The sequence below is a fragment of the Diadema antillarum genome, unplaced genomic scaffold, assembly GCF_040938485.1.
Source record: "Diadema antillarum isolate AM-2024a unplaced genomic scaffold, OU_Dant_1.0 scf00000057, whole genome shotgun sequence".
Classification (NCBI taxonomy): Eukaryota; Metazoa; Echinodermata; class Echinoidea; order Diadematoida; family Diadematidae; genus Diadema; species Diadema antillarum.
In genome coordinates, this window is record NW_027270946.1 from 42,718 (window position 1) to 330,441 (window position 287,724).

General features: G+C 38.6%; 4 protein-coding genes across 23 annotated transcripts; 2 read left to right on the forward strand and 2 right to left on the reverse strand.

Moving 5' to 3' along the window:
• The first annotated feature begins 1,122 nt into the window (after positions 1–1,122).
• On the forward strand, positions 1,123–38,184 carry LOC139715868 (uncharacterized). Of its 4 annotated transcripts, XM_071627402.1 has the most exons (9): positions 1,123–1,299; positions 5,145–5,929; positions 6,635–6,670; positions 10,743–10,884; positions 15,012–15,226; positions 26,015–26,162; positions 28,611–28,676; positions 29,513–29,636; positions 31,542–38,184. In XM_071627402.1, the coding sequence occupies exons 4-9, from the start codon at positions 10,821–10,823 to the stop codon at positions 31,549–31,551; spliced, it is 627 nt and encodes a 208-aa protein (XP_071483503.1). In that variant the 5' UTR covers positions 1,123–1,299; positions 5,145–5,929; positions 6,635–6,670; positions 10,743–10,820; the 3' UTR covers positions 31,552–38,184. The 4 variants fall into 4 exon arrangements, with proteins under 4 accessions (XP_071483503.1, XP_071483504.1, XP_071483502.1 ...); XM_071627403.1 differs by lacking the exon at positions 6,635–6,670; XM_071627401.1 differs by lacking the exons at positions 1,123–1,299; positions 5,145–5,929; positions 6,635–6,670 and adding an exon at positions 8,462–8,745.
• Positions 38,185–53,415: 15,231 nt separating this feature from the next.
• Positions 53,416–64,111, forward strand: LOC139715895 (uncharacterized). The gene is made up of 6 exons (XM_071627448.1): positions 53,416–53,598; positions 57,135–57,364; positions 60,258–60,405; positions 62,051–62,116; positions 62,964–63,102; positions 64,102–64,111. Exons 1-6 carry the CDS (start codon positions 53,538–53,540, stop codon positions 64,109–64,111), a joined length of 654 nt encoding a protein of 217 aa, XP_071483549.1. The 5' UTR covers positions 53,416–53,537.
• Positions 64,112–72,874: 8,763 nt separating this feature from the next.
• Positions 72,875–200,524, reverse strand: LOC139715872 (anoctamin-4-like). 17 transcript variants are annotated; one of them, XM_071627417.1, is made up of 29 exons: positions 200,247–200,524; positions 148,695–148,810; positions 141,302–141,343; positions 137,677–137,868; positions 135,071–135,097; positions 132,708–132,806; positions 131,861–131,997; positions 129,047–129,101; positions 126,798–126,852; positions 125,736–125,848; positions 124,039–124,074; positions 117,467–117,531; positions 116,599–116,733; positions 115,937–116,033; positions 115,508–115,568; positions 114,706–114,788; positions 113,427–113,489; positions 109,877–109,951; positions 101,004–101,168; positions 100,153–100,189; positions 98,475–98,586; positions 97,213–97,270; positions 95,256–95,353; positions 89,228–89,367; positions 87,093–87,245; positions 86,597–86,649; positions 83,192–83,403; positions 80,233–80,323; positions 72,875–73,832 (listed from the first exon to the last, which is right to left on the reverse strand). In XM_071627417.1, exons 1-29 carry the CDS (start codon positions 200,311–200,313, stop codon positions 73,629–73,631), a joined length of 2,841 nt encoding a protein of 946 aa, XP_071483518.1. In that variant the 5' UTR covers positions 200,314–200,524; the 3' UTR covers positions 72,875–73,628. The 17 variants fall into 17 exon arrangements, with proteins under 17 accessions (XP_071483518.1, XP_071483519.1, XP_071483509.1 ...); XM_071627418.1 differs by lacking the exon at positions 200,247–200,524 and adding an exon at positions 184,390–184,985; XM_071627408.1 differs by lacking the exons at positions 109,877–109,951; positions 200,247–200,524 and adding exons at positions 109,595–109,669; positions 153,769–154,184.
• Positions 200,525–214,405: 13,881 nt separating this feature from the next.
• Positions 214,406–253,081, reverse strand: LOC139715870 (uncharacterized). Its single transcript, XM_071627405.1, has 5 exons — positions 251,706–253,081; positions 220,499–221,752; positions 219,366–220,041; positions 217,978–218,163; positions 214,406–216,588 (listed from the first exon to the last, which is right to left on the reverse strand). Exons 1-5 carry the CDS (start codon positions 252,693–252,695, stop codon positions 216,416–216,418), a joined length of 3,279 nt encoding a protein of 1,092 aa, XP_071483506.1. The 5' UTR covers positions 252,696–253,081; the 3' UTR covers positions 214,406–216,415.
• Between the last annotated feature and the right edge of the window lie 34,643 nt (positions 253,082–287,724).

Genomic DNA, 287,724 nt, shown 5'->3' on the forward strand with positions numbered 1-287,724 from the left:
TTTCACGGAGCAGCGGCTGCAATTTCTTTCGTTCTGAAGCGATCGCCAATTGGTTTAAAAGAAGGCGCCAACAGTTTCGAACATACGGGGGGCGCAAAAAAAACCCCAAATCAAACAAGATAAGAACAAAACGTAATGATGACGCGCAAATTTCGACTCACTTGCTCGTACTAATTTAGAGTATTTTTTTCCAGTCCTCAGTTTGTTGGTATAAATCGTTATCTATAAGGCCGTCACTATGTTTTTTTTAGAATTGTAAGATGTAATAAGCAAAAAATGACAAGGGTTCCATGTTTTTTAAGCTGAAATACGAAAATTTTCGGCTCGCTCGCTGCGCTCGCTCGCCAAAATTTATCCAAAAAAAACGAAGAAGAGATAAGAGCAAAACGTGATGATAACGCGGAAATATACAAATTTCGGCTCACTCGCGCGTACTGATTTAGAGTATTTTTTAAAATCCTCAGCTTGTTGGTATAAATCGTTATCTATAAGGCCGTCATTATATCTTGATTAGAATTGAAATATTTATTAAGCAAAAAATGACAAGAGTTCCATGTTTTTTAAGCTGAAATACGAAAATTTTCGGCTCGTTCGCTGCGCTCGCTTGCCAAAATTTATCCACAAAAAAAAAGAGAGATAAGAACAAAACGTGTTGATAACGCGGAAATATACAAATTTCGGCTCACTCGCGCGTACTAATTTAGAGTATTTTTTAAAATCCTCAGATTATTGGTATAAATCGTTATCTATAAGGCCGTCACTATATCTTGATTAGAATTGTAAGATTTAGTAAGCAAAAAATAATTTTCGGCTCGCTCGCCAAAATTTATCAAAACTCATTACATTTAAGTCACCCTCAAATAGACCCCTTTTAAGTGCTTGAAAAAGCATATCATGTGGACTTTGTTTAAAGTTCCTATACCGGGATGGGGATGGGGTTGAACACTTTTTCAGAAATTAGGGGCGCAATTTTCTCGCTTGCTCCGGGCGCCGTTTTCCCTAGATACGCCACTGCATGGGACCTCCATTTTATGTCCTATCTGGGGGACAGATTGTTTTGCCTCTTGCTAGAGGGGACGGTATGCTTACACACAACATTGCTCAGTCCAGACTCGGGTTCGAACGTTCGCGTGACCGTGAGGCAGACGCGCTACCTACTGAGCCAACCCACCGCCCTGTACGCTATCTTTCCTCAGCTGCGCTTCGGATAGCTACATCCAGATCGCCTCGGAAGTGATAGTTTGTCCCATCACCTTCACCAACGTTATTTGTTTACTATACTACAGTGCGTAGTGGTTGGTACGTACTCATAATTCTCTACCTCTATCGATCGTAATTCGCATATTCGGAGGGCCTTCATTTTATTTCTCAAAGTGTTGAAATTCGCGATATTTGCAGTTCATTATTGTGTACAAAAAAAAAAAGAATTGAATTTGCTATCACTGTACACCCAGCACTTGACGAGCACAAGGTACGATAATACGCCAGAGGCGGACTGTGCCAGACTGGAAGAGGAAGAAGAAGAAGACACGGCAACTCGAGTACACTCTAATCAGCTCAGTTTATACGGCATTACGGCATGCGTACAATTAAACAATACAACAGGATGCAATACCACAATGCCGTCGCGGCTGTGAACGTCACACGAACGGCGGATTAATTTAGGCGCTAGCTAGTGAAAAACATAATTTGCATATTTCGCCCGGTGTTTCAAGAGACGACCTTTCACGCTGGGCGTTCCTCGGTGAACCACCGGTGGTTTCCCGTTGAACTATCGGTGTTTACCCAGGACGCTTCTAGGGTAAAAAATGCCTAGAATTTAATCGGTGTCTCCTAGGTTTCAACCGAGTTTCCTTACACACTGCGGGGTTACCCGGGTGCCCCCGGGTGCCCCCGGGTGCCCCCGTGCCCCTGGGGAAGATTTCCTTCAGCGGGAAAGGGGTATAATACCCCTTCCCGCTGAAGGAAATCTTCCCCGAGGAGTCTCGAGTTGTGCCGAGCTGCGCGAGCTTGAACTCGCGAGAACTCGCGAGAACTCGCGTGAAATTTGTCAATTTTGATGAGCTGCGCATGAGTGATCTACAAGGCAACATCGAGTTTACTACGATAGCTGTACGAGTGATCCGAGCGTGATACGTGTCATACCGATCTCGGTGTGAGTTGCGATGACCTGTGTGCGACTTAAACCGAGCTTTCATCGAGTTATAAAGAGCTAGTACGAGCCCGTTACGAGCCCGTTATGAGTTCACGCAATCCCTACTGTTCGGTTTGGCCTCCAGTGAGGTCTTTCCTCCCATTTTCTTCTATTGGGACAGACCCCATTTCATAAAAAGTTTATACGATAGTAAGTCTTGCTGGAATGACAATCGTCATGGAAACGAGACGAATCCAGCTTCCTGGTTGGCTGTTGATATTGGAAGTTGCCATTCCAGTAAGAGTTGCTATATCCGAACATCTTTTAATGAAATGGGGCTCTGGTCCTTTGGGTCTAATTGTTCAGAGGCTTGGTCTTCTGACTGCCTCTGTAGCTCTAGTCTCTTCTATTTCTACTGTCTCTTCGTGCTCTTCTACCTCTTCTTCTACCATTGCTTGATTGACCTCCATTTCCTTCTCCGGGTTTTTCTTGGATTTCTTGAGCGGGGGCATGTTTTTTGTCCTAATTTTACGTAGTTCACGAAATGTAATGGCATTGGCCTATTTGTGCACGTGCACATGCGTGTATGTTGAATGAATGTCTCTTGTCAGTGCAATTCACTCTCAATAGGCGTTTTCACATCAGCCCGATAGAAATCAAAACTCGAGAAATTTTTCGCGATTGCGAGTTAGCGCGCTATTTCATTTCTTATTCACATCAGCCCGAAGAGAATCAGCCCGAATTTTTGTCGAGCTAATTCGACAGCTGAGTATGTGCAAACAACATTAGTAATGTGTGCCCTCTCAAAAATTCCTCGTGATTTGTGTGCAGTTTGCCTCGATCGATCGGGTTACACACGCTAGGCATAATGGGATGAATCGCGCTAATTTCCCGAGTCGTTTTCACATTATCAAATAGCGCGCTCCTATCTCGCTATTTCAGAAATTTCCCGAGTTGGACTCGAGAAATTTTCTCGATCAGAGCGATACAATTAGCGCGTTAATTTGTGTTCACATTATCAAATAGCGCGCTATTTCGCTATCGGGAAAATTTCCCAAGTCAGAAAATAGCGCGCTATTTCGAAACATCGGGCTGATGTAAAAACGCCTATCAAGCTAATACAATACTCGTTGTAAGTCGCAGAGCTCGATCTAAACTCGCGCTTAGTTCGAAGGCAACTCCCCCTTCCACATACTGGTAGTAGGGTCGTAGTGCTCGTATCGCACTCTGCAAAACTCGAGCAGAACTCGCGTATGATATACTTGAAGGTGGCGAGTTACGAAGAGTTCATCGCGAGCTTCGTCCGAGTATTGAGAGTTTGTTACGAGTAGTACGAGTATATTTCGAGTAGTACGAGTATATTTCGAGTTTAAAAAAGTTCAGCACGAGTTACTTCGAGTTAGTAAAACATGCTCAAAAAATTTTGAACCACTCGCGAGTTCACAGGGAGTTTTGCAGATTCACTACGAGTTACATGAAGAGCTTTACACTAGTTATCGTGAGTTCCCCTTTGAGGCAACTCGCCACAACTCGCCAAAGCTCGGCACTGTAACTCGGCGAAGTGGGAACCCTGCTTTAGAGAACCAGACATGGTAACCGGACCGTTGCCGCGATATACCGTGCTCCGTGTAACGGGACTTAGATTAGTTATGTTGGTTTCTTCGCTTTTGTTAACACAGAGTTATTAACACAATTCAATCAAATCAATCGATCAAGATTATGGGTATTTCAACTTGTAGTTCCTGGAACAGTTCATGCGCATAGGTAGGCCCTACTCTAAATATTTGAATTTCTGTAATCCGACCTCATACTTGATAGAAGTGAATAATTGCCGCATGAATTTGGGAGAGACCTTAATTTGTCATGTGACTTCATTTTTTCCTCCCTACATAACTTTAAGAACTTGAGGGTAAATAAAGTTCATGTTGTCACCGTCTTTAAGTTTTAGGGGGCATTCCAGGTAAATTTCATACTTTCACATCATGTAGTACACAAATCGACAGCTCCATATATAGATTCGTGGAATTTATTGTGGTCCTTGAGCAGAGAAACCAATAAACTAAAAAATTTAAACAAATTACACTGAACAGTGTTGATGACATCAGAGCCTCACATATTTCAGAATTGTAGCAATGTAATTCCATTGCACTTGCTCAACAAGTTCACCTGTGAAGAATTTATGCATGTCTGCTTCCTTGAGCCCCAACTCATGCATTCTTATGCTGAGGCTGCCCATGTCATCATCCTTGCTCATTGCAATTTATATACTTGAAAACATTCTCATTCCTCACCCCAATCACTATAAATTCTGAAACTCTGTACTCAGTTTAACTAATTTACAGTTGTTCAACTGTAAAAATTTGAAAATCATCCGGAGGTCCCTTTTAAAAAGGAAATCCATTCCAAATATAAGTTAGTCTGATAAAAAAATAGTAAAATCATACGAGTTAACGGTAAAAATTTGACTGAAATCGGATGAAAAATAGCGAAGCTATGACAATTTTTAAGTTTTGCTAATTTGTGCAAAACAGTTCTTGTATATACAGTGGATATGAATATGCAAATGAGTGAGCTAACCATGTCATACCCTCACAATTTTCCATTGATCGTGTACAAAAAAGGACGACAATTCAATGTTCCTGTCATTGAAGTCTGAAACATGACGTTATTCCTGGTTGAATAACTTCAGAATAGTGATCAGTTAGATATACGAGGATTTGAGCCTCGGGCATAATTGCGTTTGAATGAACAACTGGATATTTCACAATCTTATGTACAAACTATATTGTAAGTTGTGAGAAAATGACATGATCACTTTGCCATAATGCATTTATATATTCCTATTGGCTGTTCAAGAACTGTTTCTCCCCAAAATAGCGAAACTTCAAAATGTCATAACTAACTTATTTTTCAATCCGATTTAGATCAAATTTATATAATTGAACTTGTAAAATTTCACTCTTTCTTATCAGACTAACTTATATTTGGACTGGATTTTCCCTTTAACTAGCCAATGCCCAGTGACCGGGGTATCTCACTCAGTGGCGATCACGATGACAGTCCAACATCATTCCTGACATCTGATGCCTCAGTCTAGTCCCAGTCTGGTCCTTTAGATGAGCAAGAAAAGGAACAAACGCCGGGATCTTCACATCCCGAAAGCACAGGAGGATGCCCTATAGCTGGTCGGGTTAGAACGAGCGAGTGCCCCTGGGATTCCAAGCCGTCTTTTTACCGGAAGAAGACAGAGAAGGATCGCTAGCTGTGGCAGGAAACAATCTGATTAACTGGGGTACACTGGTGGATACGTGAAATACTTCTACCTGATTTCAACATTTTTAGTGAAAGCCTTTAAAGATATAATTTTTGAAGAAACCTAATTCATACATTCATACATTCAGCCAAATATTGAAGGTTATATATTACCCGAAAATGTTATTTTCGAATTATTAGTTATGTTATTTGACGTCAAATGTGATATGTGATCTATATTTTGTACTTTTTTTGGTTTATGCATGCTGTATTTATTTTCAAAGATGTGTGAATTGTATCATTGATAAACATTAACAAATAATTTAAATTCTGCATGGGTTTTTCTGCTTTAAATTGAACCACACACGACTTAATTCGAGATTCTCTGGGACATCTTCAGCAGTCTGGACAAGAGGAAGTCTGGTGTCGATGGCCTTCTGACAACTGAGAGGAAAGATGGATCAAGGAACCATTTTGTTCCTGCAATATAATCTACAATAAATAAACACACCCGATTTTGCTGGCAGGGGACACGATAATCAGGTAACAAAATAAATGGAATTACATCTTTTCCACTTACGGACGCAATTGCTGAATAATGTTAACAACCGTGTAGAAAATAAGAATAGGCCTAAGAAGAAAATAATGCACTGCAGTTACTCCCGTCCTCTATATAGGAAACTTTGCAAATTTGGAAAGGCAGAGGTATAGTTACTGCCTTTTTCTATAAAGTGGAAAATGTACTTATGTCTTTGATTCATATTTAAGAGCATTGCTTAAACTTGACTTGGTGCAAAGAAAAAAGGTGAAATCAAAACACACATACACACAAAAAAGGGTCAATTTCTGATATATTTTTTTCTGATGGGGGGGGGGTTGCAGCCCTCTTAAACGAGAAAATGGCCTGTTGTGAGATAGGCCTACTATTTTACGCTACATCCTGTGATGTTTCTAATCTGCATTTCCGCTGAAGTCTGAAAAACGAAAATCCCCGTAGTTTACATTCACTGCATGAACTTGCATTGGCACTGTCTCTGATAGTCTTAACACGCGTATTTTAACGCCAACATTCTGAGGAATGAAATGGTAAATCCGGCACCTAAAATGTTTTCAATTTTCTAACCTTTCGCTAATGTTAAATCTAACACTAAAATGCTTGATTTACCATTTCATTCTTTTAAGAGTGTACACTCTATAGAGAAAAAATTGTATATCTAACAATTTTAGTGTTACATTTTACGTTTTTAGTTGTCCGAAGGCTCGTTAATCAGAAAAAGACATACGGTAAGTAATTCCGAGGGTTCATTATTATCGTTTTCTGTGTGTATGTGTGTGTGTGTGTGTGTGTCAGTGCGTTTTCGTTTTGCTTTGTTTTGCTTTTTCATTGTCGGATAAACAAACCTTGGGAATAACGAACCTTATTTCATTTTCGAAAAAAAACCCCTGCGGAATAACGAACTTCAGGAATAACTCCTCAAAATTTTCGCATCAACGAACCTTTTTTCGTACGAACGATTCGTTCGTACGAATGTCACTTCGTACGAATTCTGGAGTTCATACTTCCGCCTTACGAAGAGAGGGTTTCTTACGAAGTTCAAAAAAAGGAGAAATCTTAGATAAGACCATCGACCAGGCTACGAACTTACGAACGGCCTACGAAAGGTCTACGAACGATCTACGACCACTGGTTTCGTATACGGCCTTCTTGCCTAAAATTTGTCTAAAGTTTGTCTAAATATCGTTCGTACGGCGTTCGTGGCAGTTTTTAATGGTTTGTGACCGAGCCATTACCTTATTCTTCAAACACAAACTAAAACAGTTTGATTACTAGGTGGATACACGTAAAGACTCGGTCACAAATGCCTTTACGAACTGCTAATAACGCTGTAAGAAGAATTTTGTAACCGTGTCATATTCTTAAGAAGGCCGCACGAAACCAGCGTTCATAGACCTTTCTTAAACCGTTCGTAAAAAGCTGGTAAGGAATACGTACACATTTTGTGCAATTGTTGAGTATTAGGGAGTATGAAGCCAAACCCGAAACGTTCTAATCTTCGTTCTGTTCATGAGGAAGCATCTAATGTCAAAGAAATACGGGACTATCAACAGTCATAGTGTGGACAATACACGGCAGCGTTTGTTTGCAACCGGACAAAATATACAAAAATTCGAGAGATCTTCTTACGAATGATTTGAGAATGCCGTGAACTGCACATACGACTATTTTGCGACAACAAAAGTCGTAAGATGACCGTAATGAGAACTCAAGGCATTCTTGCAAAAAATGTACTAACCCTATCGTAGTAAAAGATAGAGTTACAAATTGTGCACAAATTGTGTACGTACGAACTCTATCTTAGTAATTTAACTCTTTTGCTAGCCGAACATCACTTCGTTTCTCCCGAAGTTCTTAAGTTGTTCATGCGAATTAAACGGCGTTGACTCTCAGATCATACTCCAGTAGTTCGCAAATGTTTATTCTTGCTTATCAATCTTCCTTGTCGTTTATGATGACTTGGGGTGTGGCAGCTGATCGTTGCCCTCCGTTTAAAATTACGTGATCTAGCATTGTATTATTGTGTCCCTATACGCTATAATTCAGTGGTTCTACAACCTTTCGAATATTATACCTTGTTTTATATGCACTGATCGCTGAGTAACGTAATGTCATTTTTTCCAAACATCATGAAATGTAACAAACATATTTGAACAGACACGACAGATAGGTTGTCAGCTCTTGGCTCTGAGTAGTCTGGCTGACGATAGATTAAGCCCTGTTACAGTGGTATAATGGTATAAGAACTCCAAAGAAAGGCGGCGTTGCACAAATGTATACCGTGAAATAAATTGTTCATTATTGACGAAGCTCGGTGCTTTCCGGCTCGTCAAAATGAAATAAAAATCAAACGGTACAAGGATTAACACTTCAAGGAATTATGTAAACAATATTGCTGCTAGAAATATTATTCTACTAGTTCACATTGTGGCAGACGTAAACATAAGCATGGGATTTAAATGGATGAGTAGCACCTGAAAAGGGGGGGGGGGGGTGTACGGATCGAGCTATTGAGTCCTTCAGTTCACTCTCGTGACGTCCACATGATTGCGGTGTCCCCGGGTCTTACGCGCGGATGAACGACGGGCAGACGCGTCACCCTGTAGGACGAGGACGGCGAGCAGTCCGATAGCGGGACTCCGAAGTCCGACCGGCGGCGAACGATGCCGAATAATGACGAGTGTTTGACGAGTTGCGTATTGCTGAGTGCAGATCAGGGGTTGATGCCTGCAGGATGTCGCGTTATATAGCGAGACGGACTGAAACTTTGTTGTGAGCCCAGCTCATCCAGTTCATGAATGGGGTGAGTCGAGCTGGGGGGAGTTCTGCTGGCCTGTGTGCTGCCAAAAGTAGCGCTGGAATTCTTCTCCTGTCCTGTGTTGCCAGAAGTCACGCTGCCTGCAAATCTGTGGTTTTGCCCGCCATGCTAAAACCACCTTGCAAATTATAGGGCGTGCCTCAGCCTCAGTGCCTTCCCAATTCCCTATAGCTACACACACATAGGAGCCTGGGTTGCAGCTCCTCAGCTTTTCATCCTTCTGCAAGGGGCTCTTGGTATCTTCTGGCTACTCTCACACACTCTCTCTCATAACTGGGCACTCTCATACTCACTTGCATACACAAACACAAAAGGTTTTGCATCCTACCCAGTTAAACCCACCTGTGTTAACTATGCTAAAATCCTGGGCTATGTGTTGTTGTATTGATAGACAGACTGGTGACTTATCCCGTTCCTTATAATAGTCCCTAGCTAATGTGTTCAAAATAAAACTAAGATGTGAGCATGCATGATCCTAATGCAAATGAGATGAGAAGGGGAGGGGGGTTAAAACTGGTCACTTTGTGACATAGGTGGAAGCTTGTGGTCTATTAGTTCATTCTTTGATACTGATTTTAGTATTGGAAAATTTTTAGTCGGCCAAGATATACATATCCATTCTTTGTAATAACTACACACCTATGAATTTTTTGACCTACAGTATTACAAGCTAGCTTCTATGTAGACCCCATATCATATTTCTGTTACTTCCTTGCAACACCATTATATCGCGATAATCATGACTATTAACATTGGTGTTCAATAATTATGTTCTATTTTTCACTGCAATCAAAAGACATAGTTGTATACATTTTGTATCCTCACTTGTTGTATTGCTGTCAATAATGAATTTTGTCATTTCTTTGAGAAAAATGGCAATAAGAAAATAAATTGAACTGAATTGATCTGGATTGATCTAGTGCAGATATAGATATAGACAGCAAAACTGCCTTGAAATGATAGATATCAGACTATGGCGTAATTATACACATAGGAGATTTGTAGCATTTCCACTTGTTTTAGCTCACCTTGAATTCTAAAACTTTATAGCTATAGCCGTATTTGGCTAATGCCATAGCCGTCATGGCTTTTTGTTTGCTGGCAAAGTTCACGATTAGTTAGCTGTGAGTGCCGAAACAATGAAAATTTTCTCCAACTCTACCCATCTTTCGTTCGCTGCTAGCGGACACAGTTAAGTTACAAAATGAATGAAACAACAGATTTTCCACATAGGAAACTAATGCACAGAAAGGACGGCGGAATCTTAATACGCTATACTAGTACTTAATTTGACATTATATTGCAGTCCTTAACCAAGAAAATCTTCAAATTTAGAAAGGCAGATGTAATTACTCCTTTTGCAAAATTGGAAAATGCATGACGTAATGTCTCTATTCATTTTTTCCTAAGTGACCAATACATGCCAAAGAGCATCGCTCAAACCTTGAATATGTGCAAAGAAAAATAAAATTGAAATAAAAAAAAAGAAAGGTCAATTTCGGGGAAAGGGGTTCAGCGGGATATAGAAAGAGGAGGACACAACTCTGTGAACGAGAACACTTGTTGTAAAATGTTATTTTTAAATACGTCTGTCATGTTTCTTGTGTGCATTTCCGCGGGAGTCTGAAAAACGGAAATCCCTGTGATCTGTTTATATTCACTGAAAATGCAATGACGAGACGGTCTCTTCGGTAATGATCTAGCCACGCGTATATTGACACCAATGCTAAATACCCAGGTACGAGCTTCTCACTGGTATAGATATCTTAAATCAACTGGAGTCTACCCATTTCCAGGCATGATGTCACATTTAGGGATTCCCCGTACTGTTTCCCGGCGACGAGAAGCGAGAGTTGAGGCATCATATCGTTGCGGGGGTAATAGAAATTTTTACTGCTTGTTCGCCATTTCTGCACTTTTGTTTAGAAGCCGCTGAGTGTTTAGTGCGCAGCTTATATTTGCTTGTTTCAATTTGATTACAGCTGTCATTAGCTTGAAGTTGCCTCCTAACACCGCATAATTCATCCAGACAAGCTGTCCCCAACAAATATACCGTGATTATGGACATAACGAAGGAGATAATATGTTTGGTGGTCTGCTGTCTTCTTCTTGGGATGAATCCAGGTGAGTGAAATAATCTATATCCCTGCGCGGTTTCTTCTAGGTCTTCAGAAATGAGAACCCTCGCTCTTTGCGACGACATTACCGTACTATACCAGCCTACCATTTATATCTATATTGTGAGAACACGATGGGCTTAGAGCTGTGCCCGTGTTATAGACCCTGCTGTTCTCTCGCTATCGTCATCTGTTGTAGGCCTATACGAATGCGGACTCATTATTTCGGGACGCATTGTTGCTATCATTTCCCTGATGGATCTCAACTCCGTACCACCGCTTGGGCATCTTGCTCATATATACAGGGTCATATAAGTCATTTCATAATATTTCATGCTATTTTCATATCAACATTATAAAGAACTTTTTTACAAAGTAAACCAGTGGTAACAGTGCCCATTTGCTCATGCAGGTTAAAATGCATGCATATAAAACATTGAAAATGAAATGATCCATTATGTATATGTATGAATGTATGTATATATATATATATATATATATATATATATATATACATATATATGGAATTTAAAGTGCTCATTTGAGAGCGTCGGGTAATTTACCAGGAACAAAAAGAAAAAATAATCAAGATATCCAGTCAGAGGTGTAGCAACTTATGAAGGATTTTAGAAGTATTATATGCAATATTGTAACTTGATTCTTTTATCTACGGAGTGGCAATCATGGCTGTTAGCAAAAGGAACTTATGTGTACAGCAATCAACATCTGTCTATAATAGGCCTACATATAAACCAATTGATTGTGGCCAATTTAGGTCATTTATACGACAAAATAAGATATAAAAACATAATCACCCAGTGGCGTTTACAAAGGCAGCCAGGCAGCCTTGAAAGTATCTTGTGCTTGTATTAGGATGCCTACGCATGAAAATACACTTCGCACCTGTACTTACATTTTGCATCCTTCGGTTTGGGATTTGGGTTGTTTTTCAGTTTTATTTGTTTGTTTTGCTTTGTTTCTGTTTTGTGCTTTGTTTTTTTTTGTTTTTTTTTTTTACATTTCGATGTTTGAACAGCTCCCCCAGGCTGAACAACAAGAATCAATGTATGGCAGCATGAAGACAGAGTACATACTCCACTGTAATCTATCATTGTTAATTGTCATTAGTTTTTTAAAAGTCAAATGTACCTCATTGCGTGAGATATCTTAACACACACACACACACACACACACACACACACACATATATATATATATATATAAAACATGTTCCTTCTATAATAATCGTGACTTTGTTACTCCTCAGTATTTTACGGTGTGAGTGTTATATCTAATATCTTTTTATATTGTACGAAATTACGAGTACTTCTTTTTTTTTGTTTTCTTTTGTTTTGTTTACTTTTCTTTTTTTTTCTTTTCTTTTCGATTTGGACCAAAGAACAATGATAGATTTCCCAGAGTTCAAAAAACATATTCTTACTTTCTATAACCATCAAGTCAAACCCATTCTAAAGGTTTTTCTGAATTTCTACAACTTATAGTAATAGTAATATAGTCATGATGATAATATCAATGAACTAGGACAAAATTGATATCTTAGTAAACACTGCTGTATCATCTGCATAAGATGACAATTTCCTGAGAAACTTCAGTTTTAAGTTAAAGGTATCAAGAAACAAAAAAGAAGAAGTACAGAGCCAGTTGAAAATGTACCCTTGGGGCCCCCAATTTCACAAAACATATACACTGCAAAAAGTCCGGTGTTAAATAGTGAACACCGAGCTGGTGTTAAATTTTCGGTGCTCATTTATGGTGTTAAATTAACACCTCCGGGTGTCATTTCCAAATTTTAAATTGTTTTTTGAAGAGTTTCTTAGTAACTGCACTTCTTGTTGATTTTTAATTTAAACAAGACGATCAAGAATTTTACATTAAAATACTAGATTTTAGAAAAAATGTGAAAATAAATTTACACCAAAGTAACACCAGCTGGTGTGGTCTCTTATTGAAGCTGGACGGGTGTTAAACCATTGATATTAACACCAACAAATATCAAATCAACACCATGTGGTGTCACTTTTGAATTAACACCAGTACAGTGTCAAAATAACACCAGGTACAGTGTCAAATTAACACCACGAAGTGTCAGGTGAACACTTTTCAACACCATCACAGTGCATTTTTAACACCTGTGGGTGTGGTCCTTTATTGAAGTTTGATCGGTGTTAGATTTAACACCCGTGGTGTTAAATTTAACACCGATGTTTTTACAGTGTACATACATCGTATATTGCTTAAGTAATACACACTACATTCATTAGTGAACAGACCAATCAAACCAGGTTATGACGCAGAATAAAGATAACAATGGACACCGGCATTTTTTTTTTTATGAAAGCGTTTACGCTTTCAAATACATGTAGTTATAAGGATTAAGAATAGAAGGAAGAGATTGTGTCAAGAGTTTATCCATATTATTTCCAACATGCTCATGGTTATGTAACTTGTGTATATTGACTTGCAGAAAATCAAGTATCTATCAAACATCAATATACCCATTTACCCATCTAGTTTATGCGTTTTGATTTCGTAGAATGTTTGTATTTGCTAAATAGTGTTAAAACGTACAAATCCGAAGCGCATTTTTTTTAAGAAGCAAGAAAGGGGAATTATTCTTGGTTTTCCTGAAGTTTCCACATTATGCTGAATTGCAGCAAGATAATAACCCTAACGCATCATACAATACATATTTTACATCAGTATGTTCCTGTGCCTACTCCTTTTGAGACATCAAGGCATAAATTATCACGAAATGAACCTTCAAAGTTAATTTTGAATCTACATCCAGGAATTTGGTTGAGTTTGTACCAATGTAGGCAACATTACTATTATCATTGGCACAATTTGGCAAAAGGGCAGTCTTATAAGATCAGTTATGCCCTTGCACATCCAGATAAGGAAATACTAGTACGATATGCTAACTATCATAATCTTGTATTAATGATGTCTGTGAGCTTATAGAAATATCTACACGATATAAGAAGTACAAAATACATTAGTGTCATCATCGGCAAACAAAATGTGTACATGATAATGCTGCACCCAAGGTAAATCCTTGAGGGACGTTACATTACAATTTTATGATGGATGTTTGGGAGCTATAGGCCCTAAATGTCAGCAGATTGGGACAACATCTATTAAAAATACAACTTTTAAGTAAGGAAAGAGTAATTTCTCTTTCATGATACCATTCCATTCGGGCATTAATCATAATATATGGAAGAATCGGTTACCATGGTCTGTCTCATAAGATACACGCATATCTCTTTCAAAATCTTATCTGGTTTGAGTACAGACGTGTTACTGGTTCTTGGAACATTCTATAGTGATTATGTCTTACTCATCTGTTTTAACCCACAATCTAAATTGGATATTGCTCTGGTTGGATGTTAGAAACATTGACGTGCAAATTCAGGTTTGTCGCAGCTTTCTATAAGAGGAATGGAGAATATTACGAAACGTGATAGCGAGACCTATTTGAAACTTCAGTTCTGTCAGAATTGGCCAAACATTCATCACTCCATGATGTTATGCAGTCATGAACATGAGAAGTAACAGTATTGAGTGACATTATGATCCGTAGCACATTTGAACTATCTGAAGTCTCATCTTGATGTCTTCCTTGAATCTGTAGACACCATTTGCCAAAACCGAAGTAGATTAGAATCATAATAGCTTCCCTGTAGATTTTGAGCACATGGTCAACAAATGTTATTTTCTGATTGCCAATGTTCCGTTGTACACGTGTATACGCCTATACCATTAATTTCGTCTCTTTATGTCTCCGAGAAATCTTCAGTGAATTGTGCTTTCATTAAATTATGGGATATCAACCTTAAATATGAGTACTATATGCTTATGTAGAAACATTTGCTGATACATATTTTGTTCCAAGCTGGAGTCAGGCAAAATTGAAAGGGTCATAAGCCCAAAGACAAATCGAGAATGACAGATCAATCTCATGTCTGATCATGCCATGTAATAGGGATTCGTGTATGTATCTAATGTGCGTGTCTAGTTATTATATTTTATGTTTTTGTTCATTATGCACATCAGTTTGGCGATGCTTGGAACATCAATGTGAGTTTGTGATTTTGTGTTATTTGTTCACAGCGTCCTCCCAAATTCTTATGTCGCCTGAGATCGTTAATGGTACGGTGGGGGGCGAAGTTAGGCTGAACTGTACCGTTTACGTAGACAGTGAATACAAGGATATACCACACGAGGCCGTAAAGTGGTTTCGCGGCATAGGCCACCAAGAGCTGGGTTCTGGTGCCAACCCAAGAATCTCTCTGACTCCGCATTTCATCCGCTATTTGGACAACAAGGTATGTCTATGATAGAGTAAAATCAATTTCCACTTTTTCTTGTGACATTCCAAGCTGTGATTATTTGTGAAGTGAACTGCAATAGCCGTGAATAAGATGCCAAGACTGAATACCTGCCATTTTTCTCGAATCATCGAGAGAACATGTAGACACATTCCAATTAAAACGTCATATTCATACACTCAGCAAAAAAAGAAAGTAAAGACTTTTTCGAGTTCATAATTTTCATAGAAGATTTTGATGAAAATCAATGTACTATATACCATATAGAAGGTAATTTAGTTGGCTATCAACCTAGTAGGTCAATATAAAGCACAACTTTACGCATGAGTGAACACATTCGTATTTGTCCTCCAAAGCACAAACGATAAAATTGCAAAAATTGGCATATTGTCTTTCATTTGCAAATGCCCCTTAAAATAACAAAGATAGCAAAAGACCAGTTTAACACAATGAAATACATGAATGAAATAGTAAAAATAAGTTTTCGCTCTCTTTATCTTTTTATAATCTTAAACAAAATCAAAATGGGAAAGTTAAGGGGAAAATAAGAATCCTCTGACAACTCAGACTTCAAATGACATAGGGAGCAAGGGTACAAAGCTGATAACGAACAGTATTTCTTTATTTCATTCATTCAGATTAATTATTTAGGATTAATGAGACTAAGTCAGGAACAAAATATAATTTGCGATCTTACTAATTTGAAGAATCAGTTCAAAATCCTACCATTTGAATTTGGATTTGGCAGAAAATTCTTCGTTTTCCTCCTTTATTTTTAGCCTTTGTTGATACTTTTTACTTCAAAGATATAGAGATCATAGGTGTATTTTTGCAACTGAATTCGTGTTTTTTATTGTGTTAATTTGTCTTTTGTTCTTACTGTATCGGGGAAGAGCGTTTGCGCATGACTGATAACTTGTTCATTTTTGCAATGTTTACTTTTGTGCCTTGAAAGGGAGAAACAAAGGTGTTCATTCATGCGTAAAGTATCCCTTCTTATTGACTTACCAAGTTGATAGCCATTGAATAACCTTTCATATGTCTAATACATTAGGATTTGATAGCCAAAAAATCTATGAGAAAAAAAACTGGAAAAAGTGTTTACTTTTTTTCTGTTTTATTTATTTATTTATTTATTAAAACATCTTTATTCAGGATTACATGATCAGCAAATGTACTGATTTTCATCAAGGTCCTGAGATACAAATATTATTTAAAATCATTTACAATATATAGAGATACATACTGAAAAAGTTCCAAATCAGCTACAGTTTCATCAAAATAAGGAAAATGCGAATTAAATACATAATAACAATTTTCATTTTATTGATTTACAATTAAAAACAATTTTTTTGGTGAGTGTATAAGCGTGTGTTTCATATGTGTCTAACTATTCCATGGTGAAGCATTGACATTGCCTTCTGACCTGGACAACCCATGTATAATTTCAGGGTTACCCAGCCTGGCTCACACCTTTGCCTTTCGAGCTTACGTTCAGCTGCGTATTGCCCGAAATACGCCGCCTAGCGCGGCTTAAGGCCGTGTCACACCTTTCCAGGCAAGCTACCCGGGCTTGTTGCAAGGAGGGATTTTCCAGCACGCAGGAGAATTTTCAAGAATGTTTACGAGTTTCGCATTTATTTCTTACCTACTAGACGCGTGCTACTTGCTTCTACCTGCATGTATTCCGTGTGACCTGCCTGAGAGCTTTGCAACAGATCCGTTTTCTGTAACGAGCGACTTACAGGTACTGAGAAGTACCTGCGTTTGAGTTGCCTGAGAGGTGCTGCCGGTAAGGGTGTCCTACTGGTCTTCTGCGTGTACCTCTGCAAGCGAACACCAACGACTCACTTGGAAAAAGTTTTGAGCATGCTCAAAGCCTTGTCATATCGTATCAGGGGTAGTTTTGCGGCTTGACTTGCGGGGAAACAAATTGGCTACCTGGAGCTCTCCGCAGTTGGTCCGTACCTGACAGTACCTAGCGCGTATCTCGCCTGTAGTTGCCCGGAGGTGCGCACGCAAATTCGATTTAACCGCAGCCAAGTTTTGAGCATGACCCCAACTTTTTCCGGGTGAGTCGCGGGGATGCCCGGAGAGGTCTATACGCTGAACGCCAGTAGGAGGCCCTTAGCGGCAGCACCTCGTAAGCAACTCCCACGCAGTTACTTCGCAGTCCCCGTATGCAGCCAAGATAATGACATTCTGTGGGACTTCTGCAATTCCTTCAGAGGAATTTCTTCACTGAGTTGTCAGCCCCCACGCGACTGGTACACAGGTCACACAGTATACCCGCGAGAAGAATTTAAGTAGAGTGCGTCCAGCAAGTAAAACACATGCTCTGACTCGCCCAAATCCTTGTCCGCCCTCAGAAATGGTCTGGTATGCTGGAAAATCCCCACACACAACAAGCCCGCGTAACATGCCCGGAAATGTGTGACAGGGCCTAAACATGGTTGCGGGTAAAAAGATTTGCGTGCGCACCTCCGGGCGACTACGGGTGAGATACGTGCTAGGTACTGTCATGTTCGGGTGATCCTCGGGGACCTCCGGGTAGTAAAAATTGTTCTTCACAAGTCGCACGCAAGGCTTGCTCGGAAAGGTGTGACACGGCCTTTACGCAATGAAACGAGCTAATACGAGGTCAATACGCAGACTAACGCAGAGGCTTTGCGTACTTGCTCGCTAGTTTGAAAATTTTCCAAACATCCGCAACTGAGCGCAAGATCAAAATCCATACAAGCTAAGACGAGTGGCAACCAGCTAATGCGAGCAAGGACGAGCGACGAGGCCAACGCAGATTTACTTGGACAGAAGATAAAAACAACTTCATATTCAAATTACCAAGAACCTCTAAAACTGACTTTGTGAACTATTGTATCACTTTTAATTGCAAGGGACCTTTATGACAGATGGCGGCCATATTGGATTTGCAACTATGGCCTCCTCAGAGGGCGCCCTTCATCAGAAATATGCCTTTTTAGCCCTCGACAACTGCAACTCTATTTGCAAGGCTGGAATTCCTGCTATATCGACCATGGGCATGCCATTCTTAAATCATGATCAATGGTTTGACCCTCTAAACTGACCATTACGGTGACCATGTAAGAAAAAGTTGACATCAGACCATAAAAGCGGGTCTAGGAAGACTACCCCCTGGAAAACCACCCTCCGGATAACTACCACCCGGATAATTACCCCCCAGGACAATTTCCCCTATAGGGCAACTACCCCCCGGACAACTACCCTCCTAGGGCAATAACCCTCTAGGGAAATTACCCCCTAGGACAATTACCCCCGGGACAACAACCCTCCTAGGGCAATTACCCCCAAGGGCAATTCCCTCTTAGGACAACTACCCCCTGGATAACTACCCCTCGGATAACTTCCCCCGGAGAACTACCCCTTGGATAACTACTTCCCCCCCCCCCCTAGAACTACCCCCTGGATAACTACCCCCGGAGAACTCCCCCCTGGGTAACTACCCCCCCCCCCCCCGATAACTACCCCCTGGATAACTACCCCCCGGATAACGACCCCCTGAATAACTACCCCCCGGATAACTACCCCCTGGGTAACTACCCCCTGGGTATCTACCCCCCCCCCCCACCCCCGGATAACTACCCCCTGGATAACTACCTCCTCCCCCGATAACTACCCCCGGATAATTACCACCCAGATAACTATTCCAAGGTTAACTACCCCCTCCCCCGATAACTAGGCCCCCAGATAACTACCACCCAATAACTACCTCCTCCGATAACTTCCCATGGATGATTACCCCAGATAAGTAGGCCTACAACTCCCCCTCCCTATAACTATCAGAGAACAATTACCCCAGGACAGTGCTCCATTGCAGGTCAATCAAACCCTGGATAACTACCTCCCGGGTCATTGCTTTTAACTCTTACTTTTGATTAAAAGAAGAATTTTATTACTACAGAAAACGAAGTTCTTTGTATTGTTTGTCAGGAATCACGGAGATGCTATACTGATCTTATAAAAACAACATCTTAGAGATTTACGCTTTGTATCGTTTGTGTGTAGGACGATTTATGTACAAGCTTAATTTCTCCCTTCTGTATTTTGACTCTATGTTCATCAAAAAAGAAACTGTCCCTGCATATCCTATCCGGTAATCCAGTAAATGTCATTGTCTTTAACCAAAACTATTTTCGCTAAATCTGTATTTTCTTTTACTGTTCGGATTTCTCTTGATAGTAGTATAAAAGGAGTTTGAAGTTTGAATACCTTTACCATTGAACTAAAGACATTCTTAAGAAATTTTACACTTCAGAATGAGTTATACTTTTTGCAATATTTTGTTTAACCACAATCGTCTATCGTTCACCACAACTCCATGTTACACTTCTTTATTTTGAGGAGCTTATATCTCATGCCTCACGTGCCCTGGTTTTGACCCATCATCTTCCTCTTCCCTCTCGCTTTTCTCTGCCCACCGTGAAGGTAGTCTCTTCCTGTTATTCATTCCACCCTTAAGGAGCGATCACACATCGCCAGTTTAAATGGCGGTTCATGGCGGTTCGGAAATTCGCCGTGCTCCACAAAAGACCATGCTCAAACCGTACACAAACCCTGGTCATACGTTACTCATCCGCCATAAGCCCCGAGAACCGCGGAGAACAGCCAGAGTTTAATTTTTCGTGGCGGTCTTGGCGGTTTGAAATGGACCGTGTTCAAAACGCCGTTCACCTTGTAAAGAACGGCTCCTCCGTGTTTGCACCGCAAGATCCGTGATAATACCGTGTTAACACCGCCATAACTTTTCATGCAAAAACAAATGTTGAACTTAGAGAGAATAATGCAATAAAAGCAATAAAGCAATAAAATAAAATGTGTAAAAAAAAGCTAATATGAACCCTTAATACAAAATCGGTTAAATATATTGAATGCTAAAGTTTCATTGCTTTTTTAACACATAGTGTAAAACAGAAAATTTAAAGTTGGTAGGTTAATAAATGTTATAAAGTAATAGTACATCAGTTACTTTAAAAGGCGTGTTCATAATTTTGTTAAAGCTTGACAGCTTAAAAGATGACCAGCTACGTGAACCTGTAAGTTATACGCAGAGGACTTATGTAAATATGTTGGGTTCTGCTTTCGTGATTATGTATGCCTTTTTGTAAGAGTGCATGTTGATACAGATATGTTGAAACTTAAGAGAGTATAGAGGGAAAACCGATGTTGAAACTTGAAAAAAAACCCACCATTATTATGTTACGTGAACCTGTAAATAAACTGGAAACTAAGTAGATATACCGTATTCTTCTTTGATGTGTATGTCTTTGTTATTGACTGTTGTTAAAGATATGTGAAAATTTAATTAGGAAAGAAAAAAAAAAGAGATGTTAAAACAAGCAAGTATTTGCACATCACTTGATATATAAACCTGTAAATGAACAGGAAACTTTGTAAGCTATGTTGGATTCTGCTTTGACATGTATGTCTTGTTAATGACGTACAGTTAAAACAGATATTTTAAAAGTTAAAAAAAGAGAGAAAAAGCATGTTGAAACTTGAAGACATTTGCTTATTGCTTCACTTTATGTCAATCTGTAAATACACAGGGGGCTACAACGTTTCGCAATTTCTTTTGAATTGTGTTTACCTAACAAAGCAATACCTCCTCATTGAAGACGAGTGAAAGGGCTCTGATTGCATCCAACTACAGGGACTTGGTATGGACTCCTCCACCTTTCGGAGAGATCCGTGCTACTACCGCGCCAATCCGCTTCAGCGACGTGTTCACAACGTGTTCAAAACGTAGGCACATCGCGTTTATGTGCTTTCCGCTATCGTTGGGACACGGTTCACGGCGGTTTGAGAACCGCCATGAACCACCATCTATAAACCGACGATGTCACCTTTCCTCTTTCTCTCATTACAAGGGATTTGTCTCCTGTGTGTTAATGTACATGTATCTTTATGTGTGTACTTCGTCTCTGTCTTAATTTGCTTTCTTTGCCTCGTTTTATCAATTTTGTAACTATTTTACTGTTATACCGTTAACGCTCATTTAAGAACTGCCCTGCTGCATCATTGGGCATTAACAACTAGTATATATATCATGGATGCGGGAAGAGATTGTCACTTCCTTGGTATGATCACCGCAGAGCATTACCTTCCTTGACAATTTCCCCTTGTGAGAATTAGGCTTCAAATAATCACCCCTCTCTCTGCAATAACCCTCCCCCAGAAAATCATGTCTCCCATTGTTATTTTCGAAAAACGTTTGCTATTTCAATTGAAAAAAAAAAAATCATACCGTATGGTCTTGGTCGAGACCTAACGTCAGGTTTTTAACATCTTTGGGTGCGATAATTCGAAACCCCTTACGAAATATGAAAGACCATTTTATTCCAAGAAGGATTCAAGTTTTTTGTGATAAAAAGAAAATAGTCTTGAAATGGCTGGTATAAAACAGAGCAGCCATAATAATGTAAAAAGGATTCTGTCAACTATAACTCTCTAGATCTATTCAAAAAGAGGGTGCAGGACAAAAGACTTCGTTAACAAGTAGGGGTGTTTTGTAAAAAAAAAAAAAAAAATACTGTTAAACTCGTAATATTTTACTCTTTCTAATCAGACTAACTTATATTTGAACTGGATTTCCCCTTTTAAGCATCGAGAACATTTAATTTGAAACTAGCACAATTCTACTTGTATGTAAAATAAGCTGTCATTATATTCGTAGGACAGATTAGGGCACCGTTTGATAAAAGTTGCCAGTTATGACATCTTGTTAGTCTCTAATAATTTCAATAAAATCCTGGGTTCTGCTTGATTGATAAGCTCTAGTCATTGACTTGTTACAATGGACCTGCTTGGATCGTCCTACAACAATTGGTAACTGTGTGGGACTGACAGCTTTTCAGGACTGACAACTTTTATAAAACAGTGCCTGGATCCTATCACAAATCATGGCCTTTATATCGAAGGGTCCCTCACTTATGTTAAGTGACTATGAATGGCAGTGAAATCAACTCTCATTTTCTTATGTTTATCGTCTTATGCGTTATAACGGTATAGGAAATGACACGCCATAAGAGTAAATGATGACAGTGTAGAAGAAAGGTGCATTAATGTACATGAGCTTTGTCTTCTGATATGGTTTTATAAACTTATGGGAAAATTACAACGAGTGGTAGCTTTCGGGGGGGGGGGTGTCCAGTGGGTAAGTATCCGGAGGTAGTGATGGTTGGGGCGGGGGGGGGGGGGGTTGTCGGGGTATAATTATGGGGGAGGGGGTATCTAGGGGTAGTAATCCGGGTGGTAGTTAGAAATCCTAGGGGTAGTTAGGCCTATCGGGGGGGGGGGGGGGAGTTATCCGGGTGGTAATTATCCTGGGGGTAGTTATCCGGGGTGGGGGGGGGGGGGCAGTTATCCGGGTGGTAGTTATCCTGGGGGTAGTTATCCTGGGGGTAGTTACCCAGGGGGTGGTTCTCCGGGGGGTAGTTATCCAGGGGGTACACTGCAAAAAGTCCGGTGTTAAATAGTGAACACCGAGCTGGTGTTAAATTTTCGGTGCTCATTTATGGTGTTGAATTAACACCTCCGGGTGTCATTTCCAAATTTTTAACTGTTTTTTGAATAGTTTCTTAGTAACTGCACTTCTTGTTGATTTTTAATTTAAACAAGACGATCAAGAATTTTACATTAAAATACTAGATTTTTGAACAAATGTGAAAATAAATTTACACCAAAGTAACACCAGCTGGTGTGGTCCCTTATTGAAGCTGGACGGGTGTTAAACCATTGATATTAACACCAACAAATATCAAATCAACACCATGTGGTGTCATTTTTGAGTTAACACCAGTACAGTGTCAAAATAACACCAGGTACAGTGTCAAATTAACACCACGAAGTGTCAGGTGAACACTTTTCAACACCATCACAGTGCATTTTTAACACCTGTGGGTGTGGTCCTTTATTGAAGTTTGATCGGTGTTAGATTTAACACCCGTGGTGTTAAATCTAACACCGATGTTTTTACAGCGTAGTTATCCGAGGGGTAGTTAACTGAGGGTAGTTCTCCGGGGGGTAGTTATCCACGGGTTAGTTATCCGGGAGGTAGTTATCCGGGGGGGGGGGGGGGGTAGTTACCCAGGGGGTAGTTATCCGGGGGTTAGATGTCCTGGGGGTAATTGCCCTTGGGGGTAGTTGCCCTAGGAGGGTAGATGACCGGGTGGTAGTTGTCCTAGGGGGTAATTGCCCTAGAGGGTGATTGCCCTAGGAGGCGAGGGTAGTTGTCTGGGGGGCGTGTTTTTTTTAGACGGCACAGATTGGGGAAACTAAAAATCTATCGGGGACCCTATCCCTAAACCTAACCCTAATCCTAATCCTAACCCTAACCATCAAACCCTAACCCTAACCCTAACCCTAACCCTAACCCCAACCCTAACCCTAACCCTAACCATAACCATAACCAAAAACCCTAACCCAACGTTTTTCCCATAGGTTTAACACGCGCCATGCCCCAATCTGTGCCGTCTTTAAAAAAAAAACGCGTCCGGGGGGTAGTTGCCCTAGGGGGGAATAGACATGGGGGTAATTATCCGGGTGGTAGTTATCCGGAGGGTATTTGCCCAGGGGGTAAGTGCCCGCATATGCATAAAAACAACTTCAGAAACGAATTCCTTGGGAAAAACTGACATTGAATATGATTGTAACCCTTTAATATTTTTGATTGCAAGTGACCTTTTAACATAGGCCTATATAGCGGCCATATTGGATTTTGCAATATGGCCGCAACACAAAGCGCCCTTCTTGGCGCCTATCAAAAATCGAAATAGTATGGTTTGCGCAACATTAGTGTACCAAATTTGGTGCTTTTGGAAGTATTTGAACCAAAAAATCCCTCGCGCCCCCACTAACCGTAAAATGTAAAAAAACTTATCATACCACTGCAACTTGCTACGAGCTAGTACGCAGCAGGGCGAACTGATACGCAACGGAACTAGCGGGAACGAGCAGCAATCTGGTTAGACCTACTACACGTGGACATTCATCGATTCTTAATTAATTCGTGCTCCTGTTTCTATCAAAATCGTCACAAAAACATTTTAAACCTGCTTTCCTGCTTTGATCCAGTCTTGTCCACCAACAGCCAGCCTGGAAAAAAACAAAACAAGATGGCGCTTTCAGAAATCTAAACACTACATGCGCAGAAGAGAATAACTCTCTTAAATAAAGAAAAATGCGTGTGCGGTTGTGTATATTGCGAAATCATCGCTAAAGCATTTTCATTTGCGAAATACAAGTAATTTACAAGTAAAAGCAAATAATAAGGCAGGTCGATTGTGCTTTGTAATCTATTGTTTTCCCATTTGTCGCACATTGTTTTAAAGTAAACATGGACAGTAACAGTAGACGAAATGCTTGTCTTACCATTCAGGGACGTTGCATGCGTGGCCACTAGTGTCCTCTTCAGAAATTACCAATTTTGTGACGCAAAATTTGTCATTGTTTTAGGTTTGCTACTCCCTATATCATTGGTGTTTATTCAAAGGTAGTTGAGTCTGAAAATTGATGCACCTCGGCCAAATATAGGACCGAAATGAGGGAAACGGTTCTTTTGTCAGTGACGATGCACGATTACACAGTCGTCATTTTCCAAACGTCTAAATGTACTCACTAAGATGCACATAATCAGGTGGCGATGGTGATGATGGGATCAAAGAAAGACCTCCGTTTATAGTCCATAGAACATGCTTATTCCTCATCGATATTATGAAATTCTTAAACTTTGTACCCATTATAACCAATTAGTTGTTCAAAATGGAAAAAGTCTGAAATTATCCGCGGAGTTCTCTATTCTTACAAAGAAAACTAGCATGCTTTAAATTCAGTTCTTGTTTATATTTCGCATGACTGGAATTAAATTAATCATTACAGTAAACACAATTAAATGGATTGAAGAATACTCACCATGTAACGTGAAATTGGAGAAAACACTATCATTTTAAACAAAATAATTTGGGTGCCCACTGCTAGCTAATCAAAAGGACATAGTTTATCCCACATATTAGAACTCGCACGACTACATTGGGGCCTACCAACAGGGCAGGAAACAATGATGAGAGCCACATAAATCTATTTAAGGCCGGATCTGATCAAAACTTCAAAATCCAACGAAGGGGAATTATCTACTAAGTGTTGCTTTGACAACGTGTGTTTGAGAGACTTGTAGACCGTTGCAGATAACCTCAGAGCAATGTAATATATATTGTGTGTTACACAAGATTACTTGTCAAGTTCCAAGATCATGATTAATGCATTTGAGTGAAAAAGTCTCCAAAAATAAATTGTAATTTTCATCGACAGTTATTTGTAGAATACTATTGCAGTCACACACAGCCAACCATAATTTCAAGTTGATCTTAAAATTTGATATAAAATACCTGGTATATAGACAGTGATCTTTTTTGATAAAGTTTCAACTCAGTCTTGTTCCTACTCGACGATTGCAGTGTAAGATATGTGAATCGTGTGTGTGTTTGTAGGCCGTATGTACACATTGTCTGATTAACATCAAAGATCTTAGGATTTTTGGTAATATGTTCTTTGAGTCCATATAGTCCATGGATCATAGTCTTGCATTTTTATCGTTATCAAGGAGGTGACCTCCCTGATACTTCTTTATCCGACTTGGGTGTGTATCGTGATTATTGATTCACTCTCCGTATACTCACTTATCTTTTGAACCGATTTGAAATTCAATTGAATTCTGAAACTGGTATCATCCCTATCTACCTATGTTTGCAGATAGAGATCGTATCAGAGCTGATTATCGAGAACTTGATGCCGGAGGACGCTACCAACTACACGTGTTGTAGAACAGGCTTCTCGTCTTGCTCAAACCTTCTTCTACGCATTCAACATCAAGCTTACGTCAACGTGCTACCTGTCTCTGGTGAGGAAGCCTATTGAATCTACCATGGAGGTTGCAATTGAACTTGTGAATGCGTGCTGTCTTGTCTATACAAATAAGAACACCGTCTTTGATATTCCTTTTATGTTTTTATCAAAGTAAGGAAGACATGAAATTTCAACAGTCTATGCTTTCACAATCACACATGCAAATTAGATGACACAAAGATGTCATCAGCTCTAAAAGGATCGTACAGTTTTGGTTGAGACTGAACTTCAGGTTTTCATCATTTTTTGGTGAGATAGTGAGAAACCTCTAATGAAATATGAAAGAGTATGTAATTCCAAGAGGGATTCAATGTTTATTTGGTGAAAATTGGTTTTGCAATGGCCGAGATACCCAAAACAGAGTGATTCTAATAAAGTGCTGGACCCACATTTTATTACGATCGTTTTGTTTTACTTTGTTTCTGTGTGTTTCAGCTATTCCAAACCCGAATTTTATCAAACAAACTTTGGATTCCTCTTAAAATGGTATGCTCTGTACTATTTCATAAGTGTTTTCTTGGTATCTCGCAAAAAAAGTTAAAACCCAATTTTCATCTCCACCAATACTGTACCATCCCTTTAACAATCCTCCCATTAATTTGTACATGGATGATACTATAGAAATAACATTTTGTTGAATAATGCTGCAGTTACAATTAGTTTTCCCTTTTACGCTGTTATTGCTAGATAATTACAAGACTGCAACAATTTGAAAGAGAAGAATACAGCTTTGGTTTCAGTTTAAATAAAAAATGAAGCATTTACTCAAGATGAAATGAATGAATCAACAGAGGAGTTGTCGTTAGATTGCATCATTTCTTCCAATTTGGCAATATTCCCCCAAATTCCCCCAAATCCCCCAAAATTCCCCCAAAGTGTCATTGTTCCATGAAATAATTATGTGAAACTTCTTTACGTGGGTATCTGATTTTTATGAAACCTCTACACCACTGTTTGTCAATTTACTCTACATTTGGCAATGACGCTAATATAGAACACTTTGTGGAATTAAACTTTGAGCACCAGTAGTCAAGCTTCATGCTCCAGTGGCTGTCTCTCAATCAATAATGGACCTTCAGCTGCTTTAATTCTGTCAAACAAAATTTGGCAAAAAGGGGAAGCACACAAAAAGGCCTGGGAAACTGGTACAATGTATGACGCAAATGCGGGGAAAGCAAGACACTACACTTAAAAAGACATAATAAGATGGTAGATATCTTTTTTCCGTATCTATATAAGTTCTTTGATAAACATATAATCATGTATCATGTATATATATATATATATATATATATATATATATATATATAATCATATAGACATACATACAGTGTGAAAAGGTGAAGATTCAAGGGACGTAGCTAGTTCAATGAACACATATTTAAAGATATCATTACATAAACATGTGTATACATAACATAGACACACATCGGTTATATATGTTTCTGTTTGTGTGTGTGTGTGTGTGTTTCACAGTATACTCAACCAAAAAAGTAAGTTCCCCCTAGCATTTTTGGATAAATCTCAAAAGATATGTTACCGATTTTCATAATTCAAACGGGAATGGATAGGGAATTTTATTACTCATAACATTAATGGCATATCATTGCAACCGACATCATTATTGGTGTAAAAAAATGCATTTTATGTCAAAATACATGGGAAAAAAGTTGCACTTAGGGTTATATGGAGCATATTGTGTACATTTCCTATGCAAGTTAGCAAATGACATTTTGTAATTGTTATGTAATTCTAAGGAATTTCTTCAGGTACAATGTACTTCCCTATTAAACAGATGTTATGGATACTTTTTCAACAATAGGCCTTTTCAATATGAAAATGTTGGTCGAAGCCATGTGCTTTTTGCAGAGAGCATGGGCCAACATTGAGCAGCACCAAGTACAAACTTAACAGTATGAGGAAGAGATGCCGGCTAGTCATTGAAGCGGATCAGGACATATTAATTATCAAATACTTCACTGTATGCTCATGAAAAGAAAGAGATAGAGAAATACGCAATAAACCATGCTTAAAAAGTTCAGAATCATGAGTGATTGTTTGATTATTTGTGTGAAAGTCAATGCAAATCACTAAAGAGCAACTTTTTTCCATGCATTTTGAAGTAAAATGCATTTTTTCACACCAATAATAATATCTGGTGGCTATTATATGCCATTTATGTTATGAGTAATAAAATTCCCTATCCTTTCCCGTTTGAATTATGAAAATCGGTAAAATACTATATGAGATATATCCAAATATGCTAATTTTAGTGAATATATCTGCACCTGTGTGCACTGGCATGAGTCTGTTCAAGCTTCCCTGAAGAATTTCGTCTTTTCATTGCCATTCTTTAGCTTCAGATTTTGTCTCTCAGTTTAAAAGCATGTGGTAATTAACCTGAGCCATATTATTCCCTGTACATTAATTTTATTTGCTTCAGAAGACACAACAATCACTACCACCACCATTGCCACCACCACTTCAAGACCCAAAACTCGTACAACGGGTGAGTTTGCTTCCAATAGTTGCATGCTTTTACAGGTGCTGATAATAACTACTGTAAAGTGCAACGTGGGCCAGCACTAGGCTTTCACTATGGCTGTGCCATCAATGGTGCGGCATCTTTTGTCGGAAGGATGAAGTGTTAATCCGGGTGTTCAGTCCTGCAGGCGTAACGTCCACCTCCCTGGTTCTGTTCAATATTGTGTTGTGATATTTTCAAAGCTTGACTATTTCATGCAAACGTAATATTCTTTGCACATGACTGTGTTTGTGTACTATTTGTGCCTGAGTTATGGTGTATCAATGCAAGTAATACAATAAATTCAACAAACGAAAAGTAATATACTGCAATCACCTGAAGGGTTAGTGGCTATTCATCTATTGAATAGGTCCTATCAAGGAGGTGAATTAGAGTTCAAATTGGCTGTAATTTTTCAAACAGTTGTCAGTTTTCTATTGATGTACAAAACAATTCCACAAGTGCATTTGTGCCTTTGATGATAGATGTTCGATGCCGCCGTCTTTTGCTGAACAATCTGAAGATCAATTTTGAACGTTTATATAATGTTAGCTATATTTTGTTTGTCTCTTTATTTAATGTAAATCAGAGCTGTCATGTGAAACTGTTTAAAATTTGTTCATGCAGAAATGATCATGAACCCATTCCAGTTGTCTGCCACTGTATAATAAACTACTGGATACAAACTTGGTTTGTTCATTTATATATTTGTTTTGATACAATATTTTTCCTGTTGTTATTGTTTTGTTTGAGATGAACATTTTTTTTTCTTTTCCCAAAAGGGAAATTACTTTGTACCCATTTGTGTTCTTAATGCACAGCGTCTCCGAGCCCAGAGGAAATAACCTATGCTGACATCGGTAATGATGCATTGCATGGCACGGGCAAAGCAAACAGACTGGACATAATGTTCATACTGGCATCAGCAGTGGTTGCCCTGCTCTGGTAAGCAAAAGAATATCACTCAATGATTATGTTCAGATACACAGTTGGAGCCCATTATCTACAATGCCCACATCCAGTTTAAGTACACTTGGACAGTCCACCTGTTTAAGCAGAATTCCTCACCAAACATGTACATGTGGATTCGGTAAATCTGAAAGTATCTATTGAACACACTATGAAGTTTTAGGAAAATATGACAACTTCGGTCAAAAGTTCCAATTTTTGAAGTCCTAAATAGATCAGTGTGCATTCATCAGTAGATTAGAAAGCAACCAATTCAAGAAGTCGCAATCGTGGAACAATGACAATTAGAGGAAATATTTTTTTTCCCAAAATGCAAAGCCCTTTGACTGACCTCCTGCAGATTCAGGGGGGCATAACAGCACCCCTATTTATAACCTCTGTCAGTAGTAAGTCGAGGGGGTGTGCTCTTTTTCTCTTCTTATCTTATCTAAAATCTTTCTACTACCGAGTCTTTTATTCTTGTAACCTTCCCATTCAGCAAGATGGATTTAACAAACTTTTCAAAAATCATACCTCTATTCTTAACAGATTTTTTGATTTCACTAAAAATGTCAAAAATTTATAGAGTAGAATGATCAGTTATGTATCAGAGGCCCCTTTTCATTTCATGAAATCCTTTGTACACTCTTCATCACTTTTGAGTCTAATAACTTTTGAAAGGATAGCGCTACTGCTTTGTTGGTTGGCATTAATCATGGACAGAATGTGTTAATTGATCATGCTCAATTTCATTTTAATCTGATAATTCCTTCAGTGTTGTTGCTCCCCTGCTTTGCATCCTGTGTTTTGTCCCTTTCATCGGACAGCTAGCGCAGCTTGGTGAAAGATTAAGCGCTTGAATTATAGACACTGTACTTCATAGCCTCTTTATTAAAGGACAAGTTCACCTTCATTAACATAAGGATTGAGAGAATGTAGCAATATTAGTAGAACACATCATTGAAAGTTTGACGAAAATCGGGCAATCCGTTCAAAAGTTATGAATTTTTGAAGTTTTTGTGCAGTAACCGCTGGATGAGAAGACTACTGCAGTGTGTGAATAACTTAGATGTCACATGCGTACAACAATGTAAGGAAAATATAAAGAGAATTTCGCAAAATTTCATCTTTTGAAAAAAGTACACATTCCCCCGACTCGTTACCGACAAATGTTATGGGTAATATTATTCCCCCTGCCTTTAGAAAGAGGCAAGTCAAGTGCTCTTGTATTATGCGAAAAAAGTGAAAATATGTTGAATTTTCTTTACATTTTCTTTATACTGTTGTACGCATATGACTCACAAGCTGTAGTAGTCTCCTCATCCAGCGGTTCCAACACAAAATTTTAAATATTCATAACTTTTGCATCGATTGTCCAATTTTCCTCAAACTTTCACTGATGTGTTCTACTAATATTGCTGCATTCTCTCAATCCTTATGTTTATGAAGGTGAACTTGTCCTTTAAGTTCACACTTTTCCAGAGTGTGTGTTTTCTTTCAGTATTTAGGCAGGTTAGGGGAGTCCATTTGAATTGAATCATACATCATTTTAAAGCTTGGAGTATGCTTGTTCAGAATCTGCCCTTAATTAAAAATCCATGTCTGGCGACTGTTTGTTAGGTTTGTTATTCAGGGTCACAATTACCCTGCCACTGAATATTTTTCACACTACAAGCATTATTCTTCTCTTAAGCTGCTGTGAACCCCTGATTATAGGCCATGAGGTTGTCATGTTTATATAGTTCACAGCACTGTATGCATCATTTTGATACTTAGTGTCACGCCTTGTGGACTATTGTTCTCAATAGCACGTTATATATACAAAAAAAGCAATCTAGCAAACAAAGACAATGCTTGTCAGTTTTTAAATTCTTACTTCTCTTTTTCTCCCCCTTTGTGCAGGCAACCGTAGCTAAAGAGAAGATTCTCCGTCAGTGTACAAGTGACTTTGCTTCCAGATTGGAAAGGGTGTGCAAATGGTATGTGAATGGTCCTCTGACTGATAGTCTCAACGGTATACCATTGGATACTTTTTGTAAGGGGTCATCTTTTAGGATGACCAATGGACACACACCTGACTAATCCCAGTCTCGATAAAGGTGGTCATTCTGTCCACAGACTCACCATCTGCCTTCCACAGCTACCACGGGAGCAAGTTGGGCTTTCGGCTCTCTCGTCTATCTCCCACTGGTCTATGTGATGACGGCAGGGATTGTCAGATAAAATCTTAGCGTGCATTCACATTGATGGTGAAATACCGCAGTATCTTGCATGATATTTCTCAATGTGAACGCAAAAATACATCGCGAAATGCTGTGTGAATTACCTTGGTATTTAGTTAGGGAATTTAAACTTTGCAGGAAATGTGCATGCGAGATTCGAGTGTGAATCATGTCATGAAATACCAACGAACATACAGCGATGTATTTTCTCACATTGATTGGCCCGGCACACTTCCTGTCTTTGCCCAGTGGAGATTATCATGCGCATGCACAATACTTTACCATAAATACCACGGTATTTTGTGACTGAGAACAGTTGATACCACGCAAATATAACCGCAGTATACCATGGTATCGCCTATTTCATCGAAAACAGTTCCAACAAAGTACCATGGTATTTTCTACCACAGTAAGTCTACTGTTGTGAATGCACATAATGTTCTTTAGGGCCACTGAACGATGCTTGTTTGTATGTTTGTAATATAGCCTACACCTGTGTTTTACTTATATCAGCAATGCCAGCTAGGTTAGCAAAAAATAAATGCAGGTGAGCTGATGTTTACACAAGTACTATTACCTGCATCTCCACACATCTCTGGCAGTGTTATGGACACAGTCAATAATGATCAGTTATGATGTTAATTTGTTCACCGTAACAAGATCAAAGGTGGATATGATCAAACACTGCTTCTTTTCCACACCTTGTATACTGATTGCAAGTTGTGATATTATCTTGGATTCAGGGCCTTTCCAACAAGGCTGTATAATGTAATTTACACTGGACAGCAAAAGAAAGTACCCACTTCTGTCAAAGACCGCACACAAAAATAAACCTCCTAGAAATATACAATTTTTGTACACAGGTGTGCTACAATGCCCCTTACTTATCACATGCACATAAGCAAGTGAATGTCTTCATAACAAAGAAGAACTTGACATGCACAGCAAGTTGGCCATTGAATGAAAAATCCCACACAACAGCACTTTCCACCATGCAAGAATGGTCACTGAATGGATAACATTTTTAAACAACCAATATGCCAAAGTGAACACCTGTTTTGTCAAAATAATGTTAATGAGTGTATTCTGTATTTAGGGATGCTAGCCTTCCTGATTATGCTAATTCTCAGAATAAAATCAGTTAACTCTTTAGACTGGACATTACTTTGCTCTGGTCTAGGCAAGCTTCCATCAGGAATATTGTTCCACGTCTTGTAAGGCTTGTAAGGCTCATTCTGTTACATTTTGTGACTTTTGATTCAGTGAACAGGATGCTGTGCATGTCATTTTTTCTTCTTTGTATAATCACGTGCTATTGGGTATGTGATTACTAATGGCTATTGCAGCATACCTGTGTACAAAAATCGTTTATTTTTAGGTGGCGATTTTTGTTTGCAGCTTTTGACAGAAGTGGGCACTTTCTTTTGCTGTCCAGTGTATTTACATTGCGATTGTGAAGTGGTGATGACCATTGTCATTGTGTTGAATGAAAATAAATGTGTGCATATGTGCAACTACAGCATATATGTTTGTATGTATGTATATAAAAACTTATCAATGTATGTATAAAAGGTGATGTCTGTGTATATGATGGGTAATGTGGTGAGGAAAAGGTAAATTGCAGTGAATTTTGAGAATTATATATTACATAGTTGTGGGGTTTGTTGTGGCATAGTGGATAAGACTCTGGACTCCCGATAGGAGGACCCGAGTTCGAATCCCGCCCAGTGCTTACGTCCTTGGACAAGATGTTTTTACCCACTATGTAAGTTAAAGGACTCGGAACAACACAAGGACATAATGATCATGGAGCATCTGTCCCCTGGGCGTGCCAAGCTTCTGCAGGCTGTGAAGCAAGACGAGAACACAGAGAAAGTATGGACGATCGATGGGAAGGTGCATTGCACTCTGAAGAGCGACCCGCACAAGAAGCACATCATTCACGGCCCGGACGACCTCTTCAAGCGTCTAGGATGGAGTGAGGACAAGCTGAAAAAGTCGGGTCTCTTCCTCGACATTTCGACCTCGGAATTACCCGGCCCTCTTTCATCTACAGATTTAACCCAGATCTCATTTATAAGTTTGAATGTTAATGGTTTGCAGAGTAAACTAGATATTGGAATTTTGGACTTACATTTGCAAGCATATGATGTAATCTGTCTTTTAGAGACAAAAACAGACACACCAGATCTGTCTCAATCTCATATTTGCGATTTTCAGTGTTATAGTATGCCAAAATATTCCAATAAACAAAAGTTTGGTGGTTTTCATGGTATGTGTATTCTGATGAAGAATCATATTTTTAATTGTTCTGAAAGAATTCATGCAACAGTTTCTGAATCAACTTTATGGGTCAAGGTAAATAGTAAAATTTTAGGTTTTGAGTTTATTGTTGGTGCAGTGTACTTGCCGTGTGAGGGATCAATTCACCATTCTAATGAAGTTTTTGACAACCTGGTGCAGGATATTATTGATATTAAAAGTAGATATGATGCACCCTTTTGTTTGCTGGGTGATTTCGATGCCAGGACGGGTTTGCTTGATGATTTTTTAGATGTAGAGGATGTGTTGACAGATCAGACTGGATGAAGCTTTTGTAATGATGTCTCTGATATGCATGTAACTACTGATGGCCTAGATATTCCAACTACTCGTTATAATACTGATGTCCATGCAAATAACAATGGAAAGTTTGTTATTGATGTGTGCCAAAGTTTTGATCTCAGGATTGTTAATGGAAGAATAGGGGAAGATCAATCTGTCGGAAAATACACATGCTTCAACAAAAATGATGGTTGTAGCACTTTTGATTATGATTGTTATTGTATCTCGCCAGTTATTTTCTAGCATTACTCATTTCAGTATTGATGTATTTGATAAATGTTTGTCAGATGTTCATTGTCCTGTCAGTGTGACCTTGCAATCGCAAAATTCTAAATCTGCTGTGAATGTCGACACTGTTTTTAACAACTCCCAAAACGCTGCAGTAGACAACGCCGTTTTAGATTCACAGCCTAATGAAAGTCAACGTTATTTATTATTCCAGTGGAACAGTGACAGCGCTGCAATATTAAAACAGAAAATCAAGGACTCGGCTGAGCTAATGTGTGAAAATGTGGAATGTTTAGATGGGAATGCAAATCAAGATAGTATTGATTTTTGTTACTCACAATTATGCAATATGTTCGTCAGTGTTGCCCAAGGTGTTGGCATTTGTAAGTGGAGACAATCTCGACATAATGTAAACACAAATGAGACTGTCAATAAGGATAAAAACAACCATCAGCCTTGGTTTGATGCAGAATGCAGAGCTGCCCGTCAGGAGTATTTGAATGTTAAAAATCGATTAAAGAGGAAGCTTAAATTTCTGGGCAGGTCAGGGGCTACTTGTCTATTGCATCATTATGAGTCTACAGGAAAGCTTTATAAAAATTTATTAAGACAAAAAAGAAAGACATTTCACAGAGATTTCAATGAATCTCTCCGTTCATTACAGGTATCCAATCCGAAAGAATATTGGCAATTACTCAACAGTAATAATGAACGCAAAGTAAAGAAAACAGGAAATGTTTCATTAGGGGATTTTGTTAATCATTTTAGTCGTTTAGGCAATAGCCGAGATGACCAGCCCACAGGCCTGGAAGATAGTACCGGTACTTCAGGAATTGTTGAGGCAGATGGTCCCTTGGATGCCCCAGTCACTTTGGAAGAAGTGGCACTAATGATTAAGAAACTTAAAAATTCAAAAGCTTGTGGGAAAGATTTCATAAGAAATGAATTCCTTAAGAATTGTCCCGTAGAGATGCTTCATGTGTTGGTAAAGTTCTTTAATGTGGTACTGGACAGTGGTATTGTTCCAACTGAATGGTGCATAGGGATTATCAATCCTATTTTTAAGAATAAGGGTATAGACACAAATCCTGATAATTATAGAGGAATAACTCTTCTCAGTTGTCTAGGAAAACTTTTTACTTCCATTTTGAATTTCGAAACTGCTATGTACAGGCTGGCTTTCGTTCTAATCATTCTATAACTTATGATATTTTGTTTTGAAGACTATAATTGACGTTTATCTGCAAAATAAAAAACGCTTATACTGTGCATTTATTGATTACAAGAAAGCATTTGATCTAATTGATAGATCATCTTTATGGTACAAAATGTTGAAGATGGGACTTAGGGGTAAACTGTTTACTGTCATTAAGAATATTTATGAAAGTGCTAAATCATGTGTGGCGGTTAGGGGGGGATGTCAGAGTTTTTTACTTGTAACACTTGTGTACGACAGGGTGAAAACCTTTCCCCGCTTTTATTTGCCATTTATCTGAATGATTTTCAAGAATACATTGGAAATTCATATGGTGGACTTAAATATTTGGAAAGTGAGATTTCTTACCACCTGGATTCTGATAATGTCAAAAAAGCTTTAAATCTTTCTTGTTTACTTTATGTAGATGACACAATAATCTTAGCAGAAATTCCGGAGGAGTTGCAAAAAGCTCTTGATGCTGTAGATAGTTATTGTCAGACATGGTGCTTGACTGTAAATGCAAGCAAGACTAAAATTGTTATTTTCTCCCGTGGGAAGGTTAGAAGAATCCCTGAATTCGTTTATGCTGGTGATCCACTTGAGGTTGTAGATGACTTTGTGTACCTTGGAGTTAAATTCAATTATAATGGTAGTTTTAAAAAGGCAATTTCAAAACAAGTCACACAAGCTAGAAAAGCACTTTATAGCACGTTGGTCAAGGCTAAAAAGTTACAGCTCTCTGTGGACACACAGTGCCACCTATTTGATCATCTTGTTTTACCTGTTTTACTCTATGGTTGTGAAGTCTGGGGTTATGAGTGCATAGACCAAATTGAAATTTTCCATAGGAAATTCTTAAGAAAAATTTTGCTTGGCAGTGAACAAATGTACTCCTGATTGTATGGTTTATGGTGAAACTGGACGTGGAGTGATTTTGAACCATATTAAATGTCGAATGATTGGATTCTGGTTGAAATTAGTCAAGGGAAAAGAAACCAAACACTAATGTACAATTTTCAAATTTCTGCTGCATTTACAAGGAGACATGCACTCCCCGTCAAAATCACAATAGTTATCATTGATCGCAAATATTTTTTTACTATGCAGGGCTAGGGAATGTGTGGTTAGCACAAGGGGGTGGATTTAGTGCTGCATGGATTTCACACACCTCAAAAGTTAGATTTTTTGATATGTTTATTCAAGAGTGGAGAGCAGCAACATGGTCAAATAGAATCTGTACAAATTATAGAATGTTTAAGGATAGCTTGATGTTAGAGAAGTATTTACAGGTCTTGTGTAAGAAAGATTGTATTACGTTAAGTAAATTCAGATGTAGATCTAATGGATTACCCGTTAATAAGGGCAGGTTTGATGCAAGCTTGACAGATGAATTGTATTGTACCATCTGTTCATGCGACGATACAGGGGATGAATTTCATTATATTTTTGTTTGTCCCTTTTTCAACAAAGAGAGATTATTGTATTTACCAAGTAGCTTGACGGCCAGTAGACCAAGTGCATTACATATGGCCAAATTATTCAATTCAACTAATGCTTGCCATTTGAAAAAACTAGCCAAATTTGTCAGAATTATTATGTTTCAGTTCTCTTCAATACCAAAGAAGAAAGACAGTATTTTTGTAGAAAGTAAAGTAGATGTGAATGTTTGTACACGTAGTGATAGAGTAGTTAAACGTCCTTTACGCCTTGTTTTGTAAACGTGTTTATTCATATCTGTTATTTTCACATGTACATGTACATTATCACTTATATTTTTGTATTCATATATTGTAAATATGTTTGTACTCTCATACCCCGAGAGGGGGTCGATAGAGTCAATAAAATCTTACAAATATAAAATCTTACATGTCCCTCTCGACCCAGGTGTATAAATGGGTACCTAGTAATGCTAGGGTAATAATAATAGCAGGGCCCTCTGGTAGATCAGTGGCAACACTGAAGAGGCCACCCTGGGTAAATAAGACATTATTATTATGTTGTTATTATTATTACAGTCCTGGTGGCACATTTACAGACATTCTGGTGTAGACACAAGCACAGCACACATTCGACAATACAATTGTAGTTTTGAGAGTAAGTTTAACATCCATGCCCTTTTTTTCAGGAAATGGACTTCTAGCGTGTATCCTGGAAATTCCAATTCTGATTTGATCAAGTGAATAGTTCCCACAATGAACCTCCAGAATAGCGGGTCATGGAATAGTTTCCTTTTGCAATCCAAGAAGCCTAGCGTCAAACTTATGTAATCCCCTCAAATAGTTATTGTTCTTTTAAAGGGGATGGCTAGTAATTGATCAGTGGGAATCAGTGAGACTGCTGGGGGGGGGGGGGGCGATTGTCTTAATCCTTGTGGGATTCATTTAAGAGTACATTATATATCTATTGTTATGTGAAAATTATTTGCTTCAGAATGGTCTCATATTCAAGTAATGTGCAGTTTAATGTTTCCAGGTTAGCGTGCCTGTACAGTGACGGGGCATTAAACCGCACATCACTTGAATATGAGACCGTTCTGAAGCAAATAATTTTTACACAACAATGGATATATAATGTACTCTTAAATGAGTCCCACAAGAATTGGAACAATCATCCCTCAGCATTCCCACCGATTCCCACTGATCAGTTACTAGCCATCCCCTTTAAAGGACTTCAGGCGCTAAACTCTGAAAGCATCTGATGAGTAGTCTAAACAAGCTGTCTTTATGCAGAAAAATTCGAACTTTTCTTTTTCTTTTTTTCTTTTTTTTTTGGAGGGGGGGGGTTGTCCATCATGACAGATAATTGGGCAATAGTTTTTCCGTTTTGAAGATCAGTTATAGTCAAGTAGGCCTATGCAAAAGCATGAGGTTCACAACATTTCAGCCATGAACACAGAACAGGTTAATTTTGAACATTATAGTGACATGAGAAATGGGTTGGGATATGAATACATTCTTACACTTTGAATTTTGGACATGGTGTATTTGAGACATTCAATGTTCACTTTATTTAAACAAATGACAAATTTCTTTCTTTTGACATGCTTCATAAAAAAGGGTCGGAATATGAAAACATTCTCATAACATTTTGAAACATTGGACAAGTAGTTGAAGAATTCAGTATTCACTTTTCTTTTTGATTAAACAAACAGTAAATTTCTTCCTTATTTTGCTGAACTACCCATCATGCAATTTTCTCAGCTTGAATCTCAGTGACTTCCTCATGGCTCAGTGATGACAGGTCTTATATTTCTCCCTGCAAACAGCAGAGTGATGTAGTGCCAATTGATGCAATCATGTGATTTCAAATTATATTAAAATAGAATAGTTTGTCATCAATGTGACTCTCGTAAGTATTCATCTTCTTTAAATGGTATACATACATGTGTACGTCTCTTCTCCTATCATAAACTAATCCAAAGCTATAAATTAATTAACTGGTGTGCACACACAAAGCTATGTCTATTGTTAAGTCTTTATTTACATGATCCATTCAACTCGGCTGCGTCTCGTTGAATGGATCATTTCATCTTTCACTGAATGAAATATTCCGTCCATTGCACGAATGAAAGAACATTATTTGATTTTATTATAACACCCAAAAAGAGATCCTTGTCATTTGATGATTTGTGAATTTAAAAGAAACAAGAGAGAATGTGTGAGATATGAGATCGAAGGAGTGCTGAGCGCGAAACGCTAACACTGTGTGTCAATATGCTTGATCGCATGCACACTGGAAACACAAGCAGTTAACATACATGTACGCATTGTGCCAGGTTCTAGACATGCATGCAAATAGAGCACATTGCTTGGATCCAAGATTGCACAGTAAATTGAGCCACAATTGCATGAATGACGACGTAATAGTAAAATGGGAGAAATGATCAATATAAGACAACCAATCAAATGGCAAGGATCTATTTAGCTGTCAATTGAATATTCACAGTAAAATATCACATATTTGGCTACCGAAGCAAAGCACTCGTAAAATCAGATTCTTCAGGAGGCATCATAGCTGTTGTATTTACAATATTGGGGGGGGGGGGGGCAATAGATAACTATGCACTCACTAGATGGCGTGGTGATAGACGAGTCTTATTGAGAAAGAAGGGAGAATGAAAGGCAAAGATGTTTTGAAAGGACTACGTATATACAAAGTTAGGAATGTAATTCCTTAGGTTGGAAAAAAAGATAACCTCTAAAATGACTTTCATTCCAGCATTTTCGGGTGGAGGTTTAGGTCATATTATCAGATGCTCTTCCTGTGTCACATATTCAAGAGTTGTTTTCACTTTGACAGTTGGGGTATGTTTTAGTGTGCTTTGAGCTCCACAACATTGTCCCCCCCCCCCCCCAAAAAAAAAAGCATCATGTTGAAAAACAAAACAAAACACAACGACAACATAAAGAAATAACCATACAACTTGAATATCAAAGGTTATGACTCCCAGTCTAGTTCTCAGTCTTATTTACTGGCAGAGAAGACTGACATCTTCGCTACGCCTCTTTGAACATTGTTTGCCAAGAAACTGATTTTGCTGTATAAAGATGCATTGTCTATAGAAATTTCAATAAGCTTGTTATGAACATGCTAAAGGTTAGCCAACCTCTTAAAAGTATGGACAGTAAAACGTTTTGAAGGCAAAAGTCATATTTTGTTTCCAAAGGGAAAATGCACATATCAATCATGCTTTATAATCCAATTAGTAAAAAAAAAATGGAAGTATACTTTTTCATTTTTGGTTAGGAAACACAACACTAAACATTGTAACGTGTATTTGTTGGCAGATATAACGATATTCATTTGCCTGTGTATGTACAGTCAAGGAATAAAGTTTATTTTACTAAGATGACAAATATATTTTATCCACATGATGTGTCGATGCTGAGAATAAATGTGAATTGAGTTATCAATCTAATGCACTGTGTAAACATCGCTGTCTTAAATGCATGTTTCTGTGAAATTCTTCCTTTATCTGCATTTTGTAAGTGTGTTTGACATTCTACTTGACTTTCTTCTCTTTAACCCTTACTGTGCTATGGACTTTGGACAATGTGTACAACACATTGGCCCGAATTCACGAAGGTGGTAGAATGTACAAATGAAACCATGGTTTAAACCATAGAAAAAACCATGGAGCGCCAAGTGTCGCATGGAATATTTCGTTATGAAATCAGTCATTTCGTCGATGAAATGATTATTTTTTTTTTTTGGCCAAATAACAACATTTTGTTACTAAATGAACATTTCGTCCACGAAATGATAATTTCGTTAACGAAACGGTGATTTTGTTGACGAAATGTCCAATTTCGTAACGAAATGTTCCATGCGACACTTGGCACTCCATGGTTTTTGTCCATGGTTTAAACCATGGTTTCATTTGTACCACCTTCGTGAATTCAGGCCAATGGGTTTTTTTTCTTTTTTAGTCAGCCCACATCCAGAGCATGCAAAGCGCTTAATTGAAAATGACTTCCTGGACTTCCTTGGCATGTGACTGACCTTAATGTCATCCATCAAGCTATTTGAAACAATCTTCTGTCAAGATATCACTGGCATGTGAGTTAAAAGATTGTGTTTGTATTATAACAAACATGGTTAAATGTTATCACGCGATTTTCCAACCCTAACCGGGGAGGGTGCCAGGTAAAAATGGCAGAGGTAAAAATGTCAGAGGTAAAAATGTCAGAGATAAAAATGGCAGAGGCAAAAATGGCAGAGGTAAAAATGGTAGAGGTAAAAATGGCTGAGGTAAAAATGGCAGAGGTAAAAATGGCAGAGGTAAAAATGTGAGAGGTAAAAATGTCAGAGGTAATAATGTCAGAGGTAAAAATGTCAGAGGTAAAAATGTCAGAGGTAAAAATATCAGAGGTAATAATGTCAGAGGTAAAAATGTCAGAGGTAAAAATGTCAGAGGTAATAATGTCAGAGGTAATAATGTCAGAGGTAAAAATGTCAGAGGTAATGTTAGAGGTAAAAATGTCAGAAGTAATGAGAGCGATTTCGTCAGAGGTAAACGTATGAAGAGGTTTTGAATAATAACCTAGCCAGAGCAAACTGTGTTTATCGAGTCATCAAATCCAAGCTGCAGATTTGAAGAATATTTATGGAATTATGTTAAAAAAAAAAATAGAGCACTCTTATTATTCTAAGTTTGATTCAAGTGCAGTGGCGTAATCTGTCTGTTCAGAGGAATATTAAACCAGCTAAGAGCCTAGTAGGCCTATGGAACATTATTATTATTATTGTTATTATTATTATTATTATCACTATTATTTATCATTATAAGGGGGTTCCAACAACGCTGCAAACCCCTTAAACAGTATAATCCTACGTTGTTTCGCCGAATGAAGTTATATCACACACACACACACACACACACACACACGCGCGCGCGCGAACCCACTTTTGGTATAAACATTTACTTCTATACGCAGATATACATACTCTCACATACACACTCTTACACAAACGAATTCCGCTCACGTCCAGGCTAGTATATTGTCATTATTTTTCATTTTTTGAACTGTTTAATGTAAAGAAGTGAAGGAGACATAGTCGAAGCAAACCGCTAATTTTTCACCTGTTCTATGTTAATTTCTCACATTCAGGTTTCGTAGGAGCCTGATTTCGTCTCACAAGGCCTGATCACGACGTAATGTAGAAGTAAAAATACAAAACGCAAAAAACAAACTACAGCAGATGTATCGGCAGACATAAGTAAGCTCTTGCAAAATATTTCATTACATTGTTCAAGTATCACGTGGCGCAAAAACAAATATCTCGAAGTTTAATGAACACTTTGTGGTCACTTTACAAACTTATGCCTATTAAAACTGGAGACGAACTTTAGCAATTAGACTGTTCTAGTTGAGAGTAAAAAACAATAGTTTGCCATGGGATTTCTTTCAATTTATTGTTGAACGAATCCGCAGGCGAAAAAAAAAATGTAAATGTTTGATGCCTTTCAAACTTAGCTGTTGCTCCAAAGTCAGATTCCATTATGTCTAACGTAGTAAATTTATCAACATGGTGTGTTGCTAAAGATTGGTAGATTCAGCCTCCGACGTTGTTCCCTCGTTATACAACAACAGTAAGAAAATTTCATTAAAAAGTAATACGAATCTTTCAGTTGAAATTACAAAAGGGGAGTAACAAAAATATACAGGCTCAAAATTCGTTAATATTTGTTAGCAAAAATATGGATATACCCAGGTGTAAAAACCAAGATTTTACCATTCTGATCGTTAAAAACATTTCATGAGATTCACAAACATATTTGGTTTTGGTTTTTTTCGGGGGGGGGGGGGGTAGTTAAGTAGTATGTAGCACAGGAGTGTACGAACATTTGGGGCTCGTGATTGACTTCCAGATTTTGATTTATAATGTATGCATTCAAAAACTGTTTACATATTTTGATAATCTACGTGACTATACAGATTGCACCATGTAATTTTAAAGGTGAGAACTGATGCTACTCGTTTTCATGGGAAGTCGCTGAATTTGGCAGAGTTTGTACTATAGGGCCATTTACACTTGCTTGGAAAGACCACAATGCTACGAAAACTGTGGCACTTTGATGATTTAGATGCAAATAGATAAACGACAATATTACGGTGAGCTTACACTATACAGGGTGGCCCAAAAAATGAACAGCAGGTTTTTAAGGACTTTGCTTGGATAAAATGCGATAGTATTTAGCTTGTTGGGTGAAGCATCCTTTCTTCACTGAAATAACATCAGAATCAGTTTGGTGGAGAACTCTTTCATTCATTAGCACACAATGCTATAAGTACGTATCTGGGTGGAAATCACTGATATCTCTATGGAAGAACAAGATCAGTGATGGAAATGAGCTGCATACTTGACGGAGGTCTGTGCTCTCAGAGTGCTTTTCTAGTTTGTTAGTTACCTCCACCAAGGGAGGAGGTTTGTTTTCGTTTACCATTGGTTTGTTCGTTCGTTAGTTAGTTAGTTTGTCCGTGTGCAAAATAAGTCAAAAAGTAGTTAACTGTTTGAGATGAAACTTTCAGGAAAGGTTGAGAATGACACAAGTAACAAACGATTGAATTTTGGTGGTGATCCGAGATTTTCGGGGGAATTTATGAAGGATTTTTGATATTTTGCCAGGTAGGGTCAATGAACTTGGGAGTTCAGGCTGCGCGTACTTGAGGTTTTCTCGCGCATGTATACTTTTTTTTTTCGTTTTAATGTTTATAATAACGTATACATCATTTACGTCACGGATTATGCACTCTTATCACCTTTTGTGGAAAATTCGGAAATTGTCATACCCTTAAGTGTACTAAGTATATAGAGAGGACCAAGCAATGGGAGAGTGGCAAGATACGTCTCCCATATTCGAGGGAGCTTTTTTTCAGTTTTAGAACTGAAATTCAACAATCTGGTACACACTTTTGTCGGAATATCTGGAAATTATTTTGCAATCAGAGAAGGTGGGAGGGGATAAGCCCTATTCCCCCTTCCTACACGAGGGAGATTCTCCACATTCTGATTGCATTTAAACGTTTTGGTGCACACATTCTGTGGCATGCTTGGACAACTTTCTATGTTCAAAGTGTAGCCACAGTCTACGGATTGGCGGGGGGGGGGGGGGGGGCGAGCAGGGAGAAGGCGTGGGCGAGTGCTATTACCACCCTTCCCGTACGAGGGAGCTTTTGCCTTTTTAAGTTTAAATTGAGATCTCACATACGCATATATTATGGAAAATTTGGGAAATTAAAAAAAATGATCTGTGACGAGGGAAGTGAGCGAGGAAAGGGTTATTAAAAGGGGATATTTCCCTTGTACATGAAGGAACTTTAGAGTGTTCGGAATATAAGTGATCAGTCTTGTGCACTCAGAATTATTCAGAATTTTTGGTAAATCTGAAAAATGTACTAAGCCTAGGGAAAGGGGCACAGAGGGGGTACCTCCCCCTCCCAAGCACGAGAGATTTTGCTTTTTTTTTTCTTTTTTAATTGAAATTCAGCAATCAGGTGTTCACTTTGGATAACATATTTGGACAAAACGCATGAAAATTTTCCCCATTACGGGAATTATTCGGGGGACTAAATGACATGTTTGCCCCCAGTCCTCCAGGATCGACGTCGCTGCATACGAGTGGGCTTTTGCTTTCTTACAATACAAATACAAATGAAAAGTTTTGATGGAAAATTCGGAAAGCTGTCAATCCCCAAAGTGTACTAAAATTTTTAATGGGAAACAAAGTGGGGGAGGGTTGATTAAAAGAAGATATCCCCTACCACCCGCGGTGGATCTTTCGTGTTCTTTTTTGCAGCTGAAGTGACAGACCTAGTGCACAGCTAAGATAAAACATTTGGGAATCTGTCAATCTAAAAAAAAAAAAGGAAAAAAAAAGGAAAAGGACCGAAAGGGGGAGGGGGTATCCCCCTCCCAAGTGAGAGAGATTTTTTTTTTTTCAGAATTGAAATTCTGCAATCTGGTGCACACTTTGAATAAGATATTTGAACAGTTTTCTATCAAGAAACGCATTTTTTTCCTCATTTCGAGAATCATTGGGGATCAAAATGATAAGTAATTTGTCCCTCCCCCTCCCCCCGTCTGTCCCCCACCCCCCCCCCCCCCCCCCGTCCTCCAGAATCGACGCCCCTGCACACGAGGAAGCTTTTGCATTTTTAGAATTCAGATGAAAATATCTCATAAACACGTATGATGTAATCTGGGGAAATTTCAATCCCAGAAGTATATTAAATCTGTGGGGGGGGGGGGGACCGTCCGTTAATTGAAAGTATCTAAAGCACACTTTAGATGAAACATTTTAAAATCTGTCAATCTAAAGTGTACTAAGTAGAAAGGACTGGACGGGGAGGGTATGGAAGGGGGCAGACTTATCCCCCTCTTACGCGAGAGAGATTTTGTATTTTCAGAATTGAAATTCAGCCATCTCTGGGTGAAATATTTAGACAGTTTTCTTTAAAAAAAATAAGAACATTTCCACATCTCGGGAGTTACGAGGATGAACAAAATGATATGTTTGTCACCAATAATTTTGTGGGGGAACCACCCCCCCCCCCCCCATGGACGCCTCTGCATGAGGGAGCTTTTGTAAGTGAAAGATCTGCTGCACACTCTTTGATAAAGTATTAGGAAATACGTCAATCTCAAAAGTGTACAAAGTCTATCAAAAAGGGACCCAGTCACATGCCAGTAGCGGAGCTTTTGCATGTTTATGATTGCAATTCAAAGATAGTGCATAGTTCTGGCGGTATTTGGACAATTTTCCATAAAGAAAGTTCGAGATCTGTCCTATATCAGGCATTGCCATTGAATAATCGAAAATCACTTCACTTTTCACGAAGGTCTTAAGTTGTTCATGCGAATTAAACGGCGTTGACTCTCAGATTATACTCCAGCATAGTTCTCAAATGTTTATTCTTATCAATCTTCCTTGTCGTTTACGATTACTGGGGTGTGGCAGCTGATCTTTGCTCTCCATATAAGTATTTCGTGATCTTACTTTTGTGCCGCTATACTGCTATACGCTATATGATTCAATGGTTCTACAACCTTTCGAATATTATACCTTGTTTTATATGCACTGATCGCTGGGTAACGTAATGTCATAGACTTTTTTTTTCAAACATCACGAAATGTAACAAATCTAATTATTTTTGGTACGGATTTTAGTATTGGAAAATATTAGTCGGCCAAGCTATAGGACCTATACTTAAATTTGTAATAACACACAACTATATGAATTTTGTGACCTACAGCATGGGCCGCGGAACGTTTTTCAGTTTCGGGGGGGGGGGGGGGGGGCTGCGGGACCGCAGGGGGTGTTCCCTCCCACGGTGAGAACTTTTTGCATTTTGATGTTGTAAATGGTGCAATTTGATGCATGTTTCTGCGTGTTTTATCGACTTGAAACAGCCCCACTTGTTTAAGGTAGCAGGATATCTTTATGTGGATTGTTATTTAACAATTTGCCTATAAAGTGGTAGCATTAAATTTTTGAATAAACTTCTTGCATTAATTCTAACAATGAATTTCATGAACGCTGTCTGTTAAGCAGTCTAACAGAAAAGACATGCACACGAGGGTGTACATATTAAAGGGATGTTTCTCCTCCCACACGAAGGTGATTTTATATTTTCAGACCTGAAATTCAGCGATCTGGTGCAAACTTTTGGTGCAATACTTGGAATTTTTTTTCTAGCTCCCCCTCCCCCCCCCCCCAAAAAAAATGTAATGGAAATAATTAGTTTTCTTTTTTTCAGGGAAGAGTTAAAAGCAAAATCACGGTATTTAGCTCTTATTCCGCATGTGTGTGTATGTACAAAGTCTAATGAGGTAAAGGAGGAGGGTGTGGGAGGGGGATATGCCCCCTCCCGCTCGACGGAGCTTTTGCGTTTTTAGAATTTAAATAAAGCGATCTGAAGCACACATTTTGCGGGAAATTCGGAAATTGTCATTCCCAAAACTGTACTATTAAAGTCAATAGAGGAGATCAATCTATGGGAGGGTGGCAAGATACTCCTCCAATATTTGAGGGAGGTTTTTTTTTTCATTTTTAGAACTGAAATTCAACAATCTGGCGCACATTTCTGTTGGAACATCTGGAATTCGTCAATCAGAGAAGCGCAAGTCTGTGGAAGGAGACATAGCAGGATGATGTGGGAGGGGATAAGAGATTCTGTATTTTCTGATTGCAGTTAGATATTTTGGTGCACACATTTTGTGGCATATATTTGGAAAACTCAAAGTGTAGCCATAGTGTACTTGTATGCACAGTGTGGGGGGCGAACTGGGAGAATTTGATGGAATATGGGGGAAATTATCAAAACAAATTGATGGGAGAACTGAGAGAGGAAAAGGTTGATTAAAAGAGGATATTCCCTTGTACATGAGGGAACTATTGATTTTTCGAAATGTAAGTGATAAGTCTTGTGCACTCAGAATTATTCAGAATCCTAAGGGGGCGAACGCCCCCATCGCTCCCCCCCCCCCCCCCCATTTTGCTATGCCGGTGCTTAAACGGAAACTTTATATGTAAGGGCGGAATCTTTGGAAATTCCAATTTATGAATGTTGTGATTTTTTCCCCGATTTTTCTTTTTTCTTTCTTTTTTTTTCCCGAACCAAAAGTGTGTGTGTGCGTGTGTGTGTGTGTGCGGGGGGGGGGGGGGGGTGCAGCCCCCCAGCCCCCCCCCCCGGTTCCGCGGCCCTTGTACAGTATTACAAGCTATTTTTTATATAGACCCCATCATATCTCTGTTACTTCCTTGAGACACCTTTATATTAGGATAATCATGACCATTAACATCGGTGTTCAGTATGTTCTATTTTTCACTGCAATCAAAAGACATGGTTGTATATATCTTATATCCTCACTTGTTGTATTGCTGTCATTTATTTAAAAAAAATTGTTATTTCTTTGAGAAAATTGAAATGAAATAGATTGAACTAACTGAATTGAATTGATCTTGTGCAGATGTAACATAGATATAGACTGCAGAACTGCCTTGAAATGATAAATATTAGACTATGGCGTAATTATACACATAGGAGATTTGTAGCATTTCCAGTTGATTTATAGCTCACCTTGAATTTTTAAACTTTATAGCTATAGTCGTATTTGGCTAATGCCATGGCCGTCATGGCTTTTCATCTGCTGGCAAAGTTCACGATTAGTTAGCTTTGAGTGTCTAAACAACGAAAATTTTCTCCAACTCTACCCACCTTTCATTCGCTGCTAGCGGACACAGTCATGTTATACAAAATGAATGAAACAACACATTTACCATATAATTACAGAAGCAATTTCTGTTTGATGTTAAAAAACTGAATCGAAAATAATAACTCTTGGAAAGAAAACTAATGCACAGAAAGGACGGCAGAATCTTAATACACTATACTTAATTTGACATTATATTGCAGTTCTTAACCAATAAAATCTTCAAATTCAGAAAGGCAGATGTAATTACTCCGTTTACAAAATTGATGCATGACGTAATGTTTCTATTCATTTTTTCCTAAGTGACCGATGCATGCCAAAGAGCATTGATCAAACCTTGACTTTATGCAAAGAAAAATAAAGTAGATAAATGAAAAAAGTCAATTTCGGGGGGGGGGGGGTCAGCGGGATATATAAAGAGAAGAACACAACTCTCTGAACGAGAAATCTTGTCGTAAAATGTTATTTTGAAATATTCTGTGATGTCTCTTGAGTGCATTAAGTAGAGGCTACTATGTAATCCCGTGAGATTTTTGTGCCAAAATTGATTTTTTTTTGGCTATCTTTGTCAATTTAAGGGTTCTGAATCCAAAAACTTTGGTTCCATTTTTTTCGACCACGTCTTCAGCCGCCATTTTGAATTTCAAAATGGCCGCCATGGCAAACTGTATTTTTATCTATATCTCACTAAGTGAGCATTGTAGAAGCTTCAAATGTGGTGCAAAAATCATGGTTGTGATGTCAAACACTCCTGATATATCATTTCCTGATATTGTGGATTGTTTTGATATAATTTGTAGGCTGCCATCTTGACATTCAAAATGGCCGCCATAGCGTTTTTACCCATATCTCATGTTGCAATTATTGTAGGAGCATCAAATTTTCAGTAATGCACACGCTTGTGGTGTCAAACCTTCCAGTGCAGCTGTTTCCTATTGTGGATCATTAGATAGGCCACCATCTTGAAATTCAAGATGGTGGCCATAGAAAAACACATAATACTGTGGTATTAGCCTTAGATGAATTTGCCCAAATTGTCCTAGTTAGACCAGATTCATTTTCAGGTGACGCAGAACGACAGTAATCTCTCAATTCAAAATGGCTGCCATAAATTCAGACTGTAAGGACGAGGTTCAAATGACGTCATCAAACCACCCTGAGGGGCAAGAACTGCGTGGGAGGGGGAGGGGAGGGGTCCCATACCACTTCCCATAAGTGTGGGCAAACATGTAAGCGTTACATCCCACGTCCCATAATCATGATAACAGCCAAACGGGTACCTGTATGTGGTTCGCGTACATTTGATTTGGGTTTGCCTCTCAGGTAAAACATTATTTGGTGGAACCTCGTTTATAGTTGTATTTAATCCCAGTTTTTTTAATATTTGTACAAAAGCAAGCATTGATACGATTAAAGATGATCTTCAAAAACTCGAGAGAACGAAAATAAGGAAAAGTCTCGCAATGGCAAGAAATACAATGGTCACCTACCAGGCATCTCTTTCACATGCTTGTTTGTTGACCAGAAAATGAAACAACTCATCAGCATGATCAGGGAGCTCATAATTGCTGGATGTATTTCTGGAATAAAACGGAATGAATAAGGAATACCAGTGAGTAGGTTTTTCCTGATTGCCCTTGTGTGGGTCATCCTCTATCATCAAGACTTCCAAGATGCTTACTGCTGTACCGCCAATGATTCTAAAACTACAAAGGAGCAATAAAAGCTCAGTTCTGTGACGCTTTGGATGCATCAGAATTTCTCAACAATTTAGAACACCATCACACGAGGGTAATCTAAAAAATTGTCACTGCGTTGAAACTGATTGATGTGGTGTTTGGCAATCAGGTATCGAAAATATTCAAGGAGGATATTCTAGAAAGAGATGAAAAGGGAAGTTTTCATGTTCTGCACTAAGAATTTGTATCTGAAAGAATTAAAAAAAGATATCTGTCTGGGATAATATGAGAAAGACCAGACATTGAGCTCTTGCAATTCAAATACACAGTGTAAGATTGGATCAAAAATCATTAAGCTTAAGAGGATCACTAAATTCTTTTAACACTTCTACCGGTACTACAGTCTGATAGTCCTGTTATCATCCAGTCATCACTGGACGATACAATTATCGGAAGTTATAAGTTCTACTTTTCTAAGTAATTCCACAATCGCTCTCATCTCACAATTTTATGGTCTTCTCCTCATTTTCACTAACAAAGGTTCATTTTTCATATCCACGCCTTGGAAACCCACAAAACTGAGCCACATAATCAGCCTGAAAGTTGAAATACTGATCAGTCAATTCCATCTGGCACAGAACGGGAAAAAAAAAAACAAATGGTTCATCCAAGATGCCATGGGAACTGTCACCCGTCACAACGAGGAAGCAGATATCCTCATTGCAATGCATGTATTAGACGCTACTTCAAGAGCAATAGGGAATTTCAGAGATATTGATGATCATTATAGACACTGATATTTTCATTCTCCTAATGGAACTTTGCTTTACTTTTAATACTGCATCGCATGTTGTCTGCTCCATCACTGGAAAAGGAGATGATAAAGTACAATTGACATTGTTGACAGATTATGTTCTGCAAATTCTTACGAAAAACAAAGGTCTGCTTGGTCACGCCTTTCATGGCACAGGCTGAAGTTGAAAATTTGGGGATGTCTCAAAGAGCAGATGGATCAAGAATTTTCTAAGCCTTGAATCATGCAGAATGTGCAATGACACAGTCCATGCCTTCCAGAATTTGGGCGTGGATGACTTCAACCTGGACAATCTCCCGCTTTGCTCTCGTAGAGTCTTGATACTACGCATCCCAAGAGTAAACCTCGTAAACTTTCACAGCCTAATTTGTGCCTCTTTTTACAGGGAAATATAGTATGGTACATTGAAGTTATTTCCAGGGGAAATACATAAACTGTGCAATTAAATGTTTTGAGCTTCCTACACCAACGGAAGCCACAGAATTCATTATCATGTTCATATGGCAAGAAATGCAAAAGTCCTTGTTTCTGGAAGAAATTAGAACCAATTCTCCCTCGTGTACAGCCCTATACAAGTGGTGTGACTTGAAAAACACATGGAGGGAATGAGCCTAGAAGACATTAAGTAAGCAAATTTCAGATAGATTTTCTAGTACATGGCTAATATTTAGTTACTGAAGCACTTTTGAAAGTCATTGGCTTTGACACCATACGAATTACATGATTTCCCATTCACAAGTTTTACCAAAATGCAATGCTCTTAAAGGAATGTTTCCCATGACAGCTATTTTGCATTTCAACATGGCAGTGTACCTGCAGGAAGCAGTGCCGCCTATGCAATAATAATACTATTCATTGAAGTAATTGACTTACACATAGGTCCTACATCATCATGAAAGTGCTCCATCATGCTTGAGTTTGTATGGTAAAGATCTTACAGCACCAAATGTGGGTCGAAATCCACCTTGAATTTCAAGAGTGGCAGCCAATGCGAATAGTCCATTATTACAGAATGAATAATCATGTGTGTGTATGTGTGTGTGTGTGTGTGTGTTTGTAAAAGAATGTGAAATGTACTCCACCATAAACATTGATATGTTTAAAGTTCCTTGTAACCACAGATATTAGCTGAAAAGCAGCCATTTTGAATGATAAAATGGCAGCCTCAAAATGATCTGCAATTTTAGGGAGGGGATGAAAGTGCATTAGAATGTTCAACATCATGAGCCCGGTTTATGCCCGAAATGTGAACTTTCTGTATTATTTACAACATGAAATATGGGTCAAAATATACAGTCTGGTAAGGCGGCCATTTTGAATTTCGAGATGGCCACCTATCATATCAAAATGGAGGATCATTTCAGAAAAAAAAAAGATGTTTCAGAAAGTCTGATAGCATACGCATGCTCTTTGCCCCAAGCTAGAACCTTACACAATGCATACGATATGAGATATAGGCCCAATTACATTTCCTATGGTGGCCATTTTGAATTTCAAGATGGCCGCCAACCAAAATGATCCATCATTCAAAGTAAAATTGTATATATTAGCATCTGTGATATCATAAGCATGCTTTTTGCAACAAATTTACACTTTTCGTAATGCAGTAAACAACCTGAAATACAGATGAAAATACATTTAGCTGTGGCGGCCATTTTGAATTTCAAGATGGCAGCCCTCGAATGGTATTAAAACAATATACAATATCAGGAAATGGTGTATCGGAATGTCTGGCATCATAAACATGCTTTTTGAATCAAATCTGAACCTTATATGATGCTCACATTATGAGAATTGGGTCAAAATACAGTTAGCTATGGCGGCCATTTTGAAATTCAAAATGGCGGCTGAAGACGTGGTCGAAAAAAATGGAACCAAAGTTTTTTGGATTCAGCACCCCCAAATTGACCTAGTTAGCTAAAAAAATCAATTTGGGTACGAAAATCTCACGGGAGCCAATACTTCGACATAGCAGACCGTACTAAGTTCCGCGGGAGTCTGAAAAACGGAAATCCCTGTGATCTGTTTATATTCACTAAAAATGTAGTGACGACACTTTCTATTTGGTAATGATTTTGCCACGCGTATTTTGACGCCAATGCTTATTACCCAGGTACAAATATTTCTCAATGGTATAGACATCTCACATCAACTGAGTCTACCCAACGCCAGGCATGATGTCACATCTTAAAAAAGAAAAAGATATTTGCTGGGTATTCCCCGCAAAGGCGGAGGCCGTAAATCTTTACGGGGAGAATAGAAATTTGTATTGCTTGTTCGCCGCTACGGCACTTTTGTTTGGAAGCCGCTGAGTGTTAAAAGCGCAGCTCATTATTAGCTTGCTACCATTTGATTACAGCCGTCATAAGCGTAAAGTTGTTTCTTACACCGCATGATTCTGACAGGCACACTGTCTCAAACCAATATACTGTGATCATGGACATTATGAAGGAGTTATGGTTGGCGGTCTGCTGTCTTCTTCTTGGGATGAAGTCAGGTGAGTGAAATGACCCTGCGGGTTCCTTCTAGGTCTTACTCCTCCTTCAGAAATGAGAACCCTCGCTCTTTACGATGACAATACCGTACTACCGGCCTACCAATTTGTATTGTGAGAACACGATGGGCTTTGAGCTATGCCCATGTTATAGACCCTGTCGTTCTCCCGCTTTATAGGTAATCTGTTGTAGGCCTACGAATACGGACTGTATTTCGGGACGCATGGTTGATATCATTTCTCTGATGGATCTCAGCTCAGTACCACCGCCTGGGCATCTTGCTCATATAGAGTCATTTAAGTCATTTCATGATGTATCATGCTATTTTCAGCGCATATCAACATTACAAAGATTTTTTTTTTAAAGTACACCAGTGATAACAGTGTCTATTTGCTCATGTAGGTTAAAAAGCATGCATATAAAGTATTTAAAGTAGTATATGTATGTATCATACATATATTTATGAAATTGAGAAAGATCTTTTTTTACAGCGTCGGGTAATTTAGGAGGAACAAAAAGAAATAATCAACTTGAAGATGTCCAATGAGGGATGTACCAGCTTATGAAGGATCTTAGAAGTATTATATGCAATATTGTAGCTTGATTCTTTTATCTACAGATTCGCAATCACGGCTGTGAGCAAAAGGCACTTATGTGTACAGCATACATCTTCTGTTTACAGTAGCCCTATAAACCAATTGATTGGGGCCAATTTAGGCCATTTATTTGACAGAAGAAAACACAAAAACATAAAAACAATGGTGGCATTTACAAAGAAAGCCAGTCAACCTTGAAAGTATTTTGTCCTTGCATTAGGATGCCTACACATGAAAATTATATACTTTGCACTTGTGCTTATTTTTTGCATCCCTTGATTTTAGTTTTGGGTTGTTTTTCCTTTTTTTTTTCTTGTTGTTTGTTTGATTGTTTTAGTTTTTGTTGTCTTTTTTGTTTTTGTTTTTTTCGTTTCTGTTTTGTGCTTTGTGGGTGTTTTTGTTTTTGTTTTATTTTTGTTTCGCCTCTTCTTTTTTTTTTTTTTTTGCATTTCGATGTTTGAATAGCTCCCCAAAAACAAAACAAGAATCAATGTATGGCAGTATGAAAACAGAGTACATAATCTGTCATTGTTAATTGTATTAGGTTATTGAGACATCAAATGCACCTGATTGCTTGAGCTATCTTAACATATACATAAAACATGTTCCTTTACAGTAATCGTGACTTTGTTCTTCCTAAGTATTTTACAGTGTTGTTGTTCGAAATTACGGGTATTTATTTTTTTGTTTTGTCCTGTTTTCTTTTGTTTTGTTTACTCTTATTTTTGTTTTGGACCAAAGAACAATTTAACCTTAGTTCCTCCAGAGTTCAAAAAATTATTCTTACCTCCTATAACTATCAAGTCAAACCAATTCTATAAGGTGTTTTTTTTTTCTGAATGTGTACAACTTATAGTGATATTAACAGTCATGATGATAATAATAATGAATTAGGACAAATATCTTAGTAAACACTGCTGTATCATCTGCATGAAATGACAATTTCATGAGAAACTTCAATTTAAAGTTAAAAATATCAAGAAACGAAAAAAAAAAAAGAATTACAGAGCCAGTTGAAAATGTATCCTTGGGGCTCCCAATTTCACAAAACATGTACATACATCGTATATTGCTTGAGTAATATACACTGCATTCATTAGTGAACAGACCAATCAAACCAGGTTATGACGTAGAATACAGATACCAGTGGACACTGGCATATACATACATATATATATATATATATATATATATATATATTTAATGAAAGTGTTTACGCGCTTAAATAGTTATAAGGATCAAGAATTGAAGGAAGAGATCGTGTCAAGAATTTACCCATAAAGCTATCTGTTAGAATACGGGAATATTATCTAATACCAGTACTTTATGCTTTTGTTTCGTGGAATGTTATATTGTTATATTTATGCTCGCTTAATAGTGTTAAAACGTACAAATCCGAAGCGCATTTTTCAAAAGCAAGAAAGGAGAATTATTTTTGGTTTTCCTGAAGTTTCCACATTATGCTGCTTGCAGCAAGATAATAACCGCAACGCATCATACAATACAGATTTTACATCAGTTTGTTCCTGTGCCTACTCCTCTTGAGACATTGAGACATAAATTATCACCAAATGAACCTTCAAAGTTAATTTTGCATCTACACCCAGGAATTTGGTTGAATTGATCTGTACAAATGTGGGCGACATTATATATCATTACTAAAATTTGGCAAAAGGCTGTCCTATAATATCAGTTCTGCCCTTGCACATCCAGATAATGAAAGCATCATATCTAAACCAGTGTGATATCTACTAACTATCATAATCGTGTATTAATGAAGTCTATGATCTTTAAATAAAAATATCTACACGATATAAGAAGCACAAATATACACGATATAAGAAGCATTAGTGTCATCATCGGCAAACAAATAATGCACATGAAATGATGCACCCAAGGTAAATCCTTCCTTAATGGACATCACATTCTATGATGAATGTTTAGGAACTATAGGCCCTATATCGCCATTGTATTGAACAAAGACATCTATTAGAAATTCAAATTTTGAATAAGGAAAGAGTACTTCCTCTTTCATGATACCATTTGATTCGGACATTAATCATGTTACGAAAGAATCAATACACGTATATCTCTTTCAAAATCTTTCCTGGTTTGAGTGCAATGTCACTGGGTCTTGGAATATTCTCTATATTGATTATGTCTTACTCATCGTTTTTTTTTCCACAAACTAAATTGGATATCTTAGTTTGCTTCGGATGTTACAAGAATTGACGCGCAAATTCAAAGTTGTCACAGCCTTCTGAATGGAGAATATCTTGTACGTGATATCGATTTTTTTTTGAAACTTCATTTCTGTTAGAATTGACCAAACATTCATCGTTTAACATGACGTGCAGTAACGAACATGACAAGTAACAACATACAAAATTATAAGTGACCTTATGATACTAAGCACATTTTGAACTAGCTGAAGTCGTATCTTGTTGCCTTCCTTGACTCTGTAGACATCATCTGCCAAAACCGAAATGGATTAGAATCATGAAATAGCTTCCCCAAATTAATGAGCACACCGTCAGCAATTTTTTTTTTTGATTGCCGATGGTCCGTTGTACGTAGGCCTGTACCATTAATTTCGTTTCTGTCTCAAAGAATATGAAATGTGAATTGTGCCTTCATTAAACTATGGGATCTTAACCTTATATAGAGGTATGAGTACTCTGCTTATGTAGAAACATTTTTCTGATACATATTTTGTTCCAAGCAGGAGTCACGTAAAGTTCAAATGGTCATAAGCCCAAAGACAAATCGAGAATGACAGATCAATCTCATGTCTGATCCTGCCATGTAATAGAAAGTTGTGTATGAATAATTATGTGTGTGTGTGTGTAGTTATTGTTGGTTTATGTATTTGTTTATTATGCACATATATCAATTTGGCGGTGCTTTGGCTATCAGTGTGATTTTGTGTTATTTATTCACAGTGTCCTCCGGATATCTGTATCTGCAGCCTTATAACGTTAGTGGTACGTTAGAGGGCGAGGTTAGGCTGAACTGTACGGTGGACGTCCACCGTAACTTCGGAGATGGGGGTACTCCAGACAGGGCCGTTCGATGGTTTCGCGGCTTAAATCACGAAGAGCTGGGTCCCGGTGTGGCGAATCCCAACCCAAGAATCTCTACGACTACGCATGTCCGCTATTCGGGCAACACGGTACAGTGTTTAGATTAAAATCAATTTCCAGTCGTGCTTGTGCCATCCCAAGCTGTGATTATTTGTGAAGTGTACTGAAATAGACTATTTGACGCTAATATTAAATATCTGTCTTTTTTCAAATCTCAAATCATCAAGAGAACAATTAGACACATTCCCGCTATGAAACGTCGTAGTCATAATAATGTGTGCTTGATGTGTCATTTCTATTTCAACTTTCCATGGTGCGTCGTTGACATTACCCTATGACCTGGACAATCGATGGGATGTATACAAACGCAGGTGTAAGTTCAGGGTTAAAACAAAACGGAACAAATAGTAATGGAAGTAAAGTCAAACAAGCAAAAGGAATAAGCAAAAAACAAAACAAAACAAAAAGAAACCAGAGGAAAAACTATTCAAATTTGATAATTTTTCATGAATATTATTGAGGCTTACTTGTACTTTCTTGAAACAATTTAGTCAAATTGGCTCCAGGATATTGTTGGCTCCAGGATATTGTTGGCTTCAGCAGTATCAAAGGAGCATTCCATGATTTCACATCGTGTATGTAGTTCATAAATTGATAGTGTCATGTGTAGATTTGTAGAATGTATTGTGGCCCTTGAGCAGATAAACCTCGGGTGACTTATTCTGAAAAAAAAAATCATAATGCAATAAGGATGATAATTATTCATTAATGCAATGAGGTAATTTCATTACAATAGGCCTACCCGGTACCTAAAAAGTCCACCTGTGTATAGAAGCTACGTATGCTTTCTTCTTTTGTTCCGCATCCTCGAGCCCCTACTCCTGCATTCTTATGTGAGCTGCTTCACCATCATCCTTGTTCATTGTGATTTGTTATGAATGTGCAAACATGCTTCCTCCTCATCCAAATCACTTTGAAATTCAGACACTCTGTATACCCAGTATCACGAATTTATAGCTGTTCAGATGGAAAAAGTCTGAAATTATCTGCGGGGGTTCTCAGGATCACTTGTCAATTTCCAAGATCATGATTAATGAGTAGCAATTTGGTTTGTTTGTTTGTTTTTTTTTGTTGTTGTTTTTTTTTTGTTTGTTTTGTTTTTTTTTTTAGTCTCTGTTCTTATTGTTTGTTCTGCTGCAAACACTTAAAACCTTCTTAGGTAAGCTGAAATGGGGATGTTTCATCAAACTTAGTTTTTCGAAATTAAGATCGACTTAACATTATAGTGTGCAGTTGATTTCTCTTTTCGGTTATCTAATGTTTTCAGAATCCATTACAAATTGTTATCAAAATTTACAGAAAAAAAAAATCCTGTGTTTCATACTCCATTGTGTTAGTAAAAGCTTGCATGAAAAAGTCTCCAAAATTGTAATTTTCATAAGACATTTAGTTGAACACTATTAAAGTCACACACAGTCTACCATAATTTCAAGTTGAATTTAAAATCTTAAATCACTTAAATTCTTTGTGAAACCCCCTCCAGCAACCATGCAGCCTCTATGTATAGGCTTGAACAGGAAGGTGTATTCGTCTCACCTCCCTGGCCTGAAGCATATACTAACTATCATTATAGCAGTGGATATTCCGCCATCAGTTTAAAATTTGATCTTTATTGGAGTTTCAGCTCAGTCTGGCTCCTACTTGCTGATAAGCCCCCGTTCCACTATACCGTTCTCGCTACGATTTGACAATTTTCTCAGGTCGGGAAGGATCGGGTAAAACCCGAGCCGATCTGGACACAGTACGATGTTAGAACGCTCTAAGTACGCTGCAGTTACGACTACCAAGTGCTTGCTACGCTCTTACTACGATGATCGGGAATGAGACATTACGATCTATGCCGCTGCCGGTGCGCTTTAGAACGATGTAGCTGCGCTGTCAGTGCGATGTTGCCGATGTTATCCGATCGATGCACGCTGTATCTACGCTCTGGACGATCTATACGATCTTATCACGCTGTTACCCCGTTCAGAGAGCTGAAGAGTGCCCGATGTGCCCCGATGTACCCCGATTCGACTGTCGGTCTGCAGTCAGTCAACTTATTAGCATGCAGAACCGACGAAATATACTGTGGACCTCGAAGAGGCTCCTCAACCCACGGTTCTTTTGCAGCAATGCATTGTATAAACAAAGACGTGCTGATTTTTCCAAGGCTTTTTCTTGATGTCCTTCCTTTTATTGTCCGTCTTCCTCCAGTTGTAGATGATTTCATATTCTTCAAAATTCTGCTATGTCCTCATCCTCCTCTTTCAGCATCACGTGCAGTCTCTCGTTCTTCGCCTTTTGGGTAGCTGCTGCGCTGCTTTCTTCTCTTCTTTTTCTTCATCTCTTCTTCTTCTTCGAAAATTACAGCTACAATTTCTTCCTGTTCTTGTGCCGATGTTACTACGCTCAGAAAGACCTTGTTACCCTCATCCCGCTGCGTTTACGCCGTCACTACGCTCTCCCCGCTGCGTTTACGCTGTCACTACGCTCTCCCCGCTTGCAGTATGATGAAAAATATGTCAATTTTGATCGGGGAGATCGGGAAGAAATTTTGAACCGGTTCAAAATTTCTTCCCGATCTGAAAAAATGCCCGCTCCAACCCCGACCTCCACACGCTGCTGCTACGATGCTTCCGATCCCCGTACGCTTTTGCCGCTCTCTCCCGATCTGCTAGATCGGGACAGATCGGGGTCCAAATCGTGATAGTGGAACGGGGGCTTAAAATATTATGTCTATCGTGTGTGTGTTTGTAGGCCATATGCATACATTGTTCTGAGGAACAACGTTCTAGGAGTCCAAAGTCTTGCATTTTTATTTCTATCAAGGATGGGAACCTCCCTGATATATCTTTATTCGATATGGGTGTGTATCGTGATTATTGATTGACTCAATCTCCCTACTCACTTTATCTTTTGAACCGATTTTGTATTTTGCAGAAAGAGATCGTATCGGAGCTGATTATCGAGAACTTGAAGCTGGAGGACGATACGAACTACACGTGTTGTAAAAGAGACTACCAGTCTTGCTCAGACCCTAATCGTCGCATTTATCATCAAGCTTACGTCAAGATCCTACCTGTCTCTGGTGAGGAAACCTATTGAATCTACCTAGGAGGTTGTAATATATTGAACTTAATGATTTCTTGTCTAGACACAAAAGAAGAGCATCTTTGATTTACCTTTTATTTATTTATTGTTATTAAATTGAGAAAGACATGAAATTTTAACATTCTATGCTTTCACAATCACACATGCAAATTAGATGACACAAAGATGTCATCAGATTTTATAACAATTCTCCCATTATTTTCTACATGAATGATACTATAGAAATAACATTTTGTTGGATAGCAATACTGCAATTACAACCCATTTCCCCCGATGTGCTATTATTGCTAGATAATTACAAGACTGCAACAATTTTAAAGTGAAGAATACAGCTTGGTTTCAGTTTAAATACAAAATGAAAAGGAGCATTTTAGGAATACTCAAGATCAATGAATAAACCAACAGAGTAGTTGCTTGGTGATTGCATCATCTCTTCCAGTTTGGCAATATTCCCCCAAAATTCCCCCAATAATGGCAGTGTCCATGAAATCATTATGTGCAACTTCTTTTGTGTGTTTCAGTCGTGGATGTCTGATTTTCATGAAACCTCTATAATGCCCTTGTGTTTGTCAGTTTACTCTACACTTGTCAATGACACTAATGTAGAACACTTTGTGGAATCAAACTTTGAGCACCAATCGTCAAGCCTCATGCTCCAGTGGCTGTATCTCAATGAATATTACATGGACCTTCAGCTGCTAATTTTGTCAAACACGTTTGGCAAAAAGGGGAAGCACCATCAAAGGGCCTGGGAAACTAGTATGACGCAAATGGGGGAAAGAATGGAAGTACACTTACAAAGGCATGATAGGACGATAGATCTTTTTTCCCCTGTCTATTTTGACATACAGTGCACTCCCTTTATAACGAACACCATTACATATAACGAAATTCCGGTTACAACCAAATAAAATTTAGGGCCGCAAAATCGTCAACTCTATGTATTTGTATTGTTTATTCATTCGGTTATAACAAATTTCGATATAATGAAAGAAAATTGCCGGTCCCGACAAATTTTGTTATAACGGGAGTCCACTGTAAACATATAAACATATATACAGTACAACCAGTACAACTGTATCTCTCTCTCTCTCTCTCTCTCTCTCTATATATATATATATATATATATATGTATATATATATATATGTAATTAATGTGTGTGTGTATATATATATATATATATATAATTAATGTGTGTATATATATATATATACTGAGCATAAATACAGTAAATATGTGTTATATATATATATATTTATATATATATACATATATATATATATATGTCTGTGTATGTACACATATTCATAGATATCATTTACATTAACATATGTGTATATGAACAAACATAGACACACTATATATCTGTTTATGTGTTTGTGTATATTTCATTTACTGTATATGATATAATATACAATATATTGCATAGGGAGGGTAAATCTACATATTATTTTAGTGAAAATACCTGCATCTGCGTGCAATGGCACGAGTCTGTTGAAGGTAGCCAAAAGAATTTCATCTTTGCATTGCCATTCTTTAGCTTCAGATATTGTTTCTCAGTTTAAAGGCATGTGGTAATTAAAATGAGCCATATCATTTCCTGTACATTTATTTGCTTCAGAAGACACAACGATTACCACTACCACCACCATCACCATCACTTCAAGACCCAGAACTCGTACAGCAGGTGAGTTTGCTTCCAATAGTTGCATGCTTTTACAGGCGCCGATAATAACTATTGTAAAGTACAACTATAGGCTTTCACTATGGCTATATTATTGATGTGGCATCTTTTGATGGAAGGATCAAGTGTTAATTCCGGGTGTTCAGTCCTAGAGGTGAAAATTCCACCTCCCTGGTTCAGTTCAATATTTGTGTTGCGATTTTTCCAGAGCTGGACTATTTCATGCAAACGTAATAATTCTTTGTGCATGATTGTGTGTGAGTTATAATGCATCAATGCAAGTAATACAATAAATTCAACAAACTAAAAGTAATATATACTGCAATCACCTAAAGGGTTGGTGGCTATTCATCTATTGAATAGGTCCTACCAAGGAGGTGAGCTGGAGTTCAAATAGACTGCAATTATTAAAACAGTTGTCAGTTTTCTATTGATGTACAAAAGAATTCCACATGTGCATTTGTGCCTATGATGATCGATATTCAATGCTGCCTTCGAGCTGAACAATCTGAAGATCAATTTCGAATGTTTACATAATGTTGGCTATATTTTGCTTGTTTATCTATTAGATATAAATCAGAGCTGTCACAGCTGTTTAAAACTGCACCATCCTGGAAAGCCAGTTTATCACTTTTCCATGCTGAAATGACAATAATGATAATGAACCCATCCCAGTTGTCTGCCACTGTATAATAGACCACTGGATACAAACCTGGTTTGTTCATTTATGCATTTGTTTTGGTATGATATTTTCCTGTTTTTATTGTTTTGTTTGGGATGAAGATTTTTTTTTTTTTGCTTGTCCCATAAGTGGAATTACTTTGTACCCATTTGTATTCTTAATGCACAGCGTCTCCAAGCCCAGCGGAAATAAAATATAATGACATCAGTAATGATGCATTGAAGGGCACGGACACGACAGGCAAAGCAAACAGACTGGACATAATGCTCAATCTCATACTGGCATCAGCAGTGGTTGCCCTGCTCTGGTAAGCATAAAAAAAAAAAAACATCACTTCATAATTATGTTCAGATACACAGTTGGAGCCCATTATCTACAAGGCACAAGTCCAGTTTAAGTACACTTGGACAGTCCACCTGTTTAAGCAGAATTCCTCCCCAAACATGTACATGTAGATTCGGCAAATCTGAAAGTATCTATTGAACACACTATGAAGTTTTAGGAAAATAGGACAATTTTGGTCTAAAGTTTCAATTTTTGATGTCCTATACACAGATCAGTGTGCCATCATCAGTAGATTATAAAGCAACAAATTCAAAAAGTTGCAGTCGTGGAACAATGATAATTAAAGAAAATGTAAATAGAATTTTCCATATATATTTTTTTCCAAAATGCAAAGGCTTTTGACTTACCCCCATCCCTGCAGATTTCAGGGGGCATAACAACACCCCTATTTATAACCTCTATCAGCAATAAGTCGAGGGAATGTGCAAGGTCTTTTGGCCTTCTCTTCATATCTATCTAAAATCTTTCTACTACTGAGTCCTGTATTCTTGTTAATTTCCCATCCAGAAATGATGGATTTAACAAACTTTTAAAACAGCTACTACTCTTAACAGATTGTTTTATTTCACTAAAAATGTCAAAAATTTGCTCTAATTTTCCATTTTCAGATATTTCTTAAATTCCATGACTATTATCTGGAAGAGGGATAACACCGTTTCGTGATTTGAGACAGTAATAATGATGTTTTATGCGAATGAAAGTCATCCATTTGATTTAAATAGCTTTTCCTTATATTTGTTCTATTGTACACTGTAATAAGTAATGGTCACACATTTTTTAAAATGATATTCAGTAAAACATCTACCCTTTGTGAAAGGAAACTAAAGATATTGATAGTTTTAGACTGCTGATCAATTGCTGTGCCGCTGAACATTGTTCACACTGCAAGCAATCTAGAAATCAAAGACAATGCTTGTCAGTTTTTAAATTCTTTTTTCTCTTTTTCTCCCCCTTTGTGCAGGCAATCATAGCTAAAGAGAGGATTCCCCATCACTGTAGAAGTGACTTTGCTTCCAGAGTGGAAACGGTGTGCAAAATATGTATGTGAATGGTCCTCAGACTGATAGTCTCAACGGTATACCATTGGATACTTTTTGTAAGGGGTCATCTTTTAGGATGACCAATGGACACACACCTGACTAATTCCGGTCTCGGTACAGGTGGCCATCTGTCCACCGACTCGCCATCTGCCTTCCGTGGTTACCACGGGAACAAGTTGGGCTTTCGGCTCTCTCCTCCATCTCCCACTTGGTCTATGGGATGACAGCAGGGATTGTCAGATAAAATCTTAGCGTGCATTCACATTGATGGTCAACTACCGCAGTATCTTGCATGATATTTCTCATAATGTGAACGCAAAAACACATCGCGAAATGCTTTGTGAATTACCTTCGTATTTATAGGGAGGAAATCTCAACTTTGCAGGAAATGTGCATGCAAAATTAGAGTGTGATTCATGTCATGAAATACCAACGAACATACAGCGATGTGTTTTCTCACATGGCCCGGCACACTTCCTGTATTTTCCCAGTGGGGATAATTATTCACATGCACAATACTTTACCATAAATAACATGGTATTTTGTGACTGAGAACAGTGGATACCACACAAATATAACCGCAGTATACCATGGTATCGGCTATTTCATTGAGAACAGTTCCAACAAAGTAGCATGGTATTTTCTACCACAGTAAGTCTACTGTTGTGAATGCACATAATGTTCTTTAAGGCCACTGAACGATGCTTGTTTGTATGTTTGTAATATAGCCTACACCTGTGTTTTACTTATATCAGCAATGCCAGCTAGGTTAGCAAAAAATAAATGCAGGTGAGCTGATGTTTACACAAGTACTATTACCTGCGTCTCCACACAACTCTGGCAGTTATGTGGACACAGTCAATAAAGATTAGTTATGATGTTAATTTGTTCACCGTAACAAGATCAACGGTGGATATGATCAAACACTGCTTCTGTTCCACACCTTGTATACTGATTACAAGTTGTGATATTATCTTGGGTTCAGGGCCTTTCCAACGAGGCTGTAATATATATTTACATTGCGATTGTGAAGTTGTGATGATCATTGTTGAAGGAAAAGAAATGTGTGCATACTATGTGTAGCTATATTGTATATAGTATGTTCAAAGTTTATCAATGTATGCATTACAGTACATGTAATAATACTTGTACTAGTATTGAGATGTCTATGTGTATGATGGGTAATGTGGTGAGGAAAAGGTAAATTGCAGGGAACTTTGAGAATAATAAATTAGAAAGTCCTCGTGGCACATGAGATCGAGGCATCTGGTGTAAGACACTAGCACAGGGCACATTCAGCAAAACAATTGTAGTTTTGAGATTCAGTGTAACATCCATGCCCTTTTTCAGGAAATGGACTTCTAGCGTGTATCCTGAAAATTCGAATTCTGATTTGATCAAGTGAGTAGTTCCTACAATGAACCTCCAGAACAGCAGGTCATGGAATAGTTTCCTTTTGGAATCCAAGAAGCCTAGCGTCAAACTTGTGTGTAATCTCCTCAAAGAGTTATTGTTCTTTTAAAGGACTTCAGGCGCTATATTCTGAAAGCATCTGATGAGTAATTCCATCATGACAGATAAATGGGCAATAATATGAACATTTTTACTCTTGCCATTTGGTACCATTCCTTCACCACATTACACCACCATTATAAAGTAAAGTGCAATATTCTTACAACCAAATGATAATGTTCATTTCATTTCATGTGATATAATGTAAGCTGTATGGTGTTTGTAAGTTGTAAAACAATTTTTTATTCAAATATTATCTCACAAGCATTTGGTGTGACTGAAAACAATGCTTTAACTGATGTTCATATTTGGATGACCAAATTTGTAGAGTTATAAACTCTATGTTTACATGAATTTGCATCTAAGTGGCATAATTGCTCCTCCTATCAGCTATTAGTGTGTAAAGTGTGTAATAAAAGGGAACAGAAATATAATGTGACTAGTCATATCATGACAGCCTGATGAAGTACCAAACACTGACTTTCTGATTGTGAAACTTTGTAAAAACTTTTTGAGCTCTTCTATGATTTAGAATGAAATTTGGTCCACTTTTATCTAAAAAAAGAAAAGAAAAAAGAAGATATCAATGACAACGTTATGTATAAATGTTTTTGAGATGATCAGTTTTGAAGATTAGATGCAGTCAAGTATGCCAAAACATTTTATCCATGAACACGGAATAGATCATTTCTGAACATTATACTGACATGCTTCATGAGAAAAGAATTGGAATATGAAAAAATTCTTACACTTTGAATTTTGGACATGATGTATTTGAGACATTTAGTGTTCATCTTTTTTTTATCAAATGCCAAATTTCTTTCTTCTGGCATGCTTCATAAAAAAGGGTCAGGGTGTGAATACATTTTCACACTTTGAAATTTTTACAAGAAGTAGTTGACGCATTCAGTGTTCACCTTTTGTTTTATGAAACAAACAATAAATATCAAAATTAAATACATTATCATTAGAGTGACTCTTGTAAGTATTCATCTTTGTAAAATGTTCTTTGTACATCTACATGTCTCATATATGCTGTCATGAACTAACGTTGAGATATAAATAGATGTGATTTCATGGTGTGCACATACACAGCTGTGTAACTTCTCAATTGCCAAGTGGGGATTTCCACCAACAATACTTTGATTGTATCATCATCTAAAAAAAAACATGTTTCAGTCACATCTTTCTTGCCAATGGTGTTGAGCATGACTACCCATGCAGTGATCTATTGTGAGCTCAATGTGTTGCTATTTGTGTCCACCCCCACTCCTCCCCAAATAAAAAACTGAAAACAAAATTCAAGGAAAGAACCAACCTTGCGGGAAGATTGAAGTCCGGGTTGGTCTTTTTGTTGTTTTCCTGCTCACTGTTGCAGATCAACACTTAAAAGCACACACACACAAAACGTGCCAAGTCTCGTGCAATTTTGTTAGATAGTCAGACTTGTTCCCAATACACAAATAATGAATGTTCCTGAGTGCAATGGACAGAATATTTCATGAGGCGAAAGATGAAATGATCCATTCAATGAGGCGGCGCCTCGTCGAATGGATCAATACTTTCATCTTTCACCGAATAAAATATTCCGTCCATTACACGAATGAAAGAACATTATTTGATTTGTACAAAGAGATCCTTGTCATTTGATGATTTGTGAATTTAATAGAAACGCAAGAGATTTTTATTGTGTGAGATATGAGATCGATCGAGTGTTGAACGTGAAACGCTAGCACCGTTTGTCATATGCTTGATCGCATGCACACTGCACACACAAGAATTTTACATACATGTACGCATTGTGCAAGGTTCTAGGCATGCATGCAAATGGAGCACATTGCTTGGATCAAAGATTGCACAGTAAATTGAGCTACAATTGCATGAATGACGACGTGATAGTAAAAATGGGAGAAATGATCAATACAAAACAACCAATCAAATGACAAGGATCTATTTAGCTGTTATATATAATTGCAAATATTCAGAGTAAAATATCACATAAGTGGCTACCGAAGCAGACCAAATGATAGTAAAATCAGATTCTTCAGGAGGCATCATAGCTGTTGTATTTACAAAATGGAGGGGGGGGGGGGCTATAGATAACTACGTGTATGCACTCACTAAATAGGCTGGTGATGAATGAGTTTTGTTGAAGGAGAAGGGAGAAGGAAAGGCAAAGATGTTTTTAAAATGCCTACAAAGTTAGGAATGTAATTCTATAGGTTGGAAGAAAAGAAAAGATTGCTTTCTGAGGTGGTCTAGATCGTATCAGATGCTCTTCCTGTGTGCCACAAAAAAAAAAAAGTCAATAGTTTTCATTTCGACAGTCGGGTATGCTTTAAATTCCTCTGGGCTCCACAACATTGCCAAAAAAAAAAAAGCATCATTGAAAAAAAAATACACACACAAGAGCAAAATAAGGAATAAGAAAGAGATAGCCATAATACAACTTGAATATCAAAGGTTATGACTAGTCTAGTTTTGGTCTTATAAACAGAGAAGACTGACATCTTCATTATGGCTTTTTGTAGATTCTGCCCAGAAACTATTTTGGTGTGTCATCAATGTCTATACTGTTAAACTTCAAGAAGTTTGTTGTGAACATGTTTAAGTATAGCCAACCTCTTAAAGAGTAAAGACAGTAAAAAATTTTGAAGGCAAAAGTTGTAATTTGTTTCAAAATAGAAAATGCACTTATCAATCATGCTTCATGATCCGATTAATTTTTAAAAAATGGAAGTACATGTATACTTTTTTTATTTTTGGTTAGGAAAAACAACACTAAACATAACAGTGTATTTGTTGGCAGCTTGAATGATATTCATTTGCATGTGTATGTACAGTAAAGGAATAAAGTTTCTGTTTACTAAGATGACAAATATATTTTATCCTCATGATGTGTAAGTTGATGCTGAGAATAAATGTGAATTGAGTTATCAATCTAATGCACTGTGTAAACATTGGTGTCTGAAGTTTGTGTTTCTTTGAAATTCTTCCTTTATGTGCATTTTGTGAGTTTGTTTGATATTCTACTTGACTTTCTGCTCTTTAACCCCTACTATGCCACTGACTTTGGACTATGTGTATATAAACACAATGGGGTTTTTTAGTCAGCCCATATCTAGAGCATGCAAAGGGTTTAGTTGAAAAGGACTTCCTGTACTTCCTTGGCATGTGACCGACCTTCAGGTTATCCATCAAGCTATTTGAAGCAATCTTCTGTCAAGATATCACTGCCATGTGAGTCCAAAGATTGTGTTTGTATTATCACAACTATAGCAAAATGTTATCACGCGATTTTCCAACTCTGTAAGGTTTTTTTTGTGTGTGTGTGTGTGTGTTTTTTTTTTTTTTTCGGGGGGGGGGGGGGGGGTGTGGGTGTGTTGCATCGAGTATCAAGGTTCATGCGTGTTTGACTCTGGCAGAATTTACAGCATTGCTATCAGATCTAAAACAAAACAAAACAAAACAAAACACAAAAACTCTGTCAAAACCGGGGCAAACTATAACTTCCCTGGCGTAGGTAACAATATCCTTATCTTGCTGTGTATGTGTAGTATCAGTAATCATTAAGTCAGGGCTCGACACTAACTTTTTTGTTTGGTGGCCCAATGGGGCCACCAAAATCCTCAATTTCAAATTTTTGGTGGCCTGAGAGAAAAATTTGGTGGCCCCGAAAAAAAAACAATAAAAAAACATTAAAAGTCCTATTTTTTTTTTTCATGAGTGAAATATCTAAGTTTTATCCAGTCATAGTAAGAATTGGAAGCTGGACATACATCTACTCATAAATAAACCTCAACAAACTCGCAACACTCACTCTCAGGCACTCATTCAGTCCTTTTCATCCATCCTTTAAACAAATAAAACTGCTAATTTCCGGCGCAAAAAAAGTTACGAATTAATAGACGTGCTTTTCAAAAAAATATGGTGGCCCGAGGCGAGCCACCAAATTTGCCCTTTTTTGAAATTTGGTGGCCCGACTTTCAATTTTGGTGGCCCCGGGCCACCGGGCCACCGTTAGTGTCGAGCCCTGATTAAGTATTAAGTAGTGGTAATAGTAGTAGTAGTCGTGGCAGTAGTAGTAGTAGTAGTAGGAGTAGTAGTAGTAGTAGTCGTAGCAGTAGTAGTAGTAGTAGTAGGAGTAGTAGTAAGTAGTAGTAATAGTAAGTAGTAGTAGTAGTAGTAAAAGTAGTAGTAGTAGTAGTACAATGCAGCAGTACTACCAGTGGTAAATGTAAATTGAACGGCAGTAGGCAGTTCAAGAAAAAGGAGTATAATACTACATTGTAAATGTAAATGTACATAAGCACTTTCATCACAGCCTCGCCTTACCCCTCTACACACACACACACACACACACGTGTCTATGGTGGAAATCAAGGACATGTTTTACCAACAAGAATTTTACCACATAACCAAGGACCTGTGTGTAAGCAGGAATCTTGTGAACCTTAGGACTCATTCGTATACACAGTGTATTACTATACAACCGAGGACTTATTACAGTAATGTTGATTGAGGACCTACAAACATGTATTACCATACAACCGAGGACTTATTACAGGAATGTTGATCGAGGACCCGAGGACCTACAAACATGTACCCCTCAATGCAAAAGCAGACCGTCTGGAATGGTCTGCGAACCGAGGACATTGCTGGGTGTCCTCAGTTTAAATGTAAAGTTTGTGTGTATGTCCTCATTTTCTACCATGGGTAAGTGCATCCACACCACACACATACACACACACACACACACCACACACACACACACACCACACACACACGAGCAGAAACCAAGTTTCTTTGTAGTCATGGCCACTGAAACAGCACAAGAAGAACAAGATGGAGGAGGCTTGGTCTCTTAGTTTATTATAAGACAACATATCATAACATGGGTACAATGAATTGTGAGATTTAAGATATTAATTCAAGTGTAAAAGTTTCCACCTAAACAATAACCAACCAGAACTGTGTAACTACCAATCTAATTCCATTCTCATATTGGTGCATATGCCATTTCCATGTATAAAAATAGAAACATTAGACCTCTATTGAACAATAAGGAAAACAAATGCATAAATATTGAATATTCTTATCAAACTGAACATATTAGAAGATGATTATATGATTTTAAAAAAGGAGTTTATATACCAAGACTATATGTCAATCACAGTACACTGTATTGTGAACCACATGGTTGATAAAACAAATAATCCTCATACAGAGATCTTTTCCTTTTAACAGAGAAAGGGATAACTGTTTAAACGTTTCTGTAAAAACACAAAAACCACCAAAACAATGGCAGGACAAAATGTGAATAATTATAACTTCCGTAGCTGAGATATCTGTGACTGATGTAAGGAAAAGAGTGTCCTTTAACAAGATAAAATGCAAATTACTGATCCAAATCATCCAATTTTCTCAGATATGTACAGTGTAGGTGAGAATTTTTATGCCTCGAGACAAGGGAAAAACCCAGCCTGAAAGCCCGCTGTCACCTTGTTTGCTACAAACAAAGTGTCAACTCCAACGTCATGAACAAATAACACAACACTATTTCTTTTGTTAAGAGAGAAGTGTGAGATCTCATACATACAAATGCACCATGGGAAAAACATACAAACCATGTTGCACATATGGCATTCAAGACTACCGCATGACATTTGCTGTACTCTTGAAGAGATTTCATAAACAAAACGGACATTTAGAGTGTACCTTTTTTTTTTCATTCATTCTTGGCAAACACAAATGGTGTCCTTCCTCAGAAAAACCAATTGTCTGATCTGCACAATACGATGCACTGAAGCATGCAGACCCAAGTTTCAACCAGAGTTCTCACGAGCCTTAACATGCTTCATACCTATACTATCTGTAAAGAGATACTCATAGATATTAAAGGAGATATACACTACTGTACAGTTGAAATAGTTGGTCTACTCCCATTCATATGATTACAAAATTCATACACAATATAAATGATCTCTTACCCTTTAAAAAAAAAAAAATGGAAGATGTCATTTTGTTCAGGCACCAGTTTCAGGTTACTTCAAGTTCAAAATGAGTCGCGGTAATGAGTTTTAAACAATAGGAATTCAATTAATACAGAGATCAACAGTTCATTCCAAACTTACATGGATTTTAAGTGCTTTAACAGTTCCTGAGACTAAGACCATGCCAATAAAACATGAGATTACACTGAACTAGAAGAGAATGACACAAGATTCAAGATAGATCGACAGAAAAGGGATATAGAAGAAGAGTTCTGAAAGACAGACATAGTTATAATTTCATCACTTGGTCACTTCAATCTCATTTTGAATAGAGGTGTCACTCCGATGACCATGACCAGTCTTCCGCTGGTTGGACTTGTTTGACAGCTAGGAATTTGGTCCTAACCACTGTGTTACACCACTACATGCATCTTTCATGCTACATGATGTACTTTCAGTAATGCAACCCTCTGTACTGGGTGATATGTAATTTACATGTGATGCAGTGCCTGTGCGATTAAAAAAACAACAAACAAACAAGTTAACATACTCGTGCAGTGTGCTTGTTGGTGAAACAATATCCCCCTTGCCCTATCAAAAGATTATATGATCAGATGCAAATTCCACTGAATATGCTCTCAAGAATGAAATGCACATTTTCACAATTATTTGAAAATAAAGGAAATCATCCTTTACTTGTATATCACGGCATTGAACTATGAAACACAAGTTCATACATTTCATGCATATTACTCTATTAATATTACTCCATCATGCCGAGTCATTAGCTATAAATATACACCCTATGTTTACCATACAAATATATATAATCCTACACCCTATGATTACAATCGTATAAATTGAATACTTACACTCAACAAATATTTTGTCACTATATCTAACACATTTTTACAAGACAAACACAGGTACATTAGAACAGCCACAAAAATCCTATACTACACATAATGAATGAAATATACTCTACATGATACTCAGATAATGCACACATGACCCTGAAAATGGTGAAAAGTCTTACAATCTTGAATCCCAAACATTCACTTTGCTGTATTCATCAACAGTTCATAAAGGCAATCATGCGCACATCCACAGGGTACACCTAATTGCCCCATCACAATGGAATGAAAGAATTCAACTACAAGTAACAGCATGTGCTGGAAATGTCCCCCTTCATATTACGAAAACAAAACTGAAGAGAGATGCACAACAGAATGCCCAAGACAATGCACTTCTTATAGACATGACCTTGGAAACACTGGGCATGACTATGTGCTCATTCTCAATGGAAGCATTGTGAAGTCACACTAATGGCTTTAGAAATTTTCCATTTAATTAGCTTCGTCATGTGAGGCAGAGCTTCTAACAATCATCCGTCTAACACAAATAACTCTACTTGTCTCAAGTTTTTTTGGGGGGTAAGAGAATAGAATGATTCTGGTCATTAAAAAACTGTGAACAATACCCCGTACTATGCCCCCTGCCAACCCCATTACCCTTACATGAACCCTTACATGAGTGGTAGCCTTTCTACATGGAACCCATTGAGATGGTACGTTTGCATCATAGTAGCACACTCTGCTAGTTCTACTTGTATTGCGAAATCCCACATACGTACAGGTCATCACGATTCCCAGTTCTTTCCAAAAGACAGAAAAAATAAATCCCAAGTCTCATCATTTACTTACTTCTTGAATTTTTTGAGTGCTCACTATCCTTCCTATAATATTATCCTCAAGACTGTAAACCTGCTCTCGAATCTACTTTCATACAAATCTTTGGATTCTTTTTTTTTTTTTTTAAAGACAAACTAGATGGAACAGACAAACATAACTCTATTGAATTCTCAATAAGGTGTGCCTGTATTCCCTGTTGCATACATTTTAAAGCAAAATCTTAGCAGTGAATACCAAGGTCAAAGAAGTACCCTAAACATCTTCTAACGGAGGAGTAGCCGACATGGCTAACATGGCCAGGTTTTGGGTCTTGGCCATGTTTTCGGACTTGCCCAGGGTAATTTGATGGAGAGCTTGTTGGGCCAGGTAATTCTCTCGTTTGATACTGTTTTTGACATGCTCCGGCATGTCGGGCACAATGTAGGCCACAGCAAACTTGATGAACAATATGACGTGCTGAGGGCGAGAAGGACGTAAAAGGCAGCCGTGCATTTACAGATCATTTGCCACACACGTGGAAATCATTAGCAGGGCGTGCGGAGGGGGGTTTGGGGGAGACCGAGTGTTGCCGGGAAGCAGAGGGAGGAGAGAAAATGCAACAAAAACCAAATTAAAACAAGGATCCAAACTAAAAAAAAATTAAGGTCAAGGTAAACAGCCTAATCACTAATAATGCACACAAAACAAAACAAAACAAGACAAAACAAAACAAAGCATAAACAATTGCAAGATTACTGATGCAGCCAAGGGAAGAGGGGGTATGGTAATGGGGCAAAAAAAACAACAACAACAGACAAACAATAACCCAGTCTTTAAAGGACAGCAGGTTTTCACTCCACTCAACATTAATAAATCATAAATAACTAAATGAGCAAAAGGAAACTACACACTGATCAGTAGTTGCACCAAAATTACTCAATTGTGATACACAACTAACATTTACATTAATTTGGTTCAAGGGGTCAAACAATTATCACTGTATATGTACATGAACCCATCTTTCACATACAAACTGGAAGGTGATATTGTGACACCACAAGCTGGTCTAAAACTCTTAAGAAAATCTCCTACATAACTTTTACCTTTAAAACAAGCTACAGCATATGAGCAAATAATGATTGCGTTTAAAGCAGGAAAATATGCATTCTTCCTCAATACAACTTAAGGTATTAGGTAAAGCACATCTCAAGAAGAAGCTGTGAGAGAGTAAAAGCTGTGAGAAAGTTTTGAGTTTTCTGTATGATGTCAACACACTCTAAGTTTAGTTTGTCATGACAGAGTACAGAATAAGGGGAAGAATTATAAAGAGTCAGGACTAAGAAATTATCATGCAATTCACAAAGAAGCAGTATTCAGTATGACCACACTGAAAAAGAGGTGCTTACTTCATCATTCGCTCTCACTGTATGTTTTTTCAGGGTTTTCTAAGTCCTTATTTTTTTATTACTATCTCTTTTTTTTTGGGGGGGGGGGGTAGGAATGGTGTATTCATTTCAACGGGTGGATTTTTTCCCATCTTTTTTTCTCTTTGCATATCAATGAAGATGTTGCATAATATGTTGGTAAATATTGTCCCACAGCAATGATAAACACAGACAGTCTGATTTAGACAGGGATTGGCCTTTTTTTTTCCCCACTCAAATCACCAGCAGTGTCAACATAGAAATGACAAAGGCAAACATTTGCTCTCCCACTTTTCCCATATCTAACTGACAGCAAATTATTTGATATTGGTGGAGACACACATGGTGGAGAATTGGCATTTTGCTCACAGAGAGGGGAGTTTTCGAGGGGGGGGGGGGGGGGAGTCTTGTATGATATGCAAAAAGAAGGATGGAATGTCACAGAGTTGCCAAACATGGAGGGAAGGTCAGGAGAACAGAGGGTAAAAGAAACGACTGGCTGTAGCAAAGTTATTCAAGTTGGTGGTTGTTGTTGGGTGTGGCAGGTGGGGCTATCATGACCTGGCTCTCCGTTTTCATTTCCCTGTCATCTTTTTTTTTTCTTTTGGAAGAGTTTTGCATCAAAATGGTTGCTTAAGTTATAAAGGGCAGGGATACATTGATGGGAACAGGGTGTGTGTGTGTTCATGTTCTCAGTTGCTTGAGAATGTGTGCATGTGTGCATGTATCTGGTGATGAACAACGGTATGCTTTGATGAGACGATTTTTCGGCTGATGAAATGAATGAGTGGGCAGCGGCGGCGGCTGGGCCTCAAGGCTCCGCCCCCGCGGCCCCGTCCTGGGAGGGTCCGCCCGGGGGCACCAGCTTGTTGCTCTTTCCCCTGCTCTCCACCAGGGCCGTGTGGAGAGCCTGCTGGGCCAGGTAGTTCTCCCGCTTTATCTGGTTCTTGACAAACTCCGGCATGTCGGGGACGATGTAAGCCAGCGAGAACTTGAAGAAGAGTATGAGATGCTATGTGTGTGGCCGAAGCAAATGGAGGCAAAAACACAGAGAGACAGAGAGAGAGGCAAGATATATCAGAATGTGAGAGAGGGAGGGAGAGAGAGAGAAGAAGGGAGGGGTTAGAATAGAATTAGAGAGGAGAGATAGAGAGGAGAGATAGAGAGGAAGATTAAGATAGTGAGACACAGAGAGTGAGAGTGAGACAGCAGAGGGGATGGACAAGAATTGAAATAGGTAATACACTCACAAACAGGATATGACAATTGAATACAGCAATCACTTTATCTGTGCTTTTTTGTTTTTGTTTTTTTAAAGCAATGATTTGAAAATATGCATGCTGGTATAACAAGATATGTATTCACATGGGTGAGCAACAACGGGAGTGATTTCATCTCATTTAAACAATAATTGTACTAGGATCACACTGAATCACACACAATATACAAGGCTTGATACTTCAATAGCAGCAGCCTGGTGGCCCAGGGCTACCAGATTTTCAATGAGGTTTATCTTCTGGTGGCCCAATTGGGCAATTAGAATTTAAATTGGATTGATATGGTTCCTTTTATTTTGGGTCACAAAAATATCAGGGGCTTGAACGGGTTACCAGAGAAAAAAAAAAGGTTAGCGTTGAGCCCTGAAAAAATATATGTATAGTCAACCTTGCCTTAAAGTCAAATCTATTTGTACTGAAGAAATGGCTTCAATTTAGAGAAAATCTGACTTATGAGGGATTAGAATCAATAGAATATAAAGAGTAGAGGACTTGTGAAGACTTTTGACTAATAGGCGATTATTTGAATTACTGCGATGTCGACTTAAGCAAGGTTGACTGTATCTAAAGCCCAACGCTCACTGTGCGACCTGACCCTGCAAGCTGTATGGGGCACCAAGTGTCGCATGGCCTATTTCTTTACAAAATGACACCATTTCATTACGAAATGACTGATTTCATAACGAAATAGGCCATGGGACACTTGGCTCCTAATACAGCTCGCACCAGCTCGCAGGCTCAGGTCGCATAGTGGGCATTCGGCTGAACACAAAGACACTCACGGGTATACAGATCAATGGAAAGAGACAGAGATGAGATTATATAATCACTATGAGACAAAAACAATTATCTGTTCACATAAACAAGAGGTACAAGGACAAGTAAACACTATAGGCATGAGAACAGGATATACAAAAGTGATTGATGAATAGCTCCTTTCCTCACTATGTGATGTAACAGGTGTAGACAAGGTTGGGAGAAACTAAATGTATAAAGTGTATCACATGATCCACTCAGCGGAACCATTCAGTGTGTATACACCATGTGAAAGATGTGTTAGTGTATATGATGACAGAGGTGAGACAGGATCGATGTGGTATGCCATATGTCTCCTACACAATAAAATGCTAAATCCTTTCTTTAAACATGAAAGTGCATCCCTCTTGTGGGAAGATGGTAGTTGAACGACTTCTTGTCTTTGGCATTTGATATTGCATTAAATTAAATTTGATATCGCATTTAAATTGATTTGCTGTATTGGATTCCTTTCTAATGCTTCAGTGCTGTGCTCCTTTCAGCATGATATGGGATCATATGTCCCCCAATTGTACATGTAGGTACTTTGTGAACAAGCCAATTATTGATATATGCACTGGGTTCATGTTACATTCTAGTGTTATATAGCACTACTCAGACTGCAGGTGCACCATACTTAATCCCACTACCAGCTTTTTATCAAATGAAGGAAAAAAAAAGTGGGGAAAATGTACATATAATTACTGCAAATGCAAAATATTCTGTGAGGTTTTTAATTTCAACAAACTTTGCAATTTAGGCACTTTTCACAAATTCAAAAACATGTGAATTTATATATTAACTCTGATCCCCATATGAATGTGATGTGCAAGGTTCCCTTTCTTCATTTAGTACTGTATTCCATAATTACAAATTTAATCAGACCTGTATCTTCAAAGCCCCTTTGCTACCCAACTCTTTTTAATTTTTTTTTTTACTGATTTGCATATGTCAAATATTGATATAAAAGATAGAGAACCTCCTCTTTTAAAATTACAATCTCTCAAACATTTCTTCTGGCAACTATTATGTTAATTTTGTACGTACATATATAATCGCTGGGGTGACAAGTCCTTGTATCTCAAATTTTGTTGAAAACAATTTTTTTTTTATTAATGGTCAGATAATCAGTTAAGTGATGTTGTGTCCAAATCCTAGCTGTCTTACCCCAAAAATGAAGCCATCGCGGCATCGCCGCAAGAAAGGCTATCCTATTTGATATAGTGCTTTGGTTCCCATGTTTGTTTGTTTTTTTGCTCTCCTGAACATTTGACATTTTGTAGATACAAAGTCTTGTCGCTCCAGCGAGGATATGTAAATTTACAATTGATATTTCCATTTTCTGTGTTTTGGAAGTGGTACAAAGCAGAATATGCCCCCTGCCCCCTGCCCCCCCCCCCCCCCCCAAAAAAAAAAAAAAAAAAGAAAAAGACCCACACCATGAGTACCATCTGAATCAAACAATACAATCTGCACAGGTTAGCTACCTCATTCTCAATTCTTAGTGAACCTTTTCCACAATGATAATGTGCAACAGCATTACAGCATCACATTGATAATGCATAAGACCACAATACCCACAATATCCATATTTTATGAAACACACAAGTTTGGGTGTACAAAGCTTGATTTGTAGGCTCAATTGGCAAATACAAGTCACAACGATGACAAAACAAAACACCTTTGAACAATCATCACATTTTTGTATTGTCAATGTTAATTCCAGCACCACAGACATCAGTAAACCTGCTCCCCAAACAAGAGGAAAAATGGCTCTGTACGCATGTGTTGGTATCCACTCCATAAAGCTTTCTTCAACATATGCATTTCACTACCAGGACAATATCCAATTACACAATTAACAAGCCTGACATGTTGGTTTCCACATCTTGTAGCTAAAAAAAAAGTATATAAAAACACAACAAGGACATATTTTTGCCTCCCAAATTGCACACACAAACACACACACTAGCACATCTACATACCAGCTATCAATCATCAACACAAACAAAAAAATCTAACATCCATCAACAAAATCCAAGCACCCAGTATCAGTTGTTCACTTTGGGTTTTTGTTCTTGTTTTTTCACAAGAGACAGAGAGGTGCAGGGTGCTTCAAACCCACTTGGTCACTTGCCAAAGGCAACTAAATCACAGTGCAGAGGAAGTACTAAGAACAATGCTTTGCCTGTCAAAAAGTGTAAAGTAGTGAACATTCTAGGCTTGACATAAATGCAGTAAATGTAGCCACATAAGCAAAACTTCATGAAGTTTAAGTTCTCAACATTTTGCCAGTGCTAACTCAAACTTCACGAAAACTTCTTGCAAAACTCTTTGCAAAATTCCAACTACAACTTGGGAAATTTCTGGAACCCCTGCAAATCTTCTAACTGCTAAAAGCTGATACTTTACCAAGTTTATCACGTGACTAGACCACCACCTGTTTATGGGCTATAGTGTACCTTTGTGCATTGTTGAATTAACAATCATTAGCTGTTAGAAGGCGCACACTTTCGTCTTACATGCACACACACACACACACACACACACACACACACACACACACACCAGTGACCCAAGCCAGAAGAACTTTTGAGAACTGAAACTTTGAGAAATTTGGCCATCAGTATGAATAGAAGAACCAACTGTGAGGTGTGTTCTAAAAGTTACACTGTGAAAAGTTTTGCCAGTGTGATTGTGGCTAATTCGTAGCTGTAACATTTATCCATCATTTTACATACTGTCGTATATGTTTTGAATTGATTGTAAGCGCTTTGGGCCTTGTGGGAAAAGCGCACTATAAATAATAGTAATAGTAATAGTAGTGACAGATTGACAGCCCTAAAATCAAGTCAAAAATCCACAAACATTCACTCTGCTTTCCTTCAAAATCATCCCAATAATACGCCAGATCACAATTGGCAACGATCTGCTGTGATCTCTGAACCAAAGACTTGATACAAACATGGATTAATCTTTTTATTAAAAGAGCATTTGAACACAGCCAAGTAAAAAGTGGTTATTTACAGGTACATTGTAAGTGCTGCAAGAATGACTTTTCTTAATATGGATGAAACAGAATAAACATTCACCACTTTATATTTCAATCAGCACCTTGAAGTTCATACATAAATATCTACAACTTAGGTTTAATAAAGACCTATCAAATTTTTCCAACACCTCAATAACAAGTCAATGTCAGAAAGTATACAATGACCTTTATTTGTACATGCTCAGTTAACACCTGTGAACTGGCTTGTTACTTTTGCAAAAGAAATTGCAGTACAGACACACATATGCACACACATACACATCCAACAGCATTGTCTACCCAAGCTACAAAAGCCTGTCACAACATTGGTCAGTCAAAGAGGGACTTACCTCATAGATGATGATGAATGCCAGCTTGATCGCAATGACGAGCCAGTAGTCCAGGGTAGCTTCGTACTGGGCGTCGTACCAGCCGCGGTACCTACACAGAGCAGAGCAAAGCATCATTTCCGGCATCATGACCACTTATGACACATTGACGAATGACAAATGCATCATGAGAAAGTCACACATTATTTCATGAAACACAAAGCCACCGATCACAATTACATATCTGGCACGAGATAGGCGATAATATCTACTTCCAAATCCGCCCTCTGGTTTGCGCACAAATATCTGCTAAATTCCTCACCTGCAATGAAATTGAAATAAAGCACAAGTACACTTTGCATCAAGTAATTCTACAGTTCTTCAGGGAAGCACTGATTCCTTTTACAAAGTAATTTCCCACTGTCATACTATTGACCATAAAGAGAGAGAATCAGACAGTATATAAGTCAAGATGTATACACAACAATTGATGAATCAATGACATCAACACTTCATAAATTACATACATCTGTAAGCTATGCAAACTTAAGCAAAATCACTGTTTTGTGCAATCCCCTGAAAGTTTGAATTTCCAGTCCTTTCTGCAATATCCTTTTTTCTATATTTTGCTTGCATTTTCAATGTCTTACTTGTTGGAATTTATTTTTTCAATGAAAGTCAAAGTGGGCTTAGGGCAAAGCTGCCTGTTAAAGTTTCAGGCTCTTTTAAAGGTTCGATGACTCTGTTCTTTCCTATCCCTCTTCCACGTGCCCTTGAACTTTCAGAAAGAAACTAGAAATGTCGCTACAGCGACTGGTTATACCCCCGCCAAACAACATTTCATAAGCTTTGGTCAAAACAACATTTGATAAGCTTTGGTCAAAAAACTGAGGAAGTAGTTAAACCGCAAGATCTTTCCTTGATCTTCTGCCATTAATATGCCATTACCATGGCAACGTACTTTCGGGTACTGTCGAAAAATGCGTCTTGCACATCTACAACCAAAGGCACACATCTGTACCAAGTTTCATGGAAATTGGGCAAAAACTGAGGAAGTAGTTTGCAACACAAAATTTTCCATCATTTTGGCTCATAATATGTGAGCTGTTACCATGGCAACATACTTTTTGTCACTGTCAAGAAATGTGTCATGCTGACCTATATCCTAAGACAAACATTCAATATGAATTCAATGAGAATTGGAAGAACACTGATGAAGCAGTTTTGCCATGAAGCATTTTGCCCTATATTTTACCAATAACATGCCGTTACCATGGCAACGCACTTTTTGCCACTGCGGAAATATGTGTCTTGCACATTAACATATTCAGATGAACATCTGTACCTAATTTCATAAAAATTGATCAAAAACTGTGGGAGGAGTTCGCGACGCAAGATTTGTACCCATTTTTGCCCATAATATGCCGTTACCATGGCAACGTACTTTTGGGTACTGTCAAAAAATACGTCTTGCACATCTACAACCCAAGGCACACATCTGTGCCAAGTTTTATGGGAATCGGTTGAAAACTGAGGAAGTAGTTCGCGACGCAAGATTTGTACCCATTTTTGCCCATAATATGCCGTTACCATGGCAACGTACTTTTGGGTACTGTAAAAAAATATGTCTTGCACATCTACAACCCAAGGCACACATCTGTGCCAAGTTTTATGGGAATCAGTTGAAAACTGAGGAAGTAGTTCGCGACGCAAGATTTGCAACGGACCGACCGCCCGACCGACCGCCCGACCGACCGCCCGACCGACCGCCCGACCGACCGCCCGACCGCCCGACCGACCGCCCGCTGATTCCTATATACCCCCTTCAAACTTCGTTTGGCGGGGGTATAAAAAGAAGGAGAAAACAGAAGGAGAAAAAAAAAAGAGAAATTGGCATCAGAATGCCATTCACTGAATATCACTGAATAGACTGGTTAACAATCATATTCAAATTCACATTAAAATTTATGGATTTATCTTCAGTCCTGATGAGGTAATGAGCTATTCTTTTAATCTGTACCTTAAAAACACTTTTCAATTCTTGGGGCAAACATCAGGCAAACTTTCAGGTTGCCAAGAACATGGACCTATCACACATACTGTCTACTAACCGAAGTCTTCTTATGATCCCATCATCACTGTCACCACATGATTACATGTACGTGCATCTTGGCGAGTACTGTACCATCACAAATCACAATCAACCTGCCAAAATATTTGCTTTCTCTTGTGAAAGATGTGCTTTTCGCAAATGAAATTTCTTGCACAATGATTTCCCAAAGTACACTATGATTATGTGCACATGCATATTTCTTGATTTAAGAGAGTTATGATCTTCTGCACATGTATAGTTTTCAGACTCTTCAAAGTGCCATCTTGTTTATATCCAGGCTGGCTGTCTGCGGTGATGGTGAGATCAAAACAAGAAAGCATATTTAAAATATTTTTGTGATGCTTTTGATAGAAACGGGTGCATGAATTTAATAATTAACCAGGGCGAACGTCCATGTTTAGCAGGTCCACGCCAAGAAGAACCACTGTCAGAAAGGCATGCATGAAATTTGAATCTATTAGTAAACCTGCCTACTCAAAAAAAATGTCCAACAAGAATTCTCTTTTGGATTTTTTTTTTCTCATTGTAATCTTTCAGTCAACGTGGGTATTGGATGCTTTGCAAAAAATGCAAAAATGCAAAACACACTGCTTCATAAATCTTCAAGGATTGTATAAGTATTATTAAAATCTGCTCAGCCCTTGAATTATTACTTCAACCCACCATGTATGTACATTATATCTGCCATTGGTCCTTTAATCACCAGATCATTCACTAGTGTGTTCCGTTCATTGACATCTCTCTCCCCCCCCCCCCCCCCCCCCGACATGCACCTGTTCTTAACTACAGTTCAGTCATGAAAATCTAATTTCCATGCGTCAGTTGGGAGTCAGGGTCAAACCTGGGGGGGGGGTTACAGTTACGTACCTGCAAACGCTGACGGTATCGTTCCACCTCGGGTCGCCGGAGGATGCGTCTCCTGGGTAGGTCTCGTCCGAGGGGCGGGACTTGTTCTGGAAATCATTGGTGTCAAAGTACGAGAGGGACCACTCGGTGTAGCCAGTCAGGGTCCTGTTACCGTAGAGATACTTGTACACCTGCCTTGGGATGAACTCCGAAGTGAAGGCAATCACCAGGGCCTGATGTTGGGGAAGAAATGCAGAGTGCATGCACCAAACACATCACTTAAATCGTTCATACATGTATGTGGTGAAGAGACATTTTGCACAAACACACACACAGATGCACATACTTGGACATATACAGTGTACACATGCACATTATACAGTGTACACATGCACATTATACAGTTGACCCCTGCTTAAAGGGATCATATAGTTTCGGTCGAGACCTAATTTCAGATTTCTAACATTTTTTGGTGAGATAATGAGAAACCTCTGATGAAATATGAAAAAGCATGTAATTCTATAAGGAATTCAATGTTTATTTGATAAAAATTGCTATTGAAATGACTGAGATATCCAATAAAGAGGCGATTCTAACAAAGTGTGGGACCCACACTTTATATTACATATTACTTTATATGTTTCAGTCATTCCAAACCCGATTTTCATCAAATAAATGGTACTTATGATCTGTACTATATCATAAGTGTTTTCTTGGTATGTCACATAAAGTTAAAAGTCCGATTCACATCTCCACCAACACTGTACCATCCCTTTAAAAGGGACTTCTGGATGATGGATTTAAAGGGTGTGTACAGTTCTGGTCGAGGTGAGGATTTAGCTTTTAACGTTTTGCGAGATATTCAGAAACCACTCTATGAGATATCAAAGAGCTTGCAGTTCTAAAGAGTATCAAAAGTTTATTCGATGGAAATCAGTATTGAAATGTCTGAGATATCCAAAAACAAGGTGAAACAAAGAGATCCTAATAAAGTTGTGGCATGTCACCTTTTATTATTAGCACTTTTTGGGATATCTCAGCCATTTGAAAACCAATTTTCATCAAATAAACGTTGACTCCTTCTTAAAATTACATGCTCTTTCATATTTCATAAGAGGCTTTTCATTATCTCACTTAGGAATGTTCAAAACATGAATCCCCACCTCAACCAGTGCTGTACAGTCCCTTTAAACATCTATAGGTTGGTGATGCTGGGTAGAGTTTCAGAATTTACAGCAGTTGGGATGAGGAGCAAGAATGTTTTCAAAATTAAAAAACAAATCACAGTGAACAAGGAAGGTGGCATAGCAGCTTCACGTACACAAAAATGCATGATTGGGTTCTCCAGGAAGCAAAACAAAAGAAGAACACATGCATACAATGTAAATTCTACTGAGGTGAACTTGTCTAGCAAGTGGTATTGTAGTGGAATTGCATTGCTACATACATTACTGGAATATATGAGCATCCTATGTCATTGTCCTTGTGATACAGTACCTTGCACAGACAAGCTCAGAATGTGTGCTATGCAACCCAATACATTCATCAGAGACATTTTCATTAAATTTGTTGAGACAAAAAATTTTGTTGTGATAAACTTGTATCTGGGGTTGACACGCACACGTGTACAAAAAAATAAACACAGGAAATTGCATCAACCTTAGAAACAACAGCCTCCTCCTAGTTACTCAAGTAGCGTCTTCTGTTGCCGAATTCCTTATCAGTCACTGGTGTTAATGAATTTACCAGGCACCTGTTGGTCTGCAATGCAGCCACTGCTGAAGCTGTGAAGTGCAGACTGCTGGTGCTACGGTCGGCTCAGTGTGCAAGCAGGACTACATTCTGCCATGGACCTATGTACTACACACATGGACTATGAACGGAGGTCTTTCTATGATCCGACCTGCATCGCCGCCACCTGATTATGTGCATCTTGATGAGTACATCCAGATGTTTGGACAATGATGATTGTGTAACTGTTCATTGTCACTGACAAAAGAACCATTTCCCTCATTTCGGTTGTATTTCGCTGAGGTGTCTTTTCAGACTTAACTGCCTTTGGAAAATTGACAATGATGGGGAGCAGCAAATGTCAAATCATGACCAATTTTGTGTCTCAAAATTAGTAATTACTGAAGTGGATACCTGTGGACGTGCATGTAATGTTGCTTAATGGTAAGACATACAAGTCGTCTACCATTACCGTCAATGTTTACTCTGAAACAATGTGTGAAAAATGGGGAAAATTAGATTAACAAATTACAACCAACCTGCTGAAATACTTGCTTTCTCTCATAAAGTATGTGCGTTTTGCAAATGAAATTAAATGAGCGATGATTTCCCAGTGTATACTACAACTTCACATGCATTTTTCTTAATTTAAGAGAGTTATTATCTTCTGCGCATGTACATAGCTTTTGGATATCACAAAGCGCTGTCTTGTTCTACTCCAGGCTGGCTGTCGGTGATGCATGATGAGATCAAAGCAAGAAACCATCTTTAAAGTGTTATTGTGATGCTTTTCATAGAAACAGGTGTTTGAATTAATAAACGAGCGATGAATGTCCATGTGTGCTAGGTCCATGACTCTGCTTTGCTTGGCACTAAATCCTAAACTATGTTTACACAACTACTTTGTACGCATAGTTTTTGAGACTGGGCAAGGGATTTGTTTTGTAGTGATGACCATGGCTACATTCATTCCATAAATTGCATGTTTTTTGTTTAATTTTTCATGGGAAGATTTTCTTTTTTAAACAAAGTTTTTAAATTGGAAGGATGTCTAAAGAGGAATGAGTCCATTCAAACTGATGTCTGGTCCTTTCTAAATGGTAAAGTTAAAGTGTCTTGGTATTGTTGCTGTAATTTTGTCTTGTTAAAGCAGTTCTATCTATTCAAGTCCAGTTTTAACAGAGGTTAACTGAATATCTGGTGTGAGGATTAACAATTCTTACTCTTTTCAGGAATTAACAGTACTGTGAAAAGAATCAGACTTGATAGTAAAACAAAGCAGTATTCAGCACGACTGATTTTTCTTCCACTGCACTTCAAATAACTCCCTGCATTTTTTGACTGTTCATAACATCCACACAGATAATGCGCAAAGCCAAGGAAAAAACCCCCCAAATCATTGAAAAGTTATCAACCATCTTTGATGAGAAAAAATTTCACTGATCACACATTCAAAACATGCAGCAAATATTCTCAGCACATAAAAAGACCCCACACAAACATCAACAGACAAGTGCTATAAATCAATCAAGTAAAGCTAATTCGAACATGATTTTGAGGTACATATAACTGAACATAAAAAAGTGTCCAGAGCTATGCACAAAGTAGATTTCATTGTATGGAATGAATGCAAATACAAAGGTGTATCATACAGAGGCTATTTCTAGGCACACAATGCCGGTTCTGTATACTTACGTTTGTCAGAACAGACAGGTTGCCAATAGATACCAGAATGGCATACCAAGCACCTGGAGACAGGAAGACAATATTGGGACATGTGACTTTCTGGCAACATCCGGGGCTGCCGGGGGTAAAGACATACTCATACACAATGACATTTGAAGGCATATGTGATATCACTTCAATAAAGGTCATATATCCCTTTTTGCAAACGTCACAAGATTTTGCACAGCTGAAGAATAATGTCTCCCAAAAGTGTGAATGAAGTCTAAAGGTAATAACTATTGAATCAATTGTCTGATTTTCCTGAAATTTTCTCTGATGTGTTTTGATCGATCGCTACTTTCACTCAATCCACATTTATATTTGGGTTTTGGTTTCCTTTCAATGCATCCAGATGCATACAGTGAATACACAGCTTGACAGATAGAAAGACAGGAAGAGACATCCAGAGTGAACATATGAGAGAAAGAGAAAGATCAGGGTGCACTGTCCTTTTCATGGGGCTTACCAATGTCTTGGGCCCTCTTAGCCACAGGCCGGCGCAGCTGGGAGATAAATTTGAAGGCATCCAGACGGATCTCGATCAGGTTGTTCAGGAGGGCAAAGAACGGGGCGAGTGGGAAGGCAGCCACGAAGATGGTGGAGAAACCAAACTGGACGACTGAGGAGATAAAATGCCGAATATGTCTGACAAGAGATTACCCAGTGCAAATCTGATTACTCATTATCATATGCCACTGAATACCAACCCCACTAGATAATTCCAGAAACCACCATACAATGTAGCAGATACAGTATCTGTGCTGGGTCATTTATCTACAAATGGTGCCAAGGGCCATTTTCAATTGACTCCTGGGCCAATTAACTTTATATCAAAGGTACTGTTTATCATTGGGAACAGTGATTTAAAAAATGTTTATCTCATTTGATGCGTACAAATTTGTATGTGTAGGTACTGTAAGTTGTATCATAAAATATCTTACCATATAAAAATTTTGCAATAAAGCCTTTATGACTACTTTTCTCAACAAACCCAAGCTGTAGATGGTTTATTCTAGAAACAATCTTATTATGACTATTGTTCACATTTTGTACATTTAACAATACTTAATATTGATTATACTAATGACATTTTTACATTAGTTGTTTCTATCCCAAACTCACATTTTAGAACTCTTTTGAAGCACTAAAGCTGGGTTTTGTTTCATCTGCAAATGGTAAATAATGCCTCTAAAGTAAGAACGCACTTTCTCTTCCTTAAGCTACACAACCACTGTAAAGAAAGTATTTCAAATTTTCAATGACATAAATGCGATATTTTTTTGGATGTCCCCTCAGAGTGGCCAACACAAAGAAAGAGTCCCTTCTGGCACTTTACATGATAAAGAGGCAATCACAATGCGGGCAAGCTATAATGATCACATGTCACATAGACAAACAATGTACTTAAAGCATGTGATGTACAAAGGGCACAAAGAATGGATCTCTACCACTCCTGCATGTCCAGAATTAAAGGGAAGTCAAACCCAAAGAGCAATGTGGATTGAGTGAAAGCAGCAACATTACTAGAACACATCAGTGAAAGTTTGAAGAAAATCAATCGATGCAAAAGTTATGAATTTTTAAAGTTTTGGCATTGGAACCGCTGGATGAGGAGACTACTAGTGGTTATGACGTATGAGTGGACAACAATATAAAGAAAATATAAAGAAAATTCAACAAAAAATTCATTTTTCATGAAAATTACAAATTCCATCAACTTGATACTGACATATGTTAAGGGTAGCAATTATTCCCCCTGCTTTCTGAAAGCGGTTAGTCAAGTGCTTTTTCATAATGCTAGAAAAGTGAATTTTTGTTGAATTTCCTTTATATACACTTATATTCACTGATGTGTTCTACTAATGTTGCTGCTTTCACTCAATCCACACTGCTCTTTGGGTTTGCATTCCCTTTAAGGAAAGCTACATTGTAATTTCAAAGAAATGGAAAAGAAAAATGATGCCTACAGAAGAGTGCAAGATTAGATTTCATAGCAAAGAATGGAGCAAATACTCAATTGCAGATTTCTCCATGGGATCTATACATTCTAATGACATGCTTAACCTGTTCCATACTGAACTCTAAAATTCCCATAGACTTACTACACAGGCCACCAGGTTCCAGTACGGAATGGGTTAACTTGAGGCATAAATCTTAGACAAATTGTACAATCATTAGAGTACAGACAATGACTTTGAGAGCTTTCACAGAGGGTGATGATAAGATTTATTCTCACGCAAGATCACAATTTTTGTGCTAGAGATGAAATAAGACTTTCATTTTTCAACTTAATAAGCTTTGCTATAATAGGTGATTTATAATAATACATGGTCCATTAATTTTTATGATCTCAACATCCGCTGCCCTGTCAGAAGGACATCATCACTCTGGGTGAATTGACTGATAACAAAAATCATTTTTGCCTGTCAAAGGTCAGAAAAGCTGCCATAAATCATTCTGTCATATTGACATCCCTGGTTGGGTAGGGACAAAGTAAAATAGACTCCATAAATCAAAAAGGCAAAGGTCTCACGGATACAATGCTCTCATCTTGACAGCTCTACGCCCAAGAAAGCACGTGGGTGTTCCTGCCATACTAACCCATCTCGAGGTATTCCCTGAAGAGCCCTCGTGGTCCGAGGTCGGCCAGGTCGGCGTCCTGCTCCCACTGCTCGTAGCGCCCCTTGCCGGTCTTCTCCTCCTTGCGGCCGCCGCGGGATCGCCAGAAGTTCATGATCACACTGTGCAGTGTAGAAAGATCGCTTTAACTGTAATATCAATCAATCACTAGACTTCCTTCCTTCCTCTGCCTTTCTTTCTCTTATCTCTCATTCTCTGTGCACTTCGGATGGATGTGTGAGTGAGTGTGTGTGTGTGTGTGTGTGTGTGTGTGTGTCTGCAACCAAATTATAACGCAATTAACGTATATCTTTGTTTTTGCTAACTGATGAATTATATACATGTGTTATTTCAATTTGGACTGATCTTGTGTATGCATTGGTCCATGTCACAACAAATGTTGGTTGATTACCTTTTACCTTTTTTTCTTTGAGGGGTCCTGCATACATATTGCTTCTTAGGAGTCCTGGTATGTATTTGTTTCTTTGTAATGACTTTTAAGTAGTATATTGTTCTATATTTTGTCAAATAAATGAATGAATTGTTCTCATTGTATCACCCATCATCTTCTATAAGCTAGTTCGGAGTTAGCTCATGTACACATTGGTACAAATGACCTATTTTTTTACTCAGTTGGCAAGGCACTTCACTCATTTCCATCTCAGCGCAATGCATACAATGAAAGCTTGCTCACCATGACAATTTATGGCACTGATTTTAAAATAAAGAATAAATAGGGTAGACCAGGTGACCAGAATGGTCCATCAATCAACATACAAGGAAGAATCCCTTTCATTGTTTTGCAATGCATGCATAAATTACAAACTTTTGCTATTCATATTGCCAAATACCAGGCTTGCTGTTAAGTAGCAGTAATAGCAAATTATGCAAATCCCAAGAATAATCATTATATCACAGATGCTTATCTGAATTTAAAACCAAATTGTGCCTGCAGGTACAAATGACCTTTTTCTGCTCAAGCACAAAGTGAAACTCAAACAGGCTTACTACTCGTACCTTCTCCCTCGACCATCAACCCTTCTTTATTTTCCTACCACTCCTTCCCACAGTTACTAGTAAAACTGAAATCACAGTAACAACTTGGTTCCCACATCTTTGTTTTTCTACCCCAACCCATCTCCCTTCATCTTCCCATTATTCCATCAGAGAACACAATACGACACTCGTCACAATTTCTGCTTTCACTTTATCCCACGATCCTCTGGGGTCCCACGTCAATTAAACGATCACTGCAACAATCTTACAGTCAGGGTTTTCCCCAAAATTTCTCCATTACTAGTATTCCTAAATTCCCCTGCTAACACCCATATTACAACATTTAAGCACAATTGCGCTTTTGCACTGTCCAACCCACTCAGTTCTTAATTTCCCATACCAAGCCCATACATATTGTTTTAACCGTCCTGCTATTTTCCACATACAGTCACCATTAACTGCTGTAAGTCCCAGCTTTTCATCAACCGGTGGGCCGCGATTGCGGCTAAAGATGAAATAAAAAAGATTTATACTCGATCCTAGTGGGCCTTGGAAAAAATTTATTGGTGCGAAAGTGGGCCTTAGGTTACAAAAGGTTAAGAAGTGCTGCTGAAAGATATTCCCTTCCCCACTACAGCTTCATGACAGGGTTTGTGTGATTATTCTAGTTTAATAGCACAAGGCACTACAGTAGGTCAGGATATGAATTGTAAAAGCACAGAAAACTGGGAAAATAACACTAGGAAAGCGAGATACTCCATGACAGGGATCCGGTATCAAGGAAGCCACCTACTTCTAAAACACAGAGCGAAGTTCACAGCCAATACCAGACTTTAAAGGGATGGTACAACTACAGTATTGGTTGAGATGAGGATACAAGCTTTTGACTTTTTGGGAGATTAAAGAAACCACCAATACAAAGTTACAGAGAATACAATTCAATGAGGAATTCAAAGTTTATTTGATGTAAGTCGGTTTTGGAATGGCTGAGATATCAACAAAAAAAGCAAACCAGAGCAATCCTGATAAAAAGTGGGTCCCACCTTTTGTTTGGATCCCTTTGTTTTGGATATCTCAGCCATTTCAAAACCAATTACCATCCCATAAACTTTGAATCCCTCTCTGAATAATGTGCTCTTTCATATTTCATAAGGGGTTTCTCATTACCTCCCGAACAAATTTGGAAACCTAAAGCTCCATCTCAACAACCATCCCATTACAGGCAATGATTATATCTACGCCAGGCATGTTTTGGCCGTCCCAGGACTTTCCCCTTTTAGTCATTGTTGCTCTAAGCCATTCCCTTCCCATACCCAACTTCATTACAAAAACTTGTTGCAATCGCTACAGCTGTCACAAGAAACCACAGAGTGGGTCAGGATATGCGTAAGACAAAACACAGAAAACCAGGAAAACAGCAATAGCACAGAGAGATACCGAGTAACAGAAATGGCATTGGAATCCAGGAACTGGAGGCAATGTATACATGCAGCACAAAGCAAAGTTCAGACACAGTACAGAAGTTTAAGTCGACGAATACAAAAGAGAGGATTTTAAAGTGATTGCACTCTGCCAATGAAGAAAGATGGTGGAAAATGTCTGAACATGACACATATCAGAATAGAGGACATTCTTAATATTGAAATTGTGACAATATGCAGACACATTACAAATAAACTGGAAATAATGATTGCCGTAAGTATTTTTACTATCATCACTGTCAACATTACGAAGTCAATGGAATCACCATTATCACCATTACCTTGCTCACCATTATCACCATTAACAAGCCAACATGGGAGACAGACAGGCAGAAACTAAGAAGATATGGCACACCAGGGGCGGATCCTCGAATTCCGTAAAAAGGGGGGGGGGGGACTTTACAAAATTAAAGGGGGCGCATGTGCCCCTCCTCCATTTTTTCTTTTAATTTCTTTTGTTTGATCAAAAAATAATGGGGGGGGGGGGGCACTCGCCTGGTGCACTACCCCCTGGTTCTGCCACTGCAGACTGTCTTGCAATATCTTCAACTGGTAAAAGCAACCATGTGGAGCTAGATTTCAAACTTCTACTGCCTGGAGTTATACATAGTTTATTTGTGAAAGAACACCCGGCATTCTTCAAACGGAATTACAAGGCTTTGAGAAAGCATTTGAAAGAAAAAAGGACATGCTTGCCTCTGCAATGACATAAGAGGCTGAATGCAGGTTCAACTTTCTTATAAAGTAAGCTGGAAATGCTTACAGTGAGATTTGTGCCAAAAGTCAAAGACAGAACTAATCAACAGCCATTATGGATGAATAGGGAGGTATGTCAAGCAACTGAATGCAAACATAAATCTTGGAACTTCTTCCGGTAGTTTAGAAGTGACTCTGATGGCGCACCATACAATAAAGCCAGAAATGAAGTGACTGAGAAACTTAAGAAAGCAAGAAAGTTATTTGAGTGCAAGCTGACATCTGAAATCAAATCCTGCCCCTATTGTAAGTTTCTGGAGATACGTTCAGAGCAAAATTAAATTTAGACACCGCATTGGTGACTTAGAGAAGCCAGATGGATTCTTTGCTAGCACGGATGCAGGAGAAAGCAGAATCACTCAAACTCATTCTTTGAATCAATCTTCACCAAGGAGGATTTAAAGGGATATTACAGTATTGGTGGAGATGAAAATTGGGATTTTAACTTTTTGCGAGATACCAAGAAAACACTTATGAAATAGTGCAGAGTTACATTTTAAAGAGGAATTCAAAGTTTATTTGATGAAAATTTTGTTTGGAATGACTGAAACATCCAAAAATAAAGTCAGAACAAAGTGATCATAATAAAGTGTGGGTCCCACACTTTCTTAGAATTGCTCTGTTTTGGATATCTCAGCCATTTCAAAACCAATTTTCATCAAATAAATGTTGAATTCCTCATGGAATTACATGCTTTTGTATGTTTCACAAGAGGTTTCTCATTATCTCACTAAAAATGTTAGAAACCTGAAATTAGGTCTAAACCAAAACTATATGATCCCTTTAAGTCATGAACCAACCCTTGAACGGAGGATTCAAGACAAGGAATTAGATATTGTCTATTTTACTGCTGTGAGGGTGAAAGACCTATTCAGAAATCGGACCAGTCTAAATCGCTGGACCAGACGACATCCACATCCGCAAAGTAAAAGAAATAGTGGATTACATTTCCCAGCCACTTTCCTCTCTTTTTAAGAAATGCATGCCAAGTCAAAAAGTGGAGTAGTACCGGGCTCTTGGAAACCTGCCAACATGACTCCTATTATCAAAGAAGGAGATAAGATGAAGCCAGGAAATTATTCGCCCAATTAGTTTCACCAGCATTGTTTCCAAATTAATAATTAAGAGATCATTGTTCGTGATGAAACTGTCAAGCATATGTATGAGAACTCTCTCTTTTTAGATGAACAGCATAGGTTCAGAAGCAGTAGACCATGTGCCATGCAGTTGTTAAATGTTTCTGGAACATGAACACAGGAGTTAGATATCAAGGAAAACACTGAATGCGTATTATTTGGATTACAGCAAGGCTTTTGACAGTGTCCCGCATGCCAGACTTCTGGAGAAAATAGAGACCAGGTAATCTGCAGAAATGACTAAAGTCCTCTTCTTGAGTGGAAGAATCCAGCGAGCAGGCGTAAATGGTGCCCCCTCACGTACAGCTACTAGTAGCGTGGCCAAAGAAAGTGTGCTCAGACCACTATTGTTCTTGCTTCATGTCAATGACATTCCAGACATTGAATGTCACAGTACATCAGATGTCAAGCTCTTTGCATATAACATGAAAATCTTCTCACCAAACAACTCTAAATTAGATGGGGAACATTTACAAACTGATCTGACAAGACTCTTAGAATGGTCAAATCTGTGGCAACTACCATTTAACCCAGGGAAGTGTAAAGTCATTCACTATGGTCAAAAAAAGCAACAACAACAACCTTGCTTCAGTTACAACATGTCAGATGTGAATACACCCATTCAAACTGTCAAAGTAGAAAAAGACCCAGGAGTAACTTCTGACAAGAGAATAAAATTTTTGCATCATGTGGACAGTGTATGTGCCACTGCAAACAGCAAACTAGGTATCATCAAGCGTATCTTCTCTACCTTGGACAAAACTGGCTTCATGCATTTGTACAAAACGATTACAAGACCCAGGCTTGACTACTGATCTACTGTGTGGCATCTACTTGTATCAATACTATCAATACAACAGCTCACTTACCCCCTTAAAGACGGACCGATTTTGCTACAACATGCATTTCCCATGGACACCTGCCCGAGTACACTTATGGGGCTTGTCCTCAACGGGTTAATATAAGACAAGTCTAAAGCATTTCAACCTGCCATTTCTTGCCCATAGACGCCACAAAGCAGACATGATTCAAATATACAAAATCATGCATGGACTAGATAAACTTGAGGTACACTGTATCACACCTCTTTGATTACCAAACCGAGAACAGAACCTGAGGTCATCGGTACAAAATTACAAAGAAGCCGGTCCAATCAAAGCTCATACATGGCTCCTTTTCACAGAGGGCCATTAATGAATGGAACAACCTCTCCTGTAATGTGGCAAAGAGTACGACTCTGAGCAGCTTAAATTCCAATTTGATGAAATTCTGGGCCTCGTGAAAAGATAGATTTGATCCAGAAGTCATTTTCCTGTCCACGTTCCACTTCTGTATTGCGCCACTAAACAAAAGTGTTTCCAGATTCCAGCCAGATATAAATGAGAGGCAAATAAGTTTTCAAAATTAAAATGCCTACAATGTACATCCAAGGTATTGTGAACGGTATTTACAAGTGATTTTCATCGCCATCATCATTATTGTTGCTGTTACCATGGTTATCATCATCGTCTCATCAGCATCAGCATCATCATCATCATCAGCAGCACCATCATCATCATCATCACAATCGTCATTATCATCATCCTTTTCATCTACTTCTCAACATAATCATTATCCAGAATAAAAACAACAACAACTTACGGCATGGCCAGTTCCATGAAGTTGTTGAAGAACTGCTTGCCGCACATGGTGATGGCAATGTTGATGAACAGTTCCTGCATACACCCAGCAGGATCGCACTATATGGGGACAGAAAAAGAGAAGAAAAAGACTTGAAGGACTGTGCATGGCTGCAAAACAGTGACCACTGGAACATAGAACTGCTTTCGTGGAAAAACTCATCGGCTGAGGATGATCACAAGATTGTGAGTTCATTGTTTGAGAGAGGTCATTTGCCAATTAACAATAAATGATTACACAAAAACTACATAACAACCATGATCGTGTACATGTATGTGTACATTTCAGAGCAAAAAATCGACAGTTCTGCCGGTGCATGAGAACTGCATTTTCTATGTAACAATTTGAAAGGAAAATTTCATTGAGCAACAGCAGCACAGCATACGTATCAGAAAATAAACTTGTTCCAGCACTTTCACAAGTATTTACCAGTAATACTCATGTTGATCATAATAGTTAAAGGGTGTGTACAGTTCTGGTCAAGGTGAGGATTTTGCTTTTAACATTTTGCGATTTATTCAGCAACCACTCTATGAGATGTCAAAGAGCATGCAATTCTAAGGGGTATCAAAAGTTTATTTGATGAAAATCAGTTTTGAAGTGGCTGAGATATCCCAAAACAAGGTGAAACAAAGAGATCCTAATAAAAGGCGTGGCCTGTCGCCTTTTATCATTATCACTTTTTTGGATATCTCAGCCATTTGAAAACCAATTTTCAGCAAATAAATGTTGAATCCTTCTTAAAATTACATGCTCTTTCATATTTCATAAGAGGTTTCTCATTTTCTCACTTAGGAATGTTCAAAATATGAATCCCCATCTCAACCAGTACTGTACAGTCCCTTTAAATTTCTCTCACTGTTCTGACTCAAACAGAGGAGCAAACCATGAGCAAGACTGAACATAACTACCAGTTTGGAAATTAATCATGTTTTCACATAAATGCTAAAACAATGCATACAGCTGTAGTTCTTGGGCTCCAAAATTGGTGGCACAGACACCTGGCTACACAATCCTTGACACATTTGTGCTTGAGAATTTAATGGTTATGGAACCTCAGCACGCATGTATCTACAAGAAGGGAAGTGGTTTACTTTGAATAACAACCACTTCAGCCCACCACCTCTCAGCATCTAGAGTCAGTGACTCAATAAAAAGGTTAAAAAAAAGTAGGGCATCCAGAAACCACATGGAGACAAACAGTAGAAAAGGGAAGGAAGTCGTGGGGGTAAACATCATAAAGTGCATCCAGGCCTATTGCCACAGACACTGCACTGGAGAGAGAACCTTGCAGCCTTTTGGGCCACAGGGCCTGAAGAGGATAGGATAGGATAGGTGAAGTGCCTCAATAGAAATCACAGATCTATTCATACTTGTCATGTGTGTGAAAATGAAACAGGTACCAGTCCTGTATGTCATGAATAACTACTGGAATGCAGATTGATTTGTCTAATGCAACTGCCATGGTAACACCTGGAAAAAAAAAACAACATTCCAGTATCTTGTGTTTCTTGAAATATCAACAATTATCAATGAACATTCTAGAGCACTCTGTATGTTCTGGGCCTGTTTCATAGAAGAGTTGCGATTCATCTTACGTTCGATTTATTGAGCGTTACTCAGTGAACTGAGCGTAAGATCAATATTGATCATAAGTCCAATTTCATAAAGATACTTGCAGTATATGCTTGATTTCAAGAAAAATCAAGTATGATTTTCAGTAGATGGAGCGTTACTTGCAATCAATCACAAATTTGTTTATGAAACGCAATTTGCGATTGATTGCAACTTAAGCTCAATCTCTATGAAACAGGCCCCTGATTTGATATGTTGACGGAGTTCCAAGCAGAAACTGAAAAAGCTCCATGACAAGAGTATGATCCTCCTTTACTGGGTGGGACACCAGTGCCCCCCTTACCTCCTCCTGACGCCAGATGCCAAAGACTCGTCCGTAGTCAGCGGGGGTTCCGGGCAGTCTGATAGGAGAGAAATACAGAACGAGCGATGAGACTCAGGTTTACATCATCATCACTGATCATCATCCAGTTCTGATGCATGTCTGTCCTTGATAATGGGTGATGGCTGGATCTACCTCACTCTAACAGCACCACTGTCACACCTTCTCTCCACCTCGCCCAATTAAGGGCATCCTCCTTCCTATGGTCAACCCTCCCAAGCTCCCCCTCCACCTGTCTCTTCCACATCTTCTTTGGTTGCCCTCGCCTTCATGGCTCATTCCATTTAAACTCTAGCACTTTCCTCAGAACATGATCCATCATACTTCCACATGACATGCATATACCCCAACACTCCATACAGTCAGTATCACAAGAGCTAGACATCATCATCCATGTTACTTAAGGGATAAAGTCACTGGGAGTTACAATTCCCTTTCATGGGATGCTAGCCGAGCTAGCCGAGCTGGTATCGGTCACTACTGAATAAAACTGTAAATCGTTCACCTTGTTTCCAAATCAAAGTGGGTATACTATGGCTTTGAGTTTGCAAAGATTGGGTGTTCAAGCAAACTGAATAATTACTTACAGACTACAAAGTACCAGTACATGCTTATTGCTGCTGGGTTTCACATATTATCCTTCAATCCGCCAACCTGACTTGTCCTCAAAAGGAGTCCACTAGAATGTGAGAATTCTTCGAACTAGTAATATTACTTCAACAAACTGACTTACATATCAATAAAGACATTCCACTGAGAAGAGCAAATTTTCACACTGGTAGTAATATGCCAACAAACTGACTTACTATTGGTCCATTGGGGTAAGAGAAATCTTCTAATTGGTAACACAACAAACTATGCAACATGGTGAAGTCCATGCGGTAGTCCACTTGTTCAAATGTTGTCATACTTAAGTCTCAACACAAACTAGGTGAGTTTCGAAACCACAAACAGTGGCAAGAGGAGCAGCGTACATTTTTCACATTCAGTTGCCTGTACTTTGGCTCAAAAGTTCATCTTAGCTACAGCTGCCTTTTCTCTCTGTATTACCGCATCTTGCATTGCACATCACAGGCATGGCTGCAGACTCACAGGGTGATTGCATATTCATAATGGGTGGGCTTGTTTCATCACAGCCTACCGATCGATTGTAGGGGGGGGGGGGTGTTGCACAAGGGGTGCACGCTAGCTTAAAGGAGAGTCCACTGGAGTGGGGCACTTACCTCCCCTTGAAGAAGGCAATGTAAAAACTGGTGGAGTAGTAGTTGACAAAGGCAAACAGGTACATCTTGAAGGTGAAGCTGTCTTCGTACTCCGTCTCAGTCCGGTGCAATTCTGTCAGAATGATGACAATAATGATGAGAAGTGGATGAGCATTATGTATGTAGATGATAATAACAAGCAGACGAAAATAATAAGAAATGATGCTATCCATGATTAGCTCGGAGATGATGGTGATGAGATGGAGACTATGAAGACTATGACAATGTTAATAATGCTGATAACATTGATGATGATTACAGCAATACTGATGATGATGCTGATAAAGATGAAACAATGAGACAATGACAATGTTAATGAGACAATGGGTGATTTCAAGTCTGGTGATAGTGCTAGTGCTATTTCCTGAAACAACTGCCTTAAAGGACAAGTTCACCTTCATAAACATAAGGATTGAGAAAATGCAACAATATTAGTAGAACACATCAGTGAAAGTTTGAGGAAAATTGGACAATCGATGCAAAAGTTATGAATTTTTTTAATTTTTGTGTTGGAACCGCTGGATGAGGAGACTACTACAGCTTGTGAGTCATATGCGTACAACAGTATAAAGAAAATATAAAAGAAAATTCAACATATTTTCATTTTTTTCGCATAATAAAAGAGCAATTGACTTGCCTCTTTCTAAAGGCAGGGGGAATAATATTACCCATAACATTTATCGGTAACGAGTTAGGGGAATGTGTACTTTTTTCAAAAGATGGAATTTTGTGAAATTCTCTTTATATTTTCCTTATATTGTTGTACGCATGTGACATCTAAGTTATTCACACACTGCAGTAGTCTTCTCATCCAGCGGGTACTGCAAAAAAACTTCAAAAATTCATAACTTTTGAACGGATTGTCTGATTTTCCTCAAACTTTCAATGTGTTCTACTAATATTGCTACATTCTCTCAATCCTTATGTTTATGAAGGTGAACTTGTCCTTTAAATCAAGCTCAAATAAGATCTGATTTACGCAATGATAACGACCAAAATTATCTATCATAACAGTGCGTGTTGGCATCAAACCATTGCAAAGCTTGTGGGAAATATGTGACAAAAAAAGAGTAATAGCACTTATAGTTAAAGTCAAATATCAAAAGAAAAAGTCATGAATGCTTAGTTTTAGACACATAATGAGGAAGACAGATTAAAATGCCACAAATTTCATCCCTTCTACAAAACACAACAATCTGAATTTTGCTCCCAGGCTTAGATTTATGTAGCCATGTCTAGAGAGTTCGTGAATGTTACGTGGGCAACCATTGCATTAGCATAGACTTTGCACATACAACGTTCAATGTATGGACGTGAAAGTGGGTCTTGCACAGCAACGCTAACATCAGTACCAAACTTGAAACAACAAGATGATAATCCCTTGTGGCTAGTGTTAGCCAACATATTTTATGCATTGCACAATACTTTGGGAATATATTCTATTCAGCCACACTTGCCTATCTACAGCAAAGTAAAGTTCTGTTCATTAATGTTTAACCAGAGGTTAAAGATGAGAACTGGCTGTGCATTTTCCTTATCCTTTAAGAAAAAGCCATGAACACTGAAGAAAAAGTAATAGCAAACTTCAAATTCTAATTTTCTCCCACAATGAGAGATCTCAAAATCCATTAAAACTTACCAAGGTTTGTCAGCCATACAGCTATCCGCTCATACAACTGTACAAGGAAGAGGAAAAAATACATTTTCATTGCACGTTCATCTCCACACAACATATACCCTATGATTTCATGGCTGCCTACAAATATATGAATCTTATTTTTTTTAAATATTTGATTTGATTTGATTCCTGAATTTCTTTTTCATACATAAATGAAATACAAAATATTGTTAATACAAATCAGGAAACACCCACCAGGAAACATTCGCATCTGTCTATATACAATGTAGATGAGTCATTTGTTTTTCTATAAATGTACAATATTTCAAAATTTTGCAGTGGAAAATATACATTTGTTCATGTCACATTTTCGATTAAAAAAAAAAATAATAATTTACTCCATTTAAAACAAAAAAAAAGAAAATTCTAATACATCACTTATACACAACTTTTGCTTATGATGGATGCAAGCAGTCATTTAGGTACAGCATTCACTTTTCTATCTTGCCTTTATTCATTTATCACTGGATGAGAATAAAAAACAGTGCTAATTCAGAACAATACAAGCACTGATATTCTAGAGATTCTCTGGAATTAACAACCTTATGCATCTTAAAGTCATGAGTGTGAGAGTACTTGCAGAAAAAAGTCTGAAAAAACTCAAGGGGAAAAAAGTCTGAAATGCATTAAACTGTGAATATCTTGATGCATTTGATTACAAAAATTAAAAAAAAAAGTCTGTAAGTAGGTTTTGGGAAGAGTACAAAAATCTGAAATCAGATTAAATTTTGAACTCTCATCTCCCTACAAAGTAAACTTAAAAGACAAAATACTGAAAACTTCACAAAGGAGGAGTTTGTATGACTGCTCACCATCTGGAGGATCATGATGAGGATGAGGGAGATGAGGGAGGCGGTCACCGAGGTGATGATGGAGGAGTAGGAGGCGATGAACTCCTGGTCGATGGAGAAGATGGCCGACTTAACGGCGATCCTGTAGATGATGACCGTCATCACAGCGGCCATGACCAGCATGATCTGGCGGACGATGAGGACAAACAGATCACGTGTAAGCAAGACACATTACTACAGCTTGGAAGGACATATCAAAGCCTATTAATGTGAATAATCCTAATTCCTCATCAGCCCTATATTTGCATCTCAAAACTAATCTGCTCTAAGGGTCATTTCACACAACATGCTGTGGACATCATGCCACTATGATCTACCAAAAGAGGTGCACCTTTTTAGGTCATTATTAGAAAGTTGTTTACAGTTGCACGTACATTGTAAATACCATTAAAACCAGCCTGTGCAAGTATCATCGTCTGAATATCTAGACTTTCAATGTCAATATAAAAATGTTCACCTGATTTTAGGTGCACAGCATTTTTGGGGTTATGGTTTTCACTACCTGGTATACAGTATCATTGACTCATGATGTTACAGTTATGGTTATGATGAATCAAATATCTCTCTATAAAAACACAATAAAAGAATAAAAATAAAGACTGCATTTTTATATCACACACAGTTAGCTACATACATGGCTTTACTTGGAAGATTAATGTATTTATATTTCTTAAGCTAAAATAAATATGTAAAGACATAGCAGTCTGCTAGTCATTGTCTTTGACAAGACATTGCAGTGCTGTACAAAGTAAGAATAATCTAAAAAGTGCTCAAAAGTTTGTGTGGGTTCTTTTTAGAATACAAATGGTTACATTTCTTATTTACAACATTGTCATTATGCAACGCTACATTCTGCATACAAAAGTGAAAGCACATTCGTCCTCCATAATTACAATATTTAGCTTATGACATAAAGAATATATCAAACCTTTGCCATCCATTTTGGTTGTGAGTATTTAGTTTTGAGACTAGCATAGGTTAGATCACTTTAATTCACTGCTAGAATCTGTTTGTATTTCCAGATTCAAGCACAGATCATGAAACTAGTATTAGGTGCATGCAGCATGCATGTTATCACAGCATTCTTTGTGTGTTCAGTGAGTAAAAAATACAATATAAATGGCAAACTTCCACAACCATACTGTGATACATCATTTTAAAAAATTACAAAAACAGTATTGCTTGACATTTAGCAAATTTTGCAATGTGGCCCAGATACCATGGTGGTAATCCCATTTAGGCGGCATTTTCTTTTTTTGGGGGGGTCAAATTTTAGTGGCACTACAATTGAATATCAGGAAAGAAGAAAAAACTTTAAGCACACAATTAGCTTCAACAAAGCTTCATTTGTAGGTTAGAAAGAAGATTAGGACAGTCCAAAAGCTCTACCTTCTCACCAACACACAAGCAAACGAAGAAGAAAGTGAAAGAAATATTGAATTGTTTTCATAAGGGTTACACAGACTGAATTGTAAAATATATACAGAGTATTTAAAGGCACACTTATGTAATACAACATTATAAAACTATAAGTGGAACATATCTTCTCTACCGACAGAAAACAATGACAATAAGAATGTAATTATTATATCAAAGGACAAGTTCACCTTACTACGTAATGAAGATTGAGTGAATGCAGCAATATTAGTAGATTACATCAGTGAAGTTGGAGGAATATCGGACAATCCATTCACAAGTTATGAGTTTTTAAAGTTTCATTGCCATCATCGCTTGATGAATAGACCACAGCAATTTGTGGCATTACTGCAGGACAATGATTTAAGGAGAATATAAAGAGAAATCGGGGGAAAAAAGTTTTTATTGACAAGAACACATTCCCTCAACTTGTTACTGATATATCATAAGGGTACATTATTCCCCCTGCTTTCCGAAAGAAGCAACTGGTCTTTCATTTAGTAATATGAAATTATGTTGAATTCTGCTTCTATTCTTTTTTATACTGTTGTCCTGCAGTTAAACATCAAAAAATGCTGCAGTCTTGATCATCCAGCAATGGCAGTACTAAAACTTTAGAAAATCACAACTTTTGAATGGATTGTCCCATTTCCCCCAAACTGCACCGATGTGTTATACTAACCTTGATGTATTTACTCAATCCACGCACATATGCGGGTAAACTTGTCCTTTAACTTTAAAACAAGGAACTGTGGGGTCAAATGATCTCACACTGTTACTAGGAAGGTGTTAGAGAAGGGGAAGTAAACTAGAATCTCTCCTTTGTACCCATGCTCCACGCCGCGGAGAAGTTACACATACATGTATGCACTCCAACGCAGTACAGTAGTTAATATATCATCTTGACAAAAGACAGTACTTGTGTTTAGGTACAGTGTTTGTGTCATTCTTCAACAAACATAGCAAGCATCAATTTGCTATCCCTTTTCATATTTTCAGCAGCAAGAATTTACAGTTGTGTACTGTGGAGAAAACAGGAAGCACAATCAAAACAGTACCAACATTGTACTTTTTTAAGTTAAAATGCTACTAAACACATTCCAAACAATAGCCATATACTTTATAATCCAAATGATAAACATTAAAGTGCACAACCTGACGAACAATATTATGCACAAGTGTGCACAAGATGGTTAAATGCTAACTTTAATATGAGATTCTAATATTCCATTCTTTCAGTCCTGATGAATAGTAACAAGAAGATTAGAAAGACTTAAGGATTTGTCTTGTACCATAATACTACCAACTTACATCAAGGATTCAAACATTTTTTCAGAAATACAGTTTAAAATTGTCAAAATCAAGATTCTCACTGAATCAAGAAGAAAAAAATCTGCACAAATTGCGAAGAGATTCTACTCCTTCTCGTAACACCTCCCTGCCATTGTCATGCTTTGTACAAACCACACTTCATGGTACTTATCTGCATTACTTACGACTGAAAAAACATTTATTGCCATTTCCTAGCTTTGAAACCTTAATCCATGCTTAAATTTTTATCAGCAGATAATTCCATAAAATGGGAATAGAATATCTCTTCCATTAAATGGGAGTATCTCAACTTTTTTTTTTCAGTCCACATTTGAAGACGTAGAATTGCTTTAAAAAATGATGATACATCATATATCAATGATGACAGTACATGTTTCAAGCTTTTTCCGTCATAGAGCAGAGCAAAGCAGTGCCTGGCAATTCAGATAAGTTAAAGTAGACAGAAAGAAAGTTTCATGACAGTGGGCTGCTCATGTATCAATGATCGTTATTATGAACTTTTTGGACTCACACTTCAGTAAATATACATTACACAAATTTCATATTTTGAAATAACATTTGCAGCGAGCCAATTAAATACTGTACAAGCCATTATTTTTGCATACAGATATTTTCTCGAATGACAAAGTCACCGACATTTTCGCGAGATGTTTTTGCAAACTGACACTGAGGCTAGCTGCAATTGCACTCTTACCTTTAGCACATGGCGACATTTTCGCGTGTTGTTAAATTTGGGGTCCAACAATGATTTGCAAAATTTGCAAAAATTAAACCCTCGCAAAAATAATAGCTCATACAGTACACTCTTAATTGATGAATAGCATGTATATATTGCACATATTTCAACATTCATTTCTTATACTTTACATCTCTCCCCTTCTAGATATTGTATTTCATTCAGTTTTCACTACCATATGTCATATGAAAACAGTTTTCGCTGAGATAAACAGAAACATATTTTTACATCCCAAAATACAATAATTTGCCATTCAAATAATATACGTGTAGACATAATTATATGTAATGCCTCATCGTCAATGGACGATTATATACAATAGTTTTGAGCAAGTATTTGTTTTCAGCAATATGAGCAAAGGCGCACAGGTCGATTCTTGGATCAAGAATAAAGTATGAAGCACAGTAAACACATGACTCTTTTATGTCAAATGAATGAAATACTGCTTGTTTACATTATATGAATACTTTTTTTAACAAGTCATTTGCGAAAGATGTGTTGAAGAATATGCTGTGAATGCAGCACAAGGGTTTAATGAACTTTCAGTTTTCATTTTGCCAGTTCTTAATGACAGCATGTACACAATTATTTCCCAAATTTTGAAAATGTATTTTCTGCAGCATTAACAACTTTTTTCTTTTCTTTTTGTTTTTAATGAACATACAACAGAGGGAGAAACAAGAAAAGTATTCAATGTCAGATGAGTTAAATGTAGCAGACACATCGTACATCCAATTACATCTCTACATTGCATTTGCCGCAGATCTGTGACTATGTACATGTTTGTTTCGATGCCATGACTGCAAACTTTACATGGAAAGATCTTTTCTGACTGAAGCCATGGCATATTATCAGTGGAGGCTTGAGTGTCTTCATACAAAGACATGTAATAATTTGAATGTTATTTAAACACATTAAAATAGCCTATTCGGCATCAGTGATGTTACTTTGGACCTGCTTTTCGCTTATTCTACATGAAATCAATCCCTAAAAGCTCTGTTCAAAACATACAACTCTGCATATCTTCAGTCAAAATGTGCATGGTCATTCCACTGCTATGAACAAGTCTGTTTTCCCCAGAATTGTCAGGTGATTTTTATTTCTTTTCTTTCTTTCTTTTTTTCAAACCAATTGGAGGCTTGGAAACATATGTCATCTTTACTGTTCACTCTGCTTTCAAGCCATCAAAACTTCGTTATTCCTTGACCATTTTTGCTTAAATCTGTAGCACTTGTTTTCTTCTCAAATTTCTCGTCTGGATCGGAAATTCATTCTTATGTGTAGGTATGCTTTAACATATCCATAAATAGAGAGAAATCTTTTAGTTCAGAAGTAAATATAAATATATGTATATACCAAGTACATCTTCTTGTGAGCACAAGACAACTACTCTCTGAAATTTGTTCTTATTTTCATTGGTCCATGGAAAGATTTGCATTCCTGGACATAATACACTTGTTAACAATATTTCTATGAATCTTTTAATTGACAGCTTCATCAATATCTAATATCTTTGCAAATACATGTACTTCATTTTTCACACCCTACATGAGGCTGATTTGTATATTTGAATCATCTTCACTTTCTAAACATCCTTATTACTGATAACAATCGAAAACAATGTCAAGAAAACTTTCCATAACAGAGGATGAACTGATGTTGCAGATACAGTTTCCAGCACACAATTGTGTAGAAGCACAAAAACCCAGACTTAAACATATACAATTAGAATCCATTGTACATCGTTCAGAAATATGATAAACAGGTATGCATTATCTGTTCTTTGCCATCTACAATCACACTTCAAATTGTTAGCTTTAGCATACAACTGTGACTGAGAATGGGGAAAATTCACACAGCTTCCTGCCAACATGTGGAAGCCCACCCACGGCTTTAACAAGGACAGAAGGCATGTCAGAGGTCGTCATCATATTACAAAACGATTTTGTCATACTATTTGTTGACTGCAGCAAAATCGGAATATGGTTAAGCTCACTTCCTCTTACTTGTCTTTTTTTTTAAATTATTTTAGGAGGTGCATGCAATGACGCCACAGCCAGCAGTAAGCATCATATATTTGGAAACGTTGAAGCCATTACCAGCACAGCCTGGCTTCCCTCTCCAATTTTGTTTTATTGCAGGAAGACTTTCTTGTCATTCTTTTTCTGCCTTTTTTATTACTAGTGGCTGTCACATGACTGGAGTAAAGGTCCTTGAGCAATTTTGCCGACTCATGCTGCATTGAATAGGACACAGTGCAGGTCAGGGGAAAAACGGGCAAAAGCCTGAAAGGTAGGATAGCTTGCTTTGACTTTGAGTAAAGTACATTGTGTCAGCCACTTGCACACAACCAAAAAAGTTCCAATTTCCTCAAACCTAAACTTCAAGTTCTTATTGTTGCCTTCATAGCTTTCCATAAGTTTTTAACTAACTGTTTTTAACAGCCTGAATAGGGGAATACAATCAGGGCTTTACTTTGGCAAGATGTTAGACTCTTACACATGCAGATGCAAGCTAATTTAAATCTGTCTTTAATAGGAGAATGCAAATTCAAATTGCCAATTTTCCTCTATCGTGTTCAAATACAAACAAAATTTCAAACAGAGAACTCATTTGCAGATCATTATCTTGTTCATTCCTTTGCAAATAAGCATGGCAGAATCCTGCCATGCAGTGATTTTTGATAGTCCAGCATGAAAACAAAAAGTGTGTGATTTGGCACCAAACACAGTCACATAATCATAATTGATCGGTCAAAATACAACACAGAGACTGCTACAAACGTCTTCACTACTTTTAATCCCTTTAACCTAAGCCATTTATTACACGTGGTGGTAAACTGTCAATTGCATATACAGTATACAAAACACTCAACATTACAAAGGGTGCTAGTAAGAATTATCCACCCAATAGTAACTTTTGACCAGTATGAAACACACAAAGCAAAGTGTAATTTGAACTGCTCTATACTTACATAGGGTGGATAATTTCACTGATGCCCAACCCAGTGATGTGCATTATTTGTTTTATTAAATGGTGACATGATTCAAATTTTGTGGCGGCAATTTTTGCACGATTTCAAGGCTTGCACCAGCTCCAAGCTAACTGAACCTCACACATAATCAATTGCAATGCATTCATAACATGCAAGCAGTGCAGCTGAGCGCAGACAAGTGGTTGTTAGCACTGGCCATTAGTATACTACTGCCTGGTGAAAAGTAAATTTGGGCCTTTTGGAGAAAAAAAGACCAAGCGTGTGATAACTCTCGGTCATTCATTTGATTAGGATCCATATCACCATTTTATGATAGGTATTATTACGACATTAAATGTGTAAATACATTACAAATTCACTCATTTCAACAGCTTTTGGTCTGAAGGGTTTAACATGAGATGACACATGCTGGCGTGTAGCGTTTCTCCCATCTTACCATGAATATGATTATACCGATTCCACCAATTATGCGCGGGTACCTCACTTTGAAGGAGACATACGGTTCTTCCATCTAATTGGCAGCAGGTCAGAGAGAGTTGGGTAACAACGGTTGGTCAAATAATATGCGGGTTTGCAGATGTGTCGGGGGTCGTGGCACGGAGAGATTTGCAAGGCGGGGTTAGTGGAGCATTTGTTACATCGCATATCAAAGATGAGGCATTTAGGCCAGGAGGAGATACACCAATCAGCCAGAGGGTGAGCAGAGGTCGGAGTTCAGAGGTCAGAGGTCAGCAAGAGGTTAAACCGCATTCCAGGTCATTGGAGGCCATCACCAGGTCCAGGGATGGTCAGAGTATGATGTGATGGTCATGAGAGTGAATAAAGTTGTAGGCGGTGGACAGAGGTAGTTGGTGGTTTGGGTTTTTGTTTTTTTTTTCATCATGAACACAAGATGCATGACGTGAAATGCGAACACAACAGAACAGCATAGACGAAATGGTTGCAGAAACGTATGACAAATGTGTTAAGAATTCATTGCCGATGCATTCCGGTGCATGCAGTCCACAGGACATGGTGCATATATCGTTATTTTGGGTTTATATCAACAAGACATACATTAATAAATACACCCAATGGCAGCATACACGTACATTGAGTTTGTGTCAACAGATACACAACATTTTTTTTCATGTTGGCAATACACAATCATTTTTGTTGGTGTGTATTATCAGCAGATTTGCAGATATATAAGTTTTATTTTTTGTTTGTTTGTTAATTCATTAGATCGTCAAAGGATGTGCACAACGTTTTGAATGAAACAGAAAGAACAGCATGATAAACAGTAAATGAAAGTAAAGTGTACATGCAGGGAATACATGAGAAACAAAGCCAGGAGTTTTTCCAGAGGGTGAGTAATGTGTGAGAATACATACATCCAAACAACACAATGAGTAGTGTGATCAAATGAAGCAGATGCCAAAATGAAGTGAATGCCAGTGGTTGATGAGGTAAAGGAAAAAGAAAAGAGAAGGCCGATAAATTAGTATGCGCTTAATGAAAAAACCAAATCCAAATCGACAAATGTATTCAGAGGATATTTCAAAAGCCTCATGGCAAATAAAAAATGATAAGGAAACCAAACAAACTGTGGGAAAAATGAAAACATGTTAATCACACTGCTGCCCAGTAGATGGCAGAATCAGAGTTGAGGAGACTGTTAGCCAGGGTTAGCCAAAATAAAATGTGGGGGAAAAAAAAGTAACTGCAAATCAGAAGAAAATGTCAGGGGTGTGCAGGAGGTGGTTGGGGATGTTGTTCAAAACAGGACAGTAGAGGGCAGCAGAGGAGGCAAACAGCTGAAAAAGTGATCAAACAGGGGCAGAATTAGAGAGGTTGCAAGCTCAAGAAGCATGTCACTTCATTTTCAAGCAAGCAGGGACGAATTTTACCGTCTACACGTGGGGTTGGGTGCAAGGGGTGTACGCACAGCTCATGGTTTATTAGTGAGGATGGGACTTGAGCGAAAGCGGAGTGTTAACACTCAAAAAATATGAGAGAGAGAAAAAAGGGAAGAGGGCAAACGGAACCTCTGACTATGTGGGTATCACTCTGCCTTGGCGGCCTGTCTCTCACCATAAACGTGATGAACAGAATCGACGTGGTGAATCGCGGGAACCGCTTGTAGAACTTGACGTAGGGCTCCTCAAGCTATACCACACATACATCGTAAAATGCACAACATGAGAAGAACACATGCATTGGTTATGATGTAAAAATGCTGTAATGCTTTCAAACTATGCTGACTATTAACTAGGTACATGTACATACACAAACGCACGGACAGTGTCTACCCCGATTATGTCCAGTTTGTTTTCGTTCGTGTGCGTTTTTTGCGTGCCTGTTATGGACTCTCACCATGAATACGATGAACGCAACCGATGCGGAGAATCGAGGGAACTTTTTGGAGAACTTCATGTATGGCTCAGTTAGCTGTGGTGGCCATATTGCAGTCACGCATCAGAGCATGCATCCAGTGGTCATGTGTTAAGAGGAGCACAACACAAGTCATGAAACGTGAACAATGTACATGTACATGGTACGAAAGAAAGCAAGCTGCCTAAGGTGTGGGGGTGCTGCAAAGCGAGAATCATACATAACATGTATTTGGTGAAGGCTTGAGGATTAGGCCCATTTCCAGAGTGACAAAAGGAATCAAGAGACAACATAAATAGTTCTGAAGTTACATGGCATTAAGAACGGCATCACAGAGCTGGAAGGCATACAATGTACTTACGTTGGGTTGAGATTGTGTTTCATGGATGACAGTGATTCAACAAACATTTAATCAAGCCAGCTCTCTTCTCAAGAGCAAAATGAAATGTTTGAGTTATGAAATAAGCAGTAAAGTGCAAACATATACACACACGCTCAAACACACAACATACGTGTATTCATGCACCCCTAATTCCTCGCTTTTTTGTCTGGGCTCGCAAAGCGCTCATTCCTGCTACTTTGCGTGTCTCATTTATCGGAAGCAAACAGAAAAGAAAGCCTACTGTGGATGCGATAACACACTTTGCTGCTCATCAGGTGGCAAGTATCATCACGGGAATTGGACAGGCTCTAGAAGGGTGTCGATCATAAACACTGACCCACACCAGTAATAACATCATCAAAAAGGAAGAAACTGAGGCATCCACCATCATCTTCTTGCCATTCAGGGCCCGATCACGCTAACATCATCTGCGATACCATGCTTCTGACACCACCAGGCACTGTCTCGTTCACGCATTCCCGAGGAACCATCAGCACTCACTTGCACATTTTAATGCTGTGAATAGGAATCTGTGTGTGAGAGAGATGCATGCTACAAGCTGTGGTTGGCATGCAGAAGTGAACGTGTCAGGGCCGTAATTAAGAGAAATTAGTCATCTTTAATAGAACGTCTTGTTCCTGCCGAACTTTGTCAGTTCAACGACGGGGTTAGACGGTGAGGCGAACGACAAGTTCTCAAACTCGTTGCACGCACTGCACCCTGTGCGCAATAGCTCACCAGCACGAGAATGGTCGTAGCCGAAGCTGTGAAACGGGGAAACTTCTTTCTCAATTTGAGGTATGGCTCATACACCTTGGGTGGCAGGGTGCACAGGAAATGAAAGAAAGGGAGAGAGAGAGAGAAAGGAGGTGTATATGTTAAGAAGAGACAGGTGCATGAGTGGGGAGATAGTGAGTATCAAGTGAAACAGCACTTGGAAACCATGATTATATCTGCATCACTAATAACTAGTGAGCGTGTCACCTACAAAAGCATCTTTGGAACGATGGTGCCGCAAGGGAAGGAGCAACGGTTTACTTTGAGATGGATGAGCACGACAAAGTTGTGTAACACTCAGCACTACAAGCAGTGTGTGATTGTGAGTGCAAATTACAGCTCCCAAATTTGTTGCCTTAAAATCACACGGCAACTATAAATACACTGTACTACTTTTTCAAATGTTTGACTGCCCCCATTGACAGGGAAGGGGTAAACAAAAAACATACACACATTTGTTGAGCTTTTCTGAGTCTTAACTGTAACCTGGAATGATGGCACCCCATGTACAGAACAAATTGCACATTGACATTCCATACTGGGTCATAGTTTTACCTTTAAATTGAGACATGGAACATTTCTTGCCACCGAATGACAGTGGCTTTCCTACTTACTAGGTAATAAAAATAGATCAAAACTATGAACATACCATCTTTACATATCATGGGAAACTTAGAGACTATTGAATCCCGAATTTACATGAAAGCTACCCCTGGTAACTTCTGAAATCAAGATGTAAAGTGCTGTACATTTTAGAAATCTTGTAAAAGGAGAAAGAAAGGAGGGGTGGTCTTTCTGAGGTGCACAACATTTGCTTTGTTTGCTTGTCTTTTTTTCAGTAAATGGACTCCAACTTGTCTGGTCCAATTGACAGATATTTGGGTTTTATTTCTGATATAAGTGCAGCTTCTAACAATGGCACAATTTCAATGCAGGCATCACCGTGATAATATGAAAGAGTTTGCTCCCCCCCCCCCCCCCCAAAAAAAAAGGACTATACCCTTCCACCCCACTGAAAGGAGAGAAGAATGAAGGGAGAAATGTCACTAAATGTAATAGCTTAAGTGGAATGGGATTTGCAAAAGTGGTTGGAAAGCACAAGACATATAAGCACAGGAAGGGAAAGACACACAAAATGTGACATTGTTTGACATCCCAACAGCAGGTCAATTTTTCATACAGGACAGAACATAATCACTCCTTTGGTTTGGAAACAAATGATCACTCTGCCAAACTGCATGTCTCCTTCTCAGAGCACCTGTGGAAAAAGGAGATATTTGAGAGGGCCGTCCATATAAGTACTCCTGAAGGCATCCTCATGCCTGGCCTTGAGGGGCGATGCAGCATATTTTCACGACAGGTGAAGGGAGGAATCCACTCCATCATTCCTGGAAAGCAAAAACTCACAAAGGGGAAATGAAAAGGGTTAATAATCACATCCGAGGTCGATACAAATTTCACATATATATACACATACAAAAAAGTAGAGGGAATAAAATCAATGGCATAACTGGAATGACAAAACCTACGTGCTGTACTGCTTTGCATAACATCAATAATGAAAAAAAAAAAAGAAATGCAGATAATTTGACAACTTTTAAAACTGTAAACATGGCAAAAATCGGTAACTGATTTCCTGAAACAAAATCCTCAAATTGAAAACAACCAATCTCATTTCATTTGCTAATATTTGCAAAAAGATCCCCCCCCCCACCCCTTAAAGACAACTGAACATCTCAGAAGATGAGCGGACTTTGCAAACTATTTTCCCGAACACATTGGAATTTTACATAGATTTGATATGAAGGTGTTACTGATGCAATCAAGTCTGTGTACAACAGAAGGGGATAAGTAGGGTTACTAATTTAGAAACTCAGATTCAAAATAACTGTATTGGTCTTCATTGCAGCTCTTTGCCAAAACAAACATTGAGAATGAAATCAGTTTTCACAGCAGACTGTGTTTGTTTTATAATTACAAATAGGCTAAACAGAGTGGCATCAAATTGTGTCTTTCTTTTACGATGTGGTAAATAAAAAGAAACATATCACTTCCACAGGGTACATTTAATCAAGCTTTTTTTTGGGAGAGGGAGCGAGGGGCTCTTTTTTGGTCTACTAAAAGGGAGTGAATGGAATATTTCTCGTTTGAAAGTTGAACTGGGTGCATAAAGTATATACATCAGAAGGTATTGGAATCAAAGTAGACAAACTACAGGTAGCATAATCCATCATCTTTCCTTATTTGCGTTTTTGTAAAGACACAATGCCACTTAATCTGCACAGTTGCATTCCCAATCCTAACTGTCCTAACAATACGCCTTCGGCCATGTTTTCCTCCAGTAACAAGCTGCCTCAGTATATGATGACTTACGTTTGTGATGGGACTGATCCTCTTGTCTGGGGCCTTGGCCTCGAACTCAGGGCGGACGTTCTCCTGGAAGGGTCAAGGTTCAGTGGAGAAGGCAGCAGCAGAATGTCATAAGTGTGAATTTTGTGACCATCTCTCGACAACAACATACACACTTGCAGAGACTGACTGGTAAATTAAATTTCCTACATTTTAGCCAGCTTGAGAGTAATTTGTGACCAGCTGCAACAAAAGGATCCTAAAGTCACTGATGGCTTAGCCGAGAAAATCAAGTTAGAAGTCGCATCATCAAAATTGGTCAAAACAGCCAGATTTCTGTTTTTGGCATGATTTTGTAGTCTAATGTTTTGTCTATCATCTGCCGAAATTTCGAAGCTAAATGATCAAAGGAAAGGCAAGATATCAGAGTTTTTCTGGGCCATGATTTTCTGACTTTCAACGTAGGAAAAACATGTCCGAAGATTTGGATTTAGCGTCGCAGCTAAACTCCACCCCTAGCAACGAGGGAGTGATCTTATTGGTCAGTGCGTGGCATCCTGATTACTGATTGGTCGTGCGTAGACTGCTGGCGCTGAGCTTGAATGAACATCGTGGAGGTCGCTAGGAACATGCCTTCTATAGTCAAGCGGTGAAAACTGATAGCGTTGAAAGGAAAACTTTGAACGTGTTTTTCTCGAAACTCTTGATTGCCTCAACCACTTGACATGCGCTAATAAAATCACTGATATCTGCGCAACCGAGTATTTTTATCAGTTGTGTTATATATGAAATTAAAGAAGACGATTAAGGTATTATGTCACGTCATTTTCAGAAAATTGTCCTCCCCCGACTTTCGGATCCTTTTGTTGTAGCGTGTCACATTTAGTTCCTTTCGGTTGACCTCGTAGACAGGTTTCAAGACACAATGGCTCTAACTAAGGAATTCTTTAGGGATGAGACATTGTCATAGTTATTCAGATTTTACTGTGCCATATTTTTGATAAACTTCAGCTAACAGTGATGCCAGTGAAGACACCATTTCTGTTGATTTCAGAACTAAAATCATGACTCCATATTCAAAAGACAAACATGTTTTGTGCTGGAAAAAAAAAGTCACAATTGGTTTGATGGGCTGATCAATTCTTTAACTGGAACAAATCTGACAGAGTTGTGCTTCTCATGCATATTTCGTTTATTTTGCTGAGCCAACCATTCGCATCTTGGTGGTCTCCAGTAACTTTCTTTAATCTCCAAAAGCAAAATGAAAAATGATATCGGGATATTGATCAGACCAAGGGCATACCTCCTGTTCTTCGAAGCCAAACAAGTCCCAGTCATAGTCCAGCTCATTCTGGCGACGCTTCCAGAACTCACAGAACATGGTGGCTAAAGGAAAAGACACAAATTCCCATAACACTTTGAAAGATGAGCATAGACAAATGTAATTATTTTGTGACATATATCAAACGTTATTCCTTAATCTTGGCTCTACCTTTTCAGTTACAGCTTGTATCTCTTTTTTTTCTGTCCATATCAAGACTCCTCTAGAGTCTATTCACATGATTTCATTTCATAAATTTGTGTGCTCTACAATGCATTTCTACAACAGACTATAAGTACATAGATCCCCATTATACAAAAGATAGTTTAAATCAAATCCAGGGTTGAAATTCACTTCATGTATTTAAGTACATTACAGGCTTGCCATGCATTTGCAGAGTGTGTGTAAGTGTGCATTCATTATTTGATGCTTGTTTAGTGCCTGTGATATTTCACAAACACAGTTACACACAATTTGCAATCTGCACAATCCATAGGTTAGATTTCAACTGCTCTCATCTGGTCATTGGCTTTACGTATATCAGAATATTAGACAGATACACAAAAGCACACACAATATCAGCAGACAGAGAAGAGGGCTACAAACTGCAAACACATACAAATGTACCTTTGTTTGGACAATTCCCTCTCACAAGTATGCTACGTAAGCTACATTTGGTTTACTGTTTTTTCCCTGTATATGATAAAGCATTAATGTCACAAAACAAGGTATATTAGAGTAAGTTGTTGACTGCCATACACATTCCCATGAATGCATGTCTTACCCCACAGAGACATGAAGCAGGCAAAGAAGACGGTTGCTTCGTTGTCAAACAGATACGTCAACTGTGAGGGACAAAGAGCACAAAGATTTTCGTGATACATTCTGGTCACTATGTATCAAATTAAAGGGATCATATAGTTCCTCATTTCCACCAATACTATACAATCCCTTTAAAATCATATCAAAGGAATGACACAGTTATGGCTGAGATACAGGATTCAGATTATGCGAGATAATTACAAACTACTTATGAAGTACTAAAGCGTGTACATTTCAAAGAGGAATTTGACGTTTATTTGATGAGATTCAAGTTTGAAATGGCTAGGATATCCAGGCCTTCTGCCCGCACCCCCATGATTGGCGGAGAGATTGGCTGAATCTGAACAGATGGTACTACAGTTTAGAAATGCCAGAAGTAGCGATGACTGACCTTGGAGTAGAGGCAGCTGTCCGATAGTCTCCAGTAGGGACATGTCTCGTCACACAGTGGACACATGATGATCTCCTCTCCAGCACAGATCTCGTTCCTGCCAGGCACAGTCATTTAGAACAATGTCTCAGTTAATGCTAAGTACTTTGTGTATTGGTGTGTGCAAGTGTGTACATTATGTATGTTTGTTCATCTTAGTTGTCAATTTCAAATTCAAAGGGAAAGAATGGAGAATAGAGATATGATACATGACTCAACGAAAACCCTCCCATCCCCCCCCCCCCCAAAGATTGTCAGAGATGCTTTTTTTTCCCATGGTTTCTGAGCTTCAAAATCCATGCATCTAAACCCTTGACAGCAGCCTTTTTACAGTACCCATCAACAAATTGAGGACGAGCTGATATTGCTGTAACACACATTTCTTCCAGACACCTACTTGAATATACTTGGTTCTAGTTTCAAATGGGTGAAGGGCAAGTCATTCATCAACTGGGAACCTATTCTGCAGACACAAGCACAATAATCACTCTTAACCCATTGAGGATGGGCTGATTTTGCCAAAACATACATTTCCTATAGGCATTTGCCCGAGTATACTTGAGACTCTTCTGCAACGGGTTAACTTGAACAGATAATATAACTGGATGTAATAAGGTACTCACACGACAGTGCTGCTGGGGAGAGCAATGCAGCCGTAGAGGAAAACGATGAGACCAACGAAGGCAGACCAGGTCAGCATCTCAGTGTAGAACCCTAGCCAGCAGAAGTAGATGCCGATCTTCTCCCCAAAGTAGCGCCTGTGAGGTAAATCGAGAGCCCACTCCACAAATCAAACGATCATGTTGACATTCATGTACGCTGTCTTTTCTATTTTTCTTCTCTCTTTGCTTGTTGACTACAGTTGCACTCAGCAGCAAAATATCATTTACCTCTTTTAATGATATCTGTATCTAACAATAGCAAATTTAACCACACCAGAAATTGTCTGGAAGTCCCTATTTGAAAAAATATTAGACCCGTTATGGCATAAACAGTATTGCAAAAGGTAACTGACAGAAAAAAAATGACAGCGATCCTGCATAATAGATGCATTGATGAACCAGCAATTCTTGGTATGACAAGACATGACATTTGCATTGTGATTTACACCAATCTTGATTGGTGTAATACACCAGGGCCCCATTTCATATAAGATGTTAGGACGGCAACTCTTGCTGGAATGGTCATAAATGCAATAAAACCAATTTGCACATTTACTTCCATAGCTTTTTGTCGTTTCCATGAACACTTTTCGTCCCTAATTCATTTTCCAAACTCCTGATGTTACTGTACAGCTCATTTCAATAATGCAAGCAGCACACCACATTAACATGTTTGTTTGTCGTTTCATTTTCCATCTCAGAAGATGGCCGGATAACCAACATTCATCCATTAAGTCATCCACATTACTGTAATCAGCGTCATCGATTCCCCTCTTTTTATCACGGTTAAGACTATGATGTTCATCGTTGCTACGGCAACGTGACATACCTGATGAGATCGAGTGGTTGCTTCTTGTACCATCTGCCCGGCCTCGCCCACTCTTCGTAGAGGAGCTGTGCATACAAGCCATAAACTTTGTTGTCAGTTCGCATCATAGAAATCAAACAACCCCCCAAAACCCAAATAAAAATCCACACAATAAAGACCACTAAATGTCTAGGAAATGGCAATGTAATGACCGTCATGATATGAAAAAAATAAAGTCTTAAACAATATCCACAATTTCGGCAGACAACTTGATGTTGCACAGGCTCCTCTCAAGTCAATACTGAGGACATGTCAAACTGCATAATGTCTTTTAAAAAAAGGAAGTAGCCCAACTGTGAAATATATGACACAATATCTATAACATGCAAATATTCCTCATGTCACCCCTCATAAAAAAGGATTTTATGATAGCAATAATCACAGCCTGATTCCCCAGAATATCAATGCACTCAATGAACACAACATGAATACATGCATCAACGAGTTGAGACTTGAAGCTCAAACAAAGAGTTCCTCTAACATATATTTGGCTTTATCAAGTGTAGAGCATTGAGAGAAATAAAGGCTGTAATTTATAGCTGTGTTAATGCTTCACTCTTCTAATTTAGTAAGAGGTTTATTGCATCTAAATATATATATATATATATATATATATATATATATATATATATATATATATATATATATATATATATATATATATATATATATATATATATATAAAAGATAATTCAGGGCCCTATACCAGGAAATCCACAAAGTAATATCCTTATGTTCACATTAACAAGTAAAATACAAAGACACCAGGATAAGAAGTGCATGAGTGCGGAGCTAATTTTTCTTACATACCGGTAGTACATCAAATCAAAATGTTATCATTTACCCTTTAAAAAATAACCAGTAAAATTTGAAATACAAAAACAGGACACAGAGCAATTCTGTAATCTTAGTTTTATAACTTGGGATTGCGATAAATAGAAATGTGTATCTGATTTTAAAAATCCAAGACAAGTGTGTCTGATATCAAAAATGGAAGACAAAAAGTGTATCTTCCAGCAGACACACTTCAAAAAACAAACAAACATGGTAGCATTTAATGAAAACTGACATGAATGAATGTGAGAAGTGAAATTCGTTGTACATATCTTTATTATACTTGTTACCATCTCAAATGTCGGTGATATCAAAAACGTGTATGAAGTCCGTTGATTTTTTTCAATCATCCCCTCCCCATAAAAGCTGCAAGCCCATTGATCATGTACAGCTGTACCTCCTTCAAATTATAATTACTTTTCAATCTCATTCAAGGCCATTTGCCCCTCCATTAATTCAAGAACTCTCTCAGTGATGAGGTCGCCATGTTCAATCAGTCATGGGTGGTTAGCAGACAGCATCCATTTAGTGCGAGCACATTGGATTTCTTTAGAGAACCTTGTCTTGATTAAAACTATGGAAGCACTGCAATACTGTTGCCTAGAGAACATGGTACAGTAATGGGCTGAATGGGATGGGGGGGGGGGGGGGGGGGGGTGAAGGGATGCTGAGAGGAGGGGATGAGGAGAGGTTGCCATTAGATGACTGGGTCTCAGCAGGGAGATTCAATGTTCGCTGATAATCTGGTTGATTGGTGGGGAGGGAAAACACTGAACGGCATGACTACATAAAGTATTAATGCTGACTGGAAACTCTTTAACGGCAGGGAATGCAGTGGAACCACTCTATGTGATGAATGGCGTCATGCAGTAATGTAAACATTGTGAGATGATACGGCAGGCTGATGAAAAGGTGAAAGTGATTCCCTTCTAACGTTTTTCCTTCATGGCACCCGAGTTGGTTATGCCATTAAAGGGACAGAAAATAAAAGTGTATTGGAGCTAATGCCATGTTTTTTTGAACAGTGTATAGCATTCAAATAATCACTAACTGTGTTCTAATTCAAAGAGTACACATATATACATCAGATCATGAGCAAAGAAAATGCCAAAATATCCAAGAAGAATATTTTTTTGTTTGTTTTACAACATCTATTTTAGAGTACATTACCCATATTAACAGGTATTTGGAAAATGCAAACATCATACAGAATGTACTTAAAGATAATGGACCCCAACATACAGTTTCTGTCAAAGTGGATACAAACACCAGTAATTCATTCCATGCAAATTAACAAATCCAAATCATTGAAGCTTCGTAAGTGGCAGCCATGCTATGTATGCTTGGTGTATTTAGTGTAAACGTTTGTGATAGAAAGTGACAGTTTACTATCGCTTCCTGCCATAGCCAACTTGGAAAATCCCATTATCTATTTCCCGTCGGTGCTATCTTAATTTGTCTGTGTTTTTCTGACATTTTTCATTGATTGAGCTCATGTGGGAGCTCATTTTATGCCAGATATACGAGGTAACACTGATTGTGAGGGGAGACATTGGTACTACACTGTATGTCTACCAGAAATTTAGTTTCACTAAAAGAAATATGAGGGGCAACAATCTTGCTGCAACAAACTTCTACCTCCAGAGAGATAGGGAGAGTGAACACCATGGGGCACACTCAAGCACTATTATCAACAGTGTGATGTTTCAACATGAGGGTGGGGTGAATGTGGAGCTGTGGGGAAGCAGTGTGGGTCTTGACATGGAGAGGTGTACCATAGTGCAGGCATGGAATTGGATGTACAATTGTAGCAAGGGTGTGGTAACAGACATTGGTACATGTAGTGAAGGCAGAAGCAATGTGGTAACGCATGATGGAGAATTCTTTTGGGGTGATGATAGTGGCTTTGTTGGTGGGGGTAATGAGATGGTGGAGGGGGAGGGCACATGATAACCAGCAATGTTAAATAAAATTGATAATTGGAAGTGACTGATAATTGGAATTGAACATCTGTCATATACCCACTGGAGATATGAAGTAGTTACACTTAAGGAATTAAAAGCCGCTCAGCAATTTGGCTGTATTCTCCCTCAGTGAATTGCTTTACTAACCCCTCAGTGAATTGCTTTACTAACCAATGCACCCCACCCGTACAAAAATATAAGTATCATACTGATTGACATGAACAGATCTATCAGTCTTTGGGCAAAAGCTACAATGTATGTTACAGTGTCTTTATAATACTATGCCTTTCTGAAATTGGCCAAGGTAAACCATAAGACAAGTCTGATGCCACTTTTCATCTAGATCTCTCAGAGAATTTGTGTAAAAATGTTACATATTGTGGGTGTCATAAACATAGCACGGCTTGATTATGTAAGTTTTAATGTCTGTCCACATTTTCTTTCACCAGAACCACAGTTTGAGATCAAAAAGTGACTATCTGCTGACTACAGCAGCACTTTAAAATTTAAAGCCCTCACAAGCATAGCACAAAAGGTTTCCATATCTACACATCTTTTTACTGTGAGTGAGTGTGTGTGTGTGTGATCATAGGTCACACACAACGTGTATGAAGGTGAAGCGATGGTTATTGTATTAAAGGGTAAATGGACATGGGTGGTAGTCATAATGTATGACAAATCATGATCTTGGTGGTAATTCATTTATTTTGGGGAACAAACAATGTACAAGCAAAGGTTAGGGTGTACACACAAATCAAACCATGCTAACAAATGCAGTTTGTTAATGCATGCATAAACTGTGCTGAAGGGAAAACACAGTGACAACAAGGTGTGTGTGGGGAAACAAAAATTCTTTGAATGACTAAGAATGAAGTGGACTGGTTGTCAATAAATGGCTGAATGACATTATCACAGAAGTGTGACAGCATGACAGATGTTCTCTGGTGACTAAAAAACAGACTGACCATGGGATCAGAGGATGTGCCCCATCAATTGACCTGCACTAACATTTACTGTAGCTTAGCTTAGCTGAGCTTAGCTGCAGGTAACCCAGATTTGCTAAGCACCGTGACTGGGGGCCAGTCTGGAACAGATTAAAGCTTTATAGAGTACTGCAACATAATGACAAAGCAGTTGAAACTAACACACAACATTGGATCGGTTCAAGAAACAAACGGTTCAAAATGGAGAAATAATTCTGGAGGTTTCCTGGTCTGCATTTATAGGCAAATAAAGCAAAGGGGTAAATTTGCCGTATCTAATATTGTCTTATAAAAATTCTGAAATTTGAGAGGGTTGCAAAGGGGAGTTAATCTAGTTTTGGAGTCTTTTCTACATGAATCATGAATGCAGGTGTTTCACATCGCCACATGGTTATAAGGTAGGCATCAGAATCAAGCTGAATCATCCTCCGAAATCTGTATTGCAGGGGAGTCATAACCACAAAGAAACGTGTGTAAAGACGCTGGGGCCGCTGCTACAGATTGGACAAGATTCCTCATGAACTGATCAAAGCCTATATGCTAAGTGTCACAAATGTATATCTCCACTTTCAAGAACAGGATGTGATTGACTTTTCAACTCATAGACATATAGGACTGGTACACCTCTCTTTTCTCCTTGTTTTTAAACACCTTGAAACATCAGTTAAGTACACAGGATATTGCAAGGGTATTTATTATTAGAGGAAATGTGAGTTTCCTCTTTTCATTTCCACCTCTTTTTCTTGGGGGAGGGGGGAGAGACTTTTCATTCAATAAATCATTTTTGCAATAATGCTTTTAACCAATTTCTCATGTCCATGTATACATTTCTCAATCTAAACTTCTCCAGGGCTCCAGATATGAAAGCAGTCATTCTCTGAACCATGATATTTAATTCTGGAAATTGAGACTATTTCGGAAAACACTACAGATAAGCCTGTTTCTGTTTTATACTTGTCTATAGAAAATGAGTGATGAAAGTATCGAGCAATGTACAAAAGTGTAATACAACTATGTACAAAGACAAAGGACACTTTTCTAGCAACTTCACGTCAACTACTATCTGGGAACATTGACATGTACATCAATGCACTCTGCACACTAATGTGCAATAATTTAATTCAAAATACCAGGATATATAATACACAACTTTCTGGTAACAGTTTTCTTTATTGTACTAGATGTATATACACTAATGTATTGTGAATGATCAAGTACATGCATGAATGTTACCTCAACTTGCCATTACAAGCTCACAATGGCTTGCCCAAAGATTTATTGATAACTAGTCTTTCAGGCTGGTTTGAGAATCAGAATAATGGCTGTATTTTGTTTGTTTGCTTGATTTCATTAGTTATGAATGTCATGATGTACTTCTGGCAAACAATTACTATTATGACTGAAAGTAAAGTTAATGTTCAGAGGTGTTTTACTGACAATTTCTATTGACAGTTAGAAGGCATGTTGTCAAGGTCACTATTAATTGGTAGTAGTTAATTGAGAATGAGTCATATATTCTAGTCTTCTAGTGCTTTTGCACATGCAAGCAGTTAGTGATTTGTGCCAGTAATGTGAATGCCTTGATAATGTATAGTGTCCTACTCTTTGATGAAATAAATGTCTAACTTTCATAGAAATTGATAACTGGTCAAAAATCATTTGAAAATTATTTGAACATAACTTGAAAATGAATCCCCCCCCCCCAAAAAAAAAAAAAAAATGGTAATGAATCTTTCTGCATCTTATGTATTCATGTGATTCTTTACAGAGGTGTTGGTGTCACACTACCTTTTTCTTGGTAAAGACCAATTACATTAGATAAACACTAAAATTCACTGCCATAAAAATAAGGTACTCCTGTCAAAGAAAACAAGAGCAAAAATGAATCCCAGGCCCATGAAAATCTGAAGTCAATGAAAGTTTTACTCCCCCAAATCAACATGCAATTTTATAAACTCGAATGATACCAAAGTAACTTCCAAATTATGAATCATCATAATCTTTGAGGAGAATATACCCCCTGGAGAGACAGTAATATTCCACTGAAAATGATGCAACAGAAAGCAACAGTTCATTTCATAATCATCTACAAAGTTGTGGCTGACTGAAAGACGGTTTGTGAAATTAAAAAAAAACAAAAAAAAACATTGCAATCACGTTCCTTTTATTTTTCAAGCAACAGACTCCTCATAATGTCTTTCTTGAATTGTCACTGACATTACAGTTCATCATCTCGGAAACTTTGAATTTCATTCTATTACGGTTCCACTTCTGAAGAATCAAAGACACATTCTTGCATGCCATCTGAGATGCAAAGGTCAAAATTTTATTTCATCTCAGGATTAAAGTTCTTGATGCAAAACATAGATGAGGAGAACAATGTATGAGATATAAAGCGATCTGACCAAGACCACTGATATTGTAGTACCCATGACAGGCTATATTACCTGACCTAATGTCTTTACAGGTGGGTCAAGAAATTTTCATCATGTGTCCAATTTTTGCGAGAATATTCCCTGATCTGTTGCTTTCACATCACTGTATTTTCTCATAACCACTCTCTCCTCAGGGTAAATTCTCCTTAAATCGAACTGCCGGAGAAAAACGAATGTCATAAAGGAAAGAAAATTAATCAAAAACAAAACAGAAAAAATAAAGCCTGTAAATGATGCCATGAGCATGTCGGATTATGTCCACTGATGTTAAGTTTCGTCAGGCTTCGTGCATAGCCAAGGTTTGGTGTCATACTCACGTTTCTAAAATTTGGTAGTGCCCATACGGGGACCTGCTATATATTGCATCATTTCGTGCGGACACAAGGAATTGCAGAAGAGTGCCAGATAAAATTTTGATTCACATGAACGAGAATGGCATGAGATGCATTTTTAATATTGTACGATGGTCCACTTTCAACAACTTACCCTGGAATCTTAACAACCTGTTGGGAAGGGGAAATAACACAATCCCTATTTGTCACCCTTCCATGCACAGAAATAAAAATCCTTTCCAACAGAGATTCTACTGTTCAGCTCTCATATATATTTCGACCAAGTGTTAAATACTTCACTGCTGTGATTTTTTTTTTTTGGTTCTTTTGATGCTGATACTACATTGACAATTGTTTTTACAAAACTCCCCCTTACAAAGACGCGAATATCTCCAATGCCTTTGATAGGTTGAGATGGGCAGTCGACAAACCATTTTCACGTGCAATGCACTCCTATTACAAAAGGTCCTCGGGATCAGCGGCTTTCTTTCTCTATATCGAGATTTTGTTAATAGCTGAACAGTAAAGTATATAAAGATATTATACAGATAATAATTTGGGACCTGAATTTCTACTTTGTCGTAATGAGAATTTCATTATAACCGTGTTCGTTATAACTGGAGTGCATTGTATCATGCTTTAATCTTGGCATTGCTTCTCTGCCCACTTTTGTGAAATCCGTACATAAGTCTGTCTGATAGTGCTGTCTGTTAAAATATCCCATCATACCTGCTATCATTGGATCTATGACAAATATCTTATGATCTCCAGGAATACACACACTTTTCCGTTATTGTTATTTCCAAAAGAATTTGAAATTCACAGAAGGGAATGGAATGCACCTAATTTACAGGAGACACTCTATTTTGGTCTCTATAGTAGGAAGAGAATGGGAGCACAGGAGGTAGATGACACACAGATTGAAATACTGAGAGCAACATAGTGAGGAAAGTGTGCAAGTTAACCACAGAAAATATAATACACACAAATGTAGATGGACAAAGACAAAGACTTTATGTTCAACATCAGTTAGAAATTGCAGATGTGCAGCTCTGAATTACAAATGCGTAGGTTATAAAATGTTTATCTACACAAGTTGTATCTACACTGTACACTGGTGGATCTGCCCACATATACTGGAAAAAATGACAAGTCCTATGAAAAATGAAAATAATTGAGTTTTGGGAAGGCAAAAGTAAGATTTGAGCAGTGAGATCTGTACAGCAATATGGTCATATTACATGTATATACCTATTGATCACAAGACTTTAAAGTATAAAGACATTTCACATTGAAGCCAGGTCATATGCTTACATAAAAAAAACAGATATAACTACTAAATTACCCCACATAAAACCCCAAAACAACCAAAAGACAAACAAAAACCTTATGGTTTATGTTTCTGCCATTTGCAAGTTTTGTTAACATCTTTAGTTTGTCATGGTATACTGTGATGACTAAACGTCACCTAAATTTGCTTGCATGTCTTCTAAGTGATACTCCCAAACTGTTTGCCCCAAAGTTCTGCAAATTTCTCAGAAGCAAATTTATCAATCGGCATTTAACTGAAACTACAGGGAATTTCCTCCCTCCCACTGTCAGATACTTGATCTTAACATAATATGAAGCACCCGCCCACGTAACTAGCATGAGCTTCCCACCTGGGATGGGGAAATACGTACATGGCGATCGTTGAGAGGTCCGTGTGTCAGCATAGAATGCTCACTCTTCCAGTCGCCCTCATGGAGCGGGTAGGCAGCGAAGTAGGAGCCATTGGCAATCAGGTGGTCAATGCCTACGATGGAGGGATGGGGGGGGGGGGGGGTCCAGGAGGAAGAAGTAAAAAACATCAGCATCTCCTTTGAACAATGGCAGAGTTAGCCCACAATGCATGTATGATGAATTTGCTGAAATACACACACTTACAATAGTGTACAGGCAAGCACCGTATACGCCATATCTTAAGGTTTTTATGGGTTTTTTGTTTTTTGTTTTTATTTCGCAAGTCAGGTGCTATTCACAAAATTAAAAACGTGAAAATATCAAGTCTAATCCGGACATGCACTGTGACATGTACATTACTCTATTCAGTACTGTATTCCAGAATCGTGAATCTAACCACTCAAGAAATTGTTGGGAAGTCCTGATTTACAATAGATACTTTAGACTCATTTTAAAAATATATCGTGTATACAGTATATGTGTCCGACACACACTTGTCGGAATATCTTGCTTCATTGAAGAAGTTGAAAGAAAGGCTATTAAAGTTTGGATGCCAGTAGTCATGCTCTGCTTGTGCTTGCATCATCTGCAACAGTCACAATATGAAAACACACAGGTCAAGGGCAACCACCCAGTTCCACCGACATTCATTCAAGATGGAGAATAAAAAATTGAACGAAGCAGTTTCACGTTCTGACGGATGTTTCTTGCGGAAGTATCACCTAACAATCAATCAAAAAAACTCTGATGCCTCCATTACTTTCCAAGGGCAGAGGTCTTTACAAAAACGTTTGGATTCCTGCACAAATAGAACTTTTATGTGAGGAAATGAATATGAAAGCCCAATACTGCAAAGACATCTCAGCATGTCATTACAGCTCTCAATATTGCAGACTACTGACAGATAACAGAATTACAAGAAGACATATGATTGACTAAATTTCATTGCTCCATTTATCTAAACATCCTATTTCCCTTTAAATCCAAGCTGCAAAAGCAGATGGCGTGAGCTGCTGTCTCACCAAACTTGGTTGGGTCAGTTTCATCATAGCGCATCCTCTCCAAGATCTCGTACACCTGAAAGGGACAGAAACAAATATAACTTTAAGTCAAGAATGTGCTGTCTTTTCCCAGTCACACCAGCAGCAAGCATCTACAGGTATACAGTCTGTAGTACAGTTACATGCAAAATGTATGAGAGTCCATTTTCACTGCTTAGTGTTATTATTTGAGATTCGTCCAAGTTCCTCTTGGGAATATGTGTGATCATATAACATACATTGCTGAACATCACCACTCTCATAGGAGATTTTATAATTTTATTCATTTTCATTTCATTTCTTTTTTGTCCAAATTATGTATAAAAACATATATACAGAGACCTGTGTTTTTTCCATGAGCATTCAGTGTACAATGTACATGTGTGTGTGCGTGCATTTGTGAGCGCATTTCTTCCATCAATATGCTATTGACCATATCACTTACACATTTTGATAATGACATGTACACTGTTAATTTGTTTATCTACTTTATGTTGTGTGTTTCATAAATGGGGCTCTAGGGGTCTGTCAGTTTGTTTTTTCCTGTGTAGGCATGTCTCTGCCTACACACATACACATCACCTCCCCCCCCCCCCCCTTATGAATCATACTGTAGCTTGATGTTGTCATTTTCACATGGTCCTCCTGCTGTTAGTACTAACATTTTGAGCAGAGGAGATAATTATTAAAGCAAAGTGCTTCTGCATTAAAGCCTTTGAGATCTGCAAATGTGATTATCATTCATTGACTGGTAAAAAGCCTAATCTGGGCCCCTCTCCCACTGAATAATTCAGCAGTGAAAAAAAAAAAAATTGGTTAATAGTCAATTTGACCAATGGAATTGCTAGATTTGCCCATCGGCTGTCAGTGCGGAATGTATCATGTAAAGAGTAGCAACAGAGATTTGGTTGATTTGTTACGATTTTTGCTACCAATTAAAATCAGAAGTCGAAGATGCAAGACCAGACATTCAGACGGGTCTCCAAAGGGCTTCTCACCTCAGCTGATTCTGTCCTGTTTAACAATCCCCTGCTCACTTCTTTTGCAAATACCATATAGGGATTGTGCCTTTGACGAAGGCTAGGCTAGACCCTGTCCTGACTTGAAATCGAACGGGGCACAGCAGGGGGGAGGGGTAAGAGAAATGCCACGGCAACCGCTCGATGGGAGGAGAAAAAGGGGAGGAAGGCTTCCCTTTACACCGCATGGTGCAAGACCTATGACTCATTTACATCTCTTTCTCTACACATTCAACTACCTGCCAACCTGTGAGTAGTTGTAAAGGGTGGATGGTAGCTATAAAGAAGAGAAAGATATCTGTGAAATGACGCACTGCCCAACAAGCCTCGACAAGCACTGCCTAGCTTGGGAAGGACAGCAGCCTCCTAACAGTTTCAGAACATCCGTGTATGTGCGTGGGGAGGTTGTTTGTTGTTGTTTTGTTTTGTTTGTTTTGTTAAGGGCAAAATGATGCGCTCAAAGTCAATGTTCATAATAGACTATACATTCCTCTTTAAAAAAAAAAAATCAAAGTACAGTATGTATACAGACACGAACACACACACACACACAACAACAAAAATATAAAATATATATATCCTGAATGCTATTCAAGAGAGTGGTCCAAATTAAAAAAAGAGTAACTTTCCATTAGTTAAACCATGTTTTTACACTTATCCTTGCTACCAAAATGTAGGCATATGGTGGCCCCATGACTAATATCAAAACCAAAAACTAGGGCCGCCACATTTGTATGTAGAGTGTAAATTAGATCTAAACCACCTTGGAAAAAAACAAAAGTTGTGTTGAGAGTTAGGTGCTATTACCTCGGCAAACATATGATTATGTCATCATTGTAAATGTGGTAAAGATTCTCTGAAAGCTCCAAACTGCTTCTGAACAGGATACAGACTCTTTTTTTTTTTAGGCAAATCATTGATAGGGCAGAAGTATAAAAACAGAATTTTGAGGCGTTTGAGGAATTGTGTGGGGGGTTTTTTGTGTGTGTGTGTGTGTGGTTTTTTTTTTTTTTTTTTTGGTTCTGTTTTTTAACCCTGGCATGCTAGTGTGTGGGTGGAGAGCTAAGGTAAAACCTGATCAGCCCTTTAACCCTCTGGAGATCAACATATTAAAATGCCACTGACACTGCACACTATTCAGGTTGGAAATGGCTATGACAGACTTAATCATTATAGAGACTAGCGGTAGATGACCTCGGTGCAAAAACTTACGATTCGGTTGCGGACGTTGTTTGGGAAGAAGGTATCTCTGCTCTCCATGATGAACCTGTAAGGCAAAATAAAAATATGCATGGTTGATTCATTTAAGATATTACCAACCTTTTGTCAAGGTGTAGAATTCGGCAACTGTCATCCATTACATGCAAAATGAAACCAGTTTCTCTCACAATAAACCTTCCATTACTAAAACAGCACTGGGTCTTTGGTCATTCGACAAAGAATGTCAAGAGCGTGTACAGATCAATTATTCCAACTGCAGAAAGAGACTACCTCTCTGACACACCCAGGCTAATGGTCTGGCCTTCAGGCTGATGTATACTGTATCTAGGGGGAAATGGGCCATATGCCACCAAGATCAATGCCAAATGAACGTACAAAAGGTTAAAATGAAGCCCAAAGCCTTGAGAGCAGACTAAGTGGTTTCTGCTACCTCCACATGGGAAGTAAAGAGGAATAGGCCTTGTGGACATGATAGTCTTGACATTTAAAAGTACCCAGGGCAGGAAGAAAACAAATCTCCCTCAACTTTTGGCAGTCAAGTCATAACCCCTAATGGGCCTCATTCATTCTAGGCATATACAAATACAAACTATTTCCATAATGTTCTTCATACCACAGCTTATTTCCTTGGAATATAAACAAAGGGAAAGAAGTTGTCCTTCACAGTTTAAAAAAAAAACAGTCAAGGAAAAAAGCAAATAGCAAAATTGAAATGTAACTAAAAATATTCAGGGGTGAACGAGCGAGATTTAAGAACAAATTCAATTCTTGTGACTGCTCATCACACTTGATACTCTCAGGCTGACAATACTAACAATCAGATGGAACTGAATGACAAAGAGCTAAAGAAAGAAGCATTAAAAAAACAGACTGACAGTGGGATCATTACAAGAAACTCTGAGCATTATGGACAAATTCTTGTCCAGGTGTAAACATGAATCTTTGAGCAATTATTTGTGCAAATCTAGGTGCTGGTGGTGAAACACTACGCCCATTCCCTTAAAAAGAATTGTCCACTTTTAGATTGCCATACAAAAAAAAAAGTTGAATTTTCACTGCCATTCATACACTGCCCCAAATACTCACTCTGTTGCAAACAAAGCACTTCAAATCTTCAGTCTGTACATGTCTAAACAACCGTGTAACTGGAACATAGTCCTACGCACCTCCCCCTATGGCGAGTTGGTTCATGGGATTTTTCTACTCACTTTTTTTTCATTCACATGCCGTTCAAACACAGTGTTTATGGCAAATTATTAAAATCAAGATACATTTGTAGCCAGATTTTTGCAATGTAATGCACGTCCCTTTTAAACCTATGTGAGTGTATTGTCCACACACAAAGATAATCATTCTCTGCATGTTTTGAACATCAGTTTTTGAAAACCATTCCCCCCCCCCCCCCTTTTTTTTTAGGTGAACATGAACAGGTCTAGTTCTCTATTCTTTTTTTCTTGCTTTTGTTTTCTTTGGGTTTGTTTTCTTTGGGGTTTTTTTTAGTGCAATAGATAAACCAGCTAAAGAAAGATCCATATCTTCCACTGGCCCAACAATTCATCCATGTGTAAAGGGTTAAACTATAAACCTAAATACACAATGAAGCCCAGAACCAAACTTATCCTACAGTGCTCTCAAGTGGTTTCACATCACAATTTATCATCATCTAAAATGCCACATTTTGTTTGTTCGTTTTCTCAAACGTTCATCAATTCCACGACTGCTACACCATACGAGATAAATTCTCATACAACTTTATCATCACTCTCCAGTACAGACAAATTTTTGTTCTTCGAAAGAGAGTATTTTAAAACTGTGAGAAGAGATAATATGTACCTTTAACTCGTCCTGAAAAAAGTAAGTATACAAGTGCGTGCAATGATACTAACACTATAATCTCAAGGATCTGACTTCCTACCCCTGCAAGTATAATCCAAGCACTTAATCATAAAGGAAGCAATGTCTCGTTCACTTTAATAATGAGATGTCTCATTGAAACATAATGGGTGCACAGTATGGTACAAAGAGAGATTGTGCACGCAACATTTATCCTTGACCTACAAAAGGTAGTTTGCAATTGTTTGACCTGACGAGTAACAAGTTGATGGCACAGATATAAATCTAATGTACTGTTTTTAAGGTTCTTTTCTGCTTCGGAGTTTCAATATCAAGTCACAAAGTGTGACTTGGTATTCGCATAATAACCATTCTGCAAAACCATGACCATACAAATGGGGGGGGGGGAAGTAATTTAGCTTGCTTTTGCTCCTGTAAAATAAATGACTGGATATGCATCAGCTAAGAGGTCAAAGTTGCATGAATTTTATGGTAGTTTATGTTTACAAATGAAATTATTTGAGACCAAAGATTCTAGTTCCAGTACTGCCACAACCATTTCATAGGCATGACTATAACCTGTTGACCCTAATATTCCTAATACCACTACAACTTTTTTGTTTAGACAGTGAATTGTGGCACACTTGCAACAGGTTTTTCTCATTTTGTTTTGTTTTGTTTTGTTTTGTTTTTGTAAAGATTTGCCCCAGCATGTTCAAAATTACCACATTGTTATTTGTACCAATGTATATTGTTTGCTGGAAATACCCTAGTACAATGTAAATGCCACTAAATTGAACTGAACTGTCTCCACATGAGCTACTTTAAACAATCTCACTGAAAAATTGGAAATTACACTAACTGCCTGATCAGCCAAACTCAGTTAAAAAAATATCCATCTTTTCTCTCAAATCTAATGTCAAAACAGAGAGTCTGCTTGACCTGTAATGACCGAGTTCCTGGTTCACTTACTCCTTTTCCCTCTCTCTCAAGAAGGGGGCGGTGAAGACGTCGGGCTCGGGCTTCACAAAATCTTCACTCAGTTCAAATGGAGTTCCAAGCTTGTCCAGGCAGCTGAAAACGGACACTGGTTCCTCCATGTTGTTTTGCTGGCAACACAAGCAACACAATGGCATACTGATACTAGGTGGCAAGGTATTGTGGGATGGATGGATCTATTCAGCCAGACATTGTACACTCTCTGAAAACTTATAAATATCTACACAAAGTACAATCATTGCTCTGAATGGGAGTGGAATTTCACTCTTTGAAATAGAGTCCTTGATTGTTTCATTTATAGCAATGACTGCCATGTACGTAAATACATGTAATAGGTGGACATGGAAGTGAAAATGCATCATTTCAATCGCGTTTCACACCTTCTGAAATCAATAATGCACCACATACTGGGGGAATTTAAATTATACTTTGGACAACACTTATTGGCACCTCAAAATTTTACCTGGTATCTCACACTGGAAAAAGATAAAATTCAACTTTGCCAATTTGAGAAGCAGAACTGTAATCTGAAATGTATTAATATTCTAATAAGAAATAGGCATAAAATTCTGCAAACTGAAACAAAAAAATAATAAATGAACAAAAAATGGTTCAAATTAGAAAGAATTTCTTACCCCACCTTCTGAAATGCTGATAAGGGTAATATCTATAGTTAAAACATACAAATGTTGTACAATACCAAACCAGAGAAAGGTGGTCTCCAGAGGATTTGGCGAGTTAAATCATAAAGGTTAGTTAAGGTACTTTGTGGATGTGTTCAGCTATTATTGCTCTTTTTATGATTTTTGTCTAAACCTACCTCGATGGGCATCTTGACCTTGAGCTCTTCGGCGTATCGAGCCAGGAGGTCCCATGGGGCATGGACCTTCACAAAGAAGGTCCGTCCATCGTGAGCATTCTGTGAACATCAATCACAATCCCCTTTGGATTAGCATTTTGCTGGTGAGCCCAGTTTGGTTTGCCACATGGAGGCAGAGTAATAACCACAACTCCTTTAATTCAATTACATATTTTCTTACATTTCTTTGTTACAAAATGTGTTTTTTTCATTTACACATTTCATTCAGATTTTTCTGCTTAAATATTCCTCATAACTAGAAAAAAAAAATCTTAATTTGAAGTATATTAAGAAATTTCTCATTTTTGGACACACACACACACACACACACATACACACAAAAATAATAAAAATTGATTGTCACTGGGACATCAAGATTTCAATTTTAAAAAAAAAGAAGAAACCCCTACATTAACACTTAAGGATCAGTTGGTGAATTACTAGGCAATCAAGTTACAGAACTGGAAGTTATCCTATACTTAATTCAATGATGTTAGCTAACCTATAAAGAATAATCCAATAACTATAGGTACTGGAGTCATTTTGATTACAGAAATCAGACTTGAAAGGCAAATTTTCATCCATGTTCCAAATGAATTGGTGTAAATTGAAAGAAATGTCACATGATACCTCGCTATGCGTGTGACTGATGTGTGCATGAAGTGCAGCATGAGTGACTTACACTGTGCACTGTCACTGGGCCATGCGTTGTTTCATTCATAAATACAGCTTTAATATATATACAAGGTATTCTGATAGAGCGATGTGTGAGCAAATCATGCTGGTCCTTTAAAAAACTTCAAGTTCATTCAAACTGCAAAAGTTATATGGAAACTTGCATAATTCAAAACACCATGTTGTAATATAGCTCCAAAAGCATCAATTTTGCCCCTTACAAGAGCACCAATCTGTCACAAAAGGCACATGCAACAGTTTCATTCATTCATTGTACAGTGTATAGTGTTTATAAAATATGTAACTTTGTGTGCTAGTTGACCAAAGAATACAATGTATATATATGTACATGAGGGCACATGTTCCAAACTGAAGAAGTATAACATAAATAGTTCGATGTAATCATTTGCTATTGATTTGGTATTCTGCATGTAGTCCACGTTTAATGCAAGGAATGCTGTATCACCCACTCTGGAAAGAGTAAATGTTTGTTTTGATACAAGCCACGTAAACCCTTAATTAAAACATGTTTACATATAATCCCACACAATACAAGTAATGCCTACATCCTCAAGGGGGTATAGGCATGAAGGGAACCATGTAAATACAATGCACATATTTACAAACATGATGATAATATGGAATGTAGACAACTCGAGCATTTTATGAAGCAGGATCACATTCCAGCATTAATTAAGCCCATGTCCTGATGCACAAAACTTACAAGAAATAGGCATTATCACTCTGAGGTCGTTATTTACTATATCGATCTATATTTGACATGTCAATTTACTTCATGAGTATCAGTTTTGTGCACCAGGTTGTTACAGCAGACTGATGTTAGAATTAAAGATTTTTGAAAAATAGCATTAAGCGCTCTGCAGTTAGTCTGAAGAAGTGATTAGTTGAAATGTTTAAAACTGGTTAAGAGAATTCAAACTTTGAATATAAGAGCTGTTAGTTTTCCTCCAAGGTTTGTCACCACGGCAAACTAAAATGAGGCTCTTTGTTTAAATCAGGTCACTAGAGTCTAATGGTCTACAAATTTTTGAAACTCTTTAAAATACAAAAAAAAAAGAAATCACAAATATATGAATGCTCTGCCATTTATGAATAAAATTCAGTCTTAGAATTTGTCACTTCATGATGATATTTACAAGAAAAAACGCACCAATAATTAACACCAAATGACTATTGCACTATGTTACAAAAACTGAACCTACAAATGCACATCAAAAAGTCACAGTCATGATCTACTGAATTTTGCGATGATACAACTGTACACTAATTGAAGGTTTGGCCACTAGTGCAGATGTGGGGGTAGATTTTATTTCTCTGGGCCCAGTAGAAAAATGCCGTTCCCTTACTCTGTCTTTCTTTAATTACCTGCCACTAATACAATTGTATTTTACCTATTAAAAATGAGGGTGGGGTACACAGGGGATAAGATTGAATTAAAACCCACAACCATCATAAAATGAAGTAAAATAAGAGAAAACCCAGCATTCTCATCCCATGCCCCAGCCATGATCCCACTATGGTAACATGTATTCAGTGATACATCCAGCTGCACCGTTTATCCCTTTGAATATTTATCCCTCTGAATGTTTGCGCCTTTTAGCTCCACCATACTTCACCATCATACTCACTGGATCGTCATCCTTCGGTTCCGGGGGCTGCATGCAGACGTTACCATGACAACCATTATACATCAAAGGGGTTGATCCCATCAAGTACACAAACCGGGGAAAAGTTTTACTCACACAAGAAGGTGGGAGGTGTAGAAAGGTGTGTGCCATAATGTTTGAAGGGCAATTTTAGAACAAGCCAAGACAGGGGGTAGGGGGAAAGGTATCCAAAGAGGGATCAAGGTTGTGTTTGTAGTTTGATGTACGATGTGGTATATAGAGGTGAGTGAAAGATGAAAATTCCATGATTTTTAAATCATGTTTGTATGAGTAAAAGGAAAATATATGAAGAAAAAAAAAACAGCAAAGGAGAGGAAGGTTTGGAGAAATAGAAATAAGAATAGATCAAACAGTGGATTAGATATTTGGGTTAATATCTCAGCATTAATTGGCATGCTACAACACAACAATGCCTAGAGAGCTTCAAAGTGCAAATTAAAACAGAATACACACACGGTGACCAAAGAAATGATTTAATGTCACAACGTATCACTTTTGCTGTCATTATAGGTGTCTTGGTTTGTTTTTGTTTTTAATTCAAAGGGAATGTTAAGCAGAACTTTAATGATTTCTTTGTTTCTCTATCAGTTAGTACATGTATGTTTTAGAAATTTGAGCATGTCATATGACATTTTTAAACTAAAATCTAGGGCTGCCGCAGATCAAATAAACTTACTGATGGAGTGAAAATATATTCCATAACAGAAACCATATTCTGGTTTGAAAATAGAAATATTTTGCACACTAGGAATAATAAATCAAATTCTAAAAAACACTTTCATTATTCCAAATGAAGAAAAAAGCATACTAGTAAGCAGCTCTGAACTTCGGTTGTAGGATTCTTCCTCATCCACTGTTCACAACTTTTGAAAATAAAACATTCATTTTTGTGAACAATGTTATCTAGGCATCACAAAAGCAAAAGATGCTGGATATTTTGCTTGGGTTCTGATGAAAATAAGAAATACACATTGTGTATATTATAACTGCATCAACTCTTTGGCCACTGATGAAATCAAAGAAAAAATCAAGCAAACATGCATTTCAAAGCTCTTTCACTACAAAAATACAAAACTAATGAGAAATGAATCCAAATTCTACTCCCAAACAATGTAACAAATCAAATCATGAAATGTACAATTCACTAAATACTTCTCTACAAACTACAAAGCACACACTTTCCAACTACCCTACCAATAGATGAATATTCAACATAACATCCAGCTTCCAAAATACTTCCCTTACTGTTTTCCAAAACAAAGAAACATCAACCACATTGCAAAAACAAAAAACAAAAAACCCAACCATGCACTGTTCGTAAACCTTACAGGTCAATCAAATCATAAAGTGCAACCTATCCATGCAATCCTATACACTTAATGTGGGACAGTAAACTTGTACGGGGGTCATTCTTCTACATCTGAGTACAGTTAACAGTGCCTTGGAAAGGAACACATAAATTTTCCTTCACATTCCTCACATTCCGCTATAGCAATCTCTTATTGATTATTGATCATCAAAAAGAAGATTGCCAAACAGCTGCAAATTTTCTATTCATGTATTTGCCCATAATGCATTTTTTTTTCTAACAGTCCTAGTACTACATGCAAGCAATCATATTGCATTCAGCTGACTTTTCACATGTGATTTTCAGCAGCAAGTTTATTACAGTTATCACTGTATCTCTCATATGCAGCATAATCAGAAAAAAAAGCAATTGCTCTTACGCACATAAACAAACTGAAAAGCAATGAATTCAATGAATAACTATTAACAAATTGACCTGCACGTAGCTCCTAACCACCTTTCTTTTCTTTTTTTTGTTGTTTGCTTTTGGTTTTTGTTTTGGTGTTGATTTTTTGAAGAGCAAAGACGAAGGCTTATTTGTTCTTACTCTGAAATCAATTGGTATAAACTTGATGTGAAAGGAGCACATCTCCATTTTTCCTTACCATTTCTTTTTACCCCATAATTCATTTTTATCACAAGTACCAACAATGATACAAGAAGAACACTGATGGTGTGTCTCGAGTTTGTCACAACTGTATGTGCGGCATGACTTGCCACTGTAAATGTCTAAAAAGATCAGTATCACACATGTTAGCCTTCACTGCAAGCAAGAGAAAAGATAATGTATGATTAAACAGAATAGAATGAACTGCAGTTGCACTTCATGCAAACTTTGAACTTAATTTCTTCAGCACAATGAGTAGTGGAGATTGTGCTTTGCAAACTAAAAGGAAAGAAACAGGTTCAAGCGAAATTCTTCGAGCATACGCAAACTGCCTTCAACATATTTCAATAGTTCTTTTCAGTTATTTCCTTTTGACACTGATACTTTCTAGTTTCTTCCAAGGCACATGAACCAAAGTTTCAGACAAAAGACTACTACATTGTACTTAAAAGCACACCAGAAGTCACACACTCCACACATACATACGTGCAAATATCACACTCTTCCTATCACGTGAGCTCCAGAGAGAGATAGGAGTGCCTTCTCCGAGCTCTGAATGCAGAGGAGGGGGTCAACTTTGCCACTCTGCTGGCTGCGGATTGGGAGACATTACCTCTGAGGTCTCCTCCTCCAGCTCGAGTCCCTCCTCCTTGAGGTTGGCCTGGAAGTTGGCCCGCTTCCGCACCCGCTTCTCCTCCCTCTCCTCGCTCTCCATCTTTCGGTAGGCCAGGACGAAGTCGATGCGGCGCTTGCCATCTCGGAAGAAGAGGTCCTGGGAGGTGCTCTCCTCCTTCTTGACTGGCGACTGCTGAGACAGGTGGAATATTAAAGGCAAAAGGCAGAATTAAATAAGGGAGAATTTTGTGGTTTGTTTGTTTGTTTGTTTGTTTGTTTTTAATAGTGTTAGGAATAACTCTAGAGACTGGGAATAACTCTAGAGGTATTAATCCATCCCACTGGGTCCCTTTCTCCCAATCTCGCTACAAAAGCTTGAATTACATCATATTTCCCTGATACTGGGAGTCAAAGTAATCAGTAATTCTATTTCAAAAATGGAAAAAGAGGACATTTCTGGAAAAAAAATAATGAAGTATCTGTAGCTTGTGGCTACAAAATGTGTACACGCTGTAAATTCAAATTCCGTCTAGCAAAGCATTTTGAACCGTATTTTGGAAGTTGTGGTTGTCACTAAACTTCACAGCAAAGTAATTTCTCTATTGACTAAAAACTTTCACATTTCTTCACTTCTCATGTCATCATTGAAGAAAACATGAGAACAATTGAAGCCCCTTATGACTTAAGTATTCAACTCAAACAGTATTAAATTTGTTTTTCAGCCATGACTAAAAAGCAGCTGTGCCTCTCAGGGAAATACAGCCATACGGTGTTACTTTTTGTCTCATGTAATATAGCTTTGAGAATTCCTGTACCATTTGACCATAATCTATGTTCATTGAACAAGCAATAGAATTTATAAGTCTTGGAGGACTACAAACTGTATAAAAGTAAACACAAAGCATCACAAATGGCACATCATAGACATTAAAAAAAAAATGAACCCATGCATAATAACACCACCATGGTGCAGGGCTGCTAGCATTGACCACATCAAAATCAGGAAAGAATAAGATAGTGACTTTTTTAGGGAAATCTGTGTTTAAAAATGCATCTCAAAAAGGTTACAATGCCTCCAAACTTGGGAATATCTTTATGAATATGCAGATATATGCAAATTGGGTTATTCATGATTACATGAATTTGCATGTATGCATTTATACTCAGAGCATTTTTTATTCTCTTCTCATGACATGGAGAAATATTGCTATTTTCAGGGAGTTTCCATTCAGAATCAGGGAGATTTCAGTTCTGTATGTTGGGGAATTTGGTGTCAATTGACAATGAAAATGTCTGTGAAGTATACTAGAGAAGGAGAACAATACCATTTTGATGCTCTATGTAGATTCAACACTCTCGCAAATGTGTCTCATCATATTAAAACCCAATCACCAAATGCAGCACTGTCCCTTTAACACATTAATCAGATCCTTTCATGCAAACAAAGATTGGCATGGGTATATTAACCCGTTGAGGACGAGTCCCAAGTATACTTGGGCAGGTGTCTATGGGAAATGCGTGTTGTAGCAAAATCAAACCGTCCTCGACGGGTTAACATTTCTATAGAGCAAATGCATATATTTATAACAAAACAATCTTTTCAACTCTTTATCGTTTAGTTTTAGCATTTCTTCGCACAGTAAAACAGCGTGGCACATTTGCAGAAAAAAAAATATGTGGAAAAATGGATCAATGTTATACATGTTTTCAACTAAAAGCCAAGACATTCTTTGAATACCCTTTTATTTCCCTTGAATTTATAGAAAGAAGACCTTACATGGGGCATGCACTATGGTGACACCAAATGCAATAATTACACAGATAGGACCAGACCTTACATTGGACATGCACTACACTGACATCAAATGCAATGTTCAGATAGATTTGATTTATATGGGAAGAAATATTTGCAGTAGAGAGCTGCTACATATTGTAGCACGAAAAAATTTTTTAAAAGAAAAAAAATGCACTCTAAGACTCAGTGCTATGTTGATGCATGTTATACAAATGTTGGTTAGAAATGATAATAAATGTATTACAGCTAATAAACTGACATCCCTATACTAAAGTAATGACAAATGAGACACTGAAAACACATAATCTTGACTCCAGGCCTACAAAGTGTGTCAGAAATGGCGGGGGGGGGGGGGGGGGGGGGGGGGGGGGTCTTGAAGATTTCTACTTTATGAGAACTTTAACAGCAATGTATAAAAACAGCTTGTTTCACCATTGTATTCAAGTATAGAAATATTTCTGACCCTTGTACATGTATACGTTGCCTTTTGAAGAGCTTGTAATTTCATCTGCTGCAGTTTCCATTTCAACCGTGTAATGTTTGCATTACAGAATTCATGTCAACAACAGCAAAGCTTGTCTGCGGGTTTTTGAGGTGCTGCCTTTTGACTATGAAACAATACGCACTATACAGAATTTAATCTATAGAGCATTGTCATTCATCATTGCAATTTCACTGGTTCATCTGACAGTATCTTGACCAGAAGATGAAACTCCCATACATTTGATTTACATTGTACCATGAAACTCACATATTCTGTCCACAGTACTGGACATGCACCTGCTCTTGCATAAAAACTAATACTACGCTCATGCCAGCATAGAAGGTAACCCTGATCAAGCACATAATTTTTGTTTGTTTGTCTTTTGGGGTGTCACTGATATTAAACCTGAGATATTAAATGAATAACACTGGCAATCTAGTTCAGTGCACAGCAAACTAAAACTCACAATAAAAAAGTGCCAAAGACACACAAAGTTATCACATAATAAACTGACACACAGTCATGCACAATTACAAAGACACTACTGATGGAATTTACAGCATTGTACATTAAAAAAACAACAAACCAAATTATAAAGGAAAAACCAAAGGCAAATCACTCAGAGTTGTTACTTCTAAGATTTGATATTACAGAGGTGAGGACGAACTGAATAAATCATTAAATGTGTTCTGTGGTTCAATATAGATGCAGACAGACAACACATTCAGTTTTGTTGTTGTGTATCAAATGGGGTTTAAAGTATCATGTTTAACAAATACTTGAAAAAGAAATAGCAGGTTGAAAAGATTTCCTACCACACCATGAGATAAACTATTTCAGAGATCAATATCTTTAATGTCACTGATGAATTGTTTACTTTCAAAGTGCACATGCATGTACGTGTTAGGCAATTGTATAATTAGGCACTGCAAGAGTGTGACCTTTTTCAACTGTCTTGCTTGATTAACATGAGTTTGTAAACATGAAACTGCATTGCCAAATCATATTTTGCATTTTCCTTATTTGCAAAAATCTCTCTATCACAACATTTAGGTAAATTATTTTAATTTTTCACATTAGATTTTTTTTTTCTCTTTTTGGGGGTTGGGGGAGTGAAATACTAAGAGTAAAACTTTTTAGCTTATAAAATAAGAATTAAATTTGATACTGAAGCGTGAAAGCAAAGAAAAGAAAAGCTTTGCATACTACTGCCTTTGAATCTTGAACAAATAACACACACACACACACACACACACTCACACACACACACACACACACACACATGTGCAGTAGTGTATGTGATACAAATGTCACACATGCTGCAATCGTCATGGATGTCTTTACCTCTGGTATCTCAACATTCTCTAGTAAGTTTGGATATAAGTGCTATAAATGACAGAGATATGGGGGAAAAAATAAAAAGTGTTAATAACAGTCCAGTCACCTTGTCATGACGACATAAAAATGAGTGATGACTGTACAAATACAACACGCATTTGTACATAAACTGGACAATTGAGCAACTTGGCAAAATGTTCATACAAAGTGACTTGCCAATTTGGAAAAATTACCATGTCATGTGCACATCTGCATACACACAAACACACAAAAAAACAATAACATTTAATACATGGCAATTTGTAAACAGCACATGAAAATAAAAAATCCAACATAAGTAATGCATCATATTCAACTGAAATGGGAGAGGACATAACTGCACAAAAGAGGAATCAACAATTATTGTTAACTCATTCTGTCCCTTTTATACAATCCTTGTACTTTTGTGGTTACTCACACTGTCACAATGAGAATGCAAGAGATTGATTGCCTTCTTTCCAGACTAAGATTGTCCTTGTTAGATATAAACACACAACTGCATGTTTCTGGATACAGAATGGCTGACAATGAAATACATAAAAGTATGTGAACATTGAAGATGTCATCTACACTTACATGGTATCTACTCTCTCCATATGATTCTAAACACAAGTACATAGTGCAGAGCCATGTACTTTATAGTTGTCTGGCTATTTTGCAGTCTGGAGACCAGACTATCAAACACTTACACATACATGCTTGCGGGCAGAGAGGAGAGGGGTCTGTCAAAGAGGGAGAAGTTTTGGGAAATTCATCAAGCAATGAAAAAAGTGCAATCTTTTTAATACAGCCGTGAATACTATACTACTCAGAGTATATTGTGGTTCAAATTAATGCCCCCAATAGCAATACTGCATAGATTATGAAAAGGGAAGAAAATGGTCCTAGTGCCCCACTTCCCCCCCCCCCCCACACACACACACACATAACAGAACAAAAGAAAAATGGGTAAACTTTACAGAAAAGGAAACATTCCATCATCTACACTTTCAGCCCCCGATAAATTTCATTAGAACAAAACAATTCCACACATACACTTGCAAACAATAATTTGTGTTTCAAAATGAGGGGTCACTGTTGATATCAAATAATTATTTTTAAAAGTGTTGTTGATTTTCAAAAGAGCATCCCTGAGAATGACAAAATGTGAATCAAGCATGCAATGAAAAAATACAAATATATATCATTTGTCATGATCTGTACATAATAAACTTAACTCATTATGAGAGATTACATCATTACTTGGGTGCATATCAACTACAAGTTTTCCAAAACAATTTTAAAAAGCTGCCCATTAAAATTCATAAACTGGTGGTCTTCAAGCCCATGTTACAAAACCTACAAAATCATGGCAACAAACAAGTTTGCTTTCAAAGCAAACAAAGTCTATACTTCTTTAAAAATGCTTTTGAAAAGAACTGGGTACCTGTACAGAATGTATATGAAACTTGCTCAGGTTTAATACGAGGTCAGAGGATTTAGATGTAACTAGCCATGTGTATGCACATGGACACCTCTTTCCAGAATTGATAAGTGACTAAGTAACTTGTTTATGTACATCTGTTACATAACATGTCAGCCACAGACATGACATCCATTTAATATTTGGTACAAAGGCAATTTCTGCATTGACTCGTGCTGTTCTGTATTTGCCACACACATAGGCTACCTAAATCATATGAAGATGACTGGTTCTTTTTATAAAACCAGATTACAAAAGCTTTTTCTAAAGGTTATCAAACTACAGGTATGTCCCTGGCAAAGAATGCTGTATTGTAGTGCAACAAACACACATTATATGTGGTGTATGTACACACACGCACACACACATGCACAATTAAGCACGCAGCTAAATTTAGAAACATAAAATATTGGAGGGCAGCAATCAGGGAGGGATCACTTGTCATTTACTTTTACTAGCAAATTCATGAAATATGTTACTGCTCATTGGAAAACACATACTGGCTTGCCCCTTTGCTGTACATGTATGGGCAAGTCTTTTTACCAGATATCCACTTCAGATGGTGTGTCAGTGGGAAGAACTGTGTTCCTGCCAACACAGTACCAGAAAGAGTTTATGCTTCAAGAACACACAGCTAAAAAATGTATTGGAATGTTATATTACTTTATACTGGGTCAATTATTGTTAGGTTTAAAACAGGGTGGAAGAATCATTCATTTTCTTTCGCATTCTTTTTCCTGAAAGAACAATCATGCTCTCATGGACTAAAAGAGTTCCCTAAACAAAATGTTGCATAGGGATACAAGTACAGTGTATGAGTACACGACATCACACAGCGGAACAGTACACAACATTTGTGCTCGTTACACCTACTGTTAAAGCTGTTATTTTCGCGAGGGTATAATTTTCGCAAATTTCACGAATAACTGTTGGACTGCGAATTTAAGAACATGCGAAAATGTCGCCACGTGCTAGGCTGATAGTGTACTTATTCAATAGCCTCAGTGTCAATTTGCGAAAAACAACATCTCGCGAAAATGTGCGAGACCTGCTCCCCCACGAAAATGTCTGTGACCTGTTCCCCTGCGAAAATATCTGTATGCAAAAATAACAGCTTATGCAGTATCATACTGCAATAATGAAGTCTTTGAAAACTTGTCAAAAAGTTGATTTAGGTCTGTTGTTATATTCAAATCCGATGAGCTTTTTTTTTGGGGGGGGCACAAGATTGGATATAAAACGTAAATTCTGCAGGACTAGAAGTTGTGCTAAATTGTTCTCGGTGAAACTCAGCTGAAACCATGCATGGTGTCTAGCCACATCTGTCTCTTGTAGCATGCAACCATTAGGGGAAGGTAGATGGGGGCAAAGGGAGCTCACTCATGGAACAGTTGTGGGGAGGGAGGGGCCTGATTGGTAGACACACCCACGCAGAAACACACTGACCTGATGCTGGGGTGTAACATTGTTCTCTTCCCAGGTTGGGAACTTGGGATAGAGGCTCTAAATAGTGAAACAGATGTGAGCACCAATTGAAAAGCAAAGAAAACATTCTAGCTACAATGTACACTGTAGAGTCACAATGTAAGATGAAATGAAGCTCACTATGACACAAAACTATGAACAAACATAGTGGACCAGAAGTATAACTATGAGTGTACATGCCTCAGTAAAAAGCTTCTACATCTACATACATTTGTATTCTACAAACTCTGCGCAATCAGTCAGTCAAATTGACATCAAGTAAAAAAAAAAAAAAGAGAGAGAAATCCAAGCACTATCTATAATATAATGCCATACATAGAAATTTGAACGGATAAAATGGATGGTTTCACAACATATTTTCACAGAACCTCTGCAGCCAATTCCAATGAATGAAACTGGATTTACTGAACAACATGCAACTGAATACTGATGTTTATATTATACACATAAGACTTTCACTAGCAGTTTAGGCTAATACCTACACTAATGAATTAAAACACAATATGCAGCTTCCTTTTTACAACCTATGAAAAAGGGAGTTCTTTACTCTTAATCATTTTAAAATGCTTTGAACTGCGCTCTTTTGATACCAAGTAGCAACCAGTATCATGCGCGCTGTATGAAAAAATCAGACCATTTATGTAAAAGAAGCACAACGTATATTAATACAATACAACTCAATAACTAAATGAAATAAATTAATAATCAAAATCAACTTTACTACAGGAAAGTTTGCCCTATTTCACTTGAAATCTACAAATGTAGCTGTAAATCAAACCGACAATGTTCCTCGTCATTTGCAATACCAAGATAATGAGACCATATTACATCACTAGCCGAGAATGAAGATCTGCAATGTTACCATATTTTCAGTCCCAGAGTTTGTCATTTCCAATGTTAATTTCCTTGGTTCTTTGTTTTTTATAGCTCTCCATAACCCCTCACCCCCCCCCCCCCCCCCCCATACACAGAGGAAAACTGCAGCATTGTGATCCACAGAACACATAGGTCTATGAGTGAAAATCACAAGATATGATTCGAAAGGTAACACACGATGCTGACAAAGTACATGTACAATGCCTAGATGATATGTAGGAATGAATCTGATGATGAACTTTAATTTGTTACAGAAAAAAATAATGACGAATGATAGCAGAGTTCTAATTAATACATTTTCTGAATAACATCAAATAGAAAAATAGGATTTGAACCACATCTGACTTGGCAAGACTTCATTCCCACGGGCCAAACAGTTCCCAAATTCAAACACACACAATCCATAGATTACTCAAACAGATTGGGATGGAAGTACAAAATGTAAGTTGAGAGGGTTGTGGTTTTAAAGTCAATATGTAAACAAGGAAACTGACATTGTAGGACTGCTATGCCTACAATCCCACACTTTTTTGCTGGAAATAGTTTGATGAAAGGTCAAACCACTGAAATGTGAAATACACTGCTTCCATGATCACCAATTGTACGACGAGTTTAAATAGAGTCTACGTGAATATTTCATTCATTTTTTTTTTCTTTCCTTTGCGCCCACCAAGAGCATTTTTGTTGACAACAAATTATTTCAAATTTCTGAGGTATCACGGAAAACAAATAAGAACACTTAAACTATGTGTATATCAACAAAATCAACATGGTTAAGACTCTGATACTAACATTTTAAAAAGTTCATTTTGTATGCTCTGGTACAAAGTGAACTTTTTAAAATGTTAGTATCAAAGTCATCTGTCCTGGAGCCTGATGGATGATGCACCATTTTCAAACTGGAATGTTGCTCAAACAATGTACATTTTACCTAACTTTTTTTTTTTTTTTTTGGCTTTGTTGATGAACTGCCACTGATTTGTTTTTGTTTTTGTTGTTGTTGTTCTCTCAAAAAGGTGTTCAAATTCTTATAGGACACCAGGCCCTTGTACAGGATCCACCAAAAAGGCATTCAATCTCTTTTAGAAAACAAAATAATAATTCATGGCCTCTTACATTTATACAGAAACCACTTTGAAATAGAAGTCACAAAAAAAGTATTTAAAAAATCCATGTGTAAGACCCTATTCTATTAATTTCTAATCAAAACCTTTGTCCAATTCTGCCCTCAATTTTAAGCAATCTGTGGCATTTATGCTATTACATCGTACTGTACTTCTGACATACAATGTTCTCTGTCAAATTGTCAACACATACTGCTCTTACCTTACATTTTAGATTACACTCAACTCCAACAGTGCAACAGTCACCTCTATTTTGTTTCCATTACTGAAACCCATTTTGAACACAAAAACTCCCATGAACAATCTATTTGAATATGGTATGAACAAATGCAACCCTCTAACCTCATAGTTTATTACTGAATAATTTCTGCCTCCATTTTCAAAACTATTTGCGTGGGATAACTTTAAGGGTTTTTTTTTTTTTTTTGCCTAGGGCACCTCTGTTCTTAATCTAAATACACCACCCACAACCATGTCAATAATTAACCTAAAGCCACAGGGCACGAAACCTGAACGATCCCTACATTCAACACACCTTCCCACATATGTACCCGATGCAAAGATATGCTATGTTTATAATATATGTCAACAAGGTGTTAGTAGTGAGATTAACTCGTGAGTGGAACATGAATACTTTGAACTTTTTCTTTTCCTCTTTATATCTGTCAATTAATCTTTTTTTTCTAATGCATGCGTGAGGCTTAAATTCCAGCCCTCTTTAATAACTATTGTAGCTTGTATTTCACAGCAATTAACAGTTGATTGAAGGTCTTACCAAATTATTAAGTATTCCACTGAATGAATATATTCAACCTGCTTTCTAGCTTATCTTTAGTGAGCTTGTGGAATTTTTGTCCCTCAGTATGGTGTGGGCAAAAGGTTACACTGACTTTTAGCTATCTAAATTCACAAAACAGAGAGAATATATGCAATCTTTTATTTCTAATATACATGCAAGAAAACTTGACATTCTATCTCATACACAAATAGTGCAGTGGGTTCTGGTGTTTGGTTGGGATTTCGCTTGTGTCCAATTTGAGCACATTTAAAACTCAGAGTACAGGGCAGCAAACGGAATGAGGGCCCCACAAGTTGTTTCAATACATAAATAAAAACTTCCGAGAGGTAGCCCAGCTCTTTCTGAAAAATGCCATCATAAAAGCTCCATGCAACACTCCAGTGGTAATTAACTTGTTACGCTGGCAGGCAGGTGGCTATAGGACACTTTAATGCATAATTTCTCGTTTACATTCTCTGAATTTATATGATACCTTTTCCTTCTTCCTCACACTTACAGAAAAAACAACCCATCATCTTTGTATAGTCTGTTCAAGTTTCTAGAATTTCAGTTTCAGTTTCAGTTGGTCTTACTTCTCCATTTGTACAAATGAAATCATTATGACAAATGGGACAATTTTTACATCAAAATATCAACAAGAATACTCAAAAGAAATTTAATTTTGTGTATATTACATGTACAAATATTCCATCCTTAAGTATACAGGTGGAAAAAAAAACTGTTGTCAATAAGCCATTTGGTTGACTGGGATAATGTCCTCTGGGCAATATGGTTTCTTACATTGTCCCTTTTTTTCACTGAAGGAAAAAGACCAAAAAAATAGCAAATACATACACAGAACTTGAACTTCTTTGATAGCATTCTCAATATCATTTTCAACTAAATGCAAACTAAATATCAAGTACTGTCATATGCAGTTGCGTCCCCCCCCCCCATCCCCATCCCTCAACCTCCCCCCCCCCCCCAAAAAAAAAGAAAGAAAATATCTATAATTCTGAATACATTTAATATAGTACACAAGGTATTTTTGTTTCTTTTCAAATGTTTGGTGGTGGTGGTAGATGAAGGGACACTGAATAATCATATATATTAGTCATATAACCTGGAAGACTTTTGATGGAAACTTGTTGAGAGCTGGTCTGACAGCCTGGAAGAGAAATTCTTTGTGTTTCAGTCTCCATCCTCACAAGTAGATGTTTCTTGTAATCTTACTTGTAGGACCTCTGAGAAAAGACAATGTTTTTAGCCACTGACAGAGCTACATTGTTTGTACCCTATACCAAAACAAAATCAACATATTATAGATAGATAGATAGATAGATAGATAGATAGATAGATAGATAGATAGATAGATAGATAGATAGATAGATAGATAGATAAATAAATTAATTAATTAATTAATTAATTAATTTAATTGATCAATTAAACTATAGGTAAACTAACAAGCAAATAAACAAATAAACAAATAAAAAGAATACAGAGATAAACAAAAAGGTTGTCCAATGACTCACAGATAGGGTATAGTCAGTCTGGAGGGGGGCAAGAATGATATGAGACGAGAGAGAGAGAGAGGTGGAGAGTAAAGGAGGAGGTACACGTAGTAGTAGTGTTTACCCCTTCATGAAGTGGCTGGTCCTCCTTGTCAGTGGGAGGTGCTTCCGGAGTCTCCGTTAGCTCAATTTCCTGGGGGTTGGCGGTAGCTGCTGCTTCGGGCTGCACCCCTTCAAACCCTGCAGTGCACATGAAAGAAAAAAAAAGTCTTGTTAATAATAACGAATGTACATCTCCATACTCAAAGTCCTATAATTTCCAGGAAATTCAGACAACAGAAAAATGCATTTATACAAATCTGTTAAGTGTAACATATCAAGTACAGAAAAACTGTACCAAACTGAAGATGACTGACCAAACATATTCAGTTCTGAATTCTTGAAGATGCATACAATACCTCATAAGAGCGAATGAGCTTTATTTCTCACAGCGATGCTCATCTGCAAAATGGTTCCACACACATAACACTATATACACAATTTCACAAAATCTGTATTCCAATTCATCCTTCTGTTTTAAAGAGAGATTTCTTATTCAACCATGTCTCTGTCATACCGACTGCAGTAGATACAAACGATGACACTTGGTCTAGTCGCACAATATGCGATTGTGCACATCATAATTGTTCCAAACATCACAGCCCACACACCAGTGCGTGAAAAAGAAGGATGAGTATCCTTCATGTTCCTATCATCCTCCGTCAAATAAAGCAGATTCAGTCAATATACCAACAATTGGATTGACACTGGATCATGTGACAGCAAATCATTGGCATTGGTTTTCCACAGGCAGACTTCAGAATGTTCTTCCACAGAACAAATTCACATGAATAAATAGCAAATGAGGCCAGCAGCACATTACGGATTCAAGTACGTAAGTTGGGTACACACTATGGCATGAAGTGAAAATACTGTATAAGCTGTTATTTTCGCAAGGGTTTCATTTTCGTGAATTTTGCGATTTCCAGTTGGACCACAATTTCAATAGCGCATAAAGCCTCAGCGTCAATTCGCGAAAACAACAGCTCGCGAAAATGTCTGTGACCTCCTCATTTGCGAAAATATCTGTACGCAAAATAATGTTTATACAGTATATAGAAATTGTATCTAGTTTGTGCATACTGAATGTATCACATATTACCTAAGTTTTATACATGATATATTCAGTACTTCCCAAAGTGAGACTTACAACTGTATTTGACAATGTTTTGTGGGTGACTTAAAAGTCACAATCAAATACTTCAGTGATGGGACTATAAAGAAACAACTCTTTTCCCTTATTAGGAGAAAAGTTAGGGATTCCCCACCAGGGAGACAATACACAATGCACTGGTTTTACAGATGGCAATAGTTTTGAGAACTTTCATGACTATCCATTGATCTGCACAATTCGAAAAAAAAATAAAAAATCACCTCAAATGTACTAGCAGAGGTACTTTTACAGGAGCTACAGCTGTAGTTGTTGCTGAAAGATGGCAGCCAAAGAAAACATGTTGACTGACTTTTGCTTTTGGGAAGATTCAGTCTTTTGACTTAATACCTTCTTAAGCTCTTAACATCCCCCTCAAATAGCATTTCAGAGGTTCTGGATAGATCATTCTATATGTAACCCTGCCCCAAAAAACCACCAGAAGTTGCCAGACATGGATTACAATTTTCAAAGGACAGATTCTGAAAGAGCAGACACATACATAGCTTTAGTGATGACAATAGGCTACCTACCTACAATGTACATGTATGTAGATACGAATGGACTTCCCTCACCCATCTAAATAACAGAAAGAAATCCCCCTCTGGAAAGTGTTCATAAGGTTCTGAAGTTTAGGGTCTATTCACTTGCTTTTTAAATGTCACCTATAGTGAGTGCTCTGTGCAATGAATGGGACAAAGAATAGGTTATGAAACTCCTGATGGAACCGCTATGAAGGGGATAAATTGCTACTATAAAGCTGATATAATTGCATACTCATTAAATTCAGACTAATACCAACTCAAGTCACTAGAGTTGAAAGGGAAGAGTGGGTAAAGGGCTTTCTGTAATGCAAATGAGTAACAAGGTGAAAGCCTACAATGTACTATTAACCCATTGAGGACGAGCTGCGAGTATACTCGGGCAGGTGTGTATGGGAAATGCATGTTGTAGCAAAAGAGGTCCATCCTCAATGGGTTAATACTTGTACGTCAGACTGAAAAAGAGTCATTCAGAAAACCTGCCCCCCCCCTGAAAAAAAAAAGAAAGAAAGACAATTTGCCATTCATCTATTATAACAAACTTAAGGACTACGTAGTAGTATTATTCTTTTAGAAAATACGATACAATGAAAATTGGCAATATGAGCCATTTCGCTTATTTTGAGTTCTCACACAAAAGTGGTTCACGCATTTGGTGTTGGTTTTGTGATGAACATTCATATACAGTGTAGGTTCTCCATCATAGCAGTCGTCATCTTTGGCACTTTAGTAGAAACTTTTACAAACCCAGATATAAAATATGTAGGCCTAATTCCTTACTGCAATCCCTTATTCTATGCAGACATATGTACATTGTCAAAGAAAATTGACTTACAGCATGTCAGCCTTGAATATAAATTTTAACTCTTCATGGTCCCACGCCACAGGATAAGAATGGGGTTCATACATTCCCTTGCTCCAGAAATGCATCCAAATCAATTTCAGTTAATAATGTGTTTGTTTGGCTTGTTTCAATGGTGTAAAAAAAAAGTTTTAAAAAGTTAAAGGTCTTAAGACACAATTGACTGATCATGTCATTGAGTCATGTAGAGAAAATATTTTGAGGACAGCCTCAAGAAGCTGCTGTAAGAGTCTACAAGGCAACATACCGTAGCAAGAACACAGTATTCAAAGTAGCCGACCTCCCTGTTTTACCTCAATTCACAACTGGAGTAAACAAAACAACATGAAAGACTTGTTCTTAGATGCAAAACAAATCTGCAGTGTACACTACAGAATAGAGTGTAATACAATGTGCTGACACTACCTGTTTGACACATCGATACATCTACTGTGCTGTCACTGTTACAAGTAAACATGGCTGGTAAATGTAAAGTGCATCATACTGCACATCAGCTGAATTGCAGAACAAATATGATTACTCCTCCACTTTATGTACTGGTGCCTACCAGCACACACCAAGTGCCCTGCCCTTCCTTACATACTGTATACATGTACGCATGCACGAACAAAGATATAGTATGCAATCAAATAGAGAATAATTTCCTGCATTCTCTGCCCCATTATAATGTTAATTTGTTGACTTTCCTAAAATTCATTACTTACTCCCCCATGATCAGCACTATAAAGGTAAACCGTAGTAGGACATTTAGGCCTACTTTTCGAAAGCTTTTTCTTAAACCTCAAACCACTACCATGATCATCCCAAAACAAAGCAATCGAAATAGTTTAATCTCAATTGGCCCCTTAGTACTATACCTACAGGCATATATGATTGTAATCTTTAGTATTCAATGTGGTTTCCACTTCAAAAGTTAATGTAATTGGCACTATTCCACCAAAAAAAAAAAAAAAAAATCTTATTTATCTATTCAGTTTTCCTTTAGACAAGGTAGCCCCTACAGTAAGCAAGTGTTGTTTTTCCTAGCTCCGGCTGGCTATTTGGTCAAGAAATTTACAAGATTTCAGGCAGCATATTTGTACAAATATAACTATTTTACAGTTCCTCTAAAAGTTTGCCATTCCATCATTCAAACTAGATGTTGTACAAGTTGTAGTTCACAGATATTATGTAATCACTGAACCATGTCTTCCTGCTTGATATTACATAATGCCTACAGGTTGCATGTTCACACAGTGTCGGTGTAATGATGTGATGCATGCCAGTTTACTGTAAAATGAGGAATGTTCACATGCATTTTAACTTAACGAATGCCAAGATTTGCAAAATTAAAATGCACACAAAATTTCTTGTCTACACTATGCAGTGAATGCCAGTGGCAATTCATGAAAATTTCATATCCCCTCTAATTCGCAAATATTTCATGTGGTGAATATATCATGTTTTATAGTAGGCCTATCTAATACCATGACTTATCAATTGGGACAGCATGCAGGCTCAGCTGGTTGAGTGCGTGCTTCATGATATTGCATCTTACTTGAGCGGAAGATGTCATTCCGCTCTGTAGCAGTATTTATCATACAAATGTCCAGGGTAAAAACTCTATTTTACAAGTTATTCATCGACAATTGATTGTTCATTTTCACCTACAACACACACAAACACAGACACACACACGCACACACACACACACACACACACACACACACACACACAACTTCAGCACTACCACCAACAAAAGTATCCTCTAATTCTCTGTTCAATTCGCAGTGGGACTGATCTATTTCCTGCTTATCTTGATTCAATCACTTGTGGTTTTAGTGAAATCTGTATAACAAAATAAATGGCTACCAAATTCATTTCAAATGATAAACAAAATTAGAAAAACATACATTCTTTTATCATTGAAAAAAAAAACAATCAAAACTTGATAAAACCTAGCAAGTAATAGTGCAGTATCTCAGAATTGACAAGGACTTCTTTGACAATAAGAGTTCAGATTTACGTACAGTGTAGGGTAAATCTACAAAGGTTTGGCTCTAAAACTAAGCATTTCTACCAACAATACAATAGATGTTTGCAAAAGATAAAGAAAAGAAATTAGGTTACGTAAAGACAACACACAGCTGCCTGATACAGGCTGGGCTACAGAAAACCTTGCATAACATCCTTCTATACAAGTGTACATATGTCCACCAAAGCAAAGAGAAACATGGTATACACACTCTTGAATATATGATTCTTACCCAGCAGAACTGGCTGTGAAATGTCCGTTTGGGATTTGGTGACAGCAAAATACATTCTTGGATGCGTCCAAAGCAAACTACTCTTATCTCCTCATGAATGGTCAATACGGTATATCCAATTCATGAGACCGCTGGAGTCCACACAGCCAGCCACTACCCATGAATTGCCAAGGACTGCTCCCTCGAAATCCTACTCAAAGATGCCCTTACTAAACATCAACACAATCACTAGCACTCCCCACAGCTCTACCGTACACTACAGGTGGGTTAGATGCACACTACCACCACAGCTGTCCTACCGAGAGGGGGCGGGGAGGGTGCAACGGTGGCGGTGTCATCGACAGACTCGGAGTAGGACTTGTAGCTCTCGAGAATAGCTTCCTCGTCCTGCTTCTTGGAGCCAAAGCCGAGTCGATTCATCGCGGGCCGAGCGAACAAGCAAACCTCGTATATGGAAGGGAATGTTGATTCCGTTGTCTGGCAGTGCAAATCTCAGCGAGGCTTCTATTGGGACTTTGTATCAAGCAGCTTTACACCCATCATTGCAGAGAGGTGTGTTCCTCATGTCCACTAGACCATACCATGACTAGAGGTACATTCAGACCCTTCATTTTACTTACTGCCACCACTACCCATAGAATTACCTTGAATCTTTTCTTTCTCCTTTTTTCTCTCTTTTCTATCTACTCAAACCATCCAGTCAGAAATGCTCAAATATCTACAGTACAGTACTGTAGCTGCAATCAAACTTGTTGTTATTATTTTTCCCAGGCTATCCAAGTGTTTTTGCTTTCATCCTTGCAGAGGCATTGTTGGCCTAACTCAAATGATTAAACAGTGTTATATCTTATCAAATATATTTCAGAAATCTCAAGGGAAGCACATTATGCTCATTGCATTCCAATACATTAGTTTTCTAAAGCAGGTAACATAAAACAAAACACTTCAACGATACCCAGCCAGGGTTGGGTCATTTTAGTAATGCTTTACTGTTTATTTTGCTGACAACAAACTGGTCAGTGCACAAAGTGCAAAGGAACAGTGATTTCATTTTAAATAGGAAAGGCAAATATCTAATGATTATCATACTGGGGGAAAAGTGCAATGCTATGCAAATCAACCTGGAATCTAAATTGGGTCTTGTACACCTAGGCTAAACAGCAGAAGCAACCCAATCCCATAATATGGTCATCATAACAGACTTTGGACTGGAAGGTAAGGCACAGTAAACACATTTAGCAAACAAAAAAACCAAGGGTAAACAATGATACAACACCCCTCCCCCTCACCCCCCTCCAAAAAAAAAGTTGACATATAAATTGCTCATCAGACAAACACAACTTGTAAGTAAAAGAGTACACATTCCCTTTATATTTTAGTCCATTATACAGCTCTGTGTCTTTACATAACTTTGTTTGATCCTAAATTGTGCACCTTACAGATAAATTAAAATTCAAAACTAATCTCTCACTTACATGCTTATATGCCATTCTTAGAACTTAAGGCCCTCCATGGAAAGATTTGATCCTAGCCTGTCACCTTCAATGACTATGAGATAAACAGATTCTCCACAAAAGGCACTTACACTCTACACGTATAAAGTATAATGAACTCAGAATCTAGCCCTTGATGTGGAGGATAATCATTTCTAGAATGCAAGTTTCTTTGCAAACTTTTGTCCTTCAAACATACACATTGTCCCTAATTGTGTTTAAATAACTGGAGTGCTACCAATGAAGAAACTTTTATTCCTCTAACAAGAATATATCATGCCCATGGTAGAAACATTTAAATAGCTACATCAATTTCTAAATCTAGAAAAGTTGTTAAAGCTAACAAGAAGCTTATTTTCCAGCAATAGGGTTCCAGTCATAGAAGAAAGAAGGGAAGAAAATTCCCTTTAATAGAAAACCTTAAAATCATAAAATCTTCCCCTAGGGATGACTCTCAAAATGAGTCACTGAAATCTACCTCAGAAATCAAATGATTATGGAAAGAAGTTCAGCAGAGTGCATAAAAGTCTAGAGGCATGAGTATTGTAAAATGGTTTGATCATAGTTGCTCTCTGGAATTTGGCACATAGCTATTTAGAGAGGCTTTTTAATAGAAATTTGAGGTGTGAGTCCCATCTACTACCATGCTATACAAGTGACTATTAGTATCAAGGAACTATGCACTGCAAATGCCTGTTGACTTGTGTAAATTCAAGATATCCTCACCATCACGTGGCCATATATCTAATTATGTGAAAAAAATTGATCTGAAATAAAGTGCAACAGACACTACATGGCTAAACATTCCTGTCATTTAATTTCTGAATTCTTTGGCTAACTCTATCTACATTATCCCAAGCTTTTTGAAGGCTTATTCTAGGGTGTAAAATAATAACTCCTTTAATAGGAACAAACAATACACGCTGAATTAAACTTCTTTTTCCAATTCTTGAAACTGTGACATCTCATCTTTTAATACCAAATATCACTTTTTCTTTTCCATTGCACATAAGCTTCTTAATATATTTAAATGTCCTTTTCACTGTACATGTATCCCTACACTGCTAAGGATATTGCATGTTGTTGTTTGTTTTAGAATGCTGAACAATAAGAATTACAGAACAAAGTAGTCTGCGCCACTACCAATCAAGTTCACTGACAAGAGCGTTGATTTCTTCCGTTATCACAGCCTCCTTATCTTCATTATTATGGGAGTAATAGAATATGGTCATTCCAGCAGTATCTACAAATAGATCAGACATGAGGTGTCTTTTAATCTGTTGGGAAAATTAATAACTGCAATCGCATTCAAGAGAAGTACTACTATTATTCATTCAGAATTAGGAATGCCGAGAGCGTGAGAGTATAATCCTTTGCAAAGGATTAAAAAAAAAAAAAAAAACAGCGCTCAACCTGAAAAGCCCTGCAATGCATGAAAATATTTTCCTGTGTACAATGTGTGAATGAAGTACTGTACTGCCAATTGAAAACTAGTATCTTCGGCAAAATTGTGATTTATCTGTATTGGTACTCACACATGGCAACTTTTTCAAAGCTACCGTATGACACTAGATCCTGACAGGGTAAATTGTGTATTATTCTCATATTGGTGCAAGAGTGTAATAGTGAATAGTGGGATCTCATTGTGCAACAAGAGCAAAGAGTCTTGTAATGGTCTTAAGAGATAAAATCACAGATTTTAATTCCATCTTCATAGAGTAATATTTAAAAATTTATCCCTCTTCAACATGAACCATACTTGTAAAGACCTTCACTTAATGATATTCTGTAGATTTTGAAAACTAGAATATGTTTCATCGATATACTTTTAATTCATAATACAATATAAAAAGCTGTTTCACTGAAAATGAAGATTCTAAGATAGCTGCTTTGCATTCAGTGATTTTTTATTTTTATTTTTATTTTTATTTTTTTAATTTTTTGTTGGGGGGGGGGGTAATAGATTCAGGACCTTTTTCCCCTTTTAATACATAACAATATAAAGATATCAGATGTTTTGAAGACAAATATTAGCTTTACTAGATTGCTTGAACACAGAAACGCAACACAGAGGAACTACCAATGTTTACAAGCTGCATAGATTGCCGATTGATCTAATCCACAAATGGTCAAATCACGACACAAAGGCTATACCCGGTACCCGTTTAAAAAAATAAATAAATAAATAAACTGCTCTTTCTTTGCCGGTGAGAATCATTTCTTTGCAATGCTGACACACCTATTACTGTAAATACTGATATTTTCGCGCGACTAATTTTTCGCAGTCAGCTGGGTAAGAAGAATTTCACGTGTTTTTCATTCCGCGGAATCACGACCTCAGCTACTGGATTATATGGCAGGCAAAAATATTCACTTGCTTTTATTTTCGCGATAGCTTCTGGATGCGCGAAATGCGCGAAAATTTCAACACCGCGAAAATTTCCACTTTCACAGTATGCTGTTGATTTTGTTTTTTCAAATACACATTTTCTTGCATACCTAATAATGTTTAAAGTGATTTATTGTTCCTTTCATTCAAAAAGTTACTATTTAATCTACCACCAGCCTGCTCCTTTTCCAGAATAGTGCAGCAGTTATTCAAATCAATGACTCTTGCATTAAGTTCTTTTTGTTGCAACTGATTGACATTTGAATTGATGAAGGGGAATTTGTCAATCAGTTGCAACAAAAATGGTAGTTCTTCCCAATGAGAGCAGGTTCTTATGTACACAAAACTTTGCTGCACCTTCCCATCATTTCTGCATTTGTACAATCATCAGATAATCTTGGCGCCAAGTTGCACTGGAGTGGAAACTTGATACAAGGTTGCAGGCATGATGAGTACGATTGGTAGGTATCAAGTGAATAGTACCAACAGGTTGCTGGCGTGATGCGCAATGTTGACTACAGTAGCAAAGGCCTATTTACATGTAAGAGTTATCAGTTTTCAGATTGTGATGCAATAATCTATTTCATTCAGCTCTGTTGATACTGCAAGCGAAACACTTATAAAATCTCCCACCTGCGCATATATGCCTATTCAAACAATGACTAGAGTGTGATCTTGGCTATTGTCATCCAAGGGTGCGTTTATCAACTCTTTTTCTCTGCAGAAACAGGTTTTCCAAATGGCTTTCAGGGAATTTTTACGAGATGATAAACACAAAGCTGTTTTGAAAGCCTTTTCGGAAAGCCTTTTCGAAAGCCGCAAATTTGTGCTTTCCAAAACAGGTTTCCTAAACCTGTTTCTAGAAGCCTTTTGAAGCAAGATAAACACAAAGCTGTTTTGAAACGGCTTTGTACTGCAGTTACGAACCATGCACGCCTTATGTGACCTCTTCTCCTCAGGTCGAATTGCGCAATGCAGCTGTGCAGTGACAGGCCAGTTATCATGTTGGTGAAGAGTTGATAAACGCAACTATTTTGGAAGCCGTTTCTAAAGGGCTTTGGAAACAGCTTTCAAAAGGGCTTTGGAAACGGCTTTTGAAAGGCGTTTGAACAGGGTAAAGATGATAAACGCAGCCCAAGACATAGTACCGAAAGATGCATCATGCGATTCTGAAGGAAAAAAAAGATCAATATCTATTTTTTTCTTCTTCTTCCAGGACGTTCATACACAATCCATGAATTATTCGTGGGGTTTTGATTTTGCATTTGTTTTTGTTGTTTTTTTCTTTCTTTTTGTATGTTAACACAAGAATTGGGGTATCAGCTCCATATCACATTGCAAAGAATACATAAGTGAAAGTTTGAGGAAAATCAGACAATTTGTTCAAAAGTTGCACATTTTTGAAGTTTCAATGCCACCATTGGATGAAAAAACTACTACAACTTGATGTCACATGCATAGAATGGTATTGAAAAAGAAAATATATGGAAAATTCAACATATTTTCTCTTTTCTCATACAATAAAAGAGCACTTGTCTCACCTCTTTCAGAAGGCAGGGGGAATACCATTAGTATACCCTTTCAACATGAATTGAGGGCATGTGGACCTTTTTAAAACAATGAAATCATTTAGAATTCTCTTTGCAATATCCTTCTACACATGTGACATCATACACTCTAGTAGTCTTCTTATCCAGCATGACTGTGTAGAAACTTTAAAAATGCCTTATTTTCCTCAAACTTTCACTAATGTGTCCTGCAAATATTGGTGCCTTCTCTCAATCCATATGGATATGAAGGTTGACTTGTCCTTTAATCCAAAGAAAATCCTTCAATTTGCATAAATTTCATCTTACACAGTGGAATTACCACATGTTCACATCCATCTAGGAGCAGAAGTTTTCTATGACTTAGCCAAGTTTCGACTAACCTTTTGTCAAGGGCCTCTTGCTGTAATGGGCGAGCGAAGCGAGCCCAGCCGAGTGCAACAGCGTGAGGGCCTTTTGAGATCTGCTTCACACATTATTATTCATGACACGTGAACCCTACTGAATGTTCATATTAACGGATTCCGGTCGACCAATGGAATGGCGCGCTCCCCACATCCTCAGCCTTGGTGTTGTCATGCCTGCATCACAGACTGCCCGTGGAGATCTGTGGCGTGCATTCGCTGTATTCAAATCAGGTTCGAGCAGACAGGCACGCTGATAGGTCGACTTTAACAAAAGTCGGTAATTCAAAGGGCCAACAAAAGGATGCGAAGCAGATCTCAAAATGCCCTCACACAACCCCACTCAGCTGAGCTCTCTCCACCATGTATAGCGAGAGGGCCTTGACAAAAGGCTAAGTTTCGACTTGTGCAAGGTTGACTTAGCCTTTAGGTGAGGTTGACTGTACTACACAACAGGTAGGGGAAAGTTTTTCTGACTTTCTGATCTCCCTGATACTTTGTGTCACCCGCTCCCAGAAACACAGTAGTTTCATTCACTGACCTGACTGATGTCCCTTGGGATACACCTTGAGCCAAGACTTGCCTTGATGGAATTTCAAAATTGGCTCTGTATCCGTCATTTTGTCTCAAAGAAAACAATCCCGCTTAGCTCCAAAACAACCCGCTATTACAGTGCTATGAGTCAGCCAGAGACTGCATCAAAACAGCTGCTTGCATGCACAACTCCTGACTTCTGGCCAAAGAATTGTTCACACAGAAGCGCGCATTTCAGGAGGATGTAAACACAGCCATCCAAAAAGATGAGATGGCACACAAAACACGAGGGGCAACCTTGAGGAAAACGTTGCATACAGTCCAATCTTCACAAACTGCTATGATACATTTAACATGTACAGTAAAACATAAACCCCCTAACTGCCCACACCTAGTCTATGGCACAGTAAATGAGTTGATAGGTACATATAATCTGCACCACTCCAGTGGACACTCATTCAAACCTAATGGCATCTGCAGGTAGGTCTGCCAGCCAAGCCAAGTCACCCGACATTAAGATCCCGTTATGAAATAGTCCATTGTACGATGAATCACAAAAGTCGTCAAAGCCAAACATTTAAGTAGATTCGATTACTGCATTGACAACACGCAGGTACCTGCATCAACACAACCTACAAACATGTGACTGTCTGCTTTGCATGGCCGAGTGACATTTCCTTTATTATGCTTAACTTTCCATGAAGTGTCACTGTGTGTAGCAAATGATGTGATATTTGGTACTGAAAATTTACCATTTTGTTGAATCATTATTTTCTTCTTTTTTTTGGGGGGGGGGGTGGGGCAATATCTTGGGTTACCAGAAAATGTGTGAAAATAACAGCACTTTATGTCAGAATATTTTGTTGTGTCAGTAATCTACACACAACAATAAATAAATGCTAATACATCAAATAAATGACATAATTTTTCATTTTTTTTTCACTCCAGAGTCTCTCTTTGATCACAGTACTAATCACTATAACACTAATGCCCTGCCGCTAAAGTGGCGGCAAAATTGGTGCGTAATAAAATTTTAGAAAAATAGAGAAAGTACAATTTCATATTCAATCAATAATTCATAACTGGGATGAATTGGAAATGGGCTCATTATCACTGATTGCTAAAATTTCACTGCCATGACAATTCACAATGTACATCTTAAGAACAAGAGATGGTGCTACACAATGCAATAATCCAGGGTATGACAGTACCTTGGGTTATAGTGTACCAAATCAAGTGTCTATTCAGTGATACAGTATAGGGCTTTTTACACTTGTAAATTTTTGCTTAGTCCCGTACCAACGGTGGGGTTAAGGGGGGGCCTTAGCCCCACCGTTGGTACGGGACTATCCTTAGCCCACTTTCTGTTTACACTCGTGTTTGCCAAAGTGGGCTAGCCCCACCGATAGTCCGGTACTATCTGGCCCTGCAAAATAACAGGGTTAGCACCGCAATTGCGGTGCCAAGCAAGTGAGTGTAAACAGAACGAAAAAAATAATCCTGGGCTAAGCGACGGAGACGAAGTCCGACCCTCACTGACCAATCAGAAATGAGGTAATCAAGTGCTGCCGGTGTGTGCGTGTACGTGTACAGTACACAGCGTAATCATGAATATTCATGTGGTTTGGAAAGTCCGGGGCTAAGAAATACAAGTGTAAAAAGGTCAGTTTTCTCCTTAGCCCCGGACAAGAGATAGTACGGGACTAATTGACCAGTGTAAAAAGCTGAAAAAATTGGTACGGGACTAACGATAGTCCTGGGTCAGAGAAAGTCCGGGGTTAAGAAACACAAGTGTAAAAAGCCCTTATGGTTGTTAGATTATAGAACTGCCTGTTTGTTGCATGATATGGCTGGAAATTCATGGCATCTTGTGTTTATAATATACAGTAACGTCTTCCAAGTGATGAAGGCCAAAATAATAAGGTCAATTGTGTATCAATGCTGTTGAATGGCACAGGCAACTTGAAAGCTTGAAGCTTTTTGAAGCTTGTTTCTGTATGTTATGAGCATAACACATGTATGTATCAGTATGTAATAAGAACACAAACTTGTTATCTTTTTTAAACCTTATTTTGGTTACTGACTATAACATTATTTCCGTTGCAAAATCATTAAAGCCTCTGAATTTATAACTGATCTTTTGGCAAATAATTGGTAACATTATGTTGGTAGATCAAGATAATGGCTCTTGTCTCAATATGGCATAGTTCTGTAAGGGTTTCTATGGGTTTGGGAAGAGATCAAATGAATAATTAGTTCCGTTTGCTCTTTCTCAAAGATGAAATATATGCCATTAAAAAATATATATTTTTTTTAATGATAACAAGATGATAATTTCTGTCTCAGAATGCCATAAAACTTGGTAATTATTCCAATTTACATAAAATTATCTTCCATTGATTTCTAACAATTTCATTCTACCCTCTTATACTTTGCTCTTGTTGAACAGATAAGCATGACTTGATTTGGAAAGAGAATTGAACTTATTCACAGGCATACACTTTCCTACCTGTACACATGTAGTACCTATGAACTCTAACCCACTATCCCTATACAATTTATCTAACTATGTAAAACAAAACTGTTGTAAATGAAGATCTCAGAAGCTGGACAGTGACTCACAGGGGCAATTTCCTAAGACTGGCTGTGATATGAGTGGCCCCTGTCCAGTTGTTTGAACAGAAACGACATTGTTTACATAAAGATCACAGCTCAATGAATATTGCACAAAAGTTGCACAACTTTTGTGCAAAACTTGTATGGTGCCATACATTTATTTCCAACTTTCCTGCACACTGTAACTTACACCTGTAGACATTCTAAGTGTTAATACAAGCATACATTTTTCATGTATGCTAGCAGAAAGTAAACTGCAAGTGTGTAATACAGAAGGTAAATTTCTTTGATGGAATAACATACAATTGTAATTTTTGCCTTGGAGCAACTGCTCTGTTGCCCTACATCTACTACAGGGACCCACTCACTATGTATGGTGTACCAAGAGTGTTTATGTTTTTTCATCTGCACAGAAGCAAGCTTACTCTGTCCCATGAAGGTCATAACATGACAGGTCCCACATATTTTTTTTAGGTTGAGCCAACTTCACAAACAAATGACACAATCTGTTGCATGTGTTCATCCCTGCAAATCTGTTTCATCATCACAAGGTTTGAATACATGTATTGTACTGTACACCTACATTGTATGACAGCATTGGCTTACCATACACCGAGTGTACATAATTACGTACCAAATGGAGAGTCTTTGTGCCACTGGGTTCACAGAGAGCTATACTCTGCTCTACAATGTGTGTATATTAAATGTATACATGCAAAGATGATACACCTTACAACCACAATATCACAGCTCAGAGGTCCTGCACAAGCTCAGAGTTGGATGGAGAAAAAACAAACAATGAATGGTATTACCTTGAAATATGGCAGATAATACAAAGACAGCTAGAAAACAATCAGGTGACTATCAGTCAGATGACTAATGAAGATCACTTCCCTTCTGTCACTCCACAGGGCATACATACCGTACACTGTACAAGTGCAAAGGGGCTGACATATCGCAGCCTTCTACATATCTATGGTACAATGTAGCTTGCACGATGCAGCTTTGTCAATGTCAATTTCCCCTCTGTAAATGACTTCCCAGGCTGTGTGATGACTGGTCACAGCTGAGCATCCTTTTGATTAAAAAACAACAACAACTGGCATAATTCATATATCAGGAACAAACAATCCATCCTTCAATAACTGGCCCTAAAAAGCAATCAGGAACAGCTTTCACTTTAACCTTGCCTGTAGTTCAGTATTTTACATTCATTTATTTTGAATTTCAGCTTTACAACATATGGCTGGTAAAACTATACATCATGGGATACCACAGTGGATTCATTGACATTAATTAAAAGGGTCCTTATTTGTTTGCAATTTGTTCTAATTTTCTCCAGTTTATACTGATTTTCCCCTTAGTAGGCGTGTCTTCATCAGACCGAAGTTTCAAAATAGCGCGCTATCTTGCGGTTACCAAACTAGTCCGATGTCAAAATAGCGCGCTATCTGTGTAGTGAAGACGCAGATAGTGCGCTATTTGATCGGGAAAATTTCCCCCAAAATCTTGGTCTAGTTCGTGAACTAGAGCGCTAATTCGTGAAATAGCGCACTATTTTGGGTGCATCTCCATCAGCCCGAAATTTTCTCGATCCCTCCACGCTTCTGGTTAGCCAGCTGGCTATGGAAAGCGCATGTACAAGCTAGTGATTGTGGATTGTGCATAGTACATACACGCACGGTGTATTCAAGGATCACAACCATGTGTGTACTAGGCCTACTGTTGTTGACATCTTTAAAACCAGGGAGGTGATTCCTCATGCTAGCTGTTTTTTGTTAACTTCTTCTTCTGGTCCACTCTACCTTAGCTGAAGATTCTTGCAGATTGTCTGTATTTTGGATTTGTTTAAACATTGCAATTCGTTAATTTCATATAAGATTCCTCACTGGACAGAAGAAAGAGTAGCGTTATTAATATCCCTTTGGAGAGAATTTGCTGTACTGCTCACCTCCCTGGTTGTCGTACATACGGTGATATAGGAGATTTTGAGCGGGGAAATCCACTTTCGAACCGCGAGCTAGGCAGAGTAATGATGCAAAGTGCGCATGCGTCAATTTTCGGGCTAATTTCCCGAAGCAGGCTATTCGAGCTGATGAAGACGCACATTCGCTGTATCGGGCTATTTTCTAAGACCGCAAAACATTCCGCTAGTTTGAACTTCGGGCTGATGAAGACACGCCTAGTGACATATCAGTTTGTTTAAATTTGGGTGTCAAAGAGTTTAAAATTGCTTCATGGCCTGTACTGGGGGATTCTGTGTACAGCAAGTGGGGGGGGGGGGGGGGGGGGGGTGCCGTGTTTGTCCAGAAATGTGAAATACATGTACATGAATGAGTTTTGTCTAGATGTTCCTAGATTTCTTTAAATATTTCATTGCTTTAAGAGGGCACCCTTAATGTCATGCCCTTGATGAGAAATTCTCAATAATACACTCTGTGGGTGATTTCAACCGCCACTAGGAGTTGATTGTTCTGTGATATCGTGGGCTGAAATTTTCAAGCTACAATGCACATACATATGTGACCGTGCACCTCAAAACGAACATAAAGTCGCACACACTGATTTTGCGTGAGGACTGAAAATAAGTGAAATGGGTCAACCTAGCCGAACTTGACTTTTTCATATTTTCTGAAAGAGCGGGTCTTCTTTTACATTATGTTAAAATTTAGTATCATAAAACGGGCAGGAAAGTGTGTTTTTTAGCAGTTTATCTCGAACATTATTTGGTAGGTAGTGTGATAAGGTGTTTCTTTAGAATCCCTTTTTCATTTCTGAAAAACCTAGTTCACACTCTTCACTTTCAACTCTAATAACGTTTGAAAGCATAATGCTACTGCTTTGAAAGTTGGCATTGATTATGGACGGAATGTGTTAATGAGGCATGCTTAATTTCAATTTAATCTAATAACCCCTTCATTGTTGTTAGTCTAGTGGTTTACTTCCTGTTTTTTGTCCCATTCACCGCACAGCCAGCACGGTTGGTAAAGATTAAGCGCTTGAATAAACACTGTACTTCAGAGCCTCTTCTCTCAGTTCACACTTTTCCTGAGTTTGTGCTTTCTTTCCAATATCTAGATAGGTTAGGAGAGTCCATTTGATTTGAGTTATACATCATTTTAAAGCTAAAAGTCTGCTCTTTCAGAATATGGTCTTAACTAAAAAATCATGTCTGGCGACTTTTTGTTTGTTTTGAGGTGCAGGGTCACATATAGTCATAGAGGGCCTACATTTTATCTATGTCACAGATCTCAGTGGAATTGAGATGTCAAGCATACAAGTATGAGGAATGCTGACATCACCATAGTACACAGCATGGGGACCTTGAAACCACATAGACAGAATGTCAACATAGGGGTGTATAGAATAGTGTGCATCTTTCAATCTAGCACTCAAGGTTTTTCATCATTTGACAGATGACTAGCTACATGTATTTGTTCATTAACCACTATCTTGCCATCAATGTTCTTTGTCTTGACTATTAAAGAAACTGGAACGAAGCATACGCTGTATGCCTACTAAAGATTAGCGTACAAAGAAAATAATGCATGCAGCTTATATCAATTATAAGAAATATGAATTAAGAAATTGTGCTTTAGCACTTAATAGTACATACTGTATGTGGCCTCTAATACCCCTTGTGGTGGCAAAAATTTTGCACAATGTTAGGCTCCTAAACCTACATATTGTAGGACCTACATATAGAATACCTTTTATAAACATTTACAATGTGACTTCATTGGGGTAGCTTATAGTACATGAACTTTTCTATGTGGGCAATTCCACAGCAAAAGGGTACTTTTCAGGGATGTCTCTTTATTTTCTGTTTCCAATGTGCATTACCCCCAATGCAATTCGATCTTCTAGAACACTTAAATGAGAAATAACTTAACCCAAAATTGCTTCAAACAAGCAATCTATTAAAATTTATGCCAAAATAAAAATGTTTGGGTGAACGCATGTAACGTAGGACAGAAATCTATATAATAACATATGAAGGTCAAATTATGAATGCTAATTGAAACTTCGTTGTTTTTCAATTGAATGGCTTAATTTTGATGAGAGAAGATAATAACAGCTGTAAAATTATATTGAACATTGTGTTTTATACCATTTCTAGACTTAGTGGTGAACGCGCGTAACATGGACAGACCAACTTTTCGCATTTTGATTTCACTATGATTACACACCAATTTTGTATACTAATAGCAATTTGTCTGTATCTAATAGGTGGACCATCCACTACAGTTGTAGCTATTTTGAACTATCACTATTCATTCAAACACCTCAATTGTCATGAGACCAGGAACCTTGCAAACAAATTGCACATCCTGTACAGAAGAATAAACCTTGGAGCAGGGCTACACTCTCCAACACAAACACATTTTTAATGTTTTTTCAATTGCATGAAATTACTTCCCGAAACATGGACATCCTCAGTTGGTTTTTATAATCTGTGGCTTGTAACTAAAAACTAGATATCTGCTTTGGGGGCCATTCATAATCACATGGAAATATTTCAAAGAATGTTATATGTATTAAAAAAAAAAACAACAACAACAACAACAAGAATAATATGTAACATCAATTTATTCATTTTGCAATGCACAATGATACATTTGTGATCCACTTCTCTATGCAAGCTGCAGGAGAAAGATGACAATGTACAATACACCATGGCCAACATACACTTGTAATCACTAATGTTCAAGAATGCCACAATTAGGTGATCTATCCCAAATGGCCTAATCTTGTTTCGTCTCCAACCAGTTTGTTTAATGACCATTTAGTCCAATTGCTGCTAGCCTCCTCCTTCTCAGTTTGTCTACATCCAGATGGGCTTACTTCATTCCCATTTTGTGTAATACCCACTGTATATGAGACAAAACGGGGAAAAATCCAAGTGGACAAAATTGCAATAGATGAAATGATAATTAGTCACACTGGGCATTAGACCAAGTGAGGATTGGACCAAATGGGCATTAGACAAAATTGACAGTAGACCAAATTAGTTCTAGCTGCTATGGTGTTTAGATGACCTGGAAAGTACTGTAGACCACCTGATATTAGACCAAGTGGCAATGAACTGCCAGAAATATGCCTACCATCATCACTTGTGTGCACATGGCCAAAGGTCACTAGTACTCAGCTTGCCCATCCCATTCATTCTGTACCATTGGAAAGTAGGCCTTTTTGCTACCAACAAGTGGACACTACGCACCAATATCTGCCACACCCACAGACAGTAGCAGCAAATACACCCCCACACATACCATTGTACAGTGTTCTATATAAAAAAGAACCCAGTCTTTGGAGGCATACACTTGTATTGAACAAGACTGCAGCAAGCAAAAATCTAGTATTAGTGACCATGGCAACCAGGAGCAAAGAAATAACAAAAATCTCTTAATCTTTCTTTCTAATAACGAGCTTGCAAAATGTCCATTTACGGCATAATTTTACACAGAGATTGAACTGAACATCATAGAATTCCATAATAACCATGGAATACTTAATTATCAAAGCAATAGTTTCTATAACCATTTGAACACAACAGAACTGTGGGTTTTGTCTGATCCAAGTTGCCTACATGTATGAATATATCAATGGTACACGTATATTAATAATGGTGTATTGTATGCACTTGAAAAGTGCTTCAAGGGTGATGCGGGAAGGTGGCCACCTCCCTGGTTAATGTGCGTGAATGCATGTGGGTGTAAGCACACAAGAGCTGGGAAGTGTGATTGTTTGATCTGCATCTTTTGAGTGCTGTCCATGTCCAGGACAAAGATCACTACTTGTACATCGTATACGGCGCACCAAAGACATAATCAACAACTAGACTGATGTCTGCGTGTCATTGTCTAGAAGAGGGTGTTGTACAGGATACTGCACAGCTACCAAAAGATAAAACATAAATCGTACATGTGTAGGCCTACATGTATGTGAAAAGGGGAACCAAGAAATGATGTAATTGTAGTGGCAGCGATGACTTTGCAACAGAGAAGGAAAAAAATGTACACTGACACATTTTTGCAACTTTTAGATGTGGTCCAAATGATAACAATGGTACTGCAATATTACTATTAAAAATAGATTACTCAAGCTACTTTATAAACAGATACATGTATGAATTGAATTCGTTTCACAGCATTGTTCATATGATTTTAACAGCTAAATATTTCTAACCTTATAGAGATTATTCATACAAAGTTTTCAATTTCAAGGATTAGCTCACAAGTATGTTAGCCCTGTAAAGACAGACTCGAATTAAGATTAGTTAGAGATTAAAAATACAGAGCTTCTAAAATGGTTTATACTCTATCCATGTCACACAGGGGATACCACATGCAGTCTTGAGTCATGTTGACACAATCATTAACAAAATATGAAAATGTTTAATAGCGAGACCTCTACGTGAATCTTATCCTCCTTGCTTCCAGGTCAATCTCCACAGACTGAATACAGTACACAGCAGTGCATTATGCATCATCTCACATTATTGGGTTCATCACCAGCACTGTGTGTACATACATGTATACTTCTTCCAGTTCTGTGGTATATTCAATGAGTTGGACTCTTGATTGAAGGTTAAGTCTTAAAAAGATAAGGGGTCATGTGGGTGATCGTCATAGTTTTAGGGGTAACCCTTATCAATCAAGACTATCAATGATAATTAGCCTCAGTACAAATATGTTGTACCTAATGTCCCAATTGTATCATACTTTAAAGGGATTGTATAATTTTGGTTGAGACCTAACTTCAGGTTTCTAACATTTCTTGGTGAGATGAGAAACCTCTTATGAGATGTGAAAGATCATGTAATTCTAAGAGGAACTCTTAGAACATTTATTTGATGAAAATCGATTTTGAAATGGCCGAGATATCCGAAACAGAGTGATCGTAATAAAAGGCGAGAGTCACCTTTTATTAGGATTGTCTTGTTTTACTTTGTTTTTGGATGTCTCAGCCACTCCATATGTGACCGTGCACCTCAAAACGAACATAAAGTCGCACACACTGATTTTGCGTGAGGACTGAAAATAAGTGAAATGGGTCAACCTAGCCGAACTTGACTTTTTCATATTTTCTGAAAGAGCGGGTTTTCTTTTACATTATGCTAAAATTTGGTATCATAAAACGGGCAGGAAAGTGGTTTTTTTTTAGCAGTTTATTTTCTAACATATTTGGTAGAATAGTGTGATTAGGTGTGTCTTTAGAATCCCTTTTTCATTTCTGAAAAACCTTGTCCGCACTCTTCACTTTCAACTCTAATAACTTTTGAAAGGATAGTGCTACTGCTTTGAAAGTTGGCATTAATTATGGACAGAATGTGTTAATGAGGCATGCTCAATTTCAGTTTAATCTGATAATCCCTTCATTGTTGTTACTCTGGTGGTTTACTTCCTGTTTTTTTGTTCCATTCATCGCACAGCCAGCACGGTTTGGCAAAGATTAAGCGCTTGAAAAGACACTGTACTTCAGAGCCTCTTTTCTCAGTTCACACTTTTCCTGAGTTTGTGCTTTCTTTCCAATATTTAGATAGGTTAGGAGAGTCCATTTGATTTGAGTTATACATCATTTTAAAGCTTAAAGTCTGTTCTTTCAGAATATGGTCTTACCTAAAAATTCATGTCTGGCGACTTTTTGTTTGTTTTGAGGTGCAGGGTCACATATCTAATTTTCATCAAATAAACATGAATTCCTCTTAGAAGGGTATGCTATGTACTATTTCATAAGTGGTTTCTTGGTATCTTGCAAAAAGTTGAAAGCCCAATCATCATCTCAACCAATACTATACCATCCCTTTAACTCCTTTAACTCCGTCAAACACCTCCTTGCAGACATTGTACTCACTTCCATACACAAAGTGCTATATTTACATTGTATGATGCCACTTTACAGTTAAAATTCACTTCAGTATTTTATGACATTCACATCAACATGTTTCTACTTATACATCACAGGAAAAAAAAAATCTTTTCACAGATATATCATTCATATCAAATATCAAAGATTCCAGAATTGAACGGGAGACAGTAACCCCAAGTTAACTGATTTAAGGATTCAAAGGCACACCGTGTGTATACAGTTTGGCACTTGCAAGCACTTCAAACAAATTCCTTCCTGAGAGTCAAAACTTTCTATTTTATAGTCAAATGGAACTGACTCAGTGATCCAGGGGCTCACACAAGATTGAACGAGATTAAACCTTGCAAGTCCACTGATTATGCACCAAAAGCAAGGGTATCTGTTCTAGTAATGAAGCTATCTCTACATAACAGCACAGCATTGGTCTGTGGTAATAGGTGGGACTGATATGCTTTACTGGGTTTTGTGTGCATGTGTGTGTATCCGTAAATTCCTTTGTGTCTGCGTGAGCATCCATGGACAAAACGATGTAAGTGCCTTTTTCACAATGATGACATGTGATTAAAAATTTTGACAAAGTCTTTTACAAAAACTGTTACCCTTCACAGAATAATCAAACTTCTGACTGCCAACTTGTAGTTGTGGATGACCTTTGTTTTCTGAGTCGTCTATAAACTTAAAGTCTCACACAACGAAGAACTGATATACTGTACTTTGAGGCATAATATGTCAAGAGAGGAGGCATTGGCAAAAGGCCATAGATTACTAGATCACTCCCTTCCCCACATCCTCCCCAAAGGGAAGTACTGTATCAGGATGTGCAGCAAAACACTTTAATAGAAGCAACTCAAAACTGTTGAGGACAGGCTGATATTGCTACAACATGCATTTTACCATCTAGACACCTGCTCAAGTATACTCAGGACTCGTCAACGCCTTAAAGAGGAGCCTTCCACATACATGTATTATGATAGACAGGCAATAGCAGTGCCAGATGAGATGTGGAGCAATCTCACATGCATTATGACAATGTTTTTTTCCCCTCCATCATGCAGTAGCCCTCACCTATTCAGTGTGTTCACTAGTGACACAATCAGCTTTTTTGGATGTCATCTACAGATTTGAACGATTCAGATGCTCTTGAAAAAAAGGTCAATTCAGTTTGTTTGGTACATACCAATGGAGTACAACATACAAAAATTCTTATCCATGAATCTGTCAATAAAAAGCTTAGAAATCTTAAGGCTGCGTTTTTCATCTTTCCCCTGTTTAAACGCCTTTCAAAAGCCGTTTCCAAAGCTCTTTCGAAAGTCATGTCCAAAGCCCTTTAGATACGGCTTCCAAAATAGTTGCGTTTATCAACTCTTCACGAACACGATAACTGGCCTGTCACTGTACAGCTGCATTGCGCAATTCGACCCGAGGAGAAGAGGTCATATAAAGCGTGCATGGTTTGTAACTCCAGTACAAATCCGTTTCAAAACAGCTTTGCGTTTATCTCGCTTCAAAAGGCTTCTAGAAACAGGTTTCTGAAAACCCGTTTAGGAAACCTGTTTCGGAAAGCACAAAATTGCGGCTTTCGAAAAGGCTTTCCGAAAAGGCTTTCAAAACAGCTTTGCGTTTATCATTTCGTAAAATTTCCCTGCAAGCTGTTTGGAAAACCTGTTTCTGCTGAGAAAAAGAGTTGATAAACGCACCCTAACGTTTGTATTGCCAATTGTACAGCACTGTCAGTCGAGCTGACAAAATGTTTCAACATTTATTACAAGACAAATCTTTGTGCAACCAAAAGGCATCTTTAACTGCTATAATACTTACTTTTTTGGAACAGTCATTCAACATACTTTGGTGTATAGTTGTACAATTTCTGAAAGGCAGTCATCTTTCAGTCAGAAAATAATGTGCTAATCCAGCAGGTCTTTGTACAGTTTGTATATTGTTAAACAAAGGAGTTATACAAAGATAACAGGGACATACATGTACTTATCCACTATTTGAAAAAGGCAGTTTTAAGGAAAAAACTTTAAACATTAACATACTGAAGCAGTAAAAATCACATGAAGACAGACTATGTTTCATGATAACTACAGCCTGTACATGTTATACAGATATTTACACTTTGAATGGGAACTCTTCAGAAACAAACAATTGATATCTTTTTCCATCTACACAAAGGGGCACATATAAACACCCACACAAATATTTCTGGAATGTTCAATTGCAAATTTAAAATAAACACAACAAAACAGGGTTTCAGTTTTTTTATCATTATTATTATTTTTTTTTGGGGGGGGGGTTGCCGAGTATTTTTTGTTTGTTTTTGTTTGTTAGTTTCTTTGTTTTGCTTCACTATTTATACTTTAAATAGAACAGAAAAAAAAAAAAGACTTGGAAGTTTGCTTGTGTGGATGCCCTGCCTCAAGAAGTGTGGCATGTGGAATACACAAGCAGGAACAAGACTGCATGTTAAAGGGGCATAGTCCCGGTAGTGTAGATGGCGCTGTTGATGATACTGCCGAAGATTACCGAAGTAGAGCTGTCATCAAGAGTAAAGTGCGTAGGTGTTGCTAAGTAACGTTGTCTTTGTTGTCTTCTCTGCGCATCGCGCAGTCTGTAGTAATGCCAGGGTGTGTGCATATGTGCTTGTTATTATGACATCACAAAAGAAGTTTGCTGAAGCTGTCATCCCCCTCAGCCGAATCATGAGCCGAAGTGTGATCGGACCACTGACTACAGTGAATCGGTCTTCTTCGGACTCGGGAAAGTGGGCCAAAGCGTAAGCGCCAAAAGAAGTCGATAGCGTAGGTCTCTATAGGAAACTTGCGCCGTGCGCCCGCGTACGCATTTGACTAAAACACGGGGACTATGCACCTTTAAAGGTAAAACAAAGGTCATCCCTTTTAGATCTTGAATTTTGGAACACTAATCCATCTTCCATCTGATTCTGATATGCAATATCAAGTATGATGTGTCAGTATGCATGGACAAGGATGTACACACACACACACACACACACACAAAAATGGCATTAGGGCGGTCAAATATTTTCCATGACCAGTGCTACAAACAGTGTACATTGTACATCATGTTGTACATACCCGTACAAGTTTGCAATATTGAAGTACTGTAAATAATCTTCAGATATGTCAATTTTTATTGTACAGTGCATTGTATTACAGACATCTACCTCAGTATAGCCACTGAAGTGTGAAAATCTATGATGTCATGACACTCTTAACTGTGTGATAGTTGCTGGTGGTCCTTCAGTTGTATTATTTGAATTACATATCTATCCTAAAGCCAAGATGTACAGTATTGTACATGTACCTGCACACTAGATTTTATTTGAGAAATGCAGGATGCAAATGCTATTCACATACATGTTACAAGTATCTGTGATGTAATGTGATATACAACTATAAATGGAAGTGCTCTATTTTGCAAGTAACTGTATACAGCTGTAGGGCCCATTGTGTAAATGCATTATATTGTAAAGTACTGTGTAGGTCCTCCTGCACTACAAACATGCATACTGTTAAACCGTTTATAAATGGAAGTGCTCACTGATTGTTGATATAATCTTTTAGGCATATATGGTCTACTTTTACTATTATACTTCGGTAACCTTTCAATTTACCCATGATGCAATGAACAGGATACAATAGTTGTTATGAGTAAAGACTCATCATGATGACAGGAAATTTAATCAAATTCTTCAGATTTTCTGTGTATAAAGTGAAACTTGCTGGAAAGAGCTACAATTTTATCACATTTTATACATTTGTACAACATGTATAATTAGTACAGTTACATGACATTATAACAATCAGTTTTCTGATTACACAGATGGGCAAACGTTTTCTTTCTCATGAGGTAGGATTTGAACTTTGAACAAATTTACTCTCAAGAACACTCAATAGGTCTACTGTCGTCATGTTACAGCAAGACAAACAGAAAGATCTACACAACCAGTTCAATGCATAAAATATGACTCATTTTAGTGCTTTGATCACCTGTACTACAGAGATTCAATCCACTAAACTATAAAAGTGAATATTTTCATGTGAGTAATTTTTTGCTCTTGACCGAATAAGAAGAGTTTCTTGTGTTTCTAATTCTGCGGAATGAAGACACCAACGACTGGAACATATGGCAAGCAAAAATATTCTCATGCTTTTATTTAAAGACATTGTGCTAGTTCCTGGTTGTGTGAAATGCGCGATAATTTCAACACCCCGAAAATTTCCCTTTTAACACAACAAAATTTCCCCTTTAACAGTAGGTCCTACATGTATATCTTAATCACTTGCCTGATTGCCCATGACAAGTGAAAAACATAGTGGGCTATTAAAAGTGCTTTGGAACAATGAGAATAGTTGGACATGGTTGAGAAATTCAGTTATGAAATGCACAAGGCTGCCTCTATTTTGTTTTCATACAGGTCATATACTACATATACGCCAAAGTAAATAATCGCCTTCAAAATATCAAATCACATGTACACGCACTACAAAAAGTTGAGCATCACACCTACAAGTACTGCTTACGTCTTCACATCTTATCTTTAAAATAAGAGGTTGATACAATTCAGGTCACAATGCCCTACACTCATGGCAGGAGACATCTGAAGCTTATAAGATGGATCCTTTTTGCATGCCCCTGGGACGGCTCTGTTTCCTACCTCTCCTTCACAAAATCCCCATTAATGCCTCTGATTTGTAAGAATAAGGTTTGGCAATGATTCAAGAATAGCAGCTACATTGTAGGAAACTTCTGTCAGGTTTCTGCATGATTCTCTTAAATGCCTGGATTGTTTCTGACGGAAGAAACCATGGCCACAAGAACTGACGGATCCAAAGTGTCATTAAAAAAAAAGTTGAAAGTCCTGGTATAGGATAAGTAATCGCATCAATGAACCCAACTTGTTTCTGATAATCCCCAGGGACAAGTTGGAAGAGAATGCTATTCAAAAAAAAAAAAAAAAAAAGGTCTACTGAACACTCAACATTAAGAAAATGACTGCTACAGTGTATGTACACTACCAGTAAGTAGATCTGCAGACCTCCATGATAGCTATCATATTGCCCATGACTGGGATGGCTAATCACTTATTCACATACAGTCGTTTGCCAGGCTGCATGGCATCTACTAGGTTGATACGTAATATTCCATACAGTGTGACTTATCAAGACGAGCTTGTTATGGTAGAGAACGGCAAGGCACGGGTGAGCGCACAACCGCAGCTTTTTATTTTGGACTTGGATCAGCCTCCTATCAGTTGATGAATGGATATTATCAAGACAAAATATGATATGATAATCTTCTATGTTCATTAGGCTTTCTGCCAGCTGTGCATAATCAAAATTCACTAACGGTTTCTGAATCGTTCATTATTAAACAAAGTTCCACAGGGGCAGAGAGGGATCTTTCAATATTTTCTTGCCTATGTGTCAGGGGATATCTGAGATGTCAACTCACATACGATACTGATGAATCATCTGATATCTCATTGATCACACATGTCATTGCATAGTACACCTATTACAGACTGTGCAAACCAGGCAACCCCCTCCATATATTACAATCTTCCCACATCCAGTGGAGAGACTTGTACCAGGCACATTGAGCTCATAATGTATGATACTGGTTATTTGATGAACAGTTTTCAGTCGTGTAACTCTGCATACACTGTATATGCTGATATTTTCGTGTACAGATATTTTCGCGAATAAAGAGGTCATACACATTTTCATGCAGTGTTGTTTTCGCGAATCGGCGCCAACGCATACATTAATGCTCTATTATTACACAGTCAGTGCATGGAGACATTTTCGCGTGTTGTTACAGTACTGTAAATTCGCGATCCAACTGTGATTCGCGAAATACACGAAAATCAAACCCTCGCGAAAATAACAGCTCATACAGTATCGAATGTAAGCTGAGTGAGTAATAGGCTTGCTGTTTAGCTGCAAGGATTTCAGTAGAAAAATCACGGAGAAAACAAGATTACCGGTACCACAATTAACGTACTTGGAAATTTAAACCGAATCTGTAAAGACTCTATGGTGGACAGTATCCCCTCTTGCTGTCAATTCTTTCCTGTTTGTTATTCTTGAAAAAGACCCAAACAAAGTGCAGAATATCAACCAACGCCACAGGGCTTTCACTTTAAGGCTAATGCACATGGGACTAGAGAACTACAATTATGCATGACAGAACCCTCCCACGTGATTTGCTACCTTCATGTTCACCTGTTGTCTCATGAATGAGCATCATTGAAGCATATGAATGTTATACAGGCTAGCACATCTGCTCTAGAATTTGTTCCTGCTTCCTTGCAGATCACCAGTTTGACAGTGGCTACAAGTTGTACATTGTACCATGGAGCTACAAACTTCGTTTGCAGCTCCATGATTGTACAAACAACTTGTACATCACACGCCAAAGAGATGGAAAGAACAAACAGCTAACACTTGTTAGAGTCTTGCAACTAGAATGCAGAAGTACCATCTTGTACAGTGTACAATGTGTGCGACTATGAAAACACTTAAAAAGAAAGGAAGACCACTGACGTTAGACTGCAGTGTAGACAAACTTTTCACAACTACAGCTATACACGTGGATTCAGAAAGACAAAGGATACTAATTACTATCAAGACACATACGTATCAAGAAGTGCTTACACTGTAAGTATACTGTAACGGTTAGCTGTTGAATATTTACACACAGATTTATATGAAATACAATGTGTACAATAGTGTGTACAATTTGTACCTCACAATATTTGTAGATTCCCTGGTATGAAATATTCTCTATAGGACATTACAAGCAGGTACTAAGAATCAACAGTGTATAATAACAGTGTAAAGTCATACAGGTATTTCTGTTATGTGAATGCTTCTGAGTGACCTGAAAGTATGATAAATTAATGCAAAATAGTCGTTCAAATATCAATAGGCATATATTTCTCACCAGTCATGGGTATGACTTGGGTCTGGTGTGTGCTGTAAACAATCAGATTGTGAGATGGAGAAAAGTTCAGAGCACACATTATTTACACTGACATAAATCACAAAACCACACCCAATGGCTCAATGTTTTCTCAGTAGGCCTACCAATATTTGAACAGCATGTTATGACTTCAATAACAGTATGAGTGTTTCTCCTTTTTTTTCTCATCAACCAAAGAAAGGCAGACATTTGTATTTTTCTAACTTCATAACAAATATTTCATAACCTCTGCTTCATCAAGGACAAAGGTCTACTGTGTCTGTCAAGGGTAGGCCTACAGTAACCCTACATACATACAGTTCGTACCTCTAAATGTTCACACTCATACATGTAACACAAACATTATCATTGTATAATGGCAGGTGTTACGGCATCACAGAAGATAACATTTTCTGTCACTTGCTCCTACATACAAGTGTACAGGGATTAACAAAGAGAGTAATAGATTAATTACAATTAAAAGATACAATTAAAAGTACTGTATGTACATGTATTGGTAAGCAATATGAAAAAAAAAAGTATCAGTGTTGTAAATAATGCCTCTGGACAGGGAGGTAAGCACCTCCCTGCTCTGGACAACTTTGTGTTCTCCACTTGTACAGTTTGTATGGAAGTGAGGGCATGTACACTTCTGCCACATTCAGTGGTTCCCTTCCCCCTGTTGCATGGACCAGTAGGGTGTGACCCCCCTTAAGAATCCTCAAAGGCTTTTACTACCAGACAATGTCAATATACTGTGGGTGTAATAAAAAAAAAAAATAAAAAAAAAAAATCTATAATGTGTGTATGGGCATGACCCACTGATTTTTAGATATTATTTGGGGTAGGTGTGGCAAAAGGGAAAGAAATCAACATTCCATTCACTTTTGAGAGTGTCAGTAAATTACAACTGATCTGAGATGGCAATTTTGCTTTTTCAACACATGACATAGGCCTACATGTCCCTATACTACAGGCAAAATGTACATATCGGTACATGCCAGCAGTAGAGAAAAAGGGATTTCTACATTGTTCACATTAAATTTATGACACACTATACTTTCCTTTACAGCAATTTCTCATGTCAAACCTACCAAACTGTACTAAACTACAGTATGCACACTAGGTGGTTGCTATCTAACAAAGCATAGTTCCGACATACCACTGTGAATTAAAAGACTTCTATTTAAAGTTGCATAGTTCTTGTGCAGCAGTCCATACAATGATCCTGCCCCCATTCAACCTATTCAGCGTAGTAGGTCAACAATGCTCGCTAACGACAAATCCACTTGTTAAGTGCGCAGCACTTTTAGCAGTCTTGGTTCCAGAACTGGAACATGTCAAAGCACTACATCTTTACACAAACTCTGGACAAAGCATTGTTCAAATCAAGGCAAAACCATCTTATGTAGCCATGGTAACACAATGATGCCACACACAGTTTTGATTCATAATGGATTCTGCATATCGTAGAGCTACCAACCACTGAAAGCATGAATTTGTAGTATTCAGTATTTCTGCAATTCTATTTTTTATTCAAAATTCACATTTTTTTTCAACCAACCATCTGTTCAAATATTTCCAAACACTACTGTAAAACGAGGAATTTTCGCATGCATTTTAATTTCGCGAATTTCGCGATCGCCACAATTTGCGAAATTAAAATGCACGCAAAAGTTTTTGTCTACACTACATGCATTAAACGCCAGTGGCAATTCGCGAAAATTTCATGCCATGAAAAAGGCTGTGAGCTCCAATTCGCGAAAATTTCATGCCGCGAATATATCATGTTTTACAGTATGTTGTATCTCATACTATCTCTTCCAACAATTGGAGTGCTGAGGGCAGCTGGCTTTAACAGTGTCCCCATCAACACACTGTCAGGAACCTAATAGGGCAGAATTTAGGAAAGTTTGCTGTGGATTTATGTATTGACTTTTCACAGTGGCTTAGAAAATCATCATATATTTGGTAGGCAGAAAAGAAAGATATAGGCTCCAAACTCGGACATGTTGGATGCAACATGAAAAAGTGGATGAAATATCCATTTAGGACAAAGTCATGTTTACCATACATTTGTAAGGTCATGCCTGAAATAATCCAAAATCCATCGATCAAACTTGTGTGCCCTTTTCTGCTTTTAAAAGAGGAAGATACGTATGCACCAGATCTACCTTCAACAATTTCCCCACTACCCGCTGCTGACACTGCACGCGAACATTCCTTGTTTTACAGTTACTCATGGCATGCAGTACTCAGCTCATACAAGTGCGCTTTCAGGTCTACATTGCACGTTGTATATGTACGGTACGAGTTACAAGTGTACATTACTTCTACAAATTATGTGAATGCCTTGATTGTGCGTGTATGCACCGTACATGTATAGCAACAACATCTTGCCTTAATCTTTTGTCAATTTATTTTGCCTTCTTTGCTGTTGTGAATACATATGTTTTGGATGTCCATTCTTATTTCCATATTCCCTTTTAACTTTTGAAACACGTACAATTTTTGTGCAATATTTAGTAGCTCTGCAGTAGAATTGGCAGTCATTTCAGTGACTGGTACCACTGCATGTTTATCTTATCACCCATACACTGAGACACTATTACTAACTGGAGAGGATCACAATGTATGAACCATCTTAAAGGCATAATTTACCATTTGCAGTTGAAACAAAAATCCAGCATTAGTGCTTCAAAATAGTTCTACCTCGTAAAATAACAGTTAGGGATAGAAACAACCACTGTAATCTGTATTTAATCTAGATGTAAGTGTCGTTAAATACACAAAATGTGAACAATAGTTATAATAAAAATGTTTCAAGACTAAACCGTGTACAGTTACGGTTTATTGAGAAAAACACTGATATCTCCTTTACATATTTTAGGCTTTATTGCGAAAATTTTATATGGTAGGATGTTTTGTGATACAACAGACCTACACATATGCATCAAATGTGATATCTTGAACATTTTTGAAATCACTGCTCCCAAAGGTCAACTGGACATTTAATACTAATAAGTGATTTTGACAATGAAATAAAAAAAAATCACACTGGGACTCACGAAGAGAGATTAAAATTTTCTTTAATACGTTGTACCAAGCTGAGTTTCTGAACCATATGGCAGGAAAACTTTGTCATTTAATAATTACTTCTTCCTGTGAATACCGGTAAGTTTTACAGCAGGGCACATAAATGGAAAAAAAAGTACTGTAAAAGTGGTTTCTTTTGCGTACAGAAACTTTCGCGGTTTCCATCGGTGCGGACTTTTTCGCTAAGTTTAAATTCGCGGTCGGTTATGATAGCGTTGTACAAGCGACGAGTTCAAAACATTTCCGTGTGATATTAAATTCGCGGTTCAACCTCAAAGCGCGAAAAGCACGAAAATAAAACCACCGCGAAAGAAACCACTTGCACAGTATACATAATTAATGCACTTTATAATGTATATTTTGGAATCCATCCCGATGTTACCTGTGATGTGCTACAGCTTTTGTAATATTTATGATTAGATCCAAAGTACAATATGTTCAATATAATGCGAAGAGAATACCCGAGTTGCTATCTGATGATGAATGTATGAAGTCAGGTACAATAAAGCTCAGTTTATCCTCTGACAATATTAGCAATAAACACCGAAGCACAACAAAGGGGATTAAAATGCATCAAAAGTATATGTATTGAACATAATTACCCCTTATTTGTAAACTTTACTGTATGCACTTTATTCCTAAATGTCCATGCATATATTGTGTAAAAATTATAAATTCATACAATATCTGCAACTGTCATTTCACTGCACTTCCAAAAATTTCAGGAACATTGTACAACAATATTTTATACGGTTTACCGCACTAGCCTCATGCTTTTCGAAAAGGAGGTGGCATGAGTTCAAGTGTGCTGGATTATGAGGGGAGCAATATTTAAATGAATATGACGTAGGGCCTAGTCATCAATTCAATCAAATGCAGCATGGGTATACTGTCAGTAATCCGTATATACCCACCTGACCGACAGACCAGTCTATATTTTGTTGTCAGGGATGCGTTTCGCAGAGACTACATCTGGCTTAACAGAATCCCATCTTACCCCTCCTCTCCTCCCCTCCCATACATAGAAGTCTACAATGTAGACAGTGTCTAAGCCAGGTGTATACCGTACACTCTCACCATGTACCACCAGTTTTCAGCCACCAATGCTACATGTAGATCTATCTCTAGACCTCTGGTGAGAGAAGCTTATTCTGCTCTTTACATAAGTACAATGAGGTGCCCGCACCTCATTAGAGGCCCTAATAACAGTACCGTCACCCTGCGTAAATTTGCTACAACGTACAAGCACACTGAACAAAAATGTATACCTGGGACTGTGTTCAGTACACTTGAAACTTTGCAAGGTTACAAATACACCAACCAAGCAAACTGAGATGAAGACCGAACAGTTTTTCTCCAAAATCTTAAATTTACATAAAAAAGAATAGGTGTTATAAGTATCATCACGGTTACCCGCACACGTCTTTTACGTGCTTTGTCTATGGGAGCGCGGGCGGAGTGATGAGGTGCGGGGCCCCTTCCTTAGCGCACAACTATTTCGCATCTTACGCGTTTAACAACGATAGCTGCAAATTTCTGGTATCGATCACTGAACTTGTCATTCCATTGGAATCTTCAGCATTTTTCCTGTATGTGAGTGGGATTTCATAAATTTCATCGACATAATGTGATTCAAACATGCATACACTTCAACTATGACGGGAGGTGCAGGTCACTCAACTATTGTGTCAGTAGACAAGATAGACATAAATTTAACGTTAGATCTAAACTGTTAGTAGATTCTATGAACATCTATTACTAGCCTAGGCCGTATAGCGGTTAGTAGTACCACTGATTAAGGTCATTATGAGAGCTGCACAATGTATGGTTGGACCTACTACTCATCGACCGCTTAATTTTTATTTGCTTGATAAGAGTATTTAACGCGGAAATTCACATAAAAACTCGACCGACGTGATTGAGAAAATCCAGCACTATTAAATGCTGTTATTCCCTTTTCAATTTGAAGTTTCAGTGCAAAAATATTGCCGTCGAACTTGAGTGGCCTCTTTTCTGCTCCCCGCGGTGCCACTCCTTTTTTAGATCGACCGCTGTTTTTGCATTGACAATGCACACAAACCGAGTTGTAGCATTGGGGGTACCACCTATCGTCACCCTAAGGATCTGTAGCTTGTTTATTCTAAAAATATTAAACAAATTCGCCTAATTCTTACCACATATATGCCATAAATACTGCAGTTTTGAATGTCGTGACCGTCTCATTGATTATGAATCTCCGTTTTAAAATAGCGCAATTTTAGTGCGTGCGTTCTGTTTTCTTCGCGCAGCTTAAAAGGGTACCTAGCGATCGGCACCCCCTCCCCTCCATAGGTACAAATGTAATACACATGAATTTCACAGCCATGCGTCGTTACTGAGCGGATGTGTATTGAAACGTGTTTAGTTTGGTTTGTTAGTTTGTTTTTTAGTTTGATTTTTGTTTCTTCGTTTTTATTGTTTTTGTAGCTAATGACACTTAATCCCGCGCGTACCTTTTCGTTCTATACGCAAACAGCCATGATACGCAGGGTGCCGATAGGAAGGTACCCTGCCGATAGGTGGTACCCCTACCATACCTTGGTACTTGTATTGAACACCATGTCAGTTCGGGAAACCCACTCACAAGGGGGGCCCCTCCTTATAAGTAACCCGTCCCCCTTATAAGTAACCCCCGGGGCACCCCTTAGAAGGAGTCTCCACGCTTTTTTGCAATGCAACGCGAAAATGAAAGGACTGCGGCAATTCGCTTGATTATGTCCATAAAGCTTCACAAGTTTCCTAGTTACTCACGAAATTTGAGCAAAATCGGTTTGAGGCATCATATCTAAAATCATGGATTTAAATGCGATGTCAAACGACCCATGCGAATGCTGAAATGCGAGCGATTACTGGCGCGAGTGTCGCCAGGCGCGGCGGCGCGGCAATGCTTGAGTGCAGACGTGGCGACTGAGTACATGTACACAGTCGCCACGTCTGCACTCAAGCATTTGCCGCGCCGCCGCGCCTGGCGACACTCACGCCAGTAATCGCTCGCATTTCAGCATTCGCATGGGTCGTTTGACATCGCATTTAAATCCATGATTTTAGATATGATGCCTCAAACCGATTTTGCTCAAATTTCGTGAGTAACTAGGAAACTTGTGAAGCTTTATGGACATAATCAAGCGAATTGCCGCAGTCCTTTCATTTTCGCGTTGCATTGCAAAAAAGCGTGGAGACTCCTTATAAGGGGTGCCCCGGGGGTTACTTATAAGGGGGACGGGGTTACTTATAAGGGGGACGGGTTACTTATAAGGAGGGGCCCCCCTTGTGAGTGGGTTTCCCGAACTGATGTTGTACAAAGTTTTTAGAAAATGCATTGACATTACAATATGATTCGGTTAAAATATTCGTATGAAATTTTGTCCTCGATTAAAACCATTAATGAACAGTGAATTTTCGTGTTTTCCCACACATCCTCATCAATGGACAAAGCCAATAGCTAATAAATTTACATTTTTATGTGCTCTGTGCGCAGAGCAGTGCCTAATAAGCATTCTGTGCACCAAAACTACGCAGTCCGTTTCATTCATCAAAAAGGGTGGTCGATGTGTAGACCACTAACAAGTGTACTGTGTAGCATAGTTATACACCTCGGCGTGACCACGATAGTTCTATACTATAGGCAACCTATCCAGTTTTGGACGTTGCCGAGTATCCACGTAGAAGTAGAAGCAGAAGTAACGGTTGGTTAGAGCTAAAATATCTAGGGAGTGGAATCTAGCTAAATAGTAACATGTTAACGTATAGACCCCTCTAACATTCGTTAGTGATGGGTGATGTATCATGAGCTGCACTGCATAAATTACCCTTGTGCATGTGCATAAATTTACTTGTGCAAAGTCTTCCCGCACCGTACCGACCGACTTACGATGCAAATTAACAGCTGCACATTTTTTTACTTCGCGATGACCATGATGATGTTTTCAATCATACATACCTACAGCAGGCTGTCCTCCACCTCCATTTTCCACGGCCTCAAACCCAATGGGGTTCGACATTCTTGGAAAATCAAAAGGATTCAATCAGTACAATTCAAGGATTTCAATTCTCCCCGCCCAACTTTCTGCCTGGGCTGCCAGGCAGGTGACAACGCAATCTCGCGTACCACTCAGGCTTCAGCTCAGGGACAGGCACACAGCTCCCGAGTCCCAGCAGCAGACGGGCAAAGGCCTGGCAGACCAGGGAGGTGAGGATGGTGCGTTTTCAGGTGGCCGAAGCAGATGACAAAAGAATATGACATTTGATTATAGGATATACAGACGATAAAATCCCAAGGAAGGATCACACCATCTCCCCATCGAGTAGGACGATGAATCCTTGATCCTGTGTAGTAACGTGCGAAAGCTATTTCAGTTCACCTTCTTTCGTTACGTTCTTCGTGTATGTCAGTATGTTACGCTGCGCCTCCGCCACGGTTCGCGTGCGTCCGATCCCACCGCACGACCCCTCCATCCAGTGCTATATCTTTGTGCAGTACACAGATACGAGCGTGCTCTATTATCTTCGTTTTGGTAGGTTGTTATTTTTCCGTAGATATAGCTCCCGACGACTCGCGCGTCCCGCCCTTCGCATCCATGGATGACGTTCCCACAGTGCGCTTGTGTACTGTGCGTGATGCCTCCATAAAAAGGGCGTGGCACGACAATAATTTCACTTCTCTTTGAAGTTTATGAGCAACATTGGCGCAGTTTCAAAAGCTGATTGAACACACAGAGGGAACATGTGTCGTGTCGCATTATTTTATTTAAAAGAATATGCGTTATGATGCAATGCGATTCATCAGCGCCAGCAAGGAGCTTCAAAACAACTCTTTAGTGCCAGTCAACAACCCCCCCCCAAAAAAAAAACACACACACACACATATATATTTCTTTAAAACACTGTTCGACAGGTAAAGCAATGATAGGGACGGGGGGGGGGGTGAAAACAGAAAAAGCGTGACCCTCATCAGATACTTTTGAAACTTCTCTCGGACTACTCCTACTAGGACCCTACTCTCTGATTCATTTAGCAACTTGTTCAATACTCGGCCGAGTAATGATAAAATACAAGCGTGTTTAACTTCAAAAATTGAATAAATAACTTTTGGCAAAAAAAAAATCTATAAATTAAAAGATAGATAGATAAATAAATATATAAATAAATCATAAATAAATAAATAGAAAATAAATATATAAATACATGCACAAATGAATGAATGAGTGAATAAATAAAATTCACTCCTCGTAGACTTTGCACTATTCGATACAAAGACATAACATTAAATATTGTAATAACAGGAATATTTAAGAAGAATGAAAAAGAAGGAGAAATGGAGAGGACAGCAAAGGCAGACGGGATCTGAAATGTCAGTAAATTAGTAATATCAATGTCAGGCCTTGTGTTTAAATCATTATCTTTCTATCAATAAAGAAAATTCCGTATTTCAAGTTTAAAAAAAGCTTTAAATTATCTAACGGCCGGGAGACAAACAGTGACAATATACAGTGAACAGAAAAAAAAGCTGGACTTGGGTTTGGTTTTTTTTTTTCTTTGTTGAGACTAAATAAGACGCTTGTCTGGTACACTCCATAGTGATCACGAGATTGCTGGTTCAAGACTACTGTATTCAGAGTTTGTATGCCCACATGATTTTTTTTTTTAAATCATGCATGGCCAATTTCAAAACTGCATAATCAGAACTTATTATACGTCGACGAAGGACAATTGTCAATCAGTAACTTTTGCAACACCTATGTGTTGTTGCCACATATTATATCACTTACAAACACAAAACTTGAATAATATTATACACTTTGTATATTATAAATTATCATATAACAACAAAGCTTGCATGGGTGCTCTTTTAAATCATTCAAAGATAATTGCCGAGGGCAGTGAGTGACAGACAGTGGCAGAAAATAATCCCCAGCTGCGGCATTGGGCTGATGTGTAGAGGGGAAACAATGCACTTTATATACTGTTGTATGTAGCAACGGACTTCCGGGTCAGAATATTCTTTCCGCTGTCACCGTAAAGCGATTGCGAAAGTAATTTTGACTGAATTGAGTGCAATGACAGGTTGCAACAGAACACAAGGAGAGAGAGAAAAAAAAATCACTACCCTAAGTACCAAAAAAGGGGGAAGAAATCATAATAACAAGGATATAAGACAAATCGCTACATTAGCTATCAGCATCGATGTTAATCTGTGTTTGTGATAGAAGCTGTACTTCCTAAAAAGCACAGCAATAGCAGTAGATACAAGAGCTATGTGGTTGTGCTGTTATATGCACTGGTATGGGCAGTAGAAGATGTATATGAAAGTGTGGTTGTTTTGTTGTTGTTGTTTTTTTCCGCTGCTTGTGTGTGTAATTCCGTTAGCATTTTTTACCAAAGTTAAAGTATAACTCCCTACACGGAGAACACAAAGCTGACCCGTCTCATAGCCGAATTTCAATCAAGTTATTACACGATAACAATGCACACACATACACAGGCGGAACAGAGAAGCATGATTGTTTACAAAGGAAGCAACGGCTGACTCTATGAGAAACTACACGACTGAATATGCATTTTTGAAATGATATAAAAAGAAAGAGAATCAAAGATATTTTGATGGCAAGTGGAAAGTTAAAATGAAGAGTAAAAAGGAATACTTGAGTAAAATGAAATGTTTATCTTTAACATGTGTGGATGTCTCTGAAAACCATGCAGGCCAGTTGGCTGACGAGGGTGTTCCACTCGGGGAATGAGTGGAAATTGAACTGAACTGAATTGAATACGTATACACACACATTATACTGAAATCCATAATAGCCCCATAAAAAGAGTATTTACACATTGAAGACTTAAAGAGCTTTTCCTCATGGCTAACATTATGTTGCACTTAAGATACATTATATGCTATTTATATTTTTTAGTACACCAATACTGCTGTCGCATATAAGTTTGTATTCCTATATCATTAAAACTACTTGATATGCTTCCACAACTTACGAAATACAATGTAATATGTGACAAATATCACATAACACAATATTACATATTATCATAATTACTACAATAAACTAACTTTGCATGCATCGAAGCTCATTGTAACTATGCGCTTTAGGCTGTTCGAAAACTGTGGTTGCGTAGTGAGTGTAGCATCACTCCGAGTTCTACAATTCACTACCATAAAATGTGTGAGATTTTTTTTTTTTTTCGTAGCACTTCATAATGATGATATATGCAGGGATCGCATTCTGTTCCATTATGTTGAAGAATGAGCGGTATTCAGTGGAGGATCTTGCTTTGTTTTGGCATAAAAGACAATGGAGTGTTATTCCCAGACACGACAATACACAACGAGGCCGATAATTACTCAAGCTTGTCTTGCCATAGTATAAGACAGCATCGTGGGTGTATTGGGAATGCAGATTTTATACTTAGGGTTAGCTATCAAAAGAGAGAGAGAAAAAAAAACAGCAGTTCAGGTTGCTATCGTTCGTAGTTGATTCCCACTTTGTCACATGATTTTGTCTCCATTTTATGTTATTAGTATCATTTCTACTCATTTACCTATTTCTTTCTGTATTTTTTTTTCCAGAGAGGTAATACGACACTGACTGCAACAATACTCTGCTACAGTAATCCAGAGCGGGTTGATAGATAGAGTTGCGACACCGGAAGTTCGCGCTGATTGGTCAATCCCTAAAAATAGTTCCCCCTGGTCGTATGATGTCGATAAGACCTTAGAAAACCGCGTACCCTATTATGACGCAAACAATGCATTCATTGTTATTTTGCTCCGTGGCTCGCGCAAAGTAGAGTTACGCGCTCCGCGCATGGGTTTTGCGCGAGAGTGCAAAATAGCTTCCCCTCGTCGTCATAACAACAACAAAGACCCACAACCCGGGATTTTGAATTACAACAATAATTGTAAAGGAGTGGGACTACATGATATTTCCGTCCTTACATTTTGACGTTCGCCCATCAACATCATCCAGGAGCGTTAAAACAACTCTAAAAATATTTCATCCTTTCCGGTTGTTTGCATCCGTTTCCTTGACTTCGACAGTAAGTACTCCTTTCTCTACTTCATTAAGTTTACATGATTGCCGTAAAAACAGGACATTTTTCTCAACAAGTCACACTCCCGTCGCAAGCAACAATGGTATCTCACACTGCCGCTGGGTCCGGGTACTGCGCGCCTATGTGAAAACCCTGTAGAAATAATTCGTCGACATCGACGACCAGGGGGAACTATTTGACGTGACCTTTGTACCCCAGTGTCGCTCTATCTATCAACCCGCTCTGCAGTAATCATACGAGCGCCAACTATCGTTGACTGTTGGCGCAGTGTACCAACGAGCCGTGGAGAAAATACTGGTAGCGTGCAAAACACTGAACTTTTCTACCCTCTATTTCGATGATAATAATGTATATACGTAATCCAACTTTTAACATATTTGGGCACATCACTTTTTTTTTCCGGGGGGGGGGGGGATGGTGGTGGTAGAGGACCAATCATAACGCTTCACCGAACAGTTATTACTTTCTGTGACCTTCTTTTCACTGGCTCAGTGATTGTGTTGCCGATTATTGGCGACTCGACGGCTCACGCTTTGGCCCGCCATGGAAGACTTGCACCCTTGTAGCAACAGAATGACCAAGAACTTACTTTCTCTCCTGCACGACAGTCAAGGTCTCGTGCACAGAGATAAAGGACCCACTTGTTAAGTGGATACTCGTGGTCTCACAATTCAATGGACTTGAATCTCTGTCGGCCAGGACGCTCTTTTGTGTCGCTACAATAATCATTCCACAAGGGTGACAATGGCGGCCCATCAAGTCAAATCCAAAGATTTCAGATTATTTCAGACGCTTGACGCGAGACACGAATCGTTCGGCGGAATTCCGTATGAATTAATGATCTGAATGGTTAAATGGTATTAGCGGAGTTGGCTGGGCGGTAAATTCCCTTGGAACATACTGCTACCCTGGTGGTAATCCCCACTAACGGAGCAGGGTATTTCGTTCTTATCTCTGCTGTGATTCCATATAGGGTCATGTTCATGTTGACGTCAATACACTGAGTTACTTCAAACTAACCAGTTACGGTTTTGTGATTTCCGACAATTCATACCTATATCATACCTCCTGCGACGTCCTCACATTATTCTGTATTTCTCCGGTTTGAGACATGCATAATACTTATGATAGGAATTACCCCTCACACTGTGAAAGAAAATGACTAATTCCTGCGTCAAACAAAGCAGTTTTGTTCAATACGATTCAAAATTATATGCAAGGAATGACTGAATAATGAGATAAGTGACAAAATGACTTTCATATTCATGCAAAAAAAAAATAATGTCATCTACTATGCACAAGATGAACTTTTGATTGACAATTTAGAATTTAAGCACAAAAATTGTTGCATTAAAACAGTGAACTATGTTAATCTTGAAACGCACTATTATTCTATACTGTCTTCTCCTCATCACCATTTCGTATAGCCTATTGTACGAATTAATATCAAAATTCTCGACGAACTTTTAATAATTTCAGTTGCCAAATTGTCAATTGATATCAGTTACTCGGTTGCACATTCAATCAACCGCAAACGCACGACATGAATATCTGTCGATAAATACATGCTGTTTCTGGGAACAGTGGATTCCTCTTTCCATTGCTAGCATTTAACGTATCTTTTTTTCCCTTTCCTTTTGTAAATATTTCCTTTTTTTGACAGGTAGATCAATCCTAATTTGCAAAAGATTTGTGTTTATTGGATACCTCTCATGAACAATAGACAATGATGCACACACACACACACACACACACACACACACACACACGCTATTACCAAGGGGCCCTGGAGCGGGCAGGTCGAAGTGTTTAGAGGTGAATCAGAGACATGATATAAAAGCTCCTAACAATGGCCTATAAACTGGCATCCGTTTAACAGCAGTGTAGAGGTTTTTCTTCCTATCTTCTATACATTATAGGTGTGTGCAAGTGTGTGGGTGTGCGTATGAGTGTGTGTATGTATGTCTGCGGGTGTGTGTCTATCTGTGTATGCTTTATATTGCACCGGCCTCTTGACTGATTATAAAGTTTGTTTACCCGAGCTTTTCTCGCTAACCCTCAAAAGTCGACATTCAAACAAGATGGCATTACTACGTCCAAAGTCTAATCATTGAAATCATGAACTATACCTTAATACATGTATAGATATTGATTGTCAGACACGACTATATACTGACGACTAAACGGGAGATTTTTGCTCGACAAATGCCATTATGAGTCCAACATTAAGTGGGTCATAAACAACGAACAGCCATACAGAGTATATGTACAGAGTTTTTAATATGACTGATATACATTGCACATAATTATTATATACCATTTGTATACAACCTGGGAAGCACTGCGATTAAACTGTCAAATACTTCTCCGGATAAGAATACGAAATGGGAAATTTCTTCAAGCATATTACTATACACTCCTATTTTCTCTTCATGTCTGATATGTCTCTTTGTCCCATTAAGTTTCATGAGTTGTTATTGTTGTCTACTACGGCAAAGGCCATAATGACCACCTGGGCACCATGCGATAAAAGATGGTGGGTGATTGGGTTGAACATAGTGACTACACTACAGAGCTTTCAAACAACATAATTTGCATCACATGACAGGAAATGCCATTCAGAATTCTATTTGGTGTGTCATTTTGAAACTCAGTCACCTTGCCACGGCAAAAGGACGTATATCATGACTGTCATACACAGTTAAAGAGACAGGGCGGTGCACCGACTTATTGCGCATTATGACTGCAAAATTTGAAAGAGAGTATAGAGGGCAACTTTGATTCGTGAACACATACTAGTAGATTGCACTCTACTACGTTCTTACTCTCCCACCATCAATGCTTTGAGATATGAGACACGTGATAATTACGTTTACACTTCATGAAAACTGATATTATAGCCACGAGACCGGTATGATAATCTCCCATGCTCACTGACTTCATGAGGATTTTTAGCACCCATTTTAATCTCGACAACATCGATTTCCTTGTGAAATGTTCCTGTTGAAATCATGGATTATAACATTAATTCAGAGAAATAATGATGGCACACGACATAAGGTTCCAAAGTTTCAGCACAAAAAGTCCTAAAATATCCTCGAGTGCTGCATTGAAAAGAAGAATCCCTAATGTAGGGCATGTAGTACGTGGAAATGTACCAAGCAAAAACAATTTGTGATTATGAGCTACAAATTTCTACTGTAGTCCATTCGAGTCGTGACCCATACGCTAATACAATAATCTTACATGCTTGGAGGACAGCGTCGTGCTCACAATTTGAATTACACGTGATAAGCTGAGAAAACTCATTGCGTAAGATGACAATGGGAGTTGCTTTAACGCACATTTCGGTTTTCTGGTTGAGTTACCCACAGGAATTCTGATTATATCATCTCTTTAAACACAGGAAGGTGGGCCGAGGCGTCTTTGCTTGTGCTTTGCAGAACGAGGAGCCCAATTATCCGTTTACAAAGCAATGCAATCTTCGTGCGTTGTACATCTTCAGGTCAGTGCTTACGATGCAGAGAAGGCCTTCAATTCGAAGCAAAAAGAAGCCAAAAACGAACGAGAAAATATTACGAGCTTAGGCACGAAATTAAAATCTGTACGATGATCACTTTAAGAAATAATGTGAATGAATGCAAGTTTATAGCCGAATTCTTTAGTTCATGTTTTGTGATATTCCTTGTCGTACTTGGAGAAAGCTGTGATGCATTTTCGATCGAGTGCGCGTTCATATGAGGAGATAAAACATTGTTTCCAGGTTTTCTATAGACCAAAGGGATAAAACATACGCTAAGAAATGTAGGGTGTATCAGCTTGTGAGCCCGTAGCTGCAGGAGTACAACCGCCGCGGCAAGCTGCTTAGAGGTGGGCGTGGCACTCCCTACCATGTAAACAAACCGAACACATGGCCTGACCCCGGAAGTTGGCAGCAAGGCGATCCATCCAGGAAGGAGACCGGAGAGAGAGCGCGGAGCGTGTTCCACAGCAACTGCTAGTCTACGCACGGAGACACTCTTAAGGCAGTGCTGACCCGGGAACAGTAAGTTTGCGAGTGAGACAATAAATGTTGCGATATCGTGGATGTGTAACTGTAATCGTGAAAACAATAAAGTTATCCTAAATGGTAAGCGTAATAAAAGAAATGTTGTAAGGCTGCACTAATTCTCGAAGTAATAGGCCTCTTACAGGTCAAGGTTTCTATAATCAATCATACCTATTCGTGTATGTGTATGTCTATGCGTATATGTGTGTATGTATGTATGTATGTATGTACAGCTGTATATGTATGTATTACGTACGTGGGTATGTATGAATGTATACGTATACAAATTCATGTATGTATTTTATTTTTGTTTGCCGGTCTGTTTGTCAAATTGTATATTTCTCTGTCCGTCATCTGTCTGGAGCCTCCGAAAGATGAGATGACTGATACGCAGTATATAATATGTTCTTTTTTATTATCATGATTATAATTTGATGTCATAAATGCATTAAGTATTCTCTGTGTATAAAGGTATGGTGTCTTGAAGGGCTCGGGACAAAAATCAGGCAGAAACCTTTTTTTTGTCATTTCACTGCCTTCAGCTTTAAACAAACAACAAACAAACACACAGACATTCTTTCGGGTAGGCCGTTTGGAACTACTTGGATCTCAGACAGGCAACAGTATTGTCAAAAACATGCTCACATATTATTATCATCTTCTTGAAAGGACTACAGCAAGGAACACACGTCAGATTTGACATCTCAATGTTATGTGTTTAGCAAGCGAGGAGTACCATAATTCAGTCAAATTTATTTCATCCTTTCTCTAATTCTGAGAGAAACAATACTCAAGTATACTTCGTATTCGGAGTGAAAATAATACACACGTTATTAACAAATGTCTCCGTTTATGCTTGATGATTGCAATCAAGACCAACTCATACGACACGGACATTGGTTTGCTAACTAAAAAAATGCTCAAAGTAGGGTTGGCTCAGATTACGTATAGCTGCATTGTCCTTTAGAGTGTATGTCTGTCACATGAATATCATATTATGATGTATTAATTGAATATCGGTGGACCTCCTGGCAAAAATGATGCCATACAGGGAATAAATAAATCACGTCAAATAAAATCAAATCGAATCGTGTCATATCAGATCAAAATCCCGTGTCTTTAATTTGTGAGTGATGAAATCATCAAAGTCATTATTAATTTGTTTTTTCTTATCATCTTGAGTCTTACGTCATGTCCAGTACTGAGTATTCGAATGTATTTTCTACCTGGTAAATATTGTACCAGGCACGCGATTGATGTTATACACTAGACGGCCAATACTGCAGGGTGTCAATTGGACCATAAAAATGAATTCTTACAGACCATGCAGTGTAAATCTGTGTGAAACTTTGTGAGATTTTATCTCCATCTCCTCTTGTTCCAAGCTGATTTTATGAGTCTGTATATTCTATTATAGTTATTACCAGGGTTGTCAAAGTGTCACAGGAACGAGTCAACTTCTGCTGTAAGCATCAAGAGAGCGTCGCATATACGTAGATACGTTTACTGTCGAAAAATAAAGGTGACTTCTCGAGCGGTGAACATACAAAGTACTATACACTTTACGACGGTCTCGTGATCATCAGGATGTACAATATAGTATCTAACTGATTAAACCGAATATACTTGACGTAAAGACAGATGGATCATTTCGTATGTGTGACAACGAGAGCAAAAAATGCTTTCCGATAGTCAGTCCAAAAGTGGCCAGTATAAATGTTTAGTGTCCAACTTAACAACAAACAAACGAACAAAATAAATCAGGAGATCCAAAGATTCAAATCCAGCCCAGTACACCCATTGTTTTATCATGGCAATGATTATACTACTAAAACACTCGTGCTTATTTACGTTGATGGAGGCCAATATGTCAATCAATAAATTGAAAAAAAAAGTATATACAATAATATAATGAACTTTGTGGACTCAAATCCAACTTAAAATGACCTTGATCTTCCCTTTAAAGATGAATCATAGAGAAATCGAGCACTGACTTGGCGCTTCACACGACTGTCACCTGCCATGCCATGCAGAATGGGCACCAACCACCGAATGCCAACGGAAGCGATGCCCCGTTCACATGCATGGAGAGGGTTCAGTCGTGGATTAGGCAACGAGAGTTTGCAATTTAGGCCTATTTTCTAATGTGAAGTGCGTGCAATTTAACTGGTAGTTAATTGATGTCCATCGTCGACGGCTGGTTTTAGCGGTAATTGATCTCATATCTGTTTATCTCTCTATATCTATAAATCTATCTATCTCTCTCTCTATCTATCCATCTATCTATCTATCTATCTATCTAACTATCTATCTATCTATCTATCTATCTATCTATCTATCTATCTATCTATCTATCTATCTTTCTATATGTCTCTGTCACTCTCCAATTTTTCCCTCCCTCTGTCTATTTATTAATCTATCTATCTACTGGTAGATCTCTATTGATAGATGTCTCCATCTATCTATTGATAGATCTCTGCACTTTTCTTTTGACCCCTGTATCCTTTGTGTGGTTGCTGTTGACATTGCCGTTGTCGCTGTTGCAGTGCACACTGCTGTTCCTCGTTAAAGGGATGGTACAGTATTGGTGGAGACGAGAATTGGGCTTTTAACTTTTTGCGAGATACCAAGAAAACACTTATGATGTAGTACAGACCACTTTAAGAGGAATTCAAAGATTATTTGATGAAAATCGGGTTTGGAATGACTTAAAAGTCTAAAAACAAAGTAAAACAAAGCGATCATAATAAAGTGTGGGTCCCACACTTTATTACGAACGTTCTTTTTTGGATATCTCAGCCATTTCAAAACCGATTTTCATCAAATAAACGTTGAATTCCTCATAGAATTACATGCTCTTTCATATTTCATAAGAGGTTTCTCATTATCTCACACACAAAAAATGTTAGAAACCTGTAATTAGGTCTCAAGCAAAACTATACGATCCCTTTAATGTGTAGACCTACTAGACCTATAATGACCTACACATCCATCCACGGTGCTATAGAAACTACTGGAGCTCGCGTTTTTAGCACACCGTTGGTGTAAAATGGAGCTACAACGGTAGCTCCATGGTGTAACTTTCACACAATTTACTGTAACCTCTCACACTTCGGACGATACAATGTATCTTTCGTATTCGCCTTTGTGCGTAATCAAATCATTGCTGCTCAGAGCGGGTATACCATACGACAGCATGGTGAAGGAAAATGAACCAGGGAGGTGGGAAGAGTACCTCCCTGGGTATGTACAGTCTCTTCCCACCTCCCTGGTACAGTCGTAAGATAGGATGTCAAGAGGCTAACAATATACAATATCGACACGGGTATGTAAGGTGAGCCATCCCACGTCCTGGATTTATACCTCGATGGAGCCAATCCTTCCTGTCGGTGGTACACAAGTATCTGGCGGTCCACAGAGTTTGCTGAAAATCCAGCAGAATGTAGTTCAAATCAAAATCGTATTTCACACTCGAGACATTCAGAGCAGTTATATGAGATTGTGTCAAACAGGAGGAATATAGGTACCTACCCGTCGTAATCGGAGAGCACTTTCTGAGATTGTGCTCTGTAAAACATGCACGCATTATTACGTCAATGCATGGGTGCGCGGAGATTTATTATTTGAGCTGTAATCACTTAATTTATTGCTCATTGTCTTGTGGCTATACTTGTAGAATTATCCGCCTACACCTTAACTGATATCAGTAATCACAATGTGTCTATACACGACTGCGACATAAACTACAAAACGTTGGAGTAATTTTCTCTGTGTACTTTAAATTTCTATAGAGACCTTTAATCGTCGTCCTCAGCAAATTCCGCTTGGCAAATGTGGTAGATATGCGGACGACATACCGGGACTTTGGACTTCCGGAACGTCATTCAATTCCCTCGTGGATGGATACAGTTCCACTATCGTCCTTGGCAGGCTCAAGGGAAATCCGTGGACTTTGACTGATGATTATTGTCATAAAAATGAAAAATTTATGAAGTTAAATCCCATATCAATTCTCTTTTCCAATCGTGTTCTTTGTGGCAAAAATTCTCAACCAAGGATAAGACCAAAGTAAATTGGCAATCCTGAAGAGAAAGAAAGTTGAATTACTAAATTTGTATCATTTTTAAAGCACTTTCTTTCACCTACTTTCTGATTTATTGCCATGATTTAGCACAATAAAATGCTACAGAATGGATGATCGCTAACAAAGTTATTATCGTTGAGAATAAGTTTTCCATGAGGTTCTGTAACTGTGCAACATTATCTATATAGTTTACCATTGATATTTACGTAAAGGCATCGTCTGTTGCACGTATTATCTCCTCATATCGCTTCACATTCGTGACTTTTCTATAGGCCTACATGCAAGAGTATCTGCTGAAATCGACGTGTCAACGATAATGTCACCAATAATATCAAGGCATGACATTGAGTTGTGATCTGGTTTACAAGTAAATTATTGTAAAGCTACATTTAGAGGGATAGTTGTAATATTCTCGAAAAGTGCGAATAAAACTCACAATATCATCAACTTCATGCCGAAATGAATCACATAAATTAACCAGGGGAGTGGAGTGTATATTATGAAAGGCATGGAAATTATTTGAAATTAATGCTAAAAACTTTCGCAGGGTATCATGGTGGGAGATCATCCTCTCTTAAAGGGATGGTAAAGTATTGGTGGAGATGAGGATTGGGCTTTTAACTTTATTGCGAGATACCAAGAAACCACATATACAAAAATGCAGAGCATGTTATTCTTAGAGGAATTAAAAGTTTATTTGATGAAAATCGGTTTTGGAATGGCTGAGACATCCAATAACAAAGTAAAATAAAGGTATCGTGGGTCCCACCTTTTAATAGGATTGCTCTGTTTTGGTTATCTCTACCATTTCAAAAACTAATTTCCGTCAAATAAACGTTGGATTCCTCTTGGGATTACATTCTCTTTCACATTAAGAGGTTTCTCATTATCTCATCAAAAAATGTTAGAAAACCTGAAGTTAGGTCTCAACAAAAACTATACAGCCCCTTTAAGCTCTTGATATCTGGAGATCAGCGAGGTGAAGTAGACGCTTCTTGTAAAATCATCTGAAAGTTGAACGTACAATGTATTACGTGTAAAAGGAGTATTTGGGACGTGCATTCAGCCTGGATCAAAGTAATGTGTGAATGTGACGGCTGAATGATGGTGTATATAGGCAAGGGTTATGTAACGTCCGCCAGCCAATATCACACAGCTTCAGCACTCCTTGGATCCCATTCTTCACGGACTTTAGAATAACAATTTTCTTTAACCTGACCCTGATTTCATAATCATGGAAGTGTCACGTGCGATGATTGAAGGAGGTATACATTTTCAGGGTCATTTCCTGAAAAAGCCCCTCCCCCCCCCCCCCCCCCCCCCCCCATCAATCGTTATTGCGTAAAATCAAGTGTCTATTTTCGGTCAACCAGTCGAGCAGCTATCATGCAACCTGCTGGAAATTCACCGGGAATAACGGAAAAAGCGAAATAACAACCCCCTCCTCCTCCCCTTCCCTCCACCCCCAGCTTTCCATAGCATTCCCTACGCCTCTTCAAATCATATCCTGTACGTGGCTGGCAAAAAGAGCTGAGATCTCCACCTGGTAATCTAGAGAAGGACTGATTCTAATGCGATCTTTAACTCTTTCTATAAATTTTCTATACATTTTGTTAGATGCTTTTATAACAATGTATTAGGTTATTTCCGTGATGCAAAGCTTGTACAAACCATTTCCATATATCTTAATTCACTTCTTATTTAGAAACAAATGTAAGCCACGAGGAAATTCACTTTATATATAGGCCTAGTCGTATATTGTATGATAATATCAAGGGTTTCGATACCTCCGAGGAGAAAATTTCCCTCTTAATAAGAAGAAGAAAAAAAACTAAGAGTGCAAGAACGAAATGAGGTCGGGTATAATAACATTGAGCTCCTGATTCAACGGAAAGCATGAACGGCCCCATCCCAAAATATGAAACAACTAATAGATGAATAAATGAATTAATGAATGGAATAGACCGACAGACAAATGCATACGTTAAAAAGATACGAAGAAGCCTTGTCATATTATATAGAATGCCTGTTGTCTCATGATCTTAAATTATGATTGACTATAATTTAAGATAAGTGTATCCGTTAAGTCTAATTTCTTTCCTGTGGGTGACAATTAATTTTGTCGCATTGCGAGGAAGAATGTTCATGTGCTGAATATCATCTATCACATATTCGAATGTCATGCTCTAATAGGCTTGTATGTTCCTTATGTACTTATTATTACTTGTACATTGTATCGTATATTTTTAGCCAGTGATGTTAATTAGGCGTCTTTTTTTTTCCGTTCGAGATCTCTGTGCAGTGGCCTGCGAGAAACGGGGGGAACGACCTTGGTCTCAGGGAAGACTAGTCGTAAGGCTACTTACGTAGGCAGAGACAAATAGTCGTCTGCAGAGCAGCAGCTCGATCGATACAGGAATAATAATCACCCTTTGTCATAAAACCGCCACGCTGTCAACATGCACTTGCAGACTGAAGGCAACTGAATTTACAGTTTATACGCACCAGTTGCAAATTCGGAAACAGTCAACTCACTGATCTACATAATTTCTATCATTTCCAGCATCAGGGTTTTTTGTTTGTGTCAATGTGTTTGCGTATATTATTATAAATATGTGTGTGTGATTCAGAGAGTTTTTTGTGTGCGTTTTGTTTTATCTATTTCCTGCTGTACTGTTCGTATGGAAACACTTAGTACGCACGATTACACCAGTTATTGTCGACGTGCATTCTAAATCTGGGCCTTTGCGACTGACATTGTTTCGGTAATGTCTAATCAGACTGGATTACTTACTATGCCCAACTCCATTGTCTCCGGGACAAAAGATGTTAACACTGACTTTGACGCTGCTTGGAAATGCAGCCAATAGTTAGGTGGCATGGGTTTCAAACCCTTGAATTTCCCAGCCGGACTTCCCCCATAGTTGGAGCATGGACCCCTTGGAGTATATAATACATTCTCGCAAAGATGGACTCATGATAATGCTAACAGGTTACTCTGTATTAATCTCATCAGCAGTGACACTCTTTCACATGACCAACATACACTTGTAACCCTCTCCACATACACGCTCCCATCCCACATGGACGAACCATGGCTACAAAAAGAATACAATCATGTTTCCTTGTGGGTGATCTATCATACTCTAACGAGCATTCATATCATTATAATGGGTATTTTTGCAGAGTATTTTGCTCGACCAGGGGCATGCATTGTATGTCTGCGGCGTGTATTTGTAAGCTGCTTTGTGCATCAATACACCCTTTTTTCGACCACTAAACAGGAACAACAGATTTGATCTTGCTTGCTCGAAACCAGATGCAAACTCGAAACATTGGCACAGAGAGCACTGCCTAGATCATAGCATAGCGGCGTGTTGTTTTTTTCCTCCCTCTCTCTCTCTCTTCCTGTGTTTGTACAGTTTGGCACGACATTTAGACAATGTGGAACCACTATAAGGTGATTTGATGGCGTTAAGTTTGAGTGTTTATCTCCGTACAAAGACCCACGCGTGCTGAGCACATAACGTTTCGCTAGGAGCTGGAAGGTTGCAGACGACACACTGATCACGAATGGTTATAGCTTTACCGTAGTGTTAATGCTTACCGATGGGAGCGGGAGCACCATTGTCTTCTTCGACGGATTCGTAGCCCTTACGATCTGGTCGCGACATGATGGCAGATCACCTTGTCGTCTACCACTTCAGGTGTACCTGGTCACCAGCCACTGGAGTGAAGCGACGTCGGGACTGACCACGAGGAGAGTGGACTCGCTCAGGACTTCGGCCAAGTGTGAAAACTGGTCCACAGTGGTCTTGCGAACAAGCTGAAGCTGGCTTCGTAAAAAACTGTTTGGGCGGACACACGGCACGGTGTGGTGCGGTGGAGCTGTGTCCCTACTGACGCGCGTGGGTGGTGCCGTGCCTACCCACTCTTGACGATTCGTACCCTAACTAAAGCTGCGATCGGTCTTGTTTATGGTGGTTACACCGAGACTGGTTACTCCACGCGTGCTTGGAGCCTCAATGTCAAACACGGAAAGAAAAAAAAAGGACATGGCTTTGCCCTTTTCCTGTGAACTTTAAAATTTCGGCTGTTACTGGCCTCCGCATTTCCTCCATGAGATCATGTACCATTTTAGTCGGAGAAAGATATTATGTACTTTTTTTAAATCAAAACTGCTCTCCCGCGCTGTTGACTGACACCTGAAACTTTGTGAGTTTTCCTAGGCCCCTATCAGTGTCCGTACCGTTCATCAAAATGTGCGACGAGATATTTCATGGGATTCTCTCTGACACTAAATTTAAATGTTTTGCTACATCCATCACAAATCTCATCATAATACATTAGTGATTTGTCAGGAGTAAGTACTTTTGCACTTTCTCTTCCCACCCCGTTCTCTCCCCTCCCTCTCCGTCCACTCTCCCCTCTTTCTCCATTAACCAAGTTCCATATACCGTAATGTTGCTAAGTCCAGGGTTGAAGGGAAACTCGCAATTTGTTACCATGGAAACATCACCAATATATTGTAATAACATTAATGTTTTCTGCGAGCTGATTCTTAAATGTTCTTCTCGTCCAAGACTGAACATGAATATCGTTCAAAGGATTGTTACGAACTAGTACACAATTGTATAGAATATTAGTACGGTAGTTAGGGGATATTCAACATGATTACATTCTATTAAATAATTCCATTTAAGTCAAATCATTATTTTATTTCATTTCCGACGAAAACATGTTCAAAATTCAAATTCAAAATAGAAATTGAAATAACGGAATTTAGACCGTAAAAACAAGAATAGTATAGATATCAGACGTGAATAGTCAATAGTATAGTGCATGATTCATTATGAAACAGTTATCGAAACTATAGGGCGCGTTTCTTTCTACGTCAATAGTTTGATTTGATTTGATATGATTTTATAAGATATTTAAAACAACTAAAAACGAAAATTCACATTCTTTCATGCATGACATAGATCTGTTACAAAATGTGATCAAGGTGTGGTTGATTCGTGATGCTATTATAGTTACAACAGAAATAACATTATACAGAATAATTATTCTGAATGCCTCCAGACTATTAGCTAAGATATGTTTTAAGCTTGAAAAGAAATCAAAACAAACAACGAAAGAAATAAAGGGTCTTCCACTTATTCTCGTAGTCTCATCATTCCATTTCACAATATTTAATTAGACTGGGCATGAGAAGCTTACTGTTTTCAAATTCTAGGTTCAAGTCATCAAATTTCATTCTTATTCGTTTTTGTCAAGTAAATTTCAAAAACAATTATTTAGATTAGTCAACTATCACTATAGGATTCGTCTCTACCGCTTAACCAGTTAGGAATTCTGGGTTCAAATTCGTCATTTTTAGAACAAAATCATTATTTTGTCATTTGAATTCGTCTCGTCAAGTGTTACACATAGGCCTTTTCGATACTAAAGAAAGGTAAAAAAGATATTCAGCCTTTTCTATATGTCGGTCGAGTGGATAGAAGTAAGTGGGTGGGTGCTTTGAAAGAAAAATGTGTTTTATATGTATGATTAAAGCGAGGTAATGAATAGACCTTATATTCGATCGATCAAGATAAAATATAAATAAAATATAACAGCATCTGGGAAACAATTTCAAGTTAAGCGTTGACGAAATTGAATACTGATACCAACAAAATTGGTTTTACTCCCGCACTCAGCTATTTAAAGATATGACCACCGAATTTGAATTTCTATTGAAGAAAACTGTTGACAAGCGGCATAAAGCAGAATAACAATGTTTCAAAATTGATGGACAAAATACGAAATTGAAATGAACATTAGCACATTCCAGAGTGTCCGGGACGAAATTGAAAGCACATTCCATTTAAAACAAAATTGAATGATTATGATGACGAAAATGGCGGGTCATCCTTTCGAGAACTTTTTCAATAATAATAAAAAAAGTAGGTGTATTTAAATTTGGCATCAGAATATTCTCTGTTTTATATGTTTATTCCATAATGCTTCTTTCACACAGTACTGCTGTTAGTTTTTTCGTTTGTTTGTTTGTTTGTTTGTCTGTTTACTTGGTTGCTTGCTTGTTTATTTGATTTGATTTGCTGTTTGAGAGTTTCGCAGTTTTGCCAACGAGGGTTAATGCTCTTAAAACAAAATGTGAGGCTAACCTTGCCTGGACAACGATCCATTCTCATCGGCTCTGAGTTCTATTCTTCTAACCAAGCTCGAAAGACAGGTCAGGCACATATCCTGTATAGTACACGTATGTATAGCGAAACACGTTTTTATGAATCTATAGGTGGGTTTGTATGTCGAATATACCCACGTGACCGAGGTCGGTCGTTGATTTTTCTTGACATGTTCAAGCAGGCTCGCGTTGCCAATTCTTATATGATGCATCAAACATAATGCCATGGTAACGGAAGTCAAACCGGAAGAGGGGCGGAGGCATCTTGTCACGGCATGATAATGTTGTATTGGTGATGGTGTGTGTGTCTGTGTGTGTGGGGGGGGGGTGTGCATGTGTGTGTGGGAGAGAGAGAGAGTGTGTGTGTGTGTGAAAGGGGGAGATATATACACGTAGATAGAGAAAGGGGAGAGAGTGAGAGTGGGGGTAGTTTACTAGGAGTCTGTGTATTTGTGTGTGAATGGGCTGTTGTGGAATTGAGGCGGGGACGAATTTGGCTACTGATTTATTTTTTTTTTCAAACAAATTATCATATTGAAATTTTCACTCGACTCCTTTATATATAAGTGAATATTTCTGATTAATGTAATATTATGCTTGTATTAAAAGAAATCAAATAAAGATCATTGAAAATAAAGGTTTGTCCTAGGATAGCAGGGGGTCATGTTAACCTCCCTGGATTATGTTTCGTTGTTTGTACAGCATTTTCATGAATTATTCTACTTTGTCGTTTTTTGATTTACTATTACCTCGCAGTAATTCTTGTCTTTATTTTATATCTGTCTTTAATTAGGAGACGTAATACGAAATGATCTGCCTCTGTTTAAAAAGTATGTAAGTACGTGAGGAAATGAAATATCTGAATATGAGATGGAGAGGTGTCCGAATAAAAAAAAAGACCCGAACAGACCAGAGTGGAAGACCTTCGTTCCTGCCTCATACAAGCCATGGGGCATAATTAGCAGTTTAAAGTTAAGTATGTAGTTTTCAAAATCATTATAAGCAGATCTTATTCACACGACACATAATATACGGTTACAGATCGTTATTCCGAAGGTTCGTAATCCGAAAATTATATAAGGTTTGTAATTCCGAAGATTCATTAGTACTCACCTTTATTTTATTTTATTTATTTTTTTCGGATTAACAAACCTTATTTAACTTCGGACTATCGAATCTTCGGAATAACGAACCTTATTTCATTTTCAGACTAACGAACCTTTGGAATAACAAATCTTCGAAATAACGCCACAAATTTTCGGGTAAACGAATATTTAGGTATACGGAATTTGTGTGTTTCGGAATAATGAACTATCGGATGATAAAAATCATCCTAATTACAGCCAAAAGTTATTTAGGCTTGTATAAAGTGTCTCATCCTGTGGGTATTTTGTACATTTGATATTTTTATATGAAAAATTTATTCTTATTTCCCTAACAGAAATCGCCCATTGAATAGGACAACCTTAGATGTTGCTTTTGATAAAAGCAGGATGTCTTTTATCACTAATGGTTTTATGAATATATTTGATATAATGTTGTTCTATTGATTACACTTGCGTCAATTAGGTAACATCTATTTCACGTGAGCATATTTTGATTTGATAAAAATTGGCTGGCAGAAAGCTGATGGTAAAATATCATTTGAATACATTACAGAATCCGACAATGACAAAAATTAATAATTATGCTGATAATACAATGTCTTAACAGGTTCATTATTTTCCTGTGTATATTCTACGCACATCATTAGTCTTCATTGAATACTCTAGCACTTGTGCATCATTTTCTTGCTATACCAAAGGGATATATACAGTAGATGTACTATAGTACCTCCACATTATAATTGTGGTTTTATTTACAGTGTCTTTTTGTGCAATGACTGACATCATACACATTTAGGCCTCTATATTCGTAACATGTTCATTGTGAGATGTATATGTAAAGAAATTATAGCGTTTGACGTTCACTCGTGAATGAGGTTTTATGAACGACTTTACACGTCGTAAGTAGCGGTTCCTTCTGTATGATAAAGCAAGAAATTAACGTATTTGTAATGTGGAGGTTTGGGTAGGTCTCGAATCTGTATACCTGCGTTCTCTGGTGTTGGTTTTTGTCGAGCCCACCGGAGGTGTGGGGAGACTAAGGGATCGCCTGCGGCGTCTGTCCGTCCGTCGCGACGACGGACAGACGACGCGTCGTCTGTCCGTAACGCTACAAAAACTTCAATAACTCTTTACTCTGGACTTCAATTGCAATCAAACTTCGAGGGAAGAGGGGTCAGACGAAGTTTCACATTTTACCATACATGAAGGTCACCTCAAGGTCAAAGCTCACAGGCAGGGGTCAATGAACTTTTAGAGCCCAATGTTAAGTTTTTATGGCGCATTTCTATTATGGGTCATAACTTTTGATCCATAACTCCATTTGTGACTAAACTTGGATGGTAGATGTCCCTTGGGGAGTGGATGATCACCACAAGGTCAAAGGTCACAAGCAGGGGTCAACGAACTTTAAGAGCCCTATGTTCAGTTTTCATGGCACGTTTCTATTATGGGTCATAACTTTTGATCCATAACTCCATTTGTGACTAAACTTGGATGGTAGATGTCCCTTGGGGAATGGATGGTCACCACAAGGTCAAAGGTCACAAGCATGGGCCAACGAACTTTTAGAGCCCAATGTTAAATTTTTATGGCACGTTTCTATTATGGGTCATAACTTTTGATCCATTGGATGGTAGATGTCCCTCGGGAAGTGGATGGTCACCACAAGGTCGAAGGTCACAGGCAGGGGTCAACGAACTTTAAGGGCCCAATGTTAAGTTTTTATGGCACGTTTCTTTTTTTGCCATAATTTTTTACCCTTTTATATCTCTTTTATCTTTTATATCTCTCTTTTTTAATCTGTTATATCCCATTCGCATACAATTTCTTGCACACGAATGGGCGAGACACATTATAGCATTTGCCTTGTTGACTTGATAGCGTGATAATATCCTCGTAAAGATCCTGCCATCGCTACCGTTAAAATAGATGATGTAAGGACTGCCAGTCACACAAGAGCATCACTTACTGCGCGAAGTGAGGAGTTTGCTGGGCTACAATTAGGATAGTAAACTTGGACCATGAAAGGGAGTTCCTTTTTTATGTAGTATTCCTTCTGATGAGAATATACATAATAAGGGCCTACCGCTTTTACTTTGGTGGGTAACTCTTGTCATGACGTCATGGCAACACTCCTGTTTTAGTAATATTATGATAATAATACAGTTTGGCGGATTAATCATATGAACTTTTTTAGCTTGACAATAGGGATGATATTCAAGCTTACAGGGCCTACGGTTCCCTTCGCTTCTTTTTCTTTTTTTTTCTTTTTTTTTTTCGTCTTTTGAAGGAGGGAGTTTCAGTCGCTAAATTATAGACGAAAGGATAACTTCAAAATATTTTTAGGGCAGCAAATCAATTAGACAGATGCGAGAAAACATCTTTACCAATCCCGTCTTTGCTCGTATGTGAACGCAACCGACCTTTTTCACGGTTTCAATGAAATATGACAATATCAAACAAAGTGTTACGTCTCCTATAGAGATTTGTCGTTGTTTTTTATTTCATATTTGAATTAAATGATTCGTCTTACATTTTGTTTGTGTGAAATTTATTCAAGTCAGATGATTGGCGTCTCGCTTTAAATCTGGGGTCTAAATTTTTTGAAATTCCCATATACAGGGTCTAGTGTCTGATTTTTTTTTAAATCTCTCTCTCTCTCTCTCCCTCTCTCTCTCTCTCTCTCTCTCTCTCTCTTTCTTCTTTTTGTTGGTGATGTATGGTTGGTGATGTGTGGTGTATATGGGTGCAAAAGACACTTACGCATTTGACTTTTAACAGAAGAAAACATACATGTACTTCCATGAGAATTCTCTCTCTTTAATTCCTTTCTGGGTTATTATTACACGGAATGGAGTTTTCCGCTCATAATCCTTATATCAGTGGCAGCACGCTATTAGCAGCAACCGCAACAGCAGCAGCAGTAGAAGTAGTATAATTGCATTACATGTATTGGTAGTAGTAGGAAGTGCCTATAGGGGAGTAGTGGTATTGACGATGTATAGAAAAAGCCATGCTGATATTGCGTTCCCGTTAAGTGTTTCGAAGGATTCCAACCGAACGACAAACTTTTGGTTAAGTCAGAGGTTAAAATACCTCCTGACTCTCGATGACTGTGTATGTTGTAACTTGAACATACCGAAAAAACAACAACAAAAGTTCTTCGTGACTAAGGAGAATAATTCGTCATTATTGTGCCAAGTTCATGTGACATTGTCTCGGCATGTAACCCTGATGCAGCAACAACAACAGTGACAGCAGCAACATGATTGCCGAATGTTCTGGCCTTGAAAGATTGAAGTCTGTTGTCTATGATGGCCCCCTTGTTAATTCATACATTGTCTTGTAGATACATCAACTTCATTATGGAGAGACGATTCCAAAAGTCAGGCTCTGCTACATAATTTTCACACCAGGGATCGACACTAACTTCGGGTTGTTGTTTTTTTTTTTCTCTCTCTCTCTCTTTTCCTTTTTTGTTTGATTTTGTGTTGTTGTTTTTTGTTTGTTTGTTTTCTTGTTTCTTCGTTTATTTGTTTGTTTATTTGTTTGTTTCTTTGTTTGTTTGTTTTGCTTTTCCTCTGGTGGCCTTTATCATGGCCCACTAAAATCTCTGGAATAGAACTTTGTTCGCATGAAAGAAAATGTAGTAGCCTGAAATAAAAGGAAACATGAAACCTACATTTTAAGTTTAGCTGCTCGATCGGACTATTATATGAGAAGGAAACCTTGTTTGGAAATTGGGTGGCCCGACATCAATTTTTAGTGGTTCCGGGCTACCGGGCCATCGTAAATGTCGGGCCCTCCATATCATGTATACCCGACAGGGTGATATTTTGCACAGGAGTTCCTCACTCAACAACCGCGACGGTAGTTCAATAACTTTTCAGACCATTGGGAACAGAGAATGGTAATGTTTGCTTTCTATATGCATCTCTCCATGTATGTATCTGTCAATCTGTCGTAGTCTATAGAGCTGTCTGTCTGGTTGTCTTTGTCCTGATGTCTGTGTCTGTGTATGTCTGTCATTTTGTTTGTCTGCCTGGCTGTCGATCCGTCTGTAGAACACCATCTGTTTCATCTGCATCTCTTCTTTTGCTACTTCGTGGCAGCACGTTGATAAATGGCTCACAGGACCAAGACTGAATCAAGAACTCAGATAAATTGCTAAATGAGTTACGAAAAGGTGAAGCCTCTTTGGGATCCTTCTCATACGGCATTCCTTGAAATGTTCATCTCCAAGAACCAAAGGACAAAGACAAATGACAATTTGATAGATTGGCTATTGTGGGATGCCGACAGCAAACGAGAAAATTGACTCATATCGATTGTCTGAATTTGATGGGTGATAAACAAAATGCATCCGTTGCGGTCGATCAACTCCGTTTTCAGAATACCGCCACCGTGCGAACGCACAAGGGTGAACCGTTTTAAAAAGCCACAACGTCATATGAGCCACATTGTCTTGTTGCGACGTGCAGACGTCGGCTGCATTTAATAAAGGGGAACTCCAGACAATGTTCATGATTTCACATCAGGTAGTACATAAATCAATAGTGCTATGTATAGATCTGTGGAATTTATTGTAATCCTTGACACGGATAAACCAATACTCTGAAAAACCCAGAACAAATTACATTGGACAAGGATGATGAAATGCAAGTAATGTAACGATGTTATCCATTACAAAACCACTTGCTTAAGAACTTCATTATATATGTAGATTTCATGCACGCTTTTCTCTTTTGTTCTGCTTCCACAAACACACAATCCTGCATTCCTATGGTGAAGCTACTGTATGTCATCATCCTTATTCACTGTGATTTGTTTTACACTTTGAAATTATTCTTATTACGTATCCCAACCTCACGTAACTATGTACCATAACCAATTTAAAGATGTTCAAGTGCAAAAGTTATTATCTGTAGTTCTCATTTATAGTATAAACATACGTATCTATAGGCTCATTTTGATTGGTCCGCTTCATCATTGATCGTAAAGATTACTAGCATACCTGTTTAAGTTGATTTATGATCTATCAAAGCAGTTCTTTAGGGTGACACGACATTAATTTTGCTCCTGCCACAATTGCTCCGGTCTTATTTTCTCCAAGAACTTATGGTTAGGATTGTGACAGGGTTTTGGGTTTAGTTTGATGTGAGGATTAGGATTAGGATTAGGATTAGGATTAGGATTAGGATTAGGTTTATGGCAGGGAAGTGAGAGAAATTTTTCTCACCTCCCTGGATATGGTTTTGTAGTTTGTGGGTATAGAAATTACATTTGGCTTAACGTGCAGATATTCCGTGTGATCAGTATTGTCGCGGCAGCAAATGTCAGGGAGCCAGTATTATGTAGACAAATAAATGACAGGTACACTACACTGTGTAACAAATTCTAAAAATAATTCATAGGTTTGATTAGTTGCCACAGGTTTTGTACAATAGCCTGGTTTTGTACAATACTGCCAAGGTCATCGCGTACGTCGAAACTGGAACATTTTTATTTGCACACGAGATTTATTGTGAAAGCAATTTGTTTGCACGGCAAGAGATTTTAAAAAAAAAATCATTGGAGGAAATCCTGCTAATTATCATTTACTGATTCCGAGGTTCTTCCAGGCCCAACCAGAACAACAATTATTGTTGTCAGGGGAGAAAGCACAGGAAAGGGGTGAAACAGCTGAAGAAGGGAATACAAAATGGGATAATAGAATAAGTATACGGTATACTCATGAATGATGAATGACAGAACGACAGTTTTCAGCGAAACCGTTCGATTGGAACGCGTTATAGACTGCACTTTCAAATCTCCCTAACAGTGTCTTTTTTTCAATTTCAATTTCAATTTATATTTCATATTTCTCAATGAAAAAAAATACATCAAATGAAACAAAATTGAACAATACATGATATCCAGCTAGGAGGCATAATATTACAAAATGAAATAGGACACATGATATCCAGCTAGGAGACATACATAGAATATTGCAAACATATAAAACATAGTGGTCGATCTATGGAAGTCGGAAGATGAGAATGAATGCTAAAGAAATATGAAGGAACCTACTTAAAAGCAAGCTTGTAAAGAATGTCTTTTCTCTCCTGCCAAAAAAGAATTTCAAGAATGGGTAAACATTTTTCTGTAGCGTTTGCATAACACTATTATGCATCTCAAACATACAATTTGTATACACCTCGTAATTATATGAAGAATGTGAAATAAAAACGCGTAATTTTCTGCTTGATATCAATCTGCAGAAGTGAAATGTACACCACTTGCATACTTTTGATAGCACACATCAACTCGCTTAATATCACCATATTTCTAATATTGATAAAGGCATTATTTAACAATGTTTGACAAAGATGAGATACAAGACCCTATACTGGTTACCAGCGAGTGTCTGTACACTGTCTAAAGACGAAGCAAAGAAAAGAAAAGAAAAATCGAAGTTATCCTGTAAATGCTTCAGAATGTGACAAGTTTGTGAGTAACCGACTTTACCACACGCAGTTATTCCGTTGACAGTATAGTGTCAGAATAGACAATTTCGAAACGAATTACTGGCATGCTGATAATTATGTTTATGAATGCCTTGGAGGTGACAACATGATATCTATCATGTATATTGTAAAGACTTTACTTTATTTTATTGTTTCATCATTCGTTTCAAAACCGTTGCACAGCTGAATTTGTCTTTTCTTTTTAAGACCATCACCACAAAGTAAAATTGCATACAGAATAAGGGGTTGACAATGGTTGTCGATATCCTGTATAATGAATATGGTTTCAGTCTCTTTATAATTGAATTCTCCATTAAGTTACAAGGTAAATTTTAGCTTGTTCCTATCTAAATTGTATTGACTTTTCACTGTCATAGCATCTTGGACTTGGCATGCTATTTTCGTGCCCACGCACACTTCACGCACAGGCAGTGTAGTGTTGAACGTCGAATAGTCACACATTAATGACTCGAATTGTACCAGGGCTTGGGAGCGGAAAGTGGAAAGAGAAAATTGTCGCGTTTCGGGTCGCCTACGCCAATCTGGACTTGCTCAGGGGTAGACGAACTATCTTATAAACTCTGAGAAATTCGAGAAGGTCTTAGAGAACTCACGAACTTTGGCTCCTGGTACCTAATTATGTACTTGGCATTATGTCTCAACTTGATCAAAGCTAAAAATACACTCTATTTTTCTTTTATATAAAATTTCACTCTTTCTTGTAATTTGAAACTCTAAACTATCGATGACATGAATGATAAAGTTTCGGCCTACCAGACATAGGTGATTGGGTAATTCCGTTCTCATTGAAATAACAAGTTGCGTGATTCGATGCAACCTGTGGAAGTTCGACGCACATATCACTCGGTCATGTGTAATGATAATAATATGTGCTGTCAGGATGCATGGTTTCACTGTGTAGTTTTGCTGCATACTGGCTCTGAAATGAAGCTCATCGTTTCGAAAGTTGGCCGTCACTAAAATAATTGCGCAATGGATGCAAACAAATGGTCGGGCTTTGTTCTGATTTCAAGCGTTCGGTAGCGGGGGTGGAGTGGGAGGCTGCCACAGTGGGGAGGGACTACGTGGCGCGCCTGTTTACGGCAGTTTGTCTGGATGCTGTACAATAATATGAGTGGGTCGGGAACGAGGGATTTGCGCTTTTGTGTATTTTATATAAGACTTGTGTCATGATGGTGTGTATACATTATAAATTACGGTTCTGTAGTACGTTACCCTCTATAAAGTTCTCTTTTAATCACACAAAAGCAGACAAAATAATGATAATGTATAATCGTCACCAAACCGAAGTTAAACAGACAGAGATACAGATGCCGATAGATGTCTATGTATGTATGGATCGATAGATAGATAGATAGATAGATAGATAGATAGATAGATAGATAGATAGATAGATTGATATAATCATGATAGATAGATAGATAGATAGATAGATAGATAGATAGATAGACAGATAGATAGATTGATATAATTATGATAGATAGATAGATAGATATAATTATGATAGATAGATAGATAGATAGATAGATAGATAGATAGATAGATTGATTGATATAATCATGATAGATAGATAGATAGATAGATAGATAGATAGATGGATAGATTGATAGATAGATAGATAGATACTACACAAAGCTAAGTCACACACAAATAACTCAAGGAGAAGGATATGCCTACGTCTCATTCAGAAAATATAGAACAATTGCATTAACTGCACTTTATTTACATCACTGTACAAGCGTTTGGTTAACAACACGCATAAGCTAACGGATGCATTTTCCTCGTCTGGACAACTGAGTGCGCACTCCACATACCTTGAGCTTTTTGCACGTTATCAAGTTGTACATGTATTACATGTATCATAGTTGAAGATACATGTATTGGCGGACACACGGTGTATAATATACAGTATGTCCCAAAAATTACAATTGGATTTTTGCATTGATAACACCCAATATGATTAAACCGTCTAAATGCTACTTCAAGGTCTTAAAATATGACATCTTAGCTCTATTTTGCAGAAAACCCCATTCAATTTGGTTAAGGGGTCACAGAGAAATGTGGATTGTTGTCAAGCATGTTATGAGTCTGATTCTTCCAAGTTTTATAGCACTTGGATGCTCTTGGAACTGCATGTTAATGTGTAAACACAATAGACAGAACTGGGAGGGAATGGATTCCTGACATGCTCTACAAAAAGCCTCATTTCTCTCTGACCACCGACGCAAATTGAATGTGGTTTTCTGTAAGATGTGGGCAAAGAGTTATAGTTTCATACCCTGAAATTGTGTTTGGATTGATTCACTATTTTTAAAGTTATCGTTGTAGAGGGTACCGTTGTATTTTTTTTTTGGGGGGGGGGGGGGGATATACGGTAGTATACCGCTATCAATAATGCAATAGACATAGACATGCGTCATAGTAGAAAAAGGAGGAGGGAATCGGAGAAGAGGAGTGAGAGGCGAAGGGGGGGGGGGGGTGAAGTGAGGGAGAGACGTTTCACAAATATGGCTGCTTATTGATAAAAAATAACACTAAAACCGAGTTAAAACCGAGGTGCTTTAAAATAAAATTGGCTTGCCCTCGAATTTGATCTACAGCGCAACCTGAAATCAATCAAGTATTCAAACAAGGATGGTCGACCTTCGCAAAGACAATCAACTCTAGTTTGATTCGCGAATCAACTCGAATCCCGAGTGCTGCGGACAGCCATCTCAGTTTACCAAAGCCTGCCCTTGCATAGTGTTATACCTATGTAAAGAATAAGCCAGTTCGGAGATGCTCATGTGCACATGGGTACAAATGACCTTTCATTTTTCTCAGTTGGTTAGGCACTTCACTCAATTCAAAGCGATATAATGCATCAGCTTGCCCAACATAGCAATTTATGGAACTCGTATTCAAACAAAGAACGAACCTCCGTAGATGAAGTGACCAGAATGGTTCGTCAATCAACACTTTGGAAAGCATCCATTTCAATGTGCTGTTTTGAATACCTTAAATTTTTTTTTTTCTGTTAACATTGCCAAATACCAGGCTTGCTGTCAGGTGGATGTACTGGCAGGCACCATTTTATAAGGATTACATGAATAATCATAGTATTACAGATGCTTATCTCAAGGAATTTAAAAACCAACCTGTCTCTCAGTACAAAATGACCTTTTTCTGCTCATGCGCAAACCGGGGCCTGCTGAGTAAACTTGAAACACAGATTACTCATCGCAGTAGTATCAGGCGTACACCAAGTGATAAAGCGTATCAAACTTTGTATATTATGTGACAATCTATTCCAAATTTCGTATATGTGACAATCTATTCCAAACATTGTATATGTGACAATCTATTCCAAACTTTGTATATCACAATCTATTTGACTCGGAGAGCACATTTACTTCCATGACTGTCATATAGCTGCTCGCCAGAATTATGGACCATTCCTATCACGATGACAAGATCATCACGTAGTGGAAGTAGTCAGTGAGTGAGGCTTGTACAGCGCCATCACTCGTCAGAAAACTAGCTAGTTATGTTTAAAACGAATACTAGTACTAAGTAGTATTACACTATCGGAGTTGAAAGCTTTGTCATGGGGTATAGGGCGGGTGTAACACATACGTAATACACACATGCACACATACTTTCTACGTACAAGTTACACTGTACTGTGCTTTTTTCTTCACTTTTCAATGTATTTTGATGGGGATGGTTCAAGAAACGATGTTCACGAAATTCCGTAAGTTGTTTATAACCAAATTATACATTTCGGAGGCACGAAAAGTATCAAAAGTATCAATACACTAAGAACTCACATGAACACCAATATAAGGCAAAGGCAAGGCAAATGAATTAAATCTGTACCAGGGCCCCATTTCATACAAAGTTGCTATGATAGCAGCTCTTGCTGTCAGCGACAAGTGTCATGGTAACGCGAAGAATCCTGCTCCCTTATTGGCTGTTGCTGCGAGAAGTGGCTGATCCAGTACCAGCTGCTAATTCTAGCATCTTTTATGAAACGAGACACTGGTTATTCCTGAGAAACAGCACAGTCACGAAATAACAACATAAAAAAGGCGTCAAAAGAACACTGTGGATTTCCGATAACACCGTATATCCATTACACTGGCACAAGCTGTTCTCTACCTTCTCAGTTAATTAATCACAAAATATAGTAAGGGAGCACACATTTTGGTCAGTGGGCTCGCGGAAAATAAAAAGTTACTCTATCTTTTGCTCAGCTACACGAACAGCTTATTCTCTTCATCGTCATCACACGAAACATCTAGTGAATATCGAGTGCTGTCTTCTTTACACATGTTTCTGCTTCAATTTGCAAAGAGTAAGACCAGCGAAGAAAACATAATGAACTGCCAGATAAACAACCATAGTTACATGCTTCCGGCGCGTATTAGATACGAGTGGTTTGTAAACACGTCTTATAACAATGAATCAAGTAAGTGCGGTATCGAAATCAGTTACAACGCTCTTAGAATGTCTTCATTGAGTCATGACGAAACGCGGTTAATGGAGCACAACCTTTGCATTCTTTCATATTGCATTCATACACTATGTGCAAACTTTCGTGTCGCATAAAATGGTATGTACATACATGAGGCTCCTCTATAATAGTGCCGGTGTAACATGCGTATTTTTACGTGCTCACAGAATGTTGGCGAAAACAAAATGCACAGTACATGATAAAATGGGAATTTCCATGTTTTTCCTGTTTGTGACACCGGAAAGCAGTACTAATCGACTGTTTCGGTAGCATGGACGATAAAAGGCAATGTCGTCACTCAAACATGGAGTATGACCAATAATAGACCGAATTCCACTCATGTTATGTTCAGCCAACTTACTGTAAGACGGATTCAGACAGTCGTCTTATGGTTTTGTAAAACAATACTTCTCCAAATTGAAATCACAACCAACCATTGTAACCTCTGTGTTTGTCTGTGTGTGTCTATAATTATGTACATGTGTGTACTATTGTGTGTGTATGTGTGCGTATGTGTGTTTTCTCTCAAGTAGTGCTATGCCTTTTTTTCAGCTTCAAGAATGGAGACAGGATTGAGAGTATATTGACAGTACATGTATTGAATTGAGAGAACAGACCGGTTTGGTGACGATGTACGTTAAAAAGGTTGTTCCCGACAACGAAATACAATATGTAGCTTGACCGCCAACTAACGCACGAAAACTGGAATGAAAATATTGTAATAGAAGAGCATTTGTCAATGCAGGAGATGGAACAGCATGTCACTCAATGTAGCTTGATATAGGAAAAGCTGGCGTAATGCACTGAACCACTACAGCCCTAAACTCTTGTAGGTACGGCATTGACTGCGATTTCTATCTCAGACCCCCATAGAGAGCTACATGATATTGATGAAAACAAGTCGTCTTGTCCGTCCCCCTCAATTTACCGCAGCTTTGTATTGATCAGCGCCTTATGGCGTACTTAGTTGATCTGCAAAAAGGACAGCACACCATAGCACATGCAGAGAAAAATTTTGCTCCCACGCCAAAGACACTGCCTTTGTGTTTGAAATAAAGTGGATCTTGATATAAAATGGAGATGATTTTAGATCCCCCTCATAAGTACCTTTACTTTTGTAAACGAGAGATTGGCCATCTAGGCCTACTACCATGTGATTATGATTGAGAGTGAAAGTCAACATCAACGTAAACATCTTAATCATTTCTATTCGCATGATCGTCGCGGGAGAGAAGTTTTGTTTGTTTTTGTTTTCCAGCTAGATCACGTACACCACTTCATGTACTCCAGAGAAGGAGCTTAACATTTATAGCACCAACGAAAACACGTTGTTCCTTCCCCTTTACAAGTGAAACCAGATCGGTATCTAAACGCGAAGGCAACAACAACAATGAAAACAGACTGAACCCAAACACTAGGAAAAAAAAAAGAGAAAAAAAAAATCCGCAAAAGATGTCCAGATCATGTCAATAGAGGGCAGTCTATCATAAAGTCATCTTGGCTTGACTGCAACGTCGTGTTGTATTTCCGCCGCAATCGCTTGCACAACTGGGAGATGCTCTCTCGCGATGTCTTCCAGATGACCTCAAACTCGATCTGACTACAGCGGGCGCCATACTTCCGGTACAGGAGTTCTATGGACGGGGGAAAAGGGATCAAAATGTGAATACAATGGGGCAAAACAAGAGTAACTCCTTCAAAAAAAAAAAAAAGAGACAAAGCTAAACCTCTCTGATTCAATCTATCTGAGTTTTTCCTTTCGACAAGTTCGGGAGGAAATGAAATGAAAACGGATAAACTTGTCTTGTTTCGAATCAGAAGGTCGTCTTCTCCTTTGTTCCTGTTAAAGAGTTCACCACTTCGGGCAAACACTCACTGCTTCCACGAACGGTGGCCTTTGGCTAACATGGAAAAACCACATCAAGCAGCAGCACGAAAAGATTCAAACAGAAAAAAAATGTTTCTTCTCCTTTTCATTTCTCTATTTTTTTAAAGGTACATTAATCAATCTACGTCCGCAATATGAGTAAACAACGCCAAGCAGACAGGATGTTAAAACTTTTTTTAATCGTTTTTGCGGATCAAGACGATTACATTTCGACAGAAAAACATCACAGTCCTTCGAGCACGACTTCGTACCCACCACATAAATTCTTATGGTTTGTAAGAAATAGCAGCACACATTGTAAAGTTACTTCATAATATTAAGTACATGCGACTGATATCTACTTATAGTCATGATTATATTGCATTGCTATCTAATGGTTTCAAAGAGAGAAAAAAGCAATGTTTACCCTTAATCCTCTAGCGAAAACACATCGACAAATACGGCAAACGAAAGGCTCACTGCCCTAAGAATATTGCTCCTACTCAATCTGGGAGAAAACTGACTGATTTATTGGACAAGTGAAAAAGATATATAGGCAAAAAAAAAGTATTTAATTTGTTCCTCATATGTTTAAGTTCTTTCAACCAATTCAATACTGAGACTTACTACTACGTTTTCGCAGTTGCATTGGGTTTGCACTGTGACTCTACAGAATCTAATCGTTCAGTTGGAGAACACTCAGTCATTGATTAATATGGGATTAATATGCACCGCGGATCTACGTTGATATCAGAAATAACTCAAATTGCATCACCATGATATGGACGTTGAGTTCTGAAGATTTGTATTCATATCACACGCGTACGATGCAGCTGCATGGTTTATAGGTCCTCAAGCGAAGTCTAACACACGGAGTATCACAGAGCGTAGCAATCGGTTATGGTCCTGCGTGCTGCATTCTGATTGGTCAGTTGTAAATGGGTTTTCTCAATTTTGGTTACCACCTGACAGACTTTCACAGACAGTATCAGAAACAGCAGCAGCAGCAACAACAACGACAACAACACACTTTGTAACTATAAGCTCTCCGCAAACACAAATTCCCTATTCTTTAAGTATCAAGCTGCTAACAAAGGCATGAATGCAGCAAAGAAATGAGTTCCAATTATTTCTGAATTCTAGGGAGGCTACTAACGTTTGATTTTCCTCATCCCGGAAAAGTCCAGTGGGTTCTTTCTATTCCGGCCCGTGACCGAAGACTGGACGAGCACTTTGGTGCCAAAGATGCAGTAGCGGGCGAGAGCGATCGCGAGACGGGGAGCTCCGGCGTACGGCATCATCTCGTCCCATCGTGTGTCCTGCATGACCATCTCTATACGAGCTGAGGAAGAAACACAAGACATCGCCTTTGCAGTCACAGGTTTCCAGTGATTTCTGCTCAAAGTCATGAAATGTTAAATCTGTCGGGGTACATTCCCTTTGTATTGAAAACTGTGACAATGCTTGATTCCGATCATCCCTCTCTCGTCTGGATTCTTATCTCATTCATGGCATAATACAGTTGATAATTAATCAAGCTGTCGATAATGAGTCACTTACATAACATTTATCTCCTTTCAATGTATGCAGACGTTCACGTCTGGTAAGTGATTGCGTCCGAATATCGGGAATAAGGTATTTAAAAATGAGCGATTCTACCCAGCACAAGACATTGCATTGGTACGATACAAGCAGCAAGTCACAATCTGATAAACTTGTGGGACAGTAAAGATAAAAGACAATTTTGAAGTATCTTAACCCATATCCGCCGATCTACGGGATTTCCCGTAGAAGCCGCGAACGCTGCAATCACCGAAGTACAGAAAATTCCGTAGTAGAGCTTGCCGCTGAAATGACGTCATTTTGAACGTCATTTTAACGTCATTTTTACGTCATTTTTACATTTGTAATTATGACATTTGAATACATGCATTTGTGTGATATTTTGGTCACAAATTAATATTATTTCTCTTGAAATGATATGCATTGATTGGGATGGATGTGGTATCGCATTTCAGAGAAGGTTGTAAAGAACAGTCTCTTTACATCAGTCATTGATGTTTTTACATGGAAAATACCCATTTGTCATAAACAGAGCGATTGCATTATATTTTTACTTCTCCAATTATTCCTACTTAGAAGATCACGATATGCATGTATCATATATCACTGTAAAGCTCTTGCTTTGAATATTTCGAAAATGATATTCAAATCTACATGCAAAGGAAGAAAGTATTTTTGATTTTTTGAATAAATATCAAATATGATATTCATTATTCATATTTTCATAAATCATGTTTGACTTCTGTCAACTGGTATATTTTTCTGATTGGTCAAAATGCATGGAAATTTATATCATAATAAAGGAAATTTTATGATCTTTCTTTTGATACATAATTTGTCAACTTTCCTTTATCATTTTGTGCCTTTGAAAGAGATGTGAAGTTGAAAATGCTTTGAGTGCAAATATTTATCTGGAGTGGCTCGGTACGAATGGTTTTTACATAGTATAACGCAGTAGGCGGATATGGGTTAAAGATTTACCCTCTGTCTGACTGTTGCTCGACAGATCTCCGTAGTCCGACAGGTCGTCGTCGAATCTCCCCTTGTCGTCGACCACCATACAGTCGTCCTCTTCAACATGGCTCGAAGTACTTTTGCCTCCGCCGCTGCGGTACCCGCTACTTCTCGAGTCATCCATCATGGAAGAAACGGACGGCATGCGAGTGCCTCCTCCTCCTCCTCCTGCTCTTCTTCTCCCTTCATCGTCGGCATCCTTCATCCTCGAAGTTTCACCTCCACTTCTCACACCTTTCTCCCTTCCACCCTCTCTGCCATTACAGCCCCCTCTGTCGTCGCCTCCGCCGCCCGACTCCGACCCCGCCCGCTCTCCGGAGCCACCTCTTCCGGCCTTGTCTGAGTCCTCTTTACCATCACCCTTCTCCCCTCCCTCCCCTTCCCCTCCTCCTCCTCCTCCTCTGCCTCCTCCATCTCCGCCTCCCCTACTCCCCGATGTTCCCCCATCTCCCCTACCGTCGCTGCTGCCGCTACGACCCGCAACGCTGTCCTCCTGGAGCCCGGAATCCACCTCGCTCCCGCCCCCTCCTCCAGGATCCGAGGAGACGCTCTGCATCTCGGCCCCGCCCATGTAGGGCAGGTGGTCCAGGATGACTTGCAGTTGACCTTCAATGACCTCTAGCCGCTGAGAGATATCCCCCATCTGGATGTAGACAAGACAAACACAAGCGATTTCGTAATAAACGATACGGCATAGACACCGACTGTAATTCAAGTGAGCTCTGGACAATTTCCAACATGGCAATCAGCCTTGGTCTTGGCAACAATCAAGTGCGAATATATGAAATCAGATCTATTCCCATACAGGTAATTTCGGTCATTTATGTAATTTCTTGTTATTGTTGTACTTTGCAATATGACCCTGCCTGAGCACAGAATCGAGAATAGGTCAGGGTGATTACTTGGACCATGGTATCATGCAAAAACATGCAGTGCATGCAAACATAAATAATCTTTTACATGTCTTTTAAACGCGAGATAGTGCAAATGCATAAAGAAAAGATATTATTGGAGCAGAAAAAAAAGGAAATGGACCTTCTTTGTCGTAGGGTAACTTTGGGTATCTTCACAACGTGAAGCTTTGTTTTGGGAAGTCTCACCCATTTTCTGACTTCAGAGTTGCCAGCTCCCTGCTCCTGCTGCCTTGGGGCCCGATTTGAGGCGAAGATCCTCTCTGCAAATTCGCCGTACGTTTCCGGTGGATCGATCTCCAGTTCGGGCGACACTTCGTCCGAGCTGAAGTGAGGCGCAGCCGCCTGGGCCGCCTCGTGTGCGACGGCGAAGTGTCTATTACGCAAATGTCGATTGGGGTGGTTGCCGTAAAATCGGCGGCCACCGCTGCCTCCCCCTCCTCCGTATGCGTGGTGGTGGATCCCGCGCATGGCCTTGCCCATGGCGTGGTGCATGCGCATCATCTTATGGAGCTTATGATGAGGAATCCCCTGCGGTGCACCAGAACCGCCAGCCGTCATCCTCTGCACATGGCGCGGCACCCCTCCTGCAACCGGCTGTCGCATGCCGATGAGGTTCCTCTGGTATTTGCTCATAAAAGGCTGCTTAACCCCACCTCTTCCTGCTGAAAGCGGCAGTCGACGCTGTCCGACGTGGAAAGCTTGTCCGATGTCGTGGGTGAATGCATGAGATGCAGCTAAACGGCTGGCCATCGTCGCCGCATTGCACATCTGCGATCGGTGGAGGGTCAGCGGGAAACCATGCTGGCGCATGCCCAGAGGGCCGCCGCCGAATGGTCCTGGCGACATTTGAGGTGCACCGAGGTGCTTGCCGTACATGTCTATGCCGCCGCTGCCACCTGAGCTGCCGCTCTGCGACGTCATCGTGCTGCTGCTCCGGCCCGACTTCACCGCGGCATCGCCTACGGCGTGCTGGCCACGCGAGGAATGGGAGCCGTGGGAGCCAGCACTGTGAATCGACCCAGCTGACGATCTCCCCAGAGATCCTGGTCGCTTGGGATGCTCCATGACTTCCGACTCAGAATCCATGTCATCATCTGAGCCGAGCATGACCTGGTCACGTGGGTTAGATAATCGACGCTGGGAGATAGCCCTTGCTTCCATGATGGCAGCCTCTTCGTCCTCGTTATCGCATGTCCGCTCGATCCACGGTAGCACCACGTTGGAAATCCTTTCACTCCCTCCACATTCGCCTCTTCTACCATTGCGACTTCGTCGGGGGTCATTGATGCTATCATCATCATCCTCGTTTTCCGGCGTTAGCCGTCTGGTCTCGTGGTCGTCACTGGCCTCGTCGATCTTTATCTCGTAATCTTCGTCGACAACTTCTTTTTTCACATTGGCGACGCTGACTTTGGCCGGTGACTCACTTCTGGGCAAATCCTGGAAACGAAGATCCAGAAAACCAGTGTTGATTTAGTCACATTGTATCATCGATTGTCACATTGTATCATCAAATGTCAACTCAATAGTGACTAAAAAAAAATAATCACCATCATCACCATTAGTATCATCGTTATTGTTATTGTTGTTGCTATTGTTATTGTTATTGTTGTTGTTATTGTTATAGTTATCAGCAGCAGCAGCATCATTTTGAAAGAATCGGCTACATTGCAATAGCATGAAATAACACTGTTACATATTTCGTGACAGTTACAATACTTTTTTAAGATACTTCCTTTTCCGCCCATAAATTATGAAAGACATTGACCAGTACTTTTCAGCGGAACATCTTCCAGCTTCGAGATTCAAACCTCTGTTGTACCTGAACATGTAGGTTCGCCAAACTTTAACAAAGCAGCAGCCAAACATATCAGATATCTTGATATAGATTTATTGTGCAATTCCACATCATGTTCAAGCAGGTTGCAGTAAATAGTTTTAAATAGTTTTGTTATCATAGATAGTTTAGCGAAATTAAGACAGCTATGGAATTTCATAGTTTCCCATGTCTTTACCCGACATGTGATATTATTCGCAACCACATATTCATATTGGCAGTATTTATAATAATGATAATTTATGGTCTTCTTTATATATGGTAGCCTCTTCAGTGTTGGCACTGTTCTATCAGAGGACCCTAACATCATTATTACCCTAGCGTTGCAAGGTACCCATTTTTACACCTGGGTCAAGAGGGCGGGTAAAAACATTTTGTCCAAGGACGTAAACACTGGATTGGATCCGAACTCGGGTCCTCTGAGTGGGAGTTAGGAGTCTTATCCACTATGCCACAGAAGTGATGATCGAGGTGATGATAAAATCACCTCACAAGCCTCCCAGTACACAAATATTCACTAAATTTCCTCTGTTACATCATTGTCCCTCTTCAATATTGCTGATAGCTACTTTCAGCAGCAGAAACAAGTAAATACTTTGCCATGATTATGCGGTACACAATATGAAATACATGCAATACACACTCCGAACAAATTAGATCGCAGGAGGTTCTCTATATAGCTTGTATACGTACACAGTACATCTGACTGCCGTTGTTGTTAATGCTACCCATGTGGCACGAGGATTTCCACCAATCACAATTACTGCAATTGTTGTTCCTCATTGCTCAGTTGTGAGACTGTTTCACAATCAGTGAACTCGTTCAGGATTAAACGGCATTACATTGCCGTCTGCAGCTGACATGATGCTTCACCATTGTGAAATCGTGCCCTGGATGAAATAACTAGGTCCCTGGGAAACAGAGTTAGATGCCTTGGACAATGAGAAGTAGGAGTCTTAGAAACAGAACAAGAGTCTTGGAAAGCAGATCTTGATGCCTTGGGAAAAAAAAAACCCAGAGCCTCGACAAAAAAAGAACAAGAGCCTTACAGGAGAAGAGCGTTGGTTCCCTTGCAGTAGACAGCTAAATGTCTTTGAACGTATAATTACAGCTGTCTTTAGAGAGAACCATAACTTTGAATAAAGAGAGCTACAGACGCTGTGGAATAGAGAATTTAAACATTGAAACACAGAAATGCATGATTAAAGACGAGAAACTGAGCCATGGAAAAGAAACTATACAGTCATGGCAAACAGATCTATATGCCTATAAAAGGAAAACCGTTACCAGATTACTACAGATGTGGAAAAGACAATCAGAACATTTAGAGGAATGTTAGATATCTTTGGAAAGAGGGGTATGGCAGCTGTGGAAAAGAGAACTATGCACTTGAAAAAGAGAGCTGCATACATTTGGAAAAAAGAAAAATCTCAGCTGTGGAAAGAAGACACAAAGCCTAAAAGAAGAGCGTAGATGCTCTTCAAGAGACAGTTAGATGCCCTGGGAAACTGAATTTAAAGAGAACTATAGAGCCCTGAAAAGAAGAGCTACATGCCTTGGATAAGAAAGCTATGATACTGTCTTTAATGTTTAGTGTGTCTTTCACGTGCATGCAGTTAGGATAGCGCGCGCAGAACAAGGAAGATGAAACCGCTCTCGTCAACATGGACGAAACTGAAAACTTGCGTTGTGAATGCGATTTGAACAAAAAACAGAGACAAGAGATTCCCATGATAAACCTTGCAATACATAAATATGTGCGTGTGTTTGTGTGTGGTGTGTATGTGTGTCTTTCTTTGATACCTGAAATCTATTACCGGACAGAACGTGAAGTATACATAAAATCAAAAGCGAGAGTTAATTTATAACGGTTATTACAACTTTTTCTTTATACTAGAAGAATTTTATTTTCGGTCATCATCACCCCGATAACAAGATAAATGGTTTCAGTTTCGCTCCAAGAGTATGTTTGCAAAAAAACATGTGTAAGATGATAGAGCGAGGTTTCGCAATTGGACTGCCTTTGCTGTCTTTCTCAGCTTTAAAGGAGTTGTGTGATACTATGAGAGATTGAAATCTGAAGAAAAAAAAAAGTTGGTCCACATTGCAGATGACTGACGTCGATTCTCGTGCGAAGTGCAAGAATCTGCAACGCATCTTTGCTACCGTGTCATACATCAGTGTCTTGCTGTTGTTATTGTAAATACATAAAAGAGTGAGATAGTTTCTCGCTTTCCAACTAGTACAATATTGTCAGATACTACTATCTTGCACTCACTTTACAAGATGTGTGTCTTTTTTCTGTCAGACTCATTGCGACTAATCATTACTCCTGTCAGACAACGGAGTGCCAAAAGTTGTCGAGTCCTGGAAAAAAACAAAGCTGGAAGCCCGTGTCTCTAGTCCTCCGTAACTCTGATGCGTCACATCAGGCAAGTCACGGGGATGATACGAAATAACAACCAATAACCTAATCCTCTCAGGATCGATGTGTGAAAATACCCTTGACATGTCGTGCATTGTAGTCAGCAGTGGTAGTGGCAGGCTTAAACGACGCTAAAAAAAAATCAGCTGGAAAAAAAGGAACAAAAGAGAGAATAAGGAAACTTTAAAAAAGGAATATAAATCGGACAAATATTGAAGTAAACGCAAGCATGGTCCTTCCCCAGGCAGAGTTCTTCGACAGACAGTTCTAGCAAACGTGTGGTTGTTGGTGTAAGTCCAGTCTTTCAATGTGCACCATCTTCTTTTCTTGCGGTGTCTGTATCGAATACAGACACCGCATCGAAATAAATGCCTCGCAAATTGGCATAAGTGAGAAAGCGGAGTTTGCGTCCACCCACCAAGCATGCAAACCACAAGACCTCGACACCGCTTCCTCATGTCTTCTAAGTGCTCTGTGCGCACTCTCTCGGGCTTTGAGAGGGAAAGCGCGCGCGAGAGAAAGACAGACCGACAGACAGGGACAGAAAGACAACAGAAAGAAATAGACAAAGCGAGAGATGGAGAGAAGAGGGGCGAAATGCGACTTTAAATACTGGAAATACCTTCAAAACCAAAGATGGCTATACGTTCGAAACCATAAACTGGCAATGTGATAAGAAATAATAGCAAGTGAGATATGAGATAGCAGTCGTCTCGATGTCATCGAGCCACTTCAAGCTTCTGCCAGAAACAAGGTCAGGAGGTCTGAACAACTGCGAGCATCTGAAGAAAGGCTCTGAAGACACGTAGAAGTTGGCTAGATGGCAAGCAGAAACGTTGTAGGTGTTCCTCTTTTAGTGTGCAGCTTTCAGGAGAGGGACAGAATGCTGTCCCTGATTTTTTGAGGTCAGTTCTCATTTGGAGATGCTTATAGGCATCACAAAAACTTCCATAGTTTCGGATGTAGCACGCATAACAATGTTACAGCCGCCGTGCACGGACGTATACGAGAAGGGAGTGTTCAAGAGCGAACATAGAAAGATGTTAGTATCAGTGCACGCTGTACGCAACATCCGAAGATGCCTGTGTTCTCCCATTTCAAGCTTCCAATTTCCAATCTCCGATTTCAATTTTTTTTTTATTCAAACTAGCATGCATTCATCTTTAGCTAAAGGTAAATATCTTGAAGGATTGCAATCTCTGTCTTTCTGAGAACACATCGTTATGGAGAAAAGGGAACGACGACAATTATCTCAAAAAGATTGAGGGAGGGAGGCACGGATGTGAAATTGCCTGCAATATTGCTGCCACTCTCAAGAACTTCCAGCAACATCATAACCCCCACCACCACCACCAACAACAACAACAACAACAACAACAACAACAACACAACAACAATGCCGAGGTATCATTAGTAGCTCAAGTCCCCGATTAAGGACATAATTATAACTCTCTTCTGTCTTTGGAGTTTAAAAGTAACTCAAACAGCTTATGATTAATGTTCTCCCTGAAATTCATATGAAACAAATTAGAATAGCTCTAGGACTTGGGAATCTTAACCCAGGCAGGACAAGAATCATAATTATCGAGAAAAGGGACAAGAGAGTTTATTGTACAAGTGAACAACCGTAAATTAACCACTTATGCGATGGTGAACAGTGCAGTCTCTCCTGCGATGTTTCTGATTGTAAACGGAAAGTAATCTCAAGCTAAGGACCACTGTGACGCGAGTATCGAAACCAGCGACGCCTGGAATAATGTGCATGCTAACAAAAATATACCGCGCATGAGAGCGCACTGAGCATAAATCATGTTTTTGCTTCCTCGTTTGTTCATTTTTCCCCTGCTGTCAAAAAAGAAAATAATAATTGCGAAATCGGAATGTTGCAACTGGCAGTTGCACCTTACACCGTATCAGGTACACCAGGCAACATGGATTTCTATGTTTGCTTTCTTTGCGCGGTCCCGAGAAAATCCTGAAAAAAAAACCGGTTGGTTGAAAGAAGAGAAACAAAGACAGAAAGATCCGGGATGAATATGTATTCGACTGTCATCCTTTGGTGGCTAGCGAAGCTTTTTTTGTTTTGTTTTATTTTTGTTGTTTATTTCCTCCGTAATCCATGAGCTCTATTGGTTGTTGATTTTGTGAGTGAATTTTTTTGTGTGTGTTTTTTGTGTTTGTGTTTATTTATGTGTGCGCGCGTGCCTGTATGTGTGTGTGTCAAGAAAAACAAATAGTGTTTTCTTTCCTGTCCCTGCAGAGAAGTAACAAGTTCATTTATTGTTTATAAGGTAATCAAATGCCATTCTGACTGACTGACTGACTGACTGGCTGTCTGTTTGTCTGTCTGTCCGTTTTCCTTCTTCGACAAGTCACGGTTCTCACTAACTGCAAAGGAGGCGGGGAACGAGAGCGATGCTCCGAGGGGATTCTCTGTACAGGAATAGAGATTTTAGCTTGGAGGAAGAGACTGTCAAAGTGAGCTGGCGTGGGATATTGCTCCTGACACTTGGCAGAGTTTTGCATCTTAATCTTTTACGGGGACGCAGGCCGAGATATTGCGAGAGGGGGACTCGGCCGGCGAGTGTGTGTCATCGGCAATGAGACAAAAAGGCGCACGTCTCACTTTCAAATTGAGGCCGCGTTTTCCTCAGGGGCATCGGCAGGCCAATTAGTGACTAAACTAATAGTTTCTTTTATCGCGTCAATGTTGGCATTCGCATTGTAGTAAAGAAAAAAAAAGACACACAAAAAAAGATGGATAGCATTGTATGAGTAGGATTTCCCCCTACTGTTGTCAATTCAAATAAATCTGTAAAAATCAAACCATACATTCTGACACCATTATTATTACTTCATCGAAAATGAAACATGGAGCTCGTCTTCCATAGGTCATTCTCACACCCACGACATGTGTGAAATGGGAATGTATAATTGAGCCAGTTCTTGGCCAGTCTATAGCGGGAGGTTATCGGGAGGTTCAGCTCCAGCATGTTGCTCTCTGAATGTCATCTCCATTATTTTGTTCTTTCATCGCAAATGTAAAGGATTTTCTTTTCAGGTTTATCATATGAGTTTGCGTTTACACATTGCGCTATGCTTTTTCTCCCTTCTTCTTCTTCTTCTTCGCCAGTTCGTCGAAGTGATGACGACCGTGGTGCAAGTGGGATTTTGTTTGTTTGTTTGTTTGCTTTTCTTTCTTTTTTAAAGCTCGAGAGAAAGGCTCGTGGGTCATCAGGCCTACTGAGGTCAAGAGTGTGTGCGTTCTTGAAGAAGATGATCTTAGCGATCTTTAGATCTGCGAAGCGAACGCTAAGACGACGCAGCCACCCGGGTTGGACAATGGGAACAGCTGTCTCGCGCACGTGCAAAATACTATAATAGTATAATTTTATCACATTCACCATATTGTAATATTGTATGCTGGGGGTAATTGCGCAATGTATTTAACGCAGAAACTTTTTAAACTCCAAAAACGTGCAATACGTACAATAACTAAATCACATTATTTGGCACAAGCTAAAGAGTTATTTTTCAAGTTGCAATTATTGGATATTTATAGAATCGATAAATTTCAAATTGCTTCTTTTATGTATTCCTTCACCAAAAAGTTATTACCTTATGCTTTTAATGATTATTTCATTTATAATTTTGATGTGAATATGTATGTTACTAGAAATTCCCATAAAATGTATATTCCCTTTTATAGATGTAAATTCTCGAGAACAGTGATTTCTTATAAAGGTCCTGTACTTTGGAGTAATATGTTAGATAGGTTTAAACAGTGTTCCACTTTAAGTGATTTTAAAAGGAAGGATAAATTTTATTTATTACAGAAAGAATAATATGCGATATATTATGATGTATCTTTATATACATGTTAAGTTTTATTGATTGCCTGTTGTTTGTTCATGTATTGTTTGTTATTGTTGTTGTAGCTCATTAGCTTGTTTGTATTTGTCTTCTGAGTTTATTGCCTGTAAATCTTGTCAGTGCTTCTTTTTATCTTATTCTTGCCATGTTCTTTACTGTCTTTCTCCTTGTCTCCGTTTATGTTCTGTAACTTAAGAAACAGAATTTTTTAAATGCAAGTTTGTAAGATGCAGTCCATCAAGGGTTTGACCTTTGACAGGCCAATGGCCTTTTGTCATTCCCACACATCTGCAGTTCTTACCGTTTTTATTGTGTTTATATTTTACTGTAACTGTCCTTGTACTGCTTGTGTTTTGATTTGTGTATATTTCTGTGTTCTGTTCTGTACATTTTATACATATGTCTATTTTGTGGTGTTTTTTTTTTTTTGAAAGATGTGAAATAAATTGAATTGAATTGAATTGAATTGAATATTTTTGGCCTACCGGTAATTAGCGTCGTCTTAGCGTTCGCGTCGCAGATGCGCGCGCGGCCCCTCTTGGGCGTTGGCTCGGTCGGTAGCACGTCTGCCTCCAGATCCAGAGGACCTGGGTTCGATTCCCGAATCCACCTGAGCAATGTTGTGTGTAACCATACCGCCCCCTCTCGTAAGAGGCAAAACACTCTGTCTCTGGGATAGGACATGTATTGGAGGTCCCGTGTGTGAGAGAGTCACAACTCGTAGTCGTACACGTTAAAAATCTTGCTTCATCCATTCATTGCAAATAGCAGGGTGCATAACCCGGTAAAAAAGTCCTGCTGAAGTGGCCCGCCTTACATCCAACTGGACTCGATGGAAGACCAGCTGTAGAGCAGCTGAATGTGGGCTATCCAGCCATTAAAAATTGAAATTTAATTAAATTAGATTAAACACAAAAACACGGGTATTCTAAAATATTACCTGGCGATATCCATTGATGGTAGGACAGAAAGGATGAACCATGATAATATACCATAGTAGAAAGGCTAGGACGGCATCCTTACAATACATTATCTTTCCATGTCGTGTGCAACATGTACAAGATCGAAGGAATGTTTCCATGACTAATACATTTCGCAAACACTTATGGGGAGAAGTCTCGTTGATGTTATGCTAAAGCTCAAAGTAGTTCCGTTCCATGCCTACGAGTTAGCTTCAAGATATTAGGGGTAATAACAAACATACCACTGGTAGTTAAATCAAGATTGAATACTAGTATAACATACAAAGTCGGAATACTGCAAAATCTATCGTGTTTTTCTTTTTCACGAAAAGGGGTACTGTTTTAGTCGTAATCTTTTGAGAACACTAGTTGAGGTTGTTGTTTTTTAATACTTGATTACGACCTTTTCTCCATATTTCCCTCACTATGAAATAATCAAAATGTAATGCTATCATATTCCACTGAAATTTCTATTGAAAAAAAAAATCCTTCATCTCGTCTTGTTATCTTTGTGTCTGACTCTCACTTCCTTCTTCCTATACTCCGTTTCAGTCTTATTGTTTTCTGTGATTGAAACACGCATCTGGTATAGCATTACATCTTTCACTACTTCTCCGTCTGGTATTGACAAACTTGAGCACAGGGTTGCTATTTTATTTCATTTGTACACTCAGTAATAGGATGTGAGATGTCATATTTACAGACGGTACATCCTTATGAGTGTATTTATCGGCAAGATTCATGTCACCGAATGTAGGTGAAATGTTCCTCAACGGCGTCATAGATAATTCTTTGTTGGGGAGTTGAAGACACGATAGCTCTCACCAGCAAAACGCTCCACCTGCATGGTATATAACACGAATGTCATTTATGGGCGTGAGAGTCAACACATTATGAGAGACATAACATCGCAATATCATCACTCAGATACTACATCATATAGTAAAAGCTGGTACGATTGGACAGATCATTAATACAAACACACCATTGCAATTTCCCATGACTTTATTGAAGCTAATTTGAACATGATATGGAATTGCACTTAAAGGTGATAAATCATACAACCAGGTCCTTAATGTGATTGCTCTACTCACTCTGACGAAGAAAACAAGGGGGAAAAAAGTTGAGTGGGTAGTAACTGAGTGATAGAGACTCGGTAGTGAGTTCCATGGAAGACACATTTTTGTTTCTATCAAAGCTCACTTTCAACACTCTCTTGTGAAAAGTTTGTCCATCCACAGCGACAAACCCTACAGAGACGCGGCATTTTCAACCAGGGGACACTTTGGGACGACTGTGTGGCTACAGAGCAGCAGATCACAGGCGAGAAGTCGAGATCCGTTATCTCGTCATTTCGACTTCTTAAGGTGGGAAAGGCGAGAAGTCGAGGATCCAATATCTTGTCATCTCGGCTTCTTAAGGTGGAAAAGGTAAGAAGGCGAGGATCCAGCATCTCGTCATTTCGACTTCTTAAAGGTGGAAAAGGCGAGAAGTCGAGATCCAATATCTTGTCATCTCGACTACTTAGAGGTGGAAAAGGCGAAGTGAGGACCCAATATCTCGTCACTTCGACTTCTTAAGGTGAAAAAGGTGAGATATTGGATCCAATATCTCGTCATTTCGACTTTCAAAGATGGAAAAGGCGAGAAGGCGCGCGATCTGAGACGTAGTCATCTCGACTTCTTGGTCCCTAGAAGGTGAGAAGGCGACATCCGACATCTCTTCCTATCGACGTATTGGACCCGAGATCTTTTCATATCGACTTTTGGGATCCGAGATGTCTTCGTTTCAACCTTTTGGGTCCGACGAGGCTGGAAGGCGAAATATGAGATTTCGTCTCTTTGGACCAAAGAAGTAGAGAAGACAAGAAGTCGGGAAGACGAGAAATCGAAAACTCACAACTTGCCTTCTCGCCCTTTGGGACCCCCCCCCCCCCCCCTCCCTAAAAAAAGTCGAGATGAATTAAATAAGAGATCTTGGATCTCGCCTTCACGGACCCTGAAGTCGAAATGAAGAGATCTCGGATCTCACCTTCTAGGATTCAAAGACGTCGAGACGACAAAATCTCAAAATCTTGCCTTCTGGTGCTGAAAAGTGCCGAGGAGAGGATTTATCTCGTGCTCTCCATGGCACTTTCATTAAGTGAGCGAAGAGCCAAAGCGCGGATGCTTATCAAGGCGCGTGGGGGTCTCACTCTCGCTGGTTGCTTGCCTAGACTAGCGTAACGACCCTCTGCTTGCCCTTCTTGCAATCACTACAACAAGAGGGCCTTTGACGCAGACTAGGGATATCCGGAGCCTGCTTCGATATAGTATTTTGAGGCAAAATGAGTTGCAAAAAACATGAAATGTAGTGATTATTTACGATATGACAGGATTCCATTTCAATTTCTCATGGGCGAGAAACTTTTGAGAACGGCACCATATTGCAGGTGGAATCTCATATCATTCCGAAAATTAGTATTTAATTTGTACGTGAAAGAGCCGTTTCCTTCCCATGTATGAAATCACGTAAACTTCCACAATAGTTCATTCACCTGATTGCGCTATGAAAATTTCACCATCCAGGAACATTGTAGACCAGCTGCTACATGATTTGGAGATGAGAATATAAGAGTGCAGTGACCTTGGTACAGATGAAACGATAAGAACTTGTGCGTAAGTTTAATTTCTCCATTTTCTAGCGATTAGTCAATAATAGCGTGACACTTTTGATCGAAAGTAGTCACACTGAGATGAAAATAATTGATTTCGTTTTCCTTTTTGGGGTACATTAACTCTGCCAGTGTAGCCCTCAACAAAATAATACTTTAATCCGGGAAGGAGAAGATGCAATAAGTAAAGAGACTCGGGACAAGGCTCTGGGTTCCACGTTACTTCCAAACCGGGAGAAGGGAAGCAAAATCATTGTTGCGATGCGACTTAACAACGTTGTCAACTAAAAACAGGCCTGAAATAAAAACAAAAACTTTAAAAAAGAACAGAAGCCTGGTGCATTAGTTTGACGAGTGATGACTTAACAAATTGTGGAAATCTGGTTGCAATTTGGTCCACGAAAGGCGCTGCTATGTAAGGCTCGCATGAGAGCAGGCCTGGCGCTAATCTCTCCGAGGATTCCCGGGACACAACAAACCCTTCCCCTGCCCTCGTTCTCGCCCCGCTAACTCGGCCGGCGTACCCCCGTGCCTCGATGTGTCATTGCTTCTCGGCGCGCTGATGCATGTCAGCCCCCCCCCCCCACCCCCTACCCCCCCCCCTCTCCCGACTTATTATCAGTTTTTGTTTCATATAATTTAAAATATTTTGAATGGTCTTAATCTCCCTGTTTGGGTGTTTAGATAACAAATTTTCTCGTCTTGAATTACGTGAGAGATTCTTCGTATCATCCGCTTCTTGCTGTGTGGTCTGCAAGAAATGTCCACTAAAATCAACTGATTTCATCGATCCAATTTATTACATTGATTTACCCTCCGCCTCAGGTTGGATGAATACCGTTTCGACATAATACTATAGTTTGGGACGTATCGACTAAGGATGATAAACAAAGCTTGGATTCCATGTCTTACATTCCCTTTACTTTGGCTGGAAAGCCAGAGTAAACTGTTACTGTTAGACCAGGAAGTGGGAGCTCCCTAGTTAGACCGTAGTCGAAAACGATTACGAGGACGACGAGGACAACGAAGGAGATAATGGAGATGATGAAGTACAAGAAGAAAAGGACGAAATATGAGAAGAATAATATTGATCAAGGAATAATGAGTGACAAGTAAACAAGAAGAGAGAGAGAGAAAAAAAAAGAAGATATAGAAGCAGGAGTAGAAGATTGAAAAAAAAAGAAAGAAATGGGAGAAGCGAATTACGAGAAGAGAAGATAGATAAGTAAAAGAAGGGTTAGAAGGAGAAGGAGGAGGAGGAGGAAGGGAAGAGGATGATTATACACAAGAAACACAAAGGAAGAGGACGAATAGTAGTTGTGAACAGACCAGACTGTCTCATAGTGCATGTACTAGACCTTGTACGTTGTAGACCAAATAATGATGAGCAGGCGGGGCAAAACAAATAAAACGGATGATTTAATAACAGCCATCTCGGGTTGCATGAGGTTTAAATTTACAACTATATATGGATGTTTTTTGTTTCTAATGTCGATGGGATGTTTAGACACTGTACGGTACAACAACCAACATAGAACAAAGGTAATTACCTATAGGTTCAGTGTAGGTCGTTGTTACAATTCCTTGGTTATTTCAACTGCGTGACAGTGGTTTTGTGAAAATTGCATCCATGTCATTGACGAAAGTTTACGAGCGTATGGTATTCTTGAGTGGATGTTATTTTTGCGTCTCCATTTTACACGAACGCCTGACAAACTATAGTCTAGGTGCCAAAGCCACTTTTTGGGCCTAACCTTGTTTTACCGTCCACCCAATGTTTTTTGATAGTTTTGCCCTATTTCGAGGGTGCTGAATCCGAATCTGGCTGATGCAACTCTTGCATTCTTGAGGGTTTTGAGATATTCAAGATGGCCGAAAAATGGCAGCCAAAACCGGAAATTCCCGTGTAGTTCCTTCTAAATGGTGAAAAATTAAGAACAATTGATGGTTTTACCCTATTTCGAGGGTGCTGAATACAAATCTGGATGAAGCAAGTCTTGCATCCTTGAGGATTTTGAGATATTCAAGATGGTCGCCAAAATGGCCGCCAAAACCGGAAATTCCCATGTATTTCCTTTTAAATGGTGAGAAATTGAAAACAATTCGTGGTTTTACCCTATTTCGACGGTGCTGAATCCGAATATGGATGATGCAACTCTTGCATCGTTGAGGGTTTTGAGATATTCAAGATGGCCGCCAAAGTGGCCGCCGAAATGACCGCCAATTAAAACCAGATATTCCGATGTATTTCCTTCTAAATGGTGAGAAATTAAAAACAATTGATGGTTTTACCCTGCTTGGAGGGTGCTGAATCCGAATCTGGATGATGCAACTCGTGCATCCTTGAGGATTTTGAGACATTCAGGATGGCCGCCAAAATGGCCGCCCAAACAGGAAATTCTCACGTATTTCATTCTCAATGGTGAAAAATTAAGAACAATTGATGGTTTTATCCTATTTCGAAGGTGCTGAATCCAAATCTGGATGATGCAACTCTTGTATCCTTGAGGATTTTGAAATATTCAAGATGGCCGCCAAAATGGCTGCCCAAACCGGAAATTCCTATGTATTCCCTTCTAAATGGTGAGAAATTGAAAACAATTGATGGTTTTACCCTATTTCGATGGTGTTGAATCCGAATCTGGATGATGCAACTCTTGCATCCTTGAGGGTTTTGAGATATTCAAGATGGCCGCCAAAGTGGTCGCCGAAATGACCGCCAATTAAAACCAGAAATTCCGATGTATTCCTTCTAAATGGTAAGAAATTGAAAACAATTGATGGTTTTGCCCTGTTTGGAGGGTGCTGAATCCGAATATGGATGATGCATCTCCTGCGGCCATTTGGGGGCCATTTTGGCGACCATCTTTACCATCTCAAAACCATCAAGGAATGCAAGAGCTGTATCCTGCAGCTTCAAATTCAGCAAACTCAAAATAGGGTAAAACCATTAATTTGTTTTCAATTTCACACTATTTAGAAGGAAAAAGGGGGTCTACATTATGAGTTTCCATTTTTGGCGGTCATTTTGGTGGCCATCTTTATTATCTTAAAACCCTTAACGATGCAAGAGTTGCATCATCCTGATTCGGAGTCAGCACCCTCGAAATAGCTTAGAACCATCAATTGTTTTGTTTATTCAAGATGGCCGCCAAGATGGCCGCCAAAATCGGAAATTCTCACGTATTTCATACTCAATGGTTCAAAATTGAGAACAATTGATGGTTCTAGCCTATTCCGATTTCAAAATGGCCTCCTAAACCACTTTCCACGTATTTCAATTTTAATGTTTCGCAATTGAGAAGAATTTTATTGATGATTCTACCCTATTTCGATCACTGTGCTGAATGCGAATCTGGACGATACCACCCTTGCATCATTGAGAGTTTGGAGATATTCAAGATAGCCGCCAAAATCCTCGCCAGAATGGTGATAAATTGATAGCACTTGATGGTTTTACCCTATTTCAGGTTTTCGTCAATGGCAAAATCTAAACCCAGCCATACTCTGCTGATACACGAACGCATATTGTACATCCCTTTTGAACTTGCTGTACAGTGAAACCAGCTTTACTGGATATCTTGGAGTTTGTAAGATACAGCTGTGCCAGGAATGAATCCTGCAAGACTACAGATGAGGTTGAATATTTGAAATATTACACTGTTTCATCTTCATATCATGGATATGTTTTGAACAATAACAATCAGTGGACAAGACATACCCATCTCGATCATATTGTGATAGTGATGTAGAGAAGTTTACTGAGATTCCCAACATTACCCGTTTTAATCCATGAACAGTTTTAATCGTTTCATCCATGAACACTCACATTGGTTAATTGGTTTATATTGGTGGTCTAGATGACAGTGTTGAAGACAAGAGTTGGACATTTTTTATAGTTCTGCTTTAAATTTTTCTTAAATATGATGTAATATCATATATATATATATATATATATATATATATATATATATATATATGATTATACATAATATGCACATTGGGCGACAATCTTCGTATCTACAAAATGTCACATGTTCAGGAGAGAAAAACAAAAATAGAAACAAAAAGCAAACAAACATGGCAGCCAAAGCACTATAACAAATGTGAGAACCTTTCCTTTGACATGCCATGGTAGCATCATTTTTGGGGTAAGACAGCTAAGGTTTGGACAGGACATCATTAACTGATTATCTGACTGTGTATTCAAAAAAGTCATTTTTACTAAAATTTCAGATACAGGGTCTTGTTGCCCAAGCGACGATATCATATATACACACGAGGGGATGGAAAAATCACAGGTAACGCGCAGTAAAAAAAAAAAAAAAACAAACAAACAAACCAAACAAACAAACAAACGACAACATATAAGGTAATAACTGATAGTCCAGTACTTACGAATATCATAATCACGCAGAGTGCTTTTGAAATTACCCTCATATTGATATCTACTATAGTGGTCATGGATGCAACCATTTCTAGTGACGTAATCAGAATATGCCACGAGTTTCATAAGAGTACGCGGCGAGACTCAAAGAATACAAGACAAATTTCAACACCAAATACCAGCAGGCCATAATTTGATATTGCTCTTATAGCCAAAAAGGATTAACTTCACATCAGTCTGCGGAGCCCTTATTGGTTACCACAGGCATTACTTTATAACAATTGTGCATAAAAAAAATCAGTCTTATCTTTGTGTTTGTACGTTTCAGTATGATGTCAATATCATTTTTCTTTCCATTACGTGTTAAAGTTCCGTTTGAGACATATCGGAATATCTCAGTATATTACAATACCATTGTGACAGTCATTTTGGAAGCCATTAATTGTTGGCTGATTTGACAAATTTGCTCAACCGAGTTAAATTCAAGAATACGGATTATTGCTTTTAATCCCTCGCTCCACGTTATAGCACAATATTTCACAATTTATAAGAAAATATCAAGGAATTTCCGTTAATCAGGACATTTGTAAATATCTCAAAACCTACAGCACCCTCGAAATGAGGTGACACCATTAATTTATTTTCAAATTTTCACCATTTAGAAAAAAAATATTAATATTGGAATTTCAATATCTGCCAATTATTTTGGCGGTCATTTTGGACATCTGAAAACCCTGAGGAATGCAAAAATGGTAACAACAAAATGTCGAGGGTGCTGAATAGGGTCTCAAAAATTTCAATATTGACAGTTATTTTGGCGGTCATCTTGGAATTCTCAAAACACCCAAAACACAAGAGTTGCGTCAACCAGGTTCGGATTCAGCACCCTCAAAATAGGGTAAAACCACCAATTGTTTTCAATATTACACTATTTAGAACGAATTAGGGGGCCTACGTGGGAGTTTCCGTTTTTGACGGCCATTTGGGGGCCATTTTGGCGGCTATCTTTACCATCTCAAAACCATCAAGGATGCATGAGCTGTATCCTGCAGCTTCAAATTAAGCAAACTCAAAATAGGGTAAAACCATTAATTTGTTTTCAATTTTACACTATTTAGAAGGAAAAAGGGGGTCTACATATGAGTTTCCATTTTTGGCGGTCATTTGGTGGCCATCTTTATTATCTCAAAACCCTTAACGATGCAAGAGTTGCATCATCGTGATTCGGATTCAGCACCCTCGAAATAGCGTAGAACCATCAATTGTTTTGAACTTCTCACCATTAAGAAGGAAATACATAGGAATTTCCGGGTTTGGGCGGCCATTTTGGCGGCCATCTTGAATATCTCAATATCCTCAAGGATGCAAGAGTCGCATCAGCCAGATTCGGATTCAGCATCCTCGAAATAGCTTAGAACCTGCAATTGTTTTCAATTTCTCACCATTTGGAAGGAAATACATAGGAATTTCCGGTTTTGGCAGCCACTTTGGCGGCCATCTTGAATATCTCAATATTCTCAAGGATGCAAGAGTCGCATCAGCCAGATTCGGATTCAGTATCCTCGAAATAGCTTAGAATCATCAATTGATTTCAATTTCTCACCATTTAGAAGGAAATACATGGGAATTTCCGGTTTGGACGGCCATTTTGGCGGCCATCTTGAATATCTCAAAACCCTCAAGGACGCAAGAGTTGCATCATGCAGATTCGGATTCAGCACCCCCGAAATAGTGTAAAACCATCAAAAAACATTGGGTGGACGGTAAAACAAGGTTCAGCCTTTGGCACCCAGACTACTATTCATATGCCACGGTTTGGTGGGGTGGGGGGTTGCCCTATGCACTCACAAATATCGCGAATTGGTGTCGTCAGTCATGAAAATAGACGTGGTTGCTAGGTGGAGCAGGCAGTTGCCATGTGAAATCTTTAGCTATCACGTACGCGTTATTATCTAAGCTGGTTTACTGTACTCAAATCCGTGAATATTTTTCTATTTATTAGGTGGGCCAGTGAGGCTCTCGTAACATGCTGTTCGGTTCGCCTGTTCTAATAATCAGATGCATTTCAACAATTTAGAGTTCACTTTGTATGCACTACTTGTTGCCATGTCGGGCAACCTGGCGCGGACTAACTCGCTGTAAGGAACAAACTTTGTATACAGCTTTACGTCAAATTGAAACAAATAAGTAAATAGGCCTATCGTTGCATTGTGCAGTCAACGCAAAAACTGTCGGACTCCATAACAATTATTGAGCTACTGAATTTTATTTGTGTAAATTGTTCTTAAAAGGAATTAATCAGTAGTATCGCCCTGATAGTAATTCAGAAGTGTGCACGCTATGTACATGTCTTGTCGATTTAGACCAGGGAGGTGGGACTCCCAGCTCCCTGTTTAGACTGATGAAAATGACTGCTGCTCGTATAGGCGGGTAAGGGGTGTACAATATACATGACCAAAGACTGGCACTGACATGGCTACAAGACAGTAATGCCGTACGTCCTAACGCATCTTTGAAATTATTAAACGTGATTGCTGATTGACAACTTAACTCGGGATTAGTAATCAGAATCGGTTGCTCACAATGGACAAGTCCTGCGAGATAAAGAGAGACCAAACAATGGCTTCCTCTGCTTAGGGCAATCTCTCTAGCCGGCGCGCTCGGCCGCCATTTTCGATGATGTGTCATCAACATCCAGAAGAATTTTCCAAATGAATGTTTCTGTTTTAGTTTCTAGACGTGGCCTGATCACATATCCCTGGAGTGTGTTCTCGGTCTCTCCTCATATCAAAGTTGAAGCCCGTCGAAACCAGAGGTTTCACCACGAGGCCGCGCTGTGGCGGGATCGGGCCGTCTGCCGTTGGGGGCGGAGTTCACCCTTGCGACAGCGCTCTTCTTTCTTTATTATTATTATTATGCTGGGTTTAATCCTGCCAGAATGATGACAGTTTCATTTGATGGCCGCTGCCAAGGGAGTGTGGGTGGTAGTGCGTGTATTTGTAATAGTTCTGGTTGCTCTTTGTTAACCCATTCACGCCCAAAACGAAATTACATTATTATGAATACATGGCTCGTCAGTCAAAAGGAGAAAGGCGCTGTATATGAAGGAGAGTATTCTCGACTTACATGATAACTGACATGAGAGTAAATACTTCGTTCATCGTTAACCGCGCAGTGGAGATGGCATTATAACATTTTCCCGCCTCTCACAGTGATCAATCGACATGAATGTGTATTTATAAATCGTGTACTTTTTATGCTCACGCATGGAAATGAGTGTCTTGCACAGCTAGGAGCTCTTTTTCGAATAACAATGATTGCAGTACGTAATCTTTGTTCACAAAATATTCGGCGGGAATTTAAAAAAAAAAATCCTTTTTGGGATTATTTATCTTTTGCGCCTTACGGCAAATTTTACAAATTCATTTATTCATTCATTTTTCCATTTCCCAAACATATAATAACATAAAAATATAGAAACATATAGATATTTTTTTCAGAAATTGAATACATAGATTACATCACAATACATGATAAAAGACAAGGTCACAGAATATCTTAAGTATACGGAAATGTTGGGAATGGGGAGGAATGCTTAAAAGCAATACTTGAAGGGTGCATTCCCCCCAAACGTAATACATGTACAACAAGTTATATGATTGACATACTGTTATACAGTACATAAAAAAGCGGAAATACAAAAGAAACTAAGATATGGAAACCTAACTAACCCGAAACAAAGACCCTGGACAAATCCCGACACTCAAAGAGAAATCCCTACATTTAAAAAGAAAAAAAAAAGTAAGGTTCCTCAAAGAGAAATGGTAACCTTGAATGAAATTGGCGAAATGGAAGCGAAAAATATGTGCCAAGGTTTAAGCAAAATCGGAAGAATACAAAGAAAGCGAAAAACAGAAGGGACATGATGACCTTACGGATACCTTTGGACATGAAATAACATGGCAAAATCGACACATACATTGCTGACATAATTACTAACACTCCATTACGCTAAAACAGACTGAAGTAGCTTACTTGTTACCATTTTTTACTGATCTGAGGCAAAACCAATTTTCCGCAATCATGCAGCTTAAATTTCCGAAGGTGAAATTTGTCGTCATACCAGTGGAATCATTTTCATCACTAGCAACCTAAATTATCTTAACAGACGCCCTCTTAGTCAGCTATCGTGTGCATTACTATCCCTCAATTGAAAATTCTCGTTGAGCCGCCAATCACAAGAAGCGTATTCGAATTGCTTTTTGCATCGATGAAGAAGGTCTAAAATACAGCTACGTGGAGGGGAAAAAATAAAATAAAAGAGAATGCGTGAAAGCCGTTTAAACGTCTTAAAAATCTTTCTGTTTTGATGACCGAGCTGTGAATATCCACACACTCACGACGCGCCATCGCTTGAACCTAAACACTCACAATTTTACATCCGAAGCAGGGTTTTCAGGGGCTGGTATATTTCGTTTTTAATTACAATCTTTAGCGTTACTGAAGAGGAGGTAAAAATCGTCGGAAACTTTGTATATTTTCAGATCCATATATAGGTACGGAATAGACGAAGGGCATCGATTCCGAGCGCGTTGACTGTTATAATTCACGTTACCATCAATCTCAGCCTTTGCAGAATTACATTGCTGTTTATAAATGCTTCTGTTTTCAAGATCTTATTTTATCCAATGTCATTTTTATTCCCAAACATGCCGATACAGTAGATGTATATGAAGATTTTTATTTTTCCTCAGCTAACTGTACGTAATGATAATCATGTTACAAGATATACACTTGTACAGATTGGGTCATCGTTAGATTTGACATACCGTTACCATAAAAAGATGCATGGCTATCATACTTCAAGTAGCTACATATACTGGTATGGTATCTCTGAAGGAAAGAAAGACTGTAAGCAACATATTTCCTGTACCTTTATTTTACCACTAATACGCGATGCGATGAGTTTGATTATCAGCGCATGCGCATTTTTCTGTTTAGCGGCTGGCCGCAGAAAGTGGCGGAAAGCAGAATGTACGAGCCTTCTTTTGCCCTCCCCCCTCCCCCCACCATGTCATAACTGGATGCCAGTCAGTGTCATATTGCGTCATATTGTCTCACTTGATTTGAAAAAGGAAGTTGAGTGGTAATATACTGAAGTGATTATGAATATCATGATCTGTTTGCATACTGAACTTGACTTCTTTATGATATGAACGATGTCACACAATATTCACATGTGCCCCTCATTCCTGCTTCCTACTCAGTCCCTCCACAAAACCAAGGCCTAATCATGCAAATCTTTTGGCACGTCAGTTTAAAGAGTAAAGCAAAACGTCAAGCAAACGTCAAGCAAAATCAAAAGTCATGTAAAGCAGTTATTCCTTCCATATAGTAAATACTCAACAATTATCTGAATCAGTTTAAAGAGTAAAGCAAAACGTCAAGCAAACTTGTCGCAGTTATTCCTTCCATATGAGAACGCGGTGAGAACGCCTTGGTGCATTGATGAAAACGAAAATTGCAACACACGTTGGTAAACACTTGCCCATAAGCAGTGCGGATCTACGGGAAGGGGGGGGGGGGGGAACGGGTGGTAAACCCTCCCATTTGGGCTGCCAAGTGAAGATGTGGTGTGCATAGAAAACGTCCTCATGTGTGCAGGCCACATCACAGAATGTTTGTTGCGCTCTTGTTCTCAGGCTCAAAGACTGCTTTTTTTTTTCTTGTCAGCCGATTTGGGAAGAGAAATATGTGAAGATTTTTTTTCTCCTTTTGCTTGTCATGACCCATCGTCATTGCTCCCCCCCCCCCCCTTAGCAAAAAGCTACATGTAGATCCACCCCTGATATGTAAGTGCCTTGTTTAGTATAGAAGATGCCTTAGCAACTTGACGAGTTCAACAAGTCCCATTCTTGTCTTCTTAGCTTCAACAAGGCCACTATAGGCGAGTTTCAACAAGTCTTCTTGTCTTCTCGTCCCTAACAAGGTACCTACGCGAGTTTGAACTAGGTAGTCGTTTTTATAACCTTCTCGTCGCGAACAAGGTACCTACGCGAGCTTTGACTAGGTAGCCGTTTTTATAACTTTCTCGTCCCGAACAAGGTACCTACGCGAGCTTTAACTAGGTAGCTGTTTTTATAACTTTCTCGTCCCGAACAAGGTACCTACGCGAGTTTTAATTAGGTAGTCGTTTTTATAACCTTCTCGTCCCGAACAAGGTACCTACGCGAGCTTTAACTAGGTAGGCGTTTTTATAACTCTCTCGTCCCGAACAAGGTACCTACGCGAGTTTTAATCAGGTAGTCGTTTCTATAACTTTCTCGTCCCGAACAAGGAACTTCCGCGAGTTTTAACTAGTAGTCGTTTTCTAACCTTCTCGTCCCGAACAAAGCGCTGGTAATGGGAGAGTTTCAATGAGCGGCCATCTCGCGTGCACGTTTGCGCTTCCGTTCATAATCACCTAAAGCTCCTTGTTCCTTTCCAGATTTTTTGTCTTCTCTGACTTGCTGTGGTTTGGAGAGGAAGGCGAGGGAGGGATTCGAGATACCAGTCAGGTCATCTGCTCAACAGATGGAGCGTAAATCTGTTTTGTTTAGCGATGATGCCCTTTGGATCATCTCATTTCTGCTCGAGACAAATTGGGATTTCGAGTTGTTAATTTGCCGCACATGATGTGTGTTGACGTGCATGCATGGAAGATCGAGTCGAGATACTCGTATGGAGTTCTCGGTGTTAGCAGGACAGGATGCATGGTATATAAATGGGAGGGATTGACGTCCACGACGCCTGGTCGACGGAAATGGACAGGAAATCGGTAGTATACAGCAGGGGAAGTGGGGTGAAAGGATGCAAAGGGATGTCAGCACATCATCGCAACATTCGCATATACCGAGGAGACACAAACCGATGGACGTATGGTGTTACAGGGATGGTACAGTATTGGTGGAGTGGAAAATTGGGCTTTTAACTTTTTGTGAGATACCAAGAAAACACATATGAAATAATACAGAGCATACCATTTTACGAGGAATTAAAAGTTTACTTGATGAAAATCGGGTTTGGAATGACTGAAACATCCAAAAACAAAGTAAAACAAAGCGATCGTAATAAAGTGTGGGTCCCATGCTTATTAGAATCGTTCTGTTTTGAATATCTCAGTCATTTCAAAACCAATTTCATCAAATAAATGTTGAATTCCTCATGGAATTTACATGCTCTTTCATATTTCATAAGAGGTTTCTGATTATCTCACCAAAATATGTTAGAAACCTGAAATTAGGTCTCAACCAAAACTATACAATCCCTTTAAGAAAGGCGGTTAACAGGACACAGCACTAGCATCCGAGCTTTTCATAATAAATTTTGACAGAACGTTGTTTCAATGATTTGCAGTGTACGCGTGGTAATGGAAGATTATAATGCTTTTTAACGTCGAGTATATAGGGTGTTGAGTTATGATAGTTGTTTACTTATTCATTGATTACGTTTTAATCTTCCATGGCCTTTTCTTTTTCAGAGCGGTTTTGGTTAGTGTTGGGATGGTAGGGGGAGGCTTTGTCTGTGGTACACTAAAGAAAATTGTTTAGATTGGAAAGTAGTACCAGTACGTTCACTGACGTACGCGGACCAGACTTGTCCTATAAGAAGTATCAAAAGTATAATCTCCTTTGACGTTGTCGATTTCATTACACCTTATGATTACAATCTGTTTTCATATGATGGCTGTGTTGCTCTTTTGATGGCGATAGAGTTCTTTAAATACTCAGTACTTACGCAAAGAAAGAAAGAAAGAAAGAAAAAAGGTCATCATACGACGGAATCTGCCTATGGCCTTCAAGCCAACCACTACTCACGTACCGCAGACTGGCTCTAGTGTAGAGGACCGACTGCACGCAGTTAGAAGCGATACTAGTCGATTTCCTTGACTTGGGATCAATTCGTAACAAGCGGATTAACCGGGCAGAAATCGAAACTGTTTTCAAAGGATATGATTGGTTTATGTAGTTTGAAAATGGCACCCCAATTCCTGTCCGATACTCGACTCTGATAATGTTTCTCTTTGTCCGCGTGATCGGTGCAGAATTGAAATGATCCGTTTGAAAAGTCAGGGAGACCATAAACTCGGCTTAGATCTCAAGACAGTAACATTTTGTCAGCAGAAGAAGAGAGAGAAAAAAAGATAAAAAGATGTATCAACGCGCACGCGTCTGTACTGAATCCCGCATATCCGTTTGTAAAGTTAGCAAATAAATGTCTACTGTAATTAGCCACAACACAGATAGATGGAGATAGCAACGTGCGATACATTAATCGCACTGAAAACACATTCGCCTATTGTCAAATCCGAAACCAGAGAAGTTAGAGCGATGCCAAAATGCTCTGAAGGCGGGTGACAACGCTAATATTCGTGGACAAACACTGCGACATAAATCTGCCGTATTTGGTGGTCCATTTTCACTGTATCATTTTTTTAAACTGATAAATTGTTTGTTATTGATACCGCAATGGTAGGAAATAGTGACTTATCGATAATGACATCAACTCGCTTGATTCATGATCTTTTCTCGTACAGAAATCGTCGGGGGGGGGGTGGGGTAGTGCTCGAGGGGGAGAGACTGAATACGCAATCACCTACTTGCGGACATTATGTACGAATAATTTAGACTATTTTATCTGAAATATCAAGCATGTACCATTTTTCCACATTTGCGATCGAGGAGCAACAACTCAATTGCCAAAGAGAGGGAAATTCCACCCGAACTTTGAAACATTCCAGTATTTTTGACGCCAGTTGCCAATACTTATGAACTTTCGTGAAAAATCTATAGTAGACTTTTGAACCCTGTATGAGCATGCAGGATCATAACTTTGCTCTTTGGCGCTGTCTACCAATTATACTTGATCAAACCAGTCAAATGTAAAAATCCTGTGAAATATTTCTCTGTAGTCATCGGCATTGAATGAAAAAGAAATGCTTCTCCATTATATAAATGCATAACCACATAATTCTTTTTTTTTAAAGATTTCATAAGTTTTCGACAAGGTCTATACCCAATGAAAAATATATTTAAGCATTGTTCACAAAATAATTGTGTGCTGGATATATGAACCGAAGACACCACTACCCCATCCAAACCTCAATCTCAAATCTTTTCCAAATAGCACATGCACATACTTCGGTTTTATGAGAACCTTGTTTTCGAAGTGATTAAACTGATTTTTAACATAATTATCGCTTTGAGAAATGACCCCTGTCAAGTCCTGATGAGATGTGTGTAAATCGTAGTCCACGTAAAGTAATATTGTTGAAGTAGGTTATGTTGCTATAGACGTAAGAACACTGCTCTAAGTAGGCCTACTTTATAGCTGGTTCAGCTGATACCTGCACTTACTATATACACTCATTTCAAGTATATGTCTGCAAATCACGAATGTTTTTAAGCTTCATTGCCCTGATGAGCTCCCATGCTTTAACATTCAAATAAGTTTCGACTTGGCAAATCGTACAAAAGCGGTGATGACAACAGGCCCCACGGGCATGCATAGTTCATAAGGTTTTATCCACAATTACCATGTTTTGAAAACTCAATTGATGTACTTCTCCTCCGGCACATTTGCAATAATGAGAAGGCAAAAAGCAAGGAACACTGAAGACCGTGCTATATGAGGCGGACTTCAAGCTGACTGTAACCGAAAATCAGATTGTGGTAGTCACGGTGTGTTTATGTTCTGTCCTCGTGAAAAAATAAATAAATGAATAAATCATCACGTCTTCTTTCTATAGATACCGCTCACACACCTGGTAAGACCAGTGAGCGCCAGAACATAAACAGGTTGTTTTATCCTCTTCACGCACAGGGGGAAGTGGTCAAGAATATGTACGTGACTCGGATGTGTTTTGTAAACAGCGGCGATCTTACTTATTATTAGCCTAGGGTAGTCAAGTTTAGCGCGACACTTGTGTACGTCAGTTGGAGTGGCACGCGTGGAGCTCGTATCCGTGTCCTTGTTTATATGTATATATATATATACCCATTATCATTAACGGACGTACACAGGCTTTGACATTTCGTGATTCAAGATGCATGAATAAACCATCAAATTTGCTTTGAGATTCAAATCATCGCAATGAGTGTGGACTAACATCTCCTGATAATGTTACGTAAAAGTCGCATCATATCTTTTTTTTTCCTGCGGCAGCTGTATAGTGACTCTGCAGTTTCTTCTTCGTCTTCCTCCTCCTCCTCCTCCTCTTTTTCTCCGATTTTTTCTTCCATTATGATTTAAACAGTTTGCATTCTCCAAAGTTCTTAGACTCACTGCTCATATATCACGTGCAACTTCTTCGACATTAAGGGACACCTGAATATCTTATACTTGGAGCTAGAAAAAAAAGACGTGTAAAATTCCGTTTAAAAAGGGCGATTATGTGAAAGCACGCGGGAGCATCAAGGACCTGTAATAAGTTTCGCATGCGGCCGACGGGCTTCACGCAGTAATCTCATCGCACAAGGGAAGGCTCATTTTGTACAGGATGAGACAGAAAACATGATATTACCTCCAGAATTCTCGCAGCGATGTGCGGCCATCCCAGTGTGCGTTTTTGCTGTCTTGTTGTCGGCTTCTTTTTTGTTTTGGAAGAGGCAACAAAAAGAAGAGAGGAACCGTGACAGAAAATAAAAAAGAACAAAAAGGGAACAAAAGGGAAGGGTGGCAGGAAATTAAACGATGGTGAATGGGGGGGGGAGGGGGCTCTATAATATAATACAATCACTACGCTATATTATAGAGCAGGGAGGTGGGAAAAGATAATAATTGATACACGGGAAGATTTGCAGATATGGACAATGCATTTTCTCACTTCTTGTTTCTTAGTAATCTAAGACATTTTGTAGAAGCAGCACTATAAGACTGGAAATTATTTGACAAGCGTATACTGGAGAAGAAGAAAATTGAATCGAAGATGTTTTAAGTAAATGTCGAAAAAAAAATACTCGTCCTGTCAGAGTAGGTGTATAGTATACGTTACTGACTGTCTGCGTCCGAGACATGGGAGAACGTAGATGGTCACGAGTTGTTACGCGATTCACAAAGAGAATTTCAGTGACATTTATATACAGTATACACTCCATCTTTCAGTTGAATTTAAGACACGTGAGTGAAATCGGACAAACATTAAGGGAGACGTCTGATTAGAAAATGGAAAGAAAGTGAGAAAGTTACGTATTTTCACGAAACAGCGATCTACGCAGCACACGTTCAAATCGGACAAGGTGTTGATTTTATCGCTACACAACTTTTCCATCTGGTTTGTTCATGAAGATTATTATCATGACATAATTTTCGTGTTTTTTTTTCTTCAATACTCGGCAAATGACTCCCTACCCTTCTCTGAATAAATCGACGGTTGTGGCATCAACAAACTCTAGGAAGATTTGAGGTATAAAGGATGAAATTTCTTCTAATTGCATTTATTTATTAATAAAAATGAAATTTGGTGAGGATTGAAGTGCAAGCAAAGCTTGTCTGGACACAATCATTACCAGGTCTATGAGTTTGATACGTATACTTGTCGTTGATGGCAATGAACTGCTCTATAGGGAAACACCAGCAACTATAAAACCTAAATATAGCTTTCTTAATTCCGTCGAACTTCAATGAAACGTGTTCTGCCATATTTCGTATAGCTTCACTCTATTCACTACATAATGAACTTGAAGTCTGAGCTGTTTCCCCACGTCAAGCGTCTAAAGAAGATCACTCATTTTCCCTACATGGGCGTTTGTATTATCACATCAGATAATAACACAGGGTTTGTATATTGAGTTCTGTAACTCACTAAATGCGAATTGGTGTATAGAGAAGACTCTCTCTCCCTCTCCCTCTCTCTCCCTCTCTCCCTTTGCGGAAACCGTTAGCGTCTCAGTATTTTTTCTTGCACGATTACCATGACGACGAGAAATTCTCGTTCAGCCCCAAATCTTCTGACATTCGGTAAAGGGATCGCTACGTAAAACTATAGGGGGAAAAGAGGCTTGACAAGCAAACCTATATTTTACCATCTCACAGCATGCATTGAAATGGCAGGGTCATGCCACTTTGGCATGTCAATCTGTGTTGGGTGCCAAAAACACACAGAAAATTAAGTTTAAAAAAATAGAAGAATAGAATGTTTCACACAATATGATATCCATGTGTGTATACACTTTTACTTCATATACTAAGTTCTGATATGCTTTAGGCCTACTATTTCTGACGCTTTCAGATTAAGCTTCATGACATTTACGACTACGAATTTCGTTTCCTCGTATACATAATTGGGGATACGTGAAAATGAATTAAGTTTGATGGACGGCCAGTTACTATCGAAGTCAGTCCGTTCAGATCAAGTAAAGGAGCATCAACGATTTACAATCAGTGACGGTTATAGTGGTCTATTACTTCCGCATCCACTTTGTTTTGCTGTGAACATAAAAATCGTTCCATATTAATAGCCGAGGTTTAAATAACACTCCACACGCTCCAATTATATTTGGGATATTATTATTCACTAAAATCACCGTTATCATTGCCATTGGTTCCATATTGAAATCATTACTATCATTATCATCACTGTCATTATTATATAGACAATAAACTGTCATTACTGCGTCACTCAAACACACACACAGAGAGAGAGAGAGAGAGAGAGAGAGAGAGAGAAACTTGAATTATTATTATTTTCCATCTTAGTTGACGATGTACCTAAATAGTTTCATAAAACCATTTTTTTTTTTTGGGGGGGGGGTGAGCATGGATATTAGTTTACCGTTCCACTTCGCCCTCCCGATTTGTGGAGTATGCCCTTTTCATGGAACAAACGTTATTAATCTTTACAAATAAAGTAGAATTTGAACAATATCTGTCTTTTATTTTAATAATATACTTCAAACAAAGAAAATGTGGCATCATAGAGAATTAAAAGTATATGGGGACATAAAATAATATTGAGTACGTTTGCTCCTCCCCTCCCCTCCCCCCCCCCCCCCAACAATATTCTGTGTACGACTTGACTGAACTGTGTGGAGAAGCTAAAGTTTAGATATTTTGTATGCAGGAATTGCGGGGAAAATCGGGTCAGCTTGGGCAAACTGGTTTCTCAAATTCTCTCGGTAAGAAGAGCTGCTTGCTGAAACCAACCAATTCGGACCGATCGAATGATGATACTGAGAGTAAATAAACGACCAACACTTGAAAGTCCACTCCCATGAGAAGTGATTGAGAAGCCAAGTTAGATTTAGCACAGCGCATTTCCAACATGATATCAAATACTGAGAATAGTGCCCTACAATCCACCACAGCAATATTATGTCGATAGAAGTGGGTGTGTTGACTGAGAACCTTGCAACATTTGGACTTCAGGGTATTCCCCGAGACATATTTACAGCGTCTAGATTACTGCACATCTCTCCGACAGCCGCATGGTGCTTGGAATTATTTGACACGCACTCAAGATAATGTAATCATCTACCGCCCTGCGTGCTTTTTATAAGTCGATGTCACTCATCACTGACATACATATCCTAAACTCTGAGAAAGGTGCGGTAATGCCTTCCTGTCAATGTCAAACTTTAAAACTTTTATTTTCATATTGCACATGGATGGCATGCCCAGACTGCATGATTTTCATTTTCATTGAAGCCGAGGCCTCCTAGCCTATATGGGGAAATGCCCTTCAATTTAATATTTTCATTTCCATGCTTACAGATCCGTAGCTTTCATAAGGCTGCGTTCACATAGAAGTATACTATTCGGGTATTCGGGCTCGTTTTTCGAGGGCACGCGAATAGCTTGAATCGAACGATAGGATTTCCTCACACCGGTTCACATAGGAGGGCACTATTCGAAAGTACCGAATAGCTGCAAAAAGTATAGCAAAGTGGGAATCGAGCTTGTTCGATTTTCTTGCAGCGTATACCGTCTCTCGTTTATGAAATAATGACACTTTTGGTCTGGATTTGCCCTTTAGCAAAAATAAGCATGTCGACTGACATTCTGATGCAGTTTAGAAATTGTTAATAAGATTTGCTGGGATGTAGGAGGAAGAAATCCTCACTGCATGGGATGGTGAGTTGACGGTGCGGGTGATGGTGTATTCGGTGCCCGAATAGCGAATAGCGAATACCGAATACCGAATATCGAATACCGAATACTTCTATGTGAACGCAGCCTAAGGAAACTCATACATTACTTCATATGCTCGCTTTATCAATTATCATACGATGGGCTGCCACATGAGCTATATATGGAGTCTTCAATAGTCATTAATGAAAAGAATGATGAATGAATGTTCGTTCTAGACACCCCTTCCCTAACCATCCCCATTCACCATTAGCTTTTAATGGGCGTTTCGTCGGAATAATGATGATCATGATAATAATAGAAATAATATATGATACAATGTACGGCCTACTTGCAACAGTAATGATTACAATATCAAAAATAAAATGATAATAACAATAATAATTATAATAATAATAATAAAATAATAATAATGATAATAATAATAACAATAATAACAGATAAGCCTAATTATTGACGGTTCACCTTAAGTTTATAACCATATGAATCCAGTGAATAAACATTGATTTGATTCAGAGAAATTCCAACTTACAATGCATTTGGATTCTTTCGATTCTCTCAAACTTCATTGAAGCACTTTATTCAATTTTACTCCTTTCCCATCTTTTACATATTATACGAACAGGGAATGTTTTTGTTAACATATCACAACCATGAAATGTTAATTCTTATATTAATTTCTGTTAAAGAGAATGAGGCTGACATACATTGCATGACAATATCAAGCAGAACGATAATAATATCACTGTTGTTATCATTATCATTATTATTCTTCAGTGCATGTTATTTATAAAAGCAATGAAAACGACAAAAGTAATTGAAGTGTTAAACATGAAAGTGGTGATGAAAGAATAAATTTTCACCTGGGAAAAAAAAATCATATTCTCGCCAGTAATTTTTGATTAATGGGTTGACCTTTTACCGCAATGTTCTAACATTTCAGGAGGTTATCGAAAAGATGACTTGATTTTGCTCAGTGATATTATGATTAGATATACTGATTAGCATCGTCATGTAATGGTCCAATTATATTTGTCATTATACTAAATCAAGATTAATATTGCTCACAATGAGGAAATGCATAAAAGTTGGCTGATCTGCATCAAAGTGAGGTCATGAATTCTCAACTTACGTTCGAATCGGCTTTTTCGGATGACGAAGGCCGTGGCTCGTCGACGTCCGGCTCACGGTCATCATCCCGCATCTCGCTGTCGAGTGGTGCCGAAGTGTAGCTCGTGATCCCTCCTTGTCCTAGGACCAGGTTCAGCGAGGCGGCTGACACGGCCTTCTTGGGCGGTAGGACCAGGCCTTGGCTTGGAAGACTCGACTGCGAGTCCATGCGACTCGTCCCTGTCGCCCTCCCAACGACGCGCTCTCGCACGGCGGTCTCAGGCCTGCTCGCCGATGCCGGGATAGCGGTCGACGCGGCAATGCTTGGCTGGTCGACCTGATCGCCACGCGCTTGCGACCCTTCAGCTTCCATTTCGCGTATCGTCAGTGAGCGCTGGCGTCTCTTCGTTGCGCCACTGCCCATGCGTGGGGCAAAGTGGGGATCGTTCCGCAAATTCACGGGCAAATCTATTCTATTGGCGTAGTTCATCTTTTTCACGACAATACTTCTTCCAATCTTCTCCAGGGCTCTGAATGTGGTAGTTTTCGATATTTTCACCCCCTTGGTGAGAAGGGCAGCTTGGAGGGCTGCAAGAGAGTAAATATTTCGATCACTATCGAGTATTTCTTCGATTAGTTCAAGAACATCTGGCGTTAGTTTGGTACGGCGGTTGAGCGGAACGGCCTGGTTGTAATCTCTTCCCTTGCGCCTCTTTACGTTGAGCCGAGTTACAGACAGGGAATCCGCTACCGTACTGGAATCGCCTGCGGGGAATCCTAACACGCCCTCCCCATCGTTCCGGCTGTTCTGCTCACAGCGTTCCGTTGGCGTTCCAGCCGCTTCTTCGTCCGACTGCCCGCACTGCATGAGAGCCTGCACTGTATTCAAGTCAACAACGAAACCCTCGTCTTTCAGCCGACTCCAGATTATTTTCGGTCTGTCTCCCAATTCCGACCAATGGTACAAAATTCGGTCGCGTATCTCGTCAGAAAATTCTGCGTCTGCCATCATGGGTGTATGATATTGCTTATGGAACAGAAATTTTCACAAAACTGCCACCCGAAACGCTATTTCTCTAAGTGGAATGGTGGAATTCCACTCAAGTGAAATGCAGGCTGAGGGCTGTTCCGTATCGCGCGTGTCGATCGCAAGTGAACATAATGAACGGTTCACTATCATGCCCACACACTGACTCCGCTCCGTACTAAACACGTACGTCTACCCTACCGCCTCGCGATATCATTACACACACGTCCGGTTTGTTATTCCAGTGGCTTTACGACAGGAATCGTGCTCAGGAAACTGCATAAACTGCATAATCAGTTTCAAGTGACCTTTCAACTGCCTCGGTGATACGAGTAGTTAGCATCTGTTCCGCCGCTGTTGAGTGTGTTTCACCATATGACAGGAAATTCATATACATGTTGCTGGATTATGTATACAGGCATGCTGGTACCGCTTTGTTGTCTAGGTTGGATTTAATGCAGCGTGTCTATCAATAATGCCTGATCGTTCCACGACTTCGTTATGTACATGCACAGGTAATCTCTCCTTTGTGAACTGATCACGTAACAATGTCGTTTCAATATATTGCTCTTCTTTTGCGGAATCACGAACTACAAAAAACAAAAACAAAAACATGAACGTTCATACATCAAAAATATCAGTGCGGTTTGCCTCCTGTCATTACCGTTCCATAGTTCTGAAATCGCTTGGACTTAATGCATAAGGAACGAGTTAATTTCCTCCTTCTATTGCGATAAAACATTTTAGATGAGCGTCATCAGCATGATATAGAACTGTCTATACAACAAATACATAATTATGCAAAAACCAAGTCGGGTGTATGAGCCACGGGGAGATTATTTCTAGCTCCCTTGTGACACTGGTACAAGCAAGAATAATCTTCAGATACCCAAGGGGAAAAACATAATGATCTTAAAATGGACATGGAATAATGCAATACGGGTCACTTTAAGAAGACTGTTGCCAGAAGAATATTTACATATTTATATATGCCACGCCCTATTATTGCGCAAAAAAAAGAATATACACACACATATATATATATATATATATATTATATATATGTATATATTTCCCTCTGTATACGTATATATAACATAATTAACATGTATAACAAACAAACACACATATATTATATATAACATAGACATATAGGCCCTATACAATATACATTGTATATAAGATACACGTACACATATACCTCATTTTGATGAATCCTCGATTCTGATCGAACAAAAATGTGCAGTCACTAGATTTCGCTACACTGCCCGACAGTCAGCCAGTAAATAGTTTTTGAAGATGTGCATAAGTATCTCTTGCGCTCGTATATATATTTGCGGGTTGTGAAATTATACCTGATGTAGTTTCTGTGACCTTAGTTTGGTACTAATATCTTTGTGGGACGCGGTATGTAAACAGTATATGTATAGCTTTCTTTTTCGGGTCACGGTTAAAACTATCAAAATTGCCCTTAGACATTTCTTGATGCCTTTGATGAGACGAACTCGAAGGGCACTATTGAGAAAACACCTCTGAGTAACAAGGTTTACCGTGCCCTTCCAACACAGCAGTCGATATTTGAATATCTATCTATCAATCAGTCTTTCTACTAGTATCTTTCTATTAAATTCAATTGATTTTTTTTTTTCGGCACAAGAAATAAGAAGTACATTATTGTACACAATAAAACAAAGAACAAAGACAATGCGTATGCATGCACATGTTTAACAATCAACGCCGCCGGGACCCATTTGAAGCAACTAGAGCATGTTATCTATCTGTATAATGTGTGTGTGTGTGTGTGTGTGTGTGTGTGTGTGTGTGTGTGTGTGTGTGTGTGTGTGTGTGTGTGTGTGTGTGTGTGTTTGTGTGTGTGTGTGTGTGTGCAGTATTGGTAGGATGGATTATAATCGGCGGGTTTAAACTGGTCATGCTATTATGCTATTATGGAACGAAAGCTCATTTATATATCAAACAGGATTACTACACAGTGTTCATTGTTGTTGGTGCTTTTGGCGGTGATGTTCGGGATTTTTGGCATCCGATTTGTGTGCCGAATATTGACGCCACCAACGTGTGGGTTTCTGTAGCTTTTAACTGTTTTGGTTACTTTTGGTTATACTTTTCATGAACGATCCTCAGGTCCGGTGTCAATGAACGGTCCTACCACTTAATTCTTTTTTTTTTTAATGGGTATGCGTCTTGTGGACAATCCGGCTCTGTGCATCGAACAGATTTCTTCAAGAGACCTAGTCCACACCGATTCGTGAGAGGAGTCAACGCAGCACCACAGTGTGAACTCTGCCAATCCGATATATTTATGAGTTTCAAAACAGTTGCTGTTATTAAATGCTATATTCCAGTTGCTAAAAGACGCATGATTCCAGTTATACGGTAGACGTATTTTCTATACAGGTCCGTTTCATTTCTGCCCGTGCAGCATCCCAAAGATTTCGTCGTAGAAGATTATATTACAGACTTTTCTAGTATATCAAATCTTTTTCAGATGCATATACTCAGTACTATGTTCCATATATGTTTTCCAGAAATGTAGTCAGTCCCATCCATTTTTGGCTTGAATATGTTACGCCACCGTCCAATTAGCTGTATAAGTATCTAACTAAGTGGAAAAGAAGAGAATATTTTGCTTATAATAAAGAACGTTATCATGCAGTCAAGGGCCTGTATTGGCAACAATTGACTCTATTATTTACTACAATGCTTATGCTGATTAACAATTTGTAGAAATGTGCGGTTTTCATGCCTTATCACTTTCATGGATTAAATGATCTGTAATCAGTGATACTGGCAAACGAGTGTACCGTTTCAGTCACATGATTAATTTTGATAGACCCAAAGCGGTATCCAGCAAGGATTGATGGATATTGTTGTGTTCAAGATATTTTTGATATCATATGTACATGACATCATCAAATCATCTCCACTCGCTAGCTACGTCAGTCACTAAACGCCGAACGTTTACATATCCAAAATATTGATTGTACATAGCTTTGATTATACAATAGTTTTTTTTTCAATGTTATTCACATCTAATGCGCATGCATCCGACTGCGGCATTTATTGTGATTCGAAATCAATTGTTCGACAAGTCATTCTAATTCCTGTTGTCATCTGGAAAACCTTTAACATCTCCCAAATATTACTACGTATGTGAACTGGAGATTTGAAATCTCCCGCCCTGTAAGATTAAAAAGGAAAAGAAAAGAAAGACAGACAGACAGACAGACAGACAAACAAACACACAAACAGAAAGATCCCACACACAGAGATTGAATAATGTGACACTCAATATAAATTCACCTTGTGAAGACTATGTCTATAGAGCTATAAAGATTTCGTAGCTTTACCTAGTTTATACTTCAAATTGGTCCTGTCATTAAGACGAATTTAGAATATAACTTCAGTAATGATTTCAGTTGATTTGATTTGATTTCTTTATTTGTCCAAGTTATGTATAAAAAGTATAGAGATTTGATTTAGTCACATGTTCACTATGGACACATCTTAACAGCATTTGAAAAAGAATTACATTACATCGAACGGATACGTAAAATGTTACAAGGAACTAAACATTCAATCAAAACACAAACTATATCATCGTCTCATGGTGAGCATATGCACTCAAAATATTAAAAAAAATCAGCTATTTCCAAACAAATATTGATAACTACAAATTTTAAAACACCTTTCGTTACAGAATATTTCATACATAGATCCGTAATCCGTAATTAACCATAATCCGCAATTTATTACATTATTGCTCATTATTGTCTCCCCCCCCCCCCCCCCCCCCCCCCCCCCCACCACCACCACAAGCATTGACTGAGCTGCAGCTCGTTATATGGAAAACCATGCATATAGCTGTTGGTACAACATTTCAGAAACCATAATTATTATTTCTGCTTGACCGCAGGAGTACAAAATAAACTCTCTTCGAGTGGTTATCATAACAAAGGTATACATACAACAACAACAACAACAACAACAAAAGTAAAAAAACTGTATCACATGCGCACACTTACCACTGCGCGTATTTGCACACATCATAATCACAAAGAGTTGGTCTCATTGGGTAAAGACTTACTTGAGAAGTGCTCCTAATTTACAGGACTAAAATGGTTGATTCTTGTCAGACAGCATGTCGGAACACGACAATATGACATTACAACTTGACCTGTGAAACAAATTTCGCTCTAAGCACACACCTAACGATGATAATGTACAGTGACCCATAATGCACACCCACACGTTCATCTTTTATTACAATGTATACAAACACATGTGCACCGTATAAATATATAGCTGCCTACTCACAAGCGCCCATACAACATTGATACGCCTATGTGTACCTAATCATTCTTGTCACACAAGTTATACATTGAGAGGGTGAGTCTTGTTTATTTTCATTTTCCTCCATTCTTTCATTCAGTATGTTTACAATGGTGGTTTGATTCACGCAATTTCCCTTGGATCCGTCTCACACAGTGTTATTAGATGAACTGTCCCAAGAATCCCATCTAATGATGTACAGTTTGTTTTCCTTACAATTATCACTCCGAAACTAAAGGAATATTTTTATAGTGCGTAATCTCGTATAGTTCTCATAGATATGTTGGAATAGATGCATAATTATGATTGTGATATCCCTTAAGTTATATATTTTTACATGATTTATCTTAAATAAAAGCAGCAGTATCATTTTACTCCTCCCTCTATCATTCTATCCCTTCTGTCTGTCTGTCTCTCTCTCTCTCTCTCTCTCTCTCTCTCTCTCTCTCTTAAAGGGATGGTGGTTGTTTGAGACGGGTGATTCAAATTTTAACTTTTTGCGAGATAAAGAGAAACCTCTTGTGAAATGTTAAAGAGCATACAATGAAAAGAGCAAGTCAAGGTTTATTTGATGAAAATCTATTTTGAAATGGCTGAGATATCAAAAAAAGTAAAACAAAGTGGTTCTAATTAAAGATTTATTTAACCGTTTATTATAGCAATTATATCCAAAATTATATTTTTGGATATCTCAGCCACTTCCACCAATGTTCATCAAATGAACTTTGAATTTCTCTTAGAATTGTATAATTGCTCTTTAATACTTCATAAGAGGTTTCTCATCATCTCACACACACACACACACACACACACACACACACACACACACACACACACACAAATTGGAAATCTGAAGTCCCATCTCAACCAAAACTATACCAGTCCTTTAATACGTAAGTCTCTCAACCCCTCCTTTTCTGTATTTGATTCTGCTATTTCTGTTCCTTTCACAACACCCCTCTCTGTTCTAAAATCCCCAATATCTTGAATTGTTTTTGATAGGACATACATCCATATGTCTCGTCCGTCTTCGTGACTGTGTTTCCCCGTAACTCTAACTATTTGTTCTCTCGATATATATACGCCCACTATAAACTACATAATAGTTACTGCACCAGAGCCAGAAGATCTAACACCCTAGTTTCAAAACATCATCTCATCCTTCCGCATTTTATTTTGGTCCTGGTAGTACCACGAAAGCCTGCTGACCCTGCTGACTATCAATTCTCATCAATATCCTCTTAGAAAATTCACGTTGTTCACTGGGGGAAAAATCTGAAAATAAGCTTATGTCAACAACAAAAAAGTACAGCGAGCAGGTATGACCGAGTGATTGCCATTGTAAGTTTATGGCAACGACTATTTATACATCATCGGACCATTAAATATCAATTACCAACCACGATAACCGATCGAAAAGTCCGTCACCATTAACCTCGAGAGAGTATTATGATTAAGTGGATATTAACTGCAGAACGCGGGTAGGAGGTAAGCCTATACTACCAGATGAAAGGCGTGGAAGTACGCATGCTCAGTACCACAAATAAGCTGTATTGATTTTGATGTACTACTTAATTGCTTGCGGTTGATCCGTCTGTCTGTACGTGTGCTCGTGGGTGTCTGTCTCGTGGTATATTTGTAGGAAGTTCTTGACTACCTGTCTGTCTGTGAGTGTGCAATTTGAGGGATTTCGAATTTGTCTCTGTATTTGAATGCGTTGTTGATTGCCCATGATATTTGTATCTCTCAGTGCATAACATTATAATACTTAGTAATATTACACATTAGCGCATTCGTCTATGCGGTGTGTATATAATAGCGAGCTTTAGATTTGCGACGCGAACGCTAGGACGACGCTAATTAGGCAAAAATAGTGTTCTGCAAATGCGCGAGACAGCCGTCCAACCCGGGAGGCTGCGGCGTCATAGCGCTCGCGCCGCAAATGTAAAGCTCGCTAATATTTTGAGTGAGTATTGTGTGCATATATGCTACGCATATTTTTCCGGCATTTCTCTCTTTTCCAAACCTCACTTAATACCCTTTGTATTGCTACGTATGCATGCAACACAGCAACGGCACGTTTTAGTTTAGTTTTGTTTTGTTTTTGTTGTTGTTGATTTTTTTTTAATCAACCACTTCCTTCAGTGACGAATAAATCAACGAGGTGGGCTCATAAAGACAGGAAGTGAATCCAAATAGGGAAGTAACATAATCTGATACACGTATTCTCGACTTTCACCATACGTTGTGAACTGATTAGACCCTATATCTTGTGCAATGGATGAATTACCTGGCTGATTACAGTCAAATCTGTCTATGACGACCCTAAGAGAGAGGTGAAAAGTGGCAATTATTAACAGGTTGCCATTGTAGACAGGTTATCCGATATTTTGTGTGCATTGCCTATGTAGGCTACATGTATCATCGTTGTATACTTCTAGAAGTACGCCTTATAGACATGTGCGTATGCGTATATACGTATACACACGTGTGTTTCATGCATTCACTTGACAATTCCGAAATTGATCAATTACTTGTTGCACAAAACACGCACACAACACACACACACACACACACACACACACACACACACACACACACACACACACACACACAAAACAAAAACAAAAAACAAAAAACAAAAAACGCTGAATTATCGGCTAGGCTGAGGCTTCGTATTGGTCTGTGGCCGTTATAGTAAGGCTAAAATGTACCGTGGGAGACAAGTTTGGTGGCTGTTACACAGAGGGTGTTTAACATGAATTTTCTGGGGGGGGGGGGGGGGGGGAGGGGTCAGTAGCCGGCTAGCCGCACACGCCTGGTGGCCGCTATAGACAGGCGGTCGCTAGGGCAGGTTTGATTGTATAAATGTGTAATCTGCACACTTGTGCGTGAGCATGTGCCTCAGGGTCCGTCGAAACGAGATGGCTACCTATCCTATGTTAAAGGAACGTATAGGGGCTTCATTATTTTCTCTTCTTCTCACAAGGACGAACATAGCGCGTATAAGGGTTGTCTTCATTGAGCAAGACTTCAAACCAAAAGAGTCTACGTGCGTCTGCATTTTTACTTTTTATTTGATTTCATCAGTGGGTTTTTCATTATCATTATTTCAGTGACAATATTCGAGTAGGGATGTTTGCCGCAGCAACGAATGTGGGCGTGCTTCTATTGGCAGTCAGTGCTGGATTCTGTGATTCTGGAGATGGGCAGCATGGCGGAATGGTTGCTCACAGTCTGATCAGATAGCCTTTTGTATAGTACCTTTTAACAACACTTCTACTCTGTGACGCTTCCCTGCGATCCTGCAAAGCTAGCTCCCTGATGTGACTGGGTTGCTGTTCAGTTGTGATCTTCGGACTTCCGCTCCTGGGTCGGTCCTTGACATCTCCGATTACTGGGAATTTTTGTTTCCATATTTTGGTGATGGTCCCATGCGGGATTTACACGTAGACTCTCAGCAACATCTTTCAGAATCATCGTACAAGTTTTGATTTGACCTTTTCCCGGGCCTTTTGAACAGTGGTTACACGTCGTATGAAAGAACAACCAAGAACAAAATGAGATATCAACCTTGTCTGGCATGGTATACCACTACAAGCTTAAATGTTAAATTCCGAATTCTATTGATATTGGCATTCATAGCCGACCAGCTAAGAACAAAAGGCATAACTCAAAAAAAGAGAGAATGTAATATATATGTAAATATAGAAAATATTCAATAAATAAATAAATAAATATCTATTTAGATAAGTGTTCATTTTGAAACTTTTCAGTTTAGGTCAAATCGCATATTTTAAAATATTTTCTTTCCCAAAATCAAACAAGGAGGGTTTCGTTTTAAGGAAAACCAAATAAACTTTCTGATGGTACCATGCATATATCGATTATTCATACGAAAAGGGGGGAACAATAGCTCAAACTCAGATTTCCACTTTTTTGCGGAGTTTAGTTTTTTTTTTTTCTTAAGGGATGCTTACCGCTGGGGCTTCGGTCATATTGTAATGTCTGACAATATTCCACAAGCACTGACTACTCTTCTCGAACACATCTTTGTGATTCTCATTTGGCTGCATTCTGTGTGAGTGTGCTATATTCTGTGATTCACAAATCTTTGTAAATGCAACATGATCTTCGCGTACAACCTTCATTATTGTGCTCAGCGCTATACATCGCGGAAAATGTTCTAAAATGAAACGAATTGTGGATGTAAAATCAATCCAGAAGTTTCATTCATCCATACTGGATGTGTATGGATAGGACGGTTCACTACATTCACGGTACCCTATAAGATCGTCATTGGTATGAAAAGCTAGGTTTGCAGCAAGTCACCACGAGGGTATTTTTCTCAAGTGTTAGTACAAAAGCAAGCCAGAATGGATCCGATGAAAGTGCAAAATACGTAATAAAAATCGCACCAATCCAATAGCTATATACCAGTAGTATGCATTGTCACTTCTTCTAAGACAATAAGATGAATGTTTCATGTTGACACAATCATAATTTTTCCCAAGTCAAGCTGTTATGACTAACTTCGGTCATTGAATTCGTAGCAAATATTCCAATTAGCGCTTACTGTAATCACATCGTTTGGCACTATATACGAAACGCCTGAAACAAGTTTGACGGCCAACCCTGACACTTAAAGAAAAGAACTTGAATATTAAACGAGGCTTCGTAGAGTGCATGTAGTTACATTACTATGTACAATATAAACGAAACCAATTGTCCCGCCACGCATTCAGGTATCTTTCGTCAACCATCTACTCAAAATGTAATTGCTTATAGACTGTATCTCAGTTTCTGTCTTATCTCTATTTCGCCCCCCCCCCCCATATCCCTCTTTTTCCATCCAATTTTGTTCCTCTTTATAGGCCTATGCTTAGGTGGAAAGATCCTCGCCTGTTTGCTGTCCATATTAATGTTAAATGATGGGGCAGCGTTTGCATAATGGTGTTAGGCACACTACCGGAGGACTCCGTCGGACGCACATTATTGTCTTCCATTGTTTAACGCCGGACGAACATTATTGTCTGCTATTGTTAAAGCAGGTTTGGAGTGGACAGAGCGCTTAATGAGTACTTTATTAGAAAGGTTTTTATCGCGACATCGGTGACGGACATTGGTAACGGATAGGAACTCTATGCCGTGAGTAATTGCTGCTTCTGTGGTTTATGTTGGTCACCCTGAAGACATATTGCTGAACTAAGAATAACAATGTGTTAGTTCTAAAGTCTAAAGAAAGGATGAAATTAACATGATGATTTTTGCTGGCTTATAACGTGCAAACTTACATCAGACCTATACAGCAATGCTGATATTGTAACCTTTTATAAGTCTACTTTCGTGCCCGTTAACTGTTAGGCCTATAAGCATTACTCGACTGCGGGACCTTGTTCTGAACGTCAGACACACAGTGAGCTCGACCCATCATCTTGTAGAGCTGTAACGCCTCAAGTTCTGAAAATCCAGCCATTTATTATTGGTAAAGGTTGGTTTCATCCCGTCAAATAGCAACGGAGAACTCTAAGGACTGTTTGTAAGTCGATACAATGTCTACGAACTCGTCTCAGCAAATAAGCCCCTTCGTATTAGTGAGATATCCAATAAGTGTTCAGGTAACAGGCATGGCTCTGTTCAGTCTGTCCGAAATATTGATTCTCACCTTCAATGTCTTCACATTTTATGTGTTGCGCGCCTGTGACGGAATGGCGTTTCCCGACAACACGCGGCTCTTTTACAAGGCCCTAGCGGTGGTGGATGTGATTGGTGGTACCATTGGATTTTGCATGGACATAAGCGTGCTGACGCCTATAGATCTATCCTACGGGGTGGGCGGCCTTTTCTGCATGTTGTTCCCGATGATCTACTATTCTTTCTTCGGTCAAACGCTCTTCGTTCTCTGTTGTATTAACGTCGACAGGCTTCTCACCATCACAAGACCGATGAAATATCTTCGATTCGCTACCCTCAAGCGAGCCGCCTTGGCCCTTGTCTTCGCTCTCGTTATCCCGATCCTCCTAACATGTGGCCTCTGGCCCTTGCCGAGTTTCCCGGGCACAAACCTTCTGAGAAGCACTTGCGGATTAGAGACCTCCGACGATGATCTTGCCGATGACGTGTTCTTCTGGATCTTTCTCCCCATCATCTTGTTCTGCAGTCTCACCATGGCGATAGTCACCATCTCGAATTTGGGACTCATCATCATAGCGTGTCGTCAAGCTCGAAGTCTTGGACGCATCACCCCTCGATCCCATAATGACCCATCCCTGAACGCATCACCGTCCCCCGACATGACGAGGGGAGTCCGGACCATTATCGTCATCACTGGCTGCTCCTACCTAGGAATGTGCACTTGGCTCTTCGGTACTTTGGTCATCTATCCCAGATTGGCATCCTCGCCTTACCGGGAGCTCTTCATAGTGTCTGGGTTCATTGAACTCTCGACGAGATGGTGGAACGGCGCCATCTATTTATTGACCAACAAGGGTTTCAGGACTCAAGCCAAAAGCACCTTTCGCAAATTACGCCTGTGTGCCAGAGTTTGATGCGATTACAAACGTCGACAATATTCACGTTTTTGTTTGTAATTGAAATAGAATGGTTATCATGAACTCTTTATGTGAAATTTACATGATCTCCAGATGAACAGTTACGTTTAGGAGAAGAACTTTCAGTTCATATGATTTAATACAATGTTGTGGTATGTACACCTTTGTATACCTCTGTTGTCTCAATAACGTATACAAGTAATTTCTTGTCACCCCAAGTCTATTATTTTGCTGATTTCCGGTGAAGACTTGATCCCATACTAAAGTAGTAGTTGCATACATCCTGCAAAGAAAGCCACTGTGTTGTTCATGATTAATGTACTGCAATGGCAGTGATGGTCAGACATGAGTGTCATCGGAATAAACAATTTAATGGCTACTGCCTTTTTATAAATAGGTCCAATCTCATACAGTATTTCTGCGCATAATATTGTCACGAATGAACCTAAATATATTCATATTATGCTCGATAATTCATCGTTCAAATGAAACAAGTAATGCCACCAATAGATATCAGCATGTATAAAGGAATTATAACATCAGATTTTGGGGTTAACGCTAATTTATTTCTTATCCGGAAACGACAAAAGAAAGAAAGAAAGAACAACAGTAATAATGATCTTGAATAGACTATGTATGAACAACATTTAGGCCTTAAATCGTTAGTTTTATCTTGATTCGTTTCTACCCCCTCCCCCATTTATACATAAAAGAGTTTTGTTTTATTATGTCAAATTACATAGAAATCACATAGCAAAGTATTCCAACTTGACACTTTAAATCACTAGTGAGTATAGACAGTTTCTTATGCAAATGTGAGTATTGTATTTATTTTCAAAGCCAATAAGCGCATCTCAGGTGATGCAAAGTCAGGTTTCTGTGTGCGCAAACAGATTCCGGTAATTTCTTTTCTTTTTTGTTTGTTTGTTTGTTTTTTATTGTTCCATATTCCACATTTCAACAAATACATAAAACATAAACATCACAATACAAAAGCCTGGATGAATTGTCACGTACAGCTTATAAGACAATAAAACATGTGAAATATGAGGAATCTACATAGAAGCATTGCTTGTAGGGTGTAGATTCCCAGATGCGGATGTGAGATTATTTCTTACTTGGGTATGTAATTAAAGGAATGACAATTTCTGAATTGGAGAAATATAAACGCCAAAAAGTAAAAAGAAAAAGAAAAAAGAAAACAATGAAAACAATGTCCGCGGCACAGACTTCTTGAGTGTTGCGTGATCACCCGAGCGAGGTACAAGTCAGATGCAGTGTACAATAGCAGTGATACCAAATGTGTACAAAGGAAGTTCAGGAGATAATACAGAAATCACGAGCGAGGCACATGTTACATAATCGATAATGTCAGTAATGTGAAGTATGAACAGAGAATATCGAGGAGGATTGAAGAATAGCTATAGATATGAATTCAGAAAAACTAGTTTAAGTTTATGTTTAAATGAATAAAGAGACTGAGATTGGATTATTTCTCTACCCAACTCATTCCAAAATTTAGGTCCTGTAGTGGTTATTGTTTTTAAAGCAGATACGGTTCGTACAGGAGAAAGATGAAAAGAATCTTTTTGTCTAGTAAGGTAAGAATGAACTTCAGTATTTTTGACAAACATCGAAGAAAACACATCAGGGAGACCACCTGAGTTTAATTGATACATAAATGACCCGATATTAAAATGATATAAATCCTGGATCTTAAGTGTTCTACTGGAAAAGAATAAGACATTAGTGTGTTCGAAAAATGTGGCGAAGTTAATTATCCGTATAGCTCTTTTCTGTATCGATAATAAAGAATTAAGTCTAGTTGTACAGCAGTTTCCCCATGCCAGGATTCCATAACCTATATAAGGCAAAAATAGTGTAGAATACAATGAATGCAGAACATGTTTAGGAAAAAACTGTTTTAACTTATACACAACACCTACATTTTTTGATAATAATTTACGCAAAGAATCAACATGAACTTTCCATGTCAACTTACAATCAATATAGAGACCAAGGAATTTTATATATTCCACCTGGTTCAATTCTACGTCGTTTACAACCAACTTACCCGGTAAAATATTGATTATATTGCTAAAAACCATAAATTTTGTCTTGATCAAATTCAATGACAATTTATTAGCCTGAATCCACCTAGATACTGATTTTAATTCAGTATTTACGGTATTCAGTAAAACATGAGGGTTTCGATTTGAATAAAAAATACTGGTGTCATCGGCAAAAAGTAGAAAATAGAGCAGAGAGGACGAACTGCGAAAGTCATTCATATAAAGAATAAACAATACAGGACCTAAAAGGGATCCTTGCGGTACCCCACAAGTTATAGGCTGTGAACTGGACACATGGCCATTCAAACTAACAAATTGAGTTCTTCCAGTAAGGTAACTTCTAAACCGCTCCAAGGCCCTCCCACGAATCCCATAGTGTTGTAATTTGTATAATAATATTTCATGGTTGATTGTGTCAAAGGCCTTGGAGTAGTCAAGAAAGATACCTACTGTATGACACTTGGCATCGATCGCTTTGATAATTTTCTCTATCATGAGTAAAATAGCATGAATTGTGGAATGCTTTTTACGAAATCCAAATTGATTTTCATCTATTACATTACAGTCATTTAAGAATCGGAATACACGTGTGTACACAATCTTTTCAAGTAATTTAGAAAAAGAGGTTAATAACTATATTGGTCGATAATTTCCCAGTTCGTCCTCTCGGCCCTTTTTATATATCGGGATAACTTTAGTGATTTTCATCCTAGTAGGCACTATACCGTTCAGCAATGACAAATTAAATATATGGGCGAGAGGTACAACAATCTCATGTATGACATATTTCAGAAGATAATTAGAAATTCCATCATAACCAGTACTTTTTTTTTTGGCTTTAAGATTATTTACAATGTCAACAATTTCGGATTCTAATACAGGCATAAAAAACAAAGATTGATTATTGCGATGACTTAAATACGTAGAAAAAGGTATATCCGTTTCCGGAATAACATCAGCTAAATTAGATCTTAAATTAAATTCTTAATTACAATAGCCATTAATCAGTGATTTAGCGACTGAATCTATATCTCTTGATCAATCAATCAATCAATATCTCACGTGATAACAGTAATTACCTTACTTATATTGATCTAATTTCGGTTTTTACGGTTTCATCTCGGTGCAATAATGTAAACACGTTGACACGTCTATTATTGAGGAATGTAGTCACGAGACTGCAGTCGTTAATCAAATATCACTTATTACTACTTATTATCTTATGGGTACCTTTTAATATTGTCATTGAATATGAAAAGCTTGGTTTGCAGCAAGTCAACACGAGGGTATTTTTCCCAAGTGTTAGTACAAAAGCAAGCCAGATTGGATCCGGTGAAAGTGCAAAATACGTAATAAAAATCGTACCAATCCAATAGCTATACACCAGTAATATGCCTTGTCACTTCTTCTAAGATAATAAGATGAATCTTTTATGTTGATGCAATCATCATTTTGTGAAAGTCAAGCTGTTATATGACTAACTTCGGCCACCGGATTCGTAGCAACTATCAAATTAGCACACACGGTAATCACACCGTTTGGCACTTTATACGGAACGCCTGAAACAAGTTGGACGGCCAACCCTGATACTTGAAGAAAAGAACTTGAATACTAAACAAGGTTTCGTATAGTGTGCATGTATAGTGTACATTAAAACGTACCATAAACGAAACAAATTATCCCGCCATGCATTCAGGTATCTTTCGCCAAACATCTATGCAATATGTAATTGCTTATAGACTGTAGCTCAGTTTCTGTCTTGTCTCAATTTCTCCTCCCCTTCTCCCCTCTTTTTCCATCCAATTTTGCTCCTCTTTCTAGGCCTATGCTTAGGTGGAAAGATCCGCGCCTGTTTGCTGTCCATATTAATTCTAAATGATGGCGACATCGTTTGCATAATGGTGTTAGGCACACTTACGGAACGGACTCCGTCGGACGCACATTACTGTCTGCCGCGGCCATTGTCAAAGTAGGATAGGAGTGCAAAGAGTGCTTAATGAGTACCTTATTAGAAAGGTTTTTATCGCGACATCGGTGACGGACATTGGTACCGCACAGTAACTCTTTGCCGTAGGAATGATTTATTGTCGTTTCTGTGGTTTAGATTGGTCTCCTGAAGACATAATGCTGAACTAAGAATGGCAATGTGTTTGTTATAAAACCTAAAGAAAGGATCAAATTAACATGATGATTCTTGCTGGCTTATAACGTGCAAACTTACATCAGGCCTGTACAGCAGTGTTGGTATTATAAAACCTTTTATAAGTCTACTTTCGTACCCGTTAGCTCTTCTTAATCGACTGCGGGACCTTGTTCTGAACTTCAGACACACAGTGATCTCCACGCATTTTATCGTAGAGCTGTAACGCGTCACATTCCATTGTGTTATTATCGCATGGTAGGTGAAGGGGTTTGTGAAACACAACTTGGAGCAGAGAACGCTGCGTATGATCACAGACATCTCATCTCGCGACTTCAAACCAAGACAGCGGAACCACGCCATATACTACATCTGGATGATACAGACTGAAAATCCAGCCATTGATTATTGGTAAAGGTTGGTTTCATCCCGTCCAATAGCAACGGAGAACTCTGAGGACTGTTGGTAAGTCGATACAATGTCTACGAACTCGTCTCAGCAAATAAGCCCCTTCGTATTAGTGAGATATCCCAAAGGTGTTCAGGTTACAGGCATGACTCTGTTCAGTCTGTCCGAAATATTGATTCTCACCTTCAATGTCTTCACATTCTACGTGTTGCGCTCCTGTGACGGAAGGGCGTTTCCCGACAACACGCGGCTCTTTTACCAGGCTCTAGCGGTGGTGGACGTAATTGGTGGTACCGTTGGATTTTGCACGGACATAAGCGTGCTGACGCCGTCAGAACTATCCTTCGGGGAGGGCGGTCCTTTATGCATGTTGGTCCCGACCATCTACTATACTTTCTTCGGTCAAACCCTCTTCGTTCTCTGTTGTATAAACGTCGACAGGCTTCTCACCATCTTAAGACCGATGAAATATCTTCAATTCGCTACCCTCAAGCGAGCCGCCTTGGCCCTGGGCTTCGCTCTCGTTATCCCGATCCTCCTAACATGTGGTCTCTGGCCTTTGCCGAGTTTCCCGGCCACCAACCTTCTGAGAAGCACTTGCGGATTAGAGACCTCTGACGATGATCTTGCCGATGACGTGTTCTTCTGGAGCTTTCTCCCCATCATCTTGTTCTGCAGTCTCACCATGGCGATAGTCACCATCTCGAATTTGGGACTCATTATCATAGCTTGTCGTCAAGCTCGAAGTCTTGGACGCATCACCCCTCAGTCCCAGAATGACGCATCCCTGAACGCATCGCCGTCCCCCGATATGACGAGGGGAGTCCGGACTGTTATCGTCATCACTGGCTGCTCCTACCTAGGAATGTGCACTTGGCTCTTCGGCACTTTGGTCATCTATCCCAGATTGGCGTCCTCGCCTTACCGTGAGCTCTTCATAGTGTCTTTATTCATTGAACTCTCGACGAGATGGTGGAACGGCGCCATCTATCTATTGACCAACAAGGGTTTCAGGACTCAAGCCAAAAGCGCCTTTCGCAAATTACGCCGGTGTGCCAGAGTTTGATGCGATTACAAACGTCGACAATATTCACGGTTTTGTTTGTAACTGAAATAGATAGAATGGTTATCATGAACTCTTTCTGTGCAATTTACATGATCTCCAGATGAACAGTTACGTTTAGGAGAAGAACTTTCAGTTCAAATGTTTTAATACAACGTTGTGGTATGTACACCTTTTTATACCTCTGTTGTCTCAATAACGTATACAAGTAATTTCTTGTCACCCCAAGTCTATTATTTTGCTGATTTCCGGTGAAGACTTGATCTCATACTAAAGTAGTAGTTGCATACATCCTGCAAAGAAAGCCACTGTGTTGTTCATGATTAATGTACTGCAATGGCAGTGATAGTCAGACATGAGTGTCATCGGAATAAACAATTTAATGGCTACTGCCTTTTTATAAAGATTGTTTCCAAGAAGAACAGGAATAAAAGACAATAGGTCCAATCTTATACAGTATTTCTGCGCATAATATTGTCATGAATGAACCTAAATATATTCATATTATGCTCGATAATTCATCGTTCAAAAGAAACAAGTAATGCCAACAATAGATATCAGCATGTATAAAGGGATTATAACATCAGATTTTGGGGTTAAAGTATACCGCTAATTTACTTTTTATCCGGAAACGAAAAAAGAAAGAAAGAACAACAGTAATAATGATCTTGAATAGACTGTGTATGAACAATATTTAGGCTTTTAATCGTATGTAAGTTTTATCTTGATTCGTCTTGTTTTTCAATAGACTATGTATAAACAACATTTAGGCTTTAAATCGTATATAAGTTTTATCTTGATTCATCTCTACCCCCTCCCCCATCCATACATAAAAGAGTCTTGTTTTATTATGTAAAATTACATAGAAATCACATAGCATAGCAAAGTATTCCAACTTAACACTTTTAATCACTAATGAGTATAGATAGTTTCGTATGCAAATGGAATATTGTATTTATTTTCAAAGCCAATAAGCGCATCTCAGGTGATGCAAAGTCAAGCTTCTATTAATGCAAACAGATTCCGGTAATTTCTTTTCTTAATTACAATAGCCATTAATCAGTGATTCAGCGACTGAATCTATATCTCTTGATCGATCAATCAATATCTCACGTGATAGCAGTAATTACCTTACTTATACTACTCTAATTTAGGTTTTTACGGTTTCATCTCGGTTCAATAATGTGAAAACGTTGACACGTCTATTATTGAGCAATGCAGTGACGAGACTGGAGTCGTTAATCAGAAAATCACTTATTATCTTATAGGTACCCTATAAGATCGTCATTGGTATGAAAAGCTAGGTTTGCAGCGAGTCACCACGAGGGTATTTTTTCTCAAGTGTTAGTACAAAAGCAAGCCAGAATGGATCCGATGAAATTGAAAAATACGTAATAAAAATCGTACCAATCCGATAGCTATACACACCAGTAATATGCATTGTCACTTCTTCTAAGATAATAAGATGAATCATTTATGTTGATACAATCATCATTTTGCGCAAGTCAAGCTGTTAAATGACTAACTTCGGCCGTTGAATTCGTAGCAACTATTCCAGTTAGCACACAATGTAATCACACCGTTTAGCACTTAATACGGAACGCTTGAAACAAGTTTGACGGCCAACCCTGATACTTGAAGAAAAGAACTTGAATACTATGAGAAACAAGGCTTCCTATAGACATGATAGAGTGCTTGTATTTTATATTGCAATGTAAAATAGACGAAGCAAATTGTCCCGCCATGCATTCAGGTATTTTTTGTCAACCATCTATGTAATATGTATTTTCAATTTCCAAAACTATACGTCGAGCGATTTCTTTTTTGAAACAATTGAATGGGCACATACTCAAAAAGTACATATTCTTCATTGGTTACTAAGTAAATGAGCTCATCATGTTTGTTACAATGTCAGAAATATTATCTAACAGTATTTCATGTCTAAAACTAATCCATATTTTAAACTATAGTATGAATGTCCTTGAAATAAGCGTATCATATATTGTTTATAAATTGTATACTGAGCATATATCAGTATCTTTTTTATATTAGTTACATTTGGACTCCTTGATTCCACTCCAATAATCAATAATTTCTCGTTAAATAAAATTGTTTCTCTGAAAGCGAAATGAATAAAATCAGAGATCTTTTTCCAAAACATAGACACTTTGGGACACCCCAGGAGAACATGACTAAAGGTTTCTGTTTCAGAGCAAAATAGTACACAAATTTCCACTTACAATTTTCCATTTAAAAAGTGAATAGCTATAAGGTAAAATACCATGTAATGTCTTGAAGTAGCATTGCTTAACTTTGTTGTTCCTTAGTTTTCGAATTTTTTGTTTCAAAACAGTATTCCAATTAAAATCAGTGTTCAAATCAAATCTCTCTTTCCAATATAACAATATAGTTAGATCACATTTCTTACTCTCACATAACAAATCATAAAATTGTTTCAATGTTGTGTTAGATAATCTGATATAATCATTGTCCTGTATTGCATATAAATCAACATCACAGTCTTTGTGAGCGTTTTCACATTTATCTACTTCCGATATTCGTTACACCATATCTTTGGAATTGCCTTTTTAAGTTTTGAATACTTAAAGTCCACTGATAAACTATCAGAATGAAGAGCACAACAAATTGACTCAAGAGATTTAAAAAATCCATTTTCGACTACGTCATGAAGTGTCAAGATACCTTTCTTGTGCCATTCTTCAAAAAACAAAGTTTTTCGATTAAAGCATATGTATAATGCTTCATCTAGTATGTTATTCACATGAAGAAAATGAATGAATAAAGTACCTCTGTAGAGAAAAAAAGCTATGCAATATGTAATTGCTTATAGACTGTAGCTCAGTTTCTGTCTTATCTCTATTTCTCCTCCCCTTCTCCCCTCTTTTTCCATCCAATTTTGCTCCTCTATATAGGCCTATGCTTAGGTGGAAAGATCCGCGCCTGTTTGCTGTCCATATTAGTTTTAAATGATGGCAGCTGCGTTTGGAAATAGAAGACTTATCGGTCGAGTCCCATGCAGTATTTCTGCACATAATTTTGTCACGAATGAACCTAAACATCATGAACATATTCATATGGTCGATAATTCATCATCAAAAAGAACTAATGCTACCAACAGATATCGATCGGTATACAGGAATAACATCAGATTTGGGGTTAAAGTATACCGCCACTTTGCTTTTCATCGGGAAACAAAAAAGAATGAAAGAAAAAAAAACAGTAATAATGATAATGAATAGACTCTGTATGAACAACATTTAGGCCTTAAATCATATGTGAGTTCAATCTTGATTCGACTCTACCACCCCCATCCATACATAAAAGAGTTTTGTTTTATTATGTGAAATTACATAGAAATCATATAGCAAAATATTCGGAGCAACTCGACACGTTAAATGGCTGCAGAGTGTGGATAGTTTCATATTATGCGAATGGAAATATCTTATTTATTTTCAAAGCCAATACGCACATCTCAAGTGATGCAAAGTCAAGCTTCTGTTTATGTAAACAGATTCCGGTAATCTCTTTTCTTAATTATAATAGCCATTAATCAGTGATTTAGCGACTGAATCTATATCTATTTATCAATCAATCAATCAATATCTCACGTGATAGCAGTAATTATGTTACTTATTTTACTCTAATTTCGGTTTTTACGGTGTCATCTCGGTGCAATAATGTAAAAACATTGACACGTTTATTATTGAGCAATGCAGTCATGAGATTGGAGTCGTTAATGCCCCAGTCACATAGACATCCCGGATCACCCCGAGCCACCGCGGATCTGATCCGGGGTGATCCGGGGAGAGATCTGTATTCACACCTTGGACATTCTTGGACATCCGTGTGTGTCCGTGTATATCCGGGAACATCTGGGAGGCTAACACGGCAAATTTTGATGGTCAAAATCATCCGGCGTCATCAGGGGATTTCCGTGTTGGCAGAGCGATCCGGGATGGTCCGTGTGGCTGCCGTGTAGCTGCCGTGTTGATCCATGTAGATGTCGTGTTTGTCCGTGTGAACGCCGCACTCTGCCGGCCTTATCCGTGTAGCTCCCGTGTTAATACCGTGTGTACAGTCATATAAACGCTCGTCGACACTTCATCGAGGTCGAAACTATCCCGGATCTCCCCGGTTCTCCCCGGATCACCGCGTAGATCTTTGAGGATCCGTGTCTATTTAGCTGTGTTTAGACGAGAGCAGTCTTGGTCTGAGTACAAGTAGCTTCGGAGAAAGGGTCGGAGGAAGCTTGGTCGGAGTAACTTCGGAGGAAAGGTCGGAGTAGTGCCCGTCTGAACAAGGTCGTGGTAACTTCCTCCGGTCGGAGGAACTTACCACGACCTCTTCCTCCGACCAAGCTACTCCTGAGTTTTCTTAGGAGTATCTCGCTTACCACTACTAGCCGGTCGGAGTGAATTGCCCGTGCGGACAAGCCCTCGAAGTATCTTTGAACTTACATACCTTACGAACTAGGTAAAACTTCCGGGGTCAAATCGCAATGTTGATATTTTGCGAGTACACGTGCGCGTGTACTGCAATTCTAACCTAGTCGATCGCTACGCAGAAGCTAGCGCTCAAAAACTTCCATCAACAAGAATGGAAAAGACAAATGCCGCTGGTAAAAAAAACAAACAAAAAACAATCGTATGGTCGACGTGCGCGGCGCTACCACTTCCGGAAGTTACACCGACACTCCACGGTGATCCCCGTGAGGGCCGTGGTAAATTGGTAGGAGGTTCTTCCCACGACCGTCGTGTGGACACAGAGTCGTGGTAAGATAATGTATAAATTTGAATTTTAATTGCTGCGCCATAAAATTTTATCCCGACTGTAGAAGTACAATGTACGTCTGAACATGGCTTATGTGACTGGGGCGTCATCATAAATCACTTACTAGTACTTATTATCTGATAGGTTGGTTATAAAAAGCTAGGTTTGCAGCGAGTCACCACGAGGGTATTTTTTCTCAAGTGTTAGTACTAAAGCAAAAAAAGTTGAAATGGATCCAACGAAAGTCCAAAATAGGAAATAAAAATTGTACCAATCCAATAGCTATACACCAGTAATATGCATTGTTATTCTTCTAAGATAATAAGATAAATTTAATCTTTTACGTTGATACAATCATCATTTTGCGCAAGTCAAGTTGTTATATGACTAACTTCGGCCATTGAATTCGTAGTAACTATTCCAATTAGCACACACGATAATCACACCGTTTGGCACTTTATACAGAACGCCTGAAACAAGTTTGACACCCAACGCTGATACTTGAAGAAAAGAACTTGAATAATGAATAAGGCTTCGTAGAGACTACATGTATTATACATTACAATGTACAATACACGGAACAAAATTGTCCCTCCATACATTCAGGTATCTTACGTCAACCATCTATGCAATCTATGTAATTGCTTATAGACTGTAGCTCAGTTTCTGTCATATCTCTATTTCTCATCGCCTTCTCCCCTCTTTTTCCATCCAATTCTGCTCCTCTATATAGGCATATGCTTAGGTGGAAAGATCCTCGCCTGTTTGCTGTCCATATTAATTTTAAATGATGGGGGCAGCGTTTGCATAATGGTGTTAGGCACACTGATGGAACGGACTCCGTCGGACGCACATTATTGTGCGCCGCGATCATTGTCAAAGTAGGATGGGAGTGGAAAGAGCGCTTAATGAGTACTTTACTAGAAAGGTTTTTATCGCGACATCGGTGACGGACATTGGTACCGGACAGTAACTCTATGCCCTGAGTAAGAATGATTTATTGTTGTTTATATGGATTAGATTGGTCACCTGCAGACATATTGCTGAACTAAGAATAGCAGTGTGTTAGTTTTAAAATCTTTAAAAAAAGCTTCAAATTAACATGATGATTTTTGCTGGCTTAGAGCGTGCAATCTTACATCAAGCCTGCATACAGCAGTGCTGATATTGTAACCTTTTATAAGTCGACTTTCGTACCCGTTAGCTAGATCGACTGTGGGACCTTGTTCTAAACTTCAGAAACACTGTGATCTCGACACATCATCTCGTAGAGCTGTAACGCCTCATGTTCCATTGTCTAATTATCGCAGGGTAGCTGAAGGGGTTCGTAAAACACAACTTGGAGCCAGAGAACGCTGCGTCTGATCAAAGACACCTCATATCGCGACGGCAAACCAAGACCGCAAAACCATGTCATAATATACTACATCTGGATGATACATACTAAAAATAAAGGCCATTGATTATTGGTAAAAGTAATTGGTTTCATTCCGTCCAATAGCAACGGAGAACTTTGAGGACTGCTGGTAAGTCAATACAATGTCTACGAACTCGTCTCAGCAAATAGGTCTCTTCCAAGTGAGATATCCCATAGGTGTTCAGGTAACAGGGATGACTCTGTACAGTCTGTCCGAAATTCTGATTCTCACTTTTAATGTCTTTACATTCTACGTGCTGCGGGCCTGTGACGAAAGGGCGTTTCCCGACAACACGCGGCTCTTTTACCAGGCCCTAGCAGTGGTGGATGTGATTGGTGGTACCATTGGATTTTCTATAGACATGAGCGTGCTGAAGCCGTCAGAACTATCCTTCGGGGTGGGCGGTCCTTTCTGCATGTTACTCCCGACGATCTACTATTCTTTCTTCGGTCAGACGCTCTTCGTTCTCTGTTGTATAAACGTCGACAGGCTTCTCACCATCTTAAGACCGATGAAATATCTTCAATTCGCTACCGTCAAGCTAGCCTCCTGGGCCCTGGGCTTCGCTCTCGTTATCCCGATCCTCCTAACATGTGGTCTCTGGCCCTTGCCGAGTTTCCCGGCCACCAACGTTCTTAGAAGCACTTGCGGATTACAGGCCTCCGACGATGATCTTGCCGATGACATGTTCTTCTGGAGCTTTCTCCCCATCATCTTGTTCTGCAGTCTCACCATGGCGATAGTCACCATCTCGAATTTGGGACTCATTATCATAGCGTGTCGTCAAGCTCGAAGTCTTGGACGCATCACCCCTCGATCCCATAATGACCCATCCCTGAACGCATCACCGTCCCCCGATATGACGAGGGGAGTCCGGACCGTTATCGTCATCACTGGCTGCTCCTACCTCGGAATGTGCACTTGGCTTTTCGGCACTTTGGTCATCTATCCCAGATTGGAATCTTCGCCTTACCGGGAGCTCTTCATAGTGTCTGGGTTCATTGAACTCTCGACGAGATGGTGGAACGGCGCCATCTATCTATTGACCAACAAGGGTTTCAGGACTCAAGCCAAAAGCACCTTTCAGAAATTACGCCGGTGTGCCAGAGTTTAAAGTGATTACAAACGTCGACAATATATACGTACATGTTTGTAATTGAAATAGATCGGTTACCATGAACTGTACAATTTACATGATCTCCAGATGAACAGTTACGTTTAGGAGAAGAACTTTCTGTTCAAGTGTTATCATACAATGTTTCAGTATGTACACCTTTGTATGCCTCTGTTGTCTCAATAATGTAAAAAAAAAATGTCATTTCTTGTCACCCCAAGTCTATTTGCTGATTTCCGGTGACGACTTAATCCCATACTGAAGTAGTAGTTGCATCCATCCTGCAAAGAAAGCCGCTGTGTTTTTCAGGATTATTGAGATACAACGTCAGTGATAGTCAAGATAAGAGTGCTATCGGAAATTAAAAAAAAAATAATAGCTACTGCCTTGTTGTAAAGATTGCTTCCAAGAAAAAAGCCAGGAATGGAAGACATATCGGCTGAGTCTCATAGTGTTTCTGCGCATAACTATGTCACGAATGAACCTAAACATATTCATATGGTTGATAATTCGTCGTTCAAAAGAAACAATGTTACCAATAGATATCGGTTGGTATAAAGGAATAACATCAGATTTGGCGGTTAGAGTATACCGCCCCTTTGCTTTTTATCCGGAAACGAAAAAAGAAGGAAAGAACAACAATATTAATGATAATGAATAGATAAATAATGAACAACATTTAAGCTCTAAATTGTATAAAAGTTTTATCTTGATTCGTCTCTACCTCCCATCCATACATAAAAAGAGTTTGGTTTACTATGTCAAATCAAATAGAAATCATACATCAAAATGTTCTAATTCGGCTACAGAGTGTAGATAGCTTCATATGCAAATGGGAATATTGTATTTATTTTCAAATCAATAAGCGCATCTCAAGTGCAAAGTCAAGCTTCTGTCTGTGCAAACAGATTCCGGTAATTTCTTTTCTTAATTACAATAGCCATTAATCAGTAACTCAGCAACTGAATCTATATCTTGATCAATCAATCAATAATCAATATCTCATGTGATTGGAGTAATTACCTTACCAGTGTATTATATTACCCTAGCTTCGGTTTTTTACAGTTTCATCCCCGTGCAATAATGTAAAAAACGTTGACACGTCCATTATTGAGCGATACAGTCACGGGACAGGAGTAGTTAATCATAAATCACTTATTGGAAGAGTGCTTGTCAGCGATTCACCGTTCGGCCGAACGAAGCGGTTCAATAAAGTGGAAGCCCGCTCGCTCATTGATATCCTCGCTATACCACTTAACTTAACAGTCCTATACAAATAGCTGTAATCTGGAGCGACAGAATCAAGAGTGGTTGTCGCTTCATTTCCGAGAAAATCATGTTTGTCATCATTATTATATTTGAAATTACCTTTCCGTACTAATAAACCGTTTGCTGTATGCTTCTCTGTTCCGCAGATTTGGCTGTGGTGTTCTGACCAAAAACTTGCAGTCATCATGCAGTTACGTACACTTTCATCTAAGGTCATACATACTCACTTATTCACTCGTTTTGAATGTATTTATCATGATACTATGTTTCAAAGCACTCCCTCATGGAATCTGCTTTTCAGGGATCCAGGTAATTTCACTAGGAGATGCGTGATTTGAAATCAGTGTGAAAGCGAGCTAAGTTAATAAGACCATGTTATACTGTCAATATGTAAAGAGCAATATATTCTTGTAACTATACGTTAATTGGTACTACTTGAGAGCTCATGAAATGGTCGTTGACGTAACAATTACTAAAAGTGTCCAGTAATCACTCAATTTATCTAGAATGCCGTGTCGATGGTCTGCTGCAAATCAGTTTGTTGTTTTTTTCTCTCTCTTTCTCTCTTCTTGGCTCTAGGGAGAAAGCCTTGTGAACTACTGCAACTTCTCGATGTTTCTTTTTTTAAAGGAAATTCTTTGTTATATATTGAGATATTATATAGGTGTGAAGAATATGAAAATATTACAGATTCTATCAGAAACCTCTAGCATGTGACTTTTGTCCTCATTTTCTATTTTTGCCTGAAGCCGTCGAAGACCAATAGTGTTTAAATTTTCGACATATCGACTGACACGCTGATCTGTATGCCAGAGAAAAATGAAGACGACTCAGTAAGCCTACATAGAATCGCTACGCATGCGTGTTACCCTTTGCCATTTTACTGCCCTGTGATTATACACAGGCTAGCATTTGGGGGGTAATTACTGATCGATGATTACAAGTCATTTAAAAGATAATGACAGCCATCCATATTATAAAACAACCAGCAACCCCTTTTTCTGTGTTGACTTCAACGGATTGCCGTCTCTCTCGTATATGTCCTGAAAATAATATGAGCTAACAAGCACTCTGCAGAAACTGGTGGTACTCGATCGCCATACACATTATGACATTGATTTGATTGCCAATTATCAGTTGCTGTCTGTATACAAATACACATTGTAGAGGAAATCCACCCCAAAAGTAATTAAACTCTAAAAGAAAAGGGAAAAATACAGAACGTTCCAAAAATGGAGAAAAAAAATCAGTCAAGAAATAAGGAAGATATTACATTCTTAAATCTGACTTTTTAAAACATTTCTTGACTAATCCTTATGAATAATTAAATGAGCGAGTTGATAGTGTCATGCCCTCACAACTTTTCATGTACTGAGTACTATGTTACATATGAAATTCGGGGAAATGTATTTTCAGCATATACAGGTAAAAGCATATTTCCATACCGAAATATATCAGAGATAATATTTGGTCTTTTTTGTGGTTTTAAGGCAAGCTTTATGTTTGTACAGCTGAAATATGAGATTTTATGTAATGTTTATGTAATAAATACGAAATTGTGAGAGCACGGTATCATCAATTGGCTGAAAATTTTGTGAAATTTCAGAATGCCACAACTTCCTTATTATTTGTTATCCGATTTTGATCATTTTGAACAGTTCTGCAGGGATTTCATTTCTGCTTCTTTTGAAATTGATAACATTTTGGAGTGGATTTCTGTACACTGCAAAAAGTTCGGTGTTAAATAGTGAACACCGAGCTGGTCTTAAATTTTTGGTGCTCATTTATGGTGTTAAATTAACACCTCCGGGTGTCATTTCCAATATAAAACTGTTTTTGAAGAGTTTCTTAGTAACTGCACTTCTTGTTGATTTTTAATTTAAACAAGACGATCAAGAATTTTACATTGAAATACTAGATTTTTGAAAAAAAAAATATGAAAATAAATTTACACCACAGTAACACCAGCTGGTGTGGTCTCTTATTGAAGTTGGACGGATGTTAAACCATTGATATTAACACCAACAAATATCAAATCAACACCATGTGGTGTCATTTTTGAATTAACACCAGTACAGTGTCAAAATATCACCAGGTACAGTGTCAAATTAACACCACGAAGTGTCAGGTGAACACTTTTCAACACCATCACAGTGCATTTTCTACACCTGTGGGTGTGGTCCTCTATTGACACTTGATTGGTGTTGAATTTAACACCCATGGTGTTAAATCTAACACCGATGTTTTTACAGTGTAATACGAAAATGGTTTGATGACATGGATGGGCCGTCCTCGATGATGATGATGATGATGTATCACTTCCCTTCGTCTACGACCTCTGGAACCATGAGGAAAGGAGAGCAAAGAAATTATTTCAAATACAGACTTTTTCCTCCCTCTCCTCACACAGATCCATCTTTGGCGCCCATCCGCCTGTTACCATTCTATTTTTGATGAAACAATTTTTTTTAAAGAATCGCGGATCGTGGGTGGGTACGAAGCTGTAGCTGTCCACCACCCCTCGCCTCCACCTAGAAATTACCAAATACAATCTCCTTCTTCTTTTGTGACTTTAATTTTGGTTTTGTATCGTCCTGTTATTGTGTTTTCTAGTCTTTTTTTGTAAGAATAGCACCAGTGCGCTTAGAAAACCAGTATTAAGCGCCATATAAATGGAATTATTATTATTATTATTATTATTATTATTATTATTATTATCATTATTATTACAAAAAGCAAATTAGACACAGAATGGAAGACGTGATAGCATCAATTTGTAACTCTTCCATCAATCAATGTGCTGTCACCCTGTCACATAATCTATGTTTTTGATCGATAATCTATAGTAGTTACAATCTCTTTCCCCGAGATAGTGCAATATCCCTGTTATTACATTATCATTTGACTACAATACTTTGATTCGGAAGGAGTAAACTGTTTGTAACTGTTAAAGGAAAACATTTTAGAAAGGTCGACAGGTCAAAGGTGGAGGCTCGTGAGGTGATGACATCATAGCCTCTTCCAATTCTGTTGTTGCCCCAATGTTACCGTTCCGTGCAAACTATTGTGAAACAATGAAATTCCCAAAACTTTTGTTCTATTCTAGATCTGATTTTGAGGAAACAGTAAAATCTTTCTCTTTGTCTAATATTCTTTCATATGTGTATACCCGACTTGGGGATAGTGTAAATTGGCACTTGAAAAATAAAACGAGTTGCGATAACACCACTCAACAGTGGAAATGTGCTCAAGTAGGAACACGATCATCAATGCCATCCGTTATCATCACCCTCGACCAAAGTCGGAGAAAATAACGAATGCTGCTAAACATTACACTAATCATTCTGCGGAGTGCCGAGCTTCCTGTTACGTCAGATGACGGCAGCGACGATGACTGCTCAACCGCCGCTTGACGGACCACATTTAGAAAGGGCAGTGGGTTGTTGATTAATTACTGTATGGTTGAGAATTTACCTGCTTTTTGAAATGCATTCGTGTTGCGGTCGATGCTGTTCCACTGCTTGGGATTCTTGAAAGAACATCGATCAGCACCGAACGTTTTTTGTCGAACTCACTCCTGCAACCAACATGAATTACTCAAGTGGGAAACGCGAAATTTTTCCGTTTTTCACAAATCTGTCTACTTCTGAAAGAAGCGTTGTCATTGCAGTGTTTTGCGTGAAAGCTGTATTAATCCTGGCCAGTAATTCGTTGACATTCTACATTTTGAGATCAAATCGCAAAGTTTTCCATCGAAACATGCGCCTCTATTTTCAATCATTGACTCTCATCGATTTCTGCGGAGGGATGTTGGGCGTAGGGATAAATATCAATGCCCTCGTAAGAAGCTGGTATGATTTTGTGCTCCGTAGTCGTTTCTGCCTCATCCTTCCTATCTTGCAACACACCTTGTTAAATGGAACATTCCTAATCCTATGCTGTATCAATATCGATCGTCTGCTGCGAATCATCAGGCCTCTCCGCTATCCGACCATTGCTACATCCACGCGGGCCAAGGGCGCCCTTGCCACTGCGCTCTTCACATCTGTCCTGTGTGCGTCGGTCCTGTGGCCGCTACCAGGATTCCCAGCAACAAAAGTCACCTGGAACCACTGTCACTGCGGTGGCGCGCAAGAATCTGAAAATCGACCATCCAATGCAGTGCACGTATTCTTGATTCCAAGCGCAGTCACATTCATCGTAACAACCGCCACAAGTTTAGGCCTTGCTTTGGCAACAATCAGATACGTCCTCAGGTCAAACAGAGTACCGAGTAATCATCGTTGTTCGTATTTGAAGGGAGTGAGGACAGTGCTAGTGATCACTGCCTTCTCGTACCTTCATATAGGCTCTTGGCTGTTCTGTGTATTGTACGTGTACCCAAAGGTATGGCACACTGGAGACGTCAGGTTCGACCGACTATATGTAGCATCTGAAGTCATACAGTTGTCGGCCAGGTGGTGGAACTACATTGCTTACCTCGTAACTAATCGACAATTTCGTCACCACACTGCAAAACTTCTCCAGAAAGCGTGCTGCTGTCGTCAGAATGTTCGACTTCGCAGTCCAGGGTTCCTGATGAGCGACCGTAAAGCATGAGCAATGCTTTTCACGTGATGAATCATACTAATAAAGATTATTCTTGCAGAGCTACCAAGTCTCACGCATTCTGAGTGAGACTCAAGCATTCAGGGGTCGTCTCACGATCTCACGCATGGCACCCATTTTTCCCACGCATCGGGCAAAGTCTGCAATTTGGGGCCATGATAATGAGCATAGCTCAAAGGATTAAAGTGATAGTTACAATTGAATATTTTCCTTTTGTTTTTCAAAATAAGTAAAAATATTCACTTAAGTATGCACCTGATCGCACCATTAAGAGCTAAAAATTGAAAAAGCTCCCTACCGTGGGAGGCCACGGGGGGGGGGGGGGGGACCCCTCCCACACCCTCGCTTGCGCGCACATTCGCTCTCCGAGATGCCGAGTCATGAAAATCTCACTCATAATTTTTTTTGAACTTTTTTCTTGCAACTTCAGTTCGGAGAATTTGCCATACCAATCGGAGCGCCTTGATATGCTATGCTGTAGCGATGCCTTAGACCTATGTCCAATCGATGGACAGACAACAGTACAGTCTGTTATCTTCCTGTAGAAATACACATTTCCATCTCTCCCAACCACTCTGCAACTCTATGTATTCTTTGTAATGTTGTTATTCTCTCTGTATAGGCCCCTTTAATGATTATGTTGAATCGAATATCATTTTCTGATTAAGACTGTAATAGGCCCTATACACAGTGTCCCATTTGACTCATTTCATTACCACGCTACTTTGTAGCCTTTTTCTAGTTTACTGTTTGTTTTGACTCGATTGACCTACTCCATCGCTCCAATATAATCATCACTTCAGCTACGAAGTCAAGCTTGAAAAAACAAATGATAATTCCTAATGCTTTGTTTACAATTTGACAACAACGTTTGCCATTTTATCTCCATTTTTATCTCATTGATCTTGACCTCTATGCGATCCCCATTTTCCTTTTCACCGACTTTGCTGAAATATCACCTCGTGATGTGTCCCACTGAAAATCCAAACGAATTATTACCATGATTACAGCTCTCTCATCCATAGTTAACTTAAGTCCGATTTACGATGAGTGTTTATACATGTATTCTAGTAACTAGGTCCATTCTCATGCAATGTATCCATCATAAGCACCATGAGTATTTGACAAACATTTTGTTATTGTTTTTTCTCTTTTTAATAAGTCATGATATCAGTTTTCAATTCACTTCTTTTATCTTCAAGATAGGTATCACTGTCTATCAATTTCCAGATACTTTGCGCTATCAAATCAGAGCTTTATTCAGATTTCGACGTATTTCGTGGTATATAGATCATGTAAAATCCATTCTAAATCCGAATATTCTGTGGTAGAATATACTAAAATCAACATGATTAAGTGTACAGGAAAGCGAGAGTTCACGGCAAGTTAAAGTATTTTAATTCTTTCACGTTTTCAGTAAACAGTGAGTGACATTAGCGGCGAACACCATACCCAATTTTAATGAAACAGTGGCGTCAAAACTTCACAAATTTAGCTATATCTTGACTTTCAAATCTTTACGAAATTTCTTTTCATGAAATAAAAGGAACAAATCATATAATGTGCATCCGAGTATACCGTTGTGGCAGCTACACATTAGCAACTTGGAATTTGAAGTACTGACATCACAGATTCTTTTCATTAAGTGTTCTAAAAGTGGTGTGGTTGTAAAACGTGAAGAGGATCTCGGTAACTCTCTGGTATTATACGTCTCATCAGGCCTTTTAATGAAACTTCATTTAGTTTGTTTGTCTGTTTTTCTTTTTGTTGTATCATATTTGTCAAAACACTTTAAACACAGACGAGGTGTTACATTAATCCTCGTGATACCTGGGTCCAAACAGACATAGCGTCATCGTGTTTGTTCTTCTCCTCGGATGATATTTCTCCTTCTTGGCGTAATTTATGCTGCCGGTGTCCGGATGAGCACTTTGCCCTAACCATCATCCGATGTTTGCACGAGACCACCTAGGTCATCACTAATAACAAGGAGGGGAATGAGGACGGAGCATCCAATTCAAGGATCGACAACCCCCGTCACTTGTGTCACACTGTCCTTTCACAAAATAGGTTGTAGTCCATAACAAGTAATCACATGATGATGATGGCTGGTATCTGACCATTGACCATTCGGTGATTAATAATTGCTTGCACTGTCAGCGTCGTTTGTTGGGATATCGGAACGAAAGAGTTCACCGTGAATGATCAGATTTGGCCGCGGCAGGTTTCAGCCAACATGAATGAGACGAGCGCGAATGTGGTTATATTCTCCATTTACTGGCAATTGTCGGTGGTCGAGAAAAGCATCATCACCTGCATTTATGGCTTGACTTTCTTTTTCATCCTCGTCTTCAACTCCCTGGCAGTTTACGTCTTTCAAACGTGTCGGGCCGGTTTCCATGAGAACATGCGTCTGTTCTTTCAAGCGATGAGCGTCATTGACATTATTGGAGGCTTTATCGCCTTTTCGTGGGATATTATCATGGTCACTGCCGTTCCTGTCTTGAAACGATGGCTCAGTTGTATGGTCTATCCCGCCATTTACTACACAGTGTTTAATATGACGCTTTTGGTCTTATGCCTCATCAACATCGATCGTGTGATCCGAATCATGAGGCCATTGCGCTATCCAACCATCGCCACACCCAAGAGGGCGAAGTGCGCTCTGGGAGGTGCGCTGATCACTGCAGTCCTGTGCACGGCGGTCCTGTGGCCCCTACCAAGCCTCCCACTCACGAGATTTCTTCACCGGATGTGCGCACAAGAGGATCCACCTACCTCAACGGAGACGGAGCTTGGCCCAACTCCTACTGCTTTTATTGTAGGAATCCCCTTCGTCCTAATCGCTGGAATACCAGCGGTCGTCACGCTGGTGGTCACGACGGTCACAAACTCAATTTCGGCGGTCATATCTCGCCGGCATGTCAGTGCACTGAACAGAGCCGCAAGGACCCGCAAACGATCGAACACGAAGGCGATGCGCATGCTTTTGGCTTTGAGTGCGTTCTCCTACTTCAGCGTCAGCACTTGGCTTACCAATGCCTTCTACGTTTACCCTAAGATCTACACGACTGGAAACACCTCGGTTTTGCCGCTCGCCATAGCCCTGGAAGTATTCGAGTTGTCGACTAGATGGTGGAATTGTTTCCTCTACCTGCTCTCCAATAGATTATTCCGACACCATGCTGTAAAGACGCTCAAAAGATTATTCTGGAAGAAATAACGCAAAAACAACAGCAACAACAACAATAACAAAGCTATAAAAATGTCTGTATATAAAAGTGAGAAGCCGACATCTTTAATAAAGTTATGTTGGGACGGTCAAAGGTCACGAACAGACGGCAAGTCCTGGCAGCATGAATATCATTCATTACACGTCAGCTAGTCAGCGGTATGGCCGGCCTTGATGTTATTTTAGTTCAAGTTGTGAATGTTTGACTTTGAGGTCAAGAGAAACTTCATCCGGACACTTATAAGACACTTTCAGAAAATTACAATTTGTCAAGGAATGACACAAGGGCGAATTGTTGTCATGTTTGAATAGCGTAATCGTTTTTGTCCTTGTCAATTGTGATGCAGTTTCTCTTTTGAGATTTTGTTGTTAAATCCGTTATTTGCTTTCAGTATTGTTGTTTTTATTATTCCTGTATTTGTTTTTTTTTTTTTCACAAATAGGCTCATAGAAACATTTGTAGCAGGTACAAAGTTTTAAACATTATAATTTCCGAATCAGATGTTGCGTACAGCAAAATGTCAAGACATTTTAAATATATAAGTGATGGTATACCAGTAAAGCAAACACCTAATGGTGTTGAGAACGTAAAACACGAGACGACTCATTAGAATCGCAACATTCAATTTATCATACGAACAAAAGTATGAAAAGTGTTCCTAATAAAGTTAGTGCACTTATCGATATCATGGGAAAAACACACAACGAAACATTGTATACAGGCGGGAGTCTTCTTCTATCAACTTTTGTTTGCTATTGATTGCTTCGTGTGGACATTTTTTTTTTTAACGTGAACCACTTGAATGAAAGTACCGTAACTACTTTTTTTTTTTTTTTGAGCAAGCTATTAGATAGGGGACCAACGGCTGTAAGTGCACTCCAGAGGACTAAGGAAAGTGCCATAAGAGAAACTGTGTTGAATTTATCCATCTTTTCTCAGATTGACCTGAGTGTGTTATCAATGACAATGAATTACATCCTGGCATCTACATCGAGTCACTGACGCAAAGTTTGGTTTCAAACGCTAATACAATGTACTGTAATCATGTTTTGTGATACTTCACCAGAAACTACGCAGGGGACAGGCCCTACCCGACAGTTGGTAGCATTTGTCAAGCTGTGACGTGACGTTCACATCATGATTAGACGAGAAGAGAGCGGAAGAGAGAGAATGTAATGCGTGTGTGTTGTGTGTGTGTGTGTGTGTGTGTGTGTGTGTGTGTGTGTGTGTGAACACGTGTACAACTGTAATGTGTGTGAGGGGCGGGTGAAAGAGACAGAGGTGAGGGAGAATTAGAAAACACACACACACACGCACACACACACACCAGCGTTGTACGAGGGAAATTATAGCTTTCATTACCTCAAACTTTCTCCATGATGCTGACCAGTGTTGATGGGCGTAACCTGTGATACATTAGCCTCACCTGACTGACGATGGTATCAGATTCGTGAAGAAAAGTCACTCTTCCCGCGTTGCCTCATTGAAGCCGAAAACGTCATCTCCGTTTATTTTACAACCGTCTGTCTTCATATAATTGCAGTTCCAAGACAAGCTCATTGTTACACCCACAACGTTTATCACGCACCGTTCCTTTCAATCTATTTAGTCATTACATTGCACAAATTTTTGCAGTGGGTTGCTATCATCTATATCACTTAAAAAAAAAAAAGAATCAGCAGTGACAAGCTCAGCCTTTGTCATGGCTAGAAAAGCTGTCGAGGTTGTGAGGATAAAATAAGGAGATAATTATGGGAAGTGATGGTGACGTACTTTAAAAAATATTCTAAATCTGGGGGGCATTTCATGAAGCATTTTGTCCGACAACTTGTCGGACAAAATTTGCTTTCAGCCAATCAGAAGCAAGGATTTCAGTAGCTTTTAACAGTTTGTCAGACGAGATATCTGACAAATTGCTTCATGAAATGCCCCCATGTACGCGCGAGTGAGCCGAAATGTGTATATTTCAGCGTCATCATCACGTTTTGTTCTTATCT

Coding starts and splice junctions, on each gene's coding strand:
- LOC139715872 (XM_071627408.1), bottom strand. CDS start 153,889: ATGAATCGACTCGGCTTTGGCTCCAAGAAGCAGGACGAGGAAGCTATT. Junction 131,998..132,707: donor AGGTCAAGATGCCCATCGAG/GTAGGTTTAGAC, acceptor TTGTGTTGCCAG/CAAAACAACATGGAGGAACC. Junction 98,587..100,152: donor TGTATGGCTGACAAACCTTG/GTAAGTTTTAAT, acceptor TCATTCTGACAG/AATTGCACCGGACTGAGACG.
- LOC139715868 (XM_071627402.1), top strand. CDS start 10,821: ATGGACATAACGAAGGAGATAATATGTTTGGTGGTCTGCTGTCTTCTT. Junction 10,885..15,011: donor TCTTCTTGGGATGAATCCAG/GTGAGTGAAATA, acceptor ATTTGTTCACAG/CGTCCTCCCAAATTCTTATG. Junction 28,677..29,512: donor ACCCAAAACTCGTACAACGG/GTGAGTTTGCTT, acceptor CTTAATGCACAG/CGTCTCCGAGCCCAGAGGAA.
- LOC139715895 (XM_071627448.1), top strand. CDS start 53,538: ATGGACATTATGAAGGAGTTATGGTTGGCGGTCTGCTGTCTTCTTCTT. Junction 53,599..57,134: donor TCTTCTTGGGATGAAGTCAG/GTGAGTGAAATG, acceptor ATTTATTCACAG/TGTCCTCCGGATATCTGTAT. Junction 62,117..62,963: donor ACCCAGAACTCGTACAGCAG/GTGAGTTTGCTT, acceptor CTTAATGCACAG/CGTCTCCAAGCCCAGCGGAA.
- LOC139715870 (XM_071627405.1), bottom strand. CDS start 252,695: ATGATGGCAGACGCAGAATTTTCTGACGAGATACGCGACCGAATTTTG. Junction 221,753..251,705: donor CCGAAAAAGCCGATTCGAAC/GTAAGTTGAGAA, acceptor CTTCGTTTCCAG/GATTTGCCCAGAAGTGAGTC. Junction 218,164..219,365: donor GAGCAACAGTCAGACAGAGG/GTAAATCTTTAA, acceptor TTTCTTCCTCAG/CTCGTATAGAGATGGTCATG.